This window comes from Mustela putorius, unplaced genomic scaffold, assembly GCF_011764305.1.
Source record: "Mustela putorius furo isolate JIRA1106 unplaced genomic scaffold, ASM1176430v1.1 tig00000460_pilon_pilon_pilon, whole genome shotgun sequence".
NCBI lineage: Eukaryota > Metazoa > Chordata > Mammalia > Carnivora > Mustelidae > Mustela > Mustela putorius.
This window is the reverse complement of record NW_025421389.1, coordinates 20856462-21094150: the sequence shown is the minus strand read 5'-3', so window position 1 is coordinate 21094150 and position 237689 is coordinate 20856462. Positions and strand designations below refer to the sequence as shown.

Genomic DNA, 237689 nt, shown 5'->3' with positions numbered 1-237689 from the left:
CAAATGATTTAGCTCTTGGGTGGTTCAGATAAAGTGTCTGTTTACTCAAAACTTCCTGTCTGTATGTTTCCTTATTAGGAAAGATTATATTTAATTTTTGTTCTATGTCAGGCAAGACATAAAGTAGAGTAAGACATTTCTGCCTGGGGAGAAAAATCGGAGTCCAAAGAAGATTGGGAGGTACAGTGTGTATGTTAGCAAATAATTACCATATTAGTGACAAGAGAGACAGACAGACAGACAGACAGGAGGGAGGGGCAGAGAGAATCCCAGGCAGACTCCACATCCAGCACGAGCCCGATGTGGGGCTCAATCTCATGACCCTGGGATCATGACCTGAGCCTACATCAAGAGTCAGACCTTAACCGACTGAGCCACCCAGAACTCCTGAAATGGGTCCTTAAAGGATAAATGAGAATTCTGGAGAGAGAGGAAAAACAGAGGTTCTTTTGTTGAAACAAACGGAAGGGGGGTGAGCAGGAAATATAGACTCCACCGGACCTACAAATGATTTCTCAACCCAGTGCTCAGGGAGGAGTGGCAGGTCAGGAGGCTGGAAAGAGAGGCTGGGCCCAGATATCAACGGTCCTCATTCTCCATCCTAGGGAGTACAGACTCAATCCTGACAAATACACCATTTGTACGTAACTAAGATACAACCCAAAAAGGGTGGACTTACTTTGATATTTACCAGACCAATAAAAATAATGAGAAAAAGCCTTGGGACCTTGACCACCGCACACTCTACCGACTTTCTCATACACCCCCTGGCCTAAGAGCCAGAATGAAAAGTCCCAACTTAATACCCATTTGCAGAAGACACGGGGACTCCCAGCCACCCTTACCAACAGCAGTGCCAATCCATAACTCCTTTGTTTCCTTTTTTTGTTTTCTAAACTTCTGGTGAGCTTCTCAAAGATGGGGGTCAGGGGAGCACTAGGATGTCAGAGTCCCCAATGAGAGGGGGGCTCTCAGCCCAAAAGAAGTAGTATGTTCCCTTAGTCCTCCTTCTTGACTTGCTCTCCCTAGAGATATTCCAAAGCCAAGTCTGGATTTGAGACTAAGCTCTAATAGCTTAGAGAAACCATGGCGGGGGGACCATGGGAGGAAATGCCTTCCTATCTCTTCCCCCGCCTCCCCCCAACCCATTCCTCCCACCCCCACCCCCACCCCATCACTGCAGCTTAGATACTCCTCAGTAAAGCCTTGGGCTCCTTTCCTAATTATAGAGGACAGCATCCTGCTCTTATTAACTGGCCCACAGAAGCGACTGTGAAGTTTAACCCTTCCTTTACTCTGAAGAGCTGCTAGAGGGATTTGCACGGGGCTGGAGAGATGGATGTCTTTGAAGATAACTGAAGGACCTCCCAGTTCACTGTAGGTACCACATCGAAATCATGGGTGAGAATTCATACCTGTGTCATGTTTACTGATGAATCTAGCATCTTCTGGTTACCACGCCCAATTTCCACTCTTAGGAAATGAATTCATTTCCCGAGAAAAGATCCAGCCACTTGTTTTTTTTTATTACTATGTAGTGGGAGACAGGAGGCCGGAGCTGGAATCCCACCGGCTTGGACCCAAATGCACACTTGGCTGCTGACCAGCTGTGAGGCCTTGGGCAGGTGTTTCACTTTCTGTGCCTCGACTGTGTCATATGCAAAATGAGACCAGTACTACCTGCCCAGAAGGCTGGGTGTAAGAATCTGATGAAATACTGTATTTAAATATACAGCTCTACGCTCGGTGACCATCAAAAACAGCAAATCTGGGGATGCCTGGGTGGCTCAGTTGGTTAAGCAGCTGCCTTCAGCTCAGGTCATGATCCCAGCGTCCTGGGATCAAGTCCCACATAGGGCTCCTTGCTCGGCAGGGAGCCTGCTTCTCCCTCTGCCTCTGCCTGCCACTCTGTCTGCCTGTGCACTCTCTCTCTCCCTCTCTCTATCTGATAAATAAATAAAATCTTAAAAAAAAAAAACAGCAAATTTGGTTGTTTGTGATTAGACTTAGTTACGATATTGCAAACTGCTCCCGTGACCACTTTGGGAGGAGGTCTGAGAGTTTCTCATCAAGCCAAGTTTCATATAAAGCTAACCACCGTAGCAATTCCTTCCTAGGTATTAATCCAAGAGAAATGAAGGTGTAGAGCCACAAAAAGACTTATATGAGAGTATCTGTAGAAGTTCTATTAAGACAAAGATTATCTGTTTTATTAATATTAGGATTAAGATTAAGGGGTGCCTGGGTGGCTCAGTGGGTTAAAGCCTCTGCCTTCGGCTCAGGTCATGGTCCCAGGGTCCTGGGATCGAGCCCCGCATCCGGCTCTCTGCTCAGCGGGGAGCCTGCTTCCTCCTCTCTCTTTCTGCCTGCCTCTCTGCCTACTTGTGATTTCTGTCAAATAAATTAAAAAAAAAAATCTTAAAAAAAAATGAAAGAAAGAAATTATCATTAATTTAAAAAATATTTCTGGGGCACCTGGGTGACTCCATGGGTTAAGCATCTGCCTTCAGGTCACCATCCCAGCGTCCTGGGATGGCGCATGTGGGGCTCCCTGCTCAACAGGAAGCCTGCTTCTCCCTCTCCCTCTGCCTCCCCCCTCCTCCCACCCCTGCTCGAGTTTTCTCGCTCATTCATTCACTATCTCAAGTTAATAAATAAAATCTTTTAGAAGAGGATATTTCCGGGGGCGCATGGGTGGCTCAGTCAGGAAGCATCGGTCTTTGACTCAGAGAGATTTGTTCCTCCTAGTATCTACTGAGCCCAGTGCAGGTAGAGAGAAAGAAATGATTAACCAGGGGTGATGTTGAAAATCTAATCAGATGCCAGACTCTGACAACTCTTAATAAGGGTTCAGGAGTTTAGACTTTATCTTGAAGACAGTAGAAAGACTGAAAACTTTCTATCAAAATGACCTGATCTGACTTATGTATTAAAAAGATCACTCAAAGGGCACCTGGGTGGCTCAATGGATTAAGCTTCCAACTCTTGATTTCAGCCCCAGGTCGTGATCTCAGGTCGAGCCCTGAGTCTGGCTCCACGCTGAGCGGGGCGTCTGCCTGAGATTCTCTCTCTCTCCCCCTCCCTCTGTCCCTCTCACCCCACTTCACCTCTCTCTCTCAGATAAATAAATAAAATCTTTTTTAAAATTAAAAAGAAAAAAAATGTTTTGGTTGTTTAGGAGTGTCCTGGTTTATGCCTGCTACCCTGCTATGATGATTCACAGCACCCCTTTGACACTCAGATGTGATGGTTTGGAAGATAATTTCTGTGGTCAGCCTAGAGAAGGGGAACCCCAGAATGGGCCCAGAGAAGGCTAAGTTTGAGATAAAAGGGTCAGGACAAAAACTGAAGGAGTTTTCCTCTGTGTGTGTGTGTGTGTGTTTATAAAGTTTTCTCTCCTCTCGAGGGAGCTCTCACCTAATGGCTTCTCCTTTATATGTTTCCTAGGAAAGACTGGTCACTGCCCCCGAGTGAGACAGGAGATAGGGGAGCAGACATCTGAAAGAGAAAGGGGGAGGTCTGCCAGAGTTGCTGACAGGAATGAGAGAGGAAATTTGCCCATGTCTGAGACTTATAGGTCAGGGACCCACCTGGTGACATAACCAGAATCCAGAACCAGGCCTGCCTAACTTCAGGCCACCGCCAGAGCCAAACTACTAAGAGTCAGGTGCTGTTCCTAGGAATCCAAAGGTAAAAGAAAAGATAAGATCTTAGCCCTCCAGGAGCGATCGGGCTTTTAACAAGTAGTCACAGACCCAGGGAGCTTTGCAATGATAAGGTCCATGCCGGATGCTAGCGACAGCACAGGAATTAGGACAGACTCCTCCTGGGAGCACTAAGGAAGTCTGCTCTGAGATGTTTCAACAATAGCTGGCGTCCACTTAACAAAAAGGCGGGGCTCTCTGGGCCAACATCTTGGCATTAGGACTGAAACAGCATGGAACTCTACATTGGAAATTAATGATGTACTGTAAGTTGACTAATTGAATTTAAATTAAAAAAAAAAAAAGAATTGAGGGGTATCTGGGGAGCTCAGTCGGTTAAGCATCTGCCTTCAGCTCAGGTCATGATCCCAAGGTCCTGGGATCGAGCCCCACATCAGGCTCCCTCCTCAATGGGAAGCCTGCTTCTCCCTCTTTCTCTGTCTGCTGTTCCCCCTGCCTGTGCTCTCTCTCTCTCTCTGTCAAATAAAAAAATAAAGGATTGAAGCAGTATGGCCTGTGTAGGAGCTTCCAGTAGGAGGCTGGAGCGTGGTAATAGCAAGAACCATCACTTATCATGTAGCTTTATTAATATTCCTATCTCTTCTATTTTCTTCTCCTTCTCCTCCTCCTTCTTCTTCTTCTTCCTCCTCCTCCTCCTCCTCCTCCTCCTCCTCCTCCTCCTCCTCCTCCTCCTCCTCCTCCTCCTCCTCTTCTTCTTCTTCTTCTTCTTCTTCTTCTTCTTCTTCTTCTTCAGCTGCTGCTTCTTCTTCTTTTTTAAACTAGGATCCATGCCCAGCGTGGAGCGCAGTGCAGGGCTTGACCTCACAACCCTGAGATCAAGACCTGAGCTGAGATCAAGAGTCAGACACTTGACTGAGCCACCCAGGCGCCCCAGTATCCCCATTTCACAGCTGAGGAAGTGAGCCTGGAAGATTTAGTAACGTGCGTAGCTGGGAGATAGTGTAGTTAGGTATTTTTTTCTTTTAAGATTTATTCATTTATTTGTGAGAGAGAGACAGAGCTCACACACCCAAGTGCAGGGGGCAGAGGGAGAGAGAGAATCCCGACCAGACGCCCCACTGAATTCAGAGGCCTGAGACCACAACCTGAGCCGAAACCAAAAAGTCAGACGCTCGTCAGATGCTCGACCAGCTAAGCCACTCAGGCACCCCAGGTGTAGCTGGGCTTTAATTCCAAACCCTGTGGTCCTACAAAGCAACCTTAGGCTATAAGAGCAGAACAGCGGGAAAGGAGGTATGGAAGGTGAGATTCTTTTGTCTCCATTGTATTACGAGGGTTCTCGGTTAAATTCTGAAAATGTAGGGAGAGTTCTAATATGTCATGGAAATTTGATTTGGCTTTCTTAAAGATTTCATTTTTAAGCAATCCCTACACCCACTGTGGGGCTTGAACTCACATCCCTGAGATCAAGAGTCACACACTCCACAGACTGAGCCAGCCAGGCACCCCAGTAATGGAAATTTTAAATACGAATAAAAGAGAAAGGCAATATGGACTTGTCAGTAACACTAAGGAGGCCTTACTTTTCCTAAAGGTGACAGATACTATTAATGGGTTTTACACCCACTTAAAGATTTAAGGATAGATAATCAAAAGTGATTGCATCAAGCACCCACTGAATTATAACAGTAAGATGGTGGAAAACAATCTGTTGGTTAATTAAAACAAGGAGTCTCCACGCGAGCCACACTGTGCCAGGCTGAGTGGGAAAAGGGTTCACCTTTTCCAACACCTTCAAATATTTTGCTCCATAAACACCATGGAGATGGGGCGCCTGGGTGGCTCAGTGGGTTAAAGCCTCTGCCTTTGGCTCGGGTCATGATCCCAGAGTACAAGAATCGAGTCCCGCATCGGGCTCTCTGCTCAGCACGGAGCCTCTTTCCTCCTCTCTCTCTCTCTCTCTCTCTGCCTGCCTCTCAGCCTACTTGTGATCTCTGTCTGTCAAATAAATAAATTAAAAAAAAAAAAAAAACACCGTGGAGATAGCATGCTTTACCTTTGAAAACAGACTGAATCTTCCTGGAAGAAAGCTGAACTTGCAATTAGCCCGCTTACCGAACCTCTCCACGTGGAGACTTCCCAAACACGCTCGCCACAAGTCTTGACTTGAAATCCGGATCAGCAATTCTGTTCTCCTCTGGCCACAGCCTCAGCACTGTTCTGCCCTGGGTCTTCATAACCCACCTCTCATTCTTTACTATTTTCAGCAATCACCTCGAGCAGAAAAGGGAGTTGCAGACACACTGGGTTTAAGATGACATCCAGGCGCCTGGGTGGCTCAGTCAGTTAGGTGTCTGCCTGTGGCTCAGGTCAAGATCCCCGGGTCCCAGGATGGAGCCCCACATCAGGCTCCCTGCTCAGCTTCCCCCTCTCCCATTCCTAATGCTGTGTTCCCTCTCTCGCTGTGTCTCTGTCAAATAAATAAAAATCTTAAAAAAAAGAAAATAAAAGAAAAAAAAAGGTCCCAGTGTCCTGGGATCAAGCCCTGTGTTGGGCTCCCTAGTCAGCCATGAGTCTGTCTCTACCTCTCCCTCTGCCCCTCTGCCTGCTTGTGCTCTCTCTCTCTGTCTCTCAAATAAGTAAAATCTAAAAAAAAAAAAAAGAAAGAAAGAAAGATAGAAAGAAAGAAAAAAAGATGACATCCCAGCCAGAGGAGCACAGCGTATGTAATCAAGCAATAAGAAGGACGGTGTCTGTTCCAGGGAGAAAGGAGAGAGAAAGAGAGCAGAAGATCAGGAGTCCAACTCTTAGAACTGCAAGAAATCGTAGTGATATGTCACTGCTACAAACATGCCCTAAATGATCGCTCAAACACCACTCCTCCAGGTGTTAGCAGGTGTTGAATGAAAAGAAGATTCTACACTCAGGGGAAGTTTGAAGCTAAATGAAATCAAACAAACTTTGGGTTTGTCTGTTTATAGCTACAGTACTTCTCAGGGATTTTAATACATTAGCAAAAAAAAAAAAATTTTTTTTTCTTTTACACGTCACCTATTCATCTTTCCAGAATTTTCTGTGCATGAAAAAACTGAGGAAAGTGCTTCTCCAAGTGGTATCTGCAGACCAGCTGGAAACTGTAGGTCCTCAAGGAGAAAAACACAAAACCTGAGACTACGTGTCTAAAGCTCTTATAAGGAACCCGACGTGGCCACTGCATCCGAGGCCATGCTCAGAGGACCGTCGTCTTCAGGGTAGAGAACAGTGTGGGCGTCGCAGATCGCTCCGCAGGCAGCATATGGTGCCAGCCTTGTACCAAGCGCAGGCGATAGAAGCACATACGGGTCGTACTCCACAGCGGGCTGAGCGCTGGGTTAGAAAACGTTGCATCCAAGGAAAGAGCCTATGGGTTTCCAGCTGGGCGAGCCAGATGGAAGAAGAACCCGCTAAGGAACTAGAAAAATTAAAAATAAGAGAATGTCACGGAGAAAGATTACGCGATGGCAGTTCTGATGGTCAGTAGCGTCCAGCGGCTCGCAAATCGCCACGCAGCCCCTCCCAGCAACGCTGCAGAGATGAGAGACGAAGTCAACCAGACCAAGCTAATGCCTAGAACCTCCATAACGAACTAGATTGAGGAAATTCGATCTTGAAGTCACATATGCCTGAAAAAAAAGGGGGGGAACCATTTGTAGCTCCCCCCTCCATCTAGCATTGATCCAGATCCAGACAGGAGCAGGTAACAAATGAGTGAACCTGACCAAGGATGAGACCATAAGAAGCCAGCAGGGACTGTGGCAAACCAGAAAGAACACATGCCGGTCCATGGACACAGCTGCTCCCCAACTCCGGCCGGATGTTGCTGGGAAAAGGGCAGGCCTAGCACGGCATTCCGTTAAATGTTTTTAAGTTTTTAAATTTTAAATTAATTTAAATTAAAATTAAATTTTAATTTAAAATTTTTAAAAATAAAATGAGAAGGGAAAAATCTAAAAATTTTTTTTAAAAATTTTATTTATTTACTTGACAGACAGAGATCACAAGTAAGCAGAGAGGCAGGCAGAGAGAAGGGGGAAAGCAGGCTCCCCACCGAGCAGAGAGGCCGCTTCGGGGCTCGATCCCAGGACACTGAGATCATGACCTGAGCCGAAGGCAGAGGCTTAACCACTGAGCCACCCAGGCGCCCCGAAAATCTAAAATGTTAAAATGATTCTTAATATGTTCCTTAATTAAGCTTTTTGTGCTGAGATGTTCGTAAAGTCACATCTGCTGTTAGAAATAACAAAGATGGTGTGACTCAGTTTCCTCTAATGGTGACATACTGCAAAACTCTAGCACAGCATCACCGCCAAGATCTTGACATTGATTCAGCCAAAAGGCAGAACATTTCCATCACCACATCTTTTATTTAAGATCCTATTGCATCTTTTATTTTAAAGAAATCTGGATTTTGGTTTCAATAACCCACTCTGTAAAGACGGTCAATGAACACACGTGTTTTTAAAACCCAGTGAATATTCTCTGTATGATTCCATTTATACTGAGCTCAACAACTGGCAAAACTAATCTATGGGGGTAAGAGGCAGCATGGGGGAGGACCGTGACCAGAGGGAGCATGAGTATGGCTCCTGAGGTCCTGGAACTACTGTTTCTCTCTCCTGGTGCTCATTTCGTGGGTATATCCACATCGGGCTGCACACGTCTGATTACATGCTTTTCTACAGCTATGTCAATAAAACCCAACCAAGGGGTGCCTGGGCGGCTCAGTGGGTTAAAGCCTCTGCCTTCGGCTCAGGTCATGATCCCAGGGGTCCTGGGATTGAGCCTTGAATTGGGCTCTCTGCTTGGCGGGGAGCCTGCTTCCCTTCCTCTCTCTCTGCCTGCCTCTCTGCCTACTTGTGATCTCTCTCTGTCAAATAAATAAATAAAATCTTTTTTAAAAAAATAAAAACTGCCCCCCCCCAAAAAACTTCTCTACACCAATGACCTTACATTTTAATGAAAGGTACAGTGGAACGAAGAGAATTCTAAACCATGAGACGGATGTGACATTCTTATAGAATATTTGTAATCGTTCATTGCGACACACGGCCATTAAAAGTTTATCAGACTCCTGCAGGGCACCTGGGTGGCTCAGTGGGTTAAGCCTCTGCCTTCGGCTCAGGTCATGATCCCAGGATCCTAGGATCGAGTCCCGCATTGGGCTCTCTGCTCGGCAGGGAGCCTGCTTCCCCCTCTCTCTCTGCCTGCTGCTCTGCACCTACTTGTGATCTCTCTCTCTCTGTTAAATAAATAAATAAAATCTTAAAAAAAAAAAAAAAGCTTATCAATCAGCTTCCTGAAAAGCAGTGCCCCATCTCACTGACCCAATACAGCACGTTAACACGGGGTAGGCATTCCCAGCAAGCTGATCTCGGTTTAGCCAAAGTAAGTTCTTTTAAGGATGACGGTGGAAGCGTAAGTTTTGAGGAAAAATTCTTTCTTCCTGAACAGAACCAAAGTCACGTTGTTCTTTCACCAAGAAAGCCACTACCATTTTGAGTGTTTTGCCCACTTTGTTTCTTTGGTATTCTTTTTTTTTTTTTTTAAGATTTTATTTATTTATTTGACAGACAGAGATCACAAGTAGGCAGAGAGGCAGGCAGAGAGAGAGAGAGAGAGAGAGAGAGGGGGAAGCAGGCTTCCCGCGGAGCAGAGAGCCCGATGCGGGGCTCGATCCCAGGACCCTGAGATCATGACCCGAGCCGAAGGCAGCAGCCCAAACCACTGAGCCACCCAGGTGCCCCATGTTTCTTTGGTATTCTTATATGAAGGATTTGTAGCAAGTTTCTTGAAACAGCCAAATTCAATCATAGACCTAGTAATCAGAAAATTCCAAATTAACTGAAAAAAATTTTTAAGATTATTTATTTATGTTAGAGAAAGACATTTCAGCCTCTGCCTTTCCCTCCTCTTCCCACGAGGACTGATGCCTTGAAGGGAACAAGCAGGTTGGACTTGTCCATTCAGGAGTGTTTCTGGGTAGAGGGGCAAAGGGAGAGGAAGAGAACTCAAGCAGACTCTCCACTGAGCACAGAGCCCTTGGAGCTTGTCTGGGAACTCAACCTGGGGCCTCCACTCAGGTCTTGATCCCACCACCCGGAGATCATAGACCTGAGCTGAAGTTGGATGCTTTAATCAACTAGAGCCAACCAGGCACCCCAAATTAGCTAAAATTTTTAAATTTATATTTATTATTTTTTAAAGATGCTATTTATTTATTTTAGAGAAAAAGAACCAGTGAGAGAGAGAGCACGGGGAGGGTTGGGGGAGGCAGAATGAGAAGCAGACTCTCCAGGGAGCAGGGAACCCTAGGTGGGGCTCCATTCCAGGACCCTGAGATCACGACCTTAATCAGCTGAGCCACCCAGGCGCCCTTATGTTTATCATTATCTCTTTTACCTGAGAAACAAAAACTCATGAAAGAAAATGTAATTTAGCAATGGAATCACTGAAAAAGGTGCTAAATTCATTCTTACTTTCATCTCTACCCTTCTTTTTTAAAAGATTTTATTTATTTATTTTGAGAGCGAGAAAGAGAGCACATGCATACCCAAGCACAAGTGGGGAGAGAAGCAGACTCACCACTGAGCCAGGAGCCCAATGCAGGACTCGATCCCAGGACCCCAGGATCATGCCCTGAGCCAAAGGCAGACACTTAACCATCTTACCCCCTTTTATTTTTTAAAAAGTAACGCCTATGCCCAAGGTGGGGCTCAAGCTCAGGACCCTGAGATCAAGAATCCCAGTCTCAGGGCGCCTGGGTGGCTCAGTGGGTAAAGCCTCTGCCTTCAGCTCAGATCATGATCCCAGGGTCCTGGGATGGAGCCCTACTCAGTGGGGAGCCTGCTTCCTTCTCTCTCTCTCTCTCTGCCCGCCTCTCTGCCTACTTGTCATCTCTGCCTATCAAATAAATAAATAAAATATTTAAAAAAAAAAAAAAAGAATCCCAGTCTCTGGGGGCACCTGGGTGGCTCAGTCATTAAACCTCTGTCTTTGACTCAGGTCATGATCCCAGAGTCCTGGGATCAAGCCCTGCTCGGTGGGAGGCCTGCTTCTCCCTCTCCCATTCCCCCTGCTTGAGTTCCCTCTCTTGCTGTGTCTCTCTCTGTCAAATAAATAAATAAAATCTTTTAAAAATATATATATTTTTTAAATAAAGTCTCTACCAACTAAGTCAGCCACATGCACCTCTACCCCTCTTTCATACTGTCTCCTCATTGTCACCTTTCTTTCTCTGCTCCCCACCTATTCAGAAAAGCCTTTCTTTTCTTTTAAGTCAGGGTGTGTAGGTGGCCATATAATTTATTGTCCAAACTAGGACACTTCTGAGAGTGAAAGTGACCTTATTGCTACTTATATGGGAAAAAAAGGCAGACAGCCTGACAGTCCCAGAGACACTGGGAGGTAGAGTCACCCTATTTTAAACTCTTGGGTCCACAGTTTCCAGGTTTATAAGATGAGGGGAGTGGACCAGGTGACTTCCAGGAACCCTTTCAGCCCTTTCCATTTGAAGAATCTACTGTTCTATTTTTTTTTAAGATTTTATTTATTTATTTGACAGACAGAGATCACAAGTAGGCAGAGAGGCCGGCAGAGTGAGGGGGAAGCAGGCTCTTCACTGAGCAGGGATCCCGATGTGGGCTCGATCCCAGGACCCTGGGATCATGACCCAAGCTGAAGGCAGAGGCTTAACCCACAGGCGCCCTGCGAAGAGTCAACTGCTCTTCGTCTCAGTGCTTCTGCCTTCAAGCTCAGTCATACTCAAACAAAATTAAAGTCATGTTGTTCTTCACTAATAAGCTGCCCCGGGGCTCAGGACCACTGTTTACCACCACAGATCTGCTGAATGCAGAGAATCAGCAAAGGTGCTAAATTAGCTAAGCCATTTCAGCCTCTGCCCTCCCCTCCTCTTCCCAGGAGGCCTGATGCCTTGAAGGGAACAAGCAGGTTGGACTTGTCGGTTCAGGAGTGTTTCTGGGTGGAAAGGGCAGCCCAGCCACTTGCCCAGGCAAACAGGATGTGAGTCTTTTCAGGTGAGTCAGAGCCGGAGAGGGAAATCACTCCAGTCTCTCTCAGTGGGGGTCTGCCCCCAGCTTCTGAACGGGGAAGGCTCAGGGAGAACTTTGTTTCTGTGTGCTAGACCCCAGTAGCAGCAAGTAAGTAACCAGAGGAAGGGTCTTTCTTTTAAAGAAAGAAAAAACATTATAATTTAAAGCTGTCACCCTGACATTGGGTACCAACAGCACTTCAGTTAAAAAAACTAAAGGGGCACCTGGAAGGCCCAGTGGGCTAAGGCTCTGCCTTCCGCTCAGGTCAAGATCTCAGGGTCTTGGGATCGAGCTCCCCATCTGCTCAGCAGGGAGCCTGTTTCCCCCTCTCTCTCTGCCTGCCTGTCTGCCTCTGTCAAATAAATAAATGAAATCTTAAAAAAAAAAAAAACTAAATAAAATAGAGTAAGAAAACATTTGAAACCAATATAACATCATATATCATTTCTATTTCAGTTTTCAAAATAAAATCCATTCATTCATTAAAGCTGTCACGCTCAGTGCAAGCTTTTTCTTCTAATGACGCTGACATCCTCCCAAACACGTCTAGAAGGACTCTTCTGGAATTGTCTTAGAAGGCTGAACCACAGCTTATCTGAGATTCTTTTTTTTTTTTTTTAAAGATTTTATTTATTTATTTGTCAGAGAGAGAGCAAGCGAGAGCGAGCACAGGCAGACAGAGTAGAAGGCAGAGTCAGAGGGAGAAGCAGGCTCCCCGCAGAGCAAGGAGCCCGATGTGGGACTCGATCCCAGGACGCTGGGATCATGACCTGAGCCGAAGGCAGCTGCTTAACCAACTGAGCCACCCAGGCGTCCCTGAGATTCTTAATCATGGCAAATCTTCATGCTTTTGAGAGTGAATTTGATGTTTGCGCACAGATCAAATCTTAAGAGAGTGGGGAAAAGTGAGTGACTAAATGGGGCACTGATTATAAAACCATGAGAATGATGATCTTGTGAAGGGTATAAGTGGTCCCTGAGGACCCATTAAGAAACAAAAACCTAGGGGTGCCTGGGGAGGCTCAGTGGGTTAAAGTCTCTGCCTTCAGCTCAGGTTGTGATCTCAGGGTCCTGGGATTGAGCCCCACATCGGGCTGTCTGCTCCGCGGCAAGCCTGCTTCACCCCACCCCACCCCCGCCTGCCTCTCTGCCTGCTTGTCATCTCTGTCTGTCAAATAAATAAATAAAATCTTTAAAAAAAAAAATAAAAAAATAAGAGGGGCGCCTGGGTGGCTCAGTGGGTTAAGCCGCTGCCTTCGGCTCAGGTCATGATCTCAGGGTCCTGGGATCGAGTCCCACATCGGGCTCTCTGCTCAGCAGGGAGCCTGCTTCCCTCTCTCTCTGCCTGCCTCTCCATCTACTTGTGATTTCTCTCTGTCAAATAAATAAATAAAATCTTTAAAAAAAAAAAAAAAAAAAGAAGAAAAGAAAAGAAAAGAAACAAAGACCTAGGGGTGCCTGGCTGGCTCAGTTAGAGGAACATGGGACCTTTTTTTTTTTTTTTTTTGCAGGGGGGACTCTTTTTTTTTTTTTTTTAAGATTTTATTTATTTATTTGAGAGAGCGAGAGAGTGGATGAGTTGGGGGAGGGGGAGGAGCAAAGGGAGAGGGAGAAGCAGACTCCCTGCTGAGCAGGGAGCCCAAGATGGGGCTCCATCCCAGGACCCTGAGATCAAGACCCAAGCCAAAGGCAGACACCTAACCGACTAAGCCACCCAGGGGCCCCAGAGCATGCGACTCTTGATCCCGGGATCATAAGTTTGAGCCCCATGTTGGGTATGGCAGTTACTTAAAAATTACAAAAAAATTTTAAATAAAATAAACTATTTTGTACTTAAGTGTGACAAGGGTATAGTCTCTCATAGAGCTTAAGATCTCTTGTACAGTTTTTGAGTTGGTGTACCCATTTTGTGGCTCTTCTCCATTCATGGATTAAGGCCTTTAATGATCTGGCCCCACCAACTACCCAGCCCACATCCCCTTTTTCCAGTCTCCTTGAACCTTGTTCTTAGCCATGCCAGACCAATCCCGTGCTGGTCTTACCTCCACATGTACATCCATCCATTCTGTGACCACCTGATGAAACCTGATTTGCCTTTCAAAATTCAGCTCACATTCTATAAAGACTTCCCTGCCCCTGCAGTCAGAGTCAATAGTTCCCTTAACACCTCGCGACCCTCTTATTACAGCCCTTGCTATGCTATACCATCATTACTTGTTTACACGTCTGCCTCCACTTTTTTTTTAATATTTTATTTATTTATTTGACAGAGAGAGATCACAAGTAGGCAGAGAGGAAGGCAGAGAGAGAGAGGAGGAAGCAGGCTCGCCGCTGAGCAGAGAGCCCGATGCGGGACTCGATCCCAGAACCCTGAGATCATGACCTGAGCCGAAGGCAGAGGCTTTAACCCACTGAGCCACCCAGGCGCCCCTCCACTTTTTTTTTTTTTTTTCTTTTTGAAGATTTATTAGAGACAGAGAGAGAGAGAGAGAGAGCAGGAGTCGGCAGGGGAGGAGCAGAGGGAGAGGAAGCATCCGCAAGCAGACTCCTCCTCACTGAGCAGGGAGCCCGAGGTGGGGCTCCATCCCAGGACACTGAGATCATGACCTAAGCCAAAAATCAAGAGTTGTATGCTTAACCAACTGAGCCACCCAGGCGTCCCCCGTCTCCACTCCCTTGAGGGCAGAGTCCAGGTCTTACTCATCTGTGCAACCCAGCACCCAAAACTGCTAGGCACGTAGTTAGCACTACTGTGTAGTTTCCTGGGAAGCTAAGCAGTATGGGGCGCCCTCTGGTGGAACCCAAGGAAGCACCAAGAGTAAAGACCTTAAATCAGTCCCAGCTTCAACTTTGCTTATTTCTACAAAGATCATTGTCAAGTCAGAAAAATCTACACTGCACAAGAGCTCACCCATCTTCCATTGTTTTCAGCCTAGGAGCCATCGTGATATAGGAGGAAAAAATATAATCTATAATATATAATAGATATAAATATATGATATATAAAAAATAGATTCTATTTGAATATGTATAATGTAACATTAAACAATAATTGTCAGAAGGTGTCTCCTACTTTCAGTCACCCATTACATGTCTTAATTATTTTTAAAAATATTTTATTTATTTATTTGACAGAGAGAGATCACAAGTAGGCAGAGAAGCAGGCAGAGAGGAGGAAGCAGGCTCCCCGTCGGGCAGAGAGCCCGATGTGGGGCTCGATTCCAGGACCCTGAGATCATGACCTGAGCCGAAGGCAGAGGCTTTAACCCACTGAGCCACCCAGGAGCCCCTAAATGTCTTAATTATTGAATGAATGGTCAACAATTACTAAATAAATGATCTAGGGGTCTGAAACCTAGAATCTGGGATGGACCTATATATTCCTTCATTTAATAAATAATTATTTAATTGAATAAGAACACTGAAACTAAACGCTTAGAAAGCACCTGTTATATTATTAACACTGCTGAAAAAAATATTAGAAGATGCCATTTCTGGCTTCAAAGAATTCAGTCAGTGAATACTAGAACCTTCCCAAAGCTCTATTTGAACACACTGTATCATGTAATTCTCACTACTCTATTTTACATACAGATAAAGAAAATGAGGATAACAGACATGAAGAGATTCATCCAAAGACTCACAAGGTCAAAGGCAATTCTTTCCTTAAGTTTTTACTATGTAAATTTTCAAACATATATAAAATTAGACAAAATAGTATAATAAACCCTAGATACCTCTCACCTGGGCCCACTTACCATCCACCTATGGTCAACCTTTTTCCGTTTATATCTTCACCCAACCATCCAATATGATTTTGAACAAATTGAAGACATCATTTCACCCATAAATATAACTTCCATACCACCACCATGCCTAAGAAGAATTAACATTTCCTAAATATCAAATACCCAGTTTTTAAATTTCCAATGATCTCATAAATGTTACTTAAAAATTTACAACTTGGGGGCACTTGGGTGGCTCAGTCGGTTAAGCGGCTGCCTTCAAGTTAGGTCATGATCCCAGGGTCGTGGAATCAAGCTCCACGACCCTCTCTGCTCAGCGGGGAGCTTGCTACTCTCTCTCCCCCTGCCTGCCTCTCTCTCTCTGTCAAATAAGTAAATAAAATCTTTTTTAAAATCTTACTTTCTGTTTATTTGAATTAGGGTCCAAATCAGGTCCAAAATTTGCCATTGGTCCACATGTCCCCCCAGCCCTCTTTTATTTTTTTATTTAAGATTTTTATTTATTTATTTGACAGACAGAGTCACAAGTAGGCAGAGAGGCAGGCAGAGAGAGAGAGGAGAAGCAGGTTCCCCGCTGAGCAGAGAGCCTGATCCCAGGACGATCCCAGGACCCTAGGATCATGACCTGAGCTGAAGGCAGAGGTTTTAACCCACTGAGCCACCCAGGCGCCCCCCCCCCCCGCCCCCGACCTCTTTTAATATATAGGTTCCCCTTCATCTCTTTTTATTTCCATACAATTTAAATGTAAAGAAACTGGGTCACTTGTCTGATAAAGTTTTCCACAGTCTGGATTTCTCTGCCCCTGTCAGCACAATGTTGTGTAGTATGTTCCTTTGTATTTCCTATAAATCATTGTATTTAAATCAGTGATTTTCAGTCCTTCCCAACAGGATCAGAGTCATCTGAATGGCTTGTTAAAACAGATTGTTGGGGCCCCACCTTCTGCTGCGGGCAGTCCTGCAAATCTGCATTTCAGGTGGTGCTGACCACACCCAGAACTAATGACATAACGACAGCTGGGACTCATTCAGATTCAGAATTCACTTTCTGTATGGGAGACTACCTCACCTGGTATTGTGTTCTTCTGTCCAGAAGTGCCTATTGCCCTGGGTATTATATGCAACTGATGAATCACTGAACTGTGCCTCTGAAACTAGTAACACATTATATGTTAGTTAATTGAATTTCAATTCTGAAAAAGAGGTACATAATGTGTGGTTGTCTTTTTGTAATGGTAATGGTCTTGGGTGCTTTGTACCTGGATCTAGTCATTCATTTGGTCTTGCAAAATGGTGATATTCAATCATTCTTGCTTCGTGTCCTAGTTAGACTACTCCTAGGAAGGGAAACTTCCTCATCTTCTAAAAGCCACCCAGTGGGATCATTCATATAGGAAAGACCCATTTTGAGCCTGAGTTAGTTCGCTGACATCGTCCAATGGTTACCAGCTAAAGATTTGTTTTTGTCCTTGTTTATCTGTAGTGCCATTCTAAACTCATGTCATCAAACATCTTTGATGCATATCAACCATTATAATTATTATCCTTATTGATTCTCAAATTACGCCATCTTTGACCAGGGGGACCGTGTTCAAACAGGCTGCTGAATCCTTGTGATGAAGGAGCAGAAAGCAAGCTGAGGGGCACCTGGGTGGCTCAGTCGGTTAAGCGTCTGCCTTCAGCTCAGGTCATGATCCCGGGGTCCTGGGATCAAGTCCCACCTGGGGTTCCTTGCTCAGTGGGGAGCCTGTTTCTCCCTCTGTCCCTCCCCCAACTTGTGTGTGTGTGTGTGCACACACGTGTTCACATGCAATCTCTCTCTCACAAATAAATTAAATCTTTTTAAAAAGAAGAAGAAGAAGGAAAAGAGGGCAAGCTGGGGCAAAGCACAATCTGATACCCCCCAAATCCCCACCCCCCCAGGTGGGATATGGGTGACATTCCTCAGGCACTCTCAGGGGCCATAAAGCAAAGGGAAGGACAAACAAACGGCTAATCTACAGAGGTTACAGTCCTGCAAGACAGGACTCTCCTCCAGTTTACAAATGTCTCTGATTTACAAGACAAAAAGCATTCTGGTGAATAACCCAACTTCCAGAAGGAAACTCCCAACTGTCTTAATGTTGATTCTAGAGAGAAAAACCACCTACACTTGACACCGCACAACCTCTGAGATCTTGTAGGTCCTCTTTAGCATAAGAAAGTTCTTTGGAAAACCTCCCTTTCTCCTTACCTCCCCCAACTCCCAAGTATAAAATCAGTTACATCTCACAGCCCTGGAGCAGCTGCACTTCCAGCCACGGTCCCGTCGCTGTGCTTTAATAAAATCACCTTTTTGCACCAAAGATGTCTCAAGAATTCTTTCTTGTCTGTAGGCTCCAGACTTCACCAACATTCAAAAACTACATCACTTGTGGGGCGCCTGGGTGGCTCAGTGGGTTAGGCCACTGCCTTCGGCTCAGGTCATGATCTCAGGGTCCTGGGATCGAGTCCCGCATCGGGCTCTCTGCTCGGCGGGGAGCCTGCTTCCCTCTCTGCCTGCCTCTCCGACTACTTGTGATTTCTCTCTGTCAAATAAATAAATAAAATCTTAAAAAAAAAAAAAAAAAAAAAAAAAAAAAACTACATCACTTGTAATACGTGTTTGCTATTATCACTTAAGACTGTTAAGAATATTCAATTCTGCTATAGAAAATAAGAGAATGAAACAAAGAAGATAGATGACATTAAGTGGAGAGCTTGTGAAACAAGCTAGACCTTGATGAGCAGAACAGGTATCTGCTGATACAAAGAGATGGACCAACTAGGTCAGCATTGAATGGTCACAAGGCACAGGAAACACCAAGCATTTATGAGACACTCAATATTGATAAGATCTTAAATCAGCTATCCCTCTGTGCTCCTCTCTGGCACTCTGTGTCGTCGTCTTCTTCTTCTTCTTCTTCTTCTTTTAAAGATTTTATTTATTTATTTGACAGAGATCACAAGTAGGCAGAGAGGCAGGCAGAGAGAAGAGGAAGCAGGCTCCCCGTTGAGCAGAGAGCCCAATGTGGGGCTCAATCCCAGTGATGAAGTTCTAGAACCTAGGTGAGGTTCGGTGGGCTGAGGTCCAGAGCCAATGACCAAGAAAGAATTCTTGAGACATCTTTGGTGCAAAATGGTGGTTTATTAAAGCATGGGGACAGGACCCATGGGCAGGAAGAACTGCTGCCCCGGGTTTTGAGGGATGGCAGGTTATGTACCTTGCGGTTGGGGGGTGGTGGTGAAGGGATGGGAGGTTTCAACGAAGTTTTCATATGTTAAGGAGGGCCTACAAGGTGCTGGGAGGAGGCCTTGCCCTTGTGGCTTGATCAATGTCGTCTTTAGGTCAGCCATTAACATCAAGATAGTTGGGAGATTCTTGGTGGGGTGTTATGATCCTTCTGTCATTTACATTCCCTTCTACCTCAGCCTCCTCCAGTTTCGTTTGTGATGGGGAGGGAGATATTAGGGCTTGAGGAACTGAGAGTTATTTGCCTCTGGAAATTTGTGCCATTGATAAGGTAACCTCCTTGTTTGTAGATCTGTAGGACATCTGTAGAGCAAGGGAGATTCCTGTTCGGCAGAATTGTGATCTCTGCAAGTTAACTATTTATCGTTTTATGGCAGTCAGGGGTGCCTGAGGAATGCTACACATATTATGGAGGGGAGCGGGTGGAGAGGGGGGTGCAAGCCACCAGCTTTTGCTCTGTCTTCAGCCAGCCTCCTGCTCCCTCATCACCAGGACCCTGGGATCATGACCTGAGCTGAAGGCAGAGGCTTTAACCCACTGAGCCACCCAGGAGCCCCAGTGGCACTCTGTGTCTTCTGTCTAAGGTCTTCAGCTAAAATCCAAAGCTGTCCATCATGGTAATTTGCAAGCTCCAGCAATAGCCTAAAATTCTTCCCCTTGGTTCCTACAACAGAGTGTAGATGAGGGAAAGCTCCTGACAGTTCCTGGCTGAGTCTGAAAATAAAACTGACAAAGACAGATGAACAGGAGAAAAATCCTACAGATTTATTTAAGTTTTGTGTGACATGGGAGCCTTCACAAGGAAATGCGAACTCAAAGAAACAGACCTCAGTATTTTAGGCAACATTTGCTGAAGAGTGGACAGTTGTGGAGGAATGATAAATTCATAGTTTACACCGTATACAAGAATCTCCAAATGGTTTAAGGGGTGGAAGAGGCAGGCAAGAGATTATTGGTTTCCATCATGAGTCTTTCAGTACTAATTTGTTGTGTTATTTAGATTAAAAATATAGATTCATTATTAAAATATAAATAAAATTTTTAAGAGAGAAAAAGTTCAGAGCACCTGGGTGGTTCAGTCATTAAGCATCTGCCTTCAGCTCGGGTCATAATCCCAGGGTCCTGGGATCGAGCCCTGTGTGGGGCTCCCTGCTTGATGGAAAGCCTGCTGCTCCCTCTCCCTCTGCCCTGCTTTTGTTCCTGTTCTCATTGTGTCTCTCTCTGTCAAATAAATAAATAAAATCTTTTTTTTAATTAAAAAATAGAGAAAGTCCAAGCATTAACAAAAATATGATGAAAAATAACATTCTTATAATTTTGGGGAGGGCAATTTGAAAATATCTGTCAAAATTTAGCAGCACACATCCTTTGGTCCAGTGACCTCTCTTCTTGGAGCCTATTCTACAGATATACTTGCTGAGAGATATGCGCACATGAATTTCTTGCAGCGTTATTTGAAATAATAACAATAAAAGGTATCTACAACCTAAACGACCACCAGGAGAGGACTGGTTAAATAAATCACAGTACCTCTAGTCAATGGAATATTTTGCAAACAGTACAAAGAAAAAATAAGAAGCTAGAAAATTTGAGATTCCAGATGTCAAGAAATCACAAGTGTGTCTTGGGGAGGACTTGAAGTGGGGTGGAGATAAAGGCCAGAGAATCAAGGTAAGTCAAGAATGTGTGAAGCCAGAGTGAGAAGGATGATGGCCCCTTGGGTATAATTCAAATGTTGAAGGCAGAGAGAAAAGGTACAAACCAGGTGCTTAAGTCACTAGTGAATGTGAATGAATGCTGGAGAGGTAGGTTGGCAAAACCTCAAAAGAGGAAGGGGAGAAAGCCAGAGGCAGGATTTAAGAACTGGCTGTTTATTACAGAATTGATCCAATCAAGCCAAAATGAGTTTGCAGGGAGAGGAAGACAAGAAAGGAAAGAGCAGATGAAGAGTGTTTCCCTAAGCTGGTTACTACTCTGGGCACCTGTCACTCAAAGTATCTTGGGAGATCCTCTGAGGAACCATGTAGAATGCCTTTCAGAAAGGAATCAATCTTCTGAAAGATAGGTTAGGTCATAATCCACTATCTCCTCTCCCATTAGTTCAGGGCTGCTTCTGGGAGCAGTAAGTCTCTTCTGCCCATTCAGAACTGTGCCTGCCCACACAGGCTTTCAGGATGGGACATCAGTGAGCATCAGAAGTGACCACAGAGGGACGCCTGCAGTCATAGATGTGCTAAGGGGATGTGGCATTAGACACCAACAGCATCTGCACAAGGGTTTTCTGTTTGTGCTGGAGAGTGGAAATTCAATGGGCCAGAAGAGACGATGAAGAACAAGGAGCCAAACTTTTTATTCTTGTCCTCCAGGAGATAAGGACATTTGGAGCAAAAGCAAGAAAAGAAGTGTCCTGAGGAAGGAGAGAGAAGAGGAACCAAACTTTCTGCAAGATTAGAGGTATGGGGAAAAGCATTGTATGAAGAGGTTGAGGATTTCAGGCACTCTCTTTTCTGCGGAATTCCAATGGTACCCGGGAAACAGCTGAAAGAGGAACAGTGGGGTAGGGCAGATGTCAGTCAGCTCCGTATGGGGTGCAAGCTCGAATGAATTGTTGCAGCCCTGAATGCACTCAGAAGTGCCCTAAGAGACAGTAGTGAGGGTAAATCATCACCAAAAGCAGAGCTTCTGGCACTGTACATACTCATCCCTTTCAGTGGAAAGAGAAGTGGCCTGGGGTTAGAACATAGATTCATGGACAGTGGTAAATGGCTTAATGTATTGGTCATGGCCCCTTGAATGAGTAAGATTAGAAGCTTGGGGGCAAGGAAGTATGGAGAAGAGGTGTGTGTATACAGACCTATGGGAATCATAAAATGTGAAGGTTTTTGTGTCAAAGAACACCCACCAGAGGACATCCATCATGGAAGAGACACTACAACACCAAGTAGAAGACAATGACTAAGCCAGCTAGAGTCAACTAGCCTCTGACCTTAGCCATCCCAAAACAGGGACAATGAGGTTATAAATGTAGTCAATGGGAACAATGGTGGAGGTTACACCTGGATACAACAGTAGGCGCTCCCTCTCACTGGGGCTGATCTAGCCACAATTGCTGCCAAAACAGTCCAACGCTGAGGCTCTGGTTTGGGACCACCTCTCCAGGAAACCCATCAGCCACTTCTTGGCAAGTTAATTACATTACGTCCCCTCCAAATCAGACCTGGAAGGGGCTTGATTCATTTCATAGGAATTGATACATATTCTGGGCGTGGGTTTGAGTTTTGAGTTTCTTGCCTGCAAAAGCTACTATCAGAGAGTTCACATACTGTCACATCAGCTCTAGATCTTACATAGCATCACTAGGGACCACAGGACCCACTTTATAACTAAAGTATATGGACATGTCACCATGGGATGCACTGGTACTATCATATCCCTCACCTTCCTGGAGCGGCCAGCTGGTGGATCAATGGAAAAACCTTTTGACAACATAGGTAAGGTATCAGCTCAGAGATGACACCCTGCAGTCTGGAGCACTATGTGTATACATTTTAGATCAATGATTAGAATGCAGTACTGTGTCCTTTAGAAGTATAACACATGCATCCAGGAACTAAGAGTTGTTAGTAGGAGCATCCACGCTTACCGTTACTCCCAGGGAACCATTCAGGAAATGCATCCTTCCTGTCCCCATAACTCTAGACTCTGAGTTTCTAGAGGTCATGGTTTCCAGAAGCAGAATGCTTCCACCAGCATTACACAGCAAGAGTTCTATTGAATTAAGCTACACCTGCTCACTATCATGGCCAAGAGATCCTGAGACCAAAAAAAAAAAAAAAAAAAAGATTCACTCAGTAGAGCATATGACTCTTAATCTTGGGATTGGGTTTTCAGTCCAAGCCCCACATTGGGCGTAGCACTTACTTTAAAAAAAAAAAAAAATGTGAGAGACGCCTGGGTGTCTCAGCTTGTTAAGCATCTGCCTTCGGCTCAGGTCATGATCCCAGGGTGCTGGGATCAAGCCCCATATCGGGCTCCCTGTTGAGCAGTTCTCCCTCTCCCTCTACGTCTCCCTTTGCTTGTGCTCTCTTGCTCTCTCTGTCAAATAAATAAATAAAAATTTTTAAAAAATTTTTTAAAGAAGATTCACTGTCCCAGCAGAAGGAATCTTTCCTTATCATCAGGAGGAGTCAGGGCTATAGGGAGCAGGGAGACCTCATACAAAACCCCTGGGTTCACAGCCTGAGAAGGCCAGGTCACCAGGCTCTTGGGGCTCAGACTCCTCAAGCTACGTCTTCCCCTAGGTTAGCAGAAGTGCTAGCTGAGGCTGGGAGCACTCTGGAATGGGTGATAAAGAGGGTGAGGACTACCAGATGGGGCTCCAGAACCGCCGTATAGTGGAACCCTAACGAGCCCCATTAACTTCCCATTTATAGACAAGCGTCCCTGGGAGAAGAAGATACTTCTTCTTCAAGCAGGGTCCTATGAAAGCTGTTTAAGGATAGGGTGAAATGATTGAACAGCAAGTGGGCCAGGGCAGGGCAAGGGGTGAACTGTGTGGGTGCTCCGTGGTGCTGTCCAGGCTCTCCCTTGAGGACTGCTCACTGCTTCTGGGGCCTTGTGTCCCCCGGGGGCTCTCAGCTGAGCTCTTTCACAGCTCAGCAGTTCTCAACAGAAGCTGCTGCCTTGCCCAAGTCCTTACCCCCTTCCTGAGAATGATTCATATCCACGACTAGATGATGTGCCCATTGCCTCAATTCCAGACCATCCTGGGAGGTCATCCCAGGCTGAGAGCTCTCTGTGGGATTGGCCGAGCTCTCTGCTGCTACCCTGACTTAGTTCACCTTCCCCCCACCCCGCAGCCCCCAATCCTGCTTCCTGCCCCTGCACCCCCTCGGTAGGCCTCCTACACACAAATCTTCAAAATTTGCTTCCCAGAGAACCCGAACAGTGGCAGTGTGTGTTCAGAGAAAAGAAGGGAACCACCAGAAGAAACCAGTGCACGAAGCTAAAAGTGGTTTTCTCTCGGGAGAGGAACAGGGCTGAGGCGAGGAGGGGCAGGAGACTGGTCGTTATGTCCCCTTCTGTGCGCTTCTGTCATTAAAATCTTTGTTCACTTAAATATTTTGTTTTTTTCTTAAGATTTTACTGTTTATTTGACAGAGGCACACAGTGAGAGGGAACACAAGCAGGGGGAGTGGGAGAGGGAGAAGCAGGCTTCCCAGAGCAGGGAGCCCCATGCGGGGCTCGATTCCAGGACTCTGGGATCATGACCTAAGCCAAAGGCAGACACTTAACAACTGAGTGATCCAGGCGCCCCAGATGTTTTTAATTTAAAGAATTCGATACTATCCTTCTCCTGTTCTAAACCTCTCCATTGTTTCCCACTGCATTTAGAATAACCCTTGAGAATTGTTAACATGGCTCACAATTTCTCCCTGCCTGGCGCTTGTGGAGTTTCCTACCTCACTCTCTCTGTTAGCGCCCTTCTGGACTCGTACTTTCTCAAATGGGCCTGTCTTCCTAACCTGGGCTTCAAACACGCCTGGCTCTGCCTGGAATGTATTAGCCGTCCTCACTCAACCTGGTTCACTCCTCTTCCGGCCGTCGGATTTCTACTTGGGTGTCAGTTTCTCAAGGAGAACTTCTCGGCCCCTCAAACTGTTTTAGTCACCCCTTTATCATTCCCACAGCACCTGTAGGAATGCACCTGACATTGGATCCAGTAGAACTTAAAATAGTTTGCAAAGTGGGAGGGTACTTAAAATAATGAGAAATTATTGGCGCCTGGGTGGCTCAGCGGGTTAAGCCTCTGCCTTCAGCTCAGGTCACGATCTCAGGGTCCTGGGATCAAGCCTCGGATCAGGCTCTCTGCTCAGCAGGGAGCCTGCTTCCCCCTCTCTCTCTGCCTGCCTCTCTGCCTACTTGTGATCTCTGTCTGTCAAATAAATAAATAAAATCTTAGAAAAAAAAAATAAAGAAAGGCTGTATCAATATACACTGAAATCACCAGATTTTGAGGCTGTCACCTTTTACCCTTTCCAACACTGAATGTTGTGTTTTAAAATATTTTTGTAAAAAGGAATGTATATTTTTGTAAATATTATAGGCCAGAAAGGGCGGGGGGGATCTCATGGTTTTAAGCCAATGTGTATTTTCAAGTCAATGGGCTTTGTTAATGAGACATCTGCACCTTGCCATTCCATGATGCGCACACCACAAAGACAGCCAGGGGGCGCCCGTCCGGCTCAGTCCATGGAGCCGGCAAATCTTGGTATCAGGGCTGTATGTTCAGGCCCCACATTGTGTGTAGAGACTACTTAAAATAAGATCTTTAGGGGCACGTGGGTGGCTCAGTCAGTTAAGCATCTGCCTTTGGCTCAGGTCTAGGTCTGGCTCTGGCTTCCTGGTTTAGAGCCCAGAGGTGGGCTTCCTGCTCAGCGGAGAGTCTGTTTCTCCCTCTCCCTTTGCATCTCTCCCCTGCTCATGCTTGCCTTCTCACACCCTTTCACTCTCTCAAATAAATCAATAAGATCTTTAAAAAAATAAATAAAATAAAATCTTTTAAACAAACAAACAAATATCCGGGTGCCTGGGTGGCTCAGATGGTTGAGCATCTGCCTTCGACTCAGGTCATGACCTCAGGGTCCTGGAACTCAGTCCCGTGTCGGGGGTCCCTGGCCAGTGGGGAGTCTGCTTCTCCCTCTGTCCCTCCCCTGCTTGTGCATTCTGTGTCTGTCTCTCTGTCTCTCAAATGAATAAATAAAAAAGAAAAAAAAAAGCGCAAATATTCAGTGCTCCCCCTCCTTGTCGCAATTTCTTTGGGGGGCGGGATATTGGCAAAGGGAGTCCCAGCCATGGCATTAGCACCGCACCAGGCTCCGCACGGTGAAACTGCAGGTATTTCTCATCCTCCCTCCAGGTCTTGTCACAGCCCCGTCGCTTTTGTGCTATGGGAAGATATGGGGCCCATCGCTCCCCAGCCAACCCAGGTGGCTGCCTCTGCCTCGAACGTTTCCAAGTGACGTAGAACCCTACAGGCCCAGAGGCCCCTCCACACTTCCTGTGTGGGGTTCAGAACCTTGCCTCCCCTCCCAGCCTTAGGCGCCTGCTTCGGAAAATGGTGAGTCTCCCTCTAACGGGTCCCCTTTTTCATCCCGGTGTTGGAACAATGACCTCAGGGTCCTCACCTTCAGCAGGGGTTTTGGGAAAGTCCTCTCTGGTTTCTTTTTCAGAAGTAATAAGCCGCCAGCCTCCGCCATCTTAGGTAGAGCAAGGGTCCGTCGAGTGAGAGAAGGATGCAGCCGGGGAACCTCTGGAGAATTCTGGGACTCTGTCTCTTATTAGGTGAGTAGGATGAAAGGAGAAAGGGTGGTATTTTTCCAGACTGTGGGAAGGCTCACAGCCGACCTTGATGCTGCCCGGTGGTCCCACAGAGGCTCATTTACCAGAAGATATAAGGAATGTTTTGTGTGACATTAGGGCTCTGGGATCTAAGACTGCAGGCTAATGAGAAAGATGCACAGGAGGGTCTTCAGGGAGCAAAGAAAAACATTTGGGATCATAGCTTTTGAAAGCAGAGAAGTCTCTCTGCGTCCAAGAACAAGTTCGTTCATCAGTGAATGACCCAGGCTTTAAGAACTGACATAAAAGAGATTAGAAGAGCTAATCTCCACCCCTCCTTGTAAGGAGAGCAGATAGTTGGACTGGAACCGTGCAGGGGAATCCTTGATCCCTGAGACTATACACGCCTCGTAACCCTCAGTCCCTTTCTGATGACCAAGAGCTTTCAATTAATTTAGTCCTTTTGAAGCAAGAGAGAGTATAAGTTGATAAATAACCAAAAGCAATTCCACAACCCATAGGAGAAAAGATTTTTTTAAAAATTGCCGTTTATTAAGTGCCAGAGATTGTATAAAGAAAAAAATTCTTTGCATGTGTCAACTAATTGAATTCTTACCTCCATCTTGGAAGGTAAACGTTCCATCCCTTACTTCACAGACAAAGAAACTGACACACAAAGATAGTAAATAACTTGTTTAAAGCCACACAGCTAGTAAGGGCAAAAGCTGACCCAGGGAACAGCACCGGCTGTCTACACGTGGCTACATGGTCTGAAATGGCTCAGGTTTTATTTCAGCAGCTTAGACAAGGCGACCCTCCCGTTGCTGGGGCTCCTTTGTCAGAGCCAGGGCCCCGATGTCTCCACTAACTGCCTGGCTGTGCATCCCAGGAGGGAAGCCTCACACACATCTCCCAGCATCCTGCAACTTCTACCTCAGCAGGACTGGAATGATGGGGCTTACAACTCCCATTGATAACAAGCTCTTGGGTTTCTCCATCTGCAACTGGTCCAAGGAAAACATTCTGAGCTTGTCAAGGGGCAGAATGTGACCCCTGCAGGGAGTGGTCAGGCATTTTCTTAGAGGCTTATAACATCAACTCTGCTTTCCCAGGGTGGAGGGGGTAGGGAAGGTAGAGAGAGACCGGACATCAAAGTCCCAAGCACCCCTCAAGATCTGGCATCATGAGGTGTGCCCCCTCTGCTCTGGAAATGGATGGGCGCTGGGCGGGAAGAGGGGCCTCACTCCATGTAGAGGCTGTTGGTAAAAGGGAGGTCCAGGTATACGGAAAACTTCGAGGCCACATCAGGGAAACTGGTCATCACAATGAATCCAAGTTATTGCTGAGTGAGGAGCCCAGGCTTTTCCACACACACAGGCTCTACTTGATGAGTAAGGGGAATATCAGATATCTTCGTCTCTGAGTCAAGCAGAAAACAAATGGAAAAACTGAACAATCAGGCCAACCGGAGCCTGAGACAGAGTGAGAATCTCAACGTGTGTGCCTAACTGAGAGCTTGTTTTTCTTCCACAGTCTGATTTTCAAAATGGAGGCTTGGCTGCAAAATTCTTTTGCTGTTTCTCCAGTGGCTCAAAAAGTAGCCTTAACTTTTTCTAACTCCTGTGTGTCAGATATTGAGTGTTCGTGTTTAATGCTAGATGCTTCTTTGTTTTGTTTTGTCCCAGCTGATTGGGAACCCCTGGTCCGTACCTGGCAGTACATGTCACTTACCTGGGGTACAGGAATGAGTATGATCAGGGGATGGTTGGGAATGACTCTAGCTGTTCAGAAACGGTGAGACCAAACCACATCACTTTCTCTGCTTGGAATTTCAGGGGCCCACAACGTTTACTAACTCCTTTTTTTTTTTTTTTTTTTTAATTTTCTAGTTGGAGCTTGGGGGCAGGAAGAAGGTAAGATACGCTTTCTTTCCTTGTTATGAAATCAACCTGGCATTCTTTGTTTTTATGAACGGAGCTTTCTCTAAGACCACCCTCCACACACACACACACACACACACACACACACACAGCTTCTCCAGACACCCGTAAAAGGAGTTTCATGTTCTCTTTTGCCTTTTCCGGATCAGTCTAGAGATACAGTTCCAGCCCAGAAGAGGATAAGCAATGGAGATCACAGGAAATACAAGTCTTAACCATTCAAAAGGAAAAAAATCAAGACTGTTGAGTTGAATGTGCCAAAAGTTTCTTTTGTTTGCATTTCGTATTTGATGTGGGCTTTTGTAGAGGGAATGAACATATGCGTGGGGACGTGGGAACTAAGCCTCTGGGGCATCATCTAGGTGTACCTTTTAGAGTCACATGTCCAAATGCTCTGGATGTGTGTGCATGTACATTCATATGTGCACACAAGTGTGAGTACGCCTGGCCTAGATAGACTTCCCGATCAGAGAGGTAGAGGCAGGAGTGTCCCAACATTGGAAGGCTTTCTGCTCAATCAGCTCCTCTGAGCTGAGTGACCCAGTTTTGTGTTTAAAGGTGGCTACCGGGCCCGTCTACACACTGTGACACTGCCCCACTGGCAATGTTTTTAGAATCCTTTTTTATTTTTCCTTTTTTATCCTGCAGCATGCTTTAATGCTACCTTATGTCGAGAGCACTTGTGTGTTTCAGGGTAACTAATCTCTTCTGCATGCTTCTGCCAATTAGAATTGATTTTTCTTCATCATTGCTTTACATGCAATAAGTATCTTCTTGTTTCCCTGGGTTTATTGAGATGTAATTGACATATAACACAATGTAAGTTTAAGGTGTATGATGCAATCATTGATATTGCAAAATTACTACTTAGGATCCATTTTTGTAAATTGCCATTATTTGTTTAAGGTAGGGTGTAGGGCCCCAAATGGCTTTTCCTGTACAGCTGGGAGGAATTTGAAGATCCATTATTTTCCTCTTTTTTGTTAATTTAGAAAATTACATTTCATTTTTTCTAATTTTTTAAGATTTTTTTTCTTAAGATTTTATTTATTTATTTGACAGACAGAGATCACAAGTAGGCAGAGAGGCAGGCAGAGAAAGTGGAGGAAGCAGGCTCCCTGCCTGAGCAAAGAACCCGATGCGGGGCTCGATCGCAGGACTCTGAGATTATGACCCGAGCCGAAGGCAGAGGCTTAACCCACTGAGCCATAGAGGCACCCCAAGACTTTTTTTAAAGAAACCTCCACACCCAATGTGGGGCTCAAACTTACAACCCCAAGATCAAGAGTCCCACATTCTTTCAACCGAGCCAGCCAGGCTCCCCAAAAAATCACATTTTAATACTGTAAGAGAATTTGAAAGTTAATATAAACTTGTCCATAATCATTTCACCTGTCATAAACATTGCTGACAGGCTGATCCAGTGCCACAATGCAGTCTTTTTTCTGCACAATGTTGCATTAGTTTCAGAAGGTTCTAACCCAAGGGAGCAGGATCTGGTCTCAAGAGCTGACACAAGTGTAGCTAATAGTGACTTATCATTTCCTTTTAAGATACAGAGAGAACTTCCGGTAAGAGGATTTTCACTCTACACCATCCCTTTTCAAATGTGGAACAAAATGGTATGGAGGACAATCATAGTAATAAACACTGAGAACCAGAACTACCAGAGGAAAAATACAATTGTCTATCGGTAGGATCTGTATGAAATGTGCCTATGTCTGTCTCTATCATGGATCCCTGAGCATGCTTTCAGGGAAGAAAACAAATGTGGGTGTGAGTGGGAGTTCACCACTGAATTTTCATGCAAATCACGAGTTCATTGAGGGCACAGATGGCGTCTTATTTACCTGGCCCAGGGCCTGGCACATAGTAGGTGCCCAGCAAACATTTTTTGAATGAGTAAGTGATCACTAATTCCCTTTCTTCAAGAAGCTGATGGTCTTGTGCAAGAGACAAATAATCGATAACACAGTGTGTTGTGTGCTGTGACACAGGTAAAACAAGCTATAAAAATAGCAGTGGACAGCTCTTCGGAGGAGGGCTGGGAAAGCCTCCCCACAGGTTATTCTTGAGCTGAGTGTTAAAGGATAAGCTTTGGGATGCTGTAGTGGCTTAGTCAGTTAAGGGTCTGACTCTTGATTTCAACTTGGGCCATGACTCCAGGGTCATGAGATCGAGGCCTATATCAGGGTCCCTCCCTGCTTACATGCACTCTCTCTTTCTATCTCTCTCTAAGTAATAATAATAAAGGATGAACTTGTATTTTAGAAAGAAGGATATTTTAGGCAGAGGAGCTAAGGCTGTGTAGTGTAAGGTTAAGAAGCTAGACAGCCGTACTTGAATCCTGGATCAACTTCTTATTCGTTGAGTATCTGAATAATTTACTTCACTCTTCTGTGCTATAACATCACTGTGTATAAAATGGAAATGATAATGACACCTAGTTTGTAAGATTGTGTTAAGGATGGAGTAAGCGATTCACTTAGAACATGATCTGACATAGAGAAGCAATGGGTGAATTTTCATTATTATTATATGGGAAGCATGCCGACTAGGTAATAAGCAGTAGAGTTTATTAAGCATGCATATTCTAGGTATTTATTGCCCTGAATATTTTACCTGAAATTTCTCATTTAATTCTCCTAATGTCCCTATATTACAGACAAGGAAACCAAGGTTTAGAAATAAATAGTCCAAACACCGAGATAAATATAAACGCAGATTTAGTTGATACTGAAGTTCATTTTCTTTTTTTTTCTTTTTTTTAGATTTTATTTATTTATTTGACACAGAGAGAGAGAGATCACAGGTAGGCAGAGAGGCAGGCAGAGAAAGAGGGGGAAGCAGGCTCTCTGCTGAGCAGAGAGCCCGATGTGGGGCTCCATCCCAGGACTCTGGGATCATGACCTGAGCTGAAGGCAGAGGCTTTAACCCACTGAGCCACCCAGGTGCTCCTGAAGTTCATTTTCTTAACCATCATGAATCTCTGTCTCTGGATGTGTATCAAGTCTTTGTGAGATTTCAAACTACTTCTAGGCACAGACATCCAGGCCCTCATCTGAACATATATGTCTAAGCTTCGCTACCAAATTCTGTGCTGATAAAATTCCTGAGCAATTTTCTTTGCATTCTTTGCATTTCTTTTTCAAACAAACACACCAAGCAGAGTGAAATGTCTATTTACTTTAAAAAAAAAAAAGATTTCATTTATTTGTTTGACAGACAGAGATCACAAGTAGGCAGAGAGGCAGGCAGAGAGAGAGAGAAGAGGAAGCAGGCCCCCCGCTAAGCAGAGAGCCCAATGCAGGGCTCAATCCCAGGATCCTGGGATCATGACCTGAACCAAAGGCAGAGGCTTTAATCCACTGAGCCACCCAAGCACCCCGTCTGTTTACTTTTAAATGGTTTTATTTATTATTTCTGGCTTCTTTAACATCACCAAGAAATAGCAGTATTGAAAATTATTTCTAAGTCAAAATAATATCAACTACCTATGTCGTTATACTCAACCCCCAATTATTAGCAGATAGATAAATCTGAAGAATGACTTGTTTACCATCCCGTGTGATCTCAGCCAGAAAGGGGCCTGAGCAATTGGGTCAGAACTCAGTTCTGTTCTCCATCATAGCAGGACTCCAAGAAGGAAAGGAAGAAAGTAACTGACATTTTTCTTTAAGCATCTGCTATGTACCATTCATTTTTTTTTAAGATTTTATTTATTTATTTGACAGAGAAAGAGAGAATACAAGGAGGGGGAAAGGCTGAGGGAGAAGGAGAAGCAGGCTCCCCGCAGAGTAGAGGAAGCCCCATGTGGGACTCGATCCCAGGACTCTGGGACCATGACCTGAGCCAAAGGCAGTGGCTCAACCAGCTGAGCCACCCAGGTGCCCCTGTACCATTCATTTTTGCCAGCATAATCCATCTCATACTTGCAAATATCCTGTGAGGTGGGTGTTTCATCTCCATTTCCCAGATGAATAAACTGAGGCTCAGAGAAATTCAGTGACTTGTCCTCAGACACACAGCCTAAGGCAGATCTGGGATTCAAACACAGGGCTTTGGATGCAGTCCAGTGCTCTGTTCGCAACAGCATTCTGTAGCGAAAAGCTCCCAACGGGGAGAGCGCTGTCTCTGAGCATCACCACCTCTCCTGTCTTCCAGCTGCCACATCCAGGCCTCAGCATGTCTAGTGCCACCCTGTGTCCTGGCCACAAGTCTTCCAGAAAACAAGGATGCACCCCAGCCGCACCTCCCAGGACAACAGTGCCTGCTCTGGGGAATGTGCCTGGGTCCCTAAATTATACTAGTGGATTTCAGTTGTCCACACCAAAAGTGCCTCCCTCTAACCAAAATAATCAAGAGTTGATTATATGTAGGAGATGGTTCAACATAAAGCCAGTTTTTATTGGAAGAGCCATTCCCTTCAAATGAGTACAGTCCTTTACCTAATTCAAGGGCAGTAAAAGAAAAGTGGTATAAAATAAAGAGAAGGGTGTTTGATCTCCACTATGAGGGATTCTCTTGATTATCAGCGAGAATTTCCAAATGGTGAAAAATAGGTAAGGCCAAGAATCAGTGGCTCAAAGATCTTGCAAAGGTGAGTGAAGGTCTTTATCTCTGAGAAGACCCTTTCATGTCTACCCAGAATACAGTTCTTGCTCATGTAAGAGGCTGAGCTTGAAGACTTCTAGAATTTTTCAACTTCAGGCTTCTAAGACTTTCTGAGCTTCAACAGACTGGGATCAAGGGGCACATGCTGGTGCACTTTCGATGTGATGAAACTCGACAGCCTCAATGAGCATACCTCACCTTCAAGGCTTGGGGCTCCGCAAAGGATGGGCCTTCTTGGGAGGTTCTTGGGGATAATGTCTAGTCCCACTTGAAAATTTTTATCTACAATTTAAACTTAAGCCAAGGTTATTTTCTTACAGTGCTTTCCTTTTCTCACGTTCAGGTGAATCAACAGGTTCACCTCCAGAGAAATCGAAGTTTCTCTGTCTTTCATGTAGGCCTTGAGGGTGCTGTTGAGTGGACGAAGGAGAAGGAATTGGTTGGGAGAGATTATCCCCAAGAACTGAGGTCCTTCTAATTCCTATTTGGGAAATATTCTCAAATGGACTTTTCTAGGCTTTCCTTTACTTCCCTCCTCCCCTTCCCAAGCCCCCAGGTCCATGCCTAAACTCTGAAGTCACCTTCCAAAGGTTCTCTGCTTCCTCTTCTCCTTCAGAGCCCCTCTTTCATATGTCCTAGCCAGCAGAGCTCCCCTTTGACAAGACTATCTCCGACCTGGACGACAGATGACCTTCTGCATCTGGTTGGTTCTTCTGTTCCTAATCTGCCTTTGCCAAAATTTTACTAGTTTCTCTCTCCAATTTCTCTTTTCTTCTCTCCTGTTTCCCAGGTTATAAAGTCTCCATCTCTGGAACTATGGTAGTGCTGACATGCCCTGAGGAGGTTGATACCAACAGTATAACATGGGAAAAAAATGGTGAAGCAATAAAAGGAGCTAATGAAAGGCAGTACACTATGCATACATTTTCAGAAGTGGAAGACAGTGGTTCTTATACCTGCTTTTCAGACAAATTGAAGAAGAACTCTCTCTACCTGAAAGCAAGAGGTAATATAGGTCCCCAGAGCATACACCATGGGACACCCTAGAAAGGGCCATTTCAAGAGGGTATTCTCAATCATTTCTCCTACTGTACCTCACAGTCCCCTGGCATCTTTGTGCTTTTCTTATACTCAATCCTGAGACTCTCAGGGGCCTCACAGCATCAGTGTTTTCTGAAATATGGATTAAACACCAACATGGAGTCGACTGGGAAAGCCCAGACCACACTCGATCTAAAATGACAGCTTTCCAAGAGAAGGGATTGTGTCATTTACATTATATTGAACCCAGAATTACGGCACGTCAATATGGGTTTATCTGGTGCTTTATCCAGAGATCAGTTCTGCAGAAGGATTTGCAAAGCTGCTATGATAGTGTCTTAAACTAAGGCATAATAATGATAGCTAACATTATTTTTAAGCACTTTACCAAACACGTGCCAGGGAATTTTTTCATGTAATCCTCTCAACAACCATGATTTAAGTACTATTTGATTCCCATTTTTTTTTTAAAGATTTTATTTATTTATTTATTTACTTACTTACTTACTTACTTACTTACTTATTTGAGAGCGAGGGAGCATGAGCACAGGGCAGGGAGAGGGGGAAGCAAGCTCTATCCCAGGACCCCGGGATCATGACCTGAGCTGAAGGCAGACACTTAAGCACCCAGGCACCCCTATCTTATTCCCATTTTATACAAGGGGAAACAGAAGCTAGTGCCTGAAGGAGCTGGGACTCGAACCCAGGACTGTCTGACTCCAGAGCCTCTCCCCATAACCTTCACTCTTTGCTTGGTGTTACAAACATTGAAAGGTCCAGCTCTGGCTGTGGCAAGCATGTGAGTAGTAAAGGGAGAATCGCCTTTATTTGTTCCTTGCTAGTCTCTACCATCCTTGTGTCTTCTTTGCTTGATGATTTCTCGTCCTCTCCCCCATATCTCTGTCCCCTGCAGTGTGTAAGAACTGCATAGAGGTGAGTCCGATGGCGGTGGCTGCAATCCTCGTCACTGACATCTGCATTACTCTGGGCTTGCTTCTGCTGGTCTATTACTGGAGCAAGAATAGGAAGGCCAATGCCACAACTGTGATGAGAGCAAAAGGCGCTGGCGGCAGGACTAGGGGTAAGAGTTAAATTGAAAGAGAATCTTGCCAAAGGGGATGTCCAGCCTAGGCCAGGATGGGTGGCGAGTCCACAGCCAGCTCAAGGCAGCTCCCATAGAACATTTCCTGTGTGACCAACCTCTGGACACAGGGGATCACATCTCAGATTGCTTCTCTCTATCCTGCCCGAAAGAGATACAAGAAGTACATTAACAAGATGGCTGCGGGTGTTCTGGAGTAATGAGATTCCGATTCCACCCCACCCCCCCAACCCAGTCTATGGGGAGAGAGACTCTGGGATCTTAGTTTCTGCCTGTTCCCTTCCCTTACCCATAGAATAGGGACACATGGAAGGACTTTGAGCTGAGGAAAGTCATAAAATGATAAAAAGACTATGGAAGTGGTTAGAGATGGGGGATTAAAGGAAACAGGAGATGAAGTGGCCAAGATGGAGAAAGGGAGGCCTAGAGGAGAGAACGAAGGGGGTTGCCATCCCGCCCAAATCAGGATCTTGTGGCCACCAGATGGGTGTTCCCTTGGGGGAACTAATCACTTCCCCTCCATCCTCTGCAGGACAAAACAAGGAGAAGCCACCACCTGTTCCCAATCCGGACTATGAGGTACCAAGGGATAGAGAGGGGGAGGGGATCTTTCTAGAAGAGAAGGGGACCAGCGGGACAGTCTATCTGGCTGGCCGGACACTTGGAAGCCCCTCGCTCAGGGCTCCCAGACAAGCTATGCTGTGCCTGCGTCTGCCTCCTTCCAAGCAGAGCAGGGCCGTTTCCAAGGCTGTGTGGCTTCTACACCCAAGGCATGTTGGGGAGGAGGGGTGACACCCTCTTCCTGGGGCTTATCCGCTAGCGGGGATACAGTGTGGGGAATACCATATCCACACACACTCTAACATGGTCAATTCAGGACTGAGGTCCCCCCTCCATGCACTGGTGCAGACACACGGGTTGTAAAAATATTAAAGTTCTTCACTGGTAAATAGCCCCCAGCTTCCTGCCCCCCTCTCCCAAAACACACACACACAGCCAGACATCACACCCTCTCTCCCACTAGACTGCCTCTCGATATGACAACTAAAGAGTTAATGCCTGGCATGCAGGGAACCTCCGTGATTGTCTCGGTGGGATGGTGTGTGTATGTGCCCTACCAGTTGTTACATATCAGGACTTTCACACCGAACAAACTCCCAGATATTGACTGAGCGTGTGATAGCCACTTTCATATAAGTGACTTCATTTCATCCTGGCAAATGCCCTGGGGCATTTGAAGGGGTCTTGAGATTCCCATTTTTGAGATGGGAAGGTTGAGGCTCCCAGAAAGTAACAGGTTCATATCTGGCCCCAGTGGGGGCTCAGGTTAGAATTTGAGCCTGCCTCCTAACTCCTAGTGCCAGGTCCTTTCTGGGACTCTAAAGCTAGATCTCCAGGGGGCCCTCCGTTCTTGGGAACTATTTCCTCCAGCCCTGCTGACCACAATCTCTCTGTTCCACCCCAGCCCATCCGGAAAGGCCAGCAGGACCTGTATTCCGGCCTGAATCAGAGAGGCATCTGACGGCTCCTGAGGACACAGCCTCCTCCAGGCCCAGGTCTGGCTTCTCCAGGGCCTGCTACTCCCTGTGCCCTGGGTAAATCCTGGACCCCAGAAGAGAATTGTTCCTCTGCCTTCTGGAGAACTCACACCGTGCACCCTTGTCCCCAGCTTCCTCCATCCTCCCTCCTGTGCTGACACGCAGTCCTAGACTATCTCTGCCTCATTATCCCGTGAGACATAACGCACCCACACCCGGACTGCCCTCTGGTCCGGGCACTATTTCTGTCATTCACCCCCACCGTCACCTGTTCCTTCCTACCCTGCGGGAGATGTCCCTGCTCCTTTCCCTTCCCTGGGCAGAACATGGCCCCTGTCCCTAACTATTCCGTCTACCTCTCTATTTTTCCAGATCTCTCTTTGGCACCCCTTTGTGGGGATGGACTGGGTAACTCTGGCAGGGCTCCTGCCGCATTTGCAGACCCTGGCCCAGAGCTAACCCCTTACTTCCTACCCCAGGCCCTTGCATGAATACGCTAGGCTCCCTGTCAGCTGAGAGAGAAAAGAAATAAAGTGTATTTGGGCTGAAAGAGTTGCTGTCCCTCTTTTCTGGGATGCCCTCAGAGGCTGCCTTGTTTCCTCATGTCCTTTGCCTCAGTTGCCCTGCTATGATCCCTCAAGCAAGTGCTACCTGTTTTCACAGCATTAGCTCCCACTGTCTCTCGAGAGGGTGTTAGGGAATAAATTAAAAAAGAGAGAGAGAGACAAGGGGGGGAAATGGTCCTCTGACTCACTTCTGTTGGAGAAAAACACCAAGGATGGCAGAGAGTGATTGACTGGTCTCCGATGAGGTGGTCAGTTCAGAAAACAGAGGACAGAAGCAGAAGCCTTCAAAGGCAGGTGTGGGCGACAGATGGGAGCTTGGAGGCTGTGGGGCGGGACTTAGATTTCCACAAGCTGCTGCTGAGAGGAAGCGGGGCTGAGCCCCAGGCCAGGGGAGTGGGGAGGGGAGAGGGAGGGGCGCGGCTTGACAGCCTCCCTCCCCCGCTGCCAAGCAGCAGCCTGCAGCCAGAAGGTGGCTGCGGTTTGGCACCCCCGGATGTGGGCTGTGGGAGCCGGTAGCAGGGCCTGGTCCCCACCCGGGACCCTGTGCTCCTCCAGCACAGAGCGGAGGCCAGAGCTGTGAGAAGCCCCAGCGGGCCCCCTTTTCCCTCTCAGCACCCAGAAACCTCCCCAGCTGACCACAGCGCTATTTAGGCGCGTGGCGGCCACGGAAAGGCCATGCGTGGTTAGCAGCCTGCCACGTGCCATGCATGCTCAGCCTCGGGCTTTTGGCTGCTGGTTTGCTGGCCCTGCTGGAGGGTGCTTCCTGCCCGCCGTGCACTCAACCCCACAGGCTCACAAGCAGATGGTGATGTTGCCCGTCACTAGCTGCTGACCAGCCGGCTGGCCCTCTTGTCCTACATGCGTCTGACGATGTTCCAGGAAGGGGAGGTATGGTTCAGGGTGAGAAAAACAGTAACAGCTAACGTCTAGTGAGCCCTGACGAGCCTCTAGAAATCACCTCAGCATTTTCCATGTGTTACCTCATTTAATCCTTACAACAGCTCTGCATGGTAGACAAGAGAGATGTTGTCCTTATTTTACAGGTGAGGCTACGGAGACTCAGAGAGGTTAAGTTATCTGCCCAGGTTGCACAGTGAGTGAGGGAGAGAGCCGGAATAAGCAGCCAGTACTGTCCAACTCCAATACTCTGAACAGCTACCTGGTGCCGGTGCCGACCAGGATCATTCTGGTTTTCTGGCTTACAAGTTCTGTATTTAATCACTTAGGCACTCCTTCTGTGAGTGCTTTTCTCACCCCTCCTGTCTGTTGCAGACCAGCTCTGTGCTAAGAGCTCAAGCGAGACCAAAAAAAAAAAAAAAAAAAAAAACAAGCAAGCCAACAAACAAACAAAAAACGGTTTTTGCTTTTTGCTTTTGGGGGCTTGCAATTACAGCAGAGTGGCCAATTATGCAGAAGGCTAAACAACAGAAAAACAGATGTGATTAAGCCCACATAGTACCCGGAGCAACTTCACCTGGGCCTTTGAAGGAAAGGGTAGATAGAACTTGAGGACAGGGGAGAAGGCACTGCACTCACCGAAGACGAAACAAGTAACATAAATGGGCTGCTGGTTATTAAATAAATTGAATTTATTGTTTAAAACCTTGCCACAAAGAAAACCCCAGACCAAGAAGACTTCATTAGTGAAATCTACCAAACATCTAAGGAAGAAATAATACCAATTCTATACAAACTCTTCCAGAAAATTGAACAGGCAGGAGTTCCAGCTCATTCTGTGGAGGCCAAACTCATCTTGCGTAATGGTTAATTTTATGTGTCAATTTGGCTGAGCAACAGTGCCCAGATGTTTGGCCAAATGCATCTGGATGTTGTTGTGAATGTATTCTTTTTAGTTGAGATTAACATTTAAATCCGCAGACCTTGAGTGAAGCAAGTTATCCTCCATTGTGTTTGTTGGTGAGCCTCATCCAATCAGTTGAAGGCCTTACAGGGAAAAAACAGCATGAGGTCCTCTGAGGAAGAGGGAGCTCTCTGCCTCTAGACTGCCTTTGGACTCAAGCTGCTACATCAGCTTATCCCTGGGTCTCCAACCTGCCAGTTCACCCTGCCGATTTCAGACTTGCCAATGTTCACTGTCGTAATTCCTTAAATCTCTCTCTCTCTCTCCTCTTTCCTCCCTTCCTTCTCTCTCCTCTGTCTCCTACATACATATCCTGTTGGTTCTGTTTCTCTGGAGAACCCTAATAACCAACCCTGATACCTAAACAGGCAAAATCTTTACAAGAAAAAAAAAACTGGGGTGCCTGGGTGGCATTCGGTTGGGCCTCTGCTTTTGGCTCAGGTCATGATCTCAGGGTCCGGGGATCGAGTCCCACATTGGGCTCTCTGCTCAGCAGGGAGCCTGCTTCCTCCTCTCCCTCTCTCTGTCTGCCTCTCTGCCTACTTGTGATCTCTGTCTGTCAAATAAATAAATAAAATCTTAAAAAAAAAAAAACTGCAGACCAATATCCCTTACAAATAGATGCAAAAATTCTTCAGTAGATTTTAACAAATTTAATCTAATAATATATAAAAATAAATTTAATCTAATAAAATATATGTAATATATATTTTTTAAAAAGCCAGTCACCTGACTGGCTCAGTCAATGGAGATGCAACACTCATTCTTGGGGCTGTGAGTTCAAGCCCCACGTTGGCGGTAGAGTTTACTTTAAAAATATATCAACATCAATAATAAATAGGCATTTATTATATATTATATATAAATAAATAATAACATAAAATATAAATATCTAAATATGTTATATATAAATAAATATAAAATATATATGTTAAAGAATAATACATAATGACCAAGTACAGTTTATTTTAGGAATGCAGGATCGGTGTAACAGATCGTATCCCCAATGTAATTTATCATACTAACCGACTAAAGAAATAAAACCATACAATCATCTCAATGGATACAGAAAAACATTTGACAGTACTCAACTATTTTTACTAAACATTTCCAGCAAACTAGAAAGAGAGCGCATTATCCTCAATCTGTTTAAGAGCATCTAAGAAAAACCTATGGCCAGTATCATCCTTAATGATGAGAGACAAGGTTTCCCCCTAAGATCACAAATAAGGCAAGAATATCCTCACTTCCCCTCTCTTCAACATTGTATGGGAGGTTCTAGCCACCATAATAAGCCAAGGAACTGAAATAAAATACACTCAGATTGGAAATGGAAAAGTTAAACTGCCTTTATCTACAAGCAACATTATCATCTATGTAGAAATTCAGGTGGGCTTTAAAAAAAAATTGGTACTATAATTAATATGTGAATTTACGAAGTTTTCAGGGTATAGGATCAATATACAGAACAACTGTATTTCTAGATATTAACAATGAAACAACTGGAAATTGAAAGTTTAAAAATACCATATAAAAAAACATCAAAACATAAAAAATACTGGAGTGCCTTTGTGGCTCAGTCATTAAGCCTCTGCCTTCGGCTCCCTGCTGGTGGAAGACCTGCTTCTCCCTCTCCCACTCCCCCTGCTTGTGTTCCTCTCTCATCGTGTCTCTGTCAAATAAATAAATAAAATCTTTAAAATATATATATATATATATATATATATATATATATATATATATATATATAAAATACTTAGGGGATAAATCTGACAAAAGCTGTGCTCATGGATTGGAAGAGTCAATGTCATTAAGATGTAGATTCTCAATAAATGAAAGAAGATGGGATTGGGAGGGAGAAAAACCATAAGAGACTCTTAATCTCACAAAACAAACTGAGGGTTGCTGGGGGGAGGGGGGTTGGGAGGAGGAGGTGGGGTTATGGACATTGGGGAGGGTATGTGCTTTGGTGAGTGCTGTGAAGTGTGTAAACCTGGCGATTCACAGACCTGTACCCCTGGGGATAAAAATATATTATATGTTCATAAAAAATTAAAAATTAAAAAAAAAAAGATGTAGATTCTCCCCAAGTTGATCTATAAACTCAACATGACCCTGATCAGAATCCCAGCAGGCATTTTATAGTACCTGAGAAGGTAATTCACATGGGACTACAAAGGACCTAGAATACCAGACTACTTTCTTTTTTTTTTTTTAAAGATTATATTTATTTATTTGACAGACAGAGATCAGAAGTAGGCAGAGAGGCAGGCAGAGAGAGAGAGAGAGAGAGAGAGGGAAGCAGGCTTCCTGCGGAGCAGGGAGCCCGATGCAGGGCTCGATCCCAGGACCCTGAGATCATGACCCGAGCCAAAGGCAGCAGCCCAAACCACTGAGCCACCCAGGCGCCCCACCAGACTACTTTCTTTAAAAGTTGCATCTCAGTCCATTCACTCCTGAGTATTTATCCAAAAGAAATAAAAGCATACGTCCACACAATAACTTATACGTGACTATTCATGGAAGCTTTATTTGTAACAGCCCAGGCCAGGAAATAACCCACAAGAATATCAACAGGTGAATGGGTAAATAGCCTGTGATATATCCATACAGTGGAATACTACTGGGCAGTACAAAGGAATAAAATATTAGTAAAACGTATGAATCACAAAATAATTATGCTGAAGCATAAGAAGCCAGACCAAAAAAAGAGTACAGGTTACATTATTACACTTACATAAAAATCTAGAAAAACAAAAGCTAATCTATAATGACAGAAAGCAGATCAGTGGTTGCCTGGAGGGTAGGGGGGTAAGGAGAGGAAGGAGGGGGGAATTGCATACGAAGGGGCCCAAGGAAACTGTTCAAGGTGTTGATATGTTCATTACCTTTATTGCAGTGATGTCTCACAAGTATATACATATGACAAAACATCACATGTATACTTTAAATATATGTAGTTTATTCATGTAGGTTTACCTCAGTAAAGCTGTTTTCTTAATTTACTTTTTAATTAATTTATTTATTTGAGAGAGAGAGAGAGAGAGAGAGTGTGTGTGTGTGTGTAGGGAGGAGAGGGAGAGGGAGAGAATCTCAAGCAGACTCCCCACTGAGTGTCAACCTCCAACACAGGTCTCAATCTCACAACCCTGAGATCATGACCTGAGCCAAAATCAAGAATCGCATACTCAACTGTCCAAGACACCCAGGCACCCCAGGTGCAAAAGAGGGATTAAAAGCACAAAAAAAGAAGGATGCCTGGGTGACTCCATCAGTTAAGCATCTGCCTTCGACTCAGGTCATGATCCCAGGGTTCACGGATCAAGCCCCGCATCAGGCTCTCTGTTCAATGGGGAGCCTGCTTTTCCCTTCACCTTCTGCTCCCCTATTTGCACTCTGTCTCTCTTTCTCACAAATAAACAAATTAAAAAAAAAAAACTTAAAACACACACACACACAAAGGAGATCCAAAGGGACACAAGTTTCCAGAAGGGCTAGGGCAGCTTTATCAATCATGGCTTCATGATGAAATCACCTTAAGCCACTTTGAAAGTCCTGATGCTTTCGCCCAAGATAATCAGGAGTTCTGGAGATTCCCAGGTGTGTGCAATGGTGAGAACTGGTGAGAGGTATGGGAGAATCTAAGAGCCTACAAGGACTACAAGGTGAAGGGAAGTGTGCAGGGTGTGGAAAGGAGGTAAGTACTGGGTGGGTAGATGTCACCAGAAAGTTGCCCAAGGTGGAGGGATCCTATGTGGAAAGCTGGAGGCAGGCTGCAGAGGACTACACTCCTAGGGATGTAAAGGGTAGAAAGAAGTCATGACCATGAATGAAGCATGTGTACCTTGGAAGTTTATAGTCTCTAACAAAATCAGCATCTGTGTATAGCTCACGAAGATGGTGGGCAGAATCATCCAGATCTCTGGCTGGCTCCCTCTTTCTGAACCCTGGTCTTGGAAAGTCCCACTCTTAGGAAACTGTCCCGAAGATCTTTCAGTTACTATAGCTCAGAGAACAAAAGGAGGGGTTGCCCCTGTGGTAGACAGGAACAGCGTGAAGGATACGAAAGCATCCATGGCCTCAGCTCTTCCTCAAAACTGGAGACTCTGAATGGGGGCAGCTTCAGAATCAGCTGAGGGCTAGGTGCCTAGAGTGGGGCCCAAGTGTCTATATTTTTAATAAATCCTTCAGGCTCCCAAAGTTTCAGCACCACCACTAACCCACTAGTGAACGCGACTTCCACTGAAAATATCCCAAGCTCATGTCCACTCTCCAATTCCAGCTTTCCAAGTGGGTGAAGAGGGGTAATAAAGAGTTTCTGATATTAGTTTATCATGCAGAAGACGGGGTGGGGCAGGAACAGATTCTGAGGAGAGGAAGTTGAGTGGTACCTTCTATAGAGGAGGAAAGGGTCCTGAACGGGCTTATGGGGCAACCTCCTCACAGCTAGTGGTTACCGATCCACAGCGGTCAATAAGACAAGGCCAGCCCCTTAGCAGAAGTGGGACTTGGTCACACATGCTCTCCAAGTCTTGATAAAAAGTGATCTCTTGGCCCTTGATGTTTCCACCTCCTCTGCTCATGATGTCATGGAAACTTTAGTGCGGCTGGGTCTGTAAACACTGCCTTTAACTGTGGTGAGGAAACCAAAGCCCTTCAGGGGTTGTAACAGGGGCTGGAGGCAACAAGCAGCTAAGAGAGTGTAGTAGAGCCGCCCCCACCCTCAGGAAGCCCACCAGGCCAGAAACACCAGTGGGCCAGAATGGGGCGGGAGACAACCCATCACACTGTCCATCTGGGGCAGAGGAATGGAAGCAACGAAGGAAGGACAGAGGTGGCAGGGAGGGCAAGGGTCCAGCCAAGGCAGGACAACTCCCGTGCCTTGTCCAAGAGCCTCGAAAAGTCCAGGCACCTGCTGAGTGAAAGAAGACATCTTTATTGGCTGATCAAGGGAAGAAGGTACAGTCGATACTCCCATAAGCCACTGGTGTCAGGTTCACTTCTTCCGAGGCCAGTTTTCACCAAGATGACTATACTGAGCATCATTCCGATCCCGAAGGGGCTAGGAGGTGAGAAGGGAAATCAGTGAGGCAGGGTCAGATTCTCCCAGGGAAGACCCCAGTAGGCCCCAGAGATGAGAGCTCATGCCTGAGTTTTCCAGCCCTGCCATTGATGAGTTCCCCGCTAGAACCCTTCATCCATACACAGAACACCTAGCAACAGCCTCTTCCTCCCTTCCCATTCCCCTCCCATTCATGTCTCTTTCCCCTCACAGCTCACCTGATAGAGCTGGTCATTTTCCAACAGAACTTGAGTGTCAGCAGCTAGAAGAAACGGGGAAAGAGTCATCAAGGGCCTAGGAGGAGGGGACAGTGAGACCCCATGAACACTACAAGAGGACAGCAGCTGGTCGTACCCTCAGAAGTCTACATGGGCAATATGGGCACAAGTCTTCCAATAACCAGAGTTAGGAATCCTTAGAGATTGCAAGAGTGACTCCCAGAGGAGACACAACCCACTGCCAGCCCCATTCTTTGCAGGTCCGCACTCACACCCACATCCACAACATACGTGTGCACGTGTGCATGCAAGAATGCACACTCTGTCCCTTCCACTTACCCTTAGAGAACCTTCCAGTCTCATGTCCAGAAAAGCAATAGACTCCCAAAGCAAGGAGCAGAGTGGCGATTAGGTCAGCGATGATAATGCCAGCCAGGGTAGCTAAGTCCAGCTCCACACAGTTCTGACACACTGCAGGGGGGCGGGGATGAGAGGAGAACTGGAGAGCCTTCAAGACCAGGGAACCATCTCTGCCTCGTAGGGCAACCCCGGGACCTCACACCAGGACCCAAACTTCAGTAAGATCCCTAGAGAAAGGCCTGCTGATACCCTTGCTACATCCACCTCCACCCTTCATCCCAAGGAATCCCTGAAAAGGAGCCGAGAAGCAGTACCAGCTTCGTAAGAATGCAAACAAGTCTGCAGGGCCAAACCGCTCTCCCAACCCAGCCTCTACTGCTTGAGTACCAAGGCCCCTGCTATTTTTTTTTTTTTCCATTAGTTAAGCTCCAAAGTCTGGTGCACACCATTACAAGAGGGACCCCCACTTTGTTTGGAGAACAGGTTGGTCCAGCATGGTCCTTTCTGGCTATAAGCTTCTCATATCCAGAGGTCCCATTCATTTCAAACCAGAGGGTCCAGAAGGCACATACTTCGAAAATATACTTGCGTAAAAGGGCGTTTGTGTTCTTGTTCATCTGTCCCGTTGCACATATACATTCCTCGTGGGTCCAGGTTGCGTTTTCCCAAGTTCCACATTTTACCATGTGGTAATGGCTGTGTTCCCTCCCACCACTCGATGTTGGTGTCACACCTCAGGAACACCATGTCCTCAAGCTCTTCTACGGTTATCTTGGAGGGGCTCCCTACGAGGAAAACAACAGCAAACCAAAACCCAACCAGGACTGCAGCCAGCTGTTTGGTCTGCAGCAGATGCCTTATTCTGCTGAGTTTGTACTTGAAAAGGACCACTTTCTAAGTCTAGGACAATTTATGGTTTCTAGTGTGAGAGACAGAAGTCACAAGATAAAGGCTTTGGGAGGCTCCCCATGAACTACAGGGGCCAGGAAGGATGCAAGGATTCAGTCCCAGCAGAGGACAGACCCTGATGGACATGGAGCCAAATTGGAAATCATGGAGCCAACTGGATCTAAGAACCTTCCTGGAAAGAAGTTCAGACCACTGATTAGAAGTAGAAGGGGAGGGGCCCCTGGGTGGTTCAGTGGGATAAGCCTCTGCCTTCAGCTCAGGTGGTGATCCCGGGATCCTGGGATCCTGGAATCGAGCCCTGCATCGGGTTTTCTGCTTGGCTGGAAGCCTGCTTCCCCTTCTCTCTCTGCCTGCCTTTCTGCCTACTTGTGATCTCTTTCTGTGTTAAATAAATAAATAAAATCTTAAAAAAAAATAAAAGTAGAAGAAGAGTATAGATTACTGAAACATTCAAGAAATATGGAAATGCAGAAGACTGTTCCTTGGCTGGAGATGTCCACATTTGTTTTCCAACAAAACTTTTTTTTTTTAAGATTTTATTTATTTATTTGAGAAAGAGATAGAGAGCAGGAGCAGGGTGGGGGAGGGAGAGAGGGAGGGGCGGATGGAGAAGTAGCCTTCCTGCTGAGCAGGGAGCCCAAGGAGGGGCTCAACAAGGGGCTGGATGAGGGGTTCAATCTCTTGACCCTGAGATAATGACCTGAGCCGAAGGCAGATGCTTAACTAACTAAGTCACGTAGGTGCCCCTCCAACAAAGCTTCTAATTCTACTTCCCAGCCATCTATAACCCTCCCACTTCAGCTTCTCATCCTCTTCCCTCCCGCTTTGCCCCTGCCCCCACAACTACCAAGAGAATAGGACTCTCGTCAGTAACGTCTTTCTTGGGACCAGTGATGGTTGGGGTAGGAGAAAAGCTGGTATGGATTACTAGCCCAGCAATCCAGAAGAACACCCCGGGAAAAATCCCATGTAAAGATTTTTATTTGTTCTAACCTTGCTTAAGGGTAAGGAGGTAGAAAAAATTGTTTTATCAAATTCATTCTTGGTGCGTCACACAAGTCAAGGCTTCTAGGGAGTTTGAGGGCTGGAGGTATACGCAGGGCCTTTCTAGATCCACTGAACTGTTTTGACTGAGAACACCTCCACAACCCACAGAGACATGAGAATCTGTATCTCCAATCCCAGGGAAAAGTGGAATCCAGATTCTCCCTGAATTCATATTCCATTACCAATTTGAATACAAAAGCATCTTCTGGAAAATCCCCCAAAGAGCTGTTTCTTGTGCATCTCACACAGGCCAAGGTTATATCACATCCTATAATCATGCTTTCCATGAGGATCTGTTTCCATTGGAAATCCTGGATGTCCCAAAGCATTTGTCCCAGTTTGCCTGAGATTGAGGGGGTTTCTGGGACAAGACACTACCAGTTTTAAAACCAGGCAAACCAAGATGAGTTGATCATCTTACCATCCCAGATATGCCCTCCTTCCTTCTCCACCTAAACTCAACTTTCTCTTAAAACATCCCCCTGAGTACGGGGTCATGGCTCCGTATGGTGACAAATGATGGCCAAATCACTAAGAGTACTAATCCCAGAGCCTCCCTGTCCTAGAAGAAATAGTGTTCCCTTATCAGTCCTAGGCTCAGGCTCCTGCAAACGGCACATTTCCTGCAGATCTCTGGCCTAAGGCCCTTAGAGGGGCATTCAAGGCCAACATACATGCCTAGGTAGACTCAAAGCCAAGAGCCTGTTTCCCAATCTGAACCCTGTACTACATCCCAGCCCTGCTCTCCTTGACAACTCTGCTTGAAAGTGAAGCTAGCACTGAGAAGGACTTTAACATGGAGCCCAATCCAGGTGCAAATGTTCCTCTTGCGTCCCTTGTCCAAGATGTCCTCACCATCTAGAGAAGCCTTACCTTGGGAGAGAAGGACAGCCAATATCAGGCCAGCCAGAAACCTACAGTGTTCCATTTTCCAGCAGAATTCCTTCAGTAGGTAGACCCAGGTCACAGAACTATCCACCAGGGTGAAAGACACCCTCCTCCCACTGACTCATGGGTACCCGGAAAAAGTAAAGGTGTGGGGGAGGAACCAGAAGACGCCTATCTGTCTGCTCTCTGCCGTTGATCAGAGGAGACTGTCAGGGCAGGGGCAGAGTGGGGGTGGGGTAGAAAGGAAGCAGGTGCAAATGGTTCTTTCTCTGAGCACAGAGCTTGGGGGTGAGGTGAAAGAGATAGCAGAGAATGTGGAAAATGTTGCCTAGACCTCTAGGAAGTAAAAGAAGGTGTAGGATGTTCTTTCCCAACTCACTGATGAAAAACAGTAATTCCAGAGTTTCTGTCAACAGCGTAACTACATTTACTCACCCCTGAAAACTCACCCCCAGCTCTCAAAACCCTTGAGAAATACTGTGAACCCCATCCCATAAGCCATACCAGCAAGGTTCCTCCCATTTCTGGTCTTTCTTGGGACTCCGCCCAAGGTCCTCCTTGGACAGCCTGGGACACCAGACTACAAGTAGCTTTTTAAACCAGACGTTTGAATCCCAGCTCCAATACTGCCTACCCAGTGGGCCTGAGCCAGTCATGGAATTTTTCAGAGCCTAATTCTCTGCGTATGCCAGTAAGGATTCAGACAAAAAGTTTTCATGGTACATGAGATACCACATTTGCTCAGTAAGAGACAGTTATTAATAACAATGTGATTGACTCACCAGGAGACAAGAGGACTTTTCTCCCCTGTGGCCTATGAGGATCCAAACTCTCTACGCTGTCCAAGTCAGACTGTAATTTACCTGAGGGCAGAGATAGCACATGTCTTGCTCCCTTCTGTATCTCCAACACCTGGCTTGTGCCTGGCACATAACTAGAGGTTCTGTAGATGTTTTTGTTGACTCACTGATGGACTGGCTGAGGGAGCCAGGGGCCTAAGATCCTGGACTTGGTTCAGGCTCTGACGCCTGGAAATATATGGCTTGTCTTGTTCCAATTTTCCTACCTATTCTCATCCAGGCAGGCCCCTTTTTGATGATCTTGTCTCCAAAGAGCAGTGAAAAATTCCTGAATAAGGGCTTGAGCACGTAAGGTTTCTCACTTAAATTCACGAGTTCTAGCAACCAACTGACATCCTAGCAACAAGAGGTGGCAGAGATGTTTACCCCTCTCATGAAGAAAGGGGCCCATCTCCTACCCAGAACCCAAGGGGTTTCTCTGTGCAAGCTGTCTCTGAGATGGAGAAGCAGTCCTCTCTCCCTTTCCCTCCCACATCTTCCCATTCTCTACTCCTTCACAAGCAAGATACATATGCACCTGCAGACCTCCTGAGGCCCCTCTCTGCCCACGTTTGAAGTAGAGGGTGGTGGTTCTGGATTCAAGCCTTCTTTCAGGGGCCCCAGGCTGAGGGATGCTGGGCGGAGCCAGACGAGCTGCTCTGCAGGCTGGCGGGCTGCTGGGAGTTGCTTCGTGCTTCTTTCGGGGGAAAGACAGAGACTGACATGGAACCAGGGAAGCATCTGGCTGGCCTCATCTTGGCTGTCACTCTTCTTCAAGGTACGGGGTTCTGGTAGTCTGGAGAAAGGCTCAGGGGAAGAGATCATTACTGGGAAAGAAATGGTATTGGGATCTCTAACCTCAAGGCTACCTCAGACGTCACACTAGAATTCTGAGAAAGAAGGGCAAAATGAAGCCTCTTACTGTTCTCTGCTAGAGAGAAGCAGTGTCCAGTGGGAGAGATGGGGTCCTTGTCTCTTAAGAAATGAAAACAGCAGACTTTACTGGCTAGAGGGAAGACCCGGATGCCGCCATCTTAGGTTGAATGTAGCCCAAAAGGGCACAGGCCAGGGACCTGAAAAGAATAAGTGTGTGTTCCTTAACTCAGAGCTGGAGTTCGGGGGAGAACTATAAGGCACTCACCCAGTTGGTCATAGGTCCAACAGGTCAACAAATATGAGTGAGATCCTGCTACATGATATGCTAGGAGGATATAAGGAAGGATAAGAACCTTCTGCCCTAGTGAGCTTATAGTCTAATTGGAGAGAGAAGCTTCGGTGTCACTAGACTAAGTGTAAGGTCCAATATAGGATGCCTGGATGAATATTCTGTTGGGCATAAACAATGGGAAGTGGATGACCTGGGTTGATGCCTGGAATCTGGACTAGAGATGGTTCTCCACACGCTGAGGGAAACACGAAAGTTGCTGGAATCATACAAGGATTACATGAGATGTGAGGAGGAGGGCCTGAGGATGGAACCGAGAGGATATTAACCTTTAAAGGGCAGTTAGAGGGGCGCCTGGGTGACTCAGCGGGTTAAGCCTGTGCCTCAGCTCAGGTCATGATCTCCAATTCCTGGGATCAAGCCCCACATCAGGCTCTCTGCTCAGCGGGGAGCCTGCTTCTCCCTCCCCCCACCCTCTGCCTGCCTCTCTGCCCACCTCTGATCTCTGTCAAATAAATAAATAAAATCTTTTTAAAGAATAAATAAATAAATAAATAAAGGGTAGTTAGAGAAAAACATCTCACAAGAGATAAGAGGACGATCAAAGAGCTGGAATAATCAGATAATGCAACACGAAGGGAGCAGAGAACTTCCAAAAGGAAAGAATCACCAATAATGAAATATTATAGAGACGTCCTGCTGATAGAAGAATATATTTAAAAGTTTAAGCCTGTGGGATTTAACAAAATAAAGGCCACAGTTGATTTATAACCCTTTCATTGGGGTAGTATGAGGGGGAACCGAATGGAAGTGTGTAGAAGATGAAGACGGTGATGAAGTACCAAGTGTAGACTGTCTTTAAAGACGTTTGGATGAGAAGAGAAGAGAGTTTGAGTGGTAAATAGAAAAGGACATAGGATCTAAGATGAAATATTTTTGAGTGTGAGAGAAATGTGAGCCCATTTCTAGGCTAAAGGAAAACGCAGAGAGTAGAGCAAGTTCCTGGAGCTGATGTTGAAAGGGTGGGGTCAAGGACGCAGAGGAGAAGGCAAGAGAGAGGAAGTGCAAATGGCTTTGGCCATGGGTAGGTGTGTAGTTGGGAAGGAAGCTGGAGAAGGTCATTACGGCATCTACGTTCTCAATGACCTAAGTGGTAGACGATGCCACTTGCTAAAACTGAGCTTGGTGTTCCTGAGTGGGGGACTCAAGGAGGACAGTGAGAGTTTAGAATGATTTCTGCAGGAAATTGGGGGGAAGAGCCACTGAAGACCACACAGGTGGAGGGGCAGGGCTGAAAGCCTGTGTGAAGCAGCTAGATATAGCAGAAAGAGCAATGGAAACCGGAACTCTGGGTCCAGATCAGCCACCAGTGAGCTGTGTGAACTTGGATGATCCCTCCTTCCTATGGGCTCTGTCCTCTTACCAGTCAGCCTAGGAAATTTGGCTACATGAGCACTCAAATCCTAAAAAGAAAGAAGACTCACAGAAGCAAAATTAAAGGATGTTAGCAATCAGCTGGACCCTCTCTCCTATAGAATCTGAGTTAGAACAAGGGGTCCCTTTGTCCCTCCCATGGTGATCAGGTGGTCAAGAAGGGCCGCTGGTGAGAAATCTGCTTAACTGTTTGCTTTGCTTTTTTTTTTTTTAATTCACTCATTCATCCATTCCTGCACTCACTCAACAAATATAAAGCTACCATGTTCCAAACTCTGTTAAGTACAATTAATAATCATTTCAACCTTGCAAGAAGTTCTAAAACAGCTGACTCCTTCCAACTATTTCCATACTTTTTTTTCCCCTTCATACTTTGACTCATGCTTCATCTGTCCCCACCATACACTCCACCTCTAGACACACTACTTCTCTGTCCTTTTCCAACCTATGTCTTTGCTCCGCTCCTCCTTCTCCCCAGGATGCCTTTTTCTGTCCAGCGAACTCCCAATCATTCAAGTTCCAACCAAATGTCACTTTCTCTGTTAAGTTTTCCCTGTCCCTGACTCTTGGGCAAAATCAATAGCTTCTAGCCCCTTTCAAATGCATTCGCATGAATACTAAAGATAATTTATATGTTCTATTATGTTAGTTACATCGGTGTTTATTTTTCCTGCTTCACTGTAAACTCTTTGGAGGCAACAAGTTAGTTCTTTGTATCACCACTCCTGTCTTTCACACAGCTTAATCAAGTCAGGTACATCAGTGTACCTGGTAAATGTTTGCATTCAATCCAATTGAACTGAATTCTGGTGCTACTTCTCTGTAGTACAACAAGGAACGCAACTCCACTACTCTTGAGTTTTGAGACAGATTTGAAGGCTATTGAATAGCTACCCCCCACCCCAGGACCTCCAGGGTTTCTACAAAAAAAAATAAAAATAAATAAAAAATGGATTACCAAGGCTGAGGATTTTAGAAGTACTCAAAAAGCCTTTAGTTCACGTAAACCCACTTTTGATGGAGCTTTAGCAGCTAAAAAAAAAAAAAAAAAAAAAGCAGAGTGAGGGCGCCTGGGTGGCTCAGTGGGTTAAAGCCTCTGCCTTCGGCTCAGGTCATGATCCCACGGTCCTGGGATTGAGCCCCGCATCGGGCTCTCTGCTCAGCAGGGAGCCTGCTTCCCCCTCTCTCTCTTCCTGCCTCTCTGCCTACTTGTGATCTCTATCTGTCAAATAAAATCTTTAAAAAAAAAAAAGCAGAGCATTCCAGACCATGCGTGCAATACTTTGATGTCTATTGCCGTATAGTTCTGATGCTAACCATCCAGAATTAACATTAGACCCCACAGGTCAAGGGCACTGTGCCCAACAAGACTGCCCTCCCTTTGAGTTCCAGGCACAAGTTCAGTGGTTCCTATACCACCTAAACTTCTGACAAGCTGGGTACAAACCTGGAGGGTTTGTACAATTTGACGATTGGTTACAACTCACAAAACTCAAGAAAGCACATATTTACTATTACAGCTCAAATTTTTAAAAATAGATTTATTTGGGATACCTGGGAGGCTCAGTTGGTTAGGCGGTTGCCTTCGGCTCGGGTCATGGTCCCAGCGTCCTGGGATCGAGTCCCACATTGGGCTCCTTGCTCAGCAGGGAGCCTGCTTCTCCCTCTGCCTCTGCTGCCACTCTGCCTGCCTGTGCTCGCTCGCTCTCTCTCTCTCTCTCTGACAAATAAATAAATAAAATATTTTTTTTTAAATAGATTTATTTATTTACTTACTTACTTACTTGTTTGAGAGAGAGCATGAGCAGAGTGAGGAGCAAAAGTAGAGGCAGGCTCCCCACTGAGCAGGGAACCCCAACCTGGGGCTCAGTCCCAGAACTCCAGGACCACGACGTGAGCTGAAGGCAGATGCTTAATGACTGAGCCACCAAGGTGCCCCTTTACTATTACAGTTTAACTATAAAACATAAAATCAGCATTTTTCCAAATGAAGAGATGCGTAAGGTCTGTGAAGGCCCTGAACACAGAGTTCCTGTGCCCTCTCCCTGCAGAAATAGAATACATCACCCTCCTAGTACATTGATACACTCACTAACAAGGAAGCTCCACTGAGAATTTTATTTCCCTTGACTTTTGGGGGGTTTTTTTAGAGAAAGAGGGAGCAGTGGGAGAACAGATGGAGAGGTTGAGAATCTCAAGCAGGCTCTGCGCCCAGCACAAAGTCCAACACGGGACTTGATCTCACCACCCAGATATCATGACCTGACCTGAAACCAAGAGTCAGATGTTCAACCAACAGAGCCATGCATGGGCCCCTCCACTGAGTTTTTGTTTTTGTTTTAGGATTTTATTTTGTTATTTTTCGGAGAGAGAGACCAAGCAGAGGAGAGGCAGGAGGAGGGAAAAAGAGAAGCAGGCTCCCCACCGAGCAGGGAGCCTAATGTGGGGCTCGATCCCAGGATCCTGGGATCTTGACCTTATCCAGAAGCAGACACTTAACCAAATGAGCCACACAGGCACCCCTCCACTGAGTTTTTACTGGAGTTTCACGACATACGTATAATTGATTGAATTGTTGGCCACATGACCGGATTCAGTCTCCAGCTCCCTTCCTCAGATAAGCTCAGATTCCAGATTACACAGGTCTTGACCAGCCCCATCCTGAGTCATCTCATAACACAAATTCATGTATGGTCCAAAAGACCACCAAGGGGAACCTGAGTGGCTCAGTCGGTTGAGCATCCAACTCTTGATTTCGGCTCAGATCATGATCACAGGGTTGTGGGATCAAGCTCCGAGTGGAGCTCCATGCTCAGCAGGGAGTCTGCTTCTCTCTCTCTCCATCTCCCCCTACCCTCCCCCTACCATATGCTCTCTCATGCTTTCTCGCAAATAAATAAATAAATAAATCTTTTAAAAAATAAATAAATAAGCCCACCAAGAATAACACAGACACTCCTATCACTCGTGAAATTCCAAGGGTTTAGAAACTCCTTCCCAGGAATCTATGACAAAGACCGGACAAATTCTTTATTATACAACACCTTGAATTCAATTTGGTGAGTTAGGCTACAACCCAGGGAGGTAAATATAGATACTGCCCACTCTTAGATTAGGATATCTATCTTGGCCTTGAATGACCAAGGAAATGATTACCTCAGGGCATCTGGACAACTCTATACCCAGCTAATACTCTGTCTCTCTTCTATCTCTATAGGTACGACAGCCGAGACGAAACAAGGTAGTGTGAATGGCTTCTTTCTATCCTCAAACTCTGAGGAAATTCATGGAAATATGGTTCCTACACTAGAAGCCCTAGAGGACTGAGTGACAGAAAGGATAGGATGATGGGTAATAATAGCAGTCAACCAAACGACTGGCCAGTCATGATCTTTCTGGGCAGCTTTCCTGAAGTCAAGCAATTAGCTCTCTAATTCTTGGAGTAGAAACAGGACCCCAGCAGCTAGGCACTATTCAAAGTGGGACCCATGAACCAACACCACTGGCATCAAGTTAGAAATGCTCCATTTCAGCTCTTTCCCAGAACTACTAAGCAGAATCTGAAATTCTCACTAGATTGCCCATAGGAACCATGTGCACAGTAAAGTTTGAGAAGAGCTGCTACAGTGGTCTTGTTCTGATACCTCGAGGCAGGGAAAATTTCAGAAGAGAGATCCTTAACAGACGGTGACTTTTCCCTTTTCAGAAGTTCCTGTGGTAAAACTAGATGGCGATCAAGAAGATGGTTCAGTACTTCTGATTTGTGACTCAAAAGACACAAAGATCACATGGTATAAAGATGGGAAACCAGAAAATTCCTCGAATGGTGCTAAGCTGAATCTGGGAAGCAGTATCAAGGACCCTCAAGGGATATATCAGTGTGAAGGATCAAAGGGCATTTCAAAACCATTCCAAATATATTACAGAAGTATGTAATCCCCTTTGGTTTGTTTGTTATCTATCTATCTAGCAGTACTCGCTATTCTGGTGGGCTTCTTATCCTTGGTGAGTATGGGAATAGACACTAACCAGTTCTCGTTCTCTCAATCTCTGCTTGCCTCTTTTTGAATATAACAAGACAATTCCCTCATCTTCTTAGAAAAGCATACCAAAAGCATACCTGGTCCTATAAAGCCTGGTTTAATTCTGGATAGGCAGTCATGAATTGGAGCCATCATCTATTTATATAAACTGAGTTGGGGTAGTTTCAGGGAGACAGAGGAGATTACAAGGTGAGCAGCAATGAAATGAAGAAGGCAGATGACCACAGAGAAGGGGATCTGATCTTCCTTGTATTTCACATATTTCCTGATGGTCAGACTTTATAGGTTTCCCCAGAATGCCTGGGAGATGGGGGGATATCAGGAAGTGTTGCATGCTTAAGTCCCAGGATCTTCCCAGGCAATTCCCCTAACAAACCTTGCACAGAGAGAAGAGTCTGCTACCCTAGATGGAGGCATTAGCACGTGTAGGCAAGAGAAAAAGATTCAGGAGAACCACTTTCACACCTTGAAGGTGCCTTGTCCCTCCCTTTCCCCATAGTGTGTCAGAACTGCATTGACCTGAACGCAGGCACTGTATCCAGCTTTGTCTTCGCCGAAATCATCAGCTTTTTATTCCTTGCTGTCGGGGTTTACTTCATTGCTGGACAGGATGGAGTTCGCCAGTCCAGAGGTAAAAGAATGTTCCTCAGTGAGAAACGAGACCACCGGGGACCCTCAGTTTCCTTCCTACCAAAGTAGACCCTGTAGAAGAGATGAGGTGGGCACGTGTTGCCATCTAGCCCAACTGGGTGAAAAGGATCCTGTTGTGTTCACAGCATATTTACCTGTCTCAAGAACCACCTCCCTCTGATTTTCCTCCGATTCCTCTGAATTTAAAAAAAAAAAAAAAAAGCTACTTGATTGAACTAAGACATACAGAGAGAAACATACATGAATGGCAAGCACACAGCTAAACAAGCAAAGGTACCCATGAATCCAACACCCAGTTCAAGAAAGAGAGTATTACCCACACCCTAGACATCCCCCTTGTGGTCAATTCCAGCCTCTACCCATCCCCCAAAAACAGTATTATCCCGACTTATTGATCAATTTTGCCTGTTTACATTCCTTATGTCAATGCACTCATACAAAAGTACTCCTGTGTGTGTGCTTCTGTTACTCAAAAAACATGCCTGTGAAATCTTTCCACCTTGTTCTAGTTCACTCACTCATTACTGTTTAGTACTCCAGTGTGTGAATATAACCCAATTTCTTAGCCTACCTTGCGTTTTTTTGTTTGTTTGTTTTTTGTAGCTTCAGACAAGCAGACTCTGTTGTCCAATGACCAGCTTTACCAGGTAAGGGAGGGGGGAATGAATAATTACTATAATTAATAGTACAATTTGGGGGTGGGGGACAAGTTATTCAGAGGAGACCACACAGATAAGGAATTGCTTAGGGCACACAGGTTGATTACATAGTCACACTTTGGGTCGAATGAAGAGAAGAGAAATGAAGAGAAAGGTTGAGAGAGACTAAGGTCTGGATCCAGTGAGAAAAAGCTGAAGAAACACGGAGAGGGACACCCAAAGAAACTGTAAACAGAGCCTCCGACCTCCTTGTCCTCTTTCACCCCCAGGATCGTGAAGCACCCACTCCAAAGCCTTGCACACAAAAAGCATTCAATAAATGAGCATCAAATTAATTCACAGATGAGGAGGGAGGAGGGAAAATGAGTTTATGACTGTGCTGTTCTTTTTAGCCCCTCAGGGATCGGGAAAATGACCAATATGGCCACCTTCAAGGAAAGCGATTGAGGAAAAATTGAACTCAGGACTCAAAGTAGGTATGTCCTTCTACACCAGTTCTAAAAAATTACCTTTTCTGGGGCACCTGGGTGGCTCAGTAGGGTAAATGTCTGATTCTTGATTTTAGCTCGGGTCATGATCTCAGGGTTGTGATATGGAGCCCTGCACTGGGTTCTGTGCTCAGCGCAGAACCTGCTTAAGATTCTCTCTCTCTCTCTCTCCCTCTCCTTCTGTCCCTCTTCCCCAGCACCTGCTCTCTCATGAAAAACAAAACCTTTCCTTTACCTGCCTTCCCATCTGTTGCCAAACCTATCTCCTTTTTCCAAGAAGCTATAAGCTTAGGGGAGGGTAGGTGACTGATAGTTCTTTGTCGTGAGGGGGCTATCCTGTTCATTGTAGGGTTGTCAGCAGCATCCCTGACCTCTCTCTACCAGATGCCAGGAGTACCCCCAGATGTAACAACCAAAAATATCTCCAGATATTTCAAGTGTCTCCCCCAGGGCAAAATCAACATTCATTACAAACCCCTGACCTCTATTAACCTCTTGATCAACCAATCAAGCAATCAGGAGTTCTGATTCAATCAATCAAGGTTCAATCAAGAAAACAGGACCCAAGCATTATTTGGTTTTCTGAACCAATCCCAATTTTTCTTTTTTTCAATCCAGGTGTTCTCTATGCTGGATAGATCCCAGAAACATGGCATTACACTTTGGAACACTCCTAGCGGAGAGACTTTCAGCCCTAATTCTAGACTCGAGTTTCCCAAAGGTGACAAATGGAGAAGAAAGTCCATCAGAGCAAATATGGATTTTTCTCAAAATAAAACTAAAAGGAAAGTAAAAATATGTATGGTGTTGCATGAGCGCCACCTATTGGGAAATAATTTTCCTGTAAAAGAAAATGGAAAAGGTCCCATAACGCCCTCTATTTGAATATTACTTTTTAAACTTCTAATTTTTATTTACTTTCTGTAATTTACTTTCATAATTTACATCGTTCAAATATGCAATGAAAGGTCTCCCTCCACCTCCATCCCCAGCCATTCTGTTGTCCTTTCCAGAGACAAACAATAGACTAGTTTCTTATGTATCTTTATAAGGTAAATATATAGGTATTTAAATCAGAGGTATTCTAGGCATACATGAGCAAACTCTTTTTTTTTTCATAAGCACTCTTAAGTACACATTATTCTTCCCTTCCCTATTTTTCACACAAATGGTGTCATACTATACATCTTGCACTTTTCACCTAATAAACCTTAAGATTATTTCATATCAGTAAGTAAAGCAGTCTTTTTGAAGTGCAACCACATTACATAGACTCGCTATGATTTATTTAATCATCCCTCATGGATAGACAAAATAATGCTGCCAATATTTTGCTCTTGCAATGCTGCAATGACTAACGTTGTATAAGTGTCATTTTAAAAATAATTTTATAGGGGGTGCCTGGGTGGCTCAGTTGGTTAAACGACCTGGGATCGCATTGGGCATTGGGCAACCTGCTGAGCGGGAGGTCTGCTTCTTCTTCTGACCCCTTCCCCTCTCATGCTCTCTCTCTCTCAAATAAATAAATAAAATTTTTTAAAAATAAAATAAAATAAATAAAAATAAAGGGCACCTGGGTGGCTCAGTGGTTTAAAGCCTCTGACTTCGGCTCAGGTCATGATCCCAGGGTCCTGGGCCCGAGCCACTGGTTGGGCTCTCTGCTCAGAGGGAAGCCTGCTTCCCCCCTTTCCCTCTGCTTTATGTTCCCTCTCTGCTGTGTCTCTCCCTGTTAAATAAATAAAATCTTTTAAACAATAAAAATAAAAATAATTGTATTGAGATATAATTTACATGCTATAAAATTCAGTCATTTTAAGCGATTTGCCCTGTTCTCAGTGACTTTTACAAAATTTACCCAGCTGTGTAATCACCATAATCATTAGAACGGTTCCATCGCCCTCTTAAGATTTCTTCTGCTGTTTGCAGTCATTCCCTGTTTCCAATCTCAGCCCCAGGCAACCACTAATCTCTTTTCTGTCAGATTTGCCTTTTCTGTACATTTCATATAAATGGAATCATACAATATGCTATTAATTTATACAATGTGTTGGACACTTTCATGCCTATCTTTTTGTGGACCCCACGTTTTCATTTCTCTGGGGTTGATACCTGGGAGTGAAGAATTGCTGGGTTGTATGACAAATTTATGTTTAACTTTTTAAAATTCCCTGTACCATTTACATTCCCACTAGCAATGGATGAGGGTTTCTATTTCTCCAAATCCTCACCAATATTTGTTACCTTATTCTTTTTTTAGTATAGCCATTCTCCTAGGTATAAAATGGTATCTTATTTACCTTTAATTTGCATTTCCCTAATAACTAATGTTATTGAACATCTTTTCATATACTTGTCCGCCATTCTTTTATCTTTGGTGAAATGTCTATTCTAAATTTTTTTTTTAATTTGGGTTGTTTGTATGTCTTACTGTTGAATTGAAAGAGGTCTTTATATTTTGAATACGAGTCCTTTATTACATATATGATTTGCAAACACATCTACCAGTCTGTGGCTTATCTTTTCATTCTCTTCATGGTGACTTTTGAAGCCAAAAAATTTTAATTTTGGTGAAGCTTATTTTACCCATTTTTTTAATAGATTGTGCTTTTGGTATCATGCCTAAGAAATCTTTGCCAAACCCAAAGTCACAAAGATTTCTCCTATGTCTTCCTTTTATAGTTTCGAAAGTTTCATAGTTTTATTGTTGACAGATGTAATTTTGAACATACTTAGGACAATTTATAACAAATACAAATAAATGAGATTTGGAAGCCATAATGTATTTGCACTTGTAATTTTATTAAATATTGCCAAATTGCACTTCATGGAGGTTACTCCCAATTACAATAATTGAGAGTGCTTTTTGCTCCATATTTTTTGAACTTTGCCAATCTGATAAGTTAAACATGGCATTGGGACGCCTGAGTGGCTCAGTTGGTTAAGTCGCTGCCTTCTGCTCCGGTCATGATCCTGGGGTCCTGGGACTGAGTCCCACATCGGGCTCCTTGCTCGGCAGGGAGCCTGCTTCCTCTCTCTCTGCCTGCCTCTCTGCCTGCTTGTGTGTACTCTCTCTCTCTCTGACAAATAAATAAAATCTTAAAAAAAAAAAAAAAACTTAAACATGGCATCTCGGTATAGTTTTTTTTTTTTTAAGATTTTATTTATTTATTTGACAGACAGAGATTACAAGTAGGCAGAGAGGCAAACAGAGAGAGAGGGGGAAAGCAGGCTCCCTGCCAAGCAGAGAGCCCGATGTGGGGCTCAATCCCAGGACCCTGGGACCATGACCTGAGCCGAAGGCAGAGGCTTTAATCCACTGAGCCACCCAGGCGCCTCTCAGTATAGTTTTAATTTATGTTTTCCTTATAAAAAAAAATAGAAGTGAACCATGTGTTCTTCCTTCTCATGATATATAGGGTCATATTCTTTTATCTTTTTCTTATTGACTTGCAATAGCCCTTTAATACGAGTGGGAAACTAGATCTTTTGTTTGTAATATTAGTTGTAGATATTTTTCCAATTTTGGTATTCGTTCTTTGACTTGATGATGATTGGTTTTCTGTGTACATTTTATTTACCTGCATATAGTAGAATTCACTGGTCTCTTGCAGCTTCTAGGTTGTTTCCTATTTAGAAAGGTCTTCCCCAATTTAAGATTTTTCTTTCAGGGGTGCCTGGGTGGCTCAGTCAGTTAGCATCTGTCTTCAGCTCAAGTCATGATCCCAGGGTCCTGGGATCCAGCCCCATATTGGGCTGCCTGCTCAGTGGGAAATGCCACTCCCAACTGCTCATTCTCTCTCTCAAATAAAGAAATAAAATCTTTTTTTTTAAAGATTATTATTTTTAAAAAGTTTTCCTATGACTTCGTCTGGCCTTTTTATGGTTTCATTTTATACATTTAAATGAATGATCCATCTTGAATTAATTTTAATGTAAAGGCCTAACATACTAACTTGCACACTGCATAGCTACCCAATCATTCCAGAACTACTTTTTGAATTATCCATCTTATGCCCATTGATTTTGGGGGTTTTTTAAAAAGATTTTGTTTATTTGACAGAGAGAGAGAGAGACAGTGAGAGAGGCAACACAAGCAGGGGGAGTGGGAGAGGGAGAAGCAGGATTCTGCCCAGTAGGCCATGTGGGTTTCAGTCCCAGGACCTTGAGACAAAAACCTGAACCAAATGCAGACACTTAGTGACTAAACCACCCAGGCACTCCATGCCCATTAATTTTAAGTTACCACTCCACCCTCACCAGACTGTAAACTCCAAGCAGGAAAAGACTTGTGTACTTTTTACTAATGTATCTTCAGAAACTAGCATAATGCTGGAATAAGACAAGCATTCAAGGGGCGCCTGGGTGGCTCAGTGGGTTAAGCCGCTGCCTTCGGCTCAGGTCATGATCTCAGGGTCCTGGGATCGAGTCTCGCATCGGGCTCTCTGCTCAGCAGGGAGCCTGCTTCCCTCTCTCTCTCTCTCTGCCTGCCTCTCCATCTACTTGTGATTTCTCTCTGTCAAATAAATAAATAAAATCTTAAAAAAAAAAAAGACAAGCATTCAAATATTGCACAGTGCTGTGTGTGGGTGTATAGCTGGGTGGGAGGCGAAATACACATAACATGAAATTTACCATTTTAAATATTTTAAGTGTACTATTCAGTGGCATTAAATACAATCACATCACCACAAACATTTTGGGAACCTTTTTCATCATCTTAACCTCTGTACTCACTAAAAAATAATTCTCAGGGCACCTGGGTGGCTCAGGTCTCTCAAAGCCTCTGCCTTCGGCTCAGGTCAAGATCTTAGGGTCCTGGGATAGAGCCCTGTGTCGGGCTCTCTGCTCAAAGGGAGCCTGCTTCTCCTCTGTCTCTTCCTGCTGCTCTGCCTACTTGTGATCTCTCTCTCTCTCTCTCTGTCAAATAAATAAATAAATAAATAATAAAATCTTTAAAAAATAAAAATATAATATATAAAAATATAAAAAATAATTCTCCATTCTTCCTTTCCCCCACACCCTGGTAACCTCTATTCTACTATTCTATCCCAATGAATTTGCCTATCCCAGGTGTAACATATAAGTGGAATCATACAATATCTGTCCTTTTGTGTCTGGTTTTTTTCATATAACATAATGTTTTCAAGGTTTATCCATGTTGTGGCATGTATTAGAATTTCAGACCTTTTAAGGCTAGATAATAGTCAATTGTATGTATATACCACATTTTGTTTATCCATTCATTTGTCAATGCACATTTTGATTAGTTTCCCCCTTTTAGCTATTATGAATAACATTGTTATGAACATTGATGTACAAATATCTGTTTGAGTCCCTGCCTTCAGTCCTTTGTGGTATATACTCAGAAGCAGAATTGCTGTATCATACAGTAATTCTGTTTAACTCTATGAGGAACCACCAAAATTTTCCCAAAGTGCTGCGATATTTTACAATCCCATCAGCAATGCTCAAGGGTTCCTTATTTCTCCTCCTCTTCACCAACACTTATTTTCCAATATTTTTTTTAATAGACTTCCTCAAAGATGTGAAGTATTATTTCATTGCAGTTTCAGTTTGCCTTAGTGTCACCAAGCATCTTCTTCGTGGGCTTACTGGCCACTCGTATATCTTCCTTGAAGGAAAGTCTTTTCAAGTCCATTGCCCATTTTTTAATCACACTGTGGTTTGTTGTTGAGTTGTAGAAGTTCTTTATATATTTTGGACATTAATCCTTTATCAGACATGTGATTTACAAATATTTGGCTTCATTCTATGCATTGTCTTTTCACTTGCTCTCTTGAAAAGTATGCTGCTTTCACTGCCTTTGTATACCTCAAAGTAACCTTGTAGCATGCATATTGTCACCCCTTCACAGATAAAACTGAAAGCCAACCCTAGCATATTTTAGCACACTGCCTGACACCTAATAAGAACTCAAAACTTTCTATTAGTGTTATTGCTGTTGTTCTTGTTGCTGTTGCCCCAGAGATAATGATAATCTATGAAGAGTAACAGAACCTGCTTCAAAAGGGCATGTCACTGGAGGGAAAAATAGAAAGGAAAAGCCCACAGAGGTTGCCAGCAGCGCCCAGTATCACCAAGACATGGCACCTCGCAATACACCAGATTTCAAAAACGGCCTAGTGTTTCACCAAACTCCAAACTAACCACCGCCCCATGCCCCCGCCCCCCTGACCCACCCGCCCCCGACCCGCCCCCGACCCTCCCGGCCGGAGCCCAAGGGCCACTTCCGGCCACTTCCGCCCCGCCCAGCCAGCCAGCGCGTGCGCTGTGGAGATGTTTGCGCGCCAGTTCCCAGCGCAGAGGGGCACACCCTGTTTCCGGCGCCCTGATGAGATTCCACAAGGCCCGGCGCCTGATCATGATGTGAGTTCCGGTTGCCGTGCTGAGTCGGAAGTGGGAACCCTTCGGCCCCTGAGACTTGTCGTGTCGTCGCTGGTGGCCCTTCAGGCTCTGGTAAGAGGAAATAGCTTGACGGGAGGGGATCGCTGAGTTTGCGATGAGATTTTCTTCTCCTAGCTGAATGCCACTCCAAGTCTCTGCACTCTTGCCTCCAAAATTGCTTCTCCTGTGCCTTCCTGACCCTTGACCCTCTCCCTCGTGAACTTCGACCCTTTCTTATTTGAGACCCCTTTATGGTGTCCCAGCTTCTGGTACCTCTCCCCATTTTGCCATTCCCCTCCAGAAACAGGCCACAGTGATGGCCTTGCGTTATCTTTGACTTCCTTTCTCTAGAACGACGCCGAGTGGGTGGGTCTCCCTCCTTGCCAGGAATCCCTTATGGAACCTGGAGAGATGAAATGCAAAGCGTAAACAACAAACAGCCAGATGTCAGAGAAGGAGGAATTAAGCACGATTCGCAGCAGTGAAACCAGTTGAACACATATGGCAAGATATTGACATTTCTTAAGGCAGGTGATCATTTCACTACTCAAAACTCCCCTGGCACTGTGCTTCGTGCTCCCTCATCAGTAGGTCGTGGAGGACACTGATAAGATTGAGTATCCGCAGCTCAGGAGCTTATATTTGATGGGTCTTCTCTTTGGAATCAGTTTTTCGCTCCCAGAGCAAGGACTCGTTTGGTCTCATTATTTTGGTCTCCTATGGGAACCCTCCTGAGATAAAATGGGACCCGGGAAAGAATGCTTTTGGCGTTTTGTCTTGAGATCCTTCTAGCTTGTTGATCTGTTGTTAGGATTTGTTACCATTCTAGCCAGACGTGAAAGAATTTTGAGGTGGAACGTATAACATTGAAAGCATTTTCATTCCTTCTTGGTTTAATGCCTCACCAGGACAGAGACCTTAAAAAGCATGATTCACTATAGCATGATTTTGTCAGTCCAGTTTTACGAAGTAGTCTACGTATTTCCCTAAAAGTAACACCCAAGTCTAATGTTAAAACATTTGTGTGCTCTCCTCTTTAAGAGCTGACAATGGCCCTTAGGGATTAGCAGTACTGTTCATAAACAAAAGAGTGAATGGCAGTAGGGAGGGTAAGAGGATTTTGTAGGACTGGAAGTGAATACTTACTGTAGATATAAAACCTTGCAGTAAGTATATCAGAGTGAAATGTGCTTTTAAGTAGGACATTTTTTTTAAGGTTTTATTTATTTACTTGACAGATAGAGATCACAAGTAGATGGAGAGGCAGGCAGAGAGAGAGAGGAGGAAGCAGGCTCCCTGCTGAGCAGAGAGCCCGACAAGGGGCTCGATCCCAGGATCCTGGGATCATGACCCGAACCGGAAGCAGAGGCTTTAACCCACTGAGCCACCCAGGCGCCCCTAAGTAGGACATATTAAAAAGGAAGCAACTCTGGGGCGCCTGGGTGGCTCAGATGGTTAAGTGTCAGACTGCCTCAGGTCATGATCTCTGGCTCCTGAAATGGAGCCCCAGTTCGGGCTCCCTGTTCGGGGGAGTCTGCTTCTCTCTCTCCCCCCCCAATGCCCTCCCCACCCCCCAACCCCTGGCTCATGTTCTTGTGTAATCTCTCTCGTAATCTCTCTCTCTCTCTCTCTAATAAATAAATAAATAAATAAAATCTTTTTTAAAAAAAGAAGGTAATCAAGTCCAAGAGCTCCTAAGGTTTGATGGTGGCACCATCCCAAAGACTGACAACAGAATGGTGCTGTATCTCTGTATGGCAGTGGAAAATAAGAGATTATAAGTAATTGGTGACATTGAATATTAAAATAGACAAAATATTGGGGCACCTGGGTGGCTCAGTCATTAAGTATATGCCTTCGGCTCAGCCCATGGTCCCAGGGTCTTGGGATCAAGCCCCATCTTGGGCTCCTTGCTCAGCAGGAAGCCTGCTTCTCCCTCTCCCACTCCCCCTGCTTGTGTTCCCTCTCTTGTTGTGTCCCTCTCTGTCAAATAAATAAATACATTTTTTTTTTAAATCAGGCTTCCATTTCATCAGACCTGTTGGAGTGGGTGATATCTAGGTACTGTTAAATTTGTGAGACCATCGAACGTATCTTTACTGACATCTCCACAAAGGTTCCCATCATTTTTCCCTTTTTCTGTGAAACTTTTCTGTAAGTGGTTACACAGTATTGGACTATGTAAGTAGTTTTTTCACAGCTTTGAAGCTCATATGAGAAGGATGAACTTAGTAAGGTAGGCAGAAATTTTTTGTTCTTCAAAAAGACATATACCAGAGATGACAAGAGATTTATTTCCATTCTCTATTCTACACATCCTGAGATACCAAAGAGCCTCAAGTGTCTGACCCAGAAGCTTGACCTGCTACTGCAACCCAAGACACACAGTAAAGCCCTTACCTTGAAATAGGATCATGGGTGCCTTCAAAGGAGGTCAGGAGTAATGATATGTAAGATTGAATCATTTAATAAAGATTTATTTGGGACTTTGTGATTGTGATATATAATTCCAGACACAGAAAAAAAACTAATCAGATATGAAATTATACTCAAATTGCTTACTGTCTAGCAAGGTAGAGGTCTGCTTTAGGAATATAATGTAGGAAGTTATAAATCCTATTATAAAATGTAATGGGAAGCTAACGTCTTTTTTTTTTTTTTTAAGATTTATTTGTCTTAGAGAGTGCACATGTGCATGCAGCAGGGAGGGGCAGAGGGAGAGGGAAAGAGAGTCTTAAGCAGACTACAGTTGAGTGTGGAACCTGACATGGAGCTCCGTCCCACACTCTTGAGATCATGACCTGAGCTGAAACCAAGCACTGGACACTTAACCGACTGTGCCATCCAGGCACCTCAGCTTCTTTTTATAATGTAACTGTAATATTGAGAAAGGATAAATCCTGTTTATTTGTCTTGATAGTCTTAGGAGTTTATCTTTTCATATGTTCTGTATTTCTGACTTTCACCTTGCTTCCTTTCTACCTCTTAGAGGTGCAGATAATGCATCTCCTTTGTACTGTTTGTTTTGATTTATTTATTTGAAAGAGAGAGGAGAGAGAGAGAGAGAGCAAAAAAGAGGTGGGGAGAGGCATAGGGAGATGGAGAAGCAGGTTCCCCACCAAGCAGGGAGGCAGATGCAGGGCCTGAACCCAGGACCCTGGGATCATGATCTAAGCTGAAGGAGAGGCTTAACTGACTGAACCACCCAGGCACCCCAAGGTTATTTATTTATTTGTTTCTCAAGGAGAGGACACACAAGCAGGGTTGGGGGTGGGGAGCAGCAGGCATAGGGGTAAGCAGACTCCCCGCTGAACAAGGAGCTGAATGTAGGACTCAATTCCAGGACCCTGGGATCATGACCAGAGGCAAAGGCAGTCACTTAACCTACTGAGCCACCCAGGTGTCCCTAAGATTTTATTTTTAAGTAATCTCTACTCCCAACATGGGGTTTCAGCTTAGAAACTCAACATCAGGAGTTGCATGCTCTACTGCCTGAGCCAGTCAGGTACCCCTCAGGCTGTTTTAAAGCCTCTGCCTCCGGCTCAGGCCATAATCTCAGGGTCCTGGGATCGAGCCCTGCATCGGGCTATCTGCTCATCGGCCAGCCTGCTTCTCCCTCTCTCTCCGCCCGCCTCTCTGCCTACTTGTGATCTCTGTCTGTCAAATAAATAAAGTCTTTTAAAAAAAAAATTCAAACTGGCTTACACAGTATAGGGAGATCCGTTGGCTTTTTTTTTTTTTTTTTTTTTTAATAACTGAAAGACTCCATCTTTCAACACTGTTTTCCTCTATCTTGACTTAGTTTGGTGCTAGGCTTCTTCTAGATGGTGGAAAAATGGCAATTCCAGGGGGGTTTTTTGTTTTGTTTTTTGTTTTTTTTTTTTAAGATTTTATTTCTTTATTTGACAGACAGAGATCACAAGTAGGCAGAGAGGCAGACAGAGAGGGGAAGGGAAGCAGGCTCCCTGCTGAGCAGAGAGCCCAATGTGGGGCTCGATCCCAGGTCCCTGGGATCATGACCTGAGCCGAAGGCAGAGGCTTTAACCCACTGAGCCACCCAGCTGCCCCTCCAGGTTTATTTCTTAACCCTGCTTACCCTTTCTTACCAAGCAGGAAAAAATAGTTCCCTTTTCTGTAGGTTCAGCCAAAGGCCTGAAGCTGGGTGTTCATTGATCCTGATAGGCCTTGTCAGTGTCTTGTGCCCACTCCTCAATCAGTCACTTTGGCCTGAGTATGATGCGTTCTTTTTGGCCAGGCCAGATTTATATGCTCATTCCTAGAGCTAGTGAGTGAGGCCATCCCCTTCTGAACACATGGAGAGGATGGGATGGATCCTCAAAGGAAAAATGTAGGGTGTCATGTTGAAAAAAAGAGGATGTTTCAAAGACAGAAAATGACAAGAGTTCCCTATACTTCTTGCATGCCTCTGGACCTTGGGGTACCTTAAGTTAGAGGTAGGGTGGTAATCAGCCAACAATGAGACAATCGTTAGCATCTCTACGTGAATTAGAGATTAGTTAAGCTTATGCAGTGGTTAAGTGAGGGGGAAGTCCTCTCAAGGAGCATTGTGAATTCCAGCACTAAAGGTGCTATTTTTATTTTTGGGTTATTAAGCTTAACTAAACTATGCATTGCAAAAAATAAAATATATAGAGCAACAGCTAATAGTTCATTTCCTTAAGCAGTAAAGCCCAGAACAATGCTGAGAGGTGACCAGACTGTGTGCCTAAGTCAGTACAGATAATTAGCCATTGCCTCTTACGCAGAAAACACAACCAAGGAGTGTGAAGCAACTGGTGGAGGTGTCTCAGAATTGTCAAGAAGTGTTAGAGTCTCTCTTCCTCCAAAAAATAAGGGTAACTTTTCCGAATTGCATTAGCTTTTGTTGATATGATTCTGTAGGAGTCTTACCTCAGGAGATTAAAGGTAGACCCAAAAAGTTTTTTTCTCCTTCCCTCATTCTTTAAGGCCTCTGTCCTTTTAGCGGTTCAATATCCTTGTGAGCCGAATATTCATACCATTTGTCTCTTCCCCACCCTTTTCAGGGTTGTATTTCTGTGCTTGTGGTCCTAAAAGTTCAGGAAGGGGAGAAAGCTTTCAGGGCACTCCACTCACGCACTCATCCTGTCGGGCCTCTGAGTCCCCTTGGTGCTTGAATGAGGAAGTGTAATCAGACAGATGCAAACACAGGCTCGGTCAGCTCCACTAAATACCTTTGAGGTAAATACCTGTTTGCTGTTCCACATTAGGAATTTGGTGTGCGAACAATGAATCTTGGAACACTGAAAAAATAAAATAAAAATTTTTTTAAAAAGGAATTTGGGGCGCCTGCGTGGCTCAGTGGGTTAAGCCTCTGCCTTCGGCTCAGGTCATGATCCCAGGGTCTTGGGATTGAGCCCCGCATCGGGCTCTCTGCTCCGCGGGGAGCCTGCTTAGCTTCCTCTCTCTGTCTGCCTGCCTTTCTGTCTGCTTGTGATCTCTGTCTATCAAATAAATAAATCTTTTAAAAAAATTAAATCTAGAATTAAGCAAAGACCATTTGGTTTTTAGTGGAAGAAATCTCAATTGTTATAAGCCTCAGGGTAGAGATAAATTGCTTAATACATATTTAAAACCCACAACACACTGCTGATTAGGTTCCTGTCCTGATTTGCCGTTCCATGTTTGATGTAGGCTTACAGTTAGTTTATATGTAGCTGAGGAATTCCTGGCTGCAGTATTAAGTCCTAGAAGCCTGAGCAAGCGCCATCTTACTTTCATGGTGCATGAGAGCTAGTTGGCCATCCTAGAAACTTACAAGAAATGTGTAGCTGTTACCCTATTATTTTTCAGTCAGTGCCACATTGTTGTTACAGTGAGTAGATGAGTTCCCTCATTGACTGCAGTAATTCTTTCTGGTTAGCCTATTTTTTAAAGGTATGGCAAATAGAAATGTGTCAACAGATAAATGCATTCCAGCTTGAACTTTTTTTTTTTTAAGATTTTATTTATTTATTTGACAGACAGAGATCACAAGTAGGCAGAGAGGCAGGCAGAGAGAAAGTGGAGGAAGCAGGCTCCCCGCTGAGTGGAGAGCCCGATGCGGGGCTCAATCCCAGGACCCTGAGATCATGATCTGAGCCGAAGGCAGAGGCTTTAACCCACTGAGCCACCCAAGCGCCCCTCCAGCTTGAACATTTTTAAAGCTTTTTGGTTTTAGCCACCCCCAAATCAAGCCAACTTATCCATTTGGTGGGTTTGTAACCATTTTGCCAAAAATATCTTGAATGTTGGAACAGGAATTGGAAGGTCTTACCCAGAGCCTTTTTACATGCGTTGTGTTCACGAAATGGGGAAGGAACCTACTGTAGGTATAATCCCAGCTGTTGTCGTATCTGCCCCTCGGTGTCTGATACCTGTCCTCTTTGCAGCCCCTCCCCCTAGGTCTGCATGGAGGATACTTTAAAGTGAAATGACAGACCAGGAGAATAACAACAACATCTCAAGTAACCCCTTTGCTGCTCTTTTTGGCTCCTTGGCTGATGCCAAGCAGTTTGCGGCAATCCAAAAAGAGCAGCTGAAGCAGCAGTCTGGTAAGTAGGGGAGCCAGTAGCAGCGGAGATGACCTAGATTAGGGTCTTCCCAAGTGAAGTCTTAGGGTCGGTAATTGCAATTGGAATCGACCTGGGGGCAGAGGTCAGGCTTTTTCTTCATTTAGGCATAAATTGGGGTTTTTGTTCATTTTTCTTCTTTGTTTCATTTTTGGGTCCTGTTCCCCCCACCCCACCCCCCTGCCAACTGCATAAGGAGAGACGAGATAACAGGTGGTTCCATAGTAACAGATGCTAGTCGTGATCCCAGTGCTGTCGAGCTGTTTATTTTAAAAATCACCTAGCAAAAGCTCATTTCAATCAATCTTTTTAACATAGGAAGATGAGGTTGTAGCCATAGGTGTAGAAAGCAGGTTACATGTAGCTGTAGAGAGCAGATGTATAAAAGGAAGAATTACAATAGCTTTTTGGCTTTTTGGTAGACAAGTAAGTGAAATTTGTTCTGAAGCTTGGTGCTTCAGAGTTGATCCCAAGCAAAATACCTCTTCTGTTCCATAGAGTGGTCCCTTTCATAGCATAATGCTGTTAGAACAGCTTTCTAAGAAAATCTAATCCTTCGGGAGGGAGACAAACCATAAGAGACTCTTAATCTCTCAAAACAAACTGAGGGTTGCTGGGGGGAGGGGGGTATGTGCTATGGTGAGTGTGTAAGCCTGATGATTCACAGACCTGTACCCCTGTGGCTAATACTACAATATATGTTAATAAAAAATAAAAAATAAAAATTTTAAAAAAGGAAAGAAAATCTGATCCTTTGCCTTAATGTGAAAAAAGAAATCAATAATATCTCACTAGTCAGAAAAATGGGTTTCCTCATTTAGGAGGCCAGTGCCTTATCCATTAGGCAACTGGGGCTGGGTTTCCTCATTTAGGACCAAAATTAAGATTGGGTCTAACTTCCTCCTGTGAGAAGACATATAGCCTAGAGGAATTAATATGGTGTTTCTCAAATTTATTAGTCTTTGGAGGGTAGTCACGATCTTTCAAGCCAGAAATTGCTCCCTTTCTCCCTCTGAAGAAAATAATAGTATTTTTTGGAAAAGAGAAATGTTTGTGTTTTCCCTTTATTTTGTTTATTTCATAAGTACTGGTATACATAGCTAAGTCGTAGCCTTGCTCCTTTTTCAGGACTGAATAAAAAGGAGGTAAGGGCAAGACAGATGAGTAATGGACAAGTGATAATGAAGCAAAGGGGGAGTATATGTAACATTGACTTTCTACCGTGATAGAATGAGGCAGCTCTGGGTCTCCGTCTGTCTCTTCCAGATTCTTGCATTAGGAGATTGTAGGAGGAAAAAGGGCACAGGGAGTAGGAATATAAGAAAATGGGGAAATGTGATTTATGAGTATGTGGTTGGGGGAAATTTTGCTACAAAGGTTCTTAGCACCTGTCGCTTTCAGGGTTCAGCAGGGAACTTAATCGCATAGGAGTAGAGTGACAGATGCTTGTCCTTCTGGCTGTCAGCAGACTTCAGGCTGGTTAGAGTTGGGAGCGTTGCAGGCACCGAGCCGGGGAATAAATCAGGTACATGCGTTCCTGTTACTATTTTGGCTTCTCCTCGTTTTAGTTTGTTTATACTGAGTTTAGCATGCCACCAGGTCTAACCTGTTTTCCACCAGCAGTTAGAACTCTGCCAAAACCTTTGGCCTCCTGTGTTGAGCTTCACAGTGACTAAACTCACCATACTAAAGCAACTCTTAACCTCTGAGTGTTTTACCTGGCCTTTCAGAAAGTCACTGTCAGTAGAGAGAAGCAGATGCACACGCATGTGGCTTTTGGTAAACAGCACCACACTTGTACTCCTTCAGCCTCAGTTCCATTCCGAGAGGCAACTCTGTCTGCTGACAGCCAGAAGGACAGGCATTCTGTCACATTACTCCTGTATAGTTAAGTTCTCCCCTGAACCCCGAGAGCGATAGGAACTAAGCATCTATGTAGCAAAATTTCCATCAGCCACCTACTCATAAATCATATTTTCCCATTTCCTTATAACTCCTATTCCTCACTCCCCTTTTCCTCCTACGATCTCCTAAGGCAAGGTTGCTTTTTACAGAAATAAAGAGATCCAATCAATAAAAGAAATAGTAACAAATTAGAGGAGGAAAGATTCAGATAAGCAGTTTATATGCAACAATCAAATGACTTTAAAAATCCAGTCTCACTAACAATTGGAGCCCCGCCTAGTAATGCGGGGATATGTTTACTTATGAAATTTGTGAGGGTTTGAGCAGGTGCACTCTCAGAGTGCTGAGGGGTTTGTAGTAAGAGCAGTCTTTCTGAGGATGATTTGGTAATAATGTTAACTTTTAAATGTGCAAACTCTTTAACTTGGCAGTTCTGCTTCTGCAAATTTACCTTACAGAGATATTCACACAGGCGTACAAAAAAGAGTTCTATTTGGTGCAGTAGTGTTCGAAATCATGAAAAATTGGAAACAGCCCCAATGTTCATCAGTTGAGAAGTAGCTATACAAGTCAGAGTGTGTGCATACAATGCAATACAGTGCAGCCATTACACAGAATGAGGTAGGCCTATAAATGACCTAGCAGGGAAGGATGTTGGTGCTGATTAAGTTTTTTTTTTTTTAAGATTTTATTTATTTATTTGATAGACGGAGATCACAAATAGGCAGAGAGGCAGGCAGAGAGAGAGGAAAGGAAGCAGGCACCCTGCTGAGTAGAGAGCTCGATGTGGGGCTCAATCTCAGGACCCTGGGATCAAGACCTGAGCTGAAGGCAGAGGCTTTAACCCACTGAGCCACCCAGGCACCCCGGTGCTGATTAAGCAGGCTAAAAAGCAGTATATATAGTATGATTCCCCCCCACTTTTTTTAAACTGAAAATCCTAGCGATAAACAGCACCATAATAAGGGGGGTGAAAAGTCTGAAACACTTTGCTAACTTACATAGTTGTCCATAGGGAATTGGTTCAGAGGAGACTTTTTATATTATGTTTTCATATACAGTTTGGAATTATTCAAATACATGTGTTCTTTAAAATCGGGGTGGGGAAAACCATATATTTAAAATAATTAAAGGCATATTGGTCTATTACAGGTAATTCTCTGTTCACTAAGATTCTGTAGGGAACGCAATGTTGCTATTTTTGGTAGTATGGAGTGAAAAAATAAAATGGAGTAGGAGGATAACATTTTTGATTTGTAAAATGTGGTGGGATTTACAGCCAGGGATTTCAAAATCCTGTACTTAAGATGTTACGCAATACAACACTCAAGAGAAGAAAAGAAAAAACACACAAATAATCTTAACACAAAAGTTCCCTGCTGAACACACAAAAGAAAAAACACCACAATGGGGTAGATACAGGGATCAAAAGGATGTAAAAATGGGCAAAGGATCTCTATAGACGTTTTTCCAAAGAAGACCTATAGCTGACGAACAGTACACGGAAAGGGTACTCAGCATCACTCATCATCAAAGAAATGCAAATCAAAACCAGAATGAGGTATCACCTCATACCTATTAGAATGGCTACTATCAAAAAGACAAGAAATAACAAGTGTCAGTGAGGATGTGGAGAAAGGGAACTCCCTGCCCCCGCCCCAGGTGCACTGTTGGTGAGAATATAAAATGCTGCAGCCACTATGGAAAACATTATAGAGATATTTCAAAAAATTAAAAATAGAACTCCCATATAATCCAACATTCTACTTCTGGGTATTTACACAAAGAAAACAAAACACTAACTTGAAAAGATCTTTGCACCCCTGTGTTTGTTGCAGCATTGTTTATAATAGCCAAGACATGGAAACAGCCTGTGTCTGTTGATGGGTGAATGGATGAATAAAATACGACACACACACATGCACACACCACACACACAATGGGATATTATTGCCATTTGCAGAACATGGATGGACCTGTGTGCAATGAAACCGGTCAGACAGAAAAAGACAAATACAAACAAATGTTCTCAGTTATAGGTGATATCTAAAAAAGAGAGAAAGAAAGCTCATAGATACAGAGAACAGATTGGTGGTTGCCCGGGGTGGGGTAGATACAGGGATCAAAAGGATGAGACTTCAGTTATAAAATAAATAAGCCATAGGGATATAATGAATAGCATGTGACTGTAGTTAATAATAGTATATTGCATATTTGAAAGTTACTAAGTAGATTTTAAAAGTTCTCTTCACAAGAGAAAACAATATTTATAACTATGTTGACAGATTTTACCTAGAATTATTGTGTTGACCATTTTGCAATATATACAAATAGCAAATCATTGTGTTTTATACCTGAAACTAATAAGAATGTTATACGTCATTTTTTAAATGTTACACCTCAGTTTTTTAAAAAAGATGTTGCCTGACTTGAGATGTTCCCTAATTAGATAATTAACTTGTTTCCCATCCAGAATTATCTTTCTCTTGATAACATTTATCATTTTTGATAGTATGCTTGGTTCTCTTAAAGAGAGGAGTTTAACTGTTAATGGCTTACATTTTCTGGCAGATGAACTCCCAGCTAGCCCAGATGACTCGGATAATAGTGTGTCAGAAAGCCTGGATGAATTTGATTACTCTGTGGCTGAGATTAGCCGCTCCTTCCGTTCACAGCAGGAAATATGTGAACAACTCAACATCAATCACATGATCCAAAGGATCTTCCTCATTACTCTGGACAACAGTGAGTTACAGATCTGGAGCTGGTCTGTTCATTACTCTTCCCTTCCTGCTTGGGCGAGGAACTTGCTCTTAGAAACTTATTGTATCTAATGGTTAAACAAACCCACTGTACTCCTTGTGGATGTGACCTAAAAACAGTATTTAGACACAGGTGCAGCTTTGATTACCATTTTGGTACAGACTGGACCATATAGCTCCTTGCCTTTACCACCTTAAAAGGGAAACGTGAGTGGTAGCCAAATCCTTTTTCCTCTCAGAGGTGACCTGAACATTTAGGCGGAAGCCTGACGAGGCATCAGGTCATGTTTTCCCTCTATGTCCTATCTGTGGTTAAACCCCAAAGTAGGTGCTAATATCTGGGATTCATGATGTTAGGTTTATAACAAAACCTGACATGCTCTTTGACTCTTTGAAAAACCTTAAGTCTTTAGATACTGCTTTGTGTGTCAAGATTACCCTGATACTACCTGAGTCAGACTTGGAGTTCAAGAGAAATGCTGTCGAGATCGGTTGTCTGTGTAAGACAGAAGCGTTATCCTTAACCTGCCAGATTAAAATCATTTCCCAGGTGACCCCAGCTTGAAAAGTGGGAATGGCATCCCTAGCCGTTGTGTGTATTTGGAAGAAATGGCAGTAGACCTGGAAGATCAAGACTGGCTTGATATGAACAATGTGGAGCAGGTACCATTTCTGATGTTCCTTTCAAGAGTGCCTTCAGCACAGACTAGCCATGCAGTTGAGCCCTGCTTGTGTTTCTCCAGCTGCAACATTGCTTATGTAACTCTATCTCTTGACATTGTCTGTGGTGTTCCTCTTTGGGGATCTTCTCGTGTACCATGGCCACATATTTGAATTCCTGGAGTGACCTATCTGTGCCTCTCGGATGGCAGTTGTTACCTCTGTCACATGTAGTGGCCTTTTTTTATGTACCTGTTTTATCTCCCCTATCAGACCCTTTAGTTCTCGAGAGCAAGGCATCTTTCCCAAAATCAAAACTGTGTTTTACCTTGTAAGTGCCTAATGAACATTAAAGGAATAAAACTTTAGTAGGACAGACACTTGACAACTTGTAGTTTAACTTTATGTGTTTAAATTATCTTTATATCTTTATATAAGACTGAGTAAGGCCAGCAGTCGCGCAGAGGAGTAAATTCCATGTATAAGTTCAGTCGCTGATTCTCCACACCATTCAGCAAATACTGTTTTAATACATACTGTATGTATGCTAGGCTGTACTAGATACTTGAACTCTATTTGGGAGAACTGAACAGGTGACTTTTGAGCAACATGAGGGTTAGGGGCCATTAAAAATCCACACATAATAAATAAAATCTTAAAAAAAAAAAAAAAAGAAAATCCACACATAACTTCTGACTCTCCAAAGACTTTAACTAACAGCATACTGTTGCCAGGAAGCTTTATGGATAAGAAACAATAAAGTCAGCTTGGGAAAAGAAAATGTTACAAAGAAAATCAGAAGCGAGAGAAAATGCATTTACAGTGCTGTTTTGTATTTATTGAAAAAATATCCATGTCAAACCCATATAGTTCAAGGATCAACACATACAGTTATATATACCTAATATTTATATATATATATACCTAATATTTTCTAAAGTATAAGGGCGGAACTTATATTCCCCTAATATTTTCTAAAGTATAAGGGCGGAACTTATATTCCCCCTTCACTCTACATCCTGTGACTCTGGCAGTAACCTGTGTCAAAATGACCTACATCTTGATGTCCTAAGATTAACTTTGCAGCGGTTTAGCGTTTCGTTTGTTTGCTTTTCTTGAAGGCTGTCTTCGCTCGCTTGCTGCTTCAGGACCCGGGCAACCACTTGATCAACATGACTTCTTCTACGACGTTGAATCTCTCTGCTGATCGAGATGCGGGGGAGAGGCACATTTTTTGTTACCTTTATTCCTGCTTCCAAAGAGCTAAGGAAGAGGTAAGGAATATTTCCCATTGAGAACTGTGTGGTACTCTTGGGTTTGACTTTAACATGGAAGCCAGAGAGTTGGATGAGTGTCTTTTATATCAGTTTATATACATCATAATATATCGGGAACTAGAAATGAGAGGCACTAGGAGTTGTCAAAAGTTTTCATTTGTATTTTCGGTGGCTTGGGGTCTACCCCTTCCCCAGTTAACCAGGGCCTCTTATTCTCCTACAAACCTGAAAAAGTCATACTCTTAAAAAGTTCAGGGGAGCGGGCGGGGAAAGGTGTGATAGACTCATTTCCACTGAGCTGTAAATAACAGAGTGCACTAAGCTTGGTCACTTCAGGATAAGAATTCTAGCAGTTAGGAGATTCTTAACACCAAAGAATGAACTCATACAAATTTTCAAGCATCCACAGGACAGCAGTACTGTTCTGGGGTACATTGTCTTTTTCATTCCATTTGCTGTGGTCACCCTTGTTCAGGTCATAGAGCTAGACTCTCCCCTCTCTTCTTCATTCTATTTCCAGATTACCAAAGTTCCAGAGAACTTGCTCCCCTTTGCAGTGCAGTGCAGGAACCTCACCGTGTCCAATACCCGAACAGTCCTCCTCACCCCAGAGATCTATGTTGACCAGAACATTCATGAGCAGCTGGTAGATTTGATGTTGGAAGCCATCCAAGGAGCCCGTGAGTACATAAGCAAGATCGCTGAGTTTCTACATTTTGGTTTCCAAATTAAAGTTCTTTAATTGCATTAGAAAGCCTCAGAGCCATTATGGTTCCAGAAAGGATAACTTAAGGAAGAAAGCTCATATCTTGACCTCTGGGGTTGAATACCAGTAGAATTATCAGAAGTGTGAGAAGGGTAGAGAGCCTGCGTGTAAAAGCATATAAAAATCGACACAAGCTTCTTTTCCTCTCATTTGTCATCTGTTAGATTTTGAAGATGTAACTGAATTTCTCGAAGAGGTCATTGAAGCCTTGATATTGGATGAGGAAGTGCGCACATTTCCAGAAGTCATGATTCCAGTGTTCGATATTTTATTGGGCCGAATAAAAGATCTAGAACTCTGTCAGATCCTGTTTTATGCATATCTGGATATTCTTCTCTATTTCACTAGGCAGAAGGATATGGCAAAGGTAGGTTTGAAAGTGATACATATGCATTTGCACTGGGGATTTAACGCTTTATGGGTCCCTGTCCTGAATGTGCCGTAATATTACCTGTTGAATTAAAAAAAGATACATTGGTTGTTGTATGGACTTGACTCTTTGAGATCCTCTCACCCCACTACCTTTATCTCCTCATACAGACGAATAAGTAGGACTTGTTTTCTCCTTTAGGTTTTTGTAGAGTACATTCAGCCCAAGGACCCTAGCAATGGGCAGATGTACCAGAAGACCTTGCTGGGAGTAATCCTGAATATCTCCTGCTTATTAAAGACTCCAGGTGTAGTAGAAAATCACGGCTACTTCCTGAATCCATCTCGTTCCAGTCCCCAGGAGATCAAAGTGCAAGAGGCCAACATCCATCAGGTGGAACTGTTTACCACTGTCTCCCAGCCCCCTAATCCTAGGTGAAGTCGCGTTTCCTCGGGAAGCAGATGCAGATAAGGCCACTTGAGCCTCTTTGGGGAAGCAGATCAATCTGCTTGGCTTTCTACTGTAATCACGTAAAGAAATTGTCCTCTTTTCAGCCCAGGCTCAGGGCAGAGGAGAAGCCGGTACACAGTTTAAGAATAAGCTGCTGCGGCTCTTTGCGCGGTGCTGGGGCCCAGCCACTTCCCCTCAGCCCCTGCTGTTGACACCAAGCTGTCTCTTACGACCTGGGCTCCTAAAATCTTCCAACTGAACTCCAGCATATAAACCGATTTTTTTTCCTTTTCTTCCTTCCACCAACGTCCTCTCCATTTGGGCTTCTTAGTGAGAATTCCAGCAGAGGTCTGGCCAACATGAGGCAGTAAGTGGTTGACCCATTTAGGCAGGAATTGGCAAATCACTGCAGTGGCCAGATCCGGCCTGCCACCTGTTTTGGTAAATAGTTCTGTTGAACACAGCCTTGGCCGTTCATACGCATGTTGTTTATGGCTTGATTTTATGCCACAGTGGTAGAGTTGGAATAGTTGCCACAGTCAGCATATAGCTTGCAAAGCCAAAAATATTTATCATCTGGCCCTTTGCGGACAAAAATTTACTGACCCCTAAAGCTATGTAAATGCTGTCTGCAGTTTGGCAGCTCATCGGGGAATCAATCTCCCATAAATGCTCAGAAAGAAAAAAATTTTTTTAATCAGAACTGGGGTATAAAGCAAAGGGAGAGTGAGAGAGAAGATTAGGATTAGGATATTTTTGGAAATTGCCAGTGGCTAAGGTTTGGGAGAAACAAATATGAGGATTGTGAAACTGGAATGTTCTGTGGTTGTGTTTTCTGGTTAAACAGTTCATGGCTCAGTTCCATGAAAAGATCTACCAGATGCTGAAGAACTTACTCCAGCTCTCTCCAGAAACCAAACACTGTATCTTGTCCTGGCTTGGAAACTGTTTGCATGCAAACGCAGGCCGCACCAAGATTTGGGCCAATCAGATGCCAGAAATCTTCTTCCAAATGTATGCCTCGGATGCCTTCTTTCTGAATCTGGGTGCTGCTCTCCTGAAGCTATGCCAGCCGTTTTGCAAACCCAGATCCTCTCGGCTCCTCACCTTTAACCCCACTTACTGTGCCCTGAAGGAGTTGAATGATGAAGAACGAAAAATTAAAAATGTGCACATGAGAGGTAGGGGGGAACTGGGCTTCTCAAGATGTGTGCACACGCGCGTGCTCGTATGTGTATGTGTGTGTGTAACATCTAAGACATCACTTTTATCCATTTTCACAAAGGTGCCTCTTTCTCAAGATGAGGCAAAAAGCAAAGCTACTATAAATTTTAGGAAGACAGATGTCTAAAATGGTAGTTTTTAGATATTGTCCTTTCGTTAGATTTTCTTTCTGAATTTAGCAGCCTTTGGGTATTGATTGATTCATTCTTTGTAAAAATAATAAAGCGCAGTCACTGTTTGGTCTTTCAACTCAAAGCCTCCAGAAGAAAGCAGATATATGAATAGATAATCATAATACGGATAGGGCTAAACAGTGGGGGCACAAAGGAGAGAGTGAATAATAAATTCTACAGAAGTTGGAAGTCTTTGTGGCCGAGTCTTGAAAGATGAGTTGGGTTTAAAGTACAAAGATACAAAGCTGTGAAAGGCTTTATTGGGGAATAGTGAGAAGTTCAGTGGGAGTGCTAGGTGGGAAAGGAGTATGGGAATTGGCAGGAAATGAGTCTAGGGAGGAAAAATATCGGGGCCAGTTCAGAGAAAACTCAATGCAGAGAAGTGAAAAGAAGAAAACAAGTCACTCAAAGTGAATAATTCTTGAAAAAAAAATTAAGAACTCCTCTTAATTTTGGTGTATTTCCTCCGTTTTATGACTCTTCTAATCCTAAAAGCAATATATAGTCAACAGGAAATCTGGAAAATCACAAATAGATAGAGATGATGCACTGTTATCACTTGGCAATATTGACAGTGTTTCCTACATTTGTTTTTAAAAAGAAATTACTAGAAAAAAAAAAAAAACTCTCATTGTAGCAGTATGGAAGTTAAGCTAGAATAAGGGGACACTGGATACCCAGGACAAAAGTCTGGGGCAAGTCATTTACTGTTCCTTTTACCTTCTTTGAGGTTTGGACAAAGAGACTTGTTTGATCCCAGCTATGCAGGAGCCAAAGTTCCCCCAGAACTACAACCTTGTGACAGAGAACCTTGTCCTGACCGAGTACACCTTGTACTTAGGATTTCACAGGTAACTGCTCTAATGTCATTCAAAAACTGTTTCGTGGGGTTACAAACCAAAAGGTTGAAAGTGAGCCTCACTTCATTCTAAAGGCTCCCATTAGGATCTAAAAGGAACGGGGTTTTATATGTACTTTGTCGTATTTATGTGAATTGCCTTTGTCCAGATTACTTTACTTTACTTTTCATTTTTTACTTGCTATGCTAATTAAAATTAAAGACACTAGTATTGTTCACTGAACATGAAAAATTTTTAAAAGATTTATTTCTTTATTTTAGAGAGAAAGAGAGCAGGGGAAGGGGCGGGGAGGGGTGGAGAAAGAATCCTCAAGCAGACTTCCCTGCTAAACGTAAAGCCTGACTCAGGGCTCCATCCTACAATCCTGAGATCATGACTGCAGCCGAAATCAAGAGTTGGACTCAACCAGCTGAGCCACCCAGGGGCCCCCAAACTTGCAAAAAAAAATTTTAAGATTTTATTTATTTAACAGAGCACAAGCAAAGGGAATAGCAGGCAGAGGGAGAGGAAGAAGCAGACTCCCCCACTGATCAGGTAACTCAATGTGTGACTCGATCCCAGGATACTGGGATCATGACCTGAGCCAAAGGCAGAGCTTAACCGACTGAGCCACCCAGGTGCCCCGAAACTGGCAAATTTTTAAATCACTATCTTCCTATTGTGATCTGTGAAAGTGGAATTCTTTTAACTTTTCACTGTCTGCTCTTGAATTTTCATTACTTACTACTCTTGATGAAAAAGACCAAGCTCTAGTCTGTGATACAGAGACAAAACTGACAAAATTAAAGAAATGTTTGGGGCTCGAGCATATACGCGCATGCACTCTCTCTCACTCTCTTTAAAATTAAAAAAAAAAAAAAAATTTAAAAAGAAGAAGAAATGAAATGTTTATCAGGAATACCAATAAGATCAGTAGGACCACAAAAGATTTATGTATCAAGGATCAAAAGGATTCTAGAAGCATGAAAATGTAAGAACTAGAGTTCTGGTTCTGGCAGGCCATACACCATTTTGTGATTGTTTCTGTCCTCTGGTTTAGCTGAACATGACTGCAAGTTTAACTAAGGAAGTTGTTAAAGGGGCACCTGGGTGGCTCAGCCCTTAAGCATCTGCCATCAGCTCAGGTCATGATCCCAGGGTCCTGGGATTGAGCCCCACATCGGGCTCCCTGCTCAGCACTGCTTATCCCTCTCCCACTCCCCTTGTATGAGTTCGCTCTCGCTGTGTCTCTTTCTGTCGAATAAATAAATAAAATCTTTAAAAAAAGAAAGTTGGTACAGTCCTTAGGAAGAGGTACTGAGAATAGCAGTTATTAATGTCTTCTCAGGATATTTACATTGATTGGCACAGAGGATTTTTTAAAACTCAGTGAATTTCTAGAAAAATGAAATTCTGTCTTTATTAGTTTTTCTATCCCAGTCATCGACATTTTAAATGACAAAATAGGTAACGCAGCATATGTTTAACCTGCTCAGCCACCGACATTCAGACGTAGAAATGACTGTCATCTAGACTCCCCGTATTGGCTTGCTAACCATAGACATTGTCTACAGGGCCAAAGAAGATGACTTTGGACTGTATCCATAGAGACAACTATCCGTAACATTGAATTACGGGGCTTCCTTTCATTAGAGAACATTTGGCTGACCCTTTGTAAAGAATAATGTGATTTTATATTGAACAACAAAGGACTAGAAGCTTTTTCTTAGGTTGCATCCCAGGAGGCTACCAGTTTATATGTGGTCGTTACTAACTTAGAGTCCTTCTCCTCAAGCTTTTGTTCTCAACTAACTGTAGAGAAACTGTCCGTATAATATATCCAGGTACAATCATTGCAACTGTGCAGTGTCAGACTATCCTGTTGGGCTCTCTTTGTACTTTATCTAATCGTTACTTATTTTACATGGTAACAGCCCAATCTACACCCTCTTCAAGAAAGCTACTGGTCTTTGGATGGTGCTTTCATCTAAAGGCTGCTATTTATAGTTAGTGTCATTTATGTCAAATACTTGGTGACGTTTTCCCAGAGCTATAACCCCTGCCCCTGTCCTGTCAGTAAGTTGTGCGAGTGCCTTCTGTGTCACCACATTCGCAGCTCCCTATATCGTGAAAGAGGATACTTGGATAAATAAATGAGGGTTTGTTTTTCTGGAGCAATCTGTACTCAGCTGTCCTGTATGAGCCTCCTGACCCAATCTCTTCTTCTTTCTTGGGGGCAGGTTGCATGATCAGATGGTAAAAATCAACCAGAACCTGCATCGGCTGCAGGTTGCCTGGCGAGATGCTCAGCAAAGTTCTAGCCCTGCCGCTGACAACCTTCGTGAGCAGTTTGAACGGCTGATGACCATCTACCTTTCTACCAAGACTGCCATGACGGAGCCCCAGATGCTACAGAACTGTCTCAACTTGCAGGTGTCCATGGCTGTTCTGCTCGTCCAGCTGGCCATAGGCAATGAGGGCTCACAGCCAGTTGAGCTAACTTTTCCTTTGCCAGATGGCTACAGCTCTTTGGCTTATGTGCCAGGTAAGCGGGCTCTTCCTTGGGAACTGCCTATTTATAGCTAGCTAAGTTTCACCGGGTCACTTCGGAAGTTTAACCATCAAAGTACCCGTCCTTAATGATCACTCAACTGTTTTTGGAGAAATAACTCGAATTTATAGATAATATCTACTGGTCAAAGGATGGGGGAACCAACAGCTTTTTCCTCAGCCTTGTGTCCCCACTTCTGTGTGTATCAGAAAATAATCCTCAAAGGATTAAGTGCTGCCAGGGTTTTCAGAGCTGTTAGTTTTAGCATTAATATTGTTTCCATTGTCCATCTTCTAAATTTATCTGTCCGGCTCTCCCTGTGCTCTTCTTTAGGGGAAGAAAAACTGTGATCCCCTGTTGGTTAAGGAGATTGTGTATGTAGGTTTGTCGGTGAGGAGTTGGCAGATGCTGTCTATTAGAATCAGGTTGTATGTTCTTGATCACCGTATTGGTCATCTGTTGCTAAATAACAGATCATCCCAAAACGTAGCACCTAAAACAAATGTCGTCTTACACGTATTCTGTGGGTCAGGAGTCCAGGAGTGGCTTGACCGTATGGTTCTGCCTCTGGGTCTCTTCGGGCGGCTGTGGCCGAGCTGGTTCTGCCTCTGGGTCTCTTCATGCGGCTGTGGCCGAGCTGTCGGTCAGGGCCACAGGAATCTGAGGCCTTGACCAGAACTGGAGGATCTGCTTACAAGCCAGGTCATGTGGTTGTTGGCAGACCTCATTTGTTTACTGGCCCCTTTTCCAGGTCACACAGATCTCTCCCTAGTACTGTTCGTGATATGGCAGCTGGCTTCCTTGAGAGCAAGGAAGCTATAGGCTTTTATAACCTCACCATGGAAATACATATACCATTGCTGCTATATGCCTATCCTCTGGGCGAGTGTAGGGAGAGACACACAAGGACATGAATACCAGGAAGCAAAGACAATTGGAGGACCATCCTTGAGACGGATGACCAGAGTCATCTAATGTATTCATCTTTGTTGGAGATTCTTTATCCATCTAAAGGGTTATTTAATGCACAGTTAACCTTGAGTGTGAAATGAATGTCTATCAGTGTACCTTTTTAAGTTGCACTGGTGTGTGAACAGTATTTTGTGTCTCTGCTATTTTCATATTGAATTGGATAGAAATAAAAATTGACTTACCCTTCCTTTTTTTTCCAAAGACTTTATTTATTTGACAGAGACAACAGCAAGAGAGGAAACATAAGCAGGGGAAGTGGAGAAGGAGAAGCAGGCCTCCCACCAAGCAGGGAGCCCAGTGCGGGACTCAGTCCCAGCACCCTGGGATCATGACCTGAGCTGAAGGCAGACAATTAATGACTGAGACCCCCAGGCGCCCTGAAAAATTGACTTACCTTTAAAGGAGAGTCTGCATTTATGACCTTGTCTCCATTCTTAGTACCTACTAAGACATTTGGGACTTTTTAACCTTCATTAGGTAGAGCAAAAGGGAGGAATTTCAATATTGCTTAATACAGAAAGTCAGATGTTTCACTAATTGCAGTAAATGTTTTCTTTTTCAGAATTTTTTGCAGATAACTTGGGCGATTTCCTCATTTTTCTCCGCCGCTTTGCCGATGACATCTTGGAGACATCTGCCGACTCCCTAGAACATGTTCTTCACTTTATTACGATTTTCACTGGAAGCATAGAAAGGTGAGGTTTTGGAAGCTTGGCTCTGATACCACTTAGAGGTGCAGAGCATTCAGAAAACTTCTCAACCAAGAACACACAAGCCTGAATCAGAAGGGCTTGCCTTCAGAAGTGGGGTTAACACTAATGAATCACCTGACCGTGCTTGCGGCTAGCTGGAAATTCCCCGTCTTGAGAGGCATAACAAGCCAAGGACTTTGCCTACAAAGAATCCAAACGTGCTTGTGAGAGAACCAGTGGGAATTCCACTGCAAGTGGCTGGTTAAAATAGTTACCTTAATGCCAAAAACCTTACCAGTGCAGGTAGTTCTGTATGGTCACAAAGTTTACCCTTAACGTTCTGAGTTGCATGAGCAGTCAACACAGGTAAATGCTTTCACATCTCATCTTCTCATTCAGAGCTTCTGCTCCCCTTTCTCAGGGATGCTCACTGACCTGTAGAGTTGCTTCCCTGGAGTTTTTGGTGTCAGGCCAAAGGAAACCGTGTGTGCAAATGGAATGATGCGCAATGCCCTGAGCCGTGTCAGTGAGAAGTAGGTAGAAGCCAGTCCTTCCCTGAGCTGAGTAGACCCAGGGAGAAGTCATGAGCCAACTAGGATTTATCAGGCACACGTGCTGTCCAGCGTCAGTAATGTAGAACTGCAGCCTGACCCTGGCCCTCAGGAAACTTAGAAAGGCAGGTTTCTCCTCGATGAAACTGTCAGGGAATGTAAGCAGTAAACAGTAGATTATTATAGAAGAGTAAACAGAATGGCTAGACATTATAGAGAAACTTGAGTACTCATCCTCATACTTGGCCAGCTGTGATCTCAAAAGTTAAATGATGTCGTACCCTACATTACCCACAGAAACTGACAGCCTGGACAAGACAGAACCCTCTTTTCTCTTCCAGCAGTGGTTCCTCATGTGGAGAAAATTGTCATCAGTTTGAGAGTTAACTTTTCTACCTGCTCAACTGGCTTTCTGTCCTTTGTGCAGAATGAAGAATCCTCACCTAAGGGCCAAACTGGCTGAGGTATTGGAAGCAGTGATGCCCCACCTGGACCAGACGCCAAATCCCTTGGTAACCAGTGTGTTCCACCGGAAACGTGTGTTCTGCAACTTTCCCTATGCAGCCCACCTTGCAGAAGCGCTAATCAAGGTGTTTGTGGACATTGAGTTTACAGGTAAAGCAGTCCAGAACTGAGAAGCAGATCCCTAGTGGAGTCTCCTAGCTTGATCAGTATTTAATGTCAGAAAAATAGCATCAGCCATCAGTTATGGAATATCTATGTGCCAGCCTTGATGCTAAGTGCTTTTTCTTACATTGTTTCATTAATTTGTCACCATCTGGCAAGTTTTACTACATCATCCCTGTTGTACATATAAGGACATGAATGCTTGAAAAGATAATTTGTCTGTGTCATACAACTAAGTGGTAGAATCAGGCTGATTCTGTCTCCCCTCAAAAAGAAAAACAAGAAAAAAAGAAAAACAAGGGTGGGGGCGTTGCCTGGGGTGGATCAGTTGGTAAGCAGTTGACTTTGGCTCAGGTTATGATCTCAGGGTCCTGGGTTGGAGGCCCATGTCAGGCTCCACTCAGCAGGGAATCAGCTTCTCCCTCTCCTTCTGTCCCTCCCCCAACTCTTGCTTCTCTTTTTCTCTCTCTCTCTCTCAAATAGATAAATAAAATCTATGGGGATGCCTGGGTGGCTCAGTCAGTTAAATGATTACCTTCGGCTCAGGTTGTTATCATAGGGGTCCTGGGATCGAGTCCCACATCAGGCTCCTTGCTCTGTGGGGCGCCTGTTTCTCCCTCTGCCTGCCACTTCCTCTGCTTGTGCGTGTGCATACACTCTCTCTCTGACAATAAAAAGAATCTTTAATTTAGAAAATCTAAAAAGACCCACATACTCTTATCAATTTTATTACATGCTTGATTTATGTTCCAGCAAAGTATCCTGTTCAGTTACAACCTATGTCTTTTTTCTTTTTCTAGTGGGGGTTGGGGAGGGGCAGGGGAAGAGGTAGAGGATGAACCTTAAGCAGGAGCCACACCAGTGTGGAGCCTAGTGCGGAGCTCAGTCTCACAACCCTAAGGTCATAACCAACTGACTCACCTAGTCACCCCGACCCCAAGTACTTATTTTTATCTGCCTCAAAATTGCTGAGTAGTGGGACAGTTTTTTCTTTTTTCTTTTTTTTTTTTTAAATATTTTATTTGTTAGAGAGAAAGATCACAAGTAGGCAGGCAGGCAGATGGGGAGAGGGAAGCAGGCTCCCCACTGAGCAGAGAGCCTGATGTGGGACTTGATCCCAGGACCCTGAGATCATGACCTGAGCCGAAGGCAGAGGCTTAACCCACTGAGCCACTCAGGCACCCTATCTTTTTTTTTTTTTTTTTTAAGTAAACTTTGTCTCCAAAGTCAAAGTCAAACTTTGTCTCTCAAACTCACCACCCTGAGATCAAAAGTAAACTGTACCCCATCTCAACCAGTAAATAATATATGTTAGGCACTTATACAAGACCCCTTTTAAAAGAGATGTTCTAAATTAAAAAAATAAAAGTTGTCCTACCATCAGGTAGGATGGTATTTGTTTTTGTTTGTTAACAAATACAGTTAACATTTAAAGAGATAGTTAACATTGTTCTGAGTGCCTTTCCTATTTAAGTCTTGGTTTTGTCACTTGCTCACCTCTGAGCCTTAGTGTCCTCATCTATAACATGGGGTGAAGTGACAACTAATGAGATAGTTCATGTAAATCTTCCTAATACATACACAGTCACACAGTGAATCACTGCAGTTATCTCATTATATGACCATTTCAACCCTTTACATGCGATTCTAATTCCTGTTTTATTTCTGAGCAAGTTGAAGTTTAAAAATATTAAGAGACTTGAAATAAGTAGAGCCAAAGGGAAAACCTGTATATTCTGACTCCAAATCCCATATTCTACTTTCATTATATGACCCAAGCTACAAAGATGGGGCAGTTCCTTTGATTGGTCAAAACAGTATAAGCCTCAGGTTTTTAGCCCCTGACCTGATTTTTCAGGGTTACTAAGAGCCAGTTCATCTTGCAGCTGGAATGTTGTCTATGAGGAACATGGAGGTTACTTAATATCCTGTTCAGCACGTGGCTGTCACTGCCACAACAGTCAGTTTGGAGGCCTCATTCAGAGTCTGATAAGACTTTACATTTGGATATGGAAGTATTTGTTTCCCCTGGCTTTTAGTGGACAGCTTGGTCCTTGTCCTTTTCTGCATGTGGCATCTTTTATGTCTGTCTCCCTCTTTTCTTTTCTTTTCTTTTTTTTTTTTAATTTTTAATTTTTATTTATTTATTTATTTGCGAGAGAGCACAAGCTGTGGGGAGGAGGCAGAGGGAGAGGGAAAAGCAGGCTCCCTGCTGAGCGGAGAGCCCGATGCGGGGCTCGATCCTAGAACCCCGAGACCACGACCCGAGATGCAGACAGATGCCTAACTGACTGAGCCACCCAGGCGCCCCATCTGTCTCCCTCTTATTCTGTTAGTAAGGACATAAGTAAACACTTGGCTGTCATTCTGGGCCTTTGTAAACTCCCAGGGCAGATATTACCAGTTGTCTTGACACATTCAGAATAAAAGAAAATGGCTTCCCAGGCATAAACTCTTATCTTTCTCTAGTAGCACCACCTTTGCTGGGTTTTTGCTCTTACCCTATTCCAGGAGACCCCCATCAATTTGAACAGAAGTTTAATTACCGACGTCCCATGTATCCCATCCTAAGGTACATGTGGGGAACAGATCCCTATCGAGAGAGCATTAAGGTGAGAGAGTTTTTGGTGAAGCCAAAGCTGAGTTCTCTGAGTTTTACTTCAGATATGCCCCACTGAGTTGTGGTTCGGTACTAAAATGGTTTTGTCTTGGGCTGGGACTTAACAGGATTTGGCTGACTATGCCTCTAAGAATTTAGAAGCCATGAATCCCCCGCTTTTCCTCCGCTTTCTTAACCTGCTGATGAACGATGCCATCTTTCTCCTGGATGAAGCCATACAGGTAAGAATAAGTAAATTAAAAAACTTTAGGGATGCATGGGTGGTTTAGTTGATTAAGCGTCTGCCATCCTCTCGGGTCATGACCCAGGGTCCTGGGATCGAGTCCTGGACTGGGCACCCTGCTCAGTGAGGAGCCAGCTTCTCCCTCTCCCTGCCATTCCCTCTGCTTGTGCTCGCTCGCTCTCTCTGACAAACAAAAAAATAAAATATTTAAATAACAATTCTTTAGGACAGATTTAACTGCCCTTATCAAATAATAAATACATACTTTTTACCTTCAGATTAGAATAGAGCAGTCTTGGGACATCTGAGTGGCTCAGTCAGACTTCACTTCAGGTCACAATCTCAGGGTCCTGGGATCGAGTCCTACATCAGGCTCCCTGCTCAGTGGGGAGCTTGCTGCTCCCTCTCCCTCTAACGCTTGCCCTTCCATTTGTGCTCTTTGTCTCTCAAATAAACAAATAAAATCTTAAAAAAAAAAAATGTTAGAATAGACCAATCTTTATGCCCATAGTACCAGTTTGGACACCAAAAATTTGTGAGAAGTAATGTACCATGAACCTTGCCATTACAGAGGTTGATAGATATTATTACATTAGAGACCAATATCAAGGGTCATTGAAGCCTCATAAACTTGGGCGATAAAGTGGAAAAGAAAGCTAAAACTAAGGTAAACCAGCATGATTAATCATGCTAGCAGCACAGAAGGAAATCCGAAGACCTCGCATTTGGTCAATAACTTTCTTTTTTTTTTTTTAAAAAAGATTGTATTTATTTATTTGAGAGAGAGACAGTGAGCGAGAGCATGAGCGAGGAGAAGGTCAGAGGGAGAAACAGACTCCCTACGGAGCCGGGAGCCCGATGCGGGACTCAATCCTGGGACTCTGGGATCATGACCTGAGCCGAAGGCAGTCACTTAACCAACTGAACCACCCAGGCGTCCCTGATCAATAACTTTCAACCATTGTCCATCCCAACCCATGAGTAACAGTGACTCACTAAGGCAATGATTCTTATTCCCTTCCTGAAAGATTCTGATTTTTGTGCCACTACTTGATAAAAACTCTCTGGTTTTGGTTATTTTTTCATATAAACACTGCAGGTCACCAGACTCTTCACCTATCCGTAGGCTCTCACATCTTTACATTTGAAACGTGTGTTTCCCAAAGTCTTCACCTGGGTGCCTGTCACCAGCTTCAGTGCATCATATCCTTACTCGTTCCTCATGGAGCTGCTTTTTGCTCATATTAAAAACTCCCCTAGGGGGCGCCTGGGTGGCTCAGTTGTTAAGTGTCTGCCTTCAGCTCAGGTCATGATCCCAGAGTCCTTGGATCAAGACCCACAGCGGGCTCTCTGCTTTGTAGGAAGCCTGCTACTCCCTCTCTCACTCCCCCTGCTTGTGTTCCCTCTCTAGCTGTGTCTCTCTGCCAAATAAATAAATAAAATCTTTAAAAAAAAAAAAATACAACTTCCCTGGGGTGCCTGGGTGGCTCAGTTGGTTAAGCATCTGCCTTTGGCTCAGGTCATGATCCCAGGGTCCTGGGATCAAGCCACATATCAGACTCCCTGTTCGGCAAGCCTGCTTCTCCTTCTCCCTCTGCCTACTGCTCCCCCTGCTGTGCTCTCTGTCAAATAAATAAATAAATAATCTTAAGAAAGGGGCACTGAAAGAAACCCACTGGGTGGCTCAATGGGTTAAGCCTCTGCCTTTGGCTCAGGTCATGATCCCAAGGCTCTGGGATCGAACCCCAAATGGGGCTCTCTGCTCAGTGGGGAGCCTCCTTCCCCCTCTCTCTGCCTGCTGCTCTGCTTACTTGTGCTTACTCTCTGTGTGTCAAATAAATAAATAAAATCTTAAAAAAAATAAAATAAAATCTTAAGGAAAAAAAGTTCCCTTATCGGTGGTGACCGCTGTAAGAAAGCTAAGGCAGTGGCCCAAAGGTGCATGAGGCAGGTAAGCCATGCAGGTGGCCTGTGGGATAGCCACAAGCTCCTCATACTGATTTGCAGTCCCCCAGTAACATACATACAGACATACATAGGTACATACATTTATTTATTTGTTTATTAAGATTTATTTATTATTTGACAGAGAGAGACACAGGGAGACAGGGAACACAAGCAGGGGGGAGTGGGAGAAGGAGAAACAGGCTTCCCACTGAGCAGGGAGCCCAATGTGAGCTCAACCTCAAGAACCTGGGATCGTGACCCGAGCCAAAGGCAGATGCTTAACGGCTGAGCCACCCAGGCACCCCAGTAACTTGTATTTAATCTGTGAGGAGAGTTCTTGCTTTTTTCATAGTCCCATACTTCTTGATTTTAGATAGGCTTTCATGGAAAACACGAGCAAGTCCTTTAATAAATAGACCCTTCTGAGCAAGAGCTCTGTGATACAAAGAATGATACCAGATGGCATTGTCATAGGACTGCAAGAATGATGAGAAGTAGACAGTTTTTAATATTTATGCTTCTCCTTCCAGACATCTTGCATACTTGATAGAGCTTTGTTTTTTGAAAGGCAGTTTGGGGTTTGGTTTTGTTGGGACTTTTGGAGGTTTTGGGGGGGTTTTTTGTTGTTTTTGTTGTTTTTCATTTTTTAAGAAGGATTTGTCCCTTTTTTTCATTTCAGCCTGTTTATTTTTGCCTGGATTTCAGACACGATACTATTTATCCTCCTTTCTATTTCAGAGACTGTAATACTCACATGGAACAAATGAGTAAAACAAATCTATATGGAACCTCAGCCCTATGCTGAGAAGTAAAGGCTCATATTTCTTACATAGTCCCCCGTTTTCCTGGTTACTAAACTAGATTTTAGGGATGTCTGGGTGGCTCAGTTGGTTAAGTATATGCCTTTGGCTCAAGTCAGCATCCCAGGGTCCTAGGATGGAGTCCCACATAGGACTCCCTGCTCATCAGGGAGCTTGCCTCCCCCTCTGCCTGCCAGTCCCCCTATTTGTGCATGCTTGCTTGCTCGCTCACTCTCTCTCTGACAAAAAAATAAATAAAATCTTTTTTTTAATTAATATAAAGACAAACTAGATTTTAAATAGAACGGCTTATAAATAAATAAATAAATAAATAAATAGAAGGGCTTAAGGGGCTGGGTGGCTTAGTTGGTTGAGCATCCAACTCTTTAAAGACTTTATTTATTTATTTGACAGACAAAGATCACAAGTAGGCAGAAAGGCAGGCAGGAAGGGGGGAAAGCAGGCTCCCTGCTGAGCAGAGAGCCTGATTCGGGGCTCGATCCCAGGACCCTGAGATCATGACCTGAGCCAAAGACAGGCTTAACCTTAACACTGAGCCACCCAGGCACCCTGAGCATCCAACTCTTAATTTTGTCTCGGGTGGTGGGGTCGAGCCCCATGTCACACTCTGCATTCAACAGAGAATCTACTTGAGATCTCTCTCCCTCTGCTTCTGTCCCTCTACCTGTTCTCACGCTCTTGCAGATAAATAAATTGTAAAAATTTAAAAATTAATATAACCACTGAAATATCATCTTCTCTTCAACTGTACTTTCTTCTCTGATACATTTCACCTCTGGTTTCTGTAGTATTTGAGCAAGATAAAGATTCAACAGATTGAGAAAGACCGAGGTGAATGGGATAGTCTGACTCCAGAAGCCCGCCGAGAGAAGGAGGCTGGCCTACAGATGTTTGGACAGCTGGCACGTTTCCATAACATCATGTCCAATGAAACAATTGGTACCCTTGCCTTTCTGACATCAGGTAAGGACAAAGCACTGTGTTCCCAAAAAATCCAGTGGTCAAGATCTGCTTCATTTGACGGATCAGCCCTGCTGAAACTAAGAAGTCAGACTCTGGCAATAGTATTCTACACAATGTGAGAGGGAAATGAACCACTAGAGAAGCTTCAAGAAGGATGATGCCCAGGGCACCCAGATGGCTCAGTCAGGCATCCAACTCTTTTTTTTTTTTTTTTTAAGATTTTATTTATTTATTTATTTGACAGAGAGAGATCACAAGTAGGCAGAGAGGCAGGCAGAGAGAGAGAGAGAGAGGAGGAAGCAGACTCCTCCCCGCCGAGCAGAGAGCCCGATGCGGGACTCGATCCCAGGACCCTGAGATCATGACCTGAGCCGAAGACAGCGGCTTAACCCACTGAGCCACCCAGGCGCCCAGGCATCCAGCTCTTGATCACACAGCTCAGGTCTTGATCTCAGGGTCATGAGATCACATGACCACATAGACTATGCGTTGAGCTCCACACTGGACACAGAGCCTACTTAAAATTAAAAAGAAGATGCCTGTTGAAATGAGAAACATTCACCCTCACACAGCTTGCCAGAAAGCATAAGTTAGTATAATTTTTCTTGAGAACAAGTTAGCCATATAAATATATCTGGGGGAGAGTGTGTGTATTAACCTGAAAACATTCTTGAACTCTAGTTAAATGTGGTAGATCAAAGACACTTACCTGTACTCCCTCTCAAGCTACAGTATCCAGTTCGGTGGCCACTTGCCACATGTGTTTATTAGGCATCTTTTTTTTTAAGATTTTATTTATTTATTTGACAGAGAGAGATCACAAGTAGGCAGAGAGGCAGGCAGAGAGAGGGGGAAGCAGGCTCCCCGCTGAGCCGAGAGCCTGATGCAGGGCTCGATCCCAGGACCCTGAGATCATGACCTTAAAGATTTTATTTATTTGTTTGACAGAGAGAGCTACCACAAGTAGGCAGAGAGAGAGAGAGGGAAACAGGCTCCCCGCTGAGCAGAGAACCCAATGTGGGGCTTGATCCCAGGACCCTGAAATCATGACCCGAGCCAAAGGCAGAGGCCTAACCCGCTTAGCCACCCAGGTGCCCCAAGACTTAGAAGTTTTTTGTTTTTTTTTTTTCATGCCATAAGTTTATTTACAAACATATTGAGTATGCTGAATTCAAGAGTTTGATCCATTTTTCAAAGAGACTGCACCTCTTAAAATGTTCCTTTCCACATCTGTTTGATGGATCAATTAAAACATCCTTACTTCTTAAGCAATTGATGTCTTACTATAAAAAAAGGTGCAGCAAATCCAGATCCAAAGTACAAAGTCATCATAACTAGCAATCGCCACTTGTTTTCCACTGAAAATGGCAAATTCTTCCCTGGGCCCTCCTCATAGTGGCTCCTACAGACCACAGAGGTTGTGAACCTCCGGATGCTCTGTCCCAACATAGCGCCGTTGGAAGTTTTGTGAAAAGCTCAGAGCCTGAGACGGTACAAACGGCAGCACCCCCGAGGTCCTCCTCTTTTCACGACCTTGCTCCTCAGCGCGTAGGAGCCAAAAGGGAAGAGTAGGGTTTTTTTTCCCTAAGATTTTATTTATTTATTTATTTGAGAGAGAGACAGTGAGAGAGAGCATGAGTGAGGAGGTCAGAGAGAGAAGCAGACTCCCCGTGGAGCTGGGAGCCCGATAAGGGACCGATCCCGGGACTCCGGGATCATGACCTGAGCCAAAGGCAGTTGTCCAACCAACTGAGCCCCCCAGGCATCCCAGTATTTTTTTTAAAAAGTAAAATATTTCTTCTTAAAAATATTCTTTAGGGACGCCTGGGTGGCTCAGTTGGTTGGACGACTGCCTTCGGCTCAGGTCATGATCCTGGAGTCCCGGGATCGAGTCCCGCATCGGACTCCCAGCTCCATGGGGAGTCTGCTTCTCTCTCTGACCTTCTCCTTGTTCATGCTCTCTCTCACTGTTTCTCTCTCAAGTAAATAAATAAAATCTTAAAAAAATATATATATATATATATATTCTTTAAAAAAGGAAGTAAAGGGGCGCCTGGGTGGCTCAGTGGGGTAAAGCCTCTGCCTTCGGTTCAGGTCATAATCCTGGGGTCCTGGGATCAAGCCCCACCTCGGGCTCTCTGCTCAGCGGGGAGCCTGCTTCCTCCTCTCTCTCTGTCTGCCTCTCTGCCTCCTTGTGATCTCTGCCTATCAAATAAATAAATAAAATCTTAAGAAAAAAAAAAGGAAGTAAAATATTTCTTCTTAAAAAATAATAATTTTTTATTGATTACATATGAAATGATAACCAAGAATCGCCAGACATTTGAGGAAATCCTCCAACATGAAACACAGATACTGGATGAAAAAAAAGTTTGGGTTTTTTTTTTGTTTTTTTGTTTTTTAAGATTTTTTATTTATTTATTTGACAGAGAGAAATCACAAGTAGATGGAGAGGCAGGCAGAGAGAGAGGGAAGCAGGCTCCCTGCTGAGCAGAGAGCCCGATGCGGGACTCGATCCCAGGACCCTGAGATCATGACGTGAGCCAAAGGCAGCGGCTTAACCCACTGAGCCACCCAGGCGCCCCGAAAAAAAAATGTTTAAGATTTTATTTATTTACTTGTTTGTCAGAGAGAGCGAGCACACACAGGCAGGCAGAGTGGCAGGCAGAGAATGAGAGAAGCAGGCTCCCTGCTGAGCAAGGAGCCTAGTGTGGGACTCAATCCCAGGACTCTGAGATCATGACCTGAACTGAAGGCAGTGGCTTAACTGACTGAGCCACCAAGGCATCCCTGGATGAAAACATTTTTAAGAGCTGTTTATAATCTCAGAGGAATAAGAGAAGATCTAGCGTCCATAAAACAAGAACAAAGAGGCAATAAACGGTACTATTCAAAGAACAAGAAAGAGATCTTGGATACTGAAAATAAAGTTAAAGTAATTTTTACCTGTCAGTAGAAGGGTTAGAAGATCATATGAAGGAGCTCTTCCATGAAAGTAGAAAAGAAAGAAGAAGTGTTGGAAATTAAAATGGAAAGGATAAGAAAACAAAGGATCAATCCAGAAAGTCTCAAAAGAGTAAATGGTGTGGAGGAAATTACCAAAGAAATAATACCAAAAATTCTCAAAAACTAAAAGCCTCTTACTTGAAAGTGCCACAATGTGCCTGGCACAGGGACCTTTTAAACTCTCACTCTGAGGTGACTTTGTGACATTTCAGGAAATCAAGGTAAAGAGAAGAGCCTAAAATGTCCCAAGAAAAGTCAGCTAATGTCCAGTGTTTTAAGTATAAAATGTCTTTGATTTTCCCAACAATGACATTGGAAGCTGGAACACACTCCTCATGGAAAATAGTTTTTCAGCCCAGAATGCCATAACCAGCCTCACTGTCATTTCTGTTTGTAGGTAAACATGAGGACATTTTCAAGGGTGAAGGCATCAGATTTACTTCCAGTACAGCGTTCCTTGAGAAGTTAAAAAAGATATATTCCAGGGGCGCCAGGGTGGCTCAGTGGGTTAAAGCCTCTGCTTTTGGCTCAGGTCATGATCCCAGGGTCCTGGGATAGAGCCCTGCACTGTACCCAGTACCCTGAGACCATGACCCGAGCAGAAGGCAGAGGCTTAACCCACTGAGCCACCCAGGCGCCCCCAAAAGTGAAATCTTAAAAAAAAGACAAGGGGCACCTGGGTGGCTCAGTGGGTTAAAGCCTCTGCCTTTGGCTCAGGTCATGATGCCAGGATCTTCTCTCTGCTCCGCGGAGAGCCTGCTTCCTCCTCTCTCCCCCTGCCTGCCTCTCTGCCGACTTGTGATCTCTGTCTGTCAAATAAATAAATAAAATCTTTAAAAAAAAAAAAAAGATACATTCCATCAAAGTGAGAGAGTAAATCCAGAGGAGGAAGGTGGAATCCCATTGGAGACAAAGAAAGTGTCCAGGATGGTGGTAAAAGGAACTTGTATGACCACCATGCAACAGGCTGATAGAGCAAGGAGTCCAGATTGAAGTGACAGATGGGAGCTTCCAGATGGAGCATTTCCAAAAAATACAGAACTGCTAGAAATGATCTTATTGAGGGGGCGCCTGAGTGGCTGTCATTGGGCGTCTGCCTTCGGCTCAGGTCATGATTCCCGGGTCCTGAGACAGAGCCTTCAAGCTCCCTGCTCTGTGGGAAGCCTGCTTCTCCCTCTCCCACTCCCCTTGCTTGTGTTCCCTCTCACTCTGTGTCTCTCTCTGTCAAATAAATAAAATCTTTTTTTTTTTTTAAGATTTTATCTGTTTATTTGACAGAAAGAAAGAAAACACAAGCGGACAGAGTGGCAGAGAGAGGGAGTGGGAAAAGTAGGCTCCCCACTGAGCAAGGAGCCCGATGCAGGACTCGATCCCAGGGTCATGACCTGAGCTGAAGGCATCGGCTTAACTGACTGACACCCAGGTGTCCCATAAATAAAATCTTTAAAAAAAAAAAGAAAGAAAGAAAGAAAGAAGGAAATCCTATCAAGAGTTTTACATTTCTGGTGGAGAGGTTAGAAAGATTTAGTGATTGGTACTCTGAAAATAAGCAAACAGATTTTTACAAAGTTACATTAAAAAGTATATATATTACCAGGGTGCCTAAGTGGCTCATTCGGTTGAGCGTCCAACTCTTGGTTTCAGCTCAGGTCATGATCTCAGGATTGTGGGATAGAGCCCCGCATTGGGTTCAGTGCTTAGTGGGGAGTCGGCTTGAAGAGTCTCTGCTGCTGCCCTTCCCCCCACTCGTACAACCGCTCTGTCTCTCTCAAATAGATAAATCCTTTTTTTTTTTAGTATATGTCTTATTTTATATATGTAATCACTAGGATACTATATGGCTCTGCTGTGAGTGATATTTTTACAATCTTCATGACATAAACTAAATTATTTAACCAAAGATTTTATTAGATACTGGGATTTCTATTTGGAAGAGAAAGACAGGAAATACGAGCTAAACTCTTGTCAGTAGTGGAGTCAATAGACTGACTAAAACTAAAACTAACTTACCAAGACAAGGTATGTGTTAATGTATTTTTTTTTTTAATTTTTGGAGTTTATGTCCTGTGCCCTAGCAATTCCTTACAAAATCATTGTAAGGAAGTAGTAACTGCAAAATATGTACATAGTGAAGTTAATAAGTGAAATGGTGGGGCACCTGGCTGGTTCATTCAGTGGAGAATATGATTCTTGTCCCAGGGTTGTTAGTGTGAGCCCCACATTGGGTGTGGAGTTTCCTCAAAAATAAAATCTTTTCTGGGCGTCTGGATGGCTCAGTGTGTTAAGCCTCTGCCTTCGGCTCAGGTCATGATCCCAGTGTCCTGGGATCGAACCCCTCATCAGGCTCTCTGCTCAGCAGGGAGTCTGCTTCCCTCTCTCTCTGCCTGCCTCTCTGCCTACTTGTGATCTCTGTCTGTCAAATAAATTTTAAAAATCTTCAAAAAACAAATTTTAAAAAATAAAATAAAATCTTTCTTGTGTAAATAGATATGAGATGTTTATAATAGAATGTCTAGCAGTAAAAATAATGTCTAGCAATAAAGATAAGTAACACACATTGGGAAATTGTGTGGCCATTAAAAAGAATGCAAATCGAGGAGGAAGAAGAGGAAAATTTTTTTTTTAAAGTACAAATCATTGGGGCGCCTGGGTGGCTCAGTGGGTTAAAGCCTCTGTCTGCTGCTCAGGTCATGATCTCGGGGTCCTGGGATCGAGCCCCGCATCGGGCTCTCTGCTCAGCAGAGGGCCTGCTTCCCTTCCCCTCTCTCTGCCTGCCTCTCTGCCTACTTGTGATCTCTGTCAAATAAATAAAATATTAAAAAAATTAAAATAAAATAAAAGTACAAATCATTGCTACCCTACAGAACTTTGTCTTATGGAAAAGCTTATAAATCTGGACTCATACTGTAGAAACTAGCCATGTGTGGCTGTTGAACACTTGAGATGTGAGGTCAGTGTGCCTACGAAACTGAATTTTGAAATTAACTTAAATAGACACGTCAGGCCAGCCACTGGCTATCATGTCGGACAACACAGGGACATATATTTACCAAAATGGTGAGATATTTATGATATGGCTAATGAAAAAGTAAGTTATAGAATATATACATGCAATCATTTTGTTTTAAAAATATGTATGTTTGTAAATATGGACAGAAAAGCTAGAAGGATGTATTTGAAAATGTTAACAGTGTTTATTTCTGGGTGGTAGTTTGATAATTTGTTTTTGCTCACCAATGTTTTGTGACATGCCTACAATGAAAATGTATTACTCATATAATTTTTAAAACATTCCCCAGAGGTCTCCAAGTGAAACTTTAAGACATAATAAGTGAAAGATGACTTATAGGTTGAGTTTTCACAGACTGCCTTTTTTTCTAGAGATCAAATCACTCTTTGTGCATCCTTTCCTGGCTGAGCGCATCATCTCCATGCTGAACTACTTCCTGCAGCACCTGGTTGGCCCCAAGATGGGGGCCTTAAAAGTCAAGGACTTCAGTGAATTTGACTTCAAACCCCAGCAGCTCGTATCAGATATCTGCACAATCTACTTAAATCTTGGGTACCTGAGATTTAATTGGGCAAGCCAGAGGGAATGCTGATGTTCTAATTTGGGGTTTTGATAATGGAATGACTGGTAATTATGTGGAAATAGAAAAGAAATGGTTCATTTCTAGTTGGTTGATGAAAGAATTTTACGTAGTTTTAATCATGAAATTTTGTCTGACTTCTGGGACACTGTTTAAAATTTTCAGCATTCTGCCTGTATCTGTGCAAAGGTAAACTTTAATACTTGTAACCAGTGTTTAGAAAAGCAGTATTCTTTTTAAGGTTACGGAAGACTTGATAGACTTCATTCCTAAAAATTAGAAGAAATCTTTCTGTATCAAAAGAACATTGATGGCATGTAAGAGATGGGGAACCTTGTTCCTCAGGACCTTTCCTCTGATGCTCAGTTTCTTTCTGATGCTGACCTTCCAGGGATGAGGAGAACTTCTGTGCTACGGTGCCCAAGGATGGACGTTCCTATTCCCCAACTCTCTTTGCACAGACAGTCCGAGTCCTCAAGAAAATAAATAAGCCCGGGAATATGATTGTGGCTTTCAGCAACTTAGCAGAGAGAATCAAGGTAAGGCAAGGAGGATTTGTTTATTAACTTACTCAGTAGAAATCACTGTGTTCACTCAACTGTTCTGCTGGTTACCCAATTTCAAGGGGTGAAAAGGGTATTGCCTTGGGACGCCTGGGTTGCTCAGTGGGTGGCTCTCTGCCTTGGGGCTCAGGTCATGATCCCAGGGTCCTGGGATCGAGGCCTGCATCACGCTCTCTGCTCGGCAGGGAGTTTGCTTCCCCCTCTCTCTGCCTGCCTCTCTGCCTACTTGTGATCTCTCCCTCTCTGTCAAATAAATAAATAAAACCTTTAAAAAAAAAATGAATTCCGGTTAGAAACTACAATGTTAGTTTCAGGTGTACAAGACTGTAATTAAAGAATTCCATCCAGGGGCGCCTGGGTGGCTCAGTGGGTTAAGCCGCTGCCTTCGGCTCAGGTCATGATCTCGGAGTCCTGGGATCGAGTCCCACATCAGGCTCTCTGCTCAGCAGGGAGCCTGCTTCCTCCTCTCTGCCTGCCTCTCTGCCTACTTGTGATCTCTCTCTGTCAAATAAATAAATAAAATCTTTAAAAAAAAAAAAAAAAAAGAATTCCATCCATCACCATATCATCGTATCATCACTACCATATTCTTAATTCTCTTTTCAACGTGAAAGGGAAGAACAGAAAATTGATTTAAGAAGCTTCTACTAGGAGAGAAGAATATACAGCCTTTTGTAGACTGTTTCTGTACAGTGTTACAATAGACTTGAAAATCTATATTGTTAATGCAAAACTTTTTCAGATAAAATTCAAGATCAGTTGTCTTTAGTCTTTTGATTTGTATAGATTTTCTTTTTTTTTTTTTTTAAGATTTTGTTTATTTACTTGACAGAGATCACAAGGAGGAAGAGAGAGGGACAGAGAGTAGGGGGGAAGCAGGCTCCCTGCTGAGCAGAGAGCCCGATGTGGGGCTCTATCCCAGGACCCTGAGATCATGAGCAGAGCCAAAGGCAGAGGCTTAACCCACTGAGCCACCCAGGCACCCTAGATTTTCTTTGTTCATTATATTTGTAGTTAGTAGTTGGCTTCTATGGGAATAGTAATATATTTTGTAGATGAAAATACTATCTTGCATTCAACTAATCCCCTTTGGTGGAGTTTGACAGAGCTCCATTAGTTACAAAGAAGGAAAAATCATGGCACAGGCTCTAATAATAGAAAACCTTCCTTATTTAAAAAAAAAAAAAAAAAAGAAAACCTTCTTTGTTAACATGCATGTTCCCTTCACTGAATTACTTTTTTTATTGAATTGAGCTCCATCTTGCCTAGAGCTTAGCCAGATGGGTCCCTGAGGAACTAGAGTCATGAAGGGATCAAAATGTTGAAGCTACTTTTAAACTCCTCCCATACCTGTTTGTACCTAAAACCAGAAGCTGCTTTTCATACACTGACTGCATGAGTGACTCTGCAAATAACTCTCTTACCACTGTCCCCTTTGCAATGATGACATTTACAGTAGGACTGCTGCCAGGAGGATCTTGTGTGTGATAAGTTTCTTTGTTAACACTTAAACCCATCTCTGGTCATGACTGCCAGCCGCTGAGCCACACTGAGGTTTGGGAGTTGGGGTTGAATGCTCAGCTTGCTTTTATAACGTCCCTGGCCTCTTTAGAAAATAAAGCTACCCTGGGTGGCTCAGTCATTAAGCGGCTGCCTGCAGCTCAGGTCATGATCCCAGGGTCCTGGGATCGAGCCTGTCTTTGGGCTCCCTGCTCAGGGGGATGCCTGCTTCTCCCTCTCCTACTCCCCCTGCTTATGTTCCCTCCCTGTGTCTCTTTCTGTCAAATAAATGAATAAAATCTTTTTTTTTTTTAAAGGCTGAGAATTGCCATTGTTACTCTAAAGGGTCCTCAGTGACCTTTTAAGGTTATAGTCACTGAGTATTTGGAATTCAGCTGCTCTGTGAATTCACCTTAACGACCAGTTGTTTGTGCTTAGTCTCTAGCTGACCTCCAACAACAGGAGGAGGAGACCTACGCAGACGCCTGTGATGAGTTTCTGGATCCCATCATGAGCACACTTATGTCTGACCCTGTGGTGCTGCCGTCCTCCAGAGTCACTGTGGATAGATCCACCATTGCCAGACATTTGCTCAGGTATGCAAGTCCCAAAGAGCAGCCTCAAGACAATAGACGTGTGTGTTTGCTCTCCTTTTTCCCCAGTTCCTAATACACCCAGGATGTGATTCATATTGTTGATTTATAAATGAGTTAGAGAGGCATTTCGGGAGAGGTATATCAGTTGACTGTTAAGGATTTAAACATCCAAAACGAGACACTTTGTTGAGAAATGGTGGCCCTAACCCCTTACCTGCTCCTTCCTTGAAGAAATCATTTCTATCAGATGTTATAAATTATTAACCTGAAGACTTGAACTTGTTTTAATTGTGTTTAAGGTGTAAAAATATGAGAAGTTTGTTTTGTTTAAGTCCAGTATACACTGTAGCCATCATGCATAGGTTAAGCCAGCTTCTGCTGCTGTCTCACTCAGCCACGGTGGCCAGCGAGTCCAGCTGGGGCCTGCTGCATAAGGTTGACATGGGTACTGAGAAGCTCTTCCTATTTAAAATGAAGTTCTATAAGTTGACCCAAATTTAAGGGAATACGATTTTTTAAACATTGCAAAAGGGAATTTTCTACTTTGTGGTATTTGGTATTAAGCATTCACTACACGCATAATGCTTTAGTAGGCGATCTGTCTTTTCCAAAATGTCAGTGAAAATTTATATTTTATTGTGGCCTCAGGATACAGATAGAAGATAGAATCAGCTCTTGAAGTATACTTTAAACCCCCTTACCTGTCAGGAAGCCATAATCTGTGTTTACTTGTGCAGCAGTCAGCTAAGTAAATCAGGTGTTATTCTCCAAAGCTTTATGCCCTAACACCTTAGACTGTTCAAGAGACTGTCAGTAACACTACCAGCAGCTCTCTACGCTGACGTGAGTGTGCAGGCTCTCTGCAGTCCAACCAAGTATGATCTGAGTAGCAATGTGAAAATCAAGTTTGTTAAGTAACAGAGAGACAATTAGCGAAATAATCTGCAGAACCCAGGAACCTCCTGAATCACTCTTTCTCTCGTCTCGTCTCCTTTCTAACCTCAAGGCAGCCCCTGACTCAGACTTACAGCACGTCCGGCTTCATTCTCAGAGGGAGATGGGCCCGCTTTTCTAGCTTGGGCTTTGGCGGTTCGAGCTTACAGAAATAACCACCTTCCCTTTCTCTCTCTCTGTCCCAGTGACCAAACCGATCCCTTTAACCGTAGTCCCCTCACCATGGACCAGATCCGGCCAAACACAGAACTAAAAGAAAAAATCCAACGGTGGCTTGCAGAGAGGAAGCAACAACAAAAGGAGCAACTTGAATAAATACTGTGAACTAAACAAACCAAAAACAACCAACCCCAGAATGTAGATAAGCAATTGTTTGTGGTTTCTCTCTTTTTGGTTCCATTCCTCTTTCTTTTCTTTCTTTCTCTCTTTCTTTCTGTTTTTAACTAGAGAACTGCTCTTGCTGAAATTATGACAATTTAGATTTATTCCTAAGAATTTTACAGTGCTCTCCTGGCTTGCAGGAAATTATGCTGATTATAGCAGCACCAAGTTTAGAAATGACCACTCATTTGTACCCTTTGTTCTCTCTTCCTACTCTTCATTCTTTTCCTTCCTTAAGTTATATTAACTTCAACTATTAAACCTTCCTGCCACCTTACTGTTGCTCTGTCAAGAACTGCTCAAATACCTTTGGTGAGCCCAGCTTTTAAGTATATGATGTCACATATTTTGGTGACAGGTGACACCATCAGAAAGTCCTGTGTCATCGAGGTATTTACTGGTCTTCATGACCTGGATGTCGGCCCTTTTCTTGTTACAGTTCTGCTATATTACAGAATAACCTTTCACACAAAAGCAGATACCTTGATTTGTTTGAGTGGGCTTTTGAATAGAATAGATGAGATTTTCAAAAAGGAATCTTCATGCAATTTCTGTTGGTAATATTTAATTTTGTATTATCTCATCACTCAGAGATCCAGTGGAGGACAAACATTCTCCCCTAGGGCTGTCATCACCACAAAAAACTTAGTTTCGTATTTTTAGGATTGGTAGGACAAACGTGAATATTTGATAATTCAGAAAATTCTGAAGTGAAAGAAAAAAGGCTGTTAGGCCCTCTTTGTCTTATGGAAATCTGTTGCCACAACTAGGCTTGAGTGGAAAAGTTAGGGAACAAATATTATAACCATCAAAAGATGTCATTTTGAGACACTGTTATGAACAATATATTTCAGTAATATAGACACCATGTGCATTTTTATATTGGTCTAGTGTAAACTGAGTACAACTTTATATTGTCTCTTCCATGGTAAGATGTATGCATTGTGTGGCCATGTTTACTGACACACTCTAGACAAAATTCTGATACTATAACATGTATATAGTTAATGTTTGTTTGGGCTTGTGACCTAACTTCCAAGAGCTGCGTCTAACTCAGCCTTAGGTCATCAATTAATAAAGTAGGAATTTGAGCACAACCTTGTCCACAGCTGTTTTAAATATCCACATAGCCCCCTGGAGTTAGTAGGCGGATGGGTCCCACTTTTGCAAGTTGAGCTTGCAGCTCCCTACTCAGTTGCACGGCTTACCAAATGCTAAGTGAGGCACATTCTCCTATGGATTATGTCACTCTCCCTGTTTGCCTAAAGGTATCATAAGTGACAAGGGAAGTGAAAAGATCTAGAAACAGGGGTCACTTTCATCTTTAACCATGGCCTCTTTCAAGATGGTAGTTTTAGGATATTCTAGCACGAGTTGCTCTAAGCAGTCCTTAATGTGCTTTTGATGGCATCACTTGGAAAACCTTACATCAGAGGGCATCCCACACTAGGTATAAAGTAGATGTTGCCTATTGCTGTGCTTAAAAATGAAAAAGGAGTCTAGGACTCTTAGAAATGCCGAAATGTAAGATTCAATGTGCACCTGGGCGTTTAAGGCTTGGGTTACCAGGATTTGTTTATTTTCTTAAAATGAGCTTCATTTCATATTTATTATCCTCCTTTACTTTTCTGAGAATGAATTGTGTATAAAATAGCTTCTGTCTACTTAAAATTATCTTCCAAACCCAATCTAATGGGATGTTTTCATTTTTTTTTTTTAAGTGGGGAAAACACCAGAGTTTTATAGGAGGAAATTGGAGGAAAAATGGGCACAAAACCTCAGAAGGCAGCTGTTCCCAGCAGCTTTCTAATTAACCACCTCTATGCTGCCTCTTGTATCTGTGTCTGTATTCTACTTCTGTGGTCTTCAGATTGTAAGCCTTTCCTGGCAAGCTTTTTGTTTTCCTAAAACTTTTTATGAATGGCTACGGCACCATTAATGCTGCTGAGTATCTTTAAACTCATCACAAAGGCAAGTGTATAGCTTAAGGCCACTGTTGGTAAGGAAACCAAGTGTCCTCTGTGCCTTTTTTTCTTTCCTTGAAGTAATTTAAGAACATCCCAAAAATGAGACTAAAAAATTATCATCTTGGTGTACACCATGGTGCGTATATGCGCTTGGAAGCTTAAAGAGATGTTTTGTTACCTGGAACTCAGAAACAGCTCTAAAATCTATTAGAGCAGACTTTCTGATAAACCCAGTTTTCCGTGTTGGCTTTGCTGGAGTATGATAGGAAAATGAAGACTCTTTATCAGCTCTGGTATTGCTTACCAAGAAGGTGATAACTCAACTTGGAAAATTATTTAAGTAGGCTTTATCAAGCAATCTTGGTTTGTTGTTGTTTTTTTTTTAGTATAGTTTGTAATGGATATGTAAAAACAAACATTAAAGGTTTTTTAATGGTGCAGGTGAAGGTGCCAGTTGCTATTTGGTATCACAGTCTACAAAAGCTTCATTACTTTCTTTGATGCTGGTTGCTAAGCAGCCATTGCCCAGAGCATAAGTCTACTGGGTGCCTTTACAAGCCAGAGAGGCTGATGCTGCACTGTTGGTGTCATGTGAGGAAATAATGCACATGCTCTGACTGCTACACAGGAAAACCTAGACAAAAAAAAAAAAAAAGAAAAGAAAAGGTACAAAATAAAACAACAAAAAGGTTGATTGAAATAAAATTTGATCAACATAACTGTACTTTGAAACATTCCAGGAAGGTTACTTCTTGTCAAACTTGCCTGGGGGTGTTTGTTCAAAGCTTGTATTTAATAAATGAACACCTGACTTACAACCTTTGTTATCACTTCCTTCATTACAGTATGAAAAGCTAGTGGCAGTTTCTCGGAATTTTGAGAGGACTCTGACCTTCACTTCTCTTTAAGGTGGTATCAAATGTCGGTCGCCTGGCTGAGCTAACCTCCCTTACCAGGCTTCTGGACCCACGAGTTATGCAGAAGAGTGTTTGGGCATATTTTTTCCTCATCAGTTCACGTCCAGCTTCGCTTTTCTTTATCTATCTATCCCAGATCTTTCATTTTAATCATTCACTATCACATTCCCTGTCTTTTTTTTTTTTTTTAAGATTTTATTTATTTATTTGACAGATCACAAGTAGGCAGAGAGGGGGAAAGCAGAGTCCCCGCTGAACAGAGAGCCCAATGTGGAGCTCAATCCCAGGACCCAGAGATCATGACCCATTGAGCCACCCAGGTGCCTCCACATTCCCTGTCTTGCCCCTAGTTTCTTTACCCTTTCCCTGTGAGAACTCAGTTTAGATTGACCCAGTCATTCCTCTCTGTTCCAGTATCCAAGTTGTAGACCACTGTTGGAGAAAAATGACACAATCTTTAGAGTGCTGTGACCACAAATCAATGGTTGCTAACACTGCCCAACAACTCTATGTGTCCAGAAACTCAGCTCCAATCCAAACTTGAACCTTTCTGCCAGTCTTTCAGACCTTCACTGAAGATCTTGCCTTCCACTTAAATAGAAAGATACAGATTTCAGAATTTTCACTTTCAGATTTCTCTCCCATCATCCCATCTGTGAATAGGCCCCAAGGTTCCAAGGCTAATCCCCCCCAATCTTCTTTCTTGTCTCTTCAGATATTTTATCAATCCTTCTCTATATTCAGCGTCCACCTGAAGTTCCACATCCTTACTTGGTCTTATTGAGTGGAGGAGGGCACAGAGGGAGAAGGAAAGAATCTTAAGCAGGCTCCATGCCCAGGCTGAGCCCAGCGCAGGGCCCAAAGGGGGGCTCAGGGCACAACTCTGAGATCATAACCTGAGGTGTAATCACGTCAGATGTCTAAGGACTGACCCACACAAGCACCCCTTATTTGGTTTTCCAACTTACAGTCCTTTACAGACATACTCTGGCTTCTATCCTAATTTTCTGAAACTGCTGTAGCTAATATTTCCATATTGGTAAATTAACTTTCCCAGTCTTAATTTGACTTCTCTGGAGCACTTGGCAGCTGAATCACTGCCATTGAAACGATGCTCTTGGCTCCTTGATGTCAACCCTAATTTTTCTTTCCACCTGACTATTTGATCAATCAGATTTGCTCACGCTTCTCCAGGGTACATTACTTATAATTATGCTTCTCACATCAAATGCCACTTCCCTAGATAAATCTTTTCTCCCAGTCATATTAAAGTTTCAATCCTGAAGTACAGAGCTGTTATGTCTTCTCTAGAAATCTTTCCAGATCACCATCACTCCTAATTGCATTCGCCTCTTACCTGTTTACACTGCAATCGTGTCAGATCCCAACTCTGCCCCTCACTAGCTATGTGGCCATTTATCAATCCCAGTCTTAAATGGGGGACACTGCCTAACAGGCTTTCTCAAATTCCAAAAGGCCTGGCATACTGGAGGCCCGACATACTGGAAGCCCTCCCTCAGTAAATGTTTTGTTGCTCCCATCTCCATAGTTCCTTGCGACTCACTAGGGAATTAGAGGGACTGGACTCCGATCCCGATACAAAATGAAGGGGAGATCGGGACTAGGAAAGATCCGCTGAAGAAAGGCAAAAGACTGAATCACATGACAGGTTATGTGGCGCCGGCTCTGACCATAACTCTCCACGTTTGAGCTGTCTGCCTTTATAAAACGGTCGTCCTGGCCTAGGAAAACCTTACAGACGCCTTCCAGGCCTAACTTCCCACGTTTTCTCAGAAAATAGCCAACACCGGAGCCGGCCCGCGCCAAGGCCGGCATGGGAGGCCCACAGCGCATGCGTCCGCCCTCCGAGGGCGGGCCTTCCGGGCCTCTGTGAGCGGCTGCCCCAACAGATGCCTGTTCCTCCGCCGAAGCCCACCGCTCTCCACGTGTTCTCTGACCTCACCTTTCCATCTGCTCTTTCTCCTCCGAGGCTGAAGAGAATAATTTGGCTAGCTAGATTCCGGAATGGTAACAGGACGCCTAAATACTTTGGACTGGCACGGAAAGAGGAGGCCTGACCTTGGAAGCGGAACGGGGTCCTGCGGCGGGTCCTTCGGGCGGGGAGGGTGACATTCAGCTGCCGTCCCGGGTGACGGACCTTCCAGCTTGGAACCATGGCCCAGTTTGTCCGTAACCTGGCGGAGAAGGCCCCGGCGCTGGTGAACGGTGAGCGCGGCGGCGGACTGCCGGGGCGGGAGGGTCTTAGGGGACGCCGCGGGCGGTGGTGCCTCGAGGGCCCCGCGGAAGCTGGGGAGGGACGGCCGGTGTGGGGGCTCGGTGGGGGAGAGCAGGGGCCAGGCTGCGACTCCTCTAGCCTTTCCGTCCGCCTGGCCTGCAGCTGGGGCTCTCAGTACACTCAAGAAGTTCGGAATTCTAACCGCCACAGTGAAGGAGGGGAGGGCTGTGTGGGAAGGCTGGAGTCGCCCTCCACTGCCGCCATGACGCCCCCTTAGATGTCGAGGCGTGGAGGTATGGAGGGTAGGGCCCTGCGGCCGAACGAGGGAAAGGGAGGGCAGAGGCAGGTGAAAGTACCGTAAATTTGGCCGCACCAGGTTGTCTGGTTTCAAATAGGGTATCTGGAAGTCTACATACATTTTTTGGGGTAGGCATGCTTTTTGAACGTCGACTTTGCTTTCTGTCCTGGCCAGATTATGAAATGCTTCTTTAATCTAATGGAAATTTTAGATGGAATTGGACTTTGTGGACGAATATCCCTATGTTTGCTCCCACAAACATAGAAAGGGAGGTGTATGAACAGTAATCTTTATCATTCTAGCGTTAATATTCATGGAGCTTTTTTCAGTTTGAAAAAAACCGTTGTCTTACTGACAGACCGCTGTACTTGAGAACGACCCTGAATAGTCAACAGCCCTGAGAAGTAGCCTCTTCTGTCAGGAAATATCGCAGTTGTCTTCTGGGTAGCAAGCTCTTCCATTTTATTTCCAAAGTGAGATGAAATAAAATGAGGGGAGCGTCTTCTCTGGAGTGCTATATTCTAGTGAGCGGTTGAAGAACGTATCTCTAGATAGCTTTCACTCAAATTTGATTCTGAAATGGGAACAGAAATAATTTTCTGACTATATGTGATATTTTTGAACCTATTTTACTGTGATCGATTTATCTTCTTCCTTTGCTCCCATCAGCAGCCAGTAGATTATTGAAGGCATTAGGGTGCCAAATACAATAATGTTTGAGCCTCTCCTCCTATACAACCCCACAGTCGACTCATTTACACATTTCTGTAAAGAGCTCAAGTTTGCAGTGTTACTAAGATCATCCCAGTACTTGTTTTGATAGAGCTCTACACTTCTTTACATGAATAAAAAGAGAAGGATTGTGGCTTTATCCTTTAGACTTTTGTGGATGATTCGAAGCAACATTTTTTTTAAGTTTCGGGTGAATTTTTTTTTCCCCCTGGGGCATGGCTTTCACATTTTTCAGGTGGTGGGTTTGCAAACTTAGTAATAAAATGCAAAAGAAGAGTAATACCAAAAGGAAATTTTACTAAGAAGCAAACTCTCCTGTATTATTGTAATTAAAAGTAACAGTTGTTATTCTTCCAGAAGTACTCAGAAAGAACTACTCAGCTGGGGCCAGGCTGTTAAATGTGAAATATATTTTGCTTTGTAACAATTCGGTGTATTAAATGTGAATGTTAAATGTCTAATAAAAATTGGGACACCTGGCTAGCTCAGTCAGTGGAGCCTGCAACTCTTGATTTTGGGTTGCAGGTTCAAGCTCCACGTAGAGATTACTTAAAAAAATCAATTCTTTTGGGGTGCCAGGTGGCTCAGTGGGTTAAAGCCTCTGCCTTCAGCTCAGGTCATGATCTCAGGCTCTCTGCTCAGCAGGAAACCTGCTTCCCTTCCTCTCTCCGCTTGCCTCTCTGCCTACTTATGATCTCTCTCGCGCGGCTCTCTCTGTGTCAAATAAATAAATAAAATCTTTAAACAAACAAAAAAAAAATCAATTCTTTAAAAAAAAAAAAAAACTGCTAACCGTGTGCCTGGGTGGCTCAGTCAGTTAGGCATCTGCCTGCTCAGGGGAAGCCTGCTGCTCCCTCTCCCTCTGCCTGCTGCTCTTGAGCTTGTGCACTCTCTCCCCCATGCGCTCTCTGTATCAAATAAATAAATCTTTTAAAAGGGGGGGGGGGCGCCTGGGTGGCTCAGTCGTTAAGCATCTGCCTTAGGCTCAGGTCATGATCCTGGGGTCCTGGGATGGAGTCCCATATGGAGCTCCCTGCTTGGCGGGCAGCCTGCTCTCTCCGTCTACCCCTGCTTGTGTTCCCTCTCTGGCTGTCTCTCTCTCTCTCTGTCAAATACATACATACAGGGCGCCTGGGTGGCTCAGTGGATTAAGCTGCTGCCTTCGGCCGAGGTCATGATCTCAGGGTCCTGGGATCCAGTGCCGCATTGGGCTCTCTGCTCAGCGGGGGGGCCTGCTTCCCTCTCTCTCTGCCTGCCTCTCTGTCTACTTGTGATTTCTCTCTGTCAAATAAATAAATAAATAAAATCTTTTAAAAAAATACATACATACATACATAATCTTATTTTTTTTTTTTTTAAACTGACTATAGGAGCATCTGGGTGGCTCAGTCTGTAGAACATGACTCTCAGTCTCTGGGTCGTGATTTCGAGCCCCATGTTCGGCACAGAACTTGTTTTTATATATATAGAGAGAGAGAGAGTTTATGTTAAAAAAAAATTACTATATCTGCTAATTAACCTGGGGACACAAAGAAGCTACAGAAATTAGTAACTTTATCATCAGACTTCCCCAAAGAAGTCATAAGAGTTTAATTTTTTTTTCATGGTTACTAAAATTGAAACATTATTGAGATTTTACCAGTCTTCCCATTAATCTCTTCCTGTTCCAGGAGCCCATCCAGGTTCCACATCGTATTGAGTTGTTAATCTCCCTAGATTCCTCTGACATGTAACACTTTAATGACAGTTTTTCTTACTTTCCACGACTTTGACAGTTTAGTTTTGTTTTGTTTTGTTTTTAAGTATTTTTGTAAATACCTATCTAGGTGTCCTATAAAGATGTTCTCCAATCTGGATTTGTCTGGTATTTTTCTCATGATCAGTCAAGCTATGGATTTTGAGAAAGAATATTACAAAAGTGAAGCTCCACGTAGAGATTACTTAAAAATCAATTCTTTTGGGGCGCCACATGCTATAATCACATATCAGGATGTACGTGATACCTGTGTAACATCACTGATGAAATAGTTTTCATCATTTGGTTATGGTGGTGTTGCTAGGTTTCTCACTGTAAAGTTACTGTTTTTTCCCTTCCCATAATCTGTTCCCTAGAAGCAAGTAACTAAGTTTTCTCAGTGGTGTGTGCTGAGGGGGCAGGGAGCAGCTGCCAACAGCAGGGATCCCATCTCCTTTAGGAAGGAGTATTTACATATAATTAAATGGAATTCTATGAGAAAGATTTGTTCTTCCCTGTGTGTTTATTCAGTCATGTATGGACTCATGTACATTTATTTCCTCCTCCTTATCTCCAAAAGTATGTTATTTATTTTGTTCAAATTGTTGCAGCCTTGACCATTGAGAACCCTTTCAGGTTGGCACCTCTGTCCCATTGAGTACCCCCTTTCTTGTACTACAAAATCCTTCAAAGTCATGTTACATTCTCCCTGCCCAGCCTTAGAATCAACCATTTCTCCAAGGAGTCCTAGTTTCTTTTGTTGGACAACGTACTTTGAAACTAAGATCTAGGCAATGAATATCTTTCTTGCTACTAGACTGCTAGAATGTCATCACTTCTGGGGCCTCTTAAGGGTGTGTGTGTATGGTAACCCATGTGTATATATGCATATACATGATTGTTTCTGTATCTGCCCATCTGTATATATATTGAGCTACAGGTGAGGTCATATGAATGTTTCCAACTCTAATCCAGTACTATGGGATTTATTCTTGCTTCTTTTCTTGCCTATTTATAATTTTCCTACAGTGAGAAACCTGGCTCCCATCATCCACCATTCATTTACATCTGTTTTATTCATCCCTTATACATACATAAAGCAGTTTGAAACTTTTTAACCTGTACTCCCTGAAAAACAAATTTACCAACTAAAGTATAGTGTTTGTATACAAAGTACTGTTGTTGTTGTTGTTTTTTACTTTTTTTTTTAAAGATTTTATTTATTTATTTGACAGAGAGAGATCACAGGTAGACAGAGAGGCAGGCAGAGAGAGAGAGGGGAGCAGGCTTCCTGCTGAGCAGAGAGCCCGAAGTGGGACTCGATCCCAGGACTCTGAGATCATGACCTGAGCCAAAGGCAGCGGCTTAACCCACTGAGCCATCCAGGCACCCCAAAGTACTGTGTTTTTTTTTAAAAGGATGAAATATCTGTGTTGAAGATAACTGTAAAGACAATTACACAAGATTTTGTACTCTGTGGTAGACCCCCCCCCTTTTTGTGTGTGATAGCCCCATCCTCCAGGTACTGTCAGTTCTATGTAGAACTTGTGTCTCCTTAAAGATTTACCCATGGCTGTGAGCACAAAGGATGGTGCAGATACTGATTCTAAGAGTAGTGAATACCCAAATCCAGGAAGCTAATAATAGAAGTACCAAGAACCTTGGATAATCCATCTTTACCATGTTTTGGGTTTGTTTTAATTTTTTGTTTTTGTTTAAGATTTATTTTAGAGAGTGAGTACATGCACAAGCATGAGGGCAGGGCAGAGGGAGAAGCAGACTCCCCGCTGAGTAGGGAGCCCAGTGTGGGATTCCAGAACCCTGGAATCATAACCTGAACTGAAGAAAGACACTTCACTGCAGGAGCTACCCAGGCACCACCCCCCCATCTTTGAATAGTAGACAGTTTATGGATGTTCATGCAAGTGTGCTGTTTCTATCACATTGTCTTGTTGTAACTTTTTTTATAAAATTACTTTCTCGGGATGCCTTGGTGACTCAGTCCATTAGACATCTGCCTTCGGCTTAGGTCATGATCCCAGGTTCCTGGGATCGAGGCCCGCATTAGGCTTCTTGCTTATCAGGGAACCTGCTTCTCTGTCTCCCTCTGCTGCTACCCCTGCTTGTGCTCTCTTACTGTCAAATAAATAAATAAAATCTTTTTTTAAAAAATTTTTTTAAATGCCTTTCTCTTGCTGAAATCACTACCATAATCTTACATCTACTTGGGTTATTAAGAATTTTTTTTTTCTCTGAAATAGTTAACTACCTTGAGGAATTTCACCAGAGTAATAGATTTGAGTTTGGCTGCTCTGAACAATACATGTAGGTTTTATTTTTATTATTTGTACTGTTTTGAAGGAGGAGCAGCTGGGCTTTTGTTAAGGAAAGATTTAATTCACATATTGATGAGGATACCAAAAATGGGCACTAATTGGTATAATTCCATCTGGATTCGTAGCCAACACTTTGACAAGTTTTAATCTTATTCTTAAGGATGCTGTTCTGTGTAGCTCGTTCCCTCCCCTTCCACACTTTTTCCCTCCTAATTTTTTGCTTGCTCTACCAAGAAAATAAGGCTACATTGCTCTGTTTTCTTGCTTCTGAATCCAACTTCTCATAACTTTACAGTTAACCAGATTTGCCATTCGTAAATGAAGTAACCGTACTGGCTGGCCACTAGTGAAGTCCTGGCATAATTGAATGTGCTTACAGCTTCCTGCCTGATTGAACTTCCCTGTGACACAGGTGTTCTGCATCTTTTTTTTTTTTTTTTTTTTTAAAGATTTTATTTATTTATTTGACAGAGAGAGATCACAAGTAGGCAGAGAGGCAGGCAGAGAGAGAGAGAGAGGAGGAAGCAGGCTCCCCGCTGAGCAGAGAGCCCGATGCGGGACTCGATCCCAGGACCCTGAGATCAGGACCCGAGCCAAAGGCAGCGGCTTAACCCACTGAGCCACCCAGGCGCCCCGGTGTTCTGCATCTTTAAAAGCCTCTTGTTACCAGGGAGCAGCTTTGACTTTTTCACACCGGGTGCACATTTGGTACAAGCAGTGAATGAATGTGATGCATGAATAAATATTTGTGTCCGGCCCACACATCTGCTTCTTTCGGTCTCTTGTGAGTTCATCCTGGTTTTTTGTTTTGTTTTGTTTTGTTTTCCAGCTGCTGTGACTTACTCAAAGCCTCGATTGGCTACATTTTGGCACTATGCCAAAGTTGAGCTGGTTCCTCCAACCCCTGCTGAGATCCCTACAGCTATTCAGAGCTTGAAAAAAATAGTCAAGAGTGCTCAAACTGGTAGCTTCAAACAGCTCACAGTTAAGGTAACTATGGGCTAAATGAAAACGTATGTGCGTAACTGAAAATGTCTTCCCTTGGGATTTTTCTGATTGTTTTGATTAATATATGTATTTTCCAGTGAGAATAAAACCTACATAATGAAAGATAATCTCTTTCTTGACTGCTGAGAAAGATACTTACCTTTCTAATGTTGTCATCTGGGTTGAAATAATTCAGCTATCATATGTCTTTGTTTCCTGTTAGTCTTATAACAAAGAAAGGAGCATTTTTTCTGGGCAACTCTTTTCCCTCTCCTATTTTGGTTAGTATACTAAAATAGGATGGCTTACTTTGCTGATTTTGTACTTTTTTTAATCCAAAGGCCTGGAAATACTCCCAGTTTAGCCAAAAGATCTCTTGGACTATCAGGCAACTAACACTTACATGAAGATAAAAATATCAAAACCTAGCAAGTGTATCATGTAATATGAAGGGTTACTGAATAGCATTAAGATAAAATCTAAAGATTGTTAAGAACTGGAACTTGGATTTTATGTTTGCTTGTTTGAGCCAAACAACTAAATTATTTCTGGCTTTAGAATCTACATCCTGGAAAATACAGTTGTTTTTCAGACCTCTGGTATTTCTGGTCTAGTTTGAAGGGGAAAATTAAAATTCACATCCAGGTGCTAAAAGGAAAGGCCCGGTTTTGTTGTAGAGGAGTACTTCAACTGGAGTTTCAAGATCCTTAGTTGCACTTGCACACAGCGTGCTTTTTCAGGGCAGTAAAACATTGATCTGTGAAACTGAGTCATTACTGAATACTTGGAAAGAGTTAAACCAAATAATAAATGAAGAAAGGGGAAGACAGAGCTCTTCATCTGTCAACGAATTCTCTTTGGCCAGACAGAAATGTCTCTTCAGAGACTTCCCTTACTATGGCCATCCTTTCATATGAATGCCCTGTCTAAATGTGTCAGCTATTTCCAGGATGTGGGTTGTTCTAGGGCTCATAAAGTGTCTCATAAACTAATAATGAAAGGGTTAAGTCAGTTCAGGTCTTTAAAGAATGCTTTGAAAGAATTTATAAGCTCTGGACTACTTACCTTACATAATTGAAAGTTCAAGTGTCTCAGCTGTTGAACAAAGTTAACATCAGTAAACCTTGACTTTGGCTAAAACTGCTCTCTAAATGAATAGCATCCTTACATTCTCTGTTACTTGATCCTGGGGAAGAGTACTTTTAAATACATACATAAGAAAAACAATGTACATTAAAATTTGTGCTGCTTTTTTCAGGAAGCTCTGCTGAATGGTTTGGTGGCCACCGAGGTGTGGATGTGGTTTTATGTCGGCGAGATCATAGGCAAGCGTGGCATCATTGGCTATAATGTTTGAAGACCAATCTTTAACATCTGTTTATATGTGGCTTATTATTTGAGGGTTCTTGGACCATGTGTGATCAGACTGGTACTTGAATAAAAGAAGATAATGTGTCAAAATCAGTGTTTTCTCTGTCAGACACTACATGGAAGGATTATAGTTTCTCTAGATAATAAGATGGATTGTCTTGCTTTAATACATTAATTCAGCTCTAAGGACATGTCTTTGCTTAGCCTAAAATCGGAAAGGATATATGTGAATATACCAACCTGGCAAATAGATTTTTGAGGATAACATTCTAACCTGAAGGTTTGAAATACATGACAAATTTATTTTATTTCCAGAATAGTCAGGGAAAAGGTCTTGGGAAAACTAGGACTTGCTACAGTAAGAAAAATAGTAATACCACGTGCCATAGTGATATAGTTAAATCATGTCCATAATCTAAAGAATAAAATTTGGATGGTTTCTCTTTGCTACAGAAATTTTTTTTTTTTAAGATTTTATTTATTTGACAGACACAGCAAGAGAGGGAACACAAGCAGGGGGAGTGGGAGAGGGAGAAATAGGCTTCCTGCAGAGCAGGGACCCCGATGCGGGGCTCCATCCCAGGACCCTGGGATCATGACCTGAGCTGAATGCACATGCTTAATGACTGAACCACCCAGGCACCCCAGAGATCGACCTTTTGATAACACCTGCATTTATAAATGTTAGAGTACTTCGTTGTAGTCTAAGTAAGTATCTTTACACCATCTTTAACACCAGGACAGAGCTACTAAGAGCCACCACCTCCTTTTTAAATCTAATTTTGATGTGTGTTAAATTATTAATCTGTTCAGTTCATGATTTTTAGAACCTATCTTAATAAAAATAAAATACCCTATGGATATTTAAATAGTTAAAAATTTAGTATTCTCTATTGTTCTAAATAGTACATTATGTCCTGAAATAAATACAAATGCTTGCTATCTGTCTTCTTGAGCTGTTATTATTGAGGATGTAGGAGATACTTAATCATTCATTGGCTTTTCAGGGGATTTTACCATCTTTGAATGGTTTATTGGTACATTTCTAAATCCATCGTAACTCCTGCAGCCAGGGCAAGACATGCATTACCAGCTGACAACCAAAAGCTAACTGCATACTGAAAAAGCATTATGGCTCACAGTACAGTATTAATCCTTTAACAGTACTGAACATTCACCCAGTCAGTCCCAAATTTATCCACTTAGAAAACCACTGCTTTAGCTTAATCAAGGGAAGTTTTCCTAAGTGATCAGCAGGAAAGTCTCCACAGTGGCTGCTGCTTTTCTGAAATGAAATCATGCCTAACTTACTGCTTCTTGAAGTAATCACAGGTGGTCAAAACTGAAACTACCTCTTCAAAAGACATTTGGTAACTTAAAATATGCATAGCAAAAGACTGAAAATTACTACTACAGTCCTAGTAATCTTCAGGGTTTTCTCAGTTTCATAACAGTGAGAATTAAATTAAAAGGTATGAGATCAGCTAGCACTAATAACCTATAAGGCCTAGTTGATTCATGACATGTAATTTTTTTGGTAACCATCTGGTCACCCCCAAAAAGTCCTCAAAACAAACATTTACTACTCACTCCACTGCAACTTCCTCCTCTGCCATCCAGCACATCTCCAGTGTGTGGTGGTTAATAGTGCATGTACAGTATTTTCTTAAGTTAAAATAGCGGCTCCTCAAAGTGGCAACTTCACTTTTGCCCTCCTGAACCCCAAAAGTCTTTTCTCTCCTAGTGAAGAGCCATTGAGGCTGGCTTTCACTGAATTTGTGGGTGCTGAGTTATGAGCAGACAACTTCAGCATCCCTCAGATACTCGTGTAACTCCTAAATCCAGGCACTGTGCTAAATAAAGAGTAGAGGCAGACGTCATGGATAAGACTGAATGTTACCTGTTTCAGTGTTCGGTGAGACAGGTAATTAAGCGTGCAGTTACAATGTGAAAAGTGCTATAAAGAGGGAAGTGAAAGGCATGCTTGAAAGAGTCTGACCCAGACTTGTGAAGAGGGTTCAAAGAAGGCTGTCCGAGGAACCAATATCAAAAGTGAATCAGAACAGTAAGAGCCAAGAATGGAACCTGGTACACTGGGCAGGTAGAACAGCCTGTGTAAAGGCTATTAAGACAGTGGTGCCTCATTTCCTCGGCCGTTACCCCTTGCCTTTCAGCTCAGGTCATGATCCCAGGGTCCTGCGATTGAGCCCTGCATGGGACTCCCTGCTCAGTGGGGAACCTGCTTCTCTCTCTGCCTCTAAGGCTCCCCCTGCTTGTGCACTTTTGCTCTCTATCGAATAAAATCTTTAAAAAAAAAAAAAAAAAAGCTGTCAAGTCAGAAGAAATTGGACACATTGGAGGTTGTGAAAGAACATACATCTGGCTGAATCTCCAGGTAGAAGTGGTGATGTAAGGTCGGAGAATGGGGACCAGATCATGAAGTGCCTTTTATGCCATACCAGGGTTTGGGCTATCTTAAGGCCAGTGCATGGAAAACCATAGAAAGAGTTTGACAAGGCACAATTTCTGCCCTCCGTTTGTCTGGTCTAACAGCAGCAGGCAATTTCAATTCCAGGTAACAGAAGCCAGGACAGAAACCTGCACAGGGTGCATCCGAGAACACAGGTGCCCCCCCCCCCACCTTTGCTCACTATGTAGAAGCCCAGACATTGTTAGCACAAGGTGACAACAAAGAGGGGAGAGGACAGCTGCTCAAGTTCAAGCCTATTACTCATGTATGTCAGCAACTATGGTCTAAAGGTAGGATTTCTGAGGAAACAACTATGTAAAAAAGTTTCTCCACATGAATGTCAATAAATACCAGAGCATTCAGGTCATGATCCCAGAGTTCTGGGATTGAGCCTGTCACAGGGCTCCCTGCTCAGTGGGGAACCTCCTTCTCCCTCTCCCTCTGCCCATCCCCCTGCTTGAGCTTGCTTTCTCTCTCAAATAAAATCTTCTAAAAATAAATATTAGACCCTTTTTTATGAGGGATCATATTGAATGTGAAACTGTCCACACTGCACACTTAATTCTTTGTTCTATGCACCTCACGCTTTCCCTGGATAACAGTTTCTCCTTTCTTTTCCACTCCTTTCTTACATTCCTAAGTTTCTTCTGCTCTAATTTCTAAGGACAGTTCAATGCAATTTACTTTCATCATGTTTGTACAGCATTTCACATCTTCAAACCATGTGCACTGACTTATTTCATCCTTGACTTTCCCCTGAGTAATGTGGCATCAATGACATACCCATTTGACAGGAAATTCAACAGAAACATTAAATGACTTGGCTAGGACCCCATGAGTAGTAAGTGGCACCCCAAACTGGGCCCAGGTAATGACCCCATGTTGTCATCTATGCCCTGACCACCTTGGAAACCTCCCTGTGTGGCATTTCCACAGTTCCATTCTGTATTACTGTTCTGTCTGTTCTCAGGCTTATCTGCCCTACTACCAAGCTACTTAAGCTTTATTGACCCATCAGATGTCATCCCACCTAATCTGGTCCAATTGTGATCACTCAAGGTAACTATAGCAGCATTTCTACCAGAGTCCCTTAGCAGGAACTCACCGACCTGTGAACCTACCACAGCAAAACATTGCCATGAAGCCTGTAGCTTTGTTTTTGTGGGTTTTTTTTTTAAGATTTTGTTTATTTATTTGAGAAAGAGACAATGAGAGAGATCATGAGCGAGGAGAAGGTCAGAGGGAGAAACAGATTCCCCGAGGAGCTGGGAGCCAGATGCAGGACTCGATCTGCAAACTCCAGGATCATGACCTGATTCGAAGGCAGTCGTCCAACCAGCTGAGCCAGCCGAGTGTCCCTGTAGCTTTGTTTTAATCTCATGCTGCTACCAGCTTCTGCTTCAGCCCCCCAATTTCCAGCCAGTCCCCATAAAAGCCAGCTTTTAATCACATGATTGCTCGACTATCCCTAACGGATGCAGCTCATCAGCCACCAAATCATTGTTTCATTTTTTTTCTTTTTTTCTTTTTTTTTTTTAAAGATTTTATTTATTTATTTAACAGACAGAGATCACAGGTAGGCAGAGAGAGAGACAGGAGGAAGCAGGCTCCCCGAGGAGCAGAGAGCCCGATGCGGGGCTCAATCCCAGGACTCCGGGACCATGACCCGAGCCGAAGGCAGAGGCTTTAACCCACTGAGCCACCCAGGCTCCCCCATTATTTCTTTTTTTTTAAGGTTTGTTTTTTTTTTTTGAATCTTATTTATTTGGGAGAGAGCACGCACATTAGCTGGGGGTGGGGTCCGGCAGAGGGAGAAAATCTTCAAGCAGACTCCCTACTTGAAAGCAGGGTCCCACTCCCTGTCAGGGCTCTATCTCACGACCCCCCCAACCATGACCTGAGACAAAACCAAGAGTTGGACGCTTTTACCAACTGAGCCACCCAGGCACCCCAACCATTCTTTCTTTAAGATTTTATTCATTGGTTTGGTAGAGCACGCACACAAGCAGGGGGAGCAGGAGGCAGAGGCAGAGGGAGAAGCAGGCTCCCCATTGAGCAGGGAACCTGATGTGGGACTTGATCCCAAGACTCTGGGATCATGACCTGAGCTGAAGGCGGACACTGAACTGACTGAGCCACCCAGGCACCCCATTCTTTATTTCTTGACAGTTTTTTTTCTCCCTGCTCGCTGTCATTCTACAGAACTACTTACATCTTAATAATTGGCAGTTTCAACATACACGTCGATCACTAGCTTTCAAAGTGTGGTCCCTGGACCATAGCAGCAGCAACATCACTAGGAAAGTTAGAAATGAAAATTCTCAGGCTCAGGGGCACCTGGGTGGCTCAGTCGTTAAGCATCTGCCTTCGGCTCAGGTCATGATCCCAAGGTCCTGGGATCGAGCCCCACTTTGGGCTCCACGCTCGATGGGAAGCCTGCTTTCCCTCTTCCACTCCCCCTGCTTGTGTTCCTGCTCTCGCTCGCTCTGTCTCTGTCAAATAAATAAATAAAATCTTAAAAAAAAAAAAAATTTCTCAGACTCAGACCTAGAAACTCTGGGGGTAGGATATCTGTGTTTTTATTGGTTCTTTGTGTAATTCTGACACAGGCTAAAGTTTGAAAACCACTGACACAAATGATCCAACAAACTAGCCTCTTGATTTCCTGTTAAAGTCCATTGATTAGATCTTTCCCCTTCCTTGGGCACTCATTCCCAAGTCATTACCAGTCTTTTCAACCACTCCATAGTTTGAATTTCATGCATCCCTCTCTCTGCCTATGTCTTGCCAGCCCATTTCCCCTCATACATTAATTTGGAATCACTGTGACCACTGATAAATGGGTGCTACCATCTCCCTCACCATCCTGATGTCCTTCTTTCCTTCCTCACCTACCTTACATATATTCCATGGTCAGTCACGATCATGCCCATGAATATACCCCCAACATCCTTGCCTCTCACTCCCTTTGTTGTGCTCATTTGCCAAACCACATCCTCCGCTAAGTCTACGTGCTCTGCCCTTGCACTGGTGTAGCTGGAGAGAACAACGAAGTTTGGCTAGTCTCACTGCAAGAATTGAAATTCCTTTACAGAACCTTAAGAAAGCATTTAATACTATCTGACAAGCATACTTTATTTCTTCAACTCATGATTATTGCTGTCCACAGATGACCTTTCCTCCTATTTTACTAAGAAAATTGAAGAAATTGGAGAACTTCCATTGACTTCATCTACTCGCTACTGTCGGCACTCATGTGTATGCTCCCTCTTGCCTATACTGGGTTGCTCATGCTCCTTTTTATTTTAAGATTTTATTTTCAAAGAATCTGTGTACCTCATGTGGGGCTAAAACTCACAACTCCAAGATCACAACTCACATGCTCCATGGACTGAGCCAACCAGTCACCCCCTCTTTCTCTTTTTTAAAGCCCATTCCCTCCACTTTGTGTCTTTGTGATTTCTCCCTTTTCCTACATAATTAATTTTCTTCCGTACTCTGTTGTTCCTATGAGTGTGTACACATGCTATTACCTAGCCCATCTTTCACTAAACCAGCTCCCTTTTGCAGTAAAACACCTCAAAAGTTACCAATACTCGGGGCACCAGAGTGGTGGTCAGTTAAGCATCCAACTCTTGGTTTTGGCTCAGGTTGCGATCTCAGGGTTGTGAGACCAAGCCCCAAGTCGGACCCCACGTCAGACTCAATGGCAGAATCTGCCTGGGATTCTTTCCCTCCCCCCTCTGGCCCTCTCCTCTCTTCTCTCTCAAATAAGTAAATAAAATCTTAAAAAAAAATAATAATAATAGGGGCACCTGGGTGGCTCAGTGGGTTGGGCCTCTGCCTTCAGCTCAGGTCATGATCTGGGGTCCTGGGATCGAGCCCCACATAGGGCTTTCTGCTCGACGGGGAGCCTGCTTCCCCCTCTCTCTCTCTGCCTACTCGTGATCTCTGTCAAATAAATAAATAAATAAATTTTTTAAAATAGAAATAAGATAAAATTTTTTTAAAAGTTACCAATATGAGCCTGGGGGGAGCTCAGTCATTAAGCATCTGCCTTCGGCTTAGGTTGTGATCTGGGGATCCTAGGATGGAGCCCCGCCTCAGGCTCCCTGCTCAGCAGGAAGCCTTCTTCACCCTCTTCTCCCTCTCCCTCCCCCACTCCTCCTGCTTGTATTCCTTCTCTCCCTGTCTCTGTCTCTGTCAAATAAATAAAATCCTTTAAAAAAAAAGATTAAAAGTTACAAATATTCACTTACTGTCCCCAACTCCTGTTCTCTCTTGAACAAACTCCAGTCAGGTGCTCATTCCTACCACTTTACTGGAACCACTCTCCTTACACAAGAAATGCAAGAGTCCATTCTCAATCCTCATTTTACAGGAACTTTTCCGCAGTGTTTGACGCCCCTGAACATCTCTTCCCGTTTGCTGCGCCTTACGACACACTTGACTTCCCCAGCTTTCCTGCGGCCTTCCTTCTGCCTTCCTTTTCTTCACTTCTCAGATTCCTCTTCCAGTTCCTCCTTCCTCCAGCTTCAGTATCTTTGGAATATCAGAGATAAGGCTCAGTCCTTCTCTCTCTGTACTCATTCCATGGATGATCTCATTCCGTGTGGTTTTAAATAACATCTACGCACTGATGACTCTCAAATTTATCTCTAGGTCCCACCTCTCCCTGGAACTCTAAACGTAGATGCAACTGCCCCTTTGGTATCTCCACAACCTTCACTTCTTTTTTTTTTTTCTTTAATATTTAATTTATTTAGTTGAGAGAGAGAGTTAGAGATCATGAGGGTGGGGGAGAGGGGAGAGGGAGAAGCAGACTCCCTGGTGAGCAGGGAAGCTGGATGAGGGTTTCCAACCTGAGCGGAAGGCAGAGGCTTCATAGACTGAACCACCCAGGTACGCCTCTGCACTCCCTTAATTGACATCTCAGATTTAACATGTCCAAAATCCAACTCTTGACTTTCTTCCCCACCAGAAACCCATTCCACAGTTTTCTCCCTCTCCGCTGTTGGCAACTCGATCCTTCCAGTTGCTCAAGCTAAAAACCTTTGGAGTCATCCTCGACTACTAGTCTCATATCTAAATCAATCCATCAAGAAATCCTGTGGGTTCCACCTTCAAAATGTATCCGGAATCGGAACCTTTTTTTTTTTTTAACCAACTCCCTTGCTAACACCAAGGCACTGCCATCTCTCACCGGGATTGCTGGAATGATCTCTTGACTGGCCTCCTGCTTCCAAGCTTGCATGTCTACAGGTCTATAGTCTATTCTTCAGGCTGTTCAGAGCGATCCCATCAAAATGTAAGTCAGACCATGTCAGTCCTCTGCTCAGAACCCTTCAGTGGTTCTCACCTCACTCAAATTCCAAAGCTAGAATCTTTACAGTAGACTAGGCCCAACAAGATCTGGCTTTCTATTTTGTATCTGACCTCCTCACCTTCCCACACTCTTGCCCTCCCTTTCTTCTCCTGGGTTTCCTTCCTCTTCTTCAACCGTGCCACCCACCTCAGCCCTGGCTGGCCCCTAGGATTGAACTGCTCCTCCTGGACTCATGCCCAGGCCAGTCCCTCCCTTCATTCAGGGTTTTCACTTGGGCTTCCCCAACCACCCTAATTATCATTCCAAGAAACCTCTCTCCAAATACTTATTTTTTCACACACACACACACACACACACACACACACACCGCCCCACCCCCCGCCCATCCCAATTTCCCAAAATCAACTTCTAACATTTTGTGTGATTTACTGATTTATGATTTTTTTGTTTAATTGTTTTACCTTACTTAAATAAATGCAAGGCCCCCAAAGGCAGAAATTTTTTAAAACTGTTTTTTGGGATGACTGGGTGGCTCAGTCAGTTAAACATCTGCCTGGGGTCATGATCCCAGGGTCCTTGGATCGAGCCCTGCGAGATCCAGCCCTGCCTAGGTCTCCTTTCTCAGCAGGAAGCCTGCTTCTCCCTCTGCCTGCCGCTCCTGCTCTGGCTCCCCTGGCGTGGGCATGGGCATGTGCTCTCGCTCTCTCTCTTGCTCTCTCTCTCTCTCTGACAAATAAATGAATAAAATAAAATGAAAAAATATATAGATGTTTTGTTCACTGATACATTCCAAGCTCCAAGCACATAGAAGCCACTCAGTACAGATGTGATGAATAAACCGCCCGTTAGTGATTCCATGCCTTTCCAAACTACTCTTCCCTCTGCTTTACCCTGGCTCTGTGGACCCAGCACATCCCTGTTCCACCTGGAGAAGTCTCCGGATTTTCCCAGGCTGCTTCCTTTGGCCCTCCTGTTGGGCCTCTTCTAACACCTGTCATTGTACTCTAATGATACATTTACATTTGTTTCTTTCCCTTACTAAACTGTAAGCTTTTTAAGGAAGGTACAAGATCTACCTCACCTTGGTAACCCTAGCCTATCACATCATCTCTCTGGCTTGTATAGAGTAGGTTTTCAAACAATGAAACAGCAAACTGTCCTTACCGTGTTTGGTACGGTGTTGACACGCAGCAGAGTTTGGTGGCAGTTTGCCACAAAGGGAGATGCAGGCCTGGGGGACTTGTTTCCTGGAGGCCTGCAGGCTGGGCTGCTGGAGCGGGAGAGCTGATGCCCGCTGAGTCACTCCTGCAGCTCAGCCTCTCACTCTGAAGCAGAGATGGGGATCCCTGATTAACAGCCCTTTCCTGTACAAGGTGAGAGTGCAGAGCTGCCTTCGCATAAGGCCTGGGTGAGAAGAATGAGCCCATGGGCAGCAGGTCTTTTATAGAAGACCTCTCTTATAATCTGAAAATCCCAGAAATTCCTAAGGAACTGACCATCTTAACTCCTGTCTTTGCCAAGCCTGCATTTCAGGATTTATATCCTTAGCAGAACTGAAAGAAGCACAGCATATGCAGCTTATAACCCCACATTGTTACTCCGTGGATTTACACATGCAAACTATGGATGGGTTTTTATAAGAATTACATGTTGGATCCTTACGCAAAGTAGGAAAGGTGATCTTTAGAAGCTCTGAGTTTTAATGCATTCCAGTATTGTCAGATCCAGAAGCAATTAAAACACTGTTGTGCGGTTTTGAATTATAGCCTGCTTGTTAAAATACCTATTGTTTTCCCTAAGGACAGCCTGCATTTTTACCTTGATGCCACCACACTCCGGGTCTCAGGGGGGTAGGGAACTTAATAGAACAAGTGAATAAATATAGTTCTGAGATAACAGTGAGTTCTAAGGTGATGATAGGAAATCAGTTCCCAATTTTAGTGACCTTCAGGTGGAGGAAAGGAATGAAAGCCATGTAAGCTCAGGATTGGTTAAACAAACAAACGATATCAGCCAAATACTTGTTAAGTCAGAAGTGGTGTTTCGATCATCCCTGCTTGAACTTGGACCCTATGAGGGTTTTGTCTGCCTTGACTATGCTAGTAGAAAGACTTTATTACGTGATGCCCGTGTTACTACGACATGGAGGAAACTATTACCCACTTCACCCAAGGCTCCAGATCTCACCCCCATGGCACTGGGGCTATATACCACAGCCGAATGGCCCTTGATCTGCTTTGTTTGCTCTACCATCTCCATCTGACTCTCCATCCCAGAAGAAATCCGCTGATGGAGACTCAATAAAACCTCGCACACTTATCAGTGCAAGAAACACAAATGGGAGACAAAACCCATCTCTCATCTCTCTTAAGACAGTACCTGTCACTACACGTTTTCCTTATTTGTCCCTCTCTGTGACAGCCAAGACCTCTTGCAGGTTAACAGAAGTCACCCGGTCTAGAAGATTTGAAATGAAATGTTATTCTCCTCACTTTCCCCCTGCAAGAATGAGATGAAGTAGAAGCCTTTGCCAGAGGTGAGTGAGTCAGGGGCAGAAGTTTGGAATGTAGGACTTGATTCCTGGTTTCCTAACCCTAACCACATCCTCCCTAAGCTGGGGTTGCTTTTTGCGCTGTGAGGGGCAGGGGTGGGCAAGGTGATGATTTGATTTGATGCTTTTATTTAGAAAATTACTGAAATCTGACCTCTAACCCATGTGTAAAACACGCCAGTTAAACCCTAGCAGGAATCTATGATGATTCCCAACGTATAATATGCACCGGAGCCTCGGACATGATTTTCCTGGGTCTTAAGCAATAGGATTGGCTAGGTGTGAATAAGGCTCAAAATAGAGAAGAGTGGGGCGCCTGAGTGGCTCAGTCATTAAGCTTCTGTCTTCAGCTCACATCCTGATTCCAGAGTCCTGGGATCAAGCCCCGAGCCCTGCATCGGGCTCCCTGCTCAGCAAGAATCCTGCTTCTCCCTCCCTTACTCCCCCTGCTTTTGTTTTCTCTCTCTCTCTCTCTCTCTGTCAAATAAATAAAATATTGGGGCGCCTGGGTGGCTCAGTGGGTTGGGGCCTCTGCCTTTCACTCAGGTTATGATCTCAGGGTCCTGGGATGGAGCCCCACATCTGCTCGGCGGGGAGCCTGCTTCCTCCTCTCTCTCTCTCTCTCTCTCTCTCTCTCTGCCTGCCTCTCTGCCTACTTGTAGTCTCTGTCTGTCAAATAAACAAATAAAATCTTAAAAAAATAAATAAAATAAAATCTTTAAAAAAAATAGAGATGAGGGACGCCTGGGTGGCTCAGTTGGTTAAGCAGCTGCCTTCGGCTCAGGTCATGATCCCAGCGTCCTGGGATCGAGTCCCACATCGGGCTCCTTGCTCCACAGGGAGCCTGCTTCTCCCTCTGACTCTTCCTTCCATTCTGTCTACCTGTGCTCGCTCTCACTCACTCTCTCTCTGACAAATAAATAAATAAAATCTTTTAAAAAAAAAATAGAGATGAGGATAAGGTGAAAGAGGAGAGGCTAAAACCTAATCCTAAACATCTTAAAAGTTAAATGAACCAGTGATCATAATTAATCACCCATTCTCTACCCATAATGTTTCAAAGTACGTTCTCAGTTTTTGAACTTGATATCAGCTCAGATGAGTTCACATGTGAGAGACATTAATAAATGTAGTTTTTAGGGGCACCTGGATGGCTCAGTCGGTTGAACATCTGAACCTTGATTTCGGCTCGGGTGATGGGATCGAGCAGGTAGGGCCCCACACTCAGAGAATAGCCAGTTTAAGATTCCCTCTCTCTCTCTCTGCCCCTCCCCTTGCTCATGGTGTGCAAACAAGGTGCAGTGTGTGTGTGTGTCTCTCTCTCTCTCTCTCAAGATTTTATTTATTTGAGAGAAAGCAAGTGAGAGAGAGAGAGTACAAACCAGGGGAAGTGGGGCAGAGGGAGAGGGAGAAGCAGACTTGCCAGGGAGCAGGGAACCCAACACAGGGCTGGATCCCAGGACCCTGATATCATGACCCCAGCAGAAGGCAGAGACAACCAGGTACCCCATAAATAAAATCTTTAAGAAAAATAATGTAGCTTTTAATTCAGGCTTGCATTTTGCTTCAGAGATCAGAAGATCTTTGCCTGGTACAATGATGGTCATATCCTCCTGGATTTGGGGGGTTTTGTTTTTTTACTTTAGTCATCTACCAAAAGTGTCTAGGAATAAACAAATGAACACAATGCATGCACTGTAATATAGATTCAAGAATATGTCAAAGCAAACTTACCCAACTGGCCCTGAGAAAGATAACCTTTGGGAAATCTTCCAGGCCAGTCATGATTGCTGAAGAGAAGATAACCAAATGTTCATTACTCAAAGGGCTTCTTCAACTGACAAGAAGTTCTAGTCTTTCAGTACTAACACCTTCACTTGTGGAAATTCATCTTAGAATGAGGAGCTATAGCATCTAGTTCCTCTGAGAATATTCTTCAATCAACAAGTTGTCCACCTAGCTAAGGGACAGCTTCCTGGAATTAGGACTGCAGAACCTAGGTTATAATTAACTCAGACTTCCTCCCTCTTTTGTACCTTGGCCATGACCTTAATCCTCACCTAGATTTTCCATCCCGACTATGGATAAAATTTTGTTCTAATTTATATCAACTGAACTCTGGTCCTGTTAGCCTAAGTTGGCATTGATCCCTGAAAGGAATCCTAAACCAATTTTAGACCATTTAGTTAGACTTTAAGCATGACTCAAAAAAGCTAGACATCTCAGTTAGAGGATAATATTATCCTTTTTCTCTCTTTTGTAAAAGAAGGAAGGAAGGAAGGAAGGAAGGAAGGAAGGAAGGAAAGGAAGAAAAAGAAATCACTTGGTAATGTTATGTCTAGTGAATTTTTTCAGAGTAATTTGGAGGCAAGTAATGTCTCCAGTTCTAGGAACTGCAGCATTGACAATACATAGAAAGAATGAAAAGGGGCGCCTGGGTGGCTCAGTGGGTTAAGCCGCTGCCTTCGGCTCAGGTCATGATCTCACGGTCCTGGGATCGAGTCCCACATCGGGCTCTCTGCTCAGCAGGGAGCCTGCTTCCTCCTCTCTCTCTCTCTCTCTGCCTGCCTCTCTGCCTACTTGTGATCTCTCTGTCAAATAAATAAATAAAATCTTTAAAAAAAAAAAAAAAAAAAAAAAAAAAAAAAAAAAAGAAAGAATGAAAAGGGCTGATCAAATGGGAGAGGCTTTGGAATTGAGCAGGTTTCATCTGCATGGATTTAAAGTCATACTTAAGTAATGATCATCACTAGGTCCATTGCTACATATCTAAAGAGCTCAAAACCCAAAGAGCTCTTTGCAAGAGATGAGGTTTATGGAACAGAATCAAGTGTTTTGCAGGTGTGAAAGGTGAGATTCAAAGAAGCAGTTACAAAACTTCACACACATGCAAGTCTTCCAGAAAAGAGCTATACCTTTCCTACTGCGTTAAGGAGAAATTAGAAACTGTCCAAGATGGACTCCTTCGATCTCTTACCTTCACCTCAAACTGATCTGCTTCTAACTATCCCTTTCCTTCTTTTCTCTTGACCTAGAAAGAGACATTTAGGACTTTCTTTCCAAAACTATCCTTCTATATTTGCTCTTGATTCTCTTCCTTTCTACTCTTCAGCCATCTCTTCCTATCCATTCTCCATTTTTTATGTATTCATTTACTGGCTCAATGAACATTTCTTATACTCTTGTTATAGGACATACTAAGTTTTTGGGACACTGAAGTGAAAGACAACTTTCCTACCTTCACAGGACTCATGGTCTAGTGGAAGAGGTAGCAGAATACATTATCACAAACCACACAATGACCATACAGTATGTTAATACCCACGACAGATGTCTGCATATTATGCTACAGCGGTATACACAGGAGAGGTCGAAGAAGGTTGGGGTGGACGGTGTAATACATGAAGTGGGTCAGGAGTTAGCCAACAGGACAAGTGGGAAGGAAGGACATTTTAAATAGAGGGAATGACATGCACTAAAGCACAACCATACAAGAAAATTCAAGTTCAGTGAGGCAAGGACATAAGGAATCAGAGGTGTGTTTGGAGGTAAGAGGTGAGGGAAGAGTGAGACCAGATAATAAAGGATCTTAAGATGATAAGGAACTTTTAGGGGTACCTGGGTGGCTCAGTAATTAAGCGCCTACCTTCAGCTCAGGTCATGATCCCAGAGTCCTGGGATCAGCCTTGCATCCGGCTCCCTGCTTGGCAGAAAGCCTGCTTCTCCCTCTCCCATTCCCCTTGCTTGTGTTCCCTCTCTTGCTGTGTCTCTCTCTGTCAAATAAATAAAATCTTAAAAAAAAAAAGATGATAAGGAATTTTAAAAGTATTTTAAGTATTTATTAAAGTATGGTCTAATTTGCATTTTCGGAAGGTCAGTCTTTGTAGCAGAGGATGATTAGCCTGGGAACCATTGCAGGAATCCTGAAGAAAAGTGAGCAACTACAGGAGCATGGTGGTGCCATTAGGAGAAGTGATACAGAGAGAAGCAAACTTCACTGTAAAGAGGAATTCAGTTTAAGGACATACAAGTGCGGGTCACCTAGGTGGCTCAGTCAGTTGAATATTTGCCATAGGCTTGGGTTATGATGGCGGCGTCCTGGGATCGAGCCCCACGTTGGGCTCTCCACTCAGCGGGGAGTCTGCTTCTCCCTCTGCCTGCTGCTCCCCCTGTTTGTGCTCTCTCTCTGTGTCAAATAAATAAATAAAATCTTTAAAATAAATAAATGAATGAAATATTAAAAAGAAAAGAGGGCTAAGAACATAACTCTAAGAAACACCAATGTTGAGGGATGGCTATGTGACAAGAAGCCAGTGCAGGGGTTTGAGATAGAAAGTTGAGAGAGATAAAAGGAAAAGCAGGAAGGAAAGTGTGGGGTCATAGACACCAAGGCAGGAGAACTTCCAGAAGTTCGACAATGCTACCAAAATACCAGGAACAACAGAATGAAAAAGTCACCATTAGTTTTAGCAACTTGGAAATCACTGGGGTTTTTGCTGTCACCAGTATCAATGGGAGTGGGAGGCAGATGACTCTGGTTTGAAGTATGCAGGGAAGATGGTAAGGAACTGGGGTGGGGGGGCTGTGAATGTAAATATTCTTCTCAGAATCTTGGCTGCATCGTCATTAGGTAATATTTCCCCTTTATTTTCTGACCTAGGCAGCCCTTGGAAGCCATCACTCTATAATGGATATATGTGTACATCCTATTCACTTACTCATTTACTTATCCATTCATTCTCACCTCTCCTTCTCTCAAGCCCTACACTTAATATATCAGCACATTTTCACTCAATCTTCATAATATAACCTGAATCTATTTCTCATCACCTCCACACTACCAACCAAGGCCAAGGCCCCAACATCTTGTCACATGGACCAGTGCAATAACCTTCCAACAGATTTCCCTGCTTTTACCCTTTGCCTCCTTCTTGTCTATTCTTTTCTTTTTTTTTTTTTTTAAGATTTTATTTTTGGGGGCTGGCTCAGTGGGTTGAGTGGGTGGCTCAGTGGGTTGAGCCACTGCCTTCGGATCAGGTCGTGATCTCGGGGTCCTGGGATCGAGCCCGCATCGGACTCTCTGCTCGGCAGGGAGCCTGCTTCCTCCTCTCTCTCTGCCTGCCTCTCTGCCTACTTGTGATCTCTCTCTGTCAAATAAATAAATAAAATCTTTAAAAAAAATTTAAAAAGATTTTATTTTATTCAAACCCCAACATGGGGTTTGAACTAAAAAACCCAACAAGAGTTGCATGCCCAACTGACTGAGCCAGCCAGGCGCCCTTCCCTCTTGTCTATTCTTATACCAGCAGCCAGAGGCACCCTTCCAAATACTAAGTCATATTTTGTCAGTCTTCTATTTAGAAGCCTCCAGTGATTTGTCATCTCGTTTCAAGGCCCTGTATGATCAGAGACACCCTTGCCCCAATTCTTTACCCACCTATTTTCCAACCACTATTCCCCTCAGCTTCCTTTTCACCAGCCACACGGGCCCCCTTGTGCCCTGAACACACTCTGCCACAGGCCTTCTGCGTTTGTCAGCTTGTACTCAAAACACTCTTCCCTCAGGTATCATCAGTCCTTCAGCACTCTCTTCAAACATCCAAAGGTCTTCCCTGGCCGTCCTTTATAGACCATCATACCTTAGCCTCTCCCAGCTCTCTCTTCTCTCTGTCGTGCTCAACAGCACTTGTCACCATCTGACCTATTACAGTCATATATGTATTGTCTGCTTCCCTTCACTAGACTGTAAACACCTGTAAAGTACGCCTTCCAAGAGCACCTCCTCTGGAGAAGTGGAGATAAAGATAACCAAGAAAGCCATCCCTGCCCTTGAGGAACCCACACTTCAGTGAGTCATCCAACCTAACAAGTAATTAGAATGGAAATGCTCAGAGTTGGATGCGAGAGTCTGAGGCCCTGGGGAACAGTGCGGTTTGGAGCACTCTTCAGGCTGGGTAGTAGTTAAAACCATGAGCTCACCCGAAGAGAATGTAAGAAATGAAAAGCACTCAGGAGACACTGGTATTTAAGGGGTGAAGTTCAGAGGAAGGAGGCCAAGAAGGCATAATAATAATCAAAGACATGAAGAAGAGCTGGAAGAATGAGCCACTGACGTCAGCGTTACTAGAGCCTTTACAGAATACTGCTAATGATCAAGCCAGGATCATTCCTCACCGTTCACAACACGTCAGCTACTGCTCTAAGTATGTTTCATATGTTCACACATAAACCCCAAGGAGTGAGGTGCTGGTATGACCCTATCTTACAGAGAAAAAGTTCACCACCCGAGTGCACCCACCTACGAAGAAATAAAGATCAGAATCCAAGCAGTCTTCAACCCTATGTTATTATCCACTGTACTATATGAGGCTGGCTCTCTCTATTTTTCCCCTATTTTATCAAGTACCTACTAAGGATCCGATACTCTAGGTTCCGGATGTAGAGCTGTAAGGCAGTCCCTCTCTTCATGGAGCTCACATTCTTGTGGGGGGGGGGGGTCAGCCACTGAATAAGTCAGCTGATGCAAGACAGACAGGGCAGACAGTAAGTGCTTGGGGGTCTGGCTAGCTCCGTCGGTGGAACACAGGACTCTTGATCTCAGGGTCATGAGTTCAAGCCCCACATTGGGTCACATTGGCAGGTACTTTAAAAAAATAAAATAACAGATAATAAGTGGCTCAAAGACAAATGAAGTAGGGTAAAGTTTTATGAATGATAGGTGGTTGCCTCTGGGAGGAGGGGGCATTGAAGTAGAGATCTGAAGGAAGTGAGAGAGGGAGCCAAGAGGATATCTGGGGGAAGAACATTCCAGGCAGAGGGCACGGCAAGTGCAGAAGGCTTAAGGTGTGAGTGTGCCCGGTGTGTTCCAGGAACTGCAAGGAGGTCAGTGCAGGGGGAACACTGTGAACGAGAGAGAGAGAGAGGCAGGTGACAGGTCAGAAAGATATAGGAAGGCTTCCAGAACATAGAAGTGAAATATTTCACATAAATGAAATAAGTAAAGGGATCAGACATATTAGCTAACACACTGAAAAAAGGAATGTGTGTATCCATTTGTATTTAGATATATTAGATATATACATTATATACATATATGCTTGTGGATATTCTGAAATACTGGACAACAAACTCAACAGTGATTACTTTTTGAGGGAGGGAAGAGACATGCAGACTTTTAACTTTATATTGTTTCATACTACTTGAAAAATTTCACCTTGCATACATGACTTTTATAATAATCAAAAATTAGCTTAAAAAACAACCACAAGTGGCCTCCACTCGCGTCTCCTTGTCCTTTCCATTTCCTTCTCAACCAAATACAGTCTGACCTCGGACTTCACCTTTGTTCTCCTACTGCTTGCACAGACATCGCCTGTGACTTCCCCAGGACTCTCAGGGACCGCCCACAGTCCTTTTGCTTCTCCATCCATCTCTCAGCTACGTTTGACATTGCTTACAGCTCTTCTCTTTGAAATGCTTTCCCTTTTGGCTCCCCACTTGTCCACTTTGACCTCATGGAACCTTCTTCCTCTGATCGCTTTCACTGGCTACTTATCATCAGCCCACCCAACAGACTTGGGTTTCTTCTAGTTCTATCCTTGACCCATTTGCCTCTGTGCACTACGTACACTTTTTCTGTTGGGCTCATCTGGGCTTGCACTTTCAGAAACCTTCTCTATGCTGCCAAGTTCGCGATCTAGATTTCCAACCTGTTCTTGAGCTCCAGTCCATATACCCAGCTGCCTATTAAACAGCTCCACCTGCAGATCTCTCGGACATCTCAGAGCTGCTCTGAAACCAGACTCATCATCGCCAAATAATATCCTCCTCCTGCTCTTGTTGTTCTTATCGTGCTGGTGGTATCAGCATCTGCTTGGTTGACCCTAGCTACAACCTGAGGAAAACACTTCTTGCTCACCCTCCACATCTAAATGGACCTCTAAAAGTCATTCTATCTGCTAAATATCTTTGGAATCTGTCCTTGTTCCCACATCTCCACTGTCATGGCACTCACAATCCGGACTATTACATGTGGATATGGGCATCTAAGTCCCGGGAAGAGCTCAGAGATACTCTAACTGCATTTTCTGCCTCGAGTCTTGCTGTCAGCCTGCTTTCTTACACTCATTTGTCACAGTGACATGGCACAAACTCCCATTACGTCAGTCCCTCCTTGAAATCTTTCCATTTTTTCTAAACCTTTCTTGAGTGAAATCCAAAATCCTTGCTTGATCTGCCTAGTCCTTTTTTGACACTTCCCCAATGTACCTTCTGTTCAAGCAATACTGAGGTACTCTTTGGTTTTCAAAGGCCTCTTTCCTTTGCATGTTTCTGTGAAAGTTCTGTCACATGGCATCACTGTATTTCCAGGTCTAAACCAATACCTGGTACAAAGCAGAAGTTCAATAAAGACTCCTTCAGTAAGTAAAAGGACAGAAAGTTGAGGGTTTAGGACACCAATCAGAAGACTAGAAGAAGAGGGGCGTTTGGGTGGCTCAGTTGTTAAGCGTCTGCCTTCCGCTCATGTCATGATCCCAGGGTTCTGGGATCGAGCCTTGTGTCAGGCTCCCTGCTCCACAGGAAAACTGCTTCTCCCTCTCCCATCCCCCTGCCTGTGTTCCCTCTCTCACTGTCTCTCTGTGTCAAATAAATAAAATCTTAAAATAATAATAATAAGACGATGACGACTATTATAAGAGTACACCTTAGGGGCACATGGCTGGCTCAGTCAGTTAAGTGGTAGACTTAATTTTGGCTCAGGTCCTAATCTCAGGGTCGTTGGATCCCACCCCAAGTTGGGCCCACTGCTGGGTTCTACAATCAGCTCGGAGTCTGCTTAGGATTCTCTCTCTCTTTCTCTCCCTCTGCTCCTTCCCCCATTTGTGCTTTCTCTTTCCCTCTCTCTAATAAAGAAATAAAATCTTTTTTTTTTTTTTTTTAAAGATGACATATAGGGCAATTGAGTGGCTTAGTTCGTTAAGCGTCTGGCTTCGGCTCAGGTCATGATCCTGGAGTCCCAGAATGGAGTCCTGCATTGGGCTCCCTGCTCAGCAGGGAGTCTGCTTCTCCTTCTGACCCTCCGCCCTCTCATGCTCTTTCTCTCATTCTCTCTCTCAAGTAAATAAATAAAATCTTTAAAAAAATAAAAAGTGACATATAAGTAGAAATGATTTTATTTATTTATTTAACAGACAGAGATCACAAGTAGGCAGAGAGGCAGGCAGAGAGAGAGACAGGAGGAAGCAGGCTCCCCGAGGAGCAGAGAGCTGGATGCGGAGCTCGATCTCAGGGTCCTGGGATCATGACCTGAGCCAAAGCAGAAGCTTTAACCCACTGAGCCACCCAGGTGCCCCTTTAAATCCTTGTTTTAAAAGATTTTATTTATTTGAGAGAGAGAGAGGTTGAAAGAACAAGTGGGAGGAAGAGCAGAGGAAGAAGCAAACTCCAGTGGAGCAGGGAGCCTGACATCAGACTCACTCTCAGCACCCTCGGATCATGACTTGAGCACCAAAGGCAGATGCTTAACCCACTGAGCTACCCAGGTGCCCCAGATAAATAAAATCTTAAAAAAAAAAAAATAAAGTGTACTTTTTTTTTTCTGCTGAAACCTGGGAACAAAAGAGGAAGGCAACACAAGGGGGTAAAGTGTACAAGGAGTACACTTTAGAGGTAATTAGGAAGAGAAGGAAAGGAAATGCTTTGGTGCCACACTTGCTTCAAGAGTCTACAAGTAAGATCGTAATAATCAAATAATAGTTCTTCCTATCATTTTTTTCTCTTTGAGAGATATGAACTTTAGTCAACGGTTCCTTTTTTTGTTGGTTTTTTTTTGTTTTTGTTTTTGTTTTTTTTTTTTTTGAGAGAAAGAGAGAGAGCATATGCTCAGTGGGTGGGAAGGGGCAGAGGGAGAAGGAGAGAGAGAGAGACTTAAGCAGGCTCCAAGCCCAGCATAGAGCTTGGTCAGGGGCTGGATGTCATGACCCTGAGATCATGACCTGAATTGAAATCAAGAGTCAGAGGCTTAACTGACTGAGTCCCCCAGGCACCCCATCATTGATACAATTTCTAAAGGACACAATTAAACTGACTTTACATAAAATTGTTTTTAAGATTTTATTTATTTATTTGACAGAAGGAGATCACAAGTAGGCAGAGAGGCAGGCAGAGAGAGAAAGGAAGGGAAACAGGCTTCCTGCTGAGCAGAGAGCCCGACACGGGGCTTGATCCCAGGACCCTGAGATCATGACCTGAGCCGAAGGCAGAGGCTTAACCCACTGAGCCACCCAGGCGCCCCACATAAAATGTTTTTTTAATCAAACCCATAGCCCAGTACATGCTGCTGCCAAAATCTTCTGATAAAACAAGACCCTTTGATTATGAATCTCAAGGTCTGAGAGTTTAGCTGGGAAGGGTCCTTTATTCTGCAAACATTAATTGGGCTGGTACAGATACTGCTTAGCACAGGGGATACGAAGATACATGACTCCTGTTCTCAAAGAGCTCATGGCCCCCAAATCAGCTAGCCCTTGCCTTTGGCCAGGACTATGTACTTAATCCTTAACAGAAAGTCAGCTGTCCATGCTGGAGTCTGTATTTGTTTATTTTATTTTAAAAGATTTTATTTATTTATTTGAAAGAGAGAGAGAGAACACAAGGGGGGAGGAGAGGCAGAGGAAGAGGGAGAAGCTCAACAGGGAGCCCAATGGGGGGCTCCATCCCAGGACCCTGGGATCATGAACTGAGCCAAAGTCTGTCGCTTAACCAACTGAGTCACCCAGGTGACCCCGAGGTCAGTATTTAAAGACCTTTTGGCCATAGGTGTTGTTATACCTAATTTTTTGGAGCTCAGAAATGGAAACTCATGGATTCAGGGCAGTAGCAAAATGTAACCATCGCTTCATTTATAATAAAATGGTGCCTGGGGGCACCTGGGTGGCTCAGTGGGTTAAGCCACTGCCTTCGGCTCAGGTCATGATCGCAGGGTCCTGGGATCGAGCCCCGCATTGGGCTCTCTGCTCAGTCGGGAGCCTGCTTCCTTCTCTCTCTCTCTGCCTGCTTCTGATCTCTCTCTGTCAAATAAATAAATAAAATCTTAAAAAAAAAAAAAAAACGGTGCCTGTGTAGAAGGGTAATAAGGATTGGCCCTTCCTTCTCCAGAAGACAGTAGCATCTAAAAATTCTGAACTGTCTGGGCATCTGGATGGCTCAGTTGGATGAGCGCCTGGCTGTTGATTTCAGCCCAGGTCCTGATCTCAGGGTTGTGGGATTGAGCACCCCCTCCCCACCATTCCTCTGTGCTCAGTGGGGAGTCTGCTTCTCTCCCTCTGCTTCTTACCTCCCCATCCTCTGTTTTGTCTCTCTCAAAATAGATAAATAAAATCTTTTAAAAAATTATTAAGATTCTGAACTGTCTTCTGCTCAATGATGATCAAGGCATCCAATGGGCAAGCCTAAATGACTCAGGCACTATTCTTTTTTAGTTCGATGACTTTAAGGACTTTAAGGACTACTAATACAATGTTTTCCATTGGCAGCCTGTTTGGAGAAAGGACATGGCTGGTCTGAGAGAGGGCATCTTCATCAATGCCTAAGAAAATCCCTGAGGGTAAAATGTGTCTACCTGAATGAGAGAGAAGACACTTTACTTAGATTATGTCATTCAGTCTTCATAATACTCTCTGATGTTGCTATTAGTATCTTTATTTTTGCAAATTAGGAAACAGGTGTAATAAGCCTATGCACCTGGTTCAAGATCACATAGCTACAATTACAGAACTTGCAATTCAAGCCCAGATTTGTGACTGAGCCCACATTAGTTCCACCACCATACTGGCTTCCCATGAAGAGTCTTTCTGGAGAGGGGAAAAGGGAGTGAACAACTAGAGGTCCATTCAAACCAGAAGTAATTCATAAGCTTGCAAAAAGGGGCACAATTTGGGGTCCCTATCTTTTTTTTTTTTAAAGATTTTATTTATTTATTTGACAGAGAGAGATCACAAGTAGGCAGAGAGGCAGGCAGAGAGAAGAAGGGAAGCAGGCTCCCCGCTGAGCAGAGAGCCCGATGTGGAACTCGATCCCATGACCCGGAGATCATAACCTGAGCTGAAGGCAGCGGCCTAGCCCACTGAGCCACCCAGGCGCCCCTGGGGTCCCATCTTAAATTTTCCCTTTTGTCACTTGGAAAAAATGTCAAATATCTCCATTTCCATTAGGTTAGTGAAGATCAAGAAGTTAAAAATCCTTTCTGGAAGAGTGGAGGGAAAGAGGCACTCAAACATTACTGGTGGGAGTTATGAATTAGTGTAATCTTTATGGGGGATAACTTGGCAACATCTATTAAATTACAAACATATGGTACCTTTAAAAAAATTATTTATTTAATTTTGGAAAGAGAGGGAGAGAAAGAGCCATGAGCGGAAGGGAGGAACAGAAGGAGTGGGAGAGAGAAAATTTCAAGCAGACGCTGCACTGAGTGCAGAGCCTAATGTCAGGCTCAATCTCACGACATTGAGATCATGATTTGAGCGAAAGTCAAGTGTCAGATGCTTCACCGACTTTGTCACACAGGCGCTCTGAAGTGTACATATCTTTTGACTCAGTGATTCCACTTCTAGAAATTTATACTACAGAGATATTTACACATTAGCAAAATGGTCAAAGTAATGCACTGCAAAATTGTTTGAAATCTCAGAAGTTTGGAAACAACTTAAGTGACCACCTCCGGAGAACAAGTTAAATAAACTATGCGAATAAACATCTACTACATGCGGTCCTAAGAATGAGGACATGCCATCCAGTAATAGGAATTATTTCCAAGATACAGATTTCCAAGCAAGATCTAGGAAGCGTGGTCACTACTCTCTCATTGATGAGACAACTTCTATACGGACTCGCTTTTCTAGGCACAAACTATCCCTGGAAGACTATTTGAGACACTGCTAACATTAGTTGTCCCTAAGAAAAGGTGTGATATGGGGCGCCTGGGTGGGCTCAGTGGGTTAAGCCTCTGCCTTCAGCTCAAGTCATGATCCCAGGATCCTGGGATTGAGCCCCACATCGAGCCCCACATCGAGCCCCGCATCGAGCCCCTCATCGGGCTCTCTGCTCAGCCGGGAGCCTGCTTCCTCCTCTCTCTCTGCCTGCCTCTCTGCCTACTTGTGATCTCTGTCAAATAAATAAATAAAATCTTAAAAAAAAAAAGGAAAAAGTGTGATATGACTAGAGAAGGGGAGTTCAGAACAAGAGCGAACAAATCTTTAAAATCTTTAAAAACAGTTAAAAAATAAACTTTTAACCATACAGATATATTAGGTATTCAAGATAAAGAAACTGAATTGAAATTTAAAAATAAACCATGTGCATTTTTAAAAAGATTTTATTTATTTATTTGACAGACAGAGATCACAAGTAGACAGAGAGGCAGGCAGAGAGAGGGAGGAAGCAGGCTCCCCACTGAGCAGACAGCCCAATGTAGGGCTCAATCTCAGTACCCTGCGACCATGACCTGAGCTTAAGGCAGAGGCTTTAACCCACTGAGCCACCCAGGGGCCCCAACCACATGCATTTTTAAGACATTTACATTGTCCCAACCACATGCATTTTTAAGACATTTACATTGTATGGTCATCACCACCAACCATCTCTATAACTCTTTTCTTTTTTTTTTCCCTCAAAAGATTTTATTTATTTATTTGACACAGAAAGAGAGATCACAAGTAGGCAGAGAGGCAGGCAGAGAGGAGGAAGCAGGCTCCCTGCTGAGCAGAGAGGCTGATGTGAGGCTTGATCCCAGGACCCCGAGATTATGACCTGAGCTGAAGGCAGAGGTTTAACCCACTGAGCCACCCAGCTGCCCTCCATAACTCTTTTCATCTTGTAAATCTGAAACTTTATACCCACTAAACAATAACTCCCCCTTCCCCAAACTCTAGCCCCTGGCAACCACATATTTTCTGTCTCTATGATTTTGATTACTCTAAGTAACTCACACAAGCAGAATCATACAGTGTTTGTCGTTTTGTGACTGGCTGATTTTACTCACTATGCCGTGCCTACGATTCATCTGTATTGTAGCGTAGTGCAGAATTTCCTTCCTATTTAGGCTGACTAATATTCCAGTAAATGAATATACCACATTCTGGTAACGTAGTCATCTGTTGATGGACACATGAGTTGTTTCTGTGTTTTAGCTATTGTGAAGAATGCTGCAAAGAACAAGGGTCTATAAATCATTGAGATGCTGCTTTGAGTCCTTCTGGGTATATATCCAGAAATGGAATTGCTGGATCACATGGTAATTCTATTTTTAATTTTTTGAGGAACCATCATAATGTTTTGTTACTATTTTCCACAGCAGCGGTACCATTTTACATTGCCACCAACAAGGGATCCAATTTCTTTATATCCTCACCAGCACTTGTTTTCTCATTTTTTTTTGTTTGTTTGTTTTATAGTAACCATCCTAATGGGTGTAAGGTTGCATAGTATGTCTTTGGGGATCAGCAGTATGGCTACTGGATATCCGTGTCAGGTCCCCATGAATTTGAGTGGTGCTACTTACTAGCTGTGTGACCTTGGACATTATCCCAGGCCTCAGTTTCCCCATTTTTAAAAAAGATTTTATTTATTTATTTGACAGAGAGAAATCACAAGTAGATGGAGAGGCAGGCAGAGAGAGAGGGAAGCAGGTTTCCTGCTGAGCAGAGAGCCCAATGTGGGGTTCAATCCCAGCACCCTGGGATCATGACCTGAGCCGAAGGCAGCGGCTTAACCCACTGAGCCACCCAGGCGCCCCATCTCAGTTTCCCCATTTGTAAAATCAGACTTCTCTCAGAGGGCTGGCGAGAATTGAATGCATATAAAAACACTGAGGTGACAGAAAGCACCCAACAAATATAAGTTATTATCATTTCTGCTTTAAAAGCTCCGACAATAAACCAAATTCTGATTTGCTCTGGCTCCTTCTGGACTAGTCTGGAGGCAAAGAGACAAACTAGATTTTTCAGGGAGTTTTCCTACCTAGGGGCTTGAGTCTGGGGGACTTCATACATTGTTCACTGACATTCTTCCTTCCTGCGCACCCCCCCCCCGCACCCCCTGCGCCAGCCTCCCCGACCTGAAGACCTCCCACCTGTGCCAAATGAAGTGAGCTTGAAGTAAGGGTACTCAGAACCTAGCCAGTTTATGTTTTCTCAGGGAGGGAGGACTGAGAGAAATCCGATTGACACAGTTATGTAAAGCCTGTCACTCAGTCCCGTGCCTATTACCTCTGCAGACCGTTATGCATATTAAAGAAGGGGGGGGGCGGCAAATACAAAAGAAAAATAAGCGAGAAAGAGTGAGAGAGTGAACAAATCAGGATGCATGAGGGAATCCACGTGGTCCCCAATCTGTAACTGATCAGAGCAGCTACACTGAAGCAAAACCCCCAGCGCCTACCGCCAAATATATTGCAATGGAGAAACCGTCCACAATGGGGTGTCTATATCCTCAGCAGAGTCTTGGGGCTGCCGCTCAAGAGACTCTCCCGCTACTCCCACCCCTTTTGCACCCAGTAAACCACGCGATGTAACAACGGAATCTAGTTCTGTGTGTGTGCTGTGAGTGTGCGCTTTGCAAACCATCTGGGCTCCATCCTGCGTGGTTGGAACGACGATCGATCCCTGACGAGTTGGGGGAGTTGGAGCTTGCCTGCGTCTCCTCCCTTTCTCTGCTCCCCTCTAGCCCCCACCCCACCTTTCGCTGTGCACTAACGTTTCGCCCGCGGAAGGACGTAGGTTTTCAGCACCAGGAGGCCGTGGACCTTCTCTGGAGGCGTGCAGTGCACCCTCCAGAGGGCCGGAGCAACCTGCTCACCACGACCCTCCCCCTCCTTCCCAAATTCGCCGCCCCAGGCTGTAATATTACAAGCAGTGTGCTCTGTACCCATGCGGGAGTCCAGGAAGGCTGCGTGACCTTCCAGCGAACTCCACCTCGGCTGGGGGGATGGAGGCTGCCCCGGGGCCTGCAGGCTGCGTATCGATCCCCCAGCCACAGCCAACACAAGTTCTCCCGGTACAAACCCCTCCCTCCCCTCGCTGCTTTCCCAGCCTCGTAGGCTTCTAACGCCTAGCTCTAGGCGCCCTCCCCTCTTTCCCGCAATAAAGTAAACCGGGTGGATATTCATCCCCCGCCCTCACCCCCCTCCTTCCTTCCCCCTTCCCCCTTCCCCCTCAGCCTACTAACCCCGCGCTAGAGCTCGCCGCCGGCGGGCCCCTTCCACCCCGTGTATCATAACGCCCAACGCTCTTCTCCTCCCCCTCTCTTAATCAGAAACGTGCTCGCTAGCCCCCCTCCCTCTGCATGCATACATTAGGGTCTGCTTTGCATGCAGCGGCAGGCAGAGAACTGAGGAAGAAGGGGCGGGGGCGCTTTTGCCCGCCTCTTCCCTCCAGGCCCCGTTAGCCATCCAGCTTCAGCTTCGTTGTAACACCGCCTCGTTAGCGGAGCACGCCGTGGCCCCAATGCCCGGGCTGGAGAAACAGGACCCAACTCTCTGCAGAAGGGCACGAGAGCCAGAGGTTCCTCGGGGCTGCAGCCCCGAGTGCATAGTGGGGCGAGGAGGTGGCGGGAGACTTGCCACTTGGTGTGTGTATTTTGGAGAGAGCTCCAGCATAAAAATGGGAGGGGCTCTCTCTTTTTTTTTAATTTTGAAAGCGCGTTCATTGAGGGCCTTTCTATTTTGCATATAGTAAACTGGGCAACGCTTCCGTTTTGCATATGGCACAATAAGGGCCCTTTTATTCCAGAAGCGTTAAATGAGGGCTAACCCATCTTGTATCCGTGCCTCGCGGCAGAGAAGGCTCACTCGTCCCCGACCCGGCAGCCGCGCTATACTGGAAGCGGCTCTCCCGGGCGGTTCGATTCCCAGCGCATCCCGGGAACGTGTGTAATCTGCCTCTCGGCTCTCGAGGCTGCAGGCGGCCGGGCTCCCTCCGCCTCCATCCTCCCCGTAGTCCTCGCCCCCTCCCCCTTTCCCCGGAACCCGCGCTCCGCGTCGGGCTCCTGGGCTTCCTTCCCCCCTCCTTTTCCCCAGCAATGCCGCTCCCGGAGGGCGGGGCATGCACTTATCCAGGTTGCGGGGCGGGCGGGCGGGCGGGCGGCGGCGGCCCGGGCCTCGGCCTGGCGGAGCTGCGGCCCGGCGTCGCGAGCGTAGGCCCGGGCCCGCTATACAGATTGCGGGGCGGGCGGCCGCGGCCCGGCGCTCTGCATAGCTGCCGGCCGGGCGCAGGCCGCCGGGCGGCGCCTTCTTCTCAGGCAGGTTCCGGGGCCCTCGGCCCCCCCCTCCGCCTCCCCGCCCCCCTGTGTTGTCGCCTCTCCCTCTCGCTGCTTCACTTCACGGGGCGAACATGGCGCACAGCTGTCGGTGGCGCTTCCCCGCCCGACCCGGGACCACCGGGGGCGGCGGCGGCGGGGGGCGCCGGGGCCTGGGGGGCGCCCCGCGGCAACGCGTCCCGGCCCTGCTGCTTCCCCCCGGGCCCCCGGTCGGCAGCGGCGGCCCCGGGGCGCCCCCCTCCCCCCCGGCTGTGGCGGCCGCGGCGGCGGCGGCGGGAAGCAGCGGGGCTGGGGTTCCAGGGGGAGCGGCCGCCGCCTCAGCAGCCTCTTCGTCGTCCGCCTCGTCTTCGTCTTCGTCATCGTCCTCAGCCTCCTCTGGGCCGGCCCTGCTCCGGGTGGGCCCGGGCTTCGACGCGGCGCTGCAGGTCTCGGCCGCCATCGGCACCAACCTGCGCCGGTTCCGGGCTGTGTTTGGGGAGAGCGGCGGGGGAGGCGGCAGCGGAGAGGTAAGGGGGCGAGGAACCCCCAGGTCCGGGGTCTCGACCCTCTGCGGAGCCCCCTCCCCTCCCCCATCCGGGAATGAGGAGCATCCCAATTCCGGGACCCTCCTGGGGTCCCTGACCCGGGGCAAACGGCCCTCCCATCTTGGGACCCCCGTACATGGGTGCAGACCCCCAGGCGCCCCCACCCCAGGGTTTGGACCCATTTGGCTAAGGGCGTTTGCCCCCCCCCCCGCCCCTTCTTTCCCCTGACCCTTCCCCAAATCCCTTGGCACAGACCCCTCGCCGGGGTTTCCCATTCCGGGACTGAACCCCTCCTCCCTTTCACAGATTACCTCATCCGAGCAAGATTCCTCCCTCCCTCCCTCCTAGAGACCTGATCCCGCCACATCCCCGCCTCCCTCTCTGGGCAGATGTTTTACTCTTGGGGCAGTTTTCCTCTTGGGCATCTCTTGGGTGATGGCCTCATCCAGGGCCACGTTCTTCTCCTACCCCTTGGGGACCGATGTCCCTTCCAGCACCTTGCTTCCGAAAACCTGATGAACCCTCGCCCCATCCCCGGGCCAGGTCCCTGCACTACCAGCCACTCCCCCTTCCTTCACCTCCACCCTCCATCCTCCACCCCCCCCCCCACCCCACGCAGCTAGATCCTCCCTCCTCCTCCCCTACCCCGCCAGGAAAAATCTACTTTCCTCTCCACCTTGCCTCCCTTCCCCTCCTTTCCCTCTGGAGATAACGGTGATCTCCTCGTACAGCAGTCTGTTTCCCCCATTTTACAGAGCTACAATTTCTAGCCTGCTGGTGGCAGGGAATTACTCTACCTTTGCTTCACCCGTTCCCTCCTTTAGAATGAAGGATTAGTGGCATCTTTGAGAGGAAAATAGTCCACTGTCCCTTAGGCTCAGAGAGGAGCAGCTTTCCACCATTCCCCCTGGAGAGGAGGCAGGCTTTCCCTCCAGCTCTGGGGAAGGGGGCCCCTGCGAGGGGAGGTGTTTGTGGGGGGACTTGGGCAGCATCCTCCCAGGGGAAGCAGCTGCTCTCCTACCCCACCCACTGCGCCTGAGAGCACGCAGTCTCCAGCCTTAGCTCCCTCCCGCCCTTCTCCTCTTCTCCGTCATTTCACTATTGATCCACCTTTTCCTAGGCCAATCCTGGGGCTTGGAAGGGGTGGGGGAAGCAGGGTTGGGGTGAGGAGAGTAGATAAGGGACAGTTTTACTTTATTATGCTGGTGGTGGTGGTTGCTTTTGGTCGGGAGAAAAAGGGGGGATATGAAGCAAAGTTATGCCTTAGAAAGAGGAGTTAGGGTTATCTCTCTGATTCTTATAGGGGGACCCGAGGTGGATGAAGGGGTCAAGAACTTTGCTCCTTCCCCGCTTAGTACCGGGGCGGGGATGGGGATGCCTTGATGAGCCTTATTCAGGCCCCTTCAGCAAAAAGGAAAGTTGCCCTGGGAAGGGAAGTTGAGTTCAGGTTCAGCCAGTGGCGTTGCGCATTTGTTTTCCATTGGATGCAGAAGGGGGAGTTTGAATTGTAGGGGAGGGGGGAGAAGGAGATGGGGGATGCTAGGAGGAGGAAGAGCAGCTGCTAGGGGCTGAAGCGGAGGGGGGGCTGGGTAGGGGGTTGCTGCTCTGGAGTGCTCTTGATTGAAACAGAAAGGGAAAGATAACAACCAGCCGTTTCCTGCGTGCTCTGCCGTTGGTCCCGGGCAAACCCCTTGTCCCCCATTGTGCCCTACACCCCTCTAGATATACGGAAAGATCCTGGGAAGAAGGGGAGGGAGGAGGTCCCAGAGACCCTGGCCCCTCCTTTCAAGGAGCTGGCATTTTTTAGTTGTTAGTCTTCCTGCCTCCTTTTTAAAATCGTTTCTAAGGCAGCCTGATCAGGAGACTGACAACAACCCGCCTTCTGACAGAGCAAGGAGGACATGATGGGGGCGTGTTCCTTGCTATGTAGCTAGCTAACTGCAGCGTCCCTCTTCCCTGCCTCTCTCTGCTCTCTCTCCACCTCCTTTTCCCAGCCTTCAGAAGGCAGCTGCGGTCAGCAGGGTTGATTGAGACTATTTATTGGTTGCTGTAGATTATTATTTTTTTTTGAAAGGCCAATTCTGTATTTTTTAAGCTAACAACACAGATCCCATGTAGTTGGAGAACCAAAGGCCTCATACATGACAAAAAGACTGAACCGTTCAGGTTACTTGCATGGAGTTGGTGCTTAAATGTGAGTTGATTTTGCTTTTTTAAAAGATACAGCAGCAAAAAAAAAAAAAAAAAAAAAAAAGGCTTACTGACATTTCATTTACCTGCTTATTTTCGAAATTGAGACTTGCCTGGTTATATGTAGAATTTTAGTCCCATGTATATTTGAGTATAATAAGAAAGTCTGTATTAGGAGAAGCTAGTCTATTTTAAGGGGATCCTGAGAAGTATTTTCTTCTTGTTTAGCATGCTTATGTATTTTGTATTGAAGGACGAAGTGTTCACATTCCAAATGCTGTTATCACATATTCAAAAGCAAAGTTTTATGCTGACAGCTTGCAATCGTAGCTTTTCAAGAGACTGGTTAGAAAGAGAGCCACCTGGATTCAGGGACCTAATGTCTGGGCACCAGAATATTTTATCTGTTGGTCTTTGACAAATCACCTTTAAAGTTTTAATCAGGTGCTAACACTTCCTTATCCACTGGCATTATTTTGCTGAGCAGTGGTTTGTAGTGTGTCAAGCCTGTTAAGGAACTGTAGTTAATTCAAATAAGATTATATTAGTACGTTGCTGTTTTTTTTCTTTAAAACTTTTTGCCTGAACATACTTTACTCTGAGAAGAGCGGTTGACTCCTTACATTCAACTTCAGTATTTTTTCTGACTGGGTTTGAATGAGCTGTTGTTCCATTGGTGAGCTTTTTATGTGGTAGTTGGAGGAGTGTAGTACGTACGGGCTGATGGTATGCATCGATTAATGCTAACCTGTAGTATGGTTTAGGACTAAATCACTTAGTAGTGATTAGCTCCTCTGACCTGGTAGTTTTCAGTGTAGAAATGAAGCATTTTGTTACAGTCTCACAAATCAATGATAAGGTTCCAAAAGGGAAGTTCAGGGTTCCCTTGGGCTGACATACTTACAGAATTCTAAAGATTATTTCTCAGAATTCACTCACAGATCTGTATCAGGTCTTGTCTGGATTCATGAAGAAATAGTTTTGTGACCTTAAAATGAGTCTAGCCTCTTTAAATTCTGGTTTGCTTTAAGTGAATAAGGACTGTATTTGTTTATAACAAAATGTAAGTTAATACTTACAGGACTAGTAAGTTCAGGTGGTTAAAAGGTGATAGAACTTACAGATCACTTACCTGTTATAAACTCCTTTAGCCATGGGAGACTTGTCCTTCACTGCCACCAGTCCCCAACCTCCCTTGGACTGAATATCTCTGGGTAACAGCTACGTGTAAGAGTTCTTCATGACCAAATTCTGTCAGAATAGGATTATTTTAAAAAATATGTAGGTGTTGCTGGTCTCCTCTATTGGGGCTTTTTCTCTGACAGTCAGGAAGTAGAATTGAAGTTTGATTTTACTGAGCACAGTAGGAAATCACAGAGGTCTGCTTCTTCATCTTCCTCTTCCCTTCCATATTGTGTACTTTCTGAGGATTGTCTCAGGTACTGTTAATGCCACCATCCTTTGCCATCTACATAAACATGGCACAGCTTCCTCTCTGTTGACTAGAATTTGAGCTGTTTTTAATATAAACTCCACAAGTGGTTTATGTATCAGCAGTTAGTCCTTATTAATTTCATAATCCACTTACCTTCCTTACCACCTCATAAAATGTTCAAAGCAGAATTTCCAGCCCGATCATAATGTGGCACATTTTAGTTAGATAAAAATCGAAACTGAATGACAGCATTGGTCTCTATTTGTTTTAATTTGAAATGGCAGTTTAGGTGAGGTAGGCTAAGGTACACTCTTGTTTGGGCCTAGAAAAGATGTTGTTCCTATAGGCAGAAGGCAGTTGAAGAGTATCTGTGATTTTTTTGTTTTTGTTTTGTTCTGTTTTGTTTTGTTTTGAATGTTCGCTGGGCATATGTACCAAGAGGGGGAGTTGTTCCTTCATGGACTTCACAGCTAATCCTCAGCTTGACAGAGGGAAAATGAAGCAGAGAACACAAGGGGCATAGGAGAAGCCTCAGAGTGGAAGTCAGAGGACAAGGGCTCTCCTTGCACTCATCTCTCTCTGACCGGTTGCGGGACCTTGGACAATTCACTTTTAACCTTGAATATCTGATCTGTAAAATGAAAAGGTTGGGCTAAATATTAGCTCTTGAATCTTTTCTGCTCCAGGATTCTGATTCTTTTCTATTATGTAATTTTTTTGTTCAGGTCAGAACTTCTTATTCTGAGTTTATTTATTTATTTATTTTCTGAGTTCATTTAAACTGTCAGAGTCCATGAGCCTATTGGGTCATTTTTTTTCTTTTTTAAGATTTTATTTATTTATTTGACAGAGATAGACACAGCGAGAGTAGGAATACAAATGGGGAGTGGGAGAGGGAGAAGCAGGCTCCCCGTGGAGCAGGGAGCCCGACATGGGGCCCAATCCCAGGATTGGGATCATGACCCCAGCCGAAGGCAGACACCCAACAACTGAGCCACCCTGGCGCCCTCTATTTGGTCATTTTTAATCTTAGTTTGTACATTTGCCCATTTAATTGGTGTAATTGTTGGGAAGAGAAATTTCAACTTAGTGGGAAAGTTTTCATTGCATGGACAAAGTATAAGGACTGAAGAGTATGGAAAAAGTTCTTTTCTGGAGTTGACTAATTTCATTTATAAGAAAAGTGAAGATCAGATTTTAAATATAAATCTTATGTTGAGAAGCCCTGCTATTTAACTAAGTTTGTTTCATTTTTCCATGTCGTAGATTCCTAACTGCTAAAGGGAAGTTATTTTTCAGTCTAGGTGGTGTATGCCTTTAGGTGTATGAGCTTTTAAATGAAAAGAAAATTCTGTGCATTAATGAATTTATGAATCCGAAGTGACAGTATGTGTGTTGCAGGAAGCAGCTGTTAATAGGCTCTGAAATGTAGGACTTTGGTTTACCCTGAGCATCAGAAATGTAGTCTTTAGAACTTTTCTTCATTCTTGCTGAGAACCATGTGACATGTTCCCATCTCTTCCATTTGATTATCTTAAGGCACAGGGCTCCTGTAGGAGATCATCATTCACAAAATAGTGATTTGCCTTCTGATTAAGATGAGAAAATACTCCCATGTTGACTCCATTTCGGTATCTGTGCTCACCTTGAAGCTGTCCTTGCGTAGAGCATGTGTGTGGATGCCGACTCCATAGGCTTGCCCTGCAGCGAGAGGGGGTGGCGAGGGTGCTTTGCTTGCTCTGAGGCATAATACTCTGCAGTGCCTCTCTCTTCTGGAGACTCACTGTTTTAATTGTAGGTCTCCTAATTAAGATCTCTTTGTGCCTGCCCACATTCCACTAGTGTTGGCACAGGACTTCAGTTTCCTTCTAGCACTTAACTTGAAGGCCTTCGGTAGGGCCTTTTGTGAATATCTTGTCTTTCCATTCTTCCTCTGCCAAGGTGGAGAGCCCAGTGGCGTAAACCTTTGAGAGAGGGGGAAGCTATGTGACTGTCACTACTTTGGGAGGAATTTATTCCACGATTACTGGGATGGGAACCTCTGTTGTCTGCATATATTATTTGCGGGAAATAAGGAAGGTTAAATTACTAATGAGTCTGACATAACCTACCTGTACTTTTTAATCAGATTTTTAACCCTGTGGGCACTGGTAGGAAAGAGCTCGAGGTTAAAAAGTACTTGTTTGGGGGCACCTGGGTGGCTCAGTGGGTTAAGCCTCTGCCTTCGGCTCAGGTCGTGATCCCAGGGTCCTGGGATCGAGCCCCACATCGGGCTCTCTGCGCTGCAGGGAGCCTGCTTCCTCCTCTCTCTCTGCCTGCCTCTCTGCCTACTTGTGATCTCTGTCAGATAAATAAAGAAAAAATCTTTAAAAAAAAAAGTACTTGTTTGGGTCTTGCCTAGATTGGTTTAAAGCTTTATCATGGAGTAAATCACAGACTCATGATTTTTGTGGACCGGTAGATTGTGAAGATAATCAAACGAAATTATTGATTGCTCCTGAATTGTATCAAATTTTAAGACACAGACTAAATGAACATTAACTTTGAGATTTGAATGAACTTTTTACATTAGAGAAGACTTAGGGAGGTTCTAGAAATTACTGAGTTAATTAGAAATACTCTTGTAGGGTGCCTGGGTGGCTCAGTTGGTTAAGCGACTGCCTTCAACTCAGGTCATGATCCTAGAGTCCTGGGATCGAGTCCCACATCGGGCTCCCTGCTCCTTGGAGAGTCTGCTTCTCCCTCTGACTTTCTCCCCTCTTATGCTCTTTCTCACTGTCTCTCTCTCAAATAAATAAATAAAATCTTTTAAAAAAAGAAAGAAAGAAATACTCTTGTAGGTTCCAGCTTTTCTTGCGAAGCTGGCTAGGCTTCTAGAGTAGTTTCAGAAGAAGGCAAAATAATTGGAAAATGTCATTTCACTTTAGTTTCTAGTATACGAGTGCCCAAAATGCAGCCTGTTCTTTAATGGATCTAAACATGGCATGCTAGAGGAAATGCAGTCTTATTAGGAAAAAGGAATCTTAAATCCTTCACCTGGGTCCAGATGGTTTCATTGCTCACATCAGTATGAGGCAGGCAGACAAAGGGCTACTTTTTTGTTGTTGTTGTCATTTCATTGGTTGAAGAAGGCCTGAAAGAAGGAAGTACAGGATCTTTATGGCATGCATTAAATAAAGCTGGAGGCCCGCACTCTTATACCTGAGTGGGTGGTTTTATGGCCTAATTCTCTAATTGCTGGCATTTATGACAGTGTGGATGTTACTGGCCCTGTGGCTGAGATGGATTATGTTGGGAATAGGGAGAGAAAAGGGGTCCTTTTGTTGGCCTTTTCATTTTCCCCCTCAATAAGATCTCTGAGAAGGCCCCAAGGAAATGCACAGACACTTGAGCTGAGGGAACGACATCCCATAAAATGGTTCTTTATGTTTTTAAAAAGGATGAGCTGCTTTTCTTGACCTATCCAAAGAAATCCATACCAGCACTGTTAAATATTTCAATGAGCTTTGTACCTTGTCAGGTTACACACCAGGGGAAGCCAACCCATGAGGCTGTAACCACTGCCAGACATTTGCTTTTTAAAGACTAAGGCATTTGAAAGACAAATTTTGTCGTGTGATTTGTAGTTGTTTGGGATGATATAAGCCCCCTTGTAGTATTAGTACGAAGCTTCTTAGGGGCCAAACTTGGCTTCACTTTTTAGAAGTTGGACATCTTTAATGAGTTTTAGTTTTAAAGGACTAGAGATACAAATGTAAGAGTTAGTTGACAGTTTTCTGCACCAGCTATGAAAATTCCCCTTCCTTTGAAATGAGTAGTTGTTTTTCTATTTGACAAATAGACTAAAGGGATTTCCCCAGAAAACTTACCTTTAATTATCACTGTAGCAGTGCCTTGAGTCCCACCAGTGGGGCGGATCTCTTCCACTGGCATTTGTCTCTAGAGCTGGAGTTTCTTTCATATACTTTATTTCTTTTCTTACATTCTTGTTGTTGTGTTTGGTTGGAATGCTTGGGTGTAGATGTTCTGATGTCTTTCAGCAGCCAGAGCCATGAACCTTTCTGACGTTGGAACTGTTTTAGCCAGATCCAACACTTAGGATCTGTGCTTTGTTGAAGCATCATTGTTTCTTTCTCCTTTTACTGCATCAAAGTAACTGTGGCTTTCTGCCTTGAATTAGGAGAGTAACAGTACTTGTGAGGAGTGTTGTTGGAGAGCACTTTTTTCAGAAAGCTTTCCTTTATACTCTCAGTTCTGAAAACTGAGAAGTTGATCACAAATATCTCTACAATAAATATCTACACCCAGAGGAACAAATATTTACACATGTCTGTATTCATCTTCTGTCCATCCATGAGTATTGACTAATTTTTAGATCAAATGCGAACATACAACATTGTTCCTAGATTATTGCCTTTAATTATAAGCAGTAAAACCATGTGGATAACATCTCTTTAAGCTTAGCTAATGAGGAAATCCTTTTGTAATCTCTCCGGCTAGGATTTTTTATTTGTGCATATATAAATACCTTTATAAAGGATAGGGAGAATCTCATTATCTAATCTGTAATAGTGTGAGATAGTATAGCACAGTAATTAAGAGCTGTTAAGACCATGGGCTCTGGATTTAGACCGCCTGGGTTCAAATCTTGGCTCCCCTGTTTATTAGCTGAATGACCTTGGAAAAGTTTCTTAACCCCTCCATGCTTTAGTTTCTTCATTTGTAAATTAGCAGTAATCAAGCTTTGTGAAATTATTGTGAGGCTTAATTGAAATTATGCATGCAAAGTACTTAGCAATTTGCCTGGTACATAAGAATCTGTAATTATTATTAGGACTCAAAGTTTGAAAGGCCATGAGGGCTATAATCTTCTTTTTTTCCATCAAGATAACTGGGTTTTATTACTCTGATGTGTACATGTATATGTATACACATACATATCTATTTGAGAGCTATAATCTTGACTTTAAAATGTTCTTGATTTGGGTCTGGGTGTCAAGTTCATTAGTAAGCTTGGTGTAACCAAACTGAAGTCCAGCACGCATCTTGGCAACAGGGAATACCATTGGTGTCCAGTGAGAACATAATTAGAGGTGAGGCAGAAAAGGGAGGAGAGAGAACAAGACAGTAGATAGGCAGGTATGACACCGAGGAATTCAGTGCCTCCAGGAGCTGCGTAGTTATCAGGCCAAGGCAGCTATGTTGGGGTTGCCACTCCTGGTCTCAATAACTAGTGTTCCTTACCTTTTTACGTATGAGTGTAAATACTCGGGGATCCTTTACAGTGATTCTGAGGCGCTTCATGGTCCTCGGCCCCCAGGTTCAGTTCCATTCATTTATACTTGGTAACTAGTTGACATTTGCTCTCAAGTGTCAGTGCGGGGAGAATTAAGTGTTGGTCTACAGAGATCAACACAATTAATAATTTAATTATAGAAGAAATGCTAGGTTACAGTTCCTGGGGGTTGGCACTTAGTTTGAGAAATAAAAAAGAACCTCAAATAGAATAGTCAAAAACAGATTAAAGTTTAAGAATAACCAGTAGAGGGTAGTACACTTTAAGGAGGAAACATACAGTTCTGCTCTGTCTCTCTTAAAAAAAAAGGTTTGCTGAAATACCCCCATCGTTCACAGATGAAGAAACTGAGGCACAGGCGAGCTAGTTTTCCAGAAGTCATGGCGAGTAAGCGGCAGAGCTAGAATTCAAACCTAAACCCGTATCCATCGGAAAGCTCATTCATTCTCTCTGTTGCGCTCTTTACCTCTTTTCTCTTTGCACCCTCTCCAGTCAGTCTGTGAGGCTTGTCTGTGATACTGTTGCAGTGTTTAATCTGTCCCTGCTCTTCTGTTTTTACCATCCTACTCGAAATTTCCATTACCTTTGCATGGATTATTACCATAATCTCCTAACCGGTCTCCCTGCCTTCCTTTTCACTATATACAGTGTTGCCATTGGTTTTAAATATAGATCTGATTATGTCACTTTATTCCTAAAACCCTTTGCCTCCTCACTGAATATAAAATAAGATTTAAAATTCTCAGCCCTTCATAATCTATCTGGCCTACATTACTACATTTTGAACATTATCTCCTGAACACACATTCTCACTTACATGCTTCGGCCATGTTGGACTGCTAGTCTCTTAGGTGTTCTCCATAGGCTGTTTGTACCTGCCTTTACGCCTTTGCTAATGCTTCCTTTGCCTTAAAGTGTTTCCCATCTTGCCCTGCCTATAGCTTTCATGGCTCAGCTCAGATCCCCAGATCCCACCTCTTCCAAGAAGCCTTTTACAGATGCCACTGCTAGTGGAAACTCAACTTCTCCTTTCCCGTTTTCTGACTGTACTTAATACCTACCTTTAAAGAATTTACTCTGGGTTACCTTATAGTATAAGTACTTTTTTTTTTTAGTTTAGTTTTTAGGGAAAGAGCACACATGCAAGGGATAAGGGGCAGAGGGGGAGAGAATCCCAAACAGGCTTCATCCCCAGCATGGATGAGGCTTGATCTCACCACCCTGAGATCATGACCTGAGCCAAATCTTAAGAGTCGGACGCTTAATGGACTGAGCTACACAGGCGCCCCTGGTATAAATACCTTTGATTGTGTGTGCTTTCCCCCATTAGATTGTGATTTTTTTTAAGACTTGGATCGTTTCCATTTCTAAGTTACGTTTATGTTTTATATAGTTTATAGTGGTGACTTTCCATAGAAGGTGATCATTGAATGACTGTTGAATTGAAAATTTGATCCACATTAAACTTTTAGGAGTATCTTGCAAGGAGAGCGTTACAGAACCTATTATGTTGTATAAGACTTCTGAGCAGGATAATTGTGAGTGATTTTTTTTTTTAAAGATCTTATTGATTTATTTGAACAGAGAGAGATCACAAGTAGGCAGAGAGGCAGGCAGAGAGAGAGGGGAAGCAGGCTCCCTGCGGAGCAGAGAGCCCGATGTGGGGCTCGATCCCAGGATTCTGAGATCACGACCTGAGCTGAAGGCAGAGGCCTTAACCCACTGAGCCAGCCAGGTGCCCCGATTTTTAAAAAAAAATAGTAAAGTGGGGTGCCTGGGTGGCTCAGTGGCTTAAGCATCCATCAGACTCTTGATTTCGGCTCAGGACATAATCTTGGGGTTGTGAGAACAAGTCCCCCCTCAGCTCCCCAGAGGGCATGGAGGCCTGCTTGGGATTTTCTCTCTCCCTCTTCCTCTATCCCGTATCCCCCATCTCTTTAAAAAAAAAAAAAGTAAACTAATTCAGGTGTTGCAGAGGAACATCTAAGAGCCATCAGAGGACAAGGACGTTTCTGTAATAGTACCAAGTGGGGTTTTACAAGTGATGTTGAGGTGTCCTGACAGGAAACCATCATCTTTTATGTAGATAACTCCAGCACTGACCATCCCCTTACTTGAGTGTTGCTTCCATTTCTAGGTTGCTCAACTTAAAAGGGATGAGGACGCATTGAAGGCGGTTCTGAGGTGACTCAAAAGATGATTATATGATTGGAAGTCAGTCCTGTGAGGAAAGGTTGGGAGAATGAAAGGTTAAAGAGGCAATTTAATAACTCTTCCAAAGACATGAAAGGGTCCATTATTAGGAATGGTAACCAGCTGTTTCCCAGTCCCATGGGTCCAAGAGTAAGCGAAAATAGGTCTACACTGAAGCAAAGGGTAGTTACATAAAGAACTCGTTACTAATCATGTTTGTCATCGTGATGGTTGAAAAGGTTACCAGAATAGTGTTATCATCTTCTCTGGAGGTGAATTTTTAAAGTACTGTCCAACCTATATATGTAAAATGACCTCTCGGGAGCTACCCTCTCATTCTGGGAGTCAAAAAGTGTATTTTCATTCAGATCCTAGAGGGTGTGGATCATGTTTTGTCCTTCTTAATATTCCCCCAGGGGTCCTGGGGCCCTACTGGCTCCTTAAGTGTTTGGCTTGAATTGTCAATTTGTGGCAGTAATTAACTTTCAGTAGTAAGCTCCAGAGAAATGTCTTTATGAAACGATCTTATAGTAGTTTTATAGGAGAATAAAAATGTAGTAAATGAAGCTGAGAGAGAAATCTTAACATCAAGAGAAACCAGGGAAAACAGTAGGTGTGGTCTTACTGTAGGAAACAAATAAGTGTTTGTAGCCTTCATGTCCATTTTCAGTTGTAGTTTGAAGAGATGTGCTGCAAAATATCCCTTGGTAGGGTTATCACTGCCTGTGGACATACTGCAACAAGTGCTTTGTAAATCCTTTCCCATCTAATACAAGCTTGCTTCATGTGAATGAGGATTACAAAGGCCTCTGACCCTTGGCTTTTGAGGCTGTGTGGAGGGCTTGCATCACTCAGAATGAAACCTTTTTAGATATGTTGGGTTGCAGAAAGCATTTCCTGTACAGTCAGAATGAAAACCGTGAATTGGGATTATTCATACAGATTACCAAGAGTCTGGCAGAGCTGATATTAACACCAGCTCTTTTTCCTACCAACTTGTAGTTCCAAAACCTCTACTGGGTTATTGACACTTTAGTACTGGAATTATTTGTGAATTCCTTCTTTTAGGTGAAGTGTTACAAGATTTATTTAAGTTTATATACATATAATGAATTTTCTAAGTTTCATATAGGCTGTCCACTCTTAACCAGACAATCTCATTAAATGACTGGAGTTCACAGGTGTAGCTGGGTTCTTGCAGGAATTCTGCAAGTGGTGGCAAAGCCAAGGGCAGTTTGGATTCCTTAATTGGGAAATTGGGTGTCACTTAAGAAACCCAGGAATTGGAAATGTAAGAGGTTCATGCTTTTCCAGGAACTTAAAAATATATATATATTTTATTTATGTATTTATTTTAGAGATAGAAAGCACAAGCCGCGATGGGGGGTGGTCAGGGTGGGGCAGAGGGAGACAGGGAGAGAGAATCCCTGGGGAGTCTGATATGGGGCTTGATCCCAGGACCCTGAGATCATGACCTTAACCAAAATCAAGAGTTGGACACTTAACCGACTGAGCCACCCAGGTACCCCTTTTCCTGGAACTTTTAATTGCTAGTCATTCAGGTTTAATTTTGGAAAGCAAGTGATTATGAAGGCAAAGAATAATTGTCATGATACCATATTCTACTTGAGAGACTAGAGCTGGAGTAATAAAAAAAATACCAGGGACTTTTTTTTTTTTTTTTAATAGGTTAATGCCACATAATGTGGTCTTCTCAGAATGTGATGGCAAAATTCAAATATGATGTGGGAGTCAGAGGAGAGTGAGTTGGTTTTTCAAGATACTAAGAACACAAAACTTCCCAACTCTCTCTCTTTTTTTAAAAAGATTTTATTTATTAATTTGACAGAGATCACAAGTAGGCAGAGAGGCAGGCAGAGAGAGAGGGGGAAGCAGGCTCCCCGCTGAGCAGAGCCCGATGTGGGGCTTGATCCCAGGACCCCAAGATCATGACCTGAGCTGAAGGCACAGTTCTAACCCACTGAGCCACCCAGGCGCCCCAAACTTCCCAACTCTTACATTGAACATTAATTCCTAAAAAATACTAGGTCAAAATGATGTTGGCCGACTTGGAAGCTTTGTTTTGCCAAGGAAAATGTTCAAGTTCATCATCTAACTTCATGTTGCTCCTTCAGAAAACCGACTTTACCGAACGATAACCCTATTTACCTTCAGAAAGAAGGACGTTGTGAAAACCTCGTGTTACGGAGTTGCTCTTGGTCATTCAGCTGCGCATCTGTCCTCCCAGAAGGAAGGATGCACCCTACCTTTTGTATCAAGATATGACCAACAGGCTAGAAGAAGAAAGTTGAAATTTTGTAGTAGAAGCTTGTAATCGAATGAGCATAGAACTCCAAATGAAATTAACTACTTAAAGTTGGCATCTGGGGAACTCACACTTCTCGTAATAAAAAGGACCATCTCTGAAAACAGTGTTGGTGTTTGTTGGCTTAATATTTCCAGCCTGTTAGATGGATCTGGCCATGTTGTGGTACTTTGCTGTTAAACAAAAAATGAACCCTGTGAATGAGGAGTAACTTGATTTCTGCAGTATATCAGGCTTATTTCTTCTGCTTCAGACTTGAAACCTAGGAGTCTGGAAATACATCTCTCTTGATTTGTTTTAGGTTGGCTTTTTAAGATCCTGTGAAATAATTTGGGACATTGCCAAGAATCTGTATACCTTACTGTCTGAATGTGTGTGTTTATTTGCTGTTATTTTTCTCTTTTTCCTTTCCTTTCCTTTTCTTTTCCTTTCCTTTTTCCTTTCCTTTCTTTTCTTTGCTTTTCTTTTCTTTCACCAGTGAGCTACTTTATGACTACTTCTTTCTGAAGTGGGATGGGTGGGGGTTCACCTGTCTCATTTGCTTAACTATTTTGAGTATCTTTGCTTCTTGCTCTTGTTGACATGGAATGAGGATGGAGGGTACTGCTTCTTTCTCTAATGACAAAGTGGATATTTCTGTTTCTCAGGTGGCATTTGCTAGGTAGAATTGAATTAAATATTTGAAAACTGAATTTCATTCTTGTGTGGGTGAAAATTTTACCAGCTATTATTATTGAAGAAGAGTATATTATTGGCTTTGTACTCTTTAATCCTAGGTGACTTTTTTGGTGTTAACATTTCTCAATATCAGGCAGAGATCATATATTTAAAATAGTTTATTTTATTTTGTTTTTTTCAAGATTTTATTTGAGACAGCTTGAGGGGTGGGGAACAAGCAGTGGAAAGGCAGAGGGAGAGAGGGAGAAGCAGGTTCCCCGCTGAGCAGGGAGCCCAATACAGGACTTGATCCCAGGACCTTGGGACCATGACCCTGAGCCGAAGGCAGCTGCTTAACCATCTGAGCCATTCAGGTGTCCCTAAAACTGACTCTCTTTCTAGCTCTTATATATTCAAATAACCACTGTTCTCTTTAATGCAGCAGTAACCAGAGAAAATTTGGCCTTGGCCATAGCCCTGACAATCAGTTGACAAAGACTATGATGTTAGTTAGTAACTGCATCCATTTCTTGACCAGTTGCTCCCAAACCATCTTGGCTTAGGAAGTTTGTCTCTTAATGTCTGTGTATTTGACCATGCTTGAGTATATTATCCTTCTCCCTTCTTATAGAATCAACAGCATGGTTGTTATATTCTACTTTTTGGAAATGAGTTAGAGACGTCACTCTATTTTCTTCTATTACAAATGATAAAAAGTACTTGCAAGGATGTTCACCTTCCCCCTAAGCGGCATTCGTAAATGGATCACTGTACATGTGAGAAATGGAGAGAGATTGGAAAATCTAATTCAATTTTTTATTCATTTATTTATTTTACAGAAAGGGAGAGAGAGAGAGAGCACGCATGTGAGGGAGGGAGGGAGGGAGAGGGAGAATCTGAAGTAGACTCCTCACTGAGTCGATCTCATGATCTGAGCCAAAACGGAGAGTCAGATGCTTAACCTCCCAAGAGGTCCCTCTAATTCATTTTTCAAAAAACATCTTTTATGCACCAGAGAGATGATCAGGTGCTGGGGCACTAGCATTGAACAAGTCCCTTCTCTCATGGAACTTACTATGTAATTTCTTTTTCCTGAGTTCTGCTTAAAATACAGCATGAACATAAGTACTAAAATTATAATACTTTGCAAGATACTTTGGAAATTGGTTGTTTGAAGGTTGAAGCTCTCACAACTAATATTAAGAGAATTGTCCTTGGGAGCAGTTCCAGTAGGTGTTTTTCATTTACTGATTGATTCTTGAGTGAGCTAAACCAAGTATAATATATGGATCGATATATATATTTAAAGATTTTGTTTATTTATTTATTTGACAGAGATCACAAGTAGGCAGAGAAGCAGGCAGAGAGAGAGAGAAGGAAGCAGGCTCCCCGCTGAGCAGAGAGCCCAATGCGGGGCTCGATCCCAAGACCCTGGGATCACGACCTGAGCCGAAGGCAGAGGCTTTAACCCACTGAGCCACCCAAGTGCCCCTGGATCAAGATATTTTAAATATTTTCAAGGTGTTTAATAGTTTTTCCCTTCCTGTTAAAAGGGAGCATAAGTACTACCACCTCCTCTGCCACTTCTACGATCAAAGAAGTACCACTCACTTTCTGTACTCTGGATTCCATCCCTTGTCTTTTCAGGATTGTTCCTGCAATTATCTCACCTCTCTCATGCATCCATGGTGTTTCTCTCACATCTGGATTGGTCTTACCAACATATACAACTGACTATCTTTTTAAAAAAATTTTTTAAATATTTTAATTAATTAATTTTAAGTAAACTCCATGCCCAGCATGGAGCTCGAACTTAACGACCCCGAGATCCAGAGTCCCATGCTCTACTGACAGAGCCCCAAAGTGCACCTAAGTATCTTAACCTCATGTCCTCCTCTGGCAGCTACCCAGTTCTCAGTTTCTTCTCACAACAAAACCTGAAAGTGCCAGGTGTCATTGCTGTCTCCACTCCCTCATTTCCCTCTCTCCCTCTCCCTCTATCTCTCTCGTGTCCTGTCTCCACTCCCTCACCTCTTTCTTGACCTCAGCCACCGCAGCTGGGCTTTCTCCCCTTGGTTCTACTGGAATAGCTCCTATCAGAGTCCTCAAAGAGCTCAGTCTTGCCAGATTGAATAGATGGTTCTTGGTCCTCATCCTGTTAAACCTCTGGGCAGCGTTGAATTGGCTGACCACTCCCTTTTTGAAATACTGTTTTCTTGGATTCTGTAACACTACGTTCCCCTGCTCTTTTCTTAAGTCATTGGTCATTAATTTTTAGTATTCTCTATGGCTGGCTTTCCTCCTCTGCTTCACTTTCCTGAATGTTGGGGTCGTCTAGGAGGCTGCCTTTGGCTACCTTCTCTATCTACACCCGCTTCCTAGGTGTTCTCACCCAGGCCTCGTCTGCATGCCCAGGGACTACTAAGTCTTTGTCTCTAACTCTGTCTCTAACTCTAATTTCCATTTGGGCAATAATGGGCCAGGCAATATTAGTACCTTACATTGATTATTTTACCTAATTTTGATCCCTCTCTGAGGTAGCCACTATTCCCAGGCAAGAAAACAGGTATGTGTTGAAACAGTTGGATAGCTAATGGGTGTCTTAAACTTAAACCATAGCCAAAGAGTCTTGATTTTCTCCTTTCTCTGTGTTTGGGAATGACTCCGCCATTTACGCAATTGCTCAGGCCTAAAATTTAAGAGTTACCTTTGATTTCTCTCTTTTATTTATATCCCAAATAACCCACCAGCAAATTCTTTCTGCGTTACCACCAAAATACCTTAAATCCAACTTCTCCTCATTTCTACCACCCAAACCCCAGACTTTTCCATTACAGTCTTTTGGCTGGACTGCTCTATGGTCTCCTTGCTTGTGTTCTTATCTTGCTAGAGTTTGTTCTTCGCACAGCAGCCATGTGCTCCAAGTGCAAACAAGTCGAATCTTACTGTTCCTCTCTTTAAATCTGCCAGTGGCTCTCCCCTTACCCTCCATCCCCCCACTGCCAGAGTAAATCCACATTCCTTCCTGTGGCCATCAGAGCCATCCAGCCTCTGGCTGCTGGGCATGTCTGCTTCTCTGGCTCCATCTCTTGGCATTCTCACTCCTGCTAGAGAGCCAGGCTGGCCTGTTTGTCTGCTGTGCATCCCAGGCTTATGGCTGTCCCTGGGGCTTTGCACTTTCTATCAAACTTTCTATCAAGCAAGAATACTGCTCCACCTAGGTCTTTCTTTTTTGTTTTTGTTTTTTTTTTTAAAGATTTTATTTATTTATTTGACAGGGAGAAATCACAAGTAGATGGAGAGGCAGGCAGAGAGAGAGAGAGAGAGGGAAGCAGGCTCCCTGCTGAGCAGAGAGCCCGATGTGGGACTCGATCCCAGGACTCTGAGATCATGACCTGAGCCGAAGGCAGCGGCTTAACCCACTGAGCCACCCAGGCGCCCCCGCCTAGGTCTTTCTATGTCTGCCTTTTCCTCGTCATTTAGGGCTAAGCCAGGGTTCAGCAAGTTTTTTCTGTGAAGGGCCAGATGGCCTCCCTTCTGCTGTTGTCAGAGCACAGAAGTAGCCGTAGACAGTATAGACACAGATGAGCATGGAGTTTTCCAATAAAACTTTATTTATGTACACTGAAATTTGAGTTCCATATAGTTTTCATGTATACGAAATAGTATTTTTTGTTCATTTGTTTTTCAACCATTTTAAAACTGAACAAAAACAGGTGGTAGACCACATTGAGCCAGTGACCCATAGTTTGCCAGTCCTTGGTGAACCATCACTTTAAAGAAGCCTTTCCTGACCATAGGAAATAACCCCCACAGCTAACTCCCATTGATCCTATTGCCTTGGTTTCTTTATTTGTTATATGTTTATTTTCTGTCTCCACTAAAGTGCAGCCTCATGGGTCAGGAGTTTTGTCAGTGTATCTTTAGAGTCTAAACAGTGCCTAGCAGTTCTCAGTAAATACTTGCTGAGTGAACGAATGCCAGTCCCATTCAAACTGTGGCTGTAGACCTCTATCTGGTCTCCCTCTATTCAGTCTCTTTCCTACTTTAATTCCGTGTGTGTGTGTGTGTGTGTGTGTACACCTTTTCCAGTGTAAACTCTAAAGTTGTGCCTTTTTCTACACTTGAGAACCAGTGGTAGCTCCCTGCTGATTATTTTATTAGCTTTGACTGTACCATCCTAGAATTAACAAGGTTCTGATACTTCATTTGTCTCTTATCTTGACCCTGTTGTGGCTAGCCTTTTCCAACCAGATCAGTTTTTACTAATCCTTGCATCTGATTTTTCTTTCTCCCCATTGTGGTGCCCTTCCATTTATTTCCTTTTTAAAAAAGATTGATTTATTTGAGAGCAAGTGCTTGTGCGAGTGGGGGGAGGGGCAGAGGGAGGGAGTATTCAAGCAGACCCCACCTCCGCCCCCTCCCTAGCACAGAGCTTGTATAAACAAACTTTTGCCTGTACTTTCAGAGAAATTCCTCAGCTTGCTCCTGCCTGTGAACTTTTTTGCAACTAAATCCTTGCTTAACCCCTTTCCTAAAAGAAGAGAATTTCCCTCCATTGTGCTTTGTATTCATTCCCTCGCAGTGCTGATGCCTCCTCCCAGTGCTTTTTCCATTTATGACCGCTTTGCTTTTGAGGATTTTTGGTCTCTTTCCTGCTGCTGTGTTCCCCTTTGGCATATAAACATATTCTACTCAAGAAATAATCCTCCCAAGCTGGTCTTTCCCTACCTTATGCCCTATCTTTTGTTTCCCACATAACTGAGTTTTTTCAAAAGACTAGACCATACTCATTTCCATTTTGTTACTTTTTAAAATGATTTTATTTATTTATTTATTTATTTTAGAGAGAGAGAGAGTGTGTGAGTGGGTGGGGGCAGGAGAGGGGAAGTGGGCAGAGGGAAAGGGAAAGAATCTCAAGCAGACCCCCCCCCCCCCCCCTAGAATCAGCACAGCCTGATTCTAGGCTTGATCTCAGGACTCTGAGATTACGCCCTGAGCCTCAACCAGGAGTCAGAGGTTCAACTGACAAACCACCCAGGTGCCCCCCATTTTGTCACTTTCTAGTCATGTCTCTACCTACTGCAGTTTGGCTCTTCCTGCTTCTAACACTGCATTAAAGTTGGCTGTGCTAAGGTTAGGGGTGACCTCCCAGTTTTGCTTTCTGGTCCTTACCCAACTTGACCGTCCCTTGTTATATATTCTTCTCTTGACTACTGTGTGCCTACCACGCATGACCTTTCTCTTGACCATTCCATCTCCATCTCCATCCTTGGCTTTCACCTTTATGTTGTTGGGTGGAGGTATAGGCATCTGCCATGGACCCTCCTTTTCTCTCATATTCTCTCCTTGGGTGATTGCATTTATATGTACAGTTTTAGTATTCGTGTGTGTGTGTGTGTATTTTTTCATGGAACCAGATGTGTTCTCTCCAGATCATTATCCTATCTTAAAATTTGGACAGACATTTCAAATTCAAATATCTGAAGTGAACTCCTTTCCCACTTCTATAAACCTTTCTTCTTTCTTGTATTCCCAGTCTTGGGAAATATCACCACAAACCCAACCAACCTAGGCCAATCAACCTGCGAGTTTTTATTGATTCTTTCCATTCCCTTAACCCTGCATATCAGAATGTTGTCCATTTGCCTCCTGCCTGTGGAATCTGCCCTTTTCTCTCAATCCCCAGTGCTACTGCTGTCATTTTACAACTGCCTTCCTGCCTGCGGTTGTAAAGGTGATCTCTACTCACCCACTGCTGTCATAGAGATCTTTCGAAAATACGAATCCAATCATGCTTCTCTGCCCGCCTGAAAACATTGCTGACGAGCCGTAGAGCCTTCAAAATGAGGCCCACGCATCCCTGAAGATCAGCTTCCAATTCATGAAGGCATTTAACACCTTTCATGACCTGCCTCTGTCTTTTTTATCCCGCTTTCGCATCCTGCACCCCTTTCCCACATTAGCTAGGGCCTTAGCCATTCTACGCTGTTTGTTGTTTCACTCCAGGCCATGTGCTTTTGTCCCTCTGTGCCTTTGTTTGACTCCTCTCTGTGTACTGCATCTCTCCCTGACCCTGATTTCTCATCCTTCAAAAGTTAGATTAAGTTTTTGTCTTTTCTCTGATGGCTTTCCTGACCCTTTTTCCTTGGTTGGGTTTGTGTTTCTGCTATGCTGCTGCCATATTCATTCCATTAGCACATGTATTCCTCCAGCACAGCAGGCAGCACACTGGTATTCATTAATTTAATCATTTATTTTTAAAGAAAGATTATTTATTTATTTGAGAGAAAGAGGAAGAAGCCGATTCCCCAAGGAGCAGGGAGCCCAATTAGGGGCTTGATCCCAGGACCCTGAGATCATGACCTGAGCTGAAGGCAAACGCTTAACTGACTGAACCACCCAGGATCCCTCATCATCTCTTCATAACAGCCTAGCAGGTCCTTGAAGGCAGAAGCTGTCTTTTATGTTTAGATGAGCTGTCCTCATCCCTTAACCCAGAAATGGGCTCATGTATTTGAATGAATGAATGAATCAGTGAGTGAATTGGTTTAGTCTGTCCTGCTAGCCTGAGTACATTCTCCCAGAGCATTCTTTTTTTTTTTTTTTTTAAGATTTGTATTTATTTATTCGGCAGAGATCACAAGTAGGCAGGGGTGGGGGAGCAGGCTCCCCGCTGTGCAGAGAGCCTGATGTGGGGCTCGATCCCAGGACTCTGGGATCATGACCCGAGCAGAAGGCAGAGGCTTAAACTGAGCCACCCAGGTGCCTCTCCCACAGCATTCTTAAAAAGAAAAATCATTTTGTCTAATTCTTTTGCATCCACCAGTATTTTCTGCTACAGTGCTATTACCACAGTAGCTACTTAACGTTTTATAAACAATTGTGTTTCTTTTATTTTCATTTTACAAACATTTATTGAGTACCAAGTTTGTGCCAGATACTGGGAATACAAAAATAAGTACAATGTCCCTATCCTCAAAGAGTGAACACTCTAGAGAAGGAGTGTTTTAATGTGTTAAAAAAAATCCCTTGTGCTAATTAAGTGCTAGTAATTATGTGTACATGTCTTTAAAATGCAACATCAAGACCTTGGTGTTTTAGAGCTTGAAGCAGGAAACACAAAGGGAAATATGCCAGCAGAAGTGATAGCTACCTGGCCTAAGCTCCCCAGGGAGTCGTGTTACTCCTTTGTAACTAGAACCGAGGTATGCAGTATGCGTCTGCCATGTTTCTTCATCTTCTTTGGTTCTTCATGATCTTAGTTCTCCCACGGCCTCCTTATATGATGAAGCCATATATGATGATACCAAAACTTAGAAGCTTCAAATTTCAAAGAATTTCAAACAATTAGAGAGTATTGGGGTGATTTTGATACTATCTGTGATTGTTGATGTTAATCTCCAGTTGATTCACCTGTAAACCTTTGCAATTGAAGAAATTTGATTATTCACACTCTTAAGACTAAACATTTTGGAGACCGAATATGCAAAGATACGGTTGCTAAGGGGCATGTCTGAGAAACCTAACGCTTAATTCAGTGCTCCAAAGTGCGGAGGAGTCTCTTGCTAGAAAAGAAAGAATGTGAGCAGACTTTTATCTTGGGCCTTTTGCACCTGAGGATGGAAGTGGCTGAAATTGTTTATTTAATAGAAAAGTTTTCAAATTAGTTTTGGAACCTCCACCTTAGCCCGGGAGGTGAAGAACGCCAGGTGAGTGATTATTGGTCTGACTGGTAAACTGGGAAGAATTTAAGGGAGGAACTAAAAGTCTATGTATTTTAGTTGGGGGTAGGGAAGAAAAGGCGTTGAGGTCGATCAGTTGAAAGTTTATCAGATCACTGGTGTTACTAGGAACTGTGTCACATCTAATCAGTGCAGATGGTTTAGGTCTTGATTACCTAAACTCTGATTGTAACACTGGAGTGGTGCCTAGTTGCAGTACTGAGGGATGGAGATACACATTGCCGTCCTTTGGAAGGATTTTGAAATTTGTTGAATGTTTTTCTCTATGAACCGAATGCTTATATAAGAAGAAGAATGAACTGTTCTGAGATGTAAGCCAATTTTTTATTCCAGAATACGAGTTACATAGTATTTCATCCTTCACTGGCATTACTTTTTGAAAGGAAGAATGAAATTGTGTACCTGCCTGTCTGCCTTCAGGTACTTCTTAGGAGCTGGAATCATGTCTTATCTTTGCATCTGGAGCAGATAGCATATAAATGGCAAGCATATAAGTGGTTTTTGAATGAATGAACAAATAAAAGAAATAGTGCTTTCTTTGAAAAGTTGGCTTGTAGTCCATAATTCCTTGAAACACGGAATTTCATGTATTTTTCTCAAATATTTTCTTTATATTTTATATGTAAACATTATTATCTAATACTTATTTTGGGTTCACATAGGTTTTCTTGTGCAAAAAGAAATATTCCTGTTGCCCCATCATTTACAATGGAACCAGACACTAAAGAGTTAAATTCTTCCATTAAAATAAAAATCCTCAAATATTAAGGATATTTATTATAAGTAAAGTAGAATTTAGTAGAGGTATACCTGGTAAAGGTATGGCAGAAGTTCTCAAATAATTGGTTACCCTAGAGTTAGGGGTATGGGTCATAACGACAGACATTCTACACATTTATTATTTTTACAGTTAGATTTGATTTAGGAAGTGACATAGATGGGTTCATTGCATTTTTGATCACTGGAAGCTAAATATGACATAACAGTATTTTATAGTACTCAACTTGGCAAGGATATTTTTCTATGTTTGGAGGAAAGAAAATGTTAAAATCTTGGCAACCTGGACTCCAAGGACATCACTGTTGAGAAGACACTGGTTTGATGGCTCTTCCCTGTACTCTGTCTTGGAATGCGGTGCTCATCAGGGAAAGCCATACTGAAAGCAAAAGTATGTGTGATGAATGGCTGTTTGGGCCCAGTTCCCAGGAATCCTTGATCATGTGTAGCATGGTGTCTCCTGTCCTTTCTCTCTTCAGGGCTGTCCAGGCTGATGGTGCTGTAGTGTCAAATGTGGATTTAATTTGTTGGCTCTTTTTGGTAGACATGTTGCCTTAGCCTTTTGATTTTGAGGCAAGTCTAAATCCTTGGGAGGTCAGCACTGTTACCTTGTTCGTGACATCTTCCAGGAACCCCATGTGTGAAAGGGGGTGATGGGAGCGAGATGAGAGGGAGGCAGGAAGGACTTGCACTGAACAAGCACCCTCTTGCAGTAGCTCTTTCCCAGCACTTTCTAGACTAGGCTTCTCTTGGATTTCACTCTCTCCTTCCTTCCTTTCCTTTCCTCCTTTTTTTTTTTTTTTTTCTCTCAGCTCTTACTTGGAATTGGGAGTTCAGAGTCAGAAGGCTAGAACTCTTTACCATAACAATGCAGGCTTTTGTTTTGGCTTAACTGTCTGGATTACTTAAACAATGGGTAGTTACTTTTAAAACAAGTTTGAAGAAGTCAACCTGTATTTCAAGAGAAAAAGTTCTTGGGGGAAGTAGAGTCTTTTTTGACTGCTCACTCTTATTGCAACTTTGAGATCATAAGGAAAGAGTTAATGCTTTCTGTCATGTTGGAAAGTACTTGTGAAATTTAAACATTGGCAGTTAGTTCAATTACCGCTTGACAGCTCAGTAGTTCTCTGTTTTGGATTGCATGGCAATTAGGATTGTATAGTTATATTTTGTGAAAGCTTGAAATGGAGAAAAGTGACTCACCAAAGTGGCTGATGGTGAGCATAGCAGTGTGGATCTCTTCCATTTCTTTCTTTCTTTCTTTTTTTAAAATATTTTTATTTATTTATTTATTTGACAGACAGAGATCACAAGTAGGCAGAGAGGCAGGCAGAGAGAGGAGGAAGCAGGCTCCCCGCTGAGCAGAGAGCCCGATGAGGGGCTCGAACCTAGGACTCTGAGATCATGACCTGAGTTGAAGGTAGAGGCTTAACCCACTAAACCACCCAGGAGCCCCTTCTTCCATTTCTTTTAAGGATTAATAATCATTCTTTACCTCATCTGTTGGATACTTCACTTGTCAGTTATTATGTGTAGAGTTGCTAGAACTCTCTCCCTGCAGCATTGGGAGCATAAAATTCATGCTTGTAGTAGTGTAGTTCGTCCCTCGGTAAAGACATCCTCCAGATGTCTTTGTGAAGTGTCTAGATTAGCATGTCGTTCCATGAGGATAATGGAGAAAAAGGATGAATTAAATCAAACTTCAAGGATCTGAAAATGGGCATCATGTTAACTTTCACAGGACCTGAAAGAATAGCAGATTTTGTACTGGAGATTAATTATTTGATTCCTTCAAATATTTATAGTTTTAAATTGTAACTATTTTGGTAGGAAGTCTTTGTAACTAACTGTATGATCTTGGGCAAGTCATTTGGCCCCTCCAGAGTCAGTTTCTAAAACCACATCAAAATAAACTACAGGATGGGTGTTGTCTTATACTTTTCTGAGTAATTTTACATAATTACATAATTTACATAAATTATTTCATTTACTTCTTACAACACTTCAGTAAACAAAGACATTGAGACATAAAAATAATAAGTAACTTGTCTAATATATAGCCTGCGAGTGCTGGAACTCAGTCCTCAGTGAGTCCTGGGTGCTTCTTAGTCCTGTCATGTGTTGACATGCGAGCGGTGAACTCTGCCCCTCTAAAATTCTAAGGTTATTGTCATTTTTTTTTTTCCTATAAGTTGAGGCAACTTACCACGGGGCTATTTTCTTGGCCTGCCCTTTTTTTCAAAGTATATTGTAAGATTACTATTTGAAATGTCCTTTTTTCCTACCCAAAAGTATATTTAAAAAATTAACACTATGGGAGCACCTGGAGCATGCAACTCTTTATCTGGGGTTCATGAGTTCAAGTCCCATGTTGGGCATAGAGCTTACTTAAAAGAAAAAAATTAACAGTATGGAATTCCCATTATTGTGACAGGTTTTTGAATTAATTGGGTCTTGTAAGTTTGGGCTTCTCTTTTTGTAATGTTGCAGTTTGCAATTGTAAACCCTGAAATCATTCCAGAAGTATATTTGGGGCTAAGCCCCACATGATGAGGTTGTCCTAACTTGTTTTAAGATGAAGAGGTAGGTTTATTCTTATTCATAAATAGTATTCATAATAAGAATTTAAATTTAATTTAATAGTGAGAGAAGAGATTGTAAAAAGTATCCTAGTCTTGTATTCTTTAAATTTAGGTTTTACACATTCTTGGAATTATAGTGCTTTTCAGACAAGTCTCTTTGAGGAGGATAATTTCAGGTTTTTCTTAAATAGTTAAATGCTTTGATAATGTTTAGAACCTCAGAACAAAAACCTTAGATTCTAAGAACTGTCTCTCAGTTGCATAGTTTGCAAGGTCTTAGACTCAAACATTTTGCTCCTCAAAGCATTAAAATTTAAGGGCTGAATCTGCTAATTTGTCTAAAAGGTTGCATGTATTTTTTTATATATTCCTGATTAATAAGTGGTTGAACAGATTAGCACCTGACTATAGCTTGACACTAACTGGGGAAACCACTTTTCAGAAAATCCACACATGTTGTCCATATGCATGTGGTTGTTGCTCTTGAGAGGAAAACTTGGGGGTTTTAATTGTTGGAATGTACTTTGGGGCTTGGCTTATCAGTGCAAATTGGAGGTTCAGGGAAATCTGTCTTTCAGTCCTTATTTTATTCTTGTTGTATGTGGATTTTGTTTCAGGAATCTGAAATTCTGTCTCTCTCATCTCTTTCTGGAAAGAGCTTAGTTTCTGAATCAGTGAATTTCTGTTAGTTTGTTTAAATAGAGAACTTGTCAAAATAAGTTAAATCCTTAAGGATTTTTTGAAAGGGCAAGTTAAAAGCTAGAGGTAAGGGGAAGTTTTTGCCTTTTGGCTTTTCCAAGTATAACAGAGAATAAGATGCTTCCCTAAGGTCTCTTGAATGCATTATTTCATCCTGTGTGCGGTCATTCATGATCCCTTTCACAAATGCTGCTGCCCACCATTAAGTCTCTTATCACAGGGCATTTTAAAATGATGCCATAAAATGCATGTTGAGAATCTTTGGATCTCAAATGTATAGAAATCACATCTAAATGTCAATTCCTGAGTTAAGGAACTGACAATTATGGCAATTTCAGTCTCTATTAATATTTAGTAGACAAGAGATTACGATATAGTTTATGTTATTCCTTATGTGTGTATAAACTTATCTACTTGTTGAGAAGATTTGTTTGTTTTATTGGGGCTGTATATTTCTTTCATTGTACTGATTTGCTTACTTGAATTAAAGCCGTTCTTTAATTGTTTTGGGCTGTATCTATAGTTTGAAATTTAGGACTGTCCCCTGTGTATTATGCACCAAAGATGACATTTCAGTGCATTGTTCAATTACTACACAGCTCCTATTTGTCTGTAATGAAGCTGTATGACTGGATCATTTATTTCAATGTTATTTGTTTTATATTATCCATATAAATGATAGCATTTAATATATAGAGTCTAATTTTCCAAATTCATTTGTCTCCTCTGGGCATTTCTTTGGGATATGTTCACACTTGTGTTTTTGTTTCTGATTTTAAAATAATTTTCCTTTGTTGTAGGATGAGCAGTTCTTAGGTTTTGGCTCAGATGAAGAAGTCCGAGTACGAAGTCCCACAAGGTCTCCTTCAGGTATGGCCAGTCAAGTGCATGGTGCCTTTTGTTTGTTAAGAGACATGGCTTCCCCTTGCTTTCTTTGCATATAAAGGATGATCTTAAATTCTTGGGGGGTGGGGTTGCTTCCTTCTTTTTCTCTGGCACTAAGTAGGAGATGGCTTATGAACTGGACCTCTTTACAGGGGTCTTTGTCAGGCCACTAATGCTTTATTCTTTATAATGCTTCTCTGTGGGAGCTAGCTGGGACATGGTGGGTGTGTGGTCAATTTTCATGGAATGACTAAAAGACTTGGTAGTTGGAATGGAAGGTAACCCGCTCAGAGCATCCTCAGATTCATAGATTTCGAGTGATAACAGTAGTATATACAACTTTGGAAATAATCTGACTGTTGCTTTTTACAGATGAAATTTGGTCTGCTGTTGTCAAAGAACTAAAAACAAAACATTGGCACTGTACGGAACTATTTTATCTCATCCTTGAAAGGCTGTATTAAAATAAAGAAAATAAAAATGATATGGGGGTATTTCCATTTTTAAGCAATATTTGTCATTGTTCTTGCCAAGAAAATATCTCGAATGTCTTGAAATTCTATACTTGGAGAAGTTTCCTGAGAGAGCCCTCAGTGGAATAACATGCCATGGCTTCCAGAATTCTAGTCTGTTTAGGAGAGGGATCTTCTGAGGAAAAAGACATTCCCCATCAGTGCTGCCTTTCTAACTTCTCCTGTGGTTTGCTTTGCTTTGATTTGGATGGGCAGTCTAGTTAAATATGATGTCATTAATGGTTCTGTTCTTTGATAGTGACTTAGTTCTTGATGTCAGTTAGCATATGGTGTTCTCTTAAGAGTCATCATGTTTATATAGTAATCTAATTCAGACACTAAGTTGACAGTATCTTTTTTCCCATGTGGCGGGAATGTTGCCATCCTACTTGGGAGGAGTTAGCCAGTAGTACCCCAGTGTCTGTGCCACTTAGACAGTAGCTACATTCTCTTGAAGATGTGATGAATCTGAAAACTTCATATTGGAACATGATTTTAGAGATCATCTGGTCTGACCCTTCATTTCTAGATGACAGAATAAGGCAGGGAAAATACGTGATGTGGTTACTCATAACAGACTTGTGAGTTCCCTGAATATGTTGTAGATTAACAGAACTGGACTCTTTTCCGTTCTGGTTTTTCTCCTTGTCCACCAAAAAATTCTTTTAAAAATTGGATAAAAGAGGTTTTCCTAAAGTCCTATGAGTGGCTAGGTTCAAGTATAGCTTGATGATCAGGACTCTTATGATATACTTCTGGGTAGGGGTGATTCACAACTCTTCCTCGAATGGTTATTAATCTACCTTGAATGTTGTCTTGTTGTCTCTTTTTTATGTTGTTTTTTAAACTATCTGGGTATGCTTCACTAATGAGGAAATGAAACTTAGTTTTCCTGCTGTCTATTACTTAGTTGTAATTAGCATATATTGAGAGTGGATTTATGAAACCTTAATGAATTAAAGGAAGTTTCAAGTTATTGGTGAGAAAAACACATTTAGGAAGCTAAGGAGTAAGACCTTTGTTGATTTCTGTTCTGTTAGGAAAGTTAGTTCCATTGTCTAAAATGTTCATCATACTGGCATAAATCTCTTTTGATTCCTGTTAGGGGAAGTTTTAGTCTCAGAAGAACGTTGAGTCATATCAGAGGTTGGAAAGTCGTGAGCTAAGAGAAGATATGATAGACCAGGGAGCTCTTAATCCATTTAGAAAATCCAGGTTTATAGGAAGAATTTTAGAGAACAGCCTTGTTTTTTTCAAGTCTCTTGATAAAGTAGCAAATTGAGCTGTTTTATAAATTGGCAAAGTACTTTTATTTAGAATAGCAGAAGTCTGGTTTAATAAACTGTTGATTCACTCTTGACATCAATTAGGGTTAAATCTTTTTTTGTAACCTGGGACTAACTAGTTCAAGAACTTGTAAGTGGAAGAGTAGATTAATTACATGTCCCTTCACTGAAGAGTTCACATGCCACTGAGTTTAGTGATCTTATTCTGATGTCTTGCGAATGGACATTTTTCTATTCAGTAAATCTTCCTTGGTTTACTTTGACAAAACAGACTGAAACTGTAGGAAGCTGAGCTGCCCAGGTGCTTTCCTGACAAAAGTTGGTATGTTCCCAATTGAAGAGCTCCTTGTTCAAATTTATGAAAGCCAAAATTGCACTGAACAGATGGGACGACTAACTATGAACATGTTCTCAAATATTAATCTTGGTGGCTAGGACATGGAAAAAGGGGCATAGGTTTTTTTGGTAAACCCATTTTTTTTTTTTTAATTAAAAAAACTCCCTCGCTCACCTGAAATGGTAGAAAAATCAGTTTTGCATATTAATCACTTGGTTGAAAATCTGTTACTATTATCTTAGTTCTGTTCCAAAAGTTAGATGTTCTAGGTGGAATGTTACTTAGTTTCTTTGAGGCAAGTTTTTGGTGAAAAGAAACTAAGCCCAATTAAAATATTTTATTGGCTCCCTAGACCCAGGTAGAGGTCAGTACAAAATGGCTTGTGCTAGAATATATTCAGCTTAGTCACAACGTGAACTACAAAGCTAAATGTATGCTCTTCATTGTTTAATTTTTATACACAGTTAAAACTAGCCCTCGAAAGCCTCGTGGGAGACCTAGAAGTGGCTCTGACCGAAATTCAGCTATCCTCTCAGATCCGTCTGTGTTTTCCCCTCTAAGTAAATCAGAGACCAAATCCGGAGATAAGATCAAGAAGAAAGATTCTAAAAGCATAGAAAAGAAGAGAGGAAGACCCCCCACCTTCCCTGGAGTAAAAATCAAAATAACACATGGAAAGGACATTTCAGAGTTACCAAAGGGAAGCAAAGAAGATAGCTTGAAAAAGATTAAGCGGACACCTTCTGCTACATTTCAGCAAGCCACAAAGATTAAAAAATTACGAGCAGGTAAACTCTCTCCTCTCAAGTCTAAGTTTAAGACAGGGAAGCTTCAAATAGGAAGGAAGGGGGTACAGATTGTCCGACGGCGAGGAAGGCCTCCATCGACAGAAAGGATAAAGACCCCTTCAGGCCTCCTCATTAACTCTGAACTGGAAAAGCCTCAGAAGGTCCGGAAGGACAAGGAAGGAACACCTCCACTCACAAAAGAAGATAAGACAGTAGTCAGACAAAGCCCTCGAAGGATTAAGCCGGTTAGGATTATTCCTTCTTCTAAAAGGACAGATGCCACAATTGCTAAGCAGCTCTTGCAGAGGGCAAAAAAGGGGGCTCAAAAGAAAATTGAGAAAGAAGCAGCTCAGCTGCAGGGAAGAAAGGTGAAGACACAGGTCAAAAACATCCGACAGTTCATTATGCCTGTCGTCAGTGCCATCTCCTCACGGATCATTAAAACCCCCCGGCGGTTTATAGAGGATGAGGATTATGACCCTCCAATTAAAATTGCCCGACTAGAGTCGACACCGAACAGTAGATTCAGTGCCACGTCCTGTGGATCTTCTGAAAAATCCAGTGCAGCTTCTCAACACTCCTCTCAGATGTCTTCAGACTCCTCCCGGTCTAGCAGCCCCAGCGTTGATACCTCCACAGATTCTCAGGCCTCTGAGGAGATCCAGGTACTTCCTGAAGAGCGGAGCGAGACCCCCGAAGTTCATACTCCACTGCCTATTGCCCAGTCCCCAGAGAACGATAGTACTGAAAGGAGAAGCAGGAGGTATTCCGTGTCCGAGAGAAGTTTTGGATCTAGAACGACTAAGAAGCTGTCGACGCTGCAAAGTGCCCCCCAGCAGCAGCCCTCGTCCTCTCCGCCCCCACCTCTGCTTACGCCCCCCCCACCGCTGCAGCCAGCCTCCAGCATCGCTGACCACACACCGTGGCTCATGCCTCCAACGATCCCCTTAGCATCACCATTTTTGCCTGCTTCCGCTGCTCCCATGCAAGGGAAGCGCAAGTCTATTTTGCGAGAACCGACGTTTAGGTGGACTTCTTTAAAGCATTCTAGGTCAGAGCCACAGTACTTTTCCTCAGCAAAGTATGCCAAAGAAGGTCTTATTCGCAAACCAATATTTGATAATTTCCGACCCCCTCCACTAACTCCTGAGGATGTCGGCTTCGCGTCCGGTTTTTCTCCATCCGGTCCTGCTGCTTCAGCCCGATTGTTCTCACCACTCCACTCTGGAACAAGGTTCGATATGCACAAAAGGAGCCCTCTTCTGAGAGCTCCAAGATTTACTCCAAGTGAGGCTCATTCTAGAATCTTTGAGTCTGTCACCTTGCCTAGTAATCGAACTTCTGCTGGAACATCTTCTTCAGGAGTATCCAACAGAAAAAGGAAAAGAAAAGTCTTTAGCCCTATTCGGTCTGAACCAAGATCTCCTTCCCACTCCATGAGGACACGAAGTGGAAGGCTTAGTACTGCCGAGCTGTCACCGCTCACCCCGCCGTCTTCTGTCTCTTCCTCGTTAAGCATATCTGTTAGTCCTCTTGCCACTAGTGCCTTAAACCCGACTTTTACTTTTCCTTCTCATTCCCTGACTCAGTCTGGGGAATCTGCAGAGAAAAGCCAGAGACCAAGGAAGCAGGCTAGTGCTCCGGCAGAGCCATTTTCATCCGGCAGCCCCACTCCTCTCTTCCCTTGGTTTACCCCAGGCTCTCAGACTGAGAGAGGGAGAAATAAAGACAAGGCCCCCGAGGAGCTGTCCAAAGATCGAGATGCTGACAAGAGCGTGGAGAAGGACAAGAGTAGAGAGAGAGACCGGGAGAGAGAAAAAGAGAATAAGCGGGAGTCAAGGAAAGAGAAAAGGAAAAAGGGATCAGAAATTCAGAGTAGTTCTGCTTTGTATCCTGTGGGTAGGGTTTCCAAAGACAAGGTTGTCGGTGAAGATGTTGCCGCTTCATCTTCTGCCAAAAAAGCAACAGGGCGGAAGAAGTCTTCATCACTTGATTCTGGGACTGATATTGCTTCTGTGACTCTTGGGGATACAACAGCTGTCAAAACCAAAATACTTATAAAGAAAGGGAGAGGAAATCTGGAAAAAAACAACTTGGACCTCGGCCCAACTGCCCCATCCCTGGAGAAGGAGAAAACCCTCTGCCTTTCCACTCCTTCATCTAGCACTGTTAAACATTCCACTTCCTCCATAGGCTCCATGTTGGCTCAGGCAGACAAGCTTCCTATGACGGACAAGAGGGTTGCCAGCCTCCTAAAAAAGGCCAAAGCCCAGCTCTGCAAGATTGAGAAGAGTAAGAGTCTTAAACAAACCGACCAGCCCAAAGCACAGGTACTCTTTTCCATCTTGCCTGTTAGAACTCAGCAGTTTATCGAGACCCTTCTGTGAGTGAGTTTTAGCCGAAGTGTTTCAGTGATACCTTACTTCCAGGAATCAGGAGAAGGGCAGAGGACGTGGTGGCATTTACAGCGGTTCTTCAAGGAATGGTAGGATTTTGACAGGGGAGAACGAACATTCTTTTTTTTTTCCTTTTTCTTTTTCTTTCTTTCTTTCTTTCTTTTTTTTGAGAGAGAGTACGCACCTGCATGTGAAGGCAAGCAGGTGGGGGTAGATGACCCTGGAAAGAGACAGATTCTTTTTTTTTTTTTTTTAAAGATTTTATTTATTTATTTGACAGAGAGAGATCACAAGTAGGCAGAGAGGCAGGCAGAGAGAGAGAGGAGGAAACAGGCTCCCCGCTGAGCAGAGAGTCCGATGCGGGCTCCATCCCAGGACCCTGAGATCATGACCTGAGCCGAAGGCAGTGGCTTAACCCACTGAGCCACCCAGGCGCCCAAAGAGACAGATTCTTAAGGTCCATGACCAGCGCAGAACCCAACTCGGGGCTTGATCTCACGACCCTGAGATCATGACCTGAGCTGAAATCAAGAGTAGGATGCTTAACCGACTGAGCCACCCAGGTGCCATAGGGAAAACATTCTAAACAGAGGGCACAGTGTGGGTGGAGGAAAAAGTATGAGACACATTTGAGAGGAATGGCTGATGGTTGGACTGGGCTGCACAGGAAGGTGGTGACTTACGGCTGAAAGATAGTCTGTACCTTATGGGTTTGGTATAGTGGAATCTGTGACCTGATGTTGAAGATGCATTTTTGTAGTCAATTGGTTTACTGTCGTTTACTATAGAAAATGGGGTGGAGGGTGTGCCTGGGTGGCTCAGATGTTAAGTGTCTGTTCGGCTCGGGTCGTGATCCCGGGATTCTGGGTTGGAGCCCTGGATCAGGCTCCCTGTTCAGCGAGAAACCTTCTTCTCCCTTTCCCACTCCCCCTGTTTGTGTTCCCTCTCTCGCTGTGTCTATCTCCCTGTGTCAAGTAAATGAATAAAGTCTTTAAAAAAACAAAACCAAACAAAACAAAAATCGGGGTTGTGGAGGGGCTTCCTCTGAGTAGCAAGTGATTAGAGCAGTAGGTAATAAGCATTTTTACATTGGCAGAACACAGATGAGAAGCACTTAGCCTTAAGTTGAAGGCAGAAAAGCTGTAGGATTCAGTTCGTTAAGGTGATGACAAATTTTATAAAGAACAGGTTTATTTATTTATTTATTTTTATTTATTTAATTTTTTTAACAAGGTAGCTGGACACTGGCCTCTTCTGAGAAAACCTGCTGATCTTTAGGTTCTTTTTATTTTATTATTATTATTATTATTATTTTTAAAGATTTTATTTATTTGATGGAGAGAGAGAAATCACAAGTAGGCAGAGAGACAGGCAGAGAGAGACGGGAGGAAGCAGGCTCCCTGTGGAGCAGATCCCAGGACCCTGGGATCACGACCTGAGCCAAAGTCAGAGGCTTTAACCCACTGAGCCACCCAGGCGCCCCTAGGTTCTTTTTAAAAATTGCCGTAGTAGATAACGTATTTATGTCTGCATACCAGGTTAGGTTAGGATGACGACACATTTAGGTTTTTCATGTTGTTCAGCCTAGGGCCATATTTACATTTAGTAATTTTGCCATTTGAGAGTTCTGGCAGGAGTATGATGGGATTTATTTCTGATACCATTTTGGATGTTTTTTGGTTAGCCTCCTAGTGATAGGAGCAGCGGCTCTTTAAAATGCGAGACGTTTGTGTGCCGAGCTGTAGCCTTTCACGCGTACAGTTATAAGTCGTCTCCCCTACTTCTCTGTTGATCGGGGAAATAGAAGAAATAGTCTGTGATTGATTAGATAAGCCCTGTTCACTCCAGGCCAAACTTTTGCATAATGCAGCTTGAGTTTTGAGGGGAGTTTTAAAGCAGTGGTATAATGGCAAATAAAAAACTTAGTTGATTTCTGGTTTTTGTTTCTTTTTTTAATTAAGAGCCCTGCCCCCCTTTTTGGCTGCCAATTTTAGAATACAGAGCTAATCGATTTCTGTAGCTTGTCATGGCCTATCATCTGGGAATAGCTAGAACTGTATGTTGCTTCTAGATTGTAATAACCTACCAGCTACACCTTGGCTTCATTTATTTACATTCTCAACAAGTGTGCTTGCTCTTGTTCGTTTTGACTTGCCTCTTATTCAGGGTCAAGAAAGTGATTCATCAGAGACCTCTGTGCGAGGACCCCGCATTAAACATGTCTGCAGAAGAGCTGCCGTTGCCCTTGGCCGAAAACGAGCTGTGTTTCCTGATGACATGCCCACCCTGAGTGCCTTACCATGGGAAGAACGAGAGAAGATTTTGTCTTCCATGGGGAATGATGGTAGGTCAGGGGTGTCAGCCTTGGAGTCTGAGCAGATTTGATTAGTTTGCTGGTCATTCTGGGGATACCTAGTAGGCTCTTCATAGCACTTTGTGTTAGTCTGGGTCCTCCAAAAAGCAAATGGCAAGGGTGTATTAAGTATGCAAGGGTTACACTAGAGAAAGTGCCCAAGAGAGAAAATGGGAGGGAGCTAGGGAAGGCTAGGGTAACAGTCAGGCTGCTGTGCAAGTGTGACCCCAAGGAAAGAGAGAGGGAGGGAGGGTTGGGCAGAATCTTCCCAGACTGTTTTCCCAGAGAGTTTGGCAAGGCTGTCAGGGAGTCCTTGAGCAAAAGCTGACGGTTGTCTCCCAGGAACGGGCCTGCCTTAGTATCCCTGCCGTGCTCAGTCCCTACCCGGGAGCAGCCCTGTGGTAAGTGTGGCCTCGGCGTACTGCTGGATTTCAGAGCACAGCCGTTGGCCCTTGGTCAGTGAGCTCCGTCCCCCGTGCTTGGAGGTCTGGGAGGCACATTCTCATGGTTGCATTTTGACACTGGATGGCTTAAATGCTAGGTGACTGCTCATATGAAATGGAGAGGTTCAGAGAATCTTAAGAAGCATTCAGTTCACATTCTTGGTTTTAGGTTAGACTGTGTTTTGTTCTCAGTGTTCAGATTTCTGCTTCCATCAAGCTGCAAGTTATAGGCGTTTTTTAAAAAATTTTAAAGAATTATTTAAAACAGGCTCTGATTTCTGCCTAATATTTTTATTATGATGTATTTCATTTTTGGAGTCCCAGTTAAAATGAGGCTTGGATGTATATCATGATATGAATGGATTTTGAGGAATTCCGCCTCTGTTCCCAAGAAAGAATTTAGACACTCCCTTAGAACTAATGACACGTTTCTTTAACAGACAAGTCATCAATTGCTGGCTCAGAAGATGCTGAACCTCTTGCTCCGCCCATCAAACCAATTAAACCCGTTACCAGAAACAAGGCGCCTCAGGAACCTCCAGTAAAGAAAGGGCGACGATCCAGGCGGTGTGGGCAGTGTCCCGGCTGCCAGGTGCCTGAGGACTGTGGTGTTTGTACTAACTGCTTAGACAAACCCAAGTTTGGTGGCCGAAATATAAAGAAGCAGTGCTGCAAGTGAGTGGGTGTCTTCCTCTGAGGTGTGGACCTCTCAGCCATGGTGGTTGTGTGTTCATGCCTGGACTGTTGCAGGGATGCAGCCGAAGGCTGAGTGTGGTTGTGTCGTGTCTCCTTGACGTGCAAGGCTAGTTGCAGAGTTGGATTTTGTGATGTGGCCAGGTTTGGGCTGTCCTTAAATAAGAAATACTTGGGCAGCACTGTTTAGTAGAAAGTCCTGCAGTGGTGGAAGTAGTCTCTGTCTGTATAGTCCGCGTGGTAGCCATTAGCCGGACGTGGCTGTAGAACACTGGAGGTGTGGTTAGTGTGACCAAGAAACTGCTGTTTAATTGCATTGCATTTCAATTAATTTAAATTTAAATGGCCACATGTGCCTAGTGGCTACCATATCAGTGCAGCTCTGGAGGGCTTCCATGTAAACACTGACGAATTTATATATTAGTATTTTATACGTTATATCAGTTATATAGAAGTCACATGTATATGAAATATTTACATATAACTGAGCTGTAATTTGTATTTAATGTATATATTATAATATCTATTTGTATTCTAGTTTTTCAGGTCAATTGAAATTAATCTTTATGGTATTGAGGAAAAAAAGTGATATCTTAGTCTAAGGCCCTTGGCTTTTTAACTCCCAGAGTATTTTCATGTACATGGAATTTTTTATCTGAAAGTTTTGATTACTCGATCTCTTCTCCCTTTTTTAAGTCAGTTTGTGGATTCACTCCCTGCTCTTTGGGTCAAGAAAGTTGCACAAACAAATTTTAGTGACAGAGCATCTCATAAAGTGCCTGCCACAGGGAGGACATATTAGCAATAGGTATTTGCTGAATGAATGGTAATATGAAAGTGATTTATAGAAAATATGGTTGGGAGAAGTTAGTTCAGGGGAGACAGTTTCTAGGAGACAGAAGGAGTTCTGGGCTCTGCTTTAGTCTGAGCTAAAGTCCCACTAGTGGAAACAAATCACAGATCAGCAGAAAGGTACATGATTGCAGGATAAACCTGCACTGTAATTTGGGGGTTGAAATGTATTCAGCTCAGTTTCAGACTTCAGAGTAAGTCTTAGTTTCTTAGTTAAATTGAGAAGTGAAATGTGTATCAAAGCCCCCTGAGATAGATCTGTTGCATCATAGTGTCAAAAGACTTGTTGGTTAATTTTCATCCATTTTTATTCAGATTACTGTATGAATATTAATCTCATAAGGGAGCAGAACCAGTTTGACTTTAAGAAACACCAGCTGATGATTTTGTGTGTGTGGTGCTAAGTTAGTACTGGGTTATAAGAAATTTGAGTCCCATTTCAAAAATAATTTGATATTTATTCCTTTTAGACCCTAAAGGTAGGTAAAATTGCTGATCGAAGCATTCAGAGGCTCAGATTGAATCTGAGTACTTTTTTCAGTTCTCAAAATAAACCCTAATGAAGGTTCACTGATTTTTGCAAGCACATTAACACTTATTTCAATGGTTTTCCTTCTAAATGTTGTTTACTTTTTATGGTGTCCCTTGTCATCCTAGGATGAGAAAATGTCAGAATCTACAATGGATGCCTTCCAAAGCCTACCTTCAGAAGCAAGCAAAAGGTAGCGTTGTCTGAAGATCTTCCCCAAATGCTTCCTGCTCTAATGCCAGAGTCATGTACATCTGGTGTAAATAGAATGCCAGTTTCTCGTTCGTTCGTTTGACTGCTCTTCCCAGCAAGTTGGTGGTGGTCGAAGCTGGGTGGCAGTTACGTGAGGGTTCATTTTACTTTGAAATGTTCCATAATCAAATAAATTTTTAAATTCCTGGAACAATTCCAGTCCATTCCGGTTCTGAGAGTGACACAAATACCTCGGTCTCACCTGATCAGTTCTCTCCTTCCAGTGTCGACTCAGCTGTAGGGCACTATGAACATGATTATACTACATCCCTCTGCTTCTGTCTTAAAAAGAGTTTTTTTCACTTACTACAGATAAATCATCTTGGTTTTTTCCCCCCAGCTGTGAAAAAGAAAGAGAAAAAGTCTAAAACCAGCGAAAAGAAAGAGAGCAAGGAGAGCAGCGTTGGGAAGAGCGTGGTGGACTCTGGGCAGAAGCCTGCCCCGTCAGCAAGAGAGGACCCTACCCCCAAGAAAAGCAATAGCGAACCTCCGCCTCGAAAGCCCGTCGAGGAGAAGAGCGAGGAAGGGAATGTCCCTGCCCCAGTTCCTGAATCCAAACAAGTTACCACGCCAGCTTCCAGGAAGTCCAGCAAGCAGGCCTCCCAGCCAGTGCCAGTCACCCCTCCACAGCCATCCAGCACAGCACCACCGAGAAAAGAAGTTCCCAAGACCACTCCTAGTGAGCCCAAGAAAAAGCAGCCTCCACCACCAGAATCAGGTGAGTGAGGAAAGCAAGAAGAAATTGTTGAGCCAGAAATACCAGCAAAGAACACCAGTGTCTTTCTTAAACAGCATTTGGAAACCCAAAATGTATATTTTTGAGCCTTTAGTTAAGGAAAATTAGCTCTCTTTTAAGCTATTTATATAATAATAAAGAAATAGAAGCAAAAAAGCAGTTAAGTTGGAGGTATTATCTTAATTTCCTCTGTAAAGCCTAGAGTTTAAGTCAGTTTTTGTGTTTTCTAATGCCCCTTTCTTCACAGGCCAGTAAGTCCTGAGGTGGTCATTGCTGTTTAGCACGAACTCTGAGTTTAGTAGCATCTGACTGCAATTTATTTTGAATTCTTTAGGTCCAGAGCAAAGCAAGCAGAAAAAAGTGGCTCCTCGCCCAAGTATTCCTGTAAAACAAAAACCAAAAGAAAAGGTGAGGAGAGATTTGTTTCTCAGCCATTGCTCAGGGATGTGTTCCATTCTGCAGGGACATAGTATTATCCTTGACATTTATGTGACTAAGTGAGTGAACCCGCGGATCTGCTTCTCTGTAGATGGTAGTGGACTTCCTTAAAGTGAAAGAACTTCCGGTTAGGCTTTAGCTCATTTTGTTTTTTGTCTTTCCCCTTCTTTGTGGCTTTCCGTGCTTAGGCTAACACCACAGGGCGCTTACTGTGATTGTTCTTTGCCCTGAGCATGCTTTAGTGATACTGGTCTACAGCAGTCACCCTTCCCTATGTCCACTATGTTTATTATGAGGAGAGAGAGGTCTTGAAGAATCTTCTGGCTAGGGGTGCCTGGGTGTCTCAGCCCGTTGATTGTCTGACTCTTGATTTCTGTTCCGGTCATGATCTCAGGGTATCGGGATCAAACAGCATAGAGTTTCCCTCCACATTTCCTTCTGCCCCTCTCCCTATGAGAACATGTGCTTTTTTCTCTCTTTCTCAAATAAACAAATTAAAAAAAAAAAAAAAGTTAAAAAAGAAAGATTCTTCTGGCTCATTCTGCCGTCTCTCTATGCCCCCGTAATGGTGTGGTGAGCATCCTTGCTAGTGCACCAGCAATGCGAAAGAGATGCAGATACCAGGGTCTTAAGAAGCCTTGCTCCAAGGTCATTGTCTGGCTTCTAACTGATAAAGCATGGTTACCCTGACGAGTTGAAATCACTGATGGTCACAGAGCTGCGAACACTGCTATGACCATCCGTTTTAGCAAGAGTGGAATGATCAGCCCCAGGTTCGATGTGCAGCCCAAAGATCTAGAAAAATGATTGAGAAAATGGCAGAATAAACTGCTCCCATGCTGTCTCTTTGGTTTTATTGTGCCAACAACCTCAGCTGGCATCATGGACCACGAAAAAGCAAGACAAGAACCCATAAGAGGGAGAAAGTCCCGGAATTCTTCTAGGGCTATAATGCATACATAAAATGCCTCCATGGAAAAAGGAATCTGAAGGTTAACTCTCTGTGTCTGTGGAATACTTGTGTTGGAAGCGTGGTTTCCAGAGCTCTTAATTAGATTGGTTGTTTGCATTATTACCTGTTGCAAAAGTGTGGGCAAGTGGGATGTGGTTTTGTTCTTTATCCATCTTCTGTCTCTATAGGAAAAGCCACCTCCAGTCAGTAAGCAGGAGAACACAGGCACTTTGAACATCCTCAGCACTCTCTCCAATGGCAATAGTTCGAAGCAAAAGATCCCAGCCGATGGAGTCCACAGGATCAGAGTGGACTTTAAGGTAAAAGTGTTTTGTGACCATGTAGCATGTGGAGCGTGATGGGCTTCAAATCAGAAAAATGGTGTTATCCAGGGTATTGATGAAAGAGGGGGAGTTCAGCACCCCGTCAGGGGTGAGAGCTCCCCGTTGGCAGGTGGGTTCAGGTGTGAGAGAGCTCTGGTCCGTGTTGTGAGGTCACCATTTACGAGCAGACAAATGAACGCTGGCACCAGCCTGAGCGAAAAAGTGCATTTGGATGAGAACAGCGTCTGAGGAAATAATTCTTTCATGTGAGAATTCTCCGACCATGATGATTGCTTGAATCAGCAAAGCTCTAAGGAAAAGTCACTCCTGGGGTATCTTTGCATTCTCGTTAACATGAATTAAACCAATAGGTGAGCATTTTAACAGTTAGTGTCTGAAACGAGCAGTTTTTAAAGCAGCAGTTAACTCTTGAACCCACTGAAATGAAGTCTTCTTGCCACTCTGGTGTCACTCGGAATTGATGTTTGCTGGCCTTGTTCTCGATCCAAAGCTGTGTCTCCAGAACACTTGCATAAACGATCTGTCTCTCTCTCCACAGGAGGATTGTGAAGCAGAAAATGTGTGGGAGATGGGAGGCTTAGGAATCTTGACCTCTGTCCCTATAACACCCAGAGTGGTTTGCTTTCTCTGTGCCAGCAGTGGGCACGTAGAGGTAAGAGGAGCTGCTTCTCAGTACCCCAGACAGTTGAATGGTAGATGATTTTGCTATGATGAAAGAAATCATTTCTTCTGTCTTGTTGGTATGTAGCAGGTACTATCCTCTCTTTATTTTTGATCTTTTTTTTTTTTAAGTAATCATTGGGGTGCCTGTGTGGCTCAGTGCTCGGGCATCTGCTCTAGACTCAGGTCATGATCCCCAGGTCCTGGGATCAAACTCCATATCAGGCTCCCAGCTCAGTGGGGAACCTGCCTGTCCATCTCCAGCTCCCCCTGCTTGTGTTCCCCTCTCTCGCTATGTCTCCCTTTGTCATCAATAAATAACATCTTTAAAAAAAATTTTTTTTTAACTAATCGTTATGCCCAGTGTGGGGCTTGAACTTAGAACCCAGAGAGCAAGAGTCGCACTCTCCGCCGACTGAGCCAGCCGGGCACCCCTACTGGCCTTACTTTAATCCAGCTAATGAAATGCTTCAGAAGTTTTTTTATAGATTTCATGAAGGAATCTGCTTCTTAGTAGAGGAGCAGAATTACTGAGTGTAAATGTTTTAATGGTCTCATCTCTTAAATGCACTCTTTTTATTAGAGTTCTGATAGTTCTGCTAAATGTCCAAACATGGCAGAAATTATACAGTGCACTTCTGGAAAAAGAAATAGCTATCTTACATTAACTGTCAAAATCCCCTTGTCTATAAAGAGCTCTTAAGCAATTAATAAGAAAAAGGAACAACGCCCAGTAAAAATAAATAGGCTGTGGACAGGAATATGTAATTCACAAAATGAGAAATAAAAACATGGTGAGCAGGGGTCATTAAGCCTTCTGATGACCAAAAATTGGACATTAAAGCATGATTAAAAAGATCATGTGAGAAGAGGTGCCGGCTGGCTCATATGGTGGAGGTTGTGAGTTTGAGCCCCACATTGGCCATAGAGATTGCTTAAAAAAGTAAAATCTTTAGAGACATTGGGTTGGCACAGTTGATTAAGAGTCTGACTCTTGGTTTCAACTCAGGTCATGATCTCAGGGTTGTGAGATCGAGCTCCCATCAGCCCGAGTCTGCTGGAGATTCTCTCTTTCCCTCTCCTGTCCCACCCCCCCTCAGTAAATAAATTAATAAAATCTTTTTAAAAAAATAATGTGGGGGGAAAAGGATCATGTGGAAATAGGGACTTCCTATTGGTGGAATCTAAGTTAGTTGCAGTCTTTCTTTCTGAGGAAACTGTTCAGAAATACATATTTATCCTTAAAATGAACATACTGTCTAACCCAGCAGTGGCACTCAAGGCATTTATCCTAAGGATATAATTAGAGAAATCAACAGATAGGTATATGCATGCGTAGGTATGTGTGATTATATGTGTGTGTACAATACATACATATATATATGTGATAAACCCTTCTGTATGTATATATGGTACACACAAGGGTTTTTATTTCAGTACTGTTCATGATGATAATAAATAGGAGACAACCTAAAGTTTGTCAGTAAGGGGTGGGAGTCTTTAATCATAGGATATGCATATAAGAGTAAAGATAATAATAATAATAATATAGATGGATAGTGACATGTCCATGATACATCACTGAGTTAAAAGAGCAGGTTACAAAGTAGTATATGTAAAGCGTGATCCCATTTTGGATTTTGGACATTTTTTTAAAAGTGTATATGCAGAAAGAATGGAAGGATTTACACCAAAATCTTGAAAATGTGATTGGATTAGGAGTTCCTTGTTTTCTCTTTATTTTTCTTTTTCTTTTTTTTTTTTTTTTTAAGATTTTATTTATTTATTTGACAGACAGAAATCACAAGTAGACAGAGAGGCAGGCAGAGAGAGAGGAGGAAGCAGGCTCCCCGCTGAGCAGAGAGCCGGATGTGGGACTCGATCCCAGGACGCTGGGATCATGACCTGAGCCAAAGGCAGCGGCTTAACCCACTGAGCCACCCAGGCGCCCCTCTCTTTATTTTTCTTTATCCTTTCGAGTCTTTTGCAGTGAGTATTTGCAACCTCTGCAATGAAGAAGTAAAAGCACGATTTTAAATCAGAAGCAGTAGCTTGTCACTCATACAGTCCTCACTTCCGGAATACCTCCCTAGCTTGTTACTTTATCACATGTGTTTTAAGGTCATGAAGAAATCCCAAGATGAGATTATCATGTACGTATTGAGCAATCAGGCAGACTCACTAGCTAAGAGATTCAGTCCTGCCCACTTGCTATGTTAAATTGTATGCTAGTAAAATATAACATATAGTATATTTATTATATTTTATATATATAGTATAATATAATACCATTATAAATTATGGTATTCAATCATTAAGCAAATATTTTAGTGCCTACTATGAACAATAACATTGTTCCAGGTGGTGGGGCTGCTTTAGATAATATTGACATTAAGAATATTCAGTTCACAAATGTCAGGGCTTTACGGTATCTCTTTTGCTCATAATCTTAATGCTTTCCCTCCACACATATGCTGCCCACAGGAATAACTTGTAGCTCCAGTCCTTCAACTTCTGTGATAAAACGGGTTTTTTTCTTTCAGAGTATAATTGCTTTAATTTAAATTGTGTAGTTGTGCACAGCAACCGCATGGGATTCCTAAAAACTGAGCTAGAGATTGACTAGCTCACTGCCTGCAGCATACTCCTGCTAAAGTGTAACCAGTGTTTGATGAATTCTGATATTTGAGGTTTGTTTGTTGGTTTTAAGATTGATTGATTGATTGATTTTGCGGGGGTGTGGGGCACACAGTGGGGACAGGCAGAGGGAGAGGGAGACTCTGAAGCAGAGTCGCGGAGTGCAGAGCCTGATGCCGGCTCCAGCTCCAGCCCAGGACCATGAGATCACAGCCTGAGCCCAAACTGAGTTGAGTGCTAATCCAACTGCGCCACCTACAGATCCCTAGACATTAGAATTTTAAAAAACTTTCTATGCTGACGTTATTTCAGATTGGCAGAAAAGTTACAAGAGTAGTACAAAGAATTCCCATATACCCTTCACCCACATTTCCCAAATGTTCATATGTTTATTTGCTTTATTCTTTTGTGTGTCTGTATTTTACAAAGTGAGAAATAAAATATGTACATACATTTTATATATATAACACATTTTTTTCTAAAAATTGGGAAGTTGTAGAACTGTCCTTTTACATCTAAATATTTTACTATGTATTTTGTAAAACCATGGGCATTCTCTCATATCATCACGGTATAGCTGTCAAAGTGTGGAAATTAACAGTTACTGTTATCTAATATATAAACCTTATTTAGCTTTGACCTGTTGTCCCAATAATTCTGCTATGGCAAAAGAAAAGTCTGGATCATCCTCATTTAAATTTTTAAAAACTCCTTAACATGAAAATAACATTTCTACAATTAGAGATGGAAAGGACAAACGAGAGCTTGCAACTGTCTTTAGTATCTTGTAGGAAGCCTTTAACCCTCCCTCTTTCCCCCTTCCGATAGCTCTTGCTTGTACCTCACCTTCGGCACTTGGTGCATTCTGGTAAATCTGGGATTACATTTATTTTGTTACTTTTAAAATTCTACCATTATTACTTTAGGCCCCTGCATCTCCTGCAGTGCCTAATCTTGTGCTTTTTTTTCATAGTCATTGCTAAATGATTATGTGTTAAATTAAAAACACACACCGCCCCCATTGGACTCCTAAAGCCTGAAGTCTGTAAATAGCATTTGGTTGATGTCTCTACATGTTATTTGACAACTTCTATATTCCGGTCTTATCCTAGTTTGTGTATTGCCAAGTCTGTTGTGAGCCCTTCCACAAGTTTTGTTTAGAGGAGAACGAGCGCCCCCTGGAGGACCAGCTGGAGAACTGGTGTTGTCGCCGCTGCAAGTTCTGTCATGTTTGTGGAAGGCAGCATCAGGCTACCAAGGTATAAAACTAAGTAACAGAACTTTTTAGAGCATTACTCTCTATCTCTGTTTTTGCCTTTTGGTTTAGGGTTTTGTATCTATATTTTTCCTCCACTGACAGTCTGTTCTGACTATTTAATTGGGTATAGTTCATTGCCTATTTTTATGTTTTAATTTAGGGAATATAGGAGAAAATGTGGCATTAGATTAAAATCCCCCCCAAAACTGCAGTCTGCCTGATAAGAATATTCATCTGGGTGCCTTTGGCAGGACACAAGTCCCACTGCTTTCTTTGAGAGTAAAATAATTTAGGAGACAATGTAAATTGTTCTAGTGACGTGCGATACTTACTTGAAGGTGAATATGAAATGGACACTAAATGCTCATCTGTGTGTGTGTGTGATAACCACTTTCTTGCCTTCATATTTCCTTCCTTTTTTTTTTTATTGGCATATAGCAGACGTATAATATGTGAGTTTTAGGTGTGCGACTCAGTGCTCACCATGAGATGCACAACTGTCACACATTATGACAGTTTCGTGGACTGTATTCCCTCGTCTGTACTTCTCATCTCCGCGACTTAGTTACTTCATAACTGGAAGGGTGTACCTCTTCATCCCTTGCCTTTGTGTTCCCTACAGCAGCTGCTGGAGTGTAATAAGTGCCGAAACAGCTATCACCCTGAGTGCCTGGGACCAAACTACCCCACCAAGCCCACCAAGAAAAAGAAAGTTTGGGTGAGTACCCATATGACGCTGTTGGAGAGAGAACTGACGTTGGGGCTCTTGGGCTTGTAACGGGGATCCCCTTGCTGGAGTATGTCCCTGTGACCGTTTTTCGGTCTCATTATTAGGAAGAGCCAACCCAGGAAAGAGGTCAACTTGAGAAACGGATTGCGTATGAGGTCTCTTTAAATGAGATGAGCTCTTAAAAATAGGGAATTCCCTTTGAATTTTTTTTCCTTTTCCAGATCTGCACCAAGTGTGTGCGCTGCAAGAGCTGTGGATCCACAACTCCAGGCAAAGGGTGGGATGCACAGTGGTCTCACGATTTCTCACTGTGCCACGACTGTGCCAAACTCTTTGCTAAAGGTACTTTAAAAAAGCCAGTTTTGTCAACTTGTAGAAGTTGTTATTTGGTGTTTTGAAGGAGAACTGGAGACCCCAGTGCAAGGAAGTAAAAAGTTTTATCTGTCTTGTCAGGGACACCATCTAGACCCATTTACTAAGTTCCTGATCTTGCTCTTTACAGCGGAGTATTACAGCAACTAGAAATGCTTTGTTAACTTATATGGGAAGAATTAAGGGGACTTTTTGTAATAACTAACCACAGAAGAAATGCTCTAAGCTAGTATTTCCCAGTGTGAGGTATAGACATTTGATTGTTCCAGAAATGATTTTAGGTGTTACTGAGTCAAACATTTTAGTAGTTACGCTAGAAAAATTTAACCTAATAACTCATTTTACTGACTTATGGTAATAATGATACAGAGTTTACTATTGAATGTATTTTTTTTTTTTTTTTTTTTAGAGTATATTTATTTATTTGACAGAGATCACAAGTAGGCAGAGAGGCAGGCAGAGAGAGAGGAGGAAGCAGGCTCCCTGCTGAGCAGAGAGCCCGACACGGGGCTCGATCCCAGGACCCTGAGATCATGACCCAAGCCGAAGGCAGCGGCTTAACCCACTGAGCCACCCAGGCGCCCCAGGAAGCAGGCTCCCCGCTGAGCAGAGAGCCCGATGTGGGACTCGATCCCAGGACCCTGAGATCATGACCTGAGCCGAAGGCAGCGGCTTAACCCACTGAGCCACCCAGGCGCCCAACTATTGAATGTATTTTAAAGTAATCTATTAAGTAAAGAATAACAGAGGGGGAGCACCTGGGTGACTCTGTTTGTTGGGTAAGCATCTGCCTATGGCTGAGGTCATGATCTCAGGGTACTGGGATAGAGTCCCATGTTAGGCTCCCCATCCAGTGGAAAGCCTGCTTCTGCCTCCTGCTGCTCCCCTGCTTGTGCTCATTCTCTCTGTCAAATAAATAAATAAATAAATAAATAAAGCTTGGGAAAAAAAAAAGAGTAGTGGGAGTGCATGGATAAAGCAAATTGATGAAAGCTATCATTTGTGTTGAATTTTAGGAACTGCTGCTCTGAGCTCTAACTTAAACCACTAAGAATAAGGAGAGAGTGTAAATTAACTGCTTTTTTAATCCCACCTCTTCACCTCTTTTTGAAAATACAAACCTTTCTTTGGAATGTGTCAGAGAGAACATTCTCTCATTCTTTTTCTCCTGTGTTCTTTGTAAACTCTACCTCGTGACCTTCAAAAATGAGTCTCAATAAAATCAGTGGCATGTTCTAAGAGCTCAGGAAAACCTGGATACTTGACAGATGTGTGAGCGTTGCATAGTAGGTCCCTGCTGGCACCTGTGAGCAGCTGCAGAGGAGAGCTGGCACACGAAGCTAGGGCCTGGGAGGCACTGGTGTGTAAGCCAGAGCGCTGCTGAAAAGTGTGCTTTGCTTTCAGGGAACTTCTGCCCTCTCTGTGATAAGTGTTATGATGACGATGACTACGAGAGTAAGATGATGCAGTGTGGAAAGTGTGATCGCTGGGTCCATTCCAAATGTGAGAATCTTTCAGGTACAGAAGGTTGGAGTCTTTTTATTACAGTTTCTTCTTGCTTGGTACATTTATAGCCCCCAAAGTAATTTGTAAACATAAAGTTATGGCCATGTTGTTGCTTGAAGTCTTCTGAAATTTCCACCCCTATAAGCACTTTCTTGTCAAGCTGTGCTCATTTATCATGAACGTATCCCTTTAAAGTATGTATTTGCTGTGTTTTGTGGGTACCTTAACCTGTTGGTTATCCTGGGCAAGCGTTAATAGTGTCCCTTCCGAGATCAATATGTGCTGGGTTCCTAGGGGACGTTAAGAGTCCTGCTGCCGGGGGCGCCTGGGTGGCTCAGTGGGTTAAGGCCTCTGCCTTCGGCTCAGGTCATGATCCCAGGGTCCTGGGATCGAGCCCCGCATCAGGCTGTCTGCTCCATGGAGAGCCTGCTTCCTCCTCTCTCAATCTCCGCCTGCCTCTCTGCCTACTTGTGATCTCTGTCTGTCAAATAAATAAATAAAATCTTAAAAAAAAAAAAAAAAAGAGTCCTGCTGCCGTCCCCAGGGTACAGCTTTGTATTAAGTTCAGGGGAGTAGTGTCCTCTTCTCCCTCTCTACCACCCTTCAGAGCACCTCAGCATTGTGGGTTTTTGTTTTTCTAGATGAGATGTATGAGATTTTGTCTAACCTGCCAGAAAGTGTGGCCTATACCTGTGTGAACTGCACCGAGCGGCACCCTGCAGAGTGGCGGCTGGCCCTGGAGAAGGAGCTGCAGATCTCTCTGAAGCAGGTTCTGACAGCTCTGCTCAACTCTCGGACCACCAGTCACTTGCTTCGCTACCGACAGGTCGGCCCTGGGAGTTCATTCTTGGGCGGGTTCAGCCAGCGAGGGGGCGTTCGTTTGCTCCATTCTTCATTTACTTTTATAAACTTACTTGCTTTGGCTTTCAGCCATTAAGAAAATCTTTAGGGGGAGGGCACCTGGGTGGCTCAGTGGGTTAAGCCTCTGCCTTTGGCTCAGGTCATGATCTTGAAGTCCTGGGATCGGATCAAGCCCCGCATTGGGCTCTCTGCTTCCCCCTCTCTCTCTCTGCCTACTTGTGATCTCTGTCAAATAAATTTAAAAATCTGGGGCACGGGGCACCTGGGTGGCTCAGTGGGTTAAAGCCTCTGCCTTCGGCTTGGGTCATGATCTCAGGGTCTTGGGATCAGGCCCCACATTGGGCTCCCTTCAGCAGGGAACCTGCTTCCTCCTCTCTTTCTGCCTGCCTCACTGCCTACTTGTGATCCGTGTCTGTCAAATAAATAAATAAAATCTTTTAAAAAAAAAGAAAGAAAGAAAGAAAACCTTTAGTACTGAGTAGGACGTTCTCTGGGGATTTTCTTTGCTATTACTAATAAGAAATGTGTATTTTATACTCTGAGGGCTCTGGGGGGACAGCAATGAAAGGCTTCAGTGAAGAATAACCTGATCAGAGTTGCTTTTTAGAAAAAAAAAAAAGATTCTGACTGGAGAGGGAGGAAGGATTGGCGAGGACGGAGGCTAGAGGCAGGAACGGTGGTCAGAAAGCAGTTAGAGTAATCTGGATGAGAGGGAGAGTGGTGGCCTACTCTGACAGTCATGGACTATCACTCTGGGAAATCCTGAGGGCTCCTCAGGGCAGAATTTGTAAACCACTAGTTTTCATCCATTGAAGTTGTGAACTGTACGTCTATGGAGTAGTCATTGGAAATACAAGGTAAAATGTTGGAAAAAATGCACGGATAACTTGAACTCAGAGCTAGGCTGCTGCTTTATCTCCTCATAGAGCTCCATTGTTTGAATAGGAAAGTTTGCCATCTCTGTCTCCCTCAGAAGGAACTGGACAGTTTCTATGTCTTCATACTCCATTTGGAAGTTCTAAGTTTATATGGTCAAATGATTACAGAACGGGCTCATTCTAACGCCCTTTTTCTGTTATTTAAGAAATCTGTGCTTATTTTCATGTTCTTCAAGTTTTATAATATGTATCATTCAGTACCATCTTTATTAATTTGAATAGAATTTTCACCGATGCCTCATTTTCAGTGTTACATAAAAGAAACCTGTCTTTCCTGGCAACAGGCTGCTAAGCCTCCAGACTTAAATCCTGAGACGGAGGAGAGTATACCTTCCCGCAGCTCCCCAGAAGGACCAGACCCACCAGTGCTTACTGAGGTCAGCAAACAGGAAGATCAGCAGCCCTTAGATCTGGAAGGAGTCAAGAGGAAAATGGACCAAGGGAACTACACATCTGTGGTATGTCTCTACCAACATTTCAAATGCCGGTTTAACTCCTTTGGGTCTTTGGGGAACGAGGCTGGGAGTAAGCACCAAGAGATGGTGTGTATTATATTTAGAAATGTCGTGTGGATTTAAATACCTAAAAATATATGAGTTCTTTCAGCTCTGTGTTTCAGAAGATGGGAAGGTAGTGTCTCAAAAGATTATTTTTTAATTTGGCTGTCATCTGAGTTCTCTGAATATCATTTTTTATTAAAACTGTTTATGGAGGGATGCCTGGGTGGCTCATTCGATTAAGCCTTTGGCTTGGGTCATGATCCCAGGGTCCAAGGATTGAGCCCCACATTGGGCTCCCTGCTCAGCAGGGAGCCTGCTTCTCCCTCTCCCTCTGCACCCCTGCTCCTGCTCTCTTATATCAAATAAGTAAATAAATAAAAATCTTTAAAAAAAAAAAAAACTGTTCATGGAAAGATGCTAATGTGAAGTTACTTGGTTTGCCTCTCTCAAAATCATGTCTAAATATTGTATTTTTCTATATAAGATACTCATTTATAAAAGGTATGTTTTAAAGTTATGGTTTTAAGAATGTATGGGAATGATTATCTGTTATCTCATGATCCATATTTGCTGTTCAGTTGTTTATTTTAACCCAAATAAATAAATAAATAAAAAGTTATGGCCCTCTTTGGGTTACTTACTGTGATAGAACCAGTTTATTTGCATGCTTGCCTTATTAGCCTGGCTTCTCTTGACTGCTCCAAGTTAATTGTGAACTGACTTATAGAGACCTCTGCTAAAGAGACATTATACTGCATTAAAATAGGGTGTCCATTTTCTGTTGGCTCTCTGGGCTGGGTGATTTAGGAGGGAAGAGGAAGTGGTTTTGAGAACACACTGTTTTATGAATAATTAATACTTTGTTTTCGTATACAGTTGGAGTTCAGTGATGATATCGTGAAGATCATTCAAGCAGCCATTAATTCAGATGGAGGGCAGCCAGAGATTAAAAAAGCCAACAGCATGGTCAAGTCCTTCTTTATTCGGGTGAATGATATTAATAGTTCATGTTTTTAATGCTTATCTATGGGTAATTACTCCACGAACAGAATGGATTTGTTCTCTTCTCCATTTTGTTTTGCTCTGTGTGTAAAACATCTTTTGGTTTAACTCATTCCTCTGATTCTTTGGGAGGAAGTTGGTGAGGTCACCAGAGTGGGTGGATCTTTCCCTTGGTGGCCTGAAATCATCCTCGTATTGACTTAGAAGCTGGTGTGAAGTCGTTGGTTTTCTGTGGTTTCCTAATGAATGTTCACATGCTTACATTTTGTTTGTTTGCTTTTTTGTTAGCAAATGGAGCGTGTTTTTCCATGGTTCAGTGTCAAAAAGTCTAGGTTTTGGGAGCCAAATAAAGTATCAAGCAAGTAAGTAAATTCAGGATTACTTTTTTTTTCCACCTTATCAGCTAGAAATCAGAGTTCTAGATTAAGGTTTCTTTAGACTAGGTTTTAAGATTAAAAATTAGTCTGTTGAAATGCCTTTTCAGTGCTGATTTAGAGCTAATACTTAATGGTTATTATAATCTATCACCCCTCTTTTTTCTTTATTATATTTTTTGCAGCTTGGCTTAACTTGGGGCATAGGTACAATACACGTGCTTCTATGTGTAGCTCGGTATTCAGACTTGTAATAGTTGGGCTCTGTATTACTCAGTTCAAATTGTGCTTACTATTGCTCTTGATTCTCCATATTTAACCTTAAATTTTTATTCCAATAAATCCTTTTGATTCTTTGGGAAAGTTATCACTTGCTTCTGGAAGTTTAACCAAGAGTCATATATCAAGAATATGTTTTTTTAAAAAAATAAAGCCCTGTATATTTAAAGAGTTTTCAGATTCTGTGGCTTGTCCTTATATTCTGTGAATGGCTTATGCATGGGGCTGTGACCTGATGATATCAAGAATTTGATTATTTTGTATAGTTCCAGGTATATCATAGGAGTTCAATAAATGCTTGTTGAATCAATTATTTTCAGCAGTGGGATGTTACCAAACGCAGTGCTTCCACCTTCACTTGACCATAATTATGCTCAGTGGCAGGAGCGAGAGGAAAACAGCCACACTGAGCAGCCTCCTCTAATGAAGAAAATCATTCCAGCTCCCAAACCTAAAGGGCCTGGGGAACCAGACTCTCCAACTCCTCTCCATCCTCCTACACCACCAATTCTGAGTAAGGCACCAAATGAGTCATTATCCACTTCTCTCTAGATGCAGCTGATTAACTCTGTAAACGTAAATTTAATGTACTTGCATGTTGGAAAGACATTTTCAGGTCCATCCTTAAATGTAATAAAATCATTATTTTTGCCTAGCTTGGCCTGGTAACAAGAAATCGACATAAATACTCTTAACAGATGGTGAGATAGCATAACTTTGAACAGTTTTTGAAGGTGTTTATTTTATAAGCCACAGCCTATTTAAGCCAAATTGGTTTTTTCTTCCTAGAAATCAGACCTAGTATTGCCGCTTTTAACTGGATGTATTTTGGGTTCCAAGGTACTGATAGGAGTCGAGAAGATAGTCCAGAACTGAACCCACCCCCAGGCATAGAAGATAATAGACAATGTGCATTGTGTTTGACGTATGGTGATGACAGTGCTAATGTAAGTACCTTGGCGAATGGGGTCCTACGTAGCAGATGTTCCTGTGAACTGTTTGGTCCTTTGTGTCTTAATTCGATGACTGGGTGCCATTTATTTAATGAATGTTTGTCACCTAGCTTATAGCACTTGTGGTCTTTTTTCTATAACTGATTAAGTTGATTTAAAAGATGTTTTGCATTGGGGCACCTGGGTGGCTCAGTTGGTTAAGCATCCAACTCTTGATACCAGCTCTGGTCTTAATCTCTGGGTGGTGAGTTTAAGCCCACATTGGGCTCCACACTGGGCGTGAAGACCACTTAAAATTTAAAAAAAGAAAAAAAAAAAAGATGAGTTGCCTTAAATTAACCTATTGATGTCTGGTAGTTTCTACAGGAGACTTCTCAAAAAGATTTTGTGAAAGTCAGTAAAGTATGTAAGTTTGTGTATGAAAGGCTTGTGTTTAAGGTAGGCAGGCAGAATGGTTAAGATCCCCAGTTCTGGCGGCTGCCTGATTAATTTCTGTGCTCTCTGAGGATTAAATCTCTGAGGACTAAAGGAAATAATGCTTATGAAGCTTTATTTAGTACTGGACACATAGTAAGCGCATAATAAAAAGGTTATTTGTTTATTTATTTATTTATTTGACAGAGAGAGAGATATCACAGGTAGGCAGAGAAAGAGAGGGAAGCAGGCTCCCCGCCGAGCAAAGAGAGCCCAAAGTGGGCGTTTATCCCAGGACCCTGAGATCATGACCCGATCTGAAGGCAGAGGCTTAACCCACTGAGCCACCCAGGTGCCCAAAAAAGGTTTTTTAATGCAAGTTGAGAGGACTGGCTTTGAAATACGGTTTTGAAGAAATTAGTGCACACTTTCATAAATTTACCACATACTGCTTGTGTTTTGATTCGCTATGTTTATAAAATATTTCCTGCCTATGGATTCTAGAAAGGTGAGAGGTGGAAACAGAAAAACATTGAGAAATGAGTTTTGATTTTTGTGTGCATCCCCAAGTTAAATAATTATTATTGATGTTATCTTGACTGAGGTAAAGCTAATACCAAGGATACCTACTTTGACATTATATTCTTTAAAGAAAAAAGAAATCTCTTGATTTCATAGGATGCTGGCCGTTTGCTTTACATTGGCCAAAATGAGTGGACACATGTAAATTGCGCTTTGTGGTCAGCAGAAGTGTTTGAAGACGATGATGGATCACTAAAGAATGTGCACATGGCTGTGATCAGGGGCAAGCAGCTGGTAAGACCTGGTGTAAATGTTATGGAAAAGATTCCCCTCAGTTTCCAGATGTTCTCTCTGTGGCTTCATGATACTTCACTGAGGTTTTACATTGCCTTCAGAATGGTTAGCCAGCGACAAATGCTGGTGTATACTGTAGGCAAATTGCTACTCTGACCTTTGGGGGTTGGTGCATAAGAAATAGAAGACAGAGTGTTACCTAGTTTGGGAGACCATTTAAATGTGCAAGAAAGGTGTTACTTTATTAAGTGATTTAGACAAAATGATCTTGGAGGTCCCAGTTGAATCACTCTATGGTTCCATAGGAAAAACCCACATAAATACACTCACAGGAAAAGGATGAAGGAAATGATCAGTAGATGCTGAGAATCGTCAGAAAAGGCCATGAAGGAGTAAAATTTTAAAAGCTATACTTTGAAAGAGGGGAGATGAAGAATTATCAGAAAGAAAGAAAGAGAGAGAAACAAAAAGCCCATGTAGATTGTATGGCGAGCACAAACAAGAAGTCTTCTGTGGAGAGGGGAGCCCAGACTGTGACTGTGACAGAATAAGGTGGTGACATTCAGGCTTGCTGAAGGTGATCTTTGAATTGTGAAATAAATTGTAATCTGTTAAGTCTAGTAACTAGAGAACCCTTGTGTTTCTGCCTGGTATAATCTTTCTAGAACTGAATTCTTTTGGATATAGTAGCCTTCTTGTAAGATGATGTTTTTAGAATCAGTCCTCAAAGTTCTATTTTCTATAAATCATTCGTGCATCCTAAAAACAAAACTTTCTGTTTAAGTTCTAAATCAAAGTGTAGTCTTTACATTTAATAGTTTCAGGGCCCCAGGGACAATGGGAGAGAGAGGATTTGTAGACGAGGCTTTAGGGTTCGTATTAGTTCTCTGTAATTCAGCTGATTACCAATAAAAAAAAATGACTTGTAGGAAACCCAGAATGGGGTAGTTCTACAGAGGAGAAGGAAAGTGGCTTAAAACATCTGAAAGTCTGACTTAGGCCTCTGTTTTCTCTGGATGGTTAGAGATGTGAGTTCTGCCAAAAGCCAGGAGCCACCGTGGGCTGCTGCCTTACATCCTGCACCAGCAACTATCACTTCATGTGTTCTCGCGCCAAGAACTGTGTCTTCCTGGATGATAAGAAAGTGTATTGCCAGCGACATCGGGATCTGATCAAAGGCGAGGTGAGAGCTTTGTTGCTTTTCGAATTCTATAGGAGTTCAGGGAAAATAGGCTGGAAGCAGCAAGATGGTAAGCTTTGCTTCACCTTACTACTCTGTGTTCCTGGAATCGCCTTCTGAGAGATGGCAGTCCTCCCGTGAAACAGCACGGTGATTTTGAGAGGCTTTGCACTTGTCCTTAGAGACAGTCAGTATCACATGGAATGTGTCAAGGAATAGGCTGTCGTTAACAGCTGGATTTTGTTTTAGGTGGTTCCTGAGAATGGATTTGAAGTTTTTAGAAGAGTGTTTGTGGACTTTGAAGGAATCAGCTTGAGAAGAAAGTTTCTCAATGGCTTGGAGCCGGAGAACATCCACATGATGATTGGTATGACGCAAGGCCCTGGCCGGGCGAAGGCTCGCTCTGTCGCTGGAGCACTTCCTAGTCTTTGGGTATAAAGTGAGCCTTCTCATTACCTCCTCTCACCCGTTCTTCTTTCTTTGATCAGGCTCCATGACAATTGACTGCTTGGGAATCCTGAATGATCTCTCTGACTGTGAAGATAAGCTTTTTCCTATTGGATATCAGTAAGTAGCAGCATGGAGCCAAGACACCAGCCCCCACAGCTGGGGCATCCTGAACAATGAGTAGCTCGTTGAATGGAGAGCTGCTTTTAATCACCACCTAAAATTCACTACTTTTTTGCTACTTTTTGTAGATTGGGACAAAAGTATCCTTTTATGTGCACTAAATCCAGTTATAAAAGGAATGTATTATTGGCATACTTTCAGAATCATTTCCAAATAAAACCTAAATTAAAAAAAAAACAAAAAAAAAACACAAGGTCAGTCTCTTTTAAGATTCCACTTGAGTTCCATCTATCTGGATTTAAAGGTCCCGATTGTTGTAGTGGATCAAACACCTCAGGCCTCGGTCCTCAAGCTAAAAATATAAACCCCCACAATAATGATCATATTGTCCAGTGAACATTTATCCTCTCTCCTACGTGAAGCAAATGGCTTAAACTTTTAGCGGGCTGACAGTGTAAATTTAAAACTCCCTTTCTGTCTCTCCCATTTTGGAGTCTCATTTTGCTATCTATACACCAGTTTATTTTGCATTCCAATTCTGGCAACACAGTCTGTATGTTGAGCTGGCAGCTCTTTGTATAAACCAGGCTCCGTCAGTATCCAGCAGATCAGAAGCAATTACACTTCCCTTGTCTTGTGGGGCTTTTCTCCCAAAGGGGACACTTCAGGTTTGCTTTTTCCCCCTCTGTGTATACGTTGGGAGCTATGGTAGTCCCTTCCTGAAGGCCAATAACTATATCTGGCAGTAGATGTTAGTATTTTCCTTTCTCTGCATTTTTAGGACATTTTACTATTTTTGTCTCCTGCTTATGCTACAATAAAAAAAGATTTGGTGCTGTTTTTGAGAGGCTAGGAAAAACCAACAACTTCAGAAACCCTGGAACACCCGAGCCAAGGGTCTTATAATAAGAATCAGTGATGTAAAGCTAAATTCTGTAAATCGGGGAGCCAGGAGGAGAAGAGGCTTTGGCAGATGTTCGTCTCTGTTTCTGTCCTGTCACTCACGGGGATTTGTGTGGGTTTGTTTGCCAGGTGTTCCAGGGTTTACTGGAGCACCACTGATGCTCGCAAGCGCTGTGTGTATACGTGCAAGATTGTGGAGTGCCGCCCCCCGGTGGTGGAGCCGGATATCAACAGCACCGTGGAGCACGATGAAAACAGGACCATCGCTCACAGTCCCACGTCTTTTGCAGGTGGGTCTTTAATCAGGTGGGACTCGAATTAGATTTGGGGGAATACTGTGACTGAAGGTGGGGAAAGTCGTCTCTCTGGGAGATCTCATTTGTTTGTATTTCGATCTTTACCTAACAGCTTGCTTTGTATTGGTTCATTTGATACTTTAATTGGACCTTTTTATTTTTTAAAGTAAGAGTTTTTCTTTCCTACCACAGAAATTTCATCTAAAGAAAGTCAAAACACGGCTGAAATTCTAAGTCCTTCCTCACCAGACCGACCTCACTCTCAAACCTCTGGCTCCTGTTTTTATCACGTCATCTCAAAGGTCCCTAGGATTCGAACACCTAGTTATTCTCCAACACAGAGATCCCCTGGCTGTCGGCCGTTGCCTTCTGCAGGTAAAGGACTTACCTCATTGACTAACTTGCCCCAAAAAGGTCAGCTCAGAGATGAGCTTGTCATTCTTCCAGGCCTTAGTGGCTTTGCTCATTGAAAATCTTAATTTGCAGCTTTCAGTTATAAGCCACTGCCAAGTCATTGAAAACAATGGCTACCACACATTCGTTCTCTCTGTAATAGACTTTATTACTTTTTTCTCTCTTGTTCAGGAAGTCCTACCCCAACCACTCATGAAATAGTCACAGTGGGTGACCCTTTACTCTCCTCTGGACTCCGAAGCATTGGCTCCAGGCGTCACAGCACTTCTTCCTTGTCACCCCAGCGGTCTAAACTCCGAATAATGTCTCCAATGAGAACTGGGGGTACTTACTCCAGGAATAGTGTTTCCTCAGTCTCCACCATCGGGACTGCCACAGATCTTGAGTCAAGTGCCAAAGCAGTTGATCATGTCTTAGGACCACTGAATTCAAATACTAATTTAGGGCAAAACACTCCCACCTCTTCAAATTTGCAAAGGACAGTAGTTACAGTGGGCAGTAAAACCAGCCACTTGGATGGGTCTTCCTCTTCTGAAGTGAAGCATTCCAGCGCTTCAGACCTAGGATCCAAGAGCTGCTCTTTGAAAGGAGAGAAGACCAAAGTGCCAAGTTCCAAGAGCTCAGAGGGGTCTGCCCATACTGGGGCTTATCCCGGCATTCCCAAACTGGCCCCACAGGTTCATAATACAGCACCTGGGGAACTAAACGCTAGCCAGATCGGCACTTTTGCTGAACTCTCTTCAGGGCCGTATTCTTCTAAAGAGGCCCTCTCCTTCCCCCCACTCCATCTGAGAGGGCAGAGGAACGATCGGGACCAACACATAGATTCTAACCAATCGGTAAACCCCCCTCCCAATGAAGATGCGGGAGTTAAAACCTTGAAGCTCTCTGGAGTGAGCAGCAGATCGTCCATCATCAACGAACACATGGGATCTAGTTCCAGAGACCGGAGACAGAAAGGGAAAAAGTCTTGTAAAGAAACTTTCAAAGAAAAACATTCCAGTAAGTCTTTTTTGGAACCGGGTCAGGTGACAACTGGCGAAGAGGGAACCCTAAAGCCGGAGTTCGTGGATGAGGCTTTGACTCCTGAGTTTATGGGGCAACGGCCATGTAATAATGTTTCTTCTGATAAGATTGGAGACAAAGGCCTCTCCATTCCGGGAGTCCCCAAAGCTCCATCCATGCAAGCAGAGGGATCTGCCAAGGAATTACAGACCCCTCGGAAGCGCACAGTCAAAGTGACACTGACACCTCTCAAAATGGAAAGTGAGGGCCAGTCCAAGAATACACTGAAGGAAGGGAGCCCTGTGTCCCCTTTGCAAGTAGAGTCCGCCTCTCCCACAGAACCAGTTGCAGCCTCTGAAAGTCCAGGAGATGGTCCAGTGGCCCAGCCAAGCCCCAATAACACCTCATCCCAGGATCCTCAGAGTAACAACTACCAGAATCTGCCAGTACAGGACAGAAACCTGATGCTTCCAGACGGTCCCAAACCTCAGGAGGATGGCGCTTTCAAGAGGAGATACCCCCGTCGCAGTGCCCGGGCACGCTCCAACATGTTCTTTGGGCTCACCCCGCTGTATGGAGTGAGATCCTACGGTGAAGAAGACATTCCATTCTACAGCAGCTCCACTGGGAAGAAGCGGGGCAAGAGATCAGCTGAAGGACAGGTGGATGGGGCTGACGACCTAAGCACCTCCGACGAAGATGACCTGTACTACTATAATTTCACCAGAACAGTGATTTCCTCAGGTGGAGATGAGCGGCTGGCATCCCATAATTTATTTAGGGAGGAGGAGCAGTGTGACCTTCCCAAAATCTCCCAGTTGGATGGCGTCGATGACGGCACAGAGAGCGATACTAGCGTCACGGCCACCACGAGGAAAAGCAGCCAGATTCCGAAAAGAAATGGGAAAGAAAACGGAACAGAGAACTTAAAGATCGAGCGACCTGAAGATCCCAGTGAGAAAGAACACGTCATTAAGAGTTCCGTTGGCCACAAAAACGAGCCAAAGATGGATAACTGCCACTCCGTAAGCAGAGTTAAAACCCAGGGACAGGATTCCTTGGAGGCTCAGCTCAGCTCACTGGAGTCAAGCCGCCGGGTCCACACAAGCACCCCATCAGACAAGAACCTCCTGGACACCTACAATACTGAGCTCCTGAAGTCAGACTCGGATAACAACAACAGTGACGACTGTGGGAACATCCTGCCCTCGGACATTATGGACTTTGTACTGAAGAACACTCCCTCCATGCAGGCTTTGGGCGAGAGCCCGGAGTCCTCTTCGTCGGAACTCCTGAATCTGGGTGAAGGTTTGGGTCTTGACAGTAATCGAGAAAAGGACATGGGTCTTTTCGAGGTCTTTTCCCAGCAGTTGCCGACAACAGAGCCTGTGGACAGCAGTGTCTCTTCCTCCATCTCGGCAGAGGAGCAGTTTGAGCTGCCTCTGGAGCTGCCGTCCGACCTGTCTGTCCTGACCACCCGGAGTCCCACTGTCCCCAGCCAGAATCCCAGTAGACTGGCTGTGATCTCCGACTCAGGAGAGAAGAGAGTAACCATCACAGAGAAGTCTGTGGCTTCCTCCGAAGGCGACTCGGCACTGCTGAGTCCAGGAGTGGATCCCACGCCCGAAGGCCACATGACTCCCGATCATTTTATCCAAGGACACATGGACGCAGACCACATTTCCAGCCCTCCCTGTGGTTCAGTGGAGCAAAGTCATGGCAACAATCAGGATTTAACTAGAAACAGTAGCACCCCCGGCCTTCAGGTACCTGTTTCCCCTACTGTTCCTATCCAGAACCAGAAATATGTGCCCAATTCTACCGAGAGTCCTGGCCCATCTCAGATTTCTAATGCAGCTGTCCAGACCACTCCACCCCACCTGAAACCAGCCACTGAGAAACTCATTGTGGTTAACCAGAACATGCAGCCACTTTATGTTCTCCAAACTCTTCCAAATGGAGTGACCCAAAAAATCCAGTTGACCTCTTCTGTTAGCTCTACACCCAATGTGATGGAGACAAATACTTCAGTCTTGGGGCCCATGGGAAGTGGTCTCACCCTAGCCACGGGACTAAATCCAAGCTTGCCAACTTCTCCATCTCTGTTCCCTCCTGCTAGCAAAGGATTGCTCCCCATGCCTCATCACCAGCACTTACATTCCTTCCCTGCAGCTGCTCAAAGTAGTTTCCCACCTAACATCAGCAGTCCTCCTTCAGGCCTACTTATTGGGGTTCAGCCTCCTCCAGATCCCCAACTTTTGGTTTCAGAAGCCAGCCAGAGGACAGACCTCAGTACCACAGTAGCCACTCCATCCTCTGGACTCAAGAAAAGACCCATATCTCGTCTACACACCCGAAAGAATAAAAAACTCGCTCCCTCTAGCACCCCTTCAACCATTGCCCCTTCCGATGTGGTCTCTAACATGACCCTGATTAACTTCACACCCTCTCAGCTGCCAAACCACCCCAACCTGTTAGAGCTGGGGTCACTTAATACTTCATCTCACCGAACTGTCCCCAACATCATAAAAAGGTCTAAATCTGGCATCATGTATTTTGAACAGGCACCCCTGTTACCACAGAGTGTGGGCGGCACAGCGGCCGCGGCGGCGGGCGCGTCTACCATAAGCCAGGATACTGGCCACCTTACCGCGGGGCCTGTGTCTGGCCTAGCAGCCGGTTCCTCCGTCTTGAATGTCGTATCCATGCAAACCACAGCAACCCCTACAAGTAGCGCGTCCGTTCCAGGACATGTCGCGTTAGCCAACCCCAGGTTGCTCAGTACCCCGGATATCGGCTCAATAAGCAACCTTTTGATCAAAGCTAGCCAGCAGAGCCTGGGGATGCAGGAGCAGCCTGTGGCCTTGCCGCCAAGTTCAGGAATGTTTCCACAACTGGGCACCTCACAGGCTCCGGCTGCTACAATGACAGCGGCGTCTGGCATCTGCGTGCTCCCCTCTGCTCAGACTGCGGGCATGACAGCTGCTTCGCCTTCTGGAGAAGCGGAAGAACACTATCAGCTTCAGCACGTGAACCAGCTCCTTGCCAGCAAGACTGGGATTCTCCCTTCCCAGCGTGAACTTGATTCCGCACCAGGGACCCAGGGATCTAACTTCAACCAGACAGTAGATGCCCCCAACAGCATGGGGCTGGAGCAGAACAAGGCCCTATCCTCAGCTCTGCAAGCCAGCTCTGCTTCTCCTGGGGGCTCTCCGTCCCCTGGACAGCCGTCAGCCAGCCCCTCAGTGCCGGCTCCCACTAAAACCAAACCAAAAATCAAACGGTTTCCGCTGCCTTTGGACAAAGGGAATGGCAAGAAGCACAAAGTTACCCATTTGCGGACCAGTTCTTCTGAAGCACACATTCCAGACCAAGAAGCCAACACGACGTCCCTGACCTCAGTCACAGGGTGAGAGATTGAAATACTAGCTACCCTGGGTAGGTGGGGGTTGTTTTTGCTCTGAACGAGAGGCTGCTGGCCTGGCAGTTTCCTAGGAAGGACACTCTTCCATCCACGTTGCATTACTTGGGGGTGTTCCGGGTATTGACTTTGATTTTTTTTTTTCCTCCTCACAGTGGTGATTTATAGAGCAAAATTTAGTTCCCTCCGTGGGCAGTTTGTCTCTTGGAGAGAACCACATCTCTAATTACTCTTTGCTCTGATTTTTTTTTTTTTTAAGATTTTATTTATTTATTTGTCAGAGAGAGAGAGTAAGCACAGGCAGACAGAGCGGCAGGCAGAGGGAGAAGCAGGCTCCCTGCTGAGCAAGGAGTCCAATGTGGAACTCGATCCCAGGACGCTTAACCAACTGAGCCACCCAGGCGTCCCTGATTTTTTTTTTTTTTTTTTTTAAGTGGAGGGTGGAGAGGGCCGAGGGAGAGAGAATCCCAAGTAGGCTCCATGCTCAGAGCGGAGCCTAGCATGGGGCTCCATCTCACAACCCTGAGATCATGACCTGAGCAGAAATGAAGAGTAAGAAGAAGCTCAGGCCCCCTTTGCTCTGATGTAAAACAATGGCTTGGCTTTTTCACTTTGGGGGTTTTGATGTAGCTTTGGGGTTTTTTTTTTGTTTTTTGTTTTTTGTTTTTGCTGAATCTTAGGATACTGAGGGACAATGATTATTCCTGTCTGGAGGGCAAAGCCAGCTGTCATAGATCCTGATGAAGTTCTTTTTAATTAGTGTCGGGGTGTAACATGCCTGGAATATACAAGTGAAGTTTTACATACGTATGCACCCATGTAGCCCCATCGAGATCAGGAGATAAAACATCCCTAGTGTTCCAGAAGGCTCCTTGTGCCTTCTCTTCGACAGAATGCCCTCATAACCACCAGCTAACCTGTTCAGCACAGATTAGTTTTCCCAACTTGTAAATTTATCAGATCCTGATAGAGTCTAGAGTGTTTTTTTTGTTTGTTTGTTTGTTTTCTGACCTCCACCCTTTAGTACGTAGTCACTGGTGGTTTTTCTGGAAAAGATGCAATGATTTTCTTCCAGGTCTCAGGGAGCAGAGGCTGAGCCGCAGGACACAGCTAACGTGGAACAGTCATCACAAAAGGAGTGCGGGCAGCCCACAGGGTAAATACAAAGATCGTTTCTCTAAGGTTAAGTCCTCAGTTCTGTCCACCTCATTTAAAACATAATTCTTCCTCATTTGAATTGTTCTTGTTGCCAGAGGGTTTTTTTTTTAATGGAAGTAATACATACTTGTAACTTTTTTAATGCATAATTACTTAAATAATAAATGGTTCTGTGTTCATCCTGCCTACCCTTCTCCCCTTCTGTTCCCTAGTAATGACGGCTGCTAATAATTTGTTTCCATCCATTCACACATTTTTATACAAATACAGATACACACGGTGTATATATGAATATATATTTATATTCCTTTTTTATATAAAATGAGTAATGCTATACATACTGTTCTGTACTTTTATTTTTTAATTTAAATAGTCCCTTATTGATATGCATTTGGGTTGTTTCCAAGATTTAATTTTCAAAAATGAAAATTGGTGGTGGTTTACTGGCTCCTTAAGCTTGCTTTTGCTTTTGGTTAAATCAGTTAATTTACTTAAGTAACTCCAGAACTGCTTCTAACAAGTGTTCTTTTAATTTTTTCTAACACTGAGGGTATGAGAAAAATTTCAAGGACATAATTTACAAACTCCAAAAGCCCAAACTTAATGCCAGTATTTAGGAAAGAATCTCATAGAAGAGCATTTTACGTTACATATCATACAGTAGGGTGGTGTTTATCCAACACGTTATACGCAAGACGTCCGATGGTCCGTTTCTGGTAGTTGTTCTGTGTAACTGACGGCGATTGTGGACAGTTTGCATGTTTGAATTGATAGCAGCTGATGTTACATCTTACATTGGGTTTTCTTCTCATTTAGGCAAGTTCTTCCTGAGATTCAAGCAACACAAAATCCAGCAAATGAGCAAGAAAGTACAGGTATGTGGGTGGGTAACAGGTTAGCATTAGAATTTTAAAGTCAAAAGTACTATAAAAATGGCCTACAGTATCTACAAATTTTCTAAATTAAAAAATTTAAGCTCCAGGTAAGTTAAGTGATTGGCCAGAGGTGTAGACTAACCCTCAGGGCATCTATTCCCTGGTCTTGCTCCCTTCCGCTGTATAGTCTGTGACATCTGTCGATCGTTCTGCTCTGCTTGCTTTAACATCAGTGTGATCTTCATAGCTAGTGGTTACCTGATCTCATCCCTTAGTTGTCGCTGAAGAAAACCACGTATCTGGTCACAACCCCAGGTACAGCTCCATAGCACTTTCTATCTGACTACTGAATATGATCAGTAAAGAACTGGCCACTTCAAGATTAGAGAGCTCTGGATATAGGTTTTGCCTCTTTCCATCAAGGTAACTTCCCAGAAGAGAAGCAAGTGGAGAAAATGCTCAGGAGTAACATTTGGGATATAATCCCCTTCTGCTGATTGGCTGATTCCTTAGGAGGACTGAGGCGCCTCTTTCTGTCAGAACATATGGTTATATGAACTTGGGCTAATTAATTTACCATCTCTCTGCCTCAGGTTTCATACCTTCACGTACACTTTGAAGTGTACATGATAGTAACACCTCACTGGTCCTTGTGAGGTCTATCTGAATTAATTTACAGGAAGTTCCTAGAAAAGTGCCTCATGTATAGTGCTTCATTCGATTAATCATTATTTTTTACCTTTGACCTTATTGAGGGCAATTGCTTATTGAAAAACTATCAAATTGTCATACTAGAAACTACCACAGAGACAGCATGACTTTAGATTTAAAAAAAAAAAAAAAAATCTAGTTTTAGTCACTTTCTAGCTGTGACCCAAGGCAAATTGTTCCACAGCTTTGAGCCTCGGTTTTGTTTTGTTTTTTGTTTCTTTTTTTAAAAAATTTTATTTATTTGACAGAGAGATCACAAGTAAGCAGACAGGCAGGCCAAGAGAGAGGTGGGGAAGCAGGTTCCCTGCTGAGCAGAGAGCCCAATAGGAGGCTCAATCCCAGGACCCTGAGATCATGACATGAGCCGAAGGCAGAGGCTCAACCCACAGCCATCCAGGCGCCCTGAGCCTCAGTTTTGTTATCTGTAAATGGGAATAATCATACCAACTGTGGAATGTTGATAGGCTTGGAGAGAATGTATCAGTGCTCAGTAAGTGTTTGCTAATGCAGTCAGTTTGGGCCCTATCTGTCTTCTTCCTCGCAGAACCTAAAACAGTGGAAGAAGAAGAAAGTAACTTCAGCTCTCCACTGATGCTTTGGCTCCAGCAAGAACAGAAGAGGAAGGAAAGCATTGCTGAGAAAAAGCCCAAGAAAGGACTTGTTTTTGAAATTTCAAGTGACGATGGCTTTCAGATCTGTGCAGAAAGTATCGAAGGTGAGTGGATTAAATGAGGTTGGCAGCACCCCGCTGGCTCAGTTGGTGGAGCTTCTGACTCTGGATCTCAAGGTCATGAGCTCGAGCCTCACATTTGATGTAGAGATTATTTAAGTTTAAAAAAAAAATGGGGCTGTCTTGCCAGTGCAGGCTCTGTCTCAGCCAGAGCCACACTTATTTATATTAGTACCGTTGATGTGGGCGGTTGTGCACTTGGTGTCACAGAAGATACTCGATGACATTACACATCCAGTTCGATGTATAATCTAACTTGTCCTTAAGAAGTTGGAGTTCCTGGAGAAATAGTCCATAACTTAGCAGATTACGTGGGGTATCTTCTCTCTCTGGCCTTGTTTTCTGCCCCCTCTTTGTGGACCTCAAATGCCATTCTCTTTCACTCCTGTGCCTTCACCTGTTTCTTCCCTCTGCCCAGAATGTTCTTTTACCCTCCCTTATCTGGTGAACTCTACCTTGTCCCTCAGGGTTCAGCTTGGAAAGTCTTCCCTGACCTTCTGAGGCAGATAGGCACTCCCATTCCCTCTTTTCTGTTTATTTTAGAATCTTAAATGCTTTTCTTAGAGCTTAAAAATTTGTTTTTATAAATGTTTATTCTTTTTTTTTTTTTTTTTTTTTTTAAAGATTTTATTTATTTATTTATTTGACAGAGAGAGATCACAAGTAGGCAGAGAGGCAGGCAGAGAGAGAGGAAGGGAAGCAGGCTCCCTGCTGAGCAGAGAGCCCGATGCGGGACTCGATCCCAGTACCCCGAGATCATGACCTGAGCCGAAGGCAGCGGCTTAACCCACTGAGCCACCCAGGCGCCCCTATAAATGTTTATTCTTACGTCTTACTAAATAGAGAACGTTCTAGTAAGGTTGGCATTTTATTTTCTTGTTCCTCTTTGTATCCCAAGCATTCAGGTGTTCATTAGCTGTTGAATTTGAAGGAAAGATTCCTAGGGGTCAGTTAGGGTTATCAAACCCAGAAAGAATGGTAGAATAGACGATTCTGTTAAAGGAGTTGATAGAATTTGTGCTAGGAAAAGAGGAATGAGAAAGACTTTCTAAGAAGGGACGTCAGCAAAGTTAGACAGAATTGCATGTGGAGGGTTTAGGAGTGTCCTCAGGTGGGAGAGGACATCGAAATCCTAGTCAGGCAGTAGTGAGAGAGAAAATGGCAAAGGTGGATTGGGCACTGGCTTTGAAAGGGCCTTCAGTGCCGAACCATGAGGCCTTTGAAAATCTGGGGAAGTGGAATAAAGGCAGAATTTCAAGAACCTTAATGTGGTAGCTCCTTTTAAGGTGGACTGAATTGGAGACATGAGGTGGCAAGAGGTCACTAATGAGAGCATAGCTACAGTAGAGAGGTCGGTAATAAAGCCCATTCCCAGCAGGAAAAGGGAGGAACGACTACTCTTCAGGACTGTGTGGATATGGAGAGTGGAGAGAGGAGTCCACAGTGACAGCAGATTCAGGCCTGGTTCACTTTAAAAAAAAAAAAGATATGTAAGGGAAGAAAAGACTATGTTGACTGTATGAGTTGCAAATACCACACACTGAGTGTGAAGTGGTCGTCACGAGCCCACCAGACAGTAGGAGATCCTAGAGTCTTAATTTGGAGCTAGAAGTGGATGTTTTCTAGTCACACCCCCTTAGTTTTATGGAATAGAGGTTAGGACTCCCCACAGTCCGGGTTAAATCGTTCACGTTAGTGTTGTCTTGTTTAGGGGCAGGTGAAATAGAAGTGATACCCAACATTCAGGTTTGGGACCCAGACTTCCATCGAGGGATGTGAATACTTGGGGGATCCAGGGCTCATTTTCAGAAGGTGGGACCCTCCTGTCTAAAACTGTTGGATAAGGCACCTTCTCAGCTGCTTTCTTATGCATGGAACTCATTGAAACTAAGAACACAAGTCAAAGCCATTTTAGCAGGGTGTTTTCACCCTGGAGCGATTCTGAGCTCAGTGCTTTTGCTTGTCACTGGTGTTAGAGATATTTGATGGACTATTTTATTTCCTCACAGATGCCTGGAAGTCCTTGACAGATAAAGTCCAGGAAGCTCGGTCAAATGCCCGCCTAAAGCAGCTCTCATTTGCAGGTAACGGCCACAGAGGTCATTTTACCCCTGTCTCCGAGTAGTCTGATAGCTTGTTGGTCTAAAGCTATAGAGTTGATTCTACAAAAGCATCAACCTTTTTTAGAAATAGTTTTTCACAACTTTATTGAGTTATAATTCTTATACAGTTAACCCATTTCAAACACGCAGTTCAGTGGCTTTTAGTCTATTGACAGTTGTACAACCATCACTATTGTATAATCCAGAACATTTTCATCATACTTGCAAGAAACCCCACTCATTAGCAGTCGTGCCTCAACCCCAGTGCCTGGCCACCATTAAACTACTTTGTGTCTCTAGGGATTTATACAGAATCACACAACATAGGGCTTTTTGTGTCTGGATTCTTTAGTGTAATGCTTTCAGGTTTCCTATCTGCTGTAATATTGCATCAGGACTTTATTTATTTATTTTTTCCTAAACAGATTAATTTTTTTTTTTTAAGATTTTGTTTATTTATTTGACAGAGATCACAAGTAGGCAGAGAGGCAGGCAGAGAGAGAGGGGAAAGCAGGCTCCCCACTGAGCAGAGAACCTGATGCGGGGCTCGATCCCAGGATCTGGGGATCAAGACTTGAGCAGAAGGCAGAGACTTTAACCCACTGAGCCACCCAGGCGCCCCATCCTAAACATTTTTAACTGTACAGTTCAGTGGTGTTAAATGCATTTACGTTGCTGAGCAACCAACCATCCATCCATCCCATAACTCTTTTTTTTCTCTTGTAAAACTGAAACTCAATATTCCCCATTTTCTCCAGCCCCTGGCAACCACCTTTATTCTTTCTGTCTCTATGATTTTGATTACTTTCAGTACCTCATGCAAGTGGAATTATGTAAGTGGACTGGCTCATCTCACTTAGCATAATTTCCTCCAGGTTCATTCATGTTGTAGCATTTTGCAAAATTTCCTTCCTTTTTAAGGCTGAATAATGTCCCATTGTATTATAGGCCACAGTTTGTTTATTGATTGGTCCAGCAGTGGGTACCAGGGTTGCTTCCACATTTTAGCTATTGTGAATAATTCTCCTGTGTGAATGTGAGTGTGGATATCTCTTCAAGACCCTGCTTTCCATTTCTGGGGGAGCAGATACCCAGAAGTAGAATTGCTCAATCATGCAATAATTCCTTTTTTTTTTTTTTTTTTTTTTTTTTGTAAATAGTAATTCCATTTTTAGATTTTTGAGAACTGCCATACCGTTTCCCATGGTGGTTGCACCATGTCACATGATGCAGTGCACCCCAGCAGTGCTAAGGGTTCCAATTTCTCCACATCCCCTGCCTTTTTGATAGAAGCTCTCCAAATGGGTGTGAGATGGTATCTCATTATAATTTTAATTTACATTTCCCTAATGATTTATGATGTTGAGTGTCTTTCCATGTGCTTACTCATCATTCATAGATCATTTTTGGAAAAATACCTGTTCAGGGCCTTTGCCTGGTTCTTAATCAGGCTTTGTTGTTTTTGTTGTTATGGGTGAGTTTCAGAAGTTCTCTATATATATTCTGGATATTAATCAGAGAGATGAAAAGGACTACCTTTTAACTTTGGATAGTTTTTTTGTTTTTTTTTTTTTGTTTTTTTAAAGATTGGTAAGAGAGATATTTAGGGGACAAGAAAGTATAATCTGGGGTTTTGTTTTGTTTTGTTTTTGGGTTTTGTTTTGTTTTTTAGATTTTATTTATTTGACAGAGAGAGTGCAAGCAGGAGGAGAAGCAGACTCCCTATTAAGCGGAGATCCCAATGCAGGGCTCGATCCCAGGACCCTGGGATCATGACCTGAACCAAAGGCAGATGCTTAACCGACTGAGCCACCCAGGCACCCTGAGAAAGGATAGTCATACATGGCCTTTCCCAGTCGTCACTTTGAACTGATTACTGATAATTGGTGTAAAGTCCAGCCACTAGAGTAAGCCAGTGTCCTGAATTCCGTGTTCTCAGCCTCACCCTGAGGAGCCAGCCCTTTGTTTTTGCCAACAGGACAGAAATTTCTTTGATTGGGACGCCTGGGTGGCTCAGTTGGTTAAGCAGCTGCCTTCGGCTCAGGTCATGATCCCAGCGTCCTGGGATCGAGTCCCACATCGGGCTCCTTGCTCAGCAGGGAGCCTGCTTCTCCCTCTGCCTCTGCCTGCCATTCTGTCTGCCTGTGCTCGCTCTCTCCCCCTCTCTCTGATAAATAAATAAAATCTTTAAAAAAAAAAAAAAAAAAAAAAAAAAAAAAAAAAAAAAAAAGAAATTTCTTTGATTTATCCATGTCCTTTACTGCCCCATGGAATAGTGGTAAGAAACCATGAGCTCTGGAGTTAGAAAAAACAGTACAAGCTACATTTCTGCCCTTTGTGATCAATATTACATTGACTGCAAGCTAATTGACTTCTCTGAGTCTCAGTCTCCTTATCTAAAAAGAAATATATAGGGGCACCTGGGTGGCTCAGTCATCAAGCGTCTGCCTTAAGCTCCCTGGATCCCAGGGTCCAGGGATCGAGCCTTGCATTGGGCTCCCTGCTTGGTGGGAAGCCTGCTTCACGCTCTCCCACTCCTCCTGCTTGCTTTCCCTCTCTCGCTGTGTCTGTTTGTTAAATAAATAAGTAAAAAATTTTTTTAAATAAATAAAAATAAAAATAAATATATAAATGTGACCTCCAGAATTTGTGCTGAGGATTAATTAAATAATAAACCTGTTGTGTCACCCTATAGGCAAATCAAAAAAAATTTTTTTAAATGAACCTGATGGGTGCCTAGGTGGCTCAGTCAGTTAAACGTCTTCCTTCAGGGGCACCTGGGTGGCTCAGTGGGTTAAAGCCTCTGCCTTCGGCTCAGGTCATGGTCCCAGGGTCCTGGGATCAACCCTTGCATCGGGCTCCCTGCTCAGCAGAGAGTCTGCTTCTCCTTCTTCCCTTCCCCCTTGCTCGTGTGCTCTCTTTCAAATAAGTAAAGTCTTGCCATACTCACTGAGCCAGCCAGGCACCCCGAACATTGCTATTTCTAGTGTCAAAGTGGGCTGGCAGTTGTTGGGATGCCCCATCCCTTTAATGAAAGAAGCCAGTCATTTCAGAAAGCCTGTCATCATCTCTGCCAGCAACTTACATAAATGTATTTTTAGAAAATAAAAAAGAGGGACGCCTGGGTGGCTCAGTTGGTTAAGCGGCTGCCTTCGGCTCAGGTCATGATCCCAGTGTCTTGGGATCGAGTCCCACATCAGGCTCCTTGCTGAGCAAGAAGCCTGCTTCTCCCCCTGCCTCTGCCTGCCACTCTGTCTGCCTGTGCTCACTCTCTCTCTGACAAATAAATAAATGAAATCTTTAAAAATAAATAAATAAATAGAAAATACAAAAGAATTGGAAATGATCGTTAATAGCATGAGACTGAGTAAAACACAGCATCTATCGAGTGAATTTTCCACACATTCACTGTAACAGCACAAAAGAGAGTTCTTTGCTGGGGGTTATTACTAACCATTCTTTTCAATTTTAGTGAGGTACCTATGTGAGTCTGAAGTTACAGAGCCCAGATACCCCATTAACCTATAAATGAAAATGGGATCATGACTGGAGCTCCAGATCCCAAGGTTCAAACCTTGTCACACCAGCTGTGCGACCTTGGGTGTGGTATTTAAATTCTCTGAGCCTCAGTTGACTGACCTGAAAACGAAGCTGGTAATTCTTGACTCACGTGGGCATTGTGACCATGAAATTAAATAATACGTATAGCCTGTCTGTGTACATACAGAACATAGAAAATAGTTCGGTGATGTGGCTGTTTTTCAGTCTACCATGAACATTTTCCATATTGATAGCCCTGTGTCCATGTCACCTTAATGGTTCACTGCCGCTGATTCTTGGCCACACAGTAATGCGGTTCCCCGTGGGCAGCCTCTGGCAGAGTTCTTCTCTCGCCCAGGCGTTTCTTTGTACCAGGCCGTTTCCTGTTGGCTGTACGATGGCTACCCTGGTGCCTTCTGTCCCACAGGTGTTAATGGATTGAGGATGCTGGGGATTCTTCATGATGCAGTTGTGTTCCTGATTGAGCAGCTCTCTGGTGCCAAGCACTGTAGGAATTACAAATTCCGTTTCCACAAACCAGAGGAGGCCAACGAACCCCCCCTGAACCCTCATGGCTCAGCCAGGGCTGAAGTTCACCTGAGGCAAGTTCCGTTCTCTTTCCTAAGCAGCTATGGGTCCCGATTGTATTATCTGATGACACAATCATTTTCCCCACGTCACCTTTGAGATTTCCAGGGTCAAAGCTGTCCTTCGCTGCTTCTGTTCAAAGCCTTTATATTAAAGCGTGCTTCAATCTTTTGGCTCCAGGAAGTCAGCATTTGACATGTTTAACTTCTTGGCTTCCAAACACCGGCAGCCTCCTGAATACAACCCCAATGATGAGGAAGAAGAGGAGGTACAGCTGAAGTCAGCTCGGTAAGTATTGAGTGGAGGGGGTCGTTAGGAACCCTCTTTGCTTCCCTCTGCTCTGGCTGTTCAGGCCCCCATGCGGTTTCACTTGGATCACAATTTCCCGGGTCACATTTAAAAGAACACTGAACTGTGGTTTGTATTAAAGTAGCAATAGCTGGCTGGCAGAGGAGAGGAGAAATTCAGATAACTATAACATGCAGATTTTATTTTCTTTAACGAAACTAAACTCTGTCAGCTTTGGACGTATCCCTACCACTGTAGTTACCACGGTCAGAAAGGACTGTGTATATTATAGGCCTCATTTTACAAGACATTTATTATTATACTTGGCATCGAACAAAGGGAATACTGTGGTCATATTCTCTAGAAACCTTTGATCTACGACTCAAAACTGATTATTTCCTGAAGAGAATTCATGAGTAATACACCTTGTCTCTTTAGGAGGGCAACTAGTATGGACCTGCCAATGCCCATGCGTTTCCGGCACTTAAAAAAGACTTCCAAGGAGGCAGTTGGTGTCTACAGGTATGGCTAAAATTTCAGAAAGAATTACGGAAATCTAATCGTTTTCCAAAATTAAAGTGGACCAAATCATGGAGTGACCTCCTTCATTCAGTAAGTGAGGTTTTTCTAGCTGCTATTAATGGAACCTGATGTCCTGGGATCCTGCCCCTCCTTGCATTGAACAAGGAATTTAACATAGTAAACATTAAAATGTTGCCACTTCTGGTGGGCTCCTGATTGGAGAAATCTTTTATTCTTAGCCATTTGTTAGAATAAGTAATATACTCAAATCAAGTGGGTCCAGATTTTTTTTTTCCTTTGCTTTCCAAGAGTCTGTTCTTCCTGGGGAACTGATAGGGCAGGAGGTTTATTCACACAGTTTAACCTGATTTGCAAAATCGATGGCTGATCTCTTTTCCATCTTTATGTTCTAGGTCTCCTATCCACGGCCGGGGTCTTTTTTGTAAGAGAAACATCGATGCAGGTGAGATGGTGATTGAGTATGCTGGCAACGTCATCCGCTCCATCCAGACTGACAAGCGAGAGAAGTATTATGACAGCAAGGTGAGTCTCGCTTTCATTTTCCTGGTTCTAACAGTATTTGTACACAGGGGCCAGGAATTAAAAGTATGATCCCAAGAAAAAAAAAAATAAATAAAAAAAAAAATAAAAGTATGATCCCCACATCCCAAAAGAAATAGTATATTTTATGAATTCAAGCATACTTTTTTTCCTTTTCCCTTTTTTAAATTTTTTTTATAATGTTTCGACATTTTTTTTTTTTTAAAGATTTTCTTTATTTATTTGACAGACAGAGATCACAGGTAGGCAGAGAGGCAGGCAGAGAGAGAGAGAGGAGGAAGCAGGCTCCCTGCTGAGCAGAGAGCCCGATGTGGGGCTCGATCCCAGGACCCTGGGATCATGACCTGAGCCAAAGGCAGAGGCTTTAACCCACTGAGCCACCCAGGCGCCCCTGTTTCGACATTTTTTAAATTGTTGGGCCCATGAGCAGCTCAGTATCCACCCTAAGGATTAGTATGTAAGGATACTGCTCTTTGAAAGATTTGTCTGAGTGCATCCTAGGATCAGAAGCACCTAATGACGCAGTGTCTTAGGTTTCTCTTTCCTGTGGAGACATTAAGAAACCTCTAGTCGCTGTAATGTAGGAATTTCCTAGGGAAGCATCTTGGAAACTGAGAGAAGTCTGGACGTTTTACTGGAAGAAACTGTTTTCGTCAGCAGCTGTAGGCACCCTCAGAGAAAGGGTGGGAGCTGTCGTCCGGCCTGAGCTGTGCCGAGTGACGAGGTCTCCCTCTCCCCCCCGCGCAGGGCATCGGCTGCTACATGTTCCGCATCGACGACTCCGAGGTGGTGGACGCCACGATGCACGGAAACGCCGCGCGCTTCATCAACCACTCCTGCGAGCCCAACTGCTACTCGCGGGTCATCAACATCGACGGGCAGAAGCACATCGTCATCTTTGCCATGCGCAAGATCTACCGGGGGGAGGAGCTCACCTACGACTACAAGTTCCCCATCGAGGACGCCAGCAACAAGCTGCCCTGCAACTGCGGCGCCAAGAAGTGCCGGAAGTTCCTCAACTAGAGCCGCTTCCCTCCCCCGGGTCGTAGCGCTGGGATGGGGCGCCCAGAGCCTGTGCCCACAGCTAGGAGATCCAGGATGGAGCGGGTGCCGCTGAGGGGCCTCCGTGACGGCTGTGCTCCCTTACGTCCCGTATTCGCATTACACATGTGATCCTAGTCCTGGAGAGAGAGATGGGGTCTCGAAGACAAGATCCGCACCCGGCTTTGTACCGGGGCCCCTCTGATTGTGTGCTGTTGCAGAGTGGTAAATGGGGTTGCCAGCAGACTTGCCTGGAAGGAGCCTAGAGAGGGTTAGTCATGCGGGGAGATGGGGCCTGAGTGTCTCGTCGGAGAGAAGTTGCCATCGGGGCCTTGGCCTTTCCCCAAGCACTATAGGCGAGGGGTCAGCTGGGGCCATTGATTCAGAGTTGGTTGGACACCTGATAGTTTGCCAGCCGGGCCCAGGCTGTAGCCGTCTGTTGAACAGAGAAGGTCTGGTGATTCTCCCTAATATCCTCCCACTTGAGAGTTCACTTCTGGTTGGGAGACAGGATTCTTAGCACCTTTGGTGTCAAAAGGCAGTCTTGGGGTTGTGCCAATGAATCACCAAACATGGAGCCTGTGGGCTTTAAGTGGGAGTGTTGCCCCCATGAGCCTTATCTCAGCCAATTACCTTTCTTGACAATAGGAGCGGTGTCCCTCTCATTCCTCCCCCGACCCCTCCACTTTCTTCGTTCCCCGTTTCATCCCACTGCTTTCCCGTTCTTTCTGGGTGGTAGAGGGGAGTGACTGCCTGCTCAAGGACACTCCCTGTCAGGCATCATCTATGCCTGCGGAACAACCCCTGAGCCTGTAAGCACGCCCAGGGGGGAAGTGGACAGGAGCCATTGGCCATAACCAGACAGAATACGGAGTTTTCATTAAAGCTCCACAGAGAGTTTTTTAAAGAAATATATGTAGCATGATTTTTTTAGAGGAGGAAAAAGATTATTTAAATAGGATCTGAATCATGCAACAACCAGAGTATCACAACCAGGATGACCCCTGGGTCCCAATCCCAGGACATGGTAACTTTATTTTCCCCTTGTTAAGACATAAGAAGACTTCATTTTTAAATGGTCGGTGTCCAGTTGACGGCAGAACACTAATCAGATTTCAAGGCCCAAAACTTGGGGACTAGACCACCTTGTATCGAGGGACCTCTGCCACCTGCGCAAAATCCATAGGTTAAGTAAATTAAATGACACTACTGCCCTGATTACTCCTTAGGATGTGGTCAAAACAGCATCAAATGTTTCTTCTCTTCCTTTCCCCAAGACGGTGTCCTGAACCTGTTAAATTAAGTCATTGGATTTTACTCTGTTCTGTTTACAGTTTACTATTTAAGGTTTTATAAATGTAAATATATTTTGTATATTTTTCTATGAGAAGCACTTCATAGGGAGAAGCACTTACGACGAGGCTATTTTTTAAACCGCGGTATTATCCTAATTTAAAAGAAGATCGGTTTTTAATAATTTTTTATTTTCATAGGATGAAGTTAGAGAAAAATATTCAGCTGTACACACAAAGTCTGGTTTTTCCTGCCCAACTTCCCCCTGGAAGGTGTACTTTTTGTTGTTTAATGTGTAGCTTGTTTGTGCCCTGTTGACATAAACGTGTCCTGGGTTTGCTCTTTGACAATAAATGGACAAGGAAGGTCACCCTACTCCGCTGGGCCACTCCCCTCCTTCCCGTGTTGAAGCTCCTCAGAAGGCTGTGGTCGTATCCTGGCACAGCAGTGTCCCCTCTCCGTCCCTGCCCTCTTTCCCTCCCTTCTGGGACTAGCTCGGAGCGGCGAGAGCTGTATACTCCATTTCCCTCATCTTGCCCTACTTCCGAGATAGCAACCAAGTTGAATGGCACCCTAACATTTTCCTCACCATCTGCCTCATCGGTCACCTCGTCCCCTTGCCCTCTACCCACCAAGTCCTCATATCTGCGGATCCCCCCGTGCCCTTTCGTGGGGCAGCCCGTTGAAACTGAAGCACAGTCTGACCACTCACGATAACGCAGATTCTTCTCTGCCTCTGTCGGCCACTGGGTTTCAGAGCAGTGCAGTCCAGTAGAGGGCAGGGCGCCCTTTTCTCCCACAAGAAGCCCATTCCTATGGAAGTCTAGCAAAGCAATACGACTCAGCCCTGCGCTCTCTGCTCCAGGACTCATGGCTCTGCTGTGCCTTCCACCCTGGGCTTCCTGTTCTTCCGTGACCTTAAGAACTGTGTCTGGTGGCTTTGCTGGAACATTGTCACTGTTTTTGCTGTCATGCAGGGAGCCCAGCACTGTGGCCAGGATGGCAGAGACTTCCTTGTCATCATGGAGAAGTGCCAGCAGGGGACTGGGGAAAAACACTCTACCCAGACCTCGACTCCCTTCCTCCTTTGCCCGTGAACAAGATACAGTGGCCCTAGGGGTTCCACTAGTATCTGGTTTCCTTTATTATTGCACTGTGTGAGGTTTTTTTGTAAATCCTTTTATTCCTTTTTTTTTTTTTTTTTTTTTTTTTTAAGAAAAAAACCTTAAGCTGCATTTGTTACTGAAATGATTAATGCACTGATGGGTCATGAATTCACCTTGAGAAAGACCCAAAGGCCAGTCGGGGTGGGGGAAACTCAGCTAAATAGACCTAGTTACTGCCCTGCTAGGCCATGCTGTACTGTGAGCCCCCTCCTCATTCTCTTTCTACCAATCCCGAACCCTGAGGCCAGGGGAGGGACCCACATCTCTCCTTCTCTTGCCAGCTGCAGATGGTTTGCCTTGCCTTTTCACTCCCTGTCAACCATAGAAATGAGTAATTCCTCTTCTAGCTCAGCCTTGAGTCCATTGCCAAAATTCAGCATACCTGCCAGCAACTTGGGAAATAAACTAAGGTTTCCCTACCAGAGGGAAAGAAGGCAAAACAAAAACAAACCGGCATATCTGTCTCCAAAACACCTGAGTTTGTTTTGAAAGTGACCAAGGGAATCTCCGCACATAAGTGCAGACCGAGGAACTGTGGTGGGTCATTCCCAGGAATCCCCCAAGGGGCATCCCGAATCCCTAAGGAGTCCCAGCTGCAAGCCTGGTCAGTTCTCCGTGAGCAAGCCAGCTCCTGGAGAGCTTTGCTGCTAGAACCTGTTGTGGCCGCATTTCCTGGTGGCCAGTGACAACTGTGTAGCCAGAATAGCTGCATGGCGCTGACCCTACGGCCGGAACTTGGTCCCTTGGCTCCCTCTGTTACCGTCCACCACCTCCAGCACAGCCCCTCCGGTTTTTAGACCAATCACCAGAATTAAGGGGGAAGCCCTGGCAGCTATACTCTAGAAGTTTTCAACCAGACTCCTTTGCCGGGATACAGTCCGCCACCCCGCTTGCCTCTGTCAGCACCCCCGGCCAATGCAGTGAGCACCATGCAGTTCCCTTGATTTAAAACATACAACATTAAAGAAAAAAAACAAAAAAAAAAAAAAAAAAAAAAAAGCCAAAAAAACAAAAAAATATCTTTTAATGAATGTATCTTTCTAAAGGACTGACATTCAATCAAATATCTGAAAATACTAAAGGTCAAAACCTTATCAGATGTTAACTCTTAAGTTTGATTTGGGATTTTTTTTTTTTTTTTTTAACTAGAAATCAAGTTTGGGTGTTTCTTTTTTGTTGTTGTTGTTTTTTCTTCTTTTTAAAGGAAAAGCGGGTCATTGCAAAGGGCTGGGTGTAATTTTATGTTTCATTTCCTTCATTTTAAAGCAATACAAGGTTATTGAGCAGATGGTTTTGTGCCGAATCGTGAATACCAGTCAAGTCTCACACTCTGAAAACTTGCAACTTTTTTGTTTTGGTTTTCAAATAAATATAAATATGATATATATAGGAACTAATATAGTAATGCACCATGTAACAAAGCCTAGTTCAGTCCATGGCTTTTAATTCTCTTAACACTATAGATAAGGATTGTGTTACAGTTGCTAGTCGTGGCAGGAAAACATCAGTCTGGCGCTCCTCGGATCCTCCGAAGTTGGGGGGGGACCCAAACCGCAAGGGACAGTCACGCGGTCCGTTCCCAGGGTCAGAGAGGAACGCGGAAGTGGTGTCACCCGGATTTTTTCTGCCCATGAATGTTGCCAGTCAGTACCTGTACTCCTTGTTTCTCTATTTTTGGTTATGAATGTTGGGGTTACCACCTGCATTTAGGGGAAAATTGTGTTCTGTGCTTTCCTGGTATCTTGTTCTGAGGTACTCTAGTTCTGTCTTTCAACCAAGAAAATAGACTTGTGGTGTTTCTTTTATTGAACTTTTAACAGTCTCTTTAGTAAATACAGGTAGTTGAATAATTGTTTCAAAAGCTCAACAGATGACAAGCTTCTTTTCTAGAAATAAGACATTTCTTGACAACTTTATCATGTATAACAGATCTTTTGGTTTTTTTCCTTGTGTTCTTCCAAGCTTCTGGTTAGAGAAAAAGAGAAAAAAAAAAGGAAAAAAATGTGTCTAAAGTCCATCAGTGTTAACTCCCTGTGACAGGGATGAAGGAAAATACTTTAATAGTTCAAAAAATAATAATGCTGAAAGCTCTCTACGAAAGACTGAATGTAAAAGTAAAAAGTGTACATAGTTGTAAAAAAAAAAAAGGAGTTTTTAAACATGTTTATTTTCTATGCACTTTTTTTTATTTAAGTGATAGTTTAATTAATAAACATGTCAAGTTTATTGCTGCACACCATCAAGCTTTCTTTTGGCTTTGGGTGGGGTGGAGAAAGGGGTAGGGCGGGGGGAGCAGCAGGCAGTGGCCTGTGGCCTGATTGCCCAGCACTAGCCACCGCCCTCTCTTTGAAGGTGGAATCATTAAACCACTCTGCCTCGCCTCCCCGGCCCACCCCACAATGACTTTGCCTCACCTGCCGGGCCCACCCCACAAGGACTCTCCTACCAGGGTCTTCTTCCCCTGCTTATCACTGGTTTGTGTTCAAGACCTAATTAATCCTGAATATGAGGAAGGGGTCAGGAGGACAAGCAGCTTCACCTCCCACATATTCCCCCTTTTATTATCCTGTGGGCCATCAAGAGGCCTCCCTGACTGATTTCGTCTAGGAATATGTTAAAGGGAGAACCTGAACACCACCCTCTCTGCTTCACTCCACCTTGAGGCAGAAATTGGATTCATTTACTCTGTTCCATCTAACAGTAGGGTGGGGGTGGGAAGGCAGTTGAGGACTATTCGTAAATATTCTGCCAAGCGAGGGTTGCTAACCCTGAGCCAAATGAGGTTGGGTTTGCACTACAGCCAAGGAATGGAAGACACTCCTCACAGGGGGTGGACCTCAAACAGAACCTCTGCCCTCCAGATAACTGGCCACCAGGCTCAGCCCCAACCCCTTCTTCCTCCCTCCTCTATCCTGATTCACCTTCTGGGATTTGGGAGTTGAGCACCATGGGGACTCCAAATGACCAGGCAGTGTTGCAGGCCATCTTCAACCCGGACACCCCATTTGGAGACCTTACTGGGTTGGACGTGGGAGAGGAGGTGGAGGAGGAAGTAGATGAAGGTGAGTTAGACCTTGGACTACAGCACTCCACACTGGCTGGCCTCAGGGGGGTGGCAGAGGATGGTGGTCCCACAAGGCCGCCCTTGTTCCATAACCCCTGGACGGTGATTGAGGCTGGAGTGCGAAAGGGCTGCTGACCCGTAGTGCACTGGTGGAGGCTTGGCAAGAGTTCCTCTACCAAAAGAAGCAAGTCGTGGTTTGTCTTGTCCTTCAGCCCTCATATCTCTGAGCTTAACCTCACCATTTAACTACCCCCATAATCCAAGCTCAACTGTGCTGGGGGAGAGGGTGGAGGGATGCTCAACTCACATCTTTGTCTTAACAGGGCATTTCACTCCACACAGAATGGAAGGGCAGGGGTGGCTCGGTTGAATAGTTCCGACCTAAGTATAAAGAGCCTAAGCAAACCCAGCCCGGATCTAATCCCTCCACAGAGTGAATCCACTCCCCCACTCCCCGGCCCTTCCTTCAGTCTCTAATGGGACCTTATATCCCCACCAAGAATTTCTGTTTTTGTTTTTGTTTTAAGTAGGCTCCATACCCAACATGGGGCTTGAACTCATGACCCTGAGATCAAGAGTTACATGCTCTACCGCCTGAGCCAGCCAGGTGCCCTTCCCCCACCCCCATCAGGAATGACCCTTGTTTCTAAAGGAGGGAAGCCTAGGTTTTACAGAAACTTCAGTCTGAAAAGCTGAGGGATATGTCGGACATGATTTTCCTGACCCAAGTATGTCTTGGTGGTCTTCCTGTTGGAGGCAGTATAGTAGAACAAAATGGGGCCAGGTTAAGGAGCCAGGGAGACCTGGGTTCAAATCCAAGCTGTGCATTTAGGAGCTGTGTGATCTTGAGTAAGTCATTTAACCATGGGCTGAGTTTGGGCTTCATTGTCTTGGCAAGGAGCCGACCAAAGTCCCTTTCCCAGGTTCCTTTAAAACTTAGTGCTACCTCTCAGCCTTGGTGACCTCAGCTCCCTCTGCCCACAACACTGCGTCCGACTCCTGCTGGGATGGACATCCCAGCCCTGTTGGCTCCAGCTCGGGCCTCAGCTTTCTAAAGCCCAGAGGGTTTTGGCTTCTTGCTCTCCACTGCCTATCTGTCCTTCCTGCCTCCCTCCCCCAACCAGATGGAGTTTTCCCGCGAGCACAGTTGGAGCAGTCCAAGGCCCTGGAGCTGCAGGGGGTGATGGCTGCGGAGGCTGGCGACCTCAGCACAGCCCTGGAGAGGTTTGGCCAAGCCATCAGCCTGCTGCCAGAGAGGGCCTCTGCCTACAACAACCGGGCCCAGGCCCGCCGCCTCCAAGGAGATGTGGCAGGTGAGAGGAGATGGCCCGGGGCTTCTGCAGGGGTCCCTGCAGTCCACAGACCAGAGCAGAAGTCCCTGTGGGGCTGGGAAATCCCTAAACTGTTCTGGAACCTATATTCTTACTTATAAGACACACCTTATGGGCCCTGCTAATCTCTTGGGGCAATTGTGAAAGTCAGAAGAGATTGAATTCCATTTGTTTATTTAACAAACATTTAATGAGAGTTTACTATTGTAAGCAGTGGACAAGGCACTTGAGAACAAGGATACAAGGCAGACTTCTTAGACCAAGCACAACGTGCAAGGCATCTAGCACTTTCCACATGAGCTATAGTAACTCAGTTGATTATCACTTCAACCCCAAAGGGTGTGTCCTGTTGTAACCTCCATTTTACAAAGAAACTGGAGCAGAGCTGGGATTTGAACTCCGGAGGGCAGGGCTCGAGTCTGTGCTCTGACTGCCCTGTGATACCACTTCTCAAGAAGCTCACAATCCAGGGCGGTGGGACAGATACATAACTCTAATTATGTGTCTAATAAGTTGAGAGGGTTCAGCATGGTATCTACCCCTGAGGGGTGCGTTTTATTGTATTTTTAATTTTTTAAAGATTTATTTATTTGACGGAGAGAGACACAGCGAGGGAGGGAACACAAGCAGGGGGAGAGGGAGAGGGAGAAGCAATCCTCCCACCGAGCAGGGAGCCTATTGTCGAACTCAATCCCCGGACTCTGAGATCATGACCTGAGCCGAAGGCAGATGCTTAACGACTGACTGAGACATCCAAGCGCCCCATATTTTTCATTTATTTAAAAGATTTTATTTATTTTTTTGACAGAGATCATAAGAAGGCAGAGAGCCAGGCGGGGGGGGGGGGCAGACTCCCCGCTGAGCAGAGAGCCCGATGTGGGGCTCGATCCCAGGACCCTGAGATCATGACCTGAGCTGAAGGCAGAGGCTTTAATCCACTGAGCCACCCAGGCACCCCTCCAGCTTGAACATTTTTAAAGCACAGGGTAGATGCTCAATAGCGTACTAGTGGAATACACTGCCTGCTACTGTGGGACCATGGGCCAGATTCATGAACTAGTGACCACTCAGAACCGTCCCAGCACCCGTCGTGTTTTGGTGTATTGGGTGGTGAAAGGCAGTAGGGACTTTAGTCCCAGCTCTGCCACTATAGACAGACTGTCCAGCCCAGGGCGAGTCTTGCCACCTTCTGCAATCTGCATCGGTGCGATGGGAGCAAGGATACTGAGAAGCAAGAGCCGGCGGGCTGGAGGTGGCCGAGCCCCGGGGCCGCCGTTCTGACTCTCCCGCCCGTCTGGCCCCCAGGCGCCCTGGAGGATCTGGAACGCGCCGTGACGCTGAGCGGCGGCCGGGGCCGCGCCGCACGCCAGGGCTTCGTGCAGCGCGGGCTCCTGGCGCGGCTGCAGGGCCGGGACAACGACGCCCGCAGGGACTTCGAGCGGGCGGCGCGGCTGGGCAGCAAGTTCGCGCGGCGCCAGCTGGTGCTGCTCAACCCCTACGCCGCGCTGTGCAACCGCATGCTGGCCGACATGATGAGGCAGCTGCGCGGGCCCTGCAACGGCCGCTGAGCCGCACCAATAAAGCTACTTGCTCTCCCCGACTCTCGCTGGTGTCTGCGTCCAGCCGCCGGCCCCCCAGCCGCAGGGCACTCCGTGGTCAGCCGCGGTCCGGACACGGGGCGAGGGCGGGGCGGGTGTGGGACGGTGCCTGTGGGGGCGGGGCTGGCCTGCCGGGCTCGGGCGTTGATTGGCTCCGCCTGGCACCGCCCGGTCCCGCCGCGTACCGCAGCGCCCAGCAGACCTGAGCAGTCGCTTGTGCGGAGCGCGGGGCGAGCTTCAGGTGAGGCGCGCTGGGGGCGGGGTTGCCGCACGCTTACCCCTCACACACCCGCCCCCGCCCGGACCCCCGCTGCTCCGGCCCGCCTCCGCCTGGTCCCGGGAGGGCGGGAAGCGGGCGTGGGGCTGCTGGATGGCAGGGGTAAGGGGCAAGGGAGGGACGGACCGGGAAGACGGCCCCTTTGGGGGAGGGGCGCCGCCCCGCGAGTCCGCGTGTGTGCGTGCGAGTGTCCGGCCCGGTGCGGGCTGCGCGGCGGCGTGCGGTCTCTGCGCCTGCGGGCCGGAGCCTGTTTGCCCCCGGGAGACGGCGCCCGGTTCTGCGCCCGTCGGTGTGTGCTGGCTGGGCTCCGGCCTTCGCCTGGGCGTCCTTGGCTTCGCCACTGCGGGTCAGTCTCCATCTGTGTGTCGGTGCACGGTTTATTTTTGTTTCTGGAGAGAAAATTCCTAGAGGAATCCCCGAGCCTGCCTGCGGTCACCGGCTCACATCGAGGCCCACCCCCTTGTCTCGGCAGCCTGGGGCCTAGGCCTGAGGGACCATGGCACTACCTCTGGGCCCAGCTGCCCTCCCGCACTCGCTGCTGCTCCTGCCAGCCCTTCTGAGCTCAGGTACACCCCCCTTCACCCCTTGGCGAAGCCCTTCTGGGGGCAAGCCACTCTCTCCCCTCACCTTGGGTTTGGATACCTACTTCAGGCCCCAGAGCACCAGAGCTGGGTTCCCTTCACCCACCCACCCACGGCCCAGCCAGTTCCTCGTGAGCGACCCTAGGTGCTCCGGCTCTTGGTCAGTTGCCCCTCCGTAACAGGATGTCATGCTGGTCACAGACCAGTTCCACCCCTCCCCCAGCTCTCCCCAGAACCCCCTGCTGTGTTCCAGGTTGGGGGGAATTGGCACCAGAAATTGATGGTCAGACCCGGGCGGAGCTGGCACTTCGGGAGAATGAGCAGCACGCCTTCACCTGCCGGGTCGCAGGGGGGCCTGGAACCCCCCGATTGGCCTGGTACCTGGATGGACAGCTGCAGGAGGCCAGCACCTCAAGACTGCTGAGCGTGGGCGGGGAGGCCTTCTCCGGAGGCACCAGCACCTTCACTGTTACTGCCCAGAGGGCCCAGCATGAGCTTAATTGCTCCTTGCAGGACCCCAGCAGTGGCCGGCCAGCCAATGCCTCTGTCATCCTCAATGTGCAATGTGAGTGCCCCTGAGGTGGGCAGGGACAGAGGTTCCCTGCCTAAAGACCCCCAGCAGCCACCAGGCAGGTGGTCTGATAGACCCCTTAACAAACACTTAAGCACTTTGCAAATATTAACTCACGTTATCCTCAGGGTATTCCTGTGAGGTAGTTATTCTGGTTAACCCCATTTTACAAGTGAGAAAACTGAGCCACAGATTGGTTAAGTATTATGTCTGCAGTCCTATAGCTAGTAAGCAGAGCCAGGATTCAAATCCAGATATTTTGGTTTTAGTGATTTTACTGTTAATCACTGTGAAATGCTGCCTCTCAGGGAGACCCAGCCATCCTGTTTCCAGTGCCCCCTTGAGAAGAGGTCCAAGCTCCTGGCTCCCTTCTGGGTTTGGGAAGAAAGGGCAAGGAGTCTGAGGGCTGTGGTGAGAGTATATTGGCTTCTGCTTTGCACCAGTTAAACCAGAGATTGCCCAGGTTGGGGCCAAGTACCAGGAAGCTCAGGGTCCAGGCCTCCTGGTTGTCCTTTTTGCTCTGGTGCGTGCCAACCCCCCGGCCAATGTGACCTGGATCGACCAGGATGGGCCGGTGACTGTCAACGCCTCCGACTTCCTGGTGCTGGATGCCCAGAACTACCCTTGGCTGACCAACCACACTGTGCAGCTGCAGCTCCGAAGCCTGGCCCACAACCTCTCTGTGGTGGCCACCAATGACGTGGGTGTCACCAGCGCCTCGCTTCCGGCCCCGGGTGAGCATTGCCAGCAACTGGCCCAACACAGCCTCAGGTGGGGGCAGGATCACAGTACAAAAATGAGAAGACTGTTGCCCTCTGGGTGAGTCTTGTGAATGGGCTATGCTGACCACCTTGGGCAAGGACAGAATGGTACCTGTGGCATCTCTGAGGTGGGGGCCCCTGCCCACTTGGAACCTAATCAGAGATCACCTTGCAGGGCTTCTGGCCACCCGAGTGGAAGTGCCACTGCTAGGCATCGTTGTGGCTGGAGGGCTTGCACTGGGCACCTTGGTGGGGTTCAGCACCTTGGTGGCCTGCCTGGTCTGCAGGAAAGAGAAGAAGACCAAAGGTAGGGCCAAAGCAGTGGGGTGGGGGGCGAGGGTGGCTGAGGAGCAGGGAGAAGGAGAGGGAGAAGCAGCAAGGGCAGTACGTGGGGCTGGGCAGGATAGGTCATCTCTGATGAGTGGCAGAACGGGTCTTCCTGGGCATGTCCATGGGGAAAACCCGATGCAACTCAGCAGGCCTGGGCACTGGGGACCCATTCTGTCCCGAAGCTAGGAGAGATCCCTTGCCTGAGGGTCCTGGGTCTGAAAGGGCATAGGGGCAGAGCCCCGAGTGGGTGGGCTTCCTAAGAAGTGTGTGGTTTCTTTCTCCCTAGGCCCCTCCCGGCGCCCATCCCTGATCTCTAGGTAACTTCCTGGGGCTGGCTAGCTGGGCTGACCTGAGATACAGCATGGGGACAGCTGGAAACCGCGGTCTCCCTAATTCTGGAAGGGGCCCCAAAGCAGGAATCTGGGCCTGCTGGAGCCAGGGCACATCCCAGGCTCTGTCTGCCCTGTAGTGACTCCAACAACCTGAAACTCAACAACGTGCGGCTGCCACGGGAGAACATGTCCCTCCCGTCCAACCTTCAGCTCAATGACCTCACTCCGGATTCCAGAGGTACACCCTCTGTCTGCCCTAACTTCACCTTCAGAGGTGCTTCTGAGGCAAAGAGAGATCTTGGTACTTGAGGAATTAGGCCCTATCAGGCACACTACTCATCCTGGGCATCCACCCTGTGTCACCCAGCAGGGAAGCCAGTTGATCGGCAGATGGCTCCGAATAACAGCCGGCCGGAGCTGCTGGACCCAGAGCCTGGCGGCCTCCTCACCAGCCAAGGTACTGGGACATGGGCGCGCCCCCACCCCCAAGCCCTGATGCTTCTGCCGGAGGCCTCTTGAGTCTCCGTGGGCAGCTTCCAGGCGGTGAGGCTCACTGCGTCTCACGGGCATCTTTGCCCCTGCAGGTTTCATCCGGCTCCCCATGCTGGGCTATATCTATCGAGTGTCCAGTGTGAGCAGTGATGAGATATGGCTCTGAGCGGGGCGAAATGGGGGGTACCTTCTTGGCTCCTGGGCACCCCCCCCACGGCCACCTCTGCCTGGCCCTATTGCCACTGGGAAGAGGTCATGCCGCTGCTGCTTTGGCTTGCCCTCCTGGTTGAGGCACCCTCTGTGTCATCCACATGACGTTTGTCACTGGGATTTGACCCTCAGGGGCACAGGTGTCTTGGCAGAGACACCATCTGGACCTCAGCCCCTTGTTCTACCTTAGGTAGGGGGGCCTTCAGGCTCGTGCACCCCGGCAGCTGGAGCTCTTTATGCAGGTGTGTGTGCGGTTGTCTGGCCTCTGAGTGTGGTCTGGCCCTGCCGGCCTGGGCCTGCTTTGGGCCACACACCAGTAGTCGTAGCACTTTGTACAGCAGGCACAGGACATTCCCGGTGGGGGGGCAGGGAGGGCCCTGCATGTCTTCAGTTTCCTCCCCATGCTGTGCAGCTTTGTTCCCTCAGGGAAAATTTAGGACCCTGATAGCTGTATCAAACCAAACTGCCCTTTGCACGGAAACCAATCCCTGGCCCAGGGGCAGGGGCCAAGCAAAAATTTTGCTGCATACCTCTTTGCCCTTCTCTTGTCTCCGTCTCCTCTTGGGCATTGTATATTATACTTTGGACCTTCTGCATTTCTCCACTGGGCACTGGACTTCTCTATTGACCTAAGCCTGGCGGTGCCAGGGCCCGGTGTTAGCACAAGTCAGGAGGAAAAGAGGGAGGCAGGAAGTCCAGCACGTAGCTATGCATCTTTTTCTTATGGTGTTGGCACTTTAAGCACATCCCCTCGGTAGGGGGTTAGGGAGCACCGCAGGGCCTTCTCTGTGGCTTCCCCAAGTCTGGCCTTCCTCTGATTCACTGTGAGTGCCCTGAGCCCTCAACCTATTTTCACAAACCCCCACCATGGGACCCCATTGACCAGCCCCTAACTGCCTCATCAGCAGGAAGGCCCACTCTTCCTGTGCCACCGTTGGTTCTTCAGGGGCTGTTGATAGTGGCACATTATTTGACAGAGCTAGAAGCTTTTAGGGCAACATGGAAAAAGAGGGGGGAACCATGTACCCCAAAACAATGTAAGAATTCTTTGGAAAGCAACATGGAAATAGCAAATTATTATAGTGCAGAGTATATTTTTCCCTTGTTGATAACTTGTTTTATAGTTTTTTTCATGTTACTGCCTAGGACAGTGCTGAGCACACAATAAATTTAATAAACTTGGCTGAGTGAATGTTACATGTCTGTTTCATTTCTTCATAGATGGTTCTAAAACGAAATCTTTATATCCTACAGAAAATAGGGGAAACACCTGTGTACCCACTACTCAATTCTGTTGAATCGTCTCATTTTACTTTGCTCCAGAACTTTTATTTTTAAAAATGAATAATGCTATTTCTTTAATTACACTGTTCTCAGTGGCAGGGCTGGCTTTTTTGCTTTCGGGAGTGCCAGAGCAGGATTAGAGGGACAGAAGGCTCATTCTAGGCTGTGATTTTAAAAATAAATAAATAAATAAATAAATTCTGGAGAATTGTACGGGGGAAAAAAAGACTAGAAATGAGAGGAGATTTTTGAGGACAAATTTATATGCTTTTCTGAGCAACAGGTTGACTTGGCTTGCATAGCTCTGGGTTTTCTTCCCCGCTCTCTGGCTTCTCTCTTGTTCAGTAGGGTGTCTGCTCCATGGAAGTGGCCTAGGCCACTGCCCCAGACTCTACTGGTTTTGCCTGTAAGTGGCTTTGTGGCCCCAGAACGTTTAGAAGCCAGGGTGTGTCTCTGGTGATGGGCGTCCACTGTTTCCTTTGAGAGGTCCTGGAGCCCCTTCCTTGGTGGTTCTTTGGCAAGGCTACAAGCCCTGTGCTCCTCTCAGCTGCTCCCACCTTTCAGCAAAAAGGTGGGTTCTTTGGGCAAATCCATCCTTGCAAGTATTTGTTTGCAAAGGGGTGGACTTTGAAACTAGTGTTCCAGTTCTCCCTCAGATCAGAATCCTTGTCCCTTTGTCGAGTCCCGGACACCTTGGAGAGTTTGATGAAAGGTAAAGACTCCTTTCTGAGAAATGCAGATGGAGAAGGTCTGCTCACTCTGCAGGTCAAAGCCCATCAAATTACAGCTTGGGCGAACCTTGAGAACATGCTGAATGAAAGCAGCCAAATCCAAGAGACCATTTGTGACTCCATTTTTGTGAAATGCCCAAAATGGGCAAATCTGCAGAGACAGAATAGGTTCGTGTTGTCTGGGACTAGAGGGAAGGAAGAATGGGGAATGGCTGCCAGTGAATATGGGGTTCTTTTGGGGGTGATGAAAATGTTCTAGAATTAGTGGTGATTGATGCACAATGTTGATAACTTGTTTATCAACAGATCAGAAATCACCCAACTATACACTCTATAAGGGTGAACTTTATGAAGTACAAATTATGTCTCAATAAAGCTGTACTTTGTTTTAAAATTTTATCTTTTAATTTTTTTAGGATTTTAAAAAAATATTTTTTAAATTTATTTGACAGACAGAGGTCACAAGTAGACAGAGAGGCAGACAGGGGCGGGGGGTGGGGAGGGAAGCAGGCTCCCTGCTGAGCAGAGAGTCCGATGTGGGGCTTGATCCCAGGACTCTGGGATCATGACCTGAGCCGAAATCAGAGGCTTAACCACTGGGCCACCCAGGTGCCCCTAGGATTTTTTTTTTTTTATCCATTTTAGAGAGGGAGAAGCAGCCTCCCCACCAAGCAGGGAGCCCGATGGGGGGCTTGATTCCAGGACCCTGAGATCATGACCTGAGCCAAAGGCAGAGGCTCAACCATCTGAGCCACCAGGTGCCCTTGTACTTTTTTTTTTAAGTGTACTCACTCCCCAACATGGGGTTCGAAACTCATGACCCCGAGGTCAGGAATTGCATGTTCTACCAACTGAGCTAGCTAGGCACCCCAATAAAGCTGTTTTGGTTTTAAAAACCATCAAATGGTTGTTGCACCTGGGTGGCTCAGTTGGTTAAACATCTGCCTTTGGTTCAGGTCCTGACCCAGGGTCCTGGGATTGAGTTCGTCATTGGATTCCCTGGTCAGTGGGGAGTCTGTTTCTCCCTCTGCCTCAACACGGCACCATCCCCGCTAGTGCTTTCTTGTTCTTTCTCAAATAAATAAAACATATTTTTTAAAGATTTTATTTATTCATTTGAGAGAAAGTACAAGCAGAGGGGGGAGACAAAGGGAGCAGGGAGCCAGATTGGGGCTCAATCCCAGGACCTGGAGACCATGACCTGAGCTGAAGGCAGACACCCAACCATCTGAGCCACCCAGACACCCCATAAATAAAATACTTTTTTAAAAGTCATCAATGGTAACTTGATTTGTACATTTCACTATAAATTTCACCTGACAAAAACATAAATATTGAATTCCAGGTAATTATATGCATGCCAAAGTGTTTAGGGGTAAAGTACATTGATGTCTGCATCTTCCTTTGGGATGTATCCAAAAAAAAAAGATACATAGGGACACCTGGGTGACTCAGTTCCTTAAGCTTCTGCCTTCAGCTCAGGTCATGATCTCAGGGTCCTGGGATCAAATCCTGCATCAGGCTCCCTGCTCAGGGGGGAGCCTGCTTCTCTTTCTCCCTCTGTGCCTCCCCCTGCTTGTGTTCTCTCTCTCTCTGTCTCTCTCAAATAAAAATTTTTTTAAAAGTTAAAAATAAAAATAAACTTTACTCCATTGTGGGGTTCAAACTAACAACCCCGAGATCCAAAGTCTCATCTCATAATTACTGACTTGAGCCACCCAGGTACCCCCCCTTAGGTACTTAAAAAATTTTTTTAATTGTTTGTTTGAGAGAGAGGGAGAGAGAAAGTATGAAGGGAGGGGCAGAGGGAGAGAACTGACTGCTGAGCACGGAGCCTGAACCAGGGCTTGACCTCACACCCTGAGATCATGACCTGAGCTGAAATCAAAGAGATGATGCCTAACTGACTGAGCCCTTCTAGGCACCCCCCTTAGGTACTTTTTTTTAAAAATTGAAGTATAATTAACACAGAGTGGTATATTAGTTTCTGGCATACAACATACTGATTTAACAATTCTATACATTACTCAATGGTTATCCAATTTGTTGGCATACAGTTGTTTATAGTACTCTACTTTTTATTTATTTTTTAAGATTTTATTTATTTATTTGACAGAGAGAGAGTGAGTGAGGGAACACAAATGGGAGGAGTGGGAGAGGGAGAAGCAGACTCCCCCCGATGTGGGGCTCGATTTCAGGACCCTGGGATCATGACCAGAGCCAAATGCAGACTGTGACTGAGCCCCCAGGCACCCCCCAGGTTCTCCTCTGTTTTTTATTCCTGCGGAATTGATAGTACTATCCCCACATTCATTTCTGATTTTAGTTATTTGAATCTTTTTTTTTTTTAGACAATTTGGCTAAGGCTTTTCAATTTTTTTAAACGTTATTTTTGTCTCTTTTTCTTTAATTTTTAAAAAAGATTTCATTTATTTGAGAGAGTGAAAGTAAGAGAGATCACAGAGGGAGAGGGAGAAGCAGACTCGCTGCTGGGCAGGGAGCCCAACATAGGGCTCAATCCCAGGACCCCGAGATCATGACCTGAGCTGAAACCAAGAGTCAGATGCACAACCAGCTGAGCCACCCAGGCACCCCTATTTGAGTTCTTTTTCTTTAAATGCAAATTCCCCCTCCATGCGCTGCTTTTGCTATATATCCTGTAAGTTTTGGTATGTTTTGTTTTAATTTTCATTTGTGTCTAAGTATTTACTAATTTCCCTTGTGATTTCCTATTTGACTCGTTGGTTAATACTGTATTCTTTGATTTCCCCAGATTTGTGGGTTTTTCAATTTTGCTTCTGTTATTCTGACTTCATCTCATTGTGGTCAGGGAAGATACTTTGTATGATATTTACCTTTTAAAATCTATTGCGACTTTAACTTGTGGCCTAAAATATCACCTGTCCTGAAAAATGTCCAGTGGACACCAGAGAAGTATGCTGTTGCTATTGGGCAGGTTGTCCTGCCCGTGTCCATCAGAGCTGGTTGGTTCACTTTGCTGTTTAAGCCCTTTGTTTCCTTATTTACCTTTTGTCTCATTGTTCTATCCATTATTGACAGTGTGGTATTTTTTTAAAGGATTTTATTTATTTATTTGACAGAGAAAGAGCACAAGCAGGCAGAGTGGCAGGCAGAGGGAGAGAGAGAAGCAGGCTCCCTGCCAAGTAAGGAGCCTGATGCAGGACTCAATCCCAGATCCCTGGGATCATGACCTGAGCTGAAGGCAGAGGCTTAACCCGCTGAACCACCCAGGCGTCCGGATAGTGTGGTATTGAAGTTCCGAGCTATTATCATAAAACTATTTCTTCCTTCCATTCTGTCAACTTTTGCTTTATATATTCTGAGGGTCTGTTATTAGGTGTGTAAATGTTTATACTTTGTATAGCTTCTTGCTGTGTTCATTGTTCCTCTTGTAGGTCTCCTGATTTCATGGAAATCTGTAACAGCAGTTCTCGAATTTGTCTGTATATGGAAATAATCTGAAGAGCTGAGGAAAAATATGGATTCCTGGGACATCTGGGTGGCTCAGTTGGTTAAGCAGCTGCTTTCGGCTCAGGTCATGATCCCAGCGTCCTGGGATTGAGTCCCACATCGGGCTCCTTGCTCCGCAGGGAGCCTGTTTCTCCCTCTGCCTCTGCCTGCCACTTTGTCTGCCTGTGCGCTCTCTCTCTGACAAATAAATAAAATCTTTAAAAAAAAAAAAAAAAGGATTCCTGTATCCTACCTGCGAGATTGTGATTTAAATTAGTCTGGTGTGTCGTCTGAGAAAGGAAACCTCTCTTTTTAAAAGATTTTATTTATTTATTTGACATGCACACAGAACAAGCACAAGCAGGGGGAGCAGGAGGGAGAGGGAGAAGTAGGCTCCCTGCTGAGCAGGGAGCCTGATAAGGGTCCTGATAAGGACTCTGACTCTGAGATCATGTTCTGCTTTTTTTTTTTTTTTTTTTAGATTTTGTTTATTTGAGAGAGAGTGAAAAAGAAAGAGATCACAGAGAGAGGGGGAGAAGCAGACTCATTGCTGAGAGAAGAGCCCAATTCGAGGCTCTATCCTAGGACCCTGAGATCATGACCTGAGCCAAAAGCAGAAGCTTAACCCACTGAGCCACCCAGGCGCCCCTAGTCTATGAGTATTATTAATTTTTTTCCTCCTTAGCTTAGCTGCTTTGTTTCTCTGATTTACTTTGTTCTGCCAGTTTTAGTCTTTATTTTTCTGGCTTTCTTCAAAGTCCAGAGATCCCTGATTGTACATCCATGTTTAAAATGAGAGTTGCAAACAGGTGTACAAACACAAGAATGACATAACCAGAAAAGCGATTGGAAACTGATGGGGAGGTTGGGACCTGAACATGTGCTTATAGACTCCATGTCAGTATCTAAAGGTCTTTTCTCTTTGGCTGGTCCGTTTGCCGAGAGGACTTTTCCAATAATCTGCTTTGGAGGTATAAATAAGCATGGGAAAGGGTGACTGTCTCATTGCTCACTCTGTTTTATCCATTTCTTTTAAATATGGCCCCTCACGGCTGTCCTCATAGTGTCTTGGTGTTCTCATGTCCAGAGCCTCCCTGGTTCTGTTGGGACAGAAGAGATAGGGTTCTGCGGTGTGACATGGCTCACTTCTTACCAGTTTCTCTGTCTCTCTCCTCTGTAGGTAAATTTCAGACCCCCCCCACCCCCTTAAATTAGTTACCACTTTTCCTTCCAAAATTGTTGCTGCATAGTCTCCTGTCATTTCCTTTCCTATTATCTATCCTTGCTGGTCTGTATCTTTTTCAAAATTATTATTCTTAGGGCACCTGGGTGGCTCAGTGGGTTAAAGCCTCTGTCTTCAGCTCTGGTCATGATCCCAGGGTCCTGGGATTGAGCCCCGCATTGGGCTCCCTGCTTGGCAGGGAGCCTGCTTCCCTTTCTCTCTCTCTCTCTGCCTACTTGTGATCTCTGTCAAATAAAACAGTAAATAAAATCTTTTAAAAAAATTATCCTTGGGGCGCCTGGGTGGCTCAGTGGGTTAAGCCGCTGCCTTCGGCTCGGGTCATGATCTCAGGGTCCTGGGATCGAGTCCCGCATCGGGCTCTCTGCTCAGCGGGGAGCCTGCTTCCTTCTCTCTCTCTCTGCCTGCCTCTCCGTCTGCTTGTGATTTCTCTCTGTCAAATAGATAAATAAAAAAATTAAAAAAAAATTATCCTTACATCGTCATTGTATAGGGTTAAAGGAAGGAGTGAAGATATAAATATGATGTTCAATGTTTGTTTATTTTGAAGTGTTGAGAGCCTACCATCAGCAGAGAAGGAGGAGGACACTTCCGGCTGGGGAAATAGCCAGCATAGAAGTTTGGTTAGAAGGGGGACTTCCTGAATCCCCGGTAGAGCCTGGCAAACAGATTGGTTTTTCAGTTTGCCTTGAGGGATTATGGAAAATGATGATCTACAGGTAGGGAGAAAGTGGCCAAATGCAGTCTTCAGAGGCCCAGTTGAAAATTTATACTTAGTAATATAATTACTACATATGACATTTTGGGGCACTTAATCTTTCTCATAATTTTACCCACGGGACGAACCTCACAGTTAGTGTTTATTGTAACTGTTTCCTAGCTAGGTTAACTGAGGTATGGAAGTTACTGGCTTTTTTCTAGGGCCACAGAGCAAGGAGCCAATGGGGAGGAAGGACAGGCGTTGAGGCGGAGAGAGGTGCGCAGGCAAGCCGTGTCTGGGTCGGTCGCTGGACAGTGGTGCTGGAACAGGGAGGTAAGCTAAGGCTGCGGCATAACAGTGCCTTTGGCAGGAAGTACCCTTGATCTGTGTGACTTGCAGATTCTGCCTTTGTGAATCCACTTTCTCACTGAATGTGTTTACTTATCCCAAATCAGTACTGGCAGTGTTTTCAGTTATTTGCAGACATGCTCAGAGCAGTGAAAAATTTGTCACCCGACACCTAGCTTCCCTGCTGAGGCTAAAAAGGGGGACATTCTGGCTCCTGGTTTCAGCTCTCCTACTGTAAACACGTTCTATGTATTTGCTACATTTTCTGATCGCTGGTGATTCAGTGCACTAGAATGACCTCTAAGTGCTGACGTGGTGGCCAGCACTCCTACGTGTTGTGTGTCAGGTAAACTTCAGTACAGCACGATTCAGAGGGCTGGTGGTTCTGAGTTCAGTGAATCCGTGGTTGCTTGATGAACATGATGTGACCAGGGGCTCATAGAAACCTAACCTTGCATTTCCCCGAGGAGCAACGGTTCAGTGTTTGCTGGTTGGGTATTTGCTGTGACTGGGAAGAACAGAACCACTGTGCATAATGGGGCTCCTGGCGGCCTCGGTCCGTAGAGCCTGTGACCCCTCATCTCGGGGTTGTGAGTTCAAACCCCACATTGGGCGTGGAGCCTGGTTAAAACAAAACAAAACACAACTACTGTGGATAACGAGAATCAATGGTATTTATTAGTGCTAACTCTCGGCTCTAGCAAAGAAAGCGGTCTGAGTGTTTGCTGAGAAAGGAATGGAGAATTTGAGCTCCTGTCGTGCATTGCTGGACTTCTCCCCTAGGAGTTAAATGTCCCAGGGTGTGTCACAGTGAGGCCTGAGCCCAGATGTTCCGGCTCCTCAGACTGAAGCATGATAGGACCCTCACGCCTGGTGGAAGAGTCTGTGGGAAACAGTCTCCTCCCATCTCTGTGTTTACTGTGCATAGATTAGGCTGACAGGGTAGCACTGTAATGTAATTCTCCCTTCCAATCACTTCTTGCCCCCACATCCATCCTTGGTTCCTTTACCCCTTTGGCTGCAACAGTCAAACCTGTTGCCACTCAGCCCCATGCCCTCCCTTCCATTCTGTTTTCTGCTGCTGGGCTTTCCAGATCCCCTTGCCACCTGTTGATTTCTGCCAGTGGGAGGCGCCAGCAGGCTATGAGAAGGTGGGAGACAGGAAGCAGCAGCCATTACTCACAGTTGCCATGGTAGTGGGGCGAAGGTGTGCGGACTTTAGTGCCTCGCTGTGGCACCCCCTCAGCCACTCAAGACCACTGCAGCACCCCTTCTGCCCCGGCACCTGCAGCAGATACCTCCCCTTGCGCCTCTCCTTCCTGCAGTCCACCTTCCCGTCTCCCTTTTGCTCTGTCAGCCCTTCCAACGCTTTGTGACCAGATTTAACACATTTAACACCCCATGGTCGAATAACTAGCATGGGGGCACCTGGGTGGCTCAGTGGGTTAAGCCTCTGCCTTCAGCCTGCGTCATGATCTCAGGGTCCAGGGATCAAGCCCTGCATAGGGCTCTCTGCTCAGCAGGGAGCCTGCTTCCACCTCTGTCCACCTGCCTCTCTGCCTCCTTGTGCTCTCTCTCCCTGTCAAATAAATAAATAAAATCTTAAAAAAAAAAAACCAGAATAACTAGCATGGGGGTGCCTGTGTGGCACAGTCGGTTAAGTGTCCGATTCTTGATTTCAGCTCAGGTCATGATCTCAGGGTCAGGAGACTGGGCTCCATGCTAGATTATC

General features: G+C 44.3%; 9 protein-coding genes across 23 annotated transcripts; 7 read left to right on the top strand and 2 right to left on the bottom strand.

Annotated features, from left to right (window-relative positions):
* The first annotated feature begins 25779 nt into the window (after nucleotides 1-25779).
* Nucleotides 25780-36895, top strand: CD3E (CD3e molecule). Of its 2 annotated transcripts, XM_004749946.3 has the most exons (7): nucleotides 25780-25889; nucleotides 26002-26113; nucleotides 28000-28023; nucleotides 33455-33670; nucleotides 34619-34786; nucleotides 35340-35386; nucleotides 36273-36895. In XM_004749946.3, the coding sequence occupies exons 2-7, from the start codon at nucleotides 26065-26067 to the stop codon at nucleotides 36327-36329; spliced, it is 561 nt and encodes a 186-aa protein (XP_004750003.1). In that variant the 5' UTR covers nucleotides 25780-25889; nucleotides 26002-26064; the 3' UTR covers nucleotides 36330-36895. The 2 variants fall into 2 exon arrangements, with proteins under 2 accessions (XP_004750003.1, NP_001297103.1); NM_001310174.1 differs by lacking the exon at nucleotides 25780-25889 and having other exon boundaries at nucleotides 26065-26113; nucleotides 36273-36329.
* A 6793-nt stretch (nucleotides 36896-43688) lies between these two features.
* CD3D (CD3d molecule) lies at nucleotides 43689-47430 on the bottom strand. Its single transcript, XM_004749947.3, has 5 exons — nucleotides 47242-47430; nucleotides 44985-45197; nucleotides 44392-44523; nucleotides 44053-44096; nucleotides 43689-43834 (listed from the first exon to the last, which is right to left on the bottom strand). The coding sequence occupies exons 1-5, from the start codon at nucleotides 47294-47296 to the stop codon at nucleotides 43769-43771; spliced, it is 510 nt and encodes a 169-aa protein (XP_004750004.1). The 5' UTR covers nucleotides 47297-47430; the 3' UTR covers nucleotides 43689-43768.
* Nucleotides 47431-48705: 1275 nt separating this feature from the next.
* CD3G (CD3g molecule) lies at nucleotides 48706-57762 on the top strand. 2 transcript variants are annotated; one of them, XM_004749949.3, is made up of 7 exons: nucleotides 48706-48873; nucleotides 53912-53935; nucleotides 54401-54622; nucleotides 55237-55368; nucleotides 55992-56035; nucleotides 56440-56519; nucleotides 57154-57762. In XM_004749949.3, the coding sequence occupies exons 1-6, from the start codon at nucleotides 48819-48821 to the stop codon at nucleotides 56503-56505; spliced, it is 543 nt and encodes a 180-aa protein (XP_004750006.1). In that variant the 5' UTR covers nucleotides 48706-48818; the 3' UTR covers nucleotides 56506-56519; nucleotides 57154-57762. The 2 variants fall into 2 exon arrangements, with proteins under 2 accessions (XP_004750006.1, XP_004750005.1); XM_004749948.3 differs by having other exon boundaries at nucleotides 48710-48873; nucleotides 56440-56523.
* Nucleotides 57763-62871: 5109 nt separating this feature from the next.
* Nucleotides 62872-105298, top strand: UBE4A (ubiquitination factor E4A). Its single transcript, XM_045080475.1, has 20 exons — nucleotides 62872-63012; nucleotides 69351-69512; nucleotides 74007-74180; nucleotides 74748-74860; nucleotides 75979-76131; nucleotides 76655-76814; nucleotides 77065-77267; nucleotides 77472-77663; nucleotides 78568-78901; nucleotides 79848-79968; nucleotides 82197-82501; nucleotides 84042-84174; nucleotides 85150-85337; nucleotides 87861-87961; nucleotides 88077-88190; nucleotides 91749-91923; nucleotides 98311-98491; nucleotides 98911-99058; nucleotides 101021-101178; nucleotides 102318-105298. Exons 2-20 carry the CDS (start codon nucleotides 69392-69394, stop codon nucleotides 102445-102447), a joined length of 3204 nt encoding a protein of 1067 aa, XP_044936410.1. The 5' UTR covers nucleotides 62872-63012; nucleotides 69351-69391; the 3' UTR covers nucleotides 102448-105298.
* Nucleotides 93041-93390, bottom strand: LOC123392187 (cytochrome c oxidase subunit 7C, mitochondrial-like). The gene has a single exon (XM_045080476.1). It carries the CDS (start codon nucleotides 93370-93372, stop codon nucleotides 93181-93183), a length of 192 nt encoding a protein of 63 aa, XP_044936411.1. The 5' UTR covers nucleotides 93373-93390; the 3' UTR covers nucleotides 93041-93180.
* Nucleotides 105299-107468: 2170 nt separating the features above from the next.
* ATP5MG (ATP synthase membrane subunit g) lies at nucleotides 107469-115182 on the top strand. The gene is made up of 3 exons (XM_004749952.3): nucleotides 107469-107623; nucleotides 113564-113724; nucleotides 114980-115182. The coding sequence occupies exons 1-3, from the start codon at nucleotides 107572-107574 to the stop codon at nucleotides 115076-115078; spliced, it is 312 nt and encodes a 103-aa protein (XP_004750009.2). The 5' UTR covers nucleotides 107469-107571; the 3' UTR covers nucleotides 115079-115182.
* A 27591-nt stretch (nucleotides 115183-142773) lies between these two features.
* On the top strand, nucleotides 142774-220862 carry KMT2A (lysine methyltransferase 2A). 10 transcript variants are annotated; one of them, XM_045080466.1, is made up of 38 exons: nucleotides 142774-143258; nucleotides 145372-145470; nucleotides 169977-170046; nucleotides 172661-175314; nucleotides 177547-177724; nucleotides 178617-178851; nucleotides 180379-180443; nucleotides 180843-181220; nucleotides 181573-181646; nucleotides 182817-182948; nucleotides 183511-183624; nucleotides 187382-187528; nucleotides 188150-188245; nucleotides 188479-188599; nucleotides 190034-190156; nucleotides 190777-190961; nucleotides 192219-192392; nucleotides 193311-193421; nucleotides 193725-193798; nucleotides 194410-194603; nucleotides 194930-195036; nucleotides 196135-196272; nucleotides 197297-197455; nucleotides 197702-197819; nucleotides 197941-198019; nucleotides 199055-199215; nucleotides 199414-199596; nucleotides 199807-202406; nucleotides 203205-204049; nucleotides 205137-205217; nucleotides 206036-206094; nucleotides 207350-207520; nucleotides 209545-209619; nucleotides 213605-213779; nucleotides 213946-214053; nucleotides 214492-214575; nucleotides 214989-215118; nucleotides 215884-220862. In XM_045080466.1, exons 1-38 carry the CDS (start codon nucleotides 142827-142829, stop codon nucleotides 216157-216159), a joined length of 11205 nt encoding a protein of 3734 aa, XP_044936401.1. In that variant the 5' UTR covers nucleotides 142774-142826; the 3' UTR covers nucleotides 216160-220862. The 10 variants fall into 10 exon arrangements, with proteins under 10 accessions (XP_044936401.1, XP_044936397.1, XP_044936398.1 ...); XM_045080462.1 differs by having other exon boundaries at nucleotides 188153-188245; nucleotides 199807-204049; XM_045080463.1 differs by having other exon boundaries at nucleotides 190034-190147; nucleotides 199807-204049.
* A 620-nt stretch (nucleotides 220863-221482) lies between these two features.
* TTC36 (tetratricopeptide repeat domain 36) lies at nucleotides 221483-224631 on the top strand. Its single transcript, XM_004749954.3, has 3 exons — nucleotides 221483-221698; nucleotides 222825-223013; nucleotides 224337-224631. Exons 1-3 carry the CDS (start codon nucleotides 221584-221586, stop codon nucleotides 224597-224599), a joined length of 567 nt encoding a protein of 188 aa, XP_004750011.1. The 5' UTR covers nucleotides 221483-221583; the 3' UTR covers nucleotides 224600-224631.
* A 134-nt stretch (nucleotides 224632-224765) lies between these two features.
* Nucleotides 224766-233749, top strand: TMEM25 (transmembrane protein 25). 4 transcript variants are annotated; one of them, XM_045080472.1, is made up of 9 exons: nucleotides 224766-224870; nucleotides 225379-225472; nucleotides 225741-226052; nucleotides 226502-226792; nucleotides 226995-227126; nucleotides 227436-227466; nucleotides 227619-227719; nucleotides 227852-227938; nucleotides 233300-233749. In XM_045080472.1, the coding sequence occupies exons 2-9, from the start codon at nucleotides 225403-225405 to the stop codon at nucleotides 233407-233409; spliced, it is 1134 nt and encodes a 377-aa protein (XP_044936407.1). In that variant the 5' UTR covers nucleotides 224766-224870; nucleotides 225379-225402; the 3' UTR covers nucleotides 233410-233749. The 4 variants fall into 4 exon arrangements, with proteins under 4 accessions (XP_044936407.1, XP_044936406.1, XP_012910375.1 ...); XM_045080471.1 differs by having other exon boundaries at nucleotides 227849-227938; nucleotides 233300-233748; XM_013054921.2 differs by lacking the exon at nucleotides 233300-233749 and adding an exon at nucleotides 228066-229380 and having other exon boundaries at nucleotides 224767-224870.
* The last annotated feature ends 3940 nt before the right edge of the window (nucleotides 233750-237689 follow it).

Coding starts and splice junctions, on each gene's coding strand:
- CD3E (XM_004749946.3), top strand. CDS start 26,065: ATGCAGCCGGGGAACCTCTGGAGAATTCTGGGACTCTGTCTCTTATTA. Junction 33,671..34,618: donor TCTCTACCTGAAAGCAAGAG/GTAATATAGGTC, acceptor TGTCCCCTGCAG/TGTGTAAGAACTGCATAGAG. Junction 35,387..36,272: donor TTCCCAATCCGGACTATGAG/GTACCAAGGGAT, acceptor GTTCCACCCCAG/CCCATCCGGAAAGGCCAGCA.
- CD3D (XM_004749947.3), bottom strand. CDS start 47,296: ATGGAACACTGTAGGTTTCTGGCTGGCCTGATATTGGCTGTCCTTCTC. Junction 45,198..47,241: donor GGCTGTCCTTCTCTCCCAAG/GTAAGGCTTCTC, acceptor TTTTCCTCGTAG/GGAGCCCCTCCAAGATAACC. Junction 44,524..44,984: donor TACGCAAGTATATTTTCGAA/GTATGTGCCTTC, acceptor GCCCCCCTGCAG/TGTGTCAGAACTGTGTGGAG.
- CD3G (XM_004749949.3), top strand. CDS start 48,819: ATGGAACCAGGGAAGCATCTGGCTGGCCTCATCTTGGCTGTCACTCTT. Junction 48,874..53,911: donor GGCTGTCACTCTTCTTCAAG/GTACGGGGTTCT, acceptor CTATCTCTATAG/GTACGACAGCCGAGACGAAA. Junction 54,623..55,236: donor ATTCCAAATATATTACAGAA/GTATGTAATCCC, acceptor CTTTCCCCATAG/TGTGTCAGAACTGCATTGAC.
- UBE4A (XM_045080475.1), top strand. CDS start 69,392: ATGACAGACCAGGAGAATAACAACAACATCTCAAGTAACCCCTTTGCT. Junction 76,132..76,654: donor TCCAAAGAGCTAAGGAAGAG/GTAAGGAATATT, acceptor TTCTATTTCCAG/ATTACCAAAGTTCCAGAGAA. Junction 79,969..82,196: donor TTGTACTTAGGATTTCACAG/GTAACTGCTCTA, acceptor TCTTGGGGGCAG/GTTGCATGATCAGATGGTAA.
- LOC123392187 (XM_045080476.1), bottom strand. CDS start 93,372: ATGTTGGGACAGAGCATCCGGAGGTTCACAACCTCTGTGGTCTGTAGG.
- ATP5MG (XM_004749952.3), top strand. CDS start 107,572: ATGGCCCAGTTTGTCCGTAACCTGGCGGAGAAGGCCCCGGCGCTGGTG. Junction 107,624..113,563: donor GGCCCCGGCGCTGGTGAACG/GTGAGCGCGGCG, acceptor TTTGTTTTCCAG/CTGCTGTGACTTACTCAAAG. Junction 113,725..114,979: donor TCAAACAGCTCACAGTTAAG/GTAACTATGGGC, acceptor TGCTTTTTTCAG/GAAGCTCTGCTGAATGGTTT.
- KMT2A (XM_045080461.1), top strand. CDS start 142,827: ATGGCGCACAGCTGTCGGTGGCGCTTCCCCGCCCGACCCGGGACCACC. Junction 175,315..177,546: donor CCGACCAGCCCAAAGCACAG/GTACTCTTTTCC, acceptor CCTCTTATTCAG/GGTCAAGAAAGTGATTCATC. Junction 209,620..213,604: donor AAAGCAGCTCTCATTTGCAG/GTAACGGCCACA, acceptor TCTGTCCCACAG/GTGTTAATGGATTGAGGATG.
- TTC36 (XM_004749954.3), top strand. CDS start 221,584: ATGGGGACTCCAAATGACCAGGCAGTGTTGCAGGCCATCTTCAACCCG. Junction 221,699..222,824: donor GGAGGAGGAAGTAGATGAAG/GTGAGTTAGACC, acceptor TCCCCCAACCAG/ATGGAGTTTTCCCGCGAGCA. Junction 223,014..224,336: donor CCTCCAAGGAGATGTGGCAG/GTGAGAGGAGAT, acceptor TCTGGCCCCCAG/GCGCCCTGGAGGATCTGGAA.
- TMEM25 (XM_045080471.1), top strand. CDS start 225,403: ATGGCACTACCTCTGGGCCCAGCTGCCCTCCCGCACTCGCTGCTGCTC. Junction 226,793..226,994: donor CGCCTCGCTTCCGGCCCCGG/GTGAGCATTGCC, acceptor ATCACCTTGCAG/GGCTTCTGGCCACCCGAGTG. Junction 227,720..227,848: donor CCTCACTCCGGATTCCAGAG/GTACACCCTCTG, acceptor TGTGTCACCCAG/CAGGGAAGCCAGTTGATCGG.